General features: G+C 41.8%; 2 protein-coding genes across 4 annotated transcripts; both read right to left on the bottom strand.

Annotated features, from left to right (window-relative positions):
• Nucleotides 1-56,465: 56,465 nt before the first annotated feature.
• Nucleotides 56,466-225,973, bottom strand: CLCN5 (chloride voltage-gated channel 5). 3 transcript variants are annotated; one of them, XM_026513433.4, is made up of 15 exons: nucleotides 225,730-225,973; nucleotides 224,993-225,109; nucleotides 223,462-223,619; nucleotides 101,324-101,470; nucleotides 82,361-82,512; nucleotides 79,898-79,997; nucleotides 76,354-76,541; nucleotides 73,469-73,591; nucleotides 72,401-72,607; nucleotides 69,549-69,629; nucleotides 68,765-69,307; nucleotides 66,712-66,898; nucleotides 65,096-65,494; nucleotides 64,720-64,936; nucleotides 56,466-63,457 (listed from the first exon to the last, which is right to left on the bottom strand). In XM_026513433.4, the coding sequence occupies exons 3-15, from the start codon at nucleotides 223,475-223,477 to the stop codon at nucleotides 63,367-63,369; spliced, it is 2,451 nt and encodes an 816-aa protein (XP_026369218.1). In that variant the 5' UTR covers nucleotides 223,478-223,619; nucleotides 224,993-225,109; nucleotides 225,730-225,973; the 3' UTR covers nucleotides 56,466-63,366. The 3 variants fall into 3 exon arrangements, with proteins under 3 accessions (XP_026369218.1, XP_057167507.1, XP_057167506.1); XM_057311524.1 differs by lacking the exons at nucleotides 101,324-101,470; nucleotides 223,462-223,619; nucleotides 224,993-225,109; nucleotides 225,730-225,973 and adding an exon at nucleotides 91,560-91,875; XM_057311523.1 differs by lacking the exons at nucleotides 101,324-101,470; nucleotides 223,462-223,619; nucleotides 224,993-225,109; nucleotides 225,730-225,973 and adding an exon at nucleotides 84,659-89,436.
• Nucleotides 225,974-271,259: 45,286 nt separating this feature from the next.
• On the bottom strand, nucleotides 271,260-275,887 carry USP27X (ubiquitin specific peptidase 27 X-linked). Its single transcript, XM_026513265.4, has 2 exons — nucleotides 275,751-275,887; nucleotides 271,260-275,075 (listed from the first exon to the last, which is right to left on the bottom strand). The coding sequence occupies exons 1-2, from the start codon at nucleotides 275,885-275,887 to the stop codon at nucleotides 272,744-272,746; spliced, it is 2,469 nt and encodes an 822-aa protein (XP_026369050.1). The 3' UTR covers nucleotides 271,260-272,743.
• Nucleotides 275,888-283,155: the final 7,268 nt, after the last annotated feature.

Below are 283,155 nucleotides of genomic sequence, written 5' to 3'. Positions count from 1 at the left end.
ACCATTTCACTCAGTTCTAAGTCTTTGTTATGCTAATTAGAATCTGTTCAAGGCACACAAAGTTCAAGGCTAAATAAACCCTAGAGTCCATAAACAGCTTTACCGGAAGGCTTTCCTGTGCTTCTCACTCTCCCTTATTTTTCTGGTATGTTCTAGTTCTCTGGGCTCCGACTTTTGGTCCTCTGGGCTAGTAATAACCCATGTCCCGGACCGCACTGAGGCTGGGGCTGAGTGGGAGGGGACAAAAAGAGGAGGAGACAGACAAAAAGAAAGCAATGGGTTTGGGCCCCTCCATCTTGGAGCTGCAGGTCGCTTGAACAGAGAGGAAGGTTCATGTTCAAGTTTGGGCTCCTTCCATTTACCATTCCCTGCTGCTCTTTGCCACTGCCGCCACCCCCACTGCGGGCTTACCTGATGACTGGAGTGCAAGGGAACAGAAAAAAAAGAGGAGAGAGAAAGCAGCTGGGTATTTCCTCACAACAGCATCAAGCCCCAGAGGGAGGAAACTGTTTGCCAATAAGGAAAAAGACATCTTGGATGAAAGAGAAGGTGAATAAGATTTTCCCAGATTGTAAAGAGATTCCCTTAATGTAAGAGGAGAAGAGAAAGAGTGGCAGAGCCTGGCTTGGCTTCAAGGCAGTGTGCAAGGAAGGCCCCCAAAGAGAAGTAGTGAGGTGGGGGAATCTAGGAAGTTGAAACCTTAGGCAAAAGTTTCTCACAAAAGCATCAGAGCGCTGCCAGACCTGAAGGGCCCTGAATAGGGGCCAACACGTATCTCAGCATTAACCACAGTGAGCCAGACTCGATGACCACCAGTCCATACCCCATACCCTGGTGCATATAAAATGCTAGAAGTCGGGCGCCTGGGTGGCTCAGTCAGTTAAGAGTCTGCCTTTGACTCAGGTCCTGATCCCAGGGTCCTGGGATCGAGGCCGCATCAGGCAGCCTGCTCAGTGGGGAGCCTGCTTCTCCCTCTCCCTCTGTTGCTTGCTCTCTCTCTCTCTGTGTCTGGCAAATAAATAAATAAAATCTTTAAAAATAAAATAAAATACCATAAGTGATGCACAACTCTGAGCGAGGGGTCCCCAAATAACTAACATGGAGTTTCTCTCCAGCCTTATGGGGATTGGGAACTCGGAATGGAATTAACTCCGGTTTATAACGAAATGTGATACTCCTTATCCATGTGAGTCACGGACTGAGGCGCATGAGGCGCATACCTCCTACACGGGTCTGGTATTCTCCAGGGTTCCTGCTACACACATAGCATCTTTGTGAAAATTAGAAAAACAGGCACTGCCTCTGGGCTGACCAGTGAGGGAAAGGCTCACTTTCCTCTGAGCTGGCAGTGTGGGGCCAGAGTGCTTGGCTTGATAAGTGGAATGTGGGCTAGATTTCAGCCCCCATTCGTGCTCCCTGTACCATATTCAAACTTCACTGCTATGCTTGGCAATCCTATGTGGCCCCTGTCCCAATCCACCTTTGCCATCACCACCGGAGGTCTTGCTCTGAAATACGCACCAGACCCTGGCACTGCCCTGCTTAGAGCCCTTCAGTGGCTCCCTATTGCCTAGATCTGCTCTGACAAATACAGTAGCCACTAGTCCCTTGTGGCCCTTGAGCGTCTCAGATGTGACTAGTTGGAATTGAGCTGTGCTGTACAGGTAACATCCATACCATATTTCAGTGACTTTGTATTCAAAAAAGAATGCAAAATATGCCACTAATAATTGTTCATACTGAAACCTGTTGAAACAATATTTTTGATATGTTGCATTAAATAAAATATTAGAGTTTATTTTACCTGTTTCTTCTTTTCTTAAATGTGGCTACGAGAGCATTTAAAATTGCATATGTAGCTCACATTATATATATATTTTGAAGATGTTATTTAATTTATTTCAGAGAGAGAGAGAGCACGCAAGCGCATAAGCAGGGGGAGCAGCAGAGGGAGAGGGAGAAGCAGGCTCCCCAGTGAGCAGGGAGTCCAACTCGGGCCGGATCCTTGGGATCATGACCAGACCCGAAGGCAGACGTTTAACCGACTGAGCCACCCTGGCGCCCGACTGCATTCTATTCTTGCTTCTGCTTCTTTTTAGCCTTATCTACCCTCCACTCTTCCTCCTTTCTCCCCATCACCCCCAACACATTCATAAACACACTCATTCACCCAGCCCTGCAGCCTTTCGAAATCCCTTCGCATTCTCTTTTTACCACCTCTGCAGGTGCACAACCTGTTTCCTGTCTCCTGTCATCAAATGCACTTGCACCCCTTGAGTCTTAGGTTCCTCGGGTGTTAACATGAAGAAAGAGCCGTAGGTAATCTAGCATTCCTTCCAGGCCAGTCGTTCTATAATTTGGCCTCAAAGAAGCATACCGTGGCATTTACAGATAATCCAACAGTCATTTACATTTGGCTTCAATATGAGAAAATAAAATACACCACACCCTGGGTCCTGCATGCCAGGCTCTGTTCCAATTATTTTCTGGGCCTCTTAAATCTCCTCAGCAATCCTGTGAGATGCGTACTATACTATTGCTATTCCTGTTGTACAGATGGGAAAACCTAGGTTCAGAGAGGTTAAGTGATTTGCCAAGGTTACCAGAGACTTCAGAGCTTATGCTCTTAACATCTATACTGTGTTTGAGAAACTGGGAATTGATAGTACTTGTGACTGATGGAATCCACACAGTGAAATAATGACTCAGGGAAAGATGGCAAGCTGCCCAGACCTCTTATCCGGTTCTTGCTCTTTCAACATTCAACTGCCGTGTCTCTCCTGACACCAGCAGACAGCAGTCTCCCTCTGTCACTGTCTGACCTTCCTTCCAGGTTTGTATTCCTATAAAACCTCAATTATAAAGCATCAGCCTATAACTCAGGACCCACCCTGGGGACACCATTGGATGCTTCCTCTTCACCCTTGCTCAGCTGTCCCAAGAGTCCAAAGGCTCCGGTCAGCAGGGGATCCTCAGTATTCCTCAGGCCCCTATCTTCAGGTTTAGGGATTTCCTGATTCCTCTGGAATTAGGTTGCCTTACCAGCAAGAAATACTTTTGTCTAATAATCCCAGCAGGTCATAGATAAACATGGAGGAAATATGCAAATAAGAGGACAGAAGCGTAGCCATGTTAATTTGGTCTCTCCTCAACACACACTCACACTCCTCTCTCACACACACACACACTCATACTTTCTTTAAAAAAAATTGTTCTCTGGGGGCGCCTGGGTGGCACAGCGGTTATGCGTCTGCCTTCGGCTCAGGGCGTGATCCCGGCGATCCGGGGTCGAGCCCCACATCAGGCTCTTCTGCTATGAGCCTGCTTCTTCCTCTCCCACTCCCCCTGCTTGTGTTCCCTCTCTCGCTGGCTGTCTCTATCTCTGTCGAATAAATAAATAAAATCTTAAAAAAAAAAAAATTGTTCTCTGGACGCCTGGGTGGCTCAGTCTGTGAAGTGTCTGCCTTTGGCTCAGGTCATGATCCCGGGGTCCTGGGATCGACCCCCACATCTGGCTGCCTACTCAGTGGGGAGTCTGTTTCTCCCTCCCCCTCTGCCTCTTTCCCCAGCTCATGCTCTCTGTCACTCGCTCATGCTCTCTGTCACTCGCTCATGCTCTCTCTCTCAAATAAATAAAATCTTTAAAAATAAAAAAATAAGTAAAAAATTCTTCCCGAAGGAACATAACAGCAACATTAAAGAGGAGGTGTGGGAAAAATCATCTTAGGCGATTTACTAGAAAGGCTGTGGGATCTGTCAGCTGAGTTCCACTCAACTTTGCCATGTGACCTTGAGCAAGATAGCTTCTCTGTCTGAGCCTTCTGATAAACTGTTAAACCCCCTCCATCCCTTTAATTCCCCCCACCATGTCTGTAGCCCTTTAGCCCCCCTGCTTTGAATTCTTCTACAAACCCAGGCATTCAGCTTGCTTTTCTCTCTTTCAAGAGTTATTGGCCTTCACTCTTTGCCTTGGGGTTCAGCTTCCCCGAGATTGACTGAGGTGTGGGATCCAGGTCTGCAGGTCTCCCTTCTTTGCTGCCCCCCAAAGACAAGGGGCCATGACCTGGCACCTGGAAATTTTTATTAATCTGGTACTTTTCACAACTTTCAAAGGTTTTGCTGTCGGCCGCTTCAGGGAAACAGAGAGGGATTAACAAAAGTCTGGAATATTGACAAAATTTCCAGAATCTTAGAAAGTTCTCTGAGTCCCTGTCCCTGTTGTTTTGTCCCTGGGTCTCTTGCTGGATGCTCCTTTGAAGCTCCAGGAGCCTTCTGTTCCATTTTGTCTCTCAGGATGGAGCTCATTATTTTTCTCATTTGTCGCTGACTAGCTATATAATCCTGAGTGAGTCACTTACCTTGAGTCTCAGTGGACATAATATCTCCTACGACCTATCTCCCCCTCATGCTTTCTTCTTCTTCTTTTTAATCTTTCGCTCTTTCATTGCTCCCCTCAGCTGGAGCATTCTCCCCAGCTCCCAGCCCCATCTTCGCACTGCTGGCAACTTTGTCTTTAGGTGTCAACTTACATATCCCCTCCTCAGAGAGGCCTTCTCTGTGTACCAAGTCTAAAGCAAACCCCCTGCCCTGTTACTTTCTCTTGGTATTTCTTCTTTCTAGCAGTTATCACAATTTGAAATTATGTCTTTACTTGTTTGCTTATGTGTTATCTGTCTCAGCCCAAGACTGGGGCCTACACAGAGATGGAGGTCGTTGACACAGAGCTGCTATGGCTGAACCCCAATCGGTGATGGCACATTTATTTTGTATTATATGTGCTCTCTCTGGTTCCCACACACAATCCAATTACACCAAAGATTTTATTTTTAAAAAATTAGAGGCTTGGAGTAGAATCTATTGAAGATATGGAGAGACTTGGGGGGAGGGTCATTCTCTCCGTCTCTCCCTTACGGCTTCTCTCCCACGCCCTGTCCTGCGTCCTCCCCACCCTTCCAAATTCTTCTTTCTCTACTATCAAAATTGTCCCTCCCCTCACTTTTGCCTCAATTTTATGCCTTTTTTCCCCTTTCTCTCCAGATAATTATGTATTAAAGAACATAGCTGAGAAAGTCAAACAACGCCTCCTTTGTTGTCTCTCCCTGTCACATTTTCTCTGCCCCCACCAGAGGCAAATGCTATTGTGAATCTGCTGTGTAAAGTTTTGTTCCAAGATTGGCTTTCTGAGGACAATGACTCCACTCTTTCATCCTCCAGATCCTCTGCCCCAAGCACAGGGCTCCGTAAGTAAGTCTGTGATGAATGAAAGGAGTGGACTTTCTAGTTTGTCTTGAATACTAATTGCTGCTTCCCTTCCCAGGGGGAGGCTCTCCTGTGAGGGGTACAAGGGCCATGCCTGCCCTGGAGGTACTTCTGCTAAGAAAGAAGAGAGAAAGAAATGCATAAGGCAGCATGTTCTCTCAGCGCCATGAAGGCACCAGCTAGCACTGTCTGGGTTCAGAGGAAAGACTGCAGTAGGCCCACGAGGCCTCACAGCTGAGGCAGGATTTAACTTGGGTGTTAAAGAAAAAAGGTCTTAATTAATCAGAGACTGAGTGGAGAGAGCACTGAAAGAAGAAAGCAGCCCAAGCGAATATGAGGAGGAAGGAATACAAATGTGCCCAGGGCACACCAGCGTCTAGCACATTGTTCCCTGACATACCATCATCAATAATTAGCTGCCAGCCTCCCTCTGAGGTCCCCAAGGCAGCCTGGGATACCAAAGTAGCTTCTCTGGTCACCTTTTTGGGGATTATGATGGCTACCTCACAGGTTGATAGTTTCAGAAATAGCCCTAGATTGTATTCTGGATAAACTATAGGAACCAAATGGATGCACATGGAGGTATGCGACTGGCGGCTGCATAGGTAGGGCCTAGCCAGAAGTTCTTGTGGCAGTATTACTTCATATTTTATTTAACAAATGCTTAAATAACATTTACTAGTGCTAGGCGTTGTTCTAAAGACTTAAAAATGTTAACTCATTAACAAATATCAACCTCAGGAACGAATAACCTATGAGGGATGTGCTATTATCCTCATTTTAGAGCCGAGTAAACTGAGGCACGGAGGTGGCTAAGTCATTCACTCCTGGTCACGTGGCCAATAAGCCGTAGAACTGGGACTCAGTCAACTCTTAAGCATTATGCTGTAGTGCCTCTCTCTACAGAAGTCCTGGAGAGATGGTTGAATTAAGATCCTTTAGAGCCTGTTAAAAAATCTTCTCAAGATTCCTCTTTTTTTTTTAAGTTTTATTTATTTAAGAAATTTCTACATCTCACGTGGGTCTCGAACTCAAGACCCTGAGATGAAGAGTTGCATGCTCCACTGACTGAGCTAGCCAGGCGCCCCTCCTCTTTTTATTTTTAATGAACTCTTTATCTTGGAATAATTTTAGATTTACATAGAAGTTGCAAAGATAGTACCAACAACTCATGTACACTCTTCACCCAGTTTCCCCTAATTTTTTTTAAATCAAATTTGTTTAAACTAAAAACAAAAGCAAAAACAGTTCACTCATATCTCCTATTCCCCAGCCCCTGCCTCTGGCAACCATCAATCTGTTCTCTATCTATGAGCTTGGTTTTCTGTATGTATGTACACATTTCTTTATTTTATATATTCCACACGTAAGAGCAATCATATGGTATTTGTCTTTCTCTGTCTGACTTATTTCACTTTGCATAATGCCCTTCAGGTCCATCCATGTTGGTGCAAATGGCAAGATTTCACTCTTTTATATGGCTGAGTAATATTCTATTGTATATAATTCACCACTATGGAAAACAGCATGGAGGTTCCCCAAAAAATGAAAATTCAGCCATAAAAAAGAATGAAATCTTGCCATTTGCAATTACATGGATGGAGCTAGAGAGTATAATGGTAAGTGAAATACATCAGTCAGGGAAAGACAAATACCATATGATTTAACTCATACATGGAATTTAAGCAACAAAATAAATGAGCAAAGAAAAAGAGAGAGAGAGAGAAGCCAAGAAACAGACTCTTAACTGTAGGGAACAAACTGATGGTTACCAGAAGGGAGGTGGGTGGGAGGATCAGTGAAAGAGGTGATGGGGATTAAGGAGCACTGGGTGATGTGTGGAAGTGTTGAATCACTATATTGTACACCTGAAACTAATATAACACTGTATGTAAACTATCCTAGAATTAAATTTTTTTGAAGTTTTTAAAAATTAAAATTAGAACTACCATGTGATCCCTCAATTCCACTTCTGGGTATTTACCCAAAGAAAATAAAAACACTAAGATATATGCACCCCCATAATCATTGCAGCATTATTTACAATAACCAAGATATGGAAGCAACCTAAGTGTCCATCAATGGCTGAATGGATAAAAAAAATTGTGTTAACCATCACAATCAATTTCAGAACATTTTCACCACCTCAAGGAGAAACCATTTAACTATCATCCCCGTATTCCTTCATCCCCTTATCCAGCCCTAAGCAACCAGTAATCTATTTTCTGTCTCTATAGATTTCCATATTCTGAACTTTCATATGAATGGAATCATATAGTATGTGGTCTTCTGTGACTGGCTACCTTCACTTAGCATAATGTTTTCAAGGATCATCCACGTTGTAGCATATGTATCAATACTTCGTTCCTTTTTACAACTGGATAATATTCCATTGTATGAGTATACTCCCCTTGTTTATCCATTTGTCTGCTGATGGACATTTGGGTTGTTTCTACTTCATGCTATTGTGACTAATGCTGTTATAAATATTTCTGTACAAGTTTATGGGCACATGCTTTCATTTCTTTTGGGTATATCTTTGGGGTGGAATTGCCGGGTCATGTAGTAATTCTATGTCTAATCATTTGAGGAACCATCAGACTGTTTTCCAAAGTGGCTGCACCATTTTATGTTCCCACCAGCAGTGTATGAGGGTTCCTATTTCTCCACATCTTCTATGTCAACACTTGCTATCTGATTTTCTGGTTCTAGCCATCCTAGTAGATGTGAAGTAGTATCCCATCGTGAATTTAACTGGTAGCATTTCCTCGATAACCAATGATGTTTGAGTATCTTTTCATTTGCTTTCTGGCCAGTTGTACATCTCATTTAGAGAATTGTATATTCAAATTCTTTGCCCATGTTTTGATTAGATTATTTATATTATTGAGCTCTAAGAGTTATTTATATAGTCTAGACATAAGTTCCTTATTCTTTTTGTCATCACTTGACTGAGATCCATATCTGGTAGGAAAGTGCACAAAATGGATCTTGCAGTCAAAATGATGGTATAATAAAGCCAGACAGAGCTTCAGACAGAAAGGGCTGGACATGTGGAGAAAAGACCCAGCCCGGTTTCTGGATTTTCAAGAAGCCTAGCAGCCCATAGAGGGGCTCCAAGGGGAGCTAGTTATATGAAGCCAGCTGGCTAGCAAAGCTTCTCCACGTAGCTGTTAAAAATTATTTTACCATATACAAACTTTTATTAAATGGTGCTCTTTGTGAGGAAAGCCTCACTCTGAGCTTGGTAATTTCAGTTCCTCATCCTGGAACAATCATGCCACTGTTGAAGAAAAAATTATTCATGACATTTATTAAAGACAGTAAGGCAGACCTTATGCAGGGGGACTACTACAATGGGGTCTTATAGTAGAGGAGACAGATTGGGCTCAACTTGAAATACAACAAGGAAAAGTGGGAATTTGTAGCCCAGAGGCAGGGTTGGTGGGGTGATGGTGGTGATGGAAACATCAGGGGTAAAGAGGGGATTCTGGCTAAACTGACCTAACACGATTCTTTTAAAAACATTTCATTGAAGTACAGTTGATGTACAATATTATGTTAGTTTCAGATGTATAACATAGTGATCTGATGATTCTAAACATTACAAAATGCTTGTCATCATACAGTTTTATAATATTACTATAAATCATAATATGTAATATATATAAAAATAATATTATTGACTCTATTTCTTATTCTGTACTTCTCATCCCTATGACTTCTTTATTTTTAACTAAAAGTAGGGTTCTTGCTGAAGGCAGGCCAGGGTGATCAGATATCACCGAGGATGAGGAACCCCATCGGATATAAAGGGCAATCAGAAGCTTTTTATCTTGATGAAGTCCCACAAGTTCATTTTTTCTTTTGTTTCTCTTGTCTTTGGAGATGTCATAAAAAAAGTTGCTGAGGCCAATATCAAAGAGGTTGCAGCCTATTTCTCCTCTATGATTTTGATGGCTTCCTGTCTCACGTCGAGGTCTTTCATCGATTTGGAGTTTATCTTTGTGTATGGTGTGAGAGAGTGGTCAAGTTTCATTCTTTTGCATGTAGCTGTCCAATTTTCCCAGCACCATTTATTGAAGAGACTGTCTTTTTTCCACTGGATGTTTTTTCCTGCTTTGTCAAAGATTGGTTGCCCAAAGAGCCGAGGGTCCATTTCTGGGTTCTCTGTTCTGTTCCATTGGTCTGTGTGTCTGTTTTTGTGCCAGTACCATGCTGTCTTTGTGATCACAGCTTTGTAGTATAGCTTGAAATCTGGCATTGTGATGCCCCCAGCTTTGTTTTTCCTTTTCAACAATTCCTTGGCAATTCGGGGCCTGTTCTGGTTCCATACAAATTTAAGGGCTGTTTGTTCCAGTTCTTTGAAAAATGTCATTGGTATTTTGATCAGGATGGCATTGAAAGTGTAGATTGCTCTGGGTAGCATAGACATTTTAACTATGTTTATTCTTCCGAGGCATGAGCATGGAATATTTTCCATCTTTTTGTGTCTTCTTCAATGTCTTTCAAGAATGATTTGTAGTTTCTAGAATATAGATCCTTTACGTTTCTGGTTAATTAATTCCAAGATAACGTATGATTTTTGGTGCTATTGTAAATGGAATGGATTCCCTAATTTCTCTTTCTTCAGTCTCATTGTTCGTGTATAGAAATGCAACTGATGGGACTTCATCAAGATAAAAAGTTTCTGCACAGCCAAGGAAACAGTCAAAAAAACTAAGAGGCAGCCCACAGATTGGGAGAAGATATTTGCAAATGACACTACAGATAAAAGACTAGTATCCAAGATCTACAAAGAACTTCTCAAACTCAATACATGGAAAGCAAAGAATCAAATCAAAAAATGGGCAGAAGATATGAACAGACACTTTTCCAATGAAGACACAAATGGCTAACAGACACATGAAAAAATGTTCAAAATCATTAGCCATCAGGTAAATTCAAATCAAAACCACATTGAGATATCACCTTATGCCAGTTAGAATGGCAAAAATTGACAAGGCAGGAAACAACAAGTGTTGGAGAGGATGCGGAGAAAGGGGAACCCTCTTACACTGTTGGTGGGAATGCAAGTTGGTACAGCCACTTTGGAAAACAGTGTGGAGGACCCTTTAAAAGTTAAAAATTGAGCTACCCTATGATCCAGCCATTGCACTACTGGGTATTTACCCCAAAGATACAGATGTAGTGAAGAGAAGGGCCATATGCACCCCAATGTTCATAGCAGCATTGTCCACAATAGCTAAATCATGGAAGGAGCCGAGATGCCCTTCAACAGATGACTGGATTAAGAAGATGTGGTCCATATATACAATGGAATATTACTCAGCTATCAGAAAGAAAGAGTTCTCAACATTTGCTGCAACATGGATGGCACTGGAGGAGATAATGCTAAGTGAAATAAGTCAAGCAGAGAAAGACAATTATCATATGGTTTCACTCATTTATGGAACAGAAATAGGAAGATCGGTAGGAGAAGGAAGGAAAGAATGAAGGGGGGTTAAACAGAAGGGGGAATGAACCATGAGAGACTGTGGACTCTGGGAAACAAACTGAGGGTTTCAGAGGGGAGGGGAGTGGGAGATGGGGGATTGGGCTAGGCGGTGATGGTTATTAAGGAGGGCACATATTGCGTGGTGCACTGGCTGTTATATGCAGATAATGAGTCATGGAACATTACATCAAAAACTAAGGATATACTGTATGGTGATTAACATACCATAATAAAAAATTATTATAATTTTTTTAAAAAGGCAATCAGATAACAGGAATAGGGGATTCTTCAGGATACCCAGGTGGCTCAGTTGGTTAAGCGTCTATCTTCGGCTCAGGTCATAATCCCAGGGTCCTGGGATTGAGTCCTGCATGGGGCTCCCTGCTCAGCAGGGAGCCTGCCTCTCCCTCTACCTGCAGTTCCCCCTGCTTGTGCTCTCTCTCTTACAAATAAATAAAATCTTTTTTAAAAATGGGGGATTCTGGCTAAATGGACTTAGCAAATTTTTGCTAAAATTGAACAATGCAGAGACAAACACAGAAGCTCAAAAGTCAGAGCCTAGTTGAGAAGGTAGTTGAGAGGAGCCTGACTAAAGTTTGGTCAAAAAGAGACTCTGTCACCACTCCTCCTCCCCCACCCCCTACATCTTCCCTTTCTACCTTTGTATGGGGAGTAGACTGAGGGAAAGGACAAATACTCCTTGGGGCCATTGTGCTGCATGAGGGTTGCTAAGCTACCCACCCTCCTGGCCAGGGTACCTCTGCTTCCTCCTATGGTGGCTGGCTGCCAAAGTGTTATGGCGGGGAGGAGTGCACCTGGGTGGCTCAGTCTGTTAAGTGTCCAACTCTTGATTTCGGCTGAGGTCATGATCTTAGGGTTGTGGGATCGAGCCCCACCTTGGGCCACTCACTGGGCTTGGAGCCTGCTTAAGGATTCTCTCTTTCACTCTGCCCCTCTCCCCTCCTTGCTTCTCTCCCTTTCTCAAAAAAAAAAAAGGTATTATGGGTCCCACATCTGCCTGCATGCTGGACACTGCCAAGGGGAAGGAGGAGGCAGATTTGAGGCCTGGTGGAGGAGGCAGGGCAGAGTTGTGCCATCCATAGGGTTCATCACAATGACCAAAGTCATTTTGGTGCTTGAGGTTGCCTTTGCCACCTGCCTATTTTGCAATGTCCATTTTCTAGGCGAAGGGAGCTGGGAGCCCTGGAGTGTGGCCCGCTGGTGCCCCTGGGGAGGGTCTGGTACAGGTAGAGGTTGATCTTGGCATTCTTGGGGCTCCTCAGCCCCAGCCATAACCTCACTCCCTCCGTACTTTCCCCCAAAAAACCTGGATTTCGGAGGTTCCCTCCCCGTGACCCAAATGTGAATTTGGGCAGGGACAGGGCCCAGACCTTGACTTAGCTGTGGCCCTAGTGAGTGGGCAGCCGTAGGAATGGGGCTAAGCTTGTTTGTCTTGCCCAGAAAGGACCAGCAGGCAAAGTAGGGCCTCTGGGTAGCCTGTATGCTCCCAGTCCTGAGGCGGGAACGTTATGTGCTGCCACATCCCGGGAGTGAATTCTGCAGACCTGGGTGAGAGCGGAAGGTACATTTAGCACACAATCCTCCCAGAGAACAGCCAGGGCAGCCAGACTACCTGTGTGCAAGTAGCGACTCCATCCCTCACTAGTTGTGTGATCCCAGGAAAAGTAGCTTACCTCTCTGCCTCAAGTTCCATGTTATGGGTTCCTCATAAATGAGGGATAATAGTTCCTAATTCAGGTTGTTGTAAGGGTTACAAAGTGTTGCTGTAAGTTAAGTGATGTTTACTGTTGTTTTCGTTGCAGATGAAAAGGAGGCCAAACATCTTGATTTTCAAGAGCCTGGGCCTGGCAAGTGTTGATTCCCACAGAGCCAACAGACACTGAGCATCTGGTGTGTGGGTGCTTCACTTAAACTCACAGTTAATCTTCCCGACAACCCAGTGAAGTGTGTGTTATCAGCCCCATTTTGCAGCTATATCTCAGCAAGGCAGGGAAAAGGGATGGATTTAGGTGGGGAGTGAGTGCGTGAGTGAAAAGCTCAGTCTCCTGTTTTCCCAGCCAGTGCCCCTCTCCATCTCATAGTCTGCAACAGCGAGCTGAGGAAAGAACAATTCCCAAGCAGCAAAATATTAAAAGTATTCTATTTGCCCCTTTCTATGGAGTCGAAGTACAATAGCTTGGAGGAAAGAACTGGCAGCAAGAAAGGGCTTTCTGCTTGGGCCCAGAGCTATGTTTTAACTCTTGGTTCCAAGGAGTTGTGGGTTTCCTCTGAAGTTGGAATTTATTTCCCTCCTGTAGGAGGAACCCAAGAAACTAACCTACTCTCCTATTAGCTAACCTGAGTACTCTCTGAAGAAAACTAGGTCCTCATTAATCACCAACTCCAACCACCTCATTCTTCCCACTCCTTACAGGCAAACACACACAAACACTTGGCCCCTTCCCCAATGAGAACTTTGAATTTTAAGGAGTAAAAAAATCTCTCACCCCACTTCAGACTTGTTGAATAAATGTCTAGTGAGTCTCAAAGCAGGAAAAATATTATTCCAGGAGGAAGAGGTCAAGAGCAAGGGAGAATAGTGACCTTATTATGCCTTCCCCATGTTTTTCTACATTTCTGAGCCCCTGCTACTACTCTCAGAAGGAAGTAAGGATCTGCCTTTGACTAATATATAGGAATGGAATCCACAGAGGTTCAGAGGTTAGCTCAGATGAAGAGTAGCAGAACCCAAGGCTATGAGTATTGATACCTAGCTCCTGGTTTTTCCCCCTCATAACTAGGACTCTCCCTAGAGAGGGGTATAAAGTTGCCTCCTGAGATTACCAGCCAGACAAATTTCAACACACACTTCACCCTCCACTTGTCACACTCTAGGTCAAAATCAAATTAAGACTTCTAGAGGGACGCCTGGGTGGCTCAGTTGGTTAAGTGTCTGCCTTCGGCTCAGGTCATAATCTCAGGGTCCTGGGATCGACCCCCATGCTGGGCTCCCTGCTCAGGGGTCTTCACCCCCTTCCTTTACCCCCCCCCCCCACTGTGCATGCCCACTCTCTCTCAAATAAATAAATAAAATCTTTTTAAAAGATTTCTAGAGTGTAAGGACTGAAAAATTTGCTTTGGTAAACCAGCTATTTGTCAACTGGGTCTTTAACATCTTTAAATTCTTCTATAAGCTATCTACGTCTTAACATGCTTATCATTTTGAAATACTCCGAAGCAAAGTAGATGTCATATGTTAAACCTCTCTTTCTCAGGAAAAATGGTTCTAAAGCACAAGGTAATATGAACTTGTGAAATTGAAGTTGGATTCCAAATAAGTTACAGTTTTATTTAAGAAATGGAGAAGGTGAAGGGGATAAAGAGGTACAAACTTCCAGTTATAAAATAAATGTCATGGAGATAAAAAGTACAGCATAGGGAATAGAGTCAATAATATCGTAATAATGTTGTATGGTGACAGAGGTTGACTACACTTAGCGAGCACTGAGTCATGTACAGAATTGTCAAATCACCCAATTCGACACCTGTACAATCACCTGATTGTACACCTGAAACTAATATAACATTGTATGTTAATTATACTTCAGATAAAAAAAAAGAAATGGAGAAAGTCCTGTTTAATGTGGCCATGCTTTTCTGGGAACATTTTTTTTTTAAGTTCTGAAGTAGTCCTCTTTCAAAAACTGAGGCATTTTTTTGCCATATGAATTTTTGTTGCAATGTACACATAACAACCAACAGCCAAGGTGCAGTCAGTTCATCCCTTTCTAGACTTCACATGACCTCTTCAAAGGTCTTCAAACAGTTTCAGAGAAACAGAAGATAAATTTCTGTTTCACTATAATCCTTTGCTCCATTCATATTCTCAGTGTGTTTCCAAGTTAGGAAAGGATATTCTTCTTGCCCTGCATTTTGAAATTATGATTTTATAACAGGGTGACATTTTAACATGTTTTCCATGGCCAGCAACAATGATAGGCATCTTGTAGGCACATATCTAAGGAGGTGATCTACCTCCATTTCTGTGAAGTAAAAATCTCCTTAAGTACTTCTGCAAGTTTTGAAGAAATTGAAAATGACCCAAAACCTTCATTATGAAAACTTTAATTTTACAGGCAAGCAAAACACACTCCTCTTAATCAGTGTTGTGTACAAGGTATGCAGGACATTTAACAGGTAAGAGCTTTCCACTTTCTTTAGTACGAAGTTCATAGACTGAATGGATTTCAAAATTTACATTTGTACTATCTGCTGAATATGTACATAGATGAGCAACGTCTAGGTTGTATTGTTTCATGTTTTCTGTAATTTCATTACAATCTTCATAGAAATCAAGAAGATAATATGAGACTCCATTTTATAAAAATCAAAGTACCTAATAGCTAGGGGGAACATTTTTTTTCTTGCTGCAATAAGATACATCACTTGGTATACCGTAGAAAGTGTGATCATTGGTAACGTCTGACAGAATCCACTCTGTGCTGTAAGGGACCAACATCTGTTATCAAAATTTCACCCTTTCGTTCACCTATAGGACATTTTAGTTGCAACCACTGAAATCAGGAAATGTAACTTTCGTCAGTTTTGTGAAGTAATCAAGGGAATAACATAATAATGTATGTTCATTTGGGTGGTATGCCCAAGCTAATTCAGCAACCACTGTTGGCAATTGAGCATTGGCATCTTTGGGGGAAGACTTTTTATTGATTTAGAAGTACTTGCCAGTCTCATCCTGGGCTTATGAGATTCAGTCTCCGTCTGTGCCTTCACATATCCTTCTCTACCATGCCCGATCACAAATTATTTTTTTTTAATTTTTATTTATGAATTTATTTATTTATTTTAATTTTTTATTTTATTGTGCTATGTTAGTCACCGTACAGTACATCATTAGTTTTTGATGTAATGTTCTATGATTCATTACTTGCATATAGCACCCAGTGCTCCATGCAATACGTGCCCTCCTTAATACCCTTCACCGGGCTAGCCCATCCCCCCGCCCCCTCCCCTCTGAAAGCTTCAGTTTGTTTCCCGGAGTCCATAGTCTCTCATGGTTCATTTTCTCTATGTTGTGCAGTAGGTTCTGTTTGGGTTATTTATCTCCCTAATCTAGTTGTATGTGGTCTTCATCTGTCATTAAAATAACCCAGTAGTTTAGCCTTCTTCTTCAGTGACTCTGGCACTGGTATTGTAATGGTTCTCATTTTCCTTATCTTCATTCTTACAAAACAAGGAGTTATGGGCTGAATTGTGTCCCTCCAAAACTCACATGTTGAAGCCTTGACCCCCAGTACCTCAGAATGTGACTGTATTTGGAAGTAGGGCCTTTAAAGAGGTAGTTAAGTTAAAATGAGGCTGTTAGGATGGGCTCAAATCCAATAGGACTGTGTCTTTATAACAAGAGGAAATTTGGACACACAGAGAATCACCATGAGTGTGTGCACACAAAGAAAAGGCCATGTGAGGACACAGCAAGAAGGCTGCCATTTACAAGCCAAGGAGAAAGGCCTCAGAAGAAACCAAATCTGCTTATACCCTCCAGCCTCCAGAACTGTGAGAAAATAAATTTCTGTTATTTAAGCCACTCAGTCTGTATCTGTAGTATTTTGTCATGGTATCCTGAGCAGATTGAGACGCATCGTGACAATATTCATGATGTGAAAGGTAAAAGCAATACTATTTAGATACAAATCACGAAAGTAGATATACAGACACAGTCAGAGACTGTTAATGGTCACAATTACAACACACTTAAGTTACACACTGAAGTGGCATCATTCAGAGTGATACAGCAATGAATGACCCATTACCGTGAACCAAAAATCACGATTGCCCGTATCTGCAGTCAGAGGAAAAAACAGCCACAACAACTACAGAAGGCAGCCAACCTGCACCATATCCATTTCACACTAAAAACTGGACTGTTTTCATCTCCTGTTCTGAAGGTCACCTTATGGGTTTTATATTCTTCCCCTCCAATCTTCTGCACCCATCACTAAAAACTGAGACTTTTCACATCCAAGGGAGGGGTTTCCTGCGATTCAGGACTTGCACTGCTAAAACTGGAATGGTCCAAGGTAAACCAAGCAGTTGGCCATCCTAAGTGGTGCTCCTGGGATGCTACTGGCAATGCTCTATTCCCTGCCTGAGTGCTGGTCCCATGATGCTTACTTTATAATGACTTTTAGCTGTACACATACGTTTTATGCATTTTATATTTATCTATTAGTTTTTACAATGCATACATTTTAGGAAAAGTTATGCTCCTCCCTTCCCACCCTATATATAATTCAAAATAAAATGATACTAAACCCATTAAGTAAATGGAATAAAATATAACCAATTTCTGATTTTTCTATATTTTATATATAACATAAAATTGATTTCAGTTTCCGTGATGCCTTTGCTTTGCTGGTGCCCTAGGCACCTATTTATGTGGATAATCCATTATTGCCCTGGGTGAATGACATCACATTACCGGACACAATATTGCCAGGTCTTCTGGCTCAGACCCAGGTCTTTTGACTTTTAGTCCTCTTTCAGGTAGAGTTAACGGTTCCTTTCCACTGCACTTTGTGACTCTCAGTGCTGATCACAATGAATTGGAATTAGGGGTTTATCGTGTGTCTCCCAATATTGGACTGAACTTCTTGTGAGAAGAATGGTGTGTTGCTCATTTCGGCATCATCAGTATTTTGTGGTTGACATTTGGTAAACATTTGTTGAATGAAAGATGGGCTTTTATTGGGACTATCCAAGTCATCCCTCCCTCAGGGTTTTGTTCTTACAACTGCCTTATATGACTAGCTATATTGGCTAACTCCAAAGTCTGGCTCTGTCTGACTGACATCATCTGTTTTGAGCAGCCCCATCAACCTAGAACATTGAGCTGGTATAAAATTCAGTTATCTAAGATACATGTATTGACTGCCCACTGCGTGTCCTAACCTGGAGTACAAAGAAGCAAAATCTAAATTGAAAGTATAATCCAATGTTGAGTTTCTGGCAGAGAAAATTGGTCTGTGTGAGTCATTTACTAAACCTTCTACATTGATGGTTCCTGTAAATAATGGTTTAGCATCATCTTTTCTAGACAAGCAGAGCTGACATTTGTTGAATCTGATTGGTGCTTGAGAACATTCAGATTCCAGACACATCCTCCTGGGTCCTCCTTCCTCTATAATACTCTTTGCTGGTAACTATAATGGGTGCTCCTCAACCAAGGAGTCCATTATACCATTGAAGGTGGAGGTTGAGAGGAAAGTACAAGCAAAGGGAGGGGATACTGGAACTATACAGAAGTTATTCCTAAAATACCAGACCAGTTAGGACTTCCCCGGACAGGATATAAAAAATCCTAGTTTCAGGCAGTGGGAGTAGAGACAACTGCAAATGTCTAGAAACAGGCACACTTTTTTTCTTCTAGCTTTTTGGTTTATTTCTTCTTCCAGCTCACATCTTCTCTTTAGGCCCTCTAGTGAGCTTTCCATTTCCATTTCAAATATTGTAGTTTTCAACTCCAGAATTTCCATTGGTTCATAATACACATATATAATTTCTACCTCTTCATTGATATTCTCTCTCTTTAAATGTGGTTTCCACTAGTTCCTTGAACATATTTTAAACAGCTGCTTTGAAGAAGAACAAACAAAACCCAAAACAAGCAGAAGAAAGGAAATTACAAAGATTGGAGCAGAAACAAATGATATAGAAACTACAAAAACAATAGAACAGATCAATGAAATCAGAAGCTGGTTCTTTGAAAAAAATCAACAAAACTGATAAATCTTTAGCCAGACTCATAAAAAAAAGAGAGCAGACTCAAGTAAACAAAATCAGACATGAAAGAGGAGAAATAATGACCAACAACACAGAACAACAAACACTCGTAAGAGAATATTATTGAAAGTTATATGCCAACAAATTGGCCAACCTAGAAGAAATGGATAAATTCCTAAAAACATGCAACTTAACAAAACTGAAGCAGGAAGGAATAGAAAATTAGAACAGACAGATTACCAGGGTGAAATTGAATCAGTAATCAAAAAACTCCCAAGAAGCAAAAGTCCATGACTAGAAGTCTTCACAAGTGAACTCTACCAAACATTACAAGAAGATGTAATACCTATTCTTCTCAAACTTTTCCAAAAAACAGAAGAGGAAGGAAAACTTCCTAACTCATGCTATGAATCCAGCATTATCCTAATACCAAAACCAGATAAAAACGCTACAAAAGGGGCGCCTGGGTGGCTCAGTCATTAAGCGTCTGCCTTCAGATCGAGTCATGATCCCAGGGTCCTGGGATCGAGCCCCGTATCGGGCTCCCTGCTTGGCAGGGAGCCTGCTTCTCCATCTCCCACTCCTCCTGCTTGTGTTCCCTCTCTTGCTGTCTTTCTCTCTCTCTGTCAAATAAATAAATAAAATATTTTTTTAAAAGACACTACAAAAATAAAAGAGAACTAAAGGCAAATATCTTTGATGAACATAGATGCAAAAATCCTCAACAAAATGTTAGTAAATGGAATCCAACAATACATTTGAAAAAATCATTCATGGCAGCTCTTTCTGCCCATGGATCTAGTCCCCATGTTTTAATAAAACCACCTTTTTTACACTAAAAAAAAACAAAATAAAAATTTTAAAAAATTTAAAATAATTCACCACAATAAAGTGGGATTTATTCCCGGGATGCAAGCGTAGTTCAATATTTGTAAATCAATCAAAGTGATACATCACTTCAATAAGAGAAAAGATAAACACCATGTGATCATTTCAATATGCAGAAAAAGCATTTGAAAAAGTACAGCATCATTCATGATAAAAACACTCAACAAAGTAGGTTTACAGGGAACATACCTCAACATAAGGCCTTATATGAAAAACCCACAGCTAACATCATACTCAATGGGGAAATACTGAAATCCTTTCCCCTAAGGCCAGGAACAAGATAAGGATGTCCACTCTCACCACTGTTATTCCACATAGTACTGTAAGTACTATCCACAGCAATCAGACAAGAAAAAGAAATAAAAGGTATCCAAATTGGTAAGGAAGAAAGAAAACTGTCACTATTTGCAGATAACATGACACTATATAGAGAAAACCCTAACAACTCCAGAAAAAAAACTACCAGAACTGATAAATGAATTCAGTAAGGCTGCAAGATACAAATTCAATATACAGAAATCCATTTCATTTCTTTACACTAATAATAAAGCAGCAGAAAGGGAAAATAAGGAATCAATCCCATTTACAATTGCACCAAAAACACTAAGATCCTAGGGATAAACCTAACCAAAGAGGTAAAGGACTTCTACTCTAAAACTATAAAAAACACTGATGAAAGAAATTGAAGATGACACAAAGAAATGGAAAGACAGCCCATGCTCATGGATTAGAAGAACAAATGTTGTTAAAATGCTATACTACCCAAAGAAATTGACACATTTAATGCAATCCCTATCAAAATACTACCAGCATTTTTCACAGAACTAGAACAAACAATCCTAAAATTTGTATGGAACCACAAAAGACCCCGAATAGCCAAAGCAACCTTAAAAAAGAAAAGCAAAGCTGCAGGCATCCCAATTCCACACTTCAAGTTATATTGCCAACCTGTAGTGATCAAAACAGTGTGGTACTGGGACAAAAACAGACACCTAGATCAATAGAACAGAATAGAAAACTCAGAAATGAACCCACAACTATATGATCAATGAGTCTTTGACAAAGCAGGAAAGAATATCCCATGGGAAAAAGACAGTCTCTTCAACAAATGGTGTTGGGAAAACTGGAGAGCAACATGCAAAAGAATGAAACTGGACCACTTTCTTACACTATACACAAAAATAAATTCAAAATGGATTAAGGACCTAAATGTGAAATAGGATATCATAAAAATCCTAGAGGAGAACACAAATAACCTCTTTGACATAGGCCACAGCAGCTTCTTACTAGGCGTGTCTCCTGAGGCAAGGGAAACAAAAGCAAAAATAAACTATTGGGACTATGTCAAAATAAAAAGTTTCAGCATAGCAAAGAAAACAACCAACACAACTAATAGATAACCTGCTGAATGAGAGAAGACATTTGCAAATGACATATCTGATAAAAGGTTAGTATCCAAACTATATAAAGAACTGATCCAACTCAACACACACACACACACACACACACACACACACACACACACACACACACACACACAAATAGTCCAATTTAAAAATGGGCAGAGGACATGAACAGACATTTCTCCAAAGAAGACATTCAGATGGCCAACAGACACATAAAAAGATGCTCAACATCACTCATCAACAGGAAAATGCAAATCAAAACTACAATAAGATATCACTTCACACCTGTCAGAATGGCTAAATCAAAAACTCAAGAAAGAACAAGTGTTAGAGAGGATGTGGAGAAAAAGGAATCCTCTTGCACTGTTGGTAGGAATGGAAGGTGGTGCAGCCACTGTGGAAAACAGTACGGAGGTTCTTCAAAAAGTTAAAAATAGAACTACCCTACTATCCAGTAATCACACTACGGGGTATTTACCCAAAGAATACAAAAACACTAATTAGAAGGGATATATGTACCCCTATGTTTATAACAGCATTATTTACAATAGCCAAATTATGGAAGCAGCCCAAGTGTCTGCTGATAGATGAATGGATAAAGAAGATGTGGTATATACATACAATGGAATATTATTCAGCCAATAAAAAGAATGAAATCTTGCCATTTGCAACAATGTGGTTGGAGCTAGAGAGCATAAAGCTAAGCAAAATAAGACAGTCACAGAAAGACAGATACCATATGATTTTACTCGAAGGAGGAATTTAAGAAAGAAAACGAATGAACAAAGGGAAATAAATCAGATAAACCAAAAAACAGACCCTCAGCTATAGAGAACAAACAAATGGCTACCAGAGAGGAGGTAGTGGGGGGATGGGTGAAAGAGGTGAAGGGGATTAAGAGTACACTTATCTTGATGAGCACTGACTAATGTATGTTGTTGAATCACTATATTGTATATCTAAAACTAATATACCACTCTATGTTAACTGCACCGGAATTAAAATAAAATATAAGTAAATAGGTGCTAGGTAGATAGAGATAAAATAGCTGTTTTGAAGTTTTTGTCTGCTAAGTCAACATTTTGGCTCCCTCAAAGCAGTTTCTTTGGCCTGCTTTTTACCCTGTGTGGTTCTTTCCCATTTCTTTGCACATCTCATAATTTTTTTTGACAACTGAGTATTTTAGATAATATATTGTATCAAATCTGAATTCTGATTCCCACCCCAAGCAGCCATTATCATTGCTGTTTGCTCATTTATTTAGTGATTTGTTTGGATGCATTTTGTAGCGTCTATAGAGAGTGTGTAGCTGCTGATATCTGCTGAGATTTTTTTTTTTAATTCTTGTTTTTATTTTTAAGCCTAGCTTCAGAAAGCCTGCCACTGAGCAAGCATAGCTTAATGGTCAGCCTATAATTGATCAGAAGTGGTGCTTAAACACTTCTAGCTGCTAATACTTCCACCCTTTGCCAATCAATCTGGTGTGCTTTTAGGAACACATATGACATTCAGGCAGTTTACAAGTCTGCCCAAGATTTTCTTTTCTTTGTGTGCAAGACCTCATTTTCATCCTGGGACAAATAGTTAGGGCCTCGTCTGGTCACTTCAGAGCATGTGTGTAGTTTCGTGCGAGTTCACGGCCTTACACACCACCAGGAATCTGTGAAAGCTCACTATGCCTCTCTTGTCCCTCAGATCCCCCTGTTACATCTCTGGTTGGTTTGCTAGTCTCTTGCTTCCTCCAGCCTATACAGAGATTTCAGATTACCTGTGCTATTTGCCAAATTCCCTTTGTGTTCTAACCAAGGCTCCACATTTTTCTTAAATTAAGGTTTCTCAATTTGTTGTATGCCTTTGGTCACCTTTCTAGAGTCCCTAAGGGGTTGTCTTTGATAATCTAAGTTTTATTATTGTTTTTTGTAGGGAGAGTGTTTTCCAAGCTCCTCGTTCAGCCATTCTGAAAGTCTCTACAATTGTTTATTAATTGTTGTATAAGATTCTTTATCTATAAAAATAATGCAATTTTCAAATAGTCCCAAAATAAAGAGGCATCGCTGTCTTAAAACATAAGGCCAAGAATGTTTCTTCATTGCCCAAAAGCACAAAACAAAATCTGTCAAAATAGTTTTTAATATTCAAGTCATAAAATAACAAATATTAGGTAATCTGATAGACCTTGGCCATTATGAGGTACTTTTGTTTACATGTTTTTGTCTTAAAGTTGTCTTATGCTTTTGATGCAGTCAAATTTATTTACTTGTATCTTTCTGTTTTATGCCTATCCTACCTTAAGGCTTAAAACACTCGCCTATATTTCCTTTTATGATTTTATATTTTATATGCAGGCCATTAACCCATCTGAAATTTACATTTCAAAAAGTTGTGAGGTAAAGTTCTAATTTTATTTTTCCTGAATGGACAACCACTTTTCTTAATACCATTTATGGAGTACTTCATCCTTTCTCCCCTGTCAAAAACTGGATTCCCATATATCCTTGTATCTATTTTGGATTCTTTAATCTGATCTATTGATCTACTTGTCAATTTTTGTTTCATTATCACATCATTTTAATTACTACACCTCTGTGGTATATTTTGATTATCTGATAGGGCAAATCTCCTGCAATTGTTCTTTTTCAAAATTGTCTCAGTTATTCTTGTACATTTCGGTTCCAAGGGATTTTTATTTTTTCCAAATAAATATTCATCCCAAGGGATTTTTAGAATAAATTTGTTGAATTCTGTTAAAAATATCATTAGGATTTCGATTGGGATTAAATTTATAAACTTTTTAAGGTATTTGGCATCTTTACAATATTGATTTTACCACACTGAAATATAATATATCACTTCATTCAGATATTCTTTTATGTCCATCAGTAAAGTTTTGTATTTTTTTTCATCTAGATTTCATACATTTATTGCTAGTTTTCTCCCTTTAGGCAATTGATAGTTCTGAGAGTTATTATGACTGGCATCTTTTCTTTATTACATTTTCTAACAGATTATTGCTGGTATATAAAAACGTTATTGCTTTTTGTATGTTGCTCTTGAATTCTGCCACTTTGTTTAATTATTTTTCTTGGTTCTAAGGTTTCTCAGTTGATTATCTTGGATTTTTTATGTTAACAATCATATTGTTTACAAATAATGATAGTTTTATATTTCCCTTTTTTTGTATCTCTTTTGCCAAAGTTCATTCATTCATTCAATTAATATTTGTCAACTGTTATGTGGCAAGGCAGCTGCTATGTGCCAGGTATTGTTCTACATTCTGGGGCTACATTAATGGGCAATATAGACAACATTAATGCCCTTTAGAGCTTATATTCTATTCAAGAAAGACTGACAATCTAGGAAAGGCATAAAAGGCTGAAGCAAGTGCTGAAATATTACGGTTTATGTGTTATTGTGAAATGGTCAAAGAAAGGTTATCTGAAATCGGAGGGCAAATCGTAATGCCAGATGTAAATGGTATCTTTGTATAGGTTTTTGCTTTGTTTGTTTTTTTGTTTGTTTTTACTTGTGTGCTAGGAATCACAGTATATATGTGTAACTTATCATATCTTCCTAGTATTGACATTTTACCACTTCAAGTGAAATATAGGTCCATTTTCGTCCAATTATTCTCCTACTTTATAATTAACTTATCCTAAATATTTCCTTTACATACATTGTGAACCACATCACACAACCTAATTTTGTTTTCAATAATATAGCAACTTTTTAAAACATAAAAACATTTCTAAACATAATTTTTAAAACTCAGAAGGAGAGGTATAGTCTATTATACTTTCCTGTTCTGTTGGTATTTCTTCATTCTTGATATTCCAAGTTTTCTTTCATTGTCATTTCCTTCATGTATGAAGAACTTCCTTTGGTCATTCTTTTTTTTTAATGCATAATGCCATTGACCTCCTTTTTAATAACATTTCAAATCCAAACATTCTGTTTCAGTCATTCTTAAACCCATAAACATGGACCAGAAATGCTATTTTTTTCACCAGATAGTAGCAACTGACTGAGATAGCCAGGGCAATAGGCACTAATCTGGCACTGGGGTTAAGAAAGACACTTCTGCTAGTGACAAATTTTGTTAACTTTCCTTATCTGAAAATGTCTTTATTTTTACCTTCATTCCTGAAGGAATTTTTTCAAGGTTTTATTTAAATTCCAGTTAGTTAACATACAGTGTAATTTTAGTTTCAGGTATAGAATTCAGTGATTTATCACTTACATACAACACCCAGTGCTCATCACTATAAGTGCCTTCTTGAAGGATACTTTTGATAGATAATTCCGTATTCACCATTCTTTTTTTTTTTTCCCAGCACTTAGAAAATGTTGTGCCACTTCCTTTTGGCCTCCATGGCTTCTGATGAGAACTCCACTATCATTTGAATTTATGATCTTGTATAAGATTGCTTTTAAGATTTTTTTTTTCTTTAGTTTTCAGAAGTTTTATTAAGAAGTCTCTGGGCATGAAATTATTTGGGTTTATCCTGTTTGGTTTTCTCTCAGCTTCTTGAATCTGCATGTGATGTCTTTTGGCAAAACTGGGGAGGGGTGGAATTCAGCCATTATCTCTTCTAATATTTTCAGCTTCGTTTTTAGCTTTTCCTTCTGGGACTCTGATGATATGAATGTTGTATCTTCTATTATTGTTCCACATGTCCCTAGCCCCTATTCACTAAAAAAAAAAAAAATCTGTCTTGTTTCTGTTGATTTTGCTGGATGATTTCTATTGATCTAGATCACCAATTCTTCTCTTTATTGTCCCCATTCTGTCATTATGGTGAGATTAAAATTTTTTGGTTATTATATTTTTCAGTTCTAAAATTTCCATTTGGATTTTCTTTATGTTTTGATTTCTTTGCTTGGGACTTTCTATTTTGTCATTTCTTTTAAGACTATTTGATGTCTGCAAGAAACCCATTTCAAATATAATGATAGAAGTAGATTAAAAATAGGGGAGGAACTTGGAAAGATGTCAGAGTAGGAGGACCTTAAGTTTACCCTGTTCCACATTTACAACTAGATATAGCTCACATCTGTCTAAATAAACCAGAGAGTGAGTTGAAGACTGGCAGAACAAAGTCTGCAACTTAATGAAGAGAAGAAGCCACATCTTAGAGGTTAGAAAGGGCAGAAACATGGTCAGGAGCAGCCTTCAGGAGGGGGGGAGCTGCAGGCACAGAGAAGGGAGAGAAACAGGGCCCCCCACCAGGGAGCCCACAAGGGGAAGACAAACCTCCTTAATGTCATGCTTTGAAAACCAGAGGAGCTAAATTCTGTGAGTTTGTATAACCAGTGGAACTTGGAGCCTGGAGCTTTAAAAGTCAGCTGACTCAGCATTGCCCAAGTCTAGAGGGCAAGTGACAGCTGGGTCATTGCCCTTAAAAAGGCAGTAGCCTACACAGAGAGGCAACATAGAAGTAACAGTTTGCACAACACCAGGGGCAAAGAGTAGAAGATATGTTTATAATGATTTTGGAGCATGTTGGGAAACTTCTTCAGGAACACAGGTACTGGCAGGTGCCATTTTCCTCCCCTGCCTCCCAAGATAAAACTAGAGACACCTGCAGGAGGCAGTGTTGCACAGACACTTGCTACCTAACCTGCTACCGGTGGACACCATGCATGCATTCTCCTGAGGACCCACCAAATCCAAGCCTGATGGCCTTGGTCCTGGGACCAGCCCAAATTTTTGTAACACTGTGCACATGCCCTGCCCAGCCACCTCGCACATATACACGGCGCCTCTGGCCACTGCATTTCAGGGAATCTGGCTTAGGACTAGCGCGGCTCAGGGGAGACTTTGCTAATACTGCCACCTTGCCCCTGAGCCCTCCTGTGGTCATGCTCCCTCCAAGCTAGAAGGCCCGAGTCTCCCTAACACCACGGAGAGCAAGCACAGACCACAACAGGCAGAGAGTCAGCGCTGATGGCTGGACTGAAAGAAAAAGCAACTCAGACACATCAGGATGATAGCAACACACATAAGAGATAGACTTGAAGCACCAGGTCCTGAGGAATGGGGGACCCTGCACTGCACAGAACTAGAATAAACAATCCTAAAATTTGTATGGAACCACAGAAGACCTTGAATAGCCAAAATAATCTTGAAAAAGAAAAACAAAGCTGGAGGTATCACAATTCCAGACTTCAAGTTATATTACAAAGCTGTAGTAATCAAAACAGTATGGTACTGGGACAAAAATAGACACATAGATGAACAGAACAGAGTAGAAAGCCCAGAAATAAACCCACGTTTATGTGCCCAATTAATCTTTGACAAAGGAGGAAAGAATATGCAATGGGAAAAAGAGTCTCTTCAACAAATGGTGTTGGGAGAACTGGACCGCAAATGCAAAAGAATGAAACTGGATCACTGGCTTACAGCATACACAAAAATTAATTCAAAATGTATCAAGGACCTTGGGGCACCTGGGTGGCTCAGTTTGTTAAGCATCCAACTCTTGATTTCAGCTCAGGTCATGATCTCAGGGTTGTGGGATGGAGTCCCACATTGGGCTCCACGCTGAGCATGGGGCCTGCTTGGGATTCTCTCTCTCCCTCTCCCTCTGCCCCTTCTCCCCTCTAAAATAAATAAATAAAAATCTTTAATAATAAAAATTTTTTAAAGCAAAATGGATTCAGAATATACATGTGAAACCTGAAAATAGAAAAATCCTAGAAGAGAGCACAGGCAGTAATTTCTCTGACATTGGCAGTAGCAGCTTCTTTCTTTTTTTTTTTTAATGATTTATTAATTTATTTTAGAGGGAGGAGGGGCAGAGGGAGAGAGAGTCTTAAGCAGATTCCACTTTCAGTCCTCAGTGTGGAACATGATGCAGGGCTTGATCTCATGACCCTGAGATCACAACCTGAGCTGAAACCAAGAGTTGGACGCTTAACTGACTGCACCATCCAGGCGCCCTAGTAGCAACTTCTTTCTAGGTAAGTCTCTTGAGGCAAGGAAAGGAAAGCAAAAAATGAACTATTGGGACTGCATCAAAATAAAAATCTTCTCTTTGGTGAAGGAAACAATCAACCAAACTAAAAGGCAACCTACAGAATGGGAGCAGACATTTGCAAATGACATATCTGATAAAGGGTTAGTATCCAAAATATAAAGAACTGACACAACTCAAGACCCAAAAAACAAATAATCCAATTAAAAAATGGGCAGAAGACATGAACAGACATTTCTCCATGAAGACATCCAAATGGCCAATGGACACATGAAAAGATGCTCAACAGCAGTCATCATCAGAAAAATGCAAATCAAAACTACAATGAGATATCACCTCACACCTGTCAGAATGGCTAAAATCAACCACACAAGAAACAATAGGTGTTGGTGAGGATGCGGAAAAAAAGGAACCTTTGTGCACTGTGGGTGGGCAGTCAAACTGGTGCAGCTACTCTGGAAAACAGTGTGGAGTTTCCTCAAAGAGTTAAAAATAGAATGAACTGCCCTAAGATCTAGTAATCGCACTACTTGGTATTTACCCCAAAACTGCAAAAACACTAATTCAGGGGCAGCTGGGTGGCTCAGTCAGTTAAGTGTCTGCCTTCAGCTCAGGTTGTGATCTCGGGGTCCTGGGATCCTGCCCCATGTCGGGCTCTCTGCTTAACGGGGAGTCTGCTTCTCCTTCTCCTTCTGTGCTCTCTCTCTCTCAAATAAATAAATAAAACCTTTAAAAATTTAAAAAAACACTAATTCAAAAAAATACATGCACCCTGATGTTTATAACATTATTCACAATATCCAAGGTAAGGAAGCAGCCTGACTGTCCATCAACTGACGAATGGATAAAGAAGTGATATGTATACATACATGCATGTATAATGGAATATTACTCAACAATAAAAAATAATGAAATCTTGCCATTTGCAGCGATGTGGATAGAGCTAAAGAGTATAATGCTAAGCGAAATAAGTCAGTCAGAGAAAGACAAATACCATATGATCTCACTCATATCTGGAATTTAAGAAACAAAACAAATGAGCAAAGGGGAAAAAATAGAGAGAGAGTGGTAAACCAAGAAACAGACTCTGAACTACGGAGAACAAACCAAGAAACAGACTCTGAACTACGGAGAACAAACTGAACTACGGGGGCAGGAGGAGGGGGGGATGGGTGAAATAGATGATGGGGATTAAGGAGCACACTTGTTGTGTTGAGCACCGGGTGTTGTATGGAAGTGTTGAATTACTATACTGTACACCTAAAACACTGTATGCTAATTAATTGGAATTTAAATTAAAACTTTAAAATAAAGAACAGTTAGCAGTGATTTAAAAGTGAGAGGTAGAGCTGTAGTGCTGATATGGAATGATCTCAATGATGGATTTTTAACAATAAAAAGCAAGAGACTATGAATATAGTATGCTCCCATTTGTGGTTTTTTTTCTCCCTGAACAATACGCAAAGACTCTCAAAAGTAAATTTACATTTGATGGGCGCCTGGGTGGCTCAATGGGCTCAGCCTAATCTCTTGGTTCTAGCTCAGGTCATGATCTCAGGGTCATGCGATCAAGCCCCGAGTAGGGCTCCACACTCAGCACAGAGTCCACTTGAGATTCTCTCTCCCTCTCCCTCTGCCCCTTCCCCCGCTCACACTCTCTAAATAAACTAGTTAATTAAAAAATCTTTTCTAAAAAAGTAAAATTGTATTAGGATAGAAAGACTAGAGTTCTGGCAGTGGGAGGTTTTCATTTTAAATTCTACTTATCAGAACTTCCCAAATATATTTTATCATGTGTGCATATAGCTTCTAAATAAACCCCAAAACACCATTCTAAAATTTCAAAGAGGTCATTGCTAGACTTGAAAAGCCTGGTTCATGGACCAGGTTAAGAACCTTTATTTTATGCTAAGTGAAATAAGTCAAGCAGAGAAAGACAATTATCATATGGTTTCTCTCATCTATGGAACATAAGAACTAGAAAGATTGGTAGGGGAAGAAAGGGATAAAGAAAGGGGGGTAATCAGAAGGGGGAATGAAGCATGAGAGACTACGGACTCTGAGAAACAAACTGAGGGCTTCAGAGGGGAGGGGGTGGGGGAATGGGATAGGCTGGTGATGGGTAGTTAAGGAGGGCACGTATTGCATGGTGCACTGGGTGTCATACGCAACTAATGAATCATCGAACTTTACATCAGAAACCAGGGATGTACTGTATGGTGACTAACATAATATAATTAAAAAAAACATTTTAAAAAAAAGAACCTTTATTTTAGGGGAAAGAATTTGCCCAAGGATTCGATTTTGCATTTCTTCAGTCTGGTAGCTCTTCAAACTCAAGAGCTCTATAGAGACACTTAGAGCAAGGTTTACACCCTGGAAAGTCACCGTTGGGCAAATAATCTTTAGCAAACGAAGGCCATGTGAGTGCTAGAACGTTAGGGGATAGCTTTAAGTAGCCAACTCTAGGTTTTTTCCTTTTTTTAAACTTCTTATTTCTTAATTATTATGGGCTCACAAAAAGTGGCAAAATTAGCACAGAGAGATCCTGTGTCCCCTTTCCCAGTTTCCCCTAATAGTGCCATCTTATATAATTAAAGTGCATATCAAAACCAGGGAATTAATTGGCTCAATACAATTATCTAGACTACGGCACTTTCTCCGATTTTACCAGTTTTTGCACATACTCATTTTTTTTGCTGTATCTTTGTGTCTAATTCTATTACATTTTATCACATGGGCAGATGGATATAATCCTCACCACAATCAAGAGACGGAAGTGTTCTGTCACAATAAAGGAATTCCCTATGCTGCCACTTTATAATTACATGCTCCCTCTCCGTCCTTATCTGTTCTTAGCTGTTCTCCATCTCTATAATTTTGTCATTTTGAGAATGTTATATGAATGGAATCACAGAGTATGTAATCTTTTGGGATTAGCTTTCTTTTACTCAGCACGAGTCCCTAGAGATCCATCCCTGGTGTTGCCTGCATCAGCAGTTATTTCCCTTTATTGCTGAATAGTAGTTCATTGTATGGATGGATGTGTAATAATTCATTTAATCATTCACCCATTGAAGGAAGGTTGTTTCCAGTTTGGGGATATTACACATTCAGCTGCCATGAATAGGGACACCTGGGTAGCTCAGTTGGTTAAGCATCTGTCTTCGGCTCAAGTCATGATCCCAGGGTCCTGGGATGAAGTCCCGAGTCAGACTCCCTGCTCAGCATGGAGGCTGCTTCTCCCTCTGCCACTCCCCTTGCTTGTGCTCTCTCTCTCTGACAAATAAATAAATAAAATCTTTTTTTAAAAAGCTCCCATGAATATTCACGTACAGGTTTTTTGTGCGAACATACATTCACATTTCTCTAGGATTAATACCCAGGAGTGCAACTGCTGCGTTTTATACTAAAAAAATTGCCAGACTGGGGGCACCAACGTGACTCAGTCAGTTAAGCATCAGAATTTTTATTTCGGCTCAGGTTATGGTCTCAGGGTGGTGGGATCGAGCCCTGTGATGGACTCTTTATGGTGAGTGCAGAGTCTACTTGAGATTCTCTCACCCTCTCCCTCTTCCCCTCCCCTAACTCTCCAAATAAATAAATAAACAATTAATTAATTAATTAATTAATTAAAAGTATATCTGAGTGGCTCAGTCAGTTCCGGGTCTGCCTTTGGCTCAGGTCATGATCCCAAGGTCCTGGGATTGAGCCCCACATCGGGTTCCCTGTTCAGCAAGGAGCCTGCTTCTCCTTATCCCTCTGCCATTCCCTCTGCTATGCTCTCTCCTTCCCAAATAAATAAATAAATAAATAATAAAATCTTTTTTAAAAATTGCCAGACTGTTACAGTAGCTCTACCATTTTCATGCATAAAAGTTTCGATGGCTCCACTTCCTGGTCAGCACGTGGTATTGTCAGTATTTTTCATGTTAGCCATTCTAATACGTGTGTAGTGATATCTCATTATGATTTTAATTTGCATTTCACTAATAACTAGTGATGTTGAAAATCTCCTCATGAGTTTTTAGATCCATGTCATCTACTTTAGTAAAATGTCTGCTCAAGTCTTTTGCCAATTTTTGAATCAGATTGATTGTTTGCCTTCTGGTGAATTTAGAGCATTATTCATATATTCTGTACACAAGTTCTTTGTTGAATCTGGGATTTGCAAATATTTTTTTCCCAGTGTACAGCTTGTCTTGTCATCATCTTAACACAGTTTTTTCACTGACAAGAAGTTTTTAATCTTAAAAAAGGTCAATTTATTTTTTAATGGATTGTGCTTTTGACGTCATATTTAAGAACTCTTCCTCTAGCCCAAGGTCACAAAGATTTTCTCCCGTGCTCTCTTCAAAAGTTTTACCTTTTACATTTAAATATATGATTCATCTGAGTTCATCTTTGTTTAAGGTATGAGAGTCAGGTCGAGGCTCATATTTTGGGCGATTTTGATGTCCAATTGTTATAGCACCATTTGTTGAAAAGACTGTCCTTCTTCCATCGGATTGCTTTGGCTTCTTGTCAAAAATTCGTTAGCATATTGGTGTGTGTCTATTTCCGGTTCCATATTTTGTTCCTTTGTTCTGTGGGTCTGTGCATCACACCCAATACCACAGTGTCTTGATGATGGTAGTGATATAATAAGTCTTAAAATCTGCAGTGTGATTTTTTCAACTTTATTTCTCCATTTCAGTATTGTCTTCACTATTTTAGCATCTTTGCCATTCCAGATAAGCTTTAAGATTGTTTTGGGATGCCTGGGTGGCTCAGTCAGTGAAGTGTCTGCCATCAGCTCAGGTCATGATCCCAGGGTCGTGGGATCGAATCCCATATCAGGCTCCTTGCTCAGCAGGGAGCCTACTTCCCGTTCTGCCTCCTGCTCCCCTGGTTGTGCTCTCTCTCTGACAAATAAATAAATAAAATCTTTTAAAACAAGGATAAGTTTGTCTTTATCCACAAAAAATTCTGATCAATCTATAAATCAGTTTGGGGAGGTTTAATACCTTTACAATATAGAGCCTTCCAGTCTATACATGGCACATCTCCATTTATTTAAATCTTCTTTGACTTCTTTCATCAAGTTTTGCAGTTTTCAACATACGGATTCTGTTCGTGTTTTCTTAGATTTATATTTAAGTATGTTTGATGTTCGTTTTTCTTTTATTTTTGGTGAAATGTTTGTAAATGCATTGTGTTTTTAATTTTGGTTGGCAATAGTTCATTGATAGTATAAAGAAGGAGACTAATTTTTGTTTGTTGACCTTGTTCCTTGTGATGTTGTTAAACTCATTCATTTGTTCTTGGAGTTCTTGTAGCCTACTTGGTTTTGTTCATGTAGTAAATCATGTCATCTACAAATAGGGGCAATTTTATCTCATCTTTTCTGATCCATATGCCATATATTTCCTTTTTGTGCCTGTATCATAGGTTAAGACTTCTAGTACTATAAGACAGAGTGAGGAAAATTGACTTCCTTGACTTGTTCCTTATCTTAGGTGAAAAGCATTCAGTATTTCACTATTAAATATGACATTAGCTATAGGTTTTATATAGATGCTCTTTATCAAGTTGAGGAAGTTCTCTTTTATTCCAAGTGTGTTGAGAGTTTTTATCAGGAATGAATGTTAAATTTTGTCAGATGCTTTCTCTGCATCAGTTGGTATAATTATGTGATTTTTTTCTTCAGCCTGTAAATAAGGTGGATTACATTGATTGATTCTCAAGTATTGAATGAGCCTTGCATTTCTGGTATAAACTACACTTGATCATGGTGTTTAATTATTTTCATATATTGCTGAATTGTTTGCTGATATTTTGTTATGAAGTCTTATGTTTATGTTCTGAGGGATGCTGGTCTGTAGTTTCTTTTTAAAAAAAATCACTTTAGGTCTTGACATCAGAGTGATGCTAGCCTCATAAAATTGATTAGGATGCATTCCCCCCTATTTTCTGGAAAAGGTTTTGCAAAATTGATGTTAATTCTTCCACAAGTGTTCAGTTTCATACTCTAGAAAAGCCATCTGGGCTGGAAGATATCTTTTTCCAAGCTTTAAAGATTACTGATAAAAGTATTTTAATTGGGGCACCTTGGTGGCTCCGTCAGTTAAGCGGCAGCCTTCAGCTCAGGTCATGATCCTGGGGTCCTGGGATCAAGCCCCGCATTGGGCTCCCTGCTTAGTGGGAAGCATGCTTCTCCTTCTGCTTCTGCCCCCTGTTCGTGTTCTCTCACTCGCTCACTCTCTCTATCAAGTAAATTAATAAAATCTAAAAACAAAAAGGTCTTTTAATCACTTCAGGACTATTAAGATTATTTATTTCACCTTGGGTGAGTTTTGACGGTATATGTTTTTCCAGGAGCTGGCCCAGTCTACATTATCTGATATTAGTATAACCATGATAGAATTTTTTTGATCAGTGTACCTTTTTCTATACATTATTTTTAACCTACTTCTTTTCAATAATTTTTTAAATTCCAGTATAGTTAACATACTATAAGTGTTATATTAGTGTTATATTAGTGTTATTTATTTTATTATTATAGTGTTATATAATAATATAGCTAACATTTAATAAGTGTTATATTAATTTCAGATATATAATATAGTGATTCATCAATTCCATACATTACCTGGTGCTCATCACAACAAGTGCACTCCTGAATCTCTATCACCTATTTAACCCAGCCTCCCACCCACCTCCCCTCTGGTAACCATCAGGTTGTTTCCTACAGTTAAGAGTCTGTTTCCTGGTTTCTCTCTCTTTTTTTCCCCTTTGCTCATTTGTTTCTTAAGTTCCACATATGAGTGAGATCATATGGTATTTCTCTTTCTCTGACTGACTTATTTTCCTTAGCATCATACACTCTAGCTCTATCCATGTCATTGCAAATGGCAAGATTTCATTCTTTTTATGTCTGAGTAATATTCCACTGTATATATTACCACACCTTCTTTATGCATTCATCAGTGGATGGACACTTGAGCTGTTTCCACATTTTGGCTATTGTAGGTAATGCTGCTATAAACATTAGGGTGCATGTATCCCTTCAAATTAGTGTTTTTGTATTCTTTGGGTAAATACCTAGTAGTGCCATTGACAGATCTTAGAGCAGTTCTATTTTTTACTTTTTAAGGAACCACCATACTGTTTTCCACAGTGGCTGCACCAGTTTGCATTCCCACCAACAGTGCAAGAGGATTCCCCTTTCTCCACAACCTCGCCAACACCTATTATTTCTTGTGTTATTGGTTTTAGCCATTCTGATAGGTGTGAGATGAAATCTCATTGCAGTTTTGATTTGTATTTCCCTGATGATAAGTGATGATAAGCATCTTTTCATGTGTTTGTTAGCCATCTATAAGTCTTCTTTGAAAAAATGTCTGTTCATGTCCTCTGCCCATTTTTTAATTGGATTATTTATTTTTTGGGTGTTGAGTTTTGTAAGTTCTTTATATATTTTGGATACTAACCCTTTATCAGATATGTCATTTAGAAATATATTCTCCTGGGGCGCCTGGGTGGCACAGCGGTTAAGCGTCTGCCTTCGGCTCAGGGCGTGATCCCAGCGTTCTGGGTTCGAGCCCCACATCAGGCTCCTCTGCTATGAGCCTGCTTCTTCCTCTCCCACTCCCCCTGCTTGTGTTCCCTCTCTCGCTGGCTGTCTCTATCTCTGTTAAATAAATAAATAAAACCTTTAAAAAAAAAAGAAAAAAGAAATATATTCTCCTATTCCATAAGTTGCCTTTTACTTTTGTTGACTGTTTCTTTCACTATGCAGAAGCTATTTATTTTGATGTAGTCCCAATGGTTTACTTTTGCTTGTGTTTCTTTTGCCTCAAGAGACATATCTAGAAAAAAGTTGCTATGGCCAATGTCAAAGAGGTTACTATGTTCCCCTCTAGTATTTTTATGGTTTCCTATCTCACATTTAGGTCCTTAATCCATTTTGAATTTATTTTTGTGTATAGTGTAAGAAAGTGGTCCAGTTTCATTCTTTTGCATGTTGCTCTCCAGTTTTCCCAACACCATTTGTTGAAGAGACTGTCTTTTTCCCATGGGATATTCTTTCCTGCTTTGTCAAAGACTCATTGATCATATAGTTGTGGGTTCATTTCTGAGTTTTCTATTCTGTTCTATTGATCTAGGTGTCTGTTTTTGTCCCAGTACCACACTGTTTTGATCACTACAGGTTGGCAATATAACTTGAAGTGTGGAATTGGGATGCCTGCAGCTTTGCTTTTCTTTTTTAAGGTTGCTTTGGCTATTTGGGGTCTTTTGTGGTTCCATACAAATTTTAGGATTGTTTGTTCTAGTTCTGTGAAAAATGCTGGTAGTATTTTGATAGGGATTGCATTAAATGTGTCAATTTCTTTGGGTAGTATAGCATTTTAACAACATTTGTTCTTCTAATCCATGAGCATGGGATGTCTTCCCATTTCTTTGTGTCATCTTCAGTTTCTCTCATCAATGTTTTATATACTTTTTAGAGTACAAGCCCTTTACCTCTTTGGTTAGGTTTATTCCTAGGATCTTACTGTTTTTGGTGCAATTGTAAATGGGATTGATTCCTTAATTTCCCTTTCTGCTGCTTCATTATTGGTGTATAGAAATGCAACAAATGCCTGTACATTGATCTTGTATCCTGGGACTTTACTGAATTCATCTATCAGTTCTACCAGTTTTTTGGTGGGGTCTTTTGGGTTTTCTATACAGAGCATGGTGTCTTCTGCAAATAGTGAAAGTTTGACTTCTTCCTTGCTGATTTGGATTCCTTTTATTTCTTTTTGTTGTCCAATTGCTGAGGCTAAGATTTCCAGTACTATGATAAATAACAGCGGTGAGGGTGGACATCCCTGTCTTGTTCCTGACCATAGAGGGAAAGCTCTCAACTTTTCCCAAGGATGACATTAGCTGTGGGTTTTCATATATGCCTTTATTATGTTGCAGTACATTCCCTCTAAGCCTACTATGTTGAGGGTTTTTATCATGAATGTATGTTTTATTTTGTCAAGTGCTTTTTCTGCATCTATTGAAATAACCATATGGTTCTTAACTGTCTTTTATTAATGTGGTGCATCACATTGACTGATTTGTGAATATTGAACCACTCTTGCAACCCAGGAATAAATCTCACTTGGTCGTGGTGAATGACTTTTTAATGTATTGTTGGGTTCAGTTTGCTAGTATTTTATTGAGAATTTTTGCATCCATGTTCATTAGGAATATTGGCCTGAATGAATTTGGAAGATTCCTCTTCTACTTTTTGGAGTAGTTTGAAAAAAATAGGTATTAATTCTTCTTTAAATATTTGGTAAAAATCCCCTGTAAAGCCATCTGGTCCTGGGCTTTTGTTTGTTGGGAGTTTTTTGATTACTGCTTCAATTTCATTGCTGGTCAATGGTCTGCTCAAGTTTTCAATTTCTTCCTTTTTCAGTTTTGGCAGTTTATACGTTTCCAGGAATTTATCCTTTTCTTCTAAGTTGTCCAACCTGTTGGCATGTAGTTTTTCATAATATTCTCTTATAACTGGGGGTACCTGGGTGACTCAGTCAGTTAAGCATCTGCCTTTGGCTTGGGTTATGGTCCCAGGGTCCTGGGATCAAGCCCTGTGTTGGGTTCCTTGCTCAGCAGGGAGTCTGCTTTTCCCGCTCTCTCTCTCCCCCTGCTCATGCTCTTTCTCTCAAATAAATAAATAGAAATCTTTTAAAAAATATTCTCTTATAATTATATTTCTGTGGTGTTGGTTGTTATTTGCCCTCTCTCATTTGTGATTTTATTTATTGGGGTCCTTTCTCTTTTCTTTTTGATAAGTCTGGCTAGAGGTTTATCAATTTTATTAACTTCTTCAAGGAACCAGCTCTTGGTTTCATTGATCTGTTCTACTGGTGTTTTTTGTTTTAGCTTCTGTATCATTTATTTCTTCTCCAATCTTTATAATTTCCTTCCTTCTGCTGGCTTTAGGCTTCATTTGTTGTTCTTTTTTCTTCTATTCCTTTAGGTGTAAGGTTAGGTTGTTTATTTGAGGTTTTTCTTGCTTCTGGAGGTAGGCCTGTATTGCTATATACTTCCCTCTTAGAACCACTCTTGCTGCATCCCAAAGGTTTTGGACCATTATGTTTTCATTCTCTTTTGTTTCTATATTTTTTTTATTTCTTCTTTAATTTCCCAGTTGACCCATTTATTATTTAGTAGCATGTTGTTTAACCTCTATGTATTTGTGGTCTTCCCAAATTTTTTTCTTGTGATTGACTTCTAGTTTCATAGTGTTGTGGTCAGAAAAAGTGCATGGTATGATTTCAATCTTTTTGTTTTTGTTGAGGCCTGGTTTGTGGCCTAATATGTGATCTATTCTGGAGAATGTCTCATGTGCACTTGAAAAGAATGTGTACTCTGCTGTTTTACGATGGAATGTTGAGAATGTATCTGTTAAGTCCATCTGGTTCAATGTGTCATTAAAAGCCATTGTTTCTTTGTTTACTTCTGTTTAGATGGTCTGCCCATTGACGTAAGTCGGGTGTTAAAGGCCCCTACTATTATTGTGTTATTATCAATTAGTTCCTTTATGCTTGTTATTAACTGCTTTATATATTTGGGTGCTCCCATGTCAGATACATAAATATTTACAATTCTTATATCTCCTTGTTGGATTGTTCCCTTTATGATTATATAGTGCCCTTCTTTGTCTCTTGTTACGGTCTTTGTTTTAAACTCTAGGTTGTCTAAGTATTGCTCCTCCAGCTTTGTTTTGACAGCCATTTGCATGATAAATGTTCCTCCATCTCCAATCTGCAGGTGACTTTAGGTCTAAAATGAGACTCTTACAGGCAGCATATAGATGGGTCTTTTTTTTTTATCCATTCTGACATCCTATGTCTTTTGATTGGTAGGTTTAGTCCACTTACAAAGTAATTATTGATAGATACGCATTTATTGCCATTTTAGTCCTTGTTTTGTCATTGTTTCTGGAGATTTTCTCTGACCTTTTCTTGTCTTTATCACTTTTGTTCTCTCCTTTATACTCAAAGAGTCCCCTTTAAAATTTCTTGTAGGCCTGGTTTAGTGGTCATGAACTCCTTTAGTTTTTGTTTGGGAATCTATCTCTCCTTCTATTCTGAAGGCTAGCCTTGCTGGATAGAGTATTCTTGGCTGCAGATTTTTCCCATTCAGCACTTTGAATATATCATGCCACTCCCATCCAAGTTTCTGTTGAGAAATGTCCAGCTAGCCTTCTAGGTCTTCCCTTGTAAGTTAAGGACTTCTTTCATCTTGCTGCCTTTAAGTATGTTTCTTTATCATTATATTTTGCAAATTTAATTACAATAGGTTTTGGTGTTGGCCTGCTTTTATTGATTTTGATGGAAGTTCTTTGTGTCTCCTGGGTTTGGATATCTGTTTCTTTCCCAAGATTAGGGATGTTTTCAGCCATTGTTTCTTCAAATAAATTCTGCCCCCTTTTCTCTCTCTCTCCTTCTTCTGGGACTCCTATAATACAAATGTTATTATGTTTGATGGAGTCACTTAGTTCCCTGAGTCTATTCTCATGTTGCATTATTCTTCTGTCTCTCTTTTGTTCAGCTTCATTTTTTTCCATTATTTTGTCCTCTAGGTCACTAATTCATTCCTCTGCTTCTTCCAGCCTGCTGTTCATTGCATCAAGCCTGTTTCCAGGCTTGTTTATTGCATCCTTCATCCTTCCCTGGTTCTTTTTAACTCTTTTATCTCAATGGTAAGGGTCTCACTGACATCTTCTATTCTTTTCTCAAGCCCAGTGAATATCCTGATGATTGTTGCTTTTAATGTTCCATCAGGCATGTTACTTATATCTGTTTTGCTTAGATTTCTGGCCATGGCTTTATCTTGTTCTTTCTCTTGGGATAAATACCTCTGTCTTTGTGTTTTGTCTAAGTCTCTGCCTCCTCCTGTGTGTTATAAAAGCCAGTTATCACTCCTGCTCCTGAAAGTAATGGTCTTTTTTTTTAAGATTTTATTTATGTATTTATTTATTTGACAGAGAGAGACAGACAGTGAGAGAGGGAACACAAGCAGGGGGAGTGGGAGAGGAAGAAGCAGGCTCCCAAGAGGGAGCCTGATGTGGGGCTCGATCCCAGGACCCTGGGATCTTGCCCTGACCTGAAGGCAGATACTTAACAACTGAGCCACCCATGTGCCCCTGAAAGTAATGGCCTTATGAAAAAGAGGTCATGTAGTGCCTGGGGTCTGGCACTTCAGGGAGTATCTCTGGTGTGTGCTACATGAGCTCTGCTGTTGTCTTCTGGCTGCTCTATCCCTCAGGCCAGTCATCTGCAGAGCCTCTGCTTGCCTGCTGTGGGCGGTTTTTGGTCCCTGGCCTGAATGTGGTGTGTTTTAACTAGGTGTGCTCTGGTCTACTTGCATAATGAGACTACCACTTCCACCAAAACTGAGGCCCTGCAGCACTCTCTGGTCCAGAGATGGAGACATGCTGTGAGAAAGGATTTCTACTGGTCTCCTAGGGGAGGGGCCCACTGTGCTGGGATTAAGGCAAGCTTGACTGAGAAGGGCAATCCCCACCAGTACAGGGGGTAGGGCTTGGTGTAAACAGGTTAGGTAACCAGTATCAGTGCTGTGCTGCTTCCTGCAGGTAGTTTTGTATTTATGCTGAGGTATGGGAGAGGAAAATGGGATCAGCCAGCTTCTTTGTTCCCAGAGAGGCTTCTCTGTGAACACTGTCTCTCAGGGACTGCACTCTGACAAGAGCAAATAATCTCCCTACTGTGTGCCCCATTTGTTCTTCAGATCACTGTTTCCAAGCTGTCTGCTCCCAGGTTGTTCACCTGCTTTCTTTCCAGGAGCAGTGCAGAGCCCTTGGGGCTCTATCCCAGGCAAGCCCACTGACCTTTAAAACTCCGGGCCTTAAGCCCCACTGGTAGTGAGCTCTCAAAATTCAGTCCCTCTTGTTTTCTAAGCCACTGGCTTTGGGGAAATGTTCTCCTTGTGCATTACCCTGTGTGCTCCTCTGTTGCCCTTTCTCTGTGACCACATCTCCCTCCCCTGCAGCACCCACAACCCATTTCTCCCCTTAACCATGTCTCCACATGTCCTACCTTCTTCAGTGTGGCCTCTTTTCTCCCTTTAGTTGTAGAGCTTGTCCTGTCATTCTTCAGGTTTATTTCTGGGGTATTTCAGATGATTTGATAGTTATTTAGTTGTGTTTGTGGGATGAGACAAGCCTAGGGTCCTCCTCCACCATCATCTTCTTCTCTCTCTCTCAATCTCTCTCTCTCTGCTTACTGTTCTTGATATTAATAGATGAACCACAGTCTATCTAACCAATCTTTAATTATGGACATTTAGTTTTTGCCATTATGAACAAACTCTGAAGTAAACATCCTTGGATATTTACATCATGACATGCTCTGGAGTATATATGCATATGGTAAATTCCTAGCAGTAGTTGGGCCAAAGATACATGTATGTAAATACTGATGCACACCACCAAATTTCCTCCAAAGACCCTGTGCCAGCCTCGCACTAACAGTAGAGGATAGCACATATTTCTCTTTGTGCTCACTATCCATGAGCATTATCAAACTTTGAAAATTTTTTTGCCATTCTGATAGGTAACAAATGGCACCACCTGATTATTGCTGGAGATAACTAGCTTTGGATGGTCATGATTCTTCTGAAGGCTCTCTTGAAACTTTTGTCCTCGTCTGTTGTCATTTCTTTTTAAATAAATAATTGCATTGCTTTTTCTTACACAAGTAATAAATAACATTCATCGTAAAAAGAAGAATCAAACAATGTAGAAGTATAGAGAGTGAAAAAGGAAACCCAGTCAGTCCCAGTTTGCCATTCCCCAACCCCAATCCCATCAGTCCCACTTTCTTCCTCAGAGGGGCAGAGACACTGCTGTGTGCCCATGAGATCACTCTGCTATTTACAAGTGCATCAGGCACTCATTCTGATGTCTCGTATTTGGGATTGGAATGTTTGTGATAGGGGCTTAGCTGAAGTTCAGCTTAACATAACCAGAAAAAAGTACCTCAATAGTATTAAAGAAATACTACAGAGAAAATGTCCAAACAATCTATGTGAACAAAATGGCTTAAAAGTCTTTCAAAAGCTTCAGAGGCATCATTTCCCTACAATAAACATGCAAGCTATAAATAATGAGTTTATTAAATCAGAACGCAGAAGCACTTCAAAGCCTAGTTAATTTATTTCCTTTATCTTTGAAAGTAGTGGGATGGTATTTAAATAGAAATAGTGGGGGGGAATCAGTAAGAAAAGACAGAGGCAGAGTCTACATGTCTAGAGACAGACAGACTGGGATAAATTAGTTTCCACACATCAAATGGGAATAATTGTAAAATATGTAGCTCATAGAGATATTGTAATAAATAATAATCCATGTAATAAATAATAATCCATGTAATCCAATTTTTGCTTAGCACAAAGTTAGGTACCAAGTAAGTAGTCAATAAATGGTAGTTATTCTTAGCTATTCCTAAAACCTTTCCTGGAAGAGGGAAGGTACTGTGAGTGGGAAGTACAGAATGAATCAAAGCTTGGATTCTGGAATGGGGATGATGTGTTCAGAAGGACAATGATGAGACCTGAGTAGAAATGGAAGATTTGTGCAGTAGATGGGGAAAGAACGAGGAAAGATATTGAAGTGGTGAGGAAAATGGAAATATTTTAGGCAAAAATCATGTGAAGAGTGGGTAGAACAGTTTGGGATGGGGGAACTAGGGAGTTGGTGGGGGCAGTAGGAGGCTATGACAGCACAGGAGAGAGGTCATGGATTTTACAAACACGGGAAGAACCAGATGGCAGAAATGTTGTGAATTAATATGAATGGACAAAGAAAATGCAGTATATGCATACAATAGAACACTATTCAGTCTTAAAAAAAGAAGGAAACTCTAAAATATGCCAACTACATAGATGAACCTTGATGACTTTATGTTAAGAAACCAGTCACAGAAAGGCAAATGCATAATTCCACTTAAATGAGGTATTTAAATAGTCAAATTCATAGAATCAAAGAGGGAAATAGTGGTTTTCAGGGGCTGGGGAGAGGGAGGAAATGAGGACTTACTAATCAATGGGCATAAATCTTCAGTTAAGTAAGATGAACAAGCTCTAGAAATCTGCTATACAACATTTTACCTACAGTGAACAACACTTAAAAATTTCTTAAGAGGGTAGATACATTAAGTGATGTAAATAAATTAAAAGAATAAAAAAAATTTAAATCCCCCAGGCCTTGATGCCTGACTATTTAAGAAGGGAGAAGGATGGGGCACCTGGGTGGCTCAGTTGTTAAGCGTCTGCCTTGGGCTCAGATCCCAGCGTCCTGGGATCAAGGCCCACATCGGGCTCCCTGCTCAGCGAAGAGCCTGCTTCTCCCTCTCCAACTCCCCCCTGCTTGTGTTCCCTCTCTCACGGTCTCTCACTGTCAAATAAATAAATAATATCTTTTAAAAAAAAAAAGAACGGAGAAGGGAAATGGATAGTGTTAATTGGAGGGGCTGGTTTTACTCTAGGTGGAGACCTGAGACTGAGATCATACATATTGAGGTATGTGTGAAGTGACAGCAGAAGACTCCAATTAGTAAGGTTTGACTAGAGGGAAAACCAACAAGGCCAAGGTCTTTGGGTCTCTTTTCAGAATTTCTGACATCTAAACAGTTTGGATGCAGAATGGCTGACGCGACGTCACATGTTACCAAAGATGCTAATTTAGGAACACTCACTATCCTCCTCAGATTTTGTTTTTCACCTACAGATCTCAGGACTGTTCCAAAACCTCAGTCCCAGACCAGTGGGACCAGAAGTTTGTTACTTCAAGAAGGCTGCTTCAGAGGCCTTATTCCAATATGGCTCCCATTCCAACCTGTGGCATCTCTGGCCTCTGATGGATTATAGTTCAGAGATGTAGACCCTTGCTATTTAGAATGTGGTCTAAAGACCAGCAGAACTGGCATTACCTAGGAGCTCATCAGAACTGCAGAATCTCAGGCTTCACCCCAGGCCTACTGAGGCAGAATGTGCATTTTAACAAGGTCCCTATATTAAAGTCTGAGAAGCACTGAACTACAACATCGTTTGGGGAGTCAGATACTTTCAGGATTATTCCGAAGAGGGGAGAAAAATGACCTTAAATGTAAATGTAAAATAATGATATGATGAGTCCTAATTTCAGAAATTTGAAAGAATAGCAAATCATAGAATTGAGAAAACATGGTAGTTACATATTCAATAAATACATCTATTACTTTTGTAACCCAAGTAGATGATGATGACGATAGTTAACATTAACTTTCATTGAGCACTTACTTTCCAGATGGGATCTCATTTAACCTTCAAAATAATCTATAGTCTCGCAACAAACCTATGAGACAGGTACTGTTATCATCCCCATTTAAAAGATGTGGAAGCTGAGGCATAGGGTGTTTGTTTAATTGACTTGCCCAAGTTCACATAGCTAGTCAGTATTGGCATGAATTTTCAATCCAGTATGTCTGACTCCAGAAGCCACAGGCTTAAATTCCATACATCAATTGACACATTTCCCTTATCCCAGACCTGGGAAGTTCAATGTTCTCTCCAAGATGTCAATATTTTCAGAGTCACTTTTGCTTGCTGAACTACTATGTATGCCACTTACATTTTACCTATTGTGGCTGAATTTTTTTCCTTTCTCTGAAGCAACCACTACACGTGATCAGTGTCTCTTTACTTTCCACCAAAATTACTCACAAAAGACATTTGTGTGTGTAGCAGGCTTTACTGAAAGCCTGAAGCAATGGAGAGAATTGATAGTACAGCAATACAGGAAAAAAAAAAACCTTAACTCTGAATATTTGATACCCTTGTCCTTAAAATCCTTTGTCCATCTTCCTAGTAGAAAATTTTCAGTCTTCCTATGATCTTGCCCAACTCCCCAGGACCTCAATTTCCACATTGCAGGAGGCTTACCAAGTTATTTTCCTTAAAAATTGCATTCCCTTCCCTAAGAGAATTCTAGTGCCAGCTATTAAAATATCAAATGCTCACATCACTACATACAGATACAGGTTTTTGTTTGTTGGTTTTGTTTTCCACAAAGTGGGATTATATTGTACTTAATCTTCTGCAACTTGCTTCTTTCGCTCAGGTGTGTGTAACAACTATTCTTCCATACCAGCCCATACTAAGCTACCCTATTCTTTTCAGGATATAGAGTCATCGTATGGCTGTACCGTAATTCATTAATCACTCCTCTATTGAGAGAGATTTAGGCTATATCCATTTCTCCATGATAGAGACAACGCTGAGATACATATAATTTTACATAAAGCTTTGCACAATTGTTTATTTCTGTAGCAACGTTTCCCAGAAGAGGAATACCAGGGGCAAAGGGTAAGTACACTCACAACTTGGCGAGCTCATGCCCAGTGAGCCTCTAGAAAGGTTTCATCAATCTATATTCCAACCTAGGCTGTCTGGGGGTATCCCTTTCCTTGTACTCTTTCCAACCTAAACATCAATCTTTTTTCAATCTCAATTTATATTTTTTTCACTGTGAGTGAGATCGAATGGCTCTTTAAAGTATTTATTGGCCATTTATGCTGTTTCTATAGCTTGCTAATTTTTACTTTTTGCCCTTGCATCACTCTCCTGCCAGTCATGTTTTGAACTACTCCCACTCTCAAGTCCTTCCAGGGTCTCTCAGGCACAAAAACCAGGCTCAAAATATATCTCCACCACTTGAGGCTTTAATCTCATCATTTGCTTAAAAAAATGTTCTCTTTTATTAACGTACTGTCATTCTTAATGTGAAAAGCAAGCTATTTTTAAAAGCCATTCCTTTTTAAAAGCCATTCTTTCAAAGAATATTGAATGAAAAGAAAAACACAATGGAATGCTAACAAAACCACTCTTCAAGCGTGGAGAACTACAGTCCCACCTTTGTGTAACCCATGCATGTTTGGTCAAAGTTGAAATCACAGCTGGGGTATAATTTGGTGTCTCACTTTTGGCATTTATCACTGGATCATTATTAACCTTGGGTTTTTCTCGGTCAACCCCGTGCCCGTTTGCATTCCCTTACTCCCCCGGCCATGAATCTTCGCCTGTGGCTTTGGTTCTAATTGCTGTGCTTTAGTAAAGCAAGACTGGAATCTGTGACTTAAGGGAGTCCCTGGTTTGCTCCTTTTCCCTGTTCCCCGGAGCTGCCATTTCCTGTCATCTTCCCCCAGCTAGGCTGCAGGTGAAAACAGAGTCGCAGAGCAGTCACGGGGCCCCCAGGGGGGCAAGTCCGAAGGGACAAAGCTCCTTTAGGCTCGGAGCCAGGGCCTGAAACAGGCCAAAACTGGCTTGGAATAGACTGGAGAACAGGAAGTCAAAAGCCCAGGAGAGAGATCATTCTGGAGGAAAAGACATCTGTGGAAAGTAATCTGCTCCAATAAATATTAAATGGGAGGGGAAGAAAAAAGAATAGAATGCATTATGGATTAACATCACTCTAATTCTATGTGTGTGTGTGTGTGTGTGTGTGTGTACACACTGTCACATAGAGAAAAATAATAAAAATCGTTCACCAAAACCTTAACAGTGGTATCTGTAAGTGAAGGAATTGTAGAGAATTTTACTTTCTCCGCTGTGATTTTCTGCATTTTCTTATTTTTTACAGTGATCTTATATTTTATAATCAGAAAAAATTAAACATTATAATTTTAAAAGCAGATTGTTGCTTTTCCCATGTCCCAACGTCATCCTTCGCACAGTTGGGAACTGAGGGACATGGGTTCTGAGCTCTGAATTCTAATGGCTTCACCCAAGGAAAGGGTCTCAGTCTGCTTGGGCCACGATAAACAAAATACCATAGAAGGGGTGGCTTAAACTACAGAAATTTATTTTCTCACAGTTCTGGAAGCTGTAAGTATGAGATCAGGGTGCCAACATGCTTTATTTTTTATGGGAGCTCCTTTCCTGGCTTATGGACAGTTGCCTTCTCATTATGTCCTCACATAGATAGCCTTTCCTTGGTGAATGCACACAAAGGGGGAGAGAGAGTGAGCTCTCTGGTGTCTCTTCTTCCCCTTCTTCTCCTCCCCTTCCTCCTTCCCCTTCCTCCTCCTCCTCCTCCTCCTCCTCCTTCTCCTTCTTTCTTTTTAGCTTAAAACAACAGAAATTCATTTTTTCACAACTCTGGGGGCTAGAAGTCTCTAGGGGAGAATCTTTCCTTGCCTCTTTCAGTTTCTGGGGGCTCCAGGTATTCCTTGGCTTGTGACAGCATGACTCCATTATCTGCTTCTGTCTTCACATGGCAATCTTTTCTATCTCTTCTCTTTTTTTTTACTTATTTGACAGAGAGAGAGAGAGACAGTCAGCGAGAGGGAACACAAGCAGGGGGGAGTGGGAGAGGAAGAAGCAGGCTCCCAGCGGAAGAGCCCGATGTGGGGCTCAATTCCAGGACCCTGGGATCACGCCCCGAGCAGAAGGCAGATGCTTAAGGATGAGCCACCCAGGTGCCGCTGTATCTCTTCTCTTGTAGACACCCAGTGGCTCTTCTTAAATGGACACTAATCCTATTGGATCAGAGCCCCACCCTTACAACATCATTTAACCTGAGTTACCTCCTTACTCCAGTTACAGCTGCATTAAAGGTTAGAGCTTCAACATCTAAATTTTAGGAGGACACAAACATTCAGTCTGTAACAGAAGTCAAGGGAAGGGATCTGCATACCTACTATATGCCAAGCAATTTCACACATAATCTCACAAAATTCTTAGAACAACTCTGGAAGCTAGGTGTTATTTTTCCTACTGTGTTCATAGTAATAGCAATAGTCAAATTTATTAAGCACTTACCATGTGGCAGGCACAGGGCTGTGGCAGAATCCCTTTTAAGAAGCAGGAGAAAAGCTTTATTGAAATTGTTGCCTGAAGTCATGTGGAAAATAGAACATTTAGGTGATGAACTTGCTTATTTACTCAACGAGACTTCCAAGCCAAGTGTTGAAGGTGTGGCCTGGTTTCTCCTTGCTGTTTATAGAATGTGAAAGGAGAAAGATAAATTGAAGATAAGTTCAATCAAAAAGGAACCGGTACTTGGTGACTCTCAGCCTCTCCAGATGGCAGAAGATGCTAAAATTCAGAAATGGCTTCTGAACGGTGTTAGGAAAGATTGACATGGAGAAAAAGCTGAAAGAGTGACTGTTCAACCTTTTGTTACCTCCCCAGAAAGATCAAAGGATCAGAGTGGTATTCGGTCACACAAAAGGGCCTTTCAAGAGATTTAAGGATGTGCCTCATGGAACCTCCTAAACAATAGGGCCTTTAGGAAGCTTAAGGCTGTGTACCCAGCCATCTCAAGAGCTGGAGATGGAGAAGGGTTTATCTCCAACAGATCTGCCACTGTGTCTTTTTTTCTAATGGGCTGAGCCCCAGTTAAATCCACTGAAGACTCACCCAATCCGTTGATGGCCTGAATAAAACCAAAGACTGACCTCCCCCAAGCAAGAGGGAATTCTGCCAGCAGATAGCCCTCAGACTCAAACAGCAACATTGGCTCTTCCCCGGGTCTGCAGGCTGCTGGCCCACCCTGCAGATTTTGGACTTTCCACCTCCATAATTTCATGAGCCAATTCCTTAAAACTTCTCTCTCCCTCTACCCACACACACACATACACACACACACACACACACACACACACACTCTACTGGTTCCGTTTCTCTGGAAAACCCTAACACAGCAAAGAAACAAGAGTGTCCTCTGGTTGTCAGCAAGCTAGGAACTGAGGCCTTCAGTCTGGCAACCCACAAGGAATTGAACACTACCAACCATCATGTGAGCTTGGATGTGGATTCTTCCCCAGTTGAGTCTCGGATGAGATCCCAGCCTGGTCAACATCTTGATTGCAGCCTTCACAGAGAACCCAGATAAGCTGTGTCAAGACCCCTGACCCACAGAAACTGTGATATAATAAATGTGTGTTTGTTTTAAGCTGCTAAGTTTGTGGTAATCATGTTACACAGGAATAGATAACAAACACAAAAGATATGGAAACTTGGAGATTTTGTCTATATAGTTGACCCTTACTATTTCTTTCAAGAGATCTCCTAGCTTTCAGAAGTCAACCCTGTGCAGTGCTTTGTTAGCAGAAATGTCCTTTGGAAAAATTTAAGGATTGTGGTATTGTAGAAAGAGGCTCAGAGGTCGTACAGACCTGGACTTGGATTCCACCTCTACCACTTCCTATCCGTGTAACCTAGGACAAGTCACTTCCCCTTCTCAGCAGCTTAAGCTGCCCTTCCCTCATCTGACATAAAAGATTTTAGGAGCACCTGGGTGGCTCAGTGGGTGAAGCATCTGCCTTCAGCTTAGGTCATGATCTGGAGTCCTGGGATCAAGCCCTGCATGGGGCTCCTTGCACAGTGGGGAGTCTGATTCTCCCTCTCCCTCTGCCGCTTCCCCCACCAGCTCCTGCTCACTCTCTCTCAAATAAATAAAATATTTTTTAAAAGATTTTAATAACAGTGTCTGTTTCTCAAGGTTGTCTTGGGGATTAAATGAAATAATAGATGTGACACAAGGAGTCTAGTGAAAGAAAGCAAGCACTCTCAACATGTGTAAGTTTTTTTAAAGATAATTTTCAGAGGGTTGCCAAGCCCACACAATCCCAAGGACAAGTGCCGTTGCCTGTCCCTGCCCCAGATCCAGGACCACTTGTTCATCCGGAGGAACAGCTGGTAGTGGCATGGTGACCATGGTCACCATTCCCCACTAGATAGAGAAAAACTGCCAGGCCCAATACATATTTGATGAAAGAGTACACGGAAAACAAAACAGAAACACCTTCACCAGACTCTAAGCCCTGTGAAGACAAAAACCGTTATCTATGTTGTTTGCTACTCTATCCACAGCACTCAGCACAGTGCCTGAAACAGACTCGATGTTCAGTAAGTAGTTGCTAAATAAATGAATGAATGAACTAACAAATGAACGACTACCTCGTATAAGGGACATGAAGGGAAATAGGTTGGGTGTTTCCTTCCGACATGTGACTCCTCCATCTGAATGGCTCCTCAGAGATCCCTGATAGGAGCACTGGGGCCGCCCAGGGCCTCCATTTATGCTGAATTATTTCTACTGCTGTCCTAGGGGACTGCTCACTTCCCCCAAAGGGAGGCAAATAGCTGTAAGCAGACCCACCTTGGTTTTCTACTTAGAGTAAGGTAGAGGTAGAATGCCATTTTTAAAGTATCTACTGAGTATCAGACGCTGCTCAGCTTTTTACACACGTTATTTATCTCATTTGATTCCCTACCACAACTTTCGGGGTCAGCTATTCATATTACCTGCATTTGGCTGAAGAGATTACTGAGGTACAGAGAGGTTAGGTGACTTGCCCAGGATCACACAGCTAGTAAGTGACAGAGCTAGGACATGAACCTAGACCTGTCGGACTCCAAAGCCCGTGCTCTTTCTTCTACACCAGTATTGGGGCCTGGCAGTAGCCACAGATTTTCAGAAAGTCCAAGAGCAGGGACCGCATCTTATTTGCCTTTGTGCCTTGAGTTCTATCACAGCAGCTGTCAAGTAGTAGAGCTTTAACAAACGCTTAATGAATGAGTCTGTCAGTAAAGAACTCTTCCTACTCATTCATTCATTCATTGAACAGATATTTGAGTGCCTATGTGTGCCAGGTATGTCTAGGTAGAGGCCGGGGATACAATGGTGAACAAACTCCCTACGGCACTTACATTCTAATTGGGGGGATATACTATAAACAGATAAACAAGAAAATAGCAGAGAGTGATGAGTCCAGAGGAGAAAAAAGAGCATGAAGCAATTAAGGATGACGGGGAGGTCAGGGAAGGCCTCTGTAACAGAGCACAACTAAACTGAATAATGAGAAGGAGCTAGTTGTGTGACAGTTGGAGGGACGCACATTTGAGAGAAATGAAACAGCCAGTACAAAGATCCTGAGGCAGGAATGAACTGGGTGTGTGACGAATTGGAAAAAGAATAAAAGAGGATAGAAGAAGATGGTGTGCTAGGAGTAAATAAGAATAGGGGATAAGTGCTAAGAGACGAGGTGTATTCATTTGCTAGGACTGCCATAACATAGTACCACAAACCAGGGGGCTTAGCAGAAATGCACTGTCTCAGACCTGGAAGCCAAAAGTCTGAGGTCAAGGTGTTGGCAGAGTAGACTCCTCCCGAGGCTGTGAGAATCTGTTCATGCCTCTCTCCTAGCTTCTGGTGATTTTCTGGCAATCTTTGGGGTGACTTCTGGAAGCATCACCCTGATCTCTGCCTTCATCTTCACATGGTACTCTCCCCCTACGTGTGCCCGTCTCCAGATTTTTCCTCCTCTAAGGGCACCAGTCATATGGGATTAGGGCTCACCCTACCCCAGTACCACCTCAAACTAATTCAGCTAATTACATCTGCAACAACCCTATTTCCAAATAAGGCCACATTCTGAGGTTCTGGGGGTTAGGACTTTAACATATCAATTTTAGATGGAAACAATTCAACGCAGAACATGAGGTTAGGAAGACAGGCCAGATGAAGGGTATGGAAGGCCTCAGAGGCCAGGGTAAGGGGATTGGATTTGCTCTGGTTGTAATGGGAAGTCACCAAAGGGTTTCACATCAGGCAAGTAGCATGACCTGATTTATGGTTTAAAAGGATCATTCTGGCTGCTATGTTAGATTATGAGAGAAAACAGCCTCCTGTGCCCGCATGAGTCATATGGCCCCCCTGCTAGGGATGGGAATTCTCATAACAACCACTTACTGGACCTGAGGCTTTAGTTTTCATTATCTATCATTAGTTCACAGGAAAAACAAATTTAGCTTCCAATTGATGAGATGAACACATCCTTATAACTACATATACAAATGCTGTTTTCTTTCCTGGATGTTTACATTTTAAAAATTATAAAAGTGATACAAGCTCTTGGTAAAAGCTTCAAATAATACCAAGAGGTAAAACAGTAAATACAGGCTCCCGGACACTGTTCCCCCCACCTCTATCCATTCCCACGTCTCACTCTTTACACATCCACATTTTAAAAGAAACTTTGGAGATCCCCTTCCTAGAATTGTTTCTGATAATCTCTACACATCTCTATACAGATTCTCACCAACGGTAAATTTTTAACACTAGGCCAACTGCCCAACCAGACAGGCTCCCATTACCTCCTTCCCATAAATTGGCCTGGAAATGGTCAAGGGTGAACAGCACTTAGCCACAAGATTAGTAGTAGGAAAGATCACTGGACTTGAGATCAAAAACATTGAGCTCCAGTTTCTGTTACAACACTTCCTGCCTCTGAGATACTGAACAAATCGCAACCGAGTCTAGTCTTAGTTTCCTCGTATGTTGCCTGTCTCAAGGGATTGTTGTGTAGTTCAAGGGTATTTGTGTAATGAAGCATTTCTAGTATATTGCTGCTAGTGTAGACAACACTCTTCTCCACTCTGCACATACAGCCATATCTGTTGGTATTTACCCATATACAATGAAGTTTTTGTTTCGTAACTGGAACTAGAAAGAGGGGTTATGCTGGAGGACAGGCAAGGAGGAAAGAGGTACAAGGTGGTATCTGGGGTGAGGAATAGTTCTCCCAGGAGGCTTTGCCACCTTCAAATGTGGCTAAGGGGGAGTTGAAGCCAGAGGGAATGAAGTGGGTGCATCCTTCTTGAGAACCAGAGCTGACAGATTGGTTCGAGTGTACCTGGGATGTCCTGATTCAATGCTATATTGCAGAGTCTCAGAGGCAGAAGTAATCAAGAAATATTTTGGTGGGCGACGAGGTGCCAAGATTCTGCTGATATTCGGGAGAGGCTGCCAATCCCATAGATACTGGACTTGGAAAAAAATATTCCGTCACTAGCATAGACCGCTGGTTTATGGCATTCTAAATGGACTGTGCTTTGGGTTGCCATCTAGGAATGGGCCTGTTTTTTCCTTTCATCGAATCCCTAGTTCCTAATGGCGCCCAATAAACACTGGTTATGAATTGACTGTTCTCATACGTTATCTTTTAGCCCTCATGACAATTGAATAGCAATGATGTTTGTATAGCCAACTTGTAAAGCCCAGTTTTTAATACCCAGTTTCAATTCATTGCAACAATCCAATGAGGCAGTTTTCCTCATCGTTCCTATTTTACAGATGAGGTTCCTGAGGTTAAGAGAAGTCAACTCATGAGCCAAATGAGTAGCAGAGCCTGAAATAAACATGCCCTCCATCACTTCCCAAGGGTTGTATGAGATGCTGATTATTGGGTCATGACTTATAAAACTAAGATAGATGAACTGCTTGTGGGTCAAGTGGGTGGATAAGTGTGGTGTCCCTGGAAGGCGGTGTATGTACATCGAGGGAAGAGACACATCTTCAAGCGGGACACAGGAACTAAAAAAGGCAAACTTTACACAAACAGCCATCCCCCCAGTACTGTATTGCCAGAGGTCCCATGCCGTGCCAGGCCCTGTATCTGGTACTGGGGACACAGGAGTGAACAAGAGGGACAGTGGGTTCTCCCAGGCAGTGCTAAGATGGCGCCCACCATGTAGGAGGCTAATAAGGCTTCAGGGGGCGGGGGCGGGGGTGAAGCCTGTAATACTCCTGTATGGTTTTCCAAATACCGGTCCAAGATTTAGCACCAAACCTCCAGGAATCTGTATTTTAAGACCTATTTCAGATGATTCTAGACGCGTAGTCAGGATAAGCCCGATGAGCTTGTGGAACGTCACATTGGCTCCCTTTTATTTTCCCCGAGCTTTTAGATGAAAAATTCTACCTCCATCTCAGCTGTGCTACAGAGGTACACTCAGGCCAGAATCCTTGAAGAGTAGTGATCTCCCATGCCCCCCTAGGCCAGTGAGATAACCAGAAAAAGGGCCTCAATGGTAAGGAGAATCTTAAGGACCTTGAAGCCATGCTGTGAGATCCAGAAGCCCCTTTTCAAGAGGAGACTCTTCCTTCGGGGCCAAGCTTAGAGACCCCAAGTTTTGTTTGAATGAGAAAGGCAGCAAGTCCCTTGCAATAAGCCTCGAGTGTAGGTCCTCTGGCTCCAAACGCTATGCTTTTTCCCTTGTCTTCTAGTCTATCTGCAGCCTCCTGAATCAAGATCCTAAAATGTCTACTGAGAGACACTAGCAGTGGTAATGTACAGACAGGGAACTCTTCAACTCCACTGCTTAAGGACGCCTAAGGGGAGCCAAAGGTCAAAAATGTCTTTTTCCTACTCTCAGTGTTGCTCTCTGCCCAGAGTCTTATTATTTCTGAGAGCAAGACTGTTTGTTTCACTTGTGGTTGTTCAAACACCTGTCTTACCTCACATCCTGTAGCAGTTAAGATGAGATTGCCTCTTGTGAAGGAGGGAAGAGAGGCCAGGAGAGGGGCCTTGGGAGCTCAAGGGAAGGGCAGCGTCTGAGCTCCCAGGGAAGCAGCCTCGGAGACCAGGAGCTAGATGGAGTCCGAAGGCCAAGAGCTGGAGATCCCTGAGGAAGAGAATAACTACACTTCTTGCTTTGCCTGGTGTTGGGAACTGAATGGGTGTGTGCCTCCGCAATTCACGTATTGAAATCCTAATTCCCACCACGACGGTATTTGGCGGTGGGGCCTTTAGGAGGTGATGAGGTCAGGAGAGTGAAGCCTTCATGGACGGGATGAGTGCCCTTAGAAAAGGGACCCCAGAGAACTGTCTAGCTCCCTTTCCACCATGGGAGGCTACAATGAGACGTTGCTAGTCTGTGGCGCAGCAGAGGCTCTCAGCAGGACCAACCCTGCCGCCATCCTGATCTTGGACGTCCAGCCTCCACAACTGTGGGAAATAAACTGCTATTTCTAAGCCACCCGGTCTACGATAATCTGTTACAGCGCAGCCCAAACTAAGACACTGCAGTAATTCCAGTCTATACCTGCTGTCCCTGGGTAATTATTACCACCACCGTCCCACGTCCGAAGTGTCCTAACCATCCACTATCTGGCCATCCTAGTGAGGGAGGAACTGGAGTCCTTCTCCCCTCCTTTTTATCTAGGACACTGCTTTGAAAAAGAAGCTACAACTTTCAGACACCAGGACGATGAGCTCCTTAAAGGTAGGGACTGCCATGTGATTAATTTAATAATACAAAACGCATAAAGTTTCTTAGATACATTAAAAAGGGAATGTCTGCTAAATACCTTGTGGCTGCATTTTGTACTCCCACCATCTAGCTGTCGTATGAATTCATGCTTCTTGTCTCACCTGCCCTCAGAGACAGTTCTCTTTCGACCAAACCGTAGTTACATCAGTATTTTAATGATTGCACTGACATCTGCTGGTCACTTCCAGGTGTTTCTCTGGGCCTATTCTGTACTAGATGACGGATCGATCTGTACCTCATACTCCATCAAAGCCACTTTTATCTGAGCCCTACAGCGACCAGACACGACACTCTAATTCACAGTAAGTTGCTGATAGCCAGTAACACCTAGATGTATTTTTTTTTTCTCAAGAGGTATTTAGATTAGGGGCACCTGGGTGGCTCAGTCGTTAAGCGTCTGCTTTCAGCTCAGGGCATGATCCCAGCATTCTGGGATCGAGCCCCGCATCGGGCTCTTCCGCTGGGAGCCTGCTTCTTCCTCTCCCACTCCCCCTGCTTGTGTTCCCTCTCTCGCTGGCTGTCTCTCTCTGTCAAATAAATAAATAAAATCTTAAAAAAAAAGGTATTTAGATTAGAGGCAGGGATGGTGATCGTGTGGAAGGGGTCCAGTAAAATGGTAAACAACATCAGAAACTCAAATTTCTTTTTGGAATTTGAGGCTTATGAAGGGAGTTCTCTTTATGTAGAGGTGTCCTTCCTAAAATGATACCAAGTAGGCCAAAAGCCTTTGAGTTCTTGGTAGCAGCAAGTCAACACCACTGCAGATGTGATCGGATACCCACTGGAGAAATTCTGAAACAAAAAGTTGGACACGTGGTAAACTGTCTTCTTCAGGGTCTGGCTAACAGAAAGGGGACAGAGAAGTCAAACACAGGAAAATAGAGAAAGTCTGGCTTTCCTTTGTTTTCTGTGTTCCACAAAAGTGTGAAAAGGAAATATTTGCATATTCAACCACGTCCCCAAAGAGCCCCCCTCCTTGGCCACCTCAGAGGGTTTCTCACAGAAGACACTTTAATCCCAAGACACCGTAAGGAGGGCACTACTAACCTTCCTTTTCATTGGAGACACATTTCAATCACCCACCCTCCTCCTTGTAAGTAGTGACTGTAGGCAAGAGGCCTGTCGAAGCCCATCATCTGACATCATTAAAAGCTCAAAAAGAGAGAAAAATACAGCTCCCAGTTAATCCTCATGTCATCAGGAAACTATCACCAACGTATGAGACGGGAAGGTTTAAGGAGCCAGAATGAATGAGGTGTCTGGAACCTCTCAGAAGACGCAAGCTGCCCCTCATTTGTCTCCTTATGATAAAAAGGTATTGCTGAGTCTGTACTTGTAAAACTAATTAAGCATCTAATGAATCAGTTTACGAAGTGAGCCTGCTAGTAGGAGTTCGCAGGCACCTTTCATACCGCCCTCCCTCAATCCCCTGCTTCTGTGGTCAGAAATCAACAGCTACAAAACTTGGGGGCTTCAAAAACACACCAGACACCAGGCTGGATAAGGCTGTGCTTTATTACATGCATGATTACAAATCGGTGCTAGGTGAAAATGTATAAAGCAATGGCGACCCGGGTTTATGCCACACAGAGAAAGGGCTGGACGATCCCATTAACCCTTCTGCCAATGTCCGTTCCATTGCCTTTGACATGATTATTTCCATTTCTTACAATTTGCATAGCATTTACTTGTCAAAGTACTTTGCATTCATTGTCTCAGTTTATCCTCACAACAACCCTGTGAGGTAGGTAGGGCAATTAACGCTATCCCCATTTTGCAGATGGGAACACTGAGGCACAGAGCGGTTAAGATCTCGAGGCTAGTTAGTAGAAGCATAGGGAATAGAAACCAGGTCTCCTAACTCCCCAGCCCATGTCTTCCTTTTTAGACTATGTTGCTATGTACGACCAGGGAGCAAAGTGAAGCGAGCAGTAAGCCACAGCTTTGGCACAGGCTGCGCCTACGAACGGGGACCAACACCTCTACAAGCGAGAACAAAGCGAAGAAAGCAGGACTTAAGGGGTGGCAGCACTCGAATAAATAACTGCTCTGAACAGCTCAGCACCAAGCTCCCTGGGGAGACTTCGGCTATCTTAGCTTTGGTTGAGGCTAGTTTCTGTACGTGCCCATAGCTACTTGCTGCTATCTAGACATTAGCTTCAGCTGAACTTTCACCAACGCTTAGGAACTAAAATGTCGGGTCAGACAGGTTTTCTTTGGCTACTGTGGTTGGAGCCTGCCCTACAAAGGAGCATATTACGGAGAATTCATATAGTGGCCCACGGGCTGGAACCCAGCTTTTCTGATCCTCCTGGCCTCACTGGCTCACCCAGTGGGTAGTAGTTCTCCCCGAGCCAGAAGTGAATTGGACAGAGGTAAGAGCAGGAGGCTGGCCTTGGTCAAACAGAGAAGAGTCGCCATCATGACATCAATGTCATCCTTAGGTGACATGACCAGGGTGCGTCCGGCAGGCCCGACTCCTTTCTGGCCTGCACCTGGTTAGCAGCATAGTTTCAAAAGACAGTTTAAAAGAACAAAATATTAAACATCATTTTTTTAAATCTAGAATGAAATTAATTCTTAATCATTACATAGTCCTAAAGGACCAAATATATAATAAAAATGTAAATATTAAAAAGCTGAGTACTGAAAAGGCAGGGCAAAGAGAGAGAAAGGAGGGAGAAAGGGGCTGAAGTAAAATGGAGAAGGGAAAACGAGCACTCGTGAAGGACCACGTAGTTTGAGGTACACTCAATAAGACCAGACTGGACATCCCCACCCTGATAAAACCATCTCAGGCCACTCCCTTGTCCCCATGTCGCCAGACGGCATTTCACTCACCAAATCCTAGGCTGCCTCTGACTTGCAACAGATTTGGACTAGCAGATAATAAGGTTTAGCAACGAATACTGCATATGCCTGCCTTGAGATGCTAAAGCCCTCGGTGCCCTCAACAAATAGCCCTGGCTTTGCCCCGACGGCGGAGCACATCCCCGTTTGGCCCATCAGCTCAGAAGTACCTTCCACTCTCTGTTCTCAGAATGCTGCCGTCCCTTCCCCAAGGTCCACATTCAAAACAACACACCTGTTAACAACTGAGAAAAACTGGAATTGGAGGATGGGGGGAAGCCTGACAGGAACAAAAGAGGGGGGAGGAAGAGGAGAGAGGAGAGGCAGAGATCGTTTTTTTTTAAACCCTCGGATTTTTATACCATCAGATGCCATTTCTCCTTTTAAAAGGCCAAACTTTAGGCAAAGCATTCATTCAATGAGTGCACACAGAGGCTGAAGACCCTTTGGCAGGAACTGAAAGTAGGAATTTCTGACCGTGGGATTGGGCAGGGGGACCTGATAGGTCCCATCCAAGAAACGCAAAGTCTGCCCATCACAGACTTTCTCTCTTGGGTGAGTTGGCAAAATTGGACCGCACAGTGGAAAAATCAATTATGTTCCCTACATCACTTCAAAACTTTGCCCAGCTCCAGATGTTCAGAAGTGAGACCACAGCCAGCAAACATTTGTGAAGTAATGTGAAGTCGCTAACACCTACTATTCCAAGACCTTCTCTCCTTGGAGCGGACAACCGGAACCGAGGCAGAGCAAAACCGGAGTGGTCGCCACGGGACCATGACATAAATTTCCCTGCAAGTTTACACAGCTCCCTGAGCTCTGATCTAAGAAGCCCTCGCCTTTTTTCTTTTTGATACACAATAAGTACATTCTAGGGAGGCTAAAATATAGATTTAAAAAAATATCTTGCTATCAACATTCAAGACAATCTACCTAAAGCTTATCATTTAGGCAACGGCAAGTAGCTGCCGGCCTCCTTCCTGAGCGGTCTGGTCGCGGGTCAGTCCTTTCCGGACTAGCAGACTGCCTCCAGCCGAATGTTGCTTTGAGCCTCTCCTCTGCTCACAAAACCTGGTCTCTGAAGGACCACCTGACTTGCTCTCTACCTGAGGCACATGGTCAAACAGTTTAGAAATGCCAGGTTGTATGGCTTGGGGGCATAGGCTGGCCTTCCTCCCACCATCTTGCAAGAACTCATACACTTTCTTACTAGGGCTTTTCCACTGCCGCATCTTCCAATTCTCTCTCCAGGGGGAGTCTAGGCAAACCCAGAGGTGGTTAAAAAAAAAAAAATCAAGGTTTTAGGACACTTAAGTTCAGACCACATATTTAGACATCTTTTTTTTTTTTTTTAAGAACTGAATACCCTACTTCCCATTTACTTTCTAAATTTCTAGTTTTTCTCAGGGTTTTCAAGAGCTCAATACTCTGTGCACCACCCTGAAAAATGTTCCCCTGCTTTCTCTGAACTGATCGGTGGCAATGTGGCCAGTCCTCAGTCAGCGCTTTGGCAATATAAAACACACTGGCTGTTTCCGATTCTCAATATTGTCTTCACTGTCATCACTAAAAACTCGACTTCAAAAATGGCACTCTTTGTGATGTATTCAAAAAAACAAAAACAAAAGATACTGTCAGGGTAACAGGTTCACCTTCCTACTCATCACCTCACAAAACAAACCAAGATTGAGACCCAACCAGGACAGGTGATTCAAATACTTAAAACGTAAAGCACGCTTGATTACTTTGCATGATGGACTCCATTGCATGACAAGTTTTTAAAAACATATTCGCTGCCCCCACACCTGAACGAGTTCATATCATCATGGTTAAGGGGCGCCTGGGTGGCTCCGTCAGTTAAGCGTCCGACTCCTGATTTCGGCTCAGGTCAGGATCTCGGGGTTGTGAGGGTTGGTGAAATCAAGCCCCGAGCTAGGCATGGACCCTGCTTAAGATTCTCTCTCTCCCCCTCTGCCTCTGCCCCTCCCCACCTTTAAAAAAAAAGATCATGGTTAAGAATTACTTCACAGCCCTAGACCACACTAAATCCCCATTACTTTATGTTTCTCATGTTCCAGCGGAAATGGAAACTTGCTAGAGAAATTTATACTGTGCTCTGCTCTTCCCGTAAGGGGTTCAGACACAGCCTCTGATGCCGAAACGACTGAATCAGCAAATTAAGCGTTTGCTCTGCCAGCTGGCAAACCCAAAGTGTCGTCCGCGTCGATTAGCCACCAGAGGATATCAATTCTGTGGACTGCACCGCCTCTGTTCCACAGCTGGCCTGAGCCAGAAGGAAGCCGGGGCCAGAAAAGAGGAGCGCGTCTGAATAGAAATGACCTTGAAAGTGGACATTAGTTTGCATTGCCAGTCCCTTGCTTCCTCCCTCCAGTGGTCTAACCGCACATTAACTGTTGCAGCCTCTTTAATGCTTTACGTTGAGGATCTGACTACACAAAGTACAGCAGCTAGACTTCTACAAACCCACGGACTCCCACTCTTTTCATGACTGGATGTCTCCCAGATCTTTTTCCTCGGAAAAGCCTAACTCTCTTGAAGCACTTATTGCCATTCTTTTGTAGATCCTTCCCTTGTGTCGGGCAATTTTCTTTTCTTAACGCCCAGACTTGTCTCAACTCAAAACTAATTTTTAAATCGCAGATCATCTAAGTCTTTTGCCACTGAGGTGTGTGGCCACTTGAGGCTACCGACAGGCTTTGTTGGTTAAGTCTGTCCAACTGCTGAATCTGCAATGGCAGAAAGAACATTTTCCTTTGCCTGAAGACAAGAACCCCTTGAGTATTAGCAGTCCAGCAGAGAGCTCTAGCCACAGTTAGCCAATCTTTGAGCCAGACCATAGGACTGGACATATAATGAATACCATACACTACAGCTACTTCTAGCCTATGTGTTACGAGGATTCCTGAGAAGCTGAGGTTAATGAATGAGATTTATCAGGAGTGAGGTATCAAAAGGATATTATTCTCTGGAGGGCCAATCGGTGCTTAGCATCTAGAAAGTATACCTTGGCACAGTGTTATCTGATTTCTCGAATTAATTCTCTGAAGTAGCACCTTAACACTGGCTCATCTGTCTGAAATCAAAAACAGAGCACAGAAGAAACACAAAGGCAAACTTAGATGCCCCCCATATCGCTGCCGCGCTATGAAATGCGAACAAACCTTCGTCATCAAATACCAGAAATACTAACGCTTCCTGTTTTGCAAAGTTTAGCTGGACGGCTAATAAGGAAAGATAGGTAGTGAACCAGAAATAGACAGATAAGAATGACTTCTGCACAACACACAGGGGCGGTCCGGCCCACGGCCTCATCTCATGTGAGGAAATCAGTGGCATGGAAGGGACAAAACACATAAAGTGACTGAGTCATGACTATCATAGAAAATAACCTAGAGAGGTTTTTTTCTCTTTCACTAAAATGTTAGCATGATGTACTTTAAAAAAAAAAAAAAAGAAAGAAAGAAAGAAAAGAAACTCTGGCGAGTGCCTTGATATTTGAAAGATAAACATCAATACAAGCATTGGCTACCCAGGTCTGGGCAATAAAAGAATTTCAGATTTTGGAAAGATAAGAATTAGGGGTAAAAAAAAAAAAGTCCTAGATTCAGGGCTCAGCAACTTCTAAAATGAGGAACCCTGAGGTGTTCCGGGAGGGGAGGCGGAGGGCGGGGGAGGATACGCCGAGTGACTGCTGGTTCCAGGCTGGAAGGATGGCGCAAAGTGCGGGGGACAGACCTGTAGAACAGGAAAGGCCGCACTCACAGCCCTGGCAGTTAAGTCTCCCGGCTGCCGGCACCGCGCAGAGAGGGACGCAGAGAGGGACGGAGGCGTGGAAGCAGCAGCTGGCCTAGGGAGCAGAGCAAATGGCTGTGCATTACCTCGGGTCCACATGCCAGGCTGCTGAGCCCCGGTTTACAATTTAACTAGCCCTGGGAGTTATTTCTTGAGAGAGGAATGATTAACCAGGCATCACGCTCAATCCCAAAGAGAGGACTCGCTCAATCCCAAACAGAGGACTCGGGACTGAGGAGTGGGAGGAGAAAAGAATGGAGGGGAACACAGGGCGCGGGGTGGGGGGGAGCAGCTGCACTTGGGGAAAACAACAGAAAATGCAACCGGGCGTCGGTCGGAATGATGGTGGTGGCTCTGTGATTCCACCAGGTGTCCCTGCAGTGTGATGGTTTCTATTGCAGGAAAGGTGGTAGAAAATTGAGACAGGCACCTTTGCAATTGGATAAACAAGCACCTTTGGTGTCACCAGGCCTTGTCCACACCCCTGGGTATTAGGATGGTTCTGCATTTTATTTAGAATTCTAACGAGCCTCAAGGGAGTCGCAGCTGCCTATCCTAATTCCAGTGCCTCGAATAGATCTGAAAGTACCCCAAGCCTAAATTCATGTTCACAGGGACAACACTGGCCTGTTATATGTACTTAACACTGGGAGGAGGCATGAGTGCCCAGTTATTTTAGTACTGGTGGTCTTTACGAAGGAGTGCATGAGAATGCAGATTCAGCTCGGGATCTTGCCTGGTTTATCAGTACGCAGTCTAGACTTGGTTCCCTTTACTATTCTTACATTTTCCAGAAGCCTAAAGCACCATCACTCATGGAGGCAGCATCTGGGTAAGAGAACTAGTTGGGACCTCACAAAAAAAATGTGAAATTCCTAGTCATTGACTTTGCTTAGAACTTTACTAATCATTCATTCCAAGGAAGCTGGAGAAATCATTCCTTGCTACTAACAAATTCGTGGCGAAGTCCTTGTCTACTCGCTAACAAACACCATCTGGAAAATTACCCTTTTTGCAGACAAGGAGAAAGTTCCATAACTTATCTTTGTGCACTTCGAAAGAGTACCAGGAACAAGCAAGCTATAAAAGTCAACCTCCCTAAGTTCGTTTAGAGAAGGTTAACCAAAGCAGCATTGTCTTATCATCAGATATTAAAATTAACATACACGTACACACACACAAACTAATAATGCTAAATATTGTAACAGGAACAAGATAACATTTGAACTGAATTTTCACAGTCTGGAAAACACCATTACTATTTTCCTTCTGGCTTTCCTTTCTGTGGTTGGAAAAGCAAAGCCCCTTAGTTTACACTTCATCTTCCACCAATGACAGTTAGAGTCCAAAAAAAGTGACTTTTTCATGAGTTTCCTGCAGGCTGTAGGTCAGGACGGTTGGAATTTTTCTTGCATAGTTTTCAGTGATTGCATATTGGCTAACAATTATGTTTTAAATATTTTAAAAAATTAAAAAGAATCAAACCAGAGCAATCTCAACTCTTTCACGAAATCCTCCTAATGCAATATCACAGAAGCCTAACTGTATTTTCTCCTAAAGAGATTAAATTCCAGAGATTATGTAGTGCAACTGGTTAACTTATAGGAAAGAGACAACACACTAATATAACTTCACCATCCAAATATGGGAAATGTGTTTTGGGTACCCAGTTAACAAAATACATCCATGGTCTGCAATGTCCTTCCTGTTTTATATCCAGCACAAGCCTGTGATTCTAGTTGAAGAGAATGGAGTCAGGATCTTGGTTCGCCATCTGTGCTATATGCTTTAACACGTCCTTTTTGGTAATGATTCCGAGCAACCGCCTGAAAGACCAAACGAGACAACAAAACAAAAATGAACCTGTGGTTAACATTCTCAGAGGTGACGCTTTTTCGCCCCAGTCCTTTGCAACTCTGTCTTCGCCACTGTCTGCGCTCACAGCACGAGGCGCTAACGCGACTAGGTTACGTGCGCCAGGCAAACGGGACCGCGCGTGGGTCCCTAGACAGGCTGCCAGCGTTTCTACTTCAGGTCTTGCATCCTGCTACTTCTTGTGGCTTAAATATTCCTTACGTATCTGAATCTTCTTGTTTGCTGCCCAGTTCAAATGCTCCTCTTCCAGAACGCCTCCCCTGGTCCTGCAGGCCGGCAATGACTGCGTCTTCCTGGCAGCAACTGCCTGACCTGTGCCCTTGTCCTGTCTGTTATGTGATACGGGCTCATGTGTTCTCAGACTCCCTATGACACTGCGCACTCCTTGGGGGGGGAAGGGCATTATTCCTTTTGTGTCTCCTTGGCATCTAGTAGAGTACTTTCTTGCACGAAATAGGGGGTTCGGCAAGTTAGGGAGAGTCCCCTTGCTGATTTAAATCCTGCAAGGCATCTGTTACAACATTTAGAAATCATAGAGAGTGAAATTCTTATATAATTGCTGGATTAACATAGCATGCTTAGAAAAAAAAGTCCACCCTCCTCCTCCGCCTCCCTTCTTTTTCAATAAAAACAGCAGGGCTTCCTTTACTGCATAAGAAATGGCCCAGGGAAAGAAAAAAAAACAGAAAAAAAATTTTTTTAATTAAAAAAAATAAAGAAAGAAAGAAATGTCCCAGAAAGAGCCTTGGCCTTGAGAGTCAGAAGACTTGTGTTTAAAGCCTACCTCTACTATATAGTAACTGGGGGCCCCTGTGTAGATCTTCAAACCTCACCGAAACTTGCTTTTCTCATCCTCAAATAATAATAACAAAGGTACTATAAGGACCAAATACTATATATATATCTACTACCTAGTACCATCATAACTTCAGTGCTGTCTGTTCAAAAGGACACAGCCGTTTCCTCTGCGGGGGAGGAACTGCATTATTTATAACGCACAGCCAGCAGTTCCCATCTCTCGAACACACTTTTTCCCCCAAGCCCCTTTTCCGTTAATTATGACGATAAAAGAAACACATCCATCTTCGTCTCGGGGCTTCAGGAGGGCCTGTAAGTGCTACTAACATTCAAATGAATTGGGTTCTTCTCTCTTTATCTCTCTCTGTTCTCTTTCCTCCCACAATCCAACGTGCCTCCACCAAAGAGCTCTCACCCATTGTGCGTAACCAGGCACTGGCGCAGGCCCAGCTTGCGGAAGATGTCCACTACAATCTCCATGGGTGTGAGGTCAGTCACAGTGAAGGGGCTGAGATCCAGGATGTTCCGGAGCTTGAGGGTGGGCGGGGTGTACGGTGGCATGGGAGGAGAATGCTCAGTGAAATAAATGATGGAAGTGCTCACAACCCCATCCTGTTTTTTTCGAGCATTTTCTATTTGAGAAGTAGAAAAAAAGGAAGTTGAAAATGGGAGTGCTCCTTCTATCCTGATGGCCCCTAATTCGTCCCATCCTCCCTCTGTCTCCCCCCCCTTTCACACATATTTATTTATTTCCACAGTGGATGCTGTTACCCTCTTTCTGAAATCCTTACCAATTGAAATAATGAGATCTCTTCGGAGGACAAAACCCACAAGTCTTTGAGACTCCCGGGACACCACCACTGGGAAGCCACTGTAAGTGGTTTCACTGATGATAGTCTCTACATCTTCCACGGTCATACTGTCCTGAGTAAGGACAGTCAATAAAGGATCATTTCTCCTGGGTTTCATCACATCCATTGCCAGGGTCTTATGAGCAAACTCTTCTTTGGCTTCAAGAAAGGGGTAACCGTTGAGCCGAATGTGAGCATCATAGATGCCCTCTCGCCCAAGAGCATCTGCCACCCACTTGCTTGTCATGGCTGCAGCCATCAGAGGCACAATGTATTCCAAGCCACCAGTTAGTTCAAACATTATGACAACAAGAGAAACAGTCATCCGAGTCACCCCACCTGCAAAGAAATGGATATAGGCTACTGAAAACAGGAAAAGCTCAGATTCATTTCAGTGAAGGGCCTAGGACAGACCCTTCCCAACCAGGAAAAGCTTACTTACCAGAAACACTGCTAAAAGGAGATCCCCTGTAACTGCAACTGATTAAAGCAAGTGTATAATGGACACGAGTCACATTTCTCAAAATAACATCTACCAAAGCGTAAGAGGCCTTCTGCATTTTTCTCCTTTTGTTTCTTATTTGTGTGTTGCTTTCTCCCCCCTAATTATAAAAGTCATTGCAGAAGATACCCACAATTTGTGTAACACTACCGAGGCGAGAGGTTCTCCGGAACATACAGGCCACTGTGGAAAAGTCAGAAAACATTTCTTTAAAGTCTATAAAAGATGGGGCGCCTAGGTGACTCAGTCAGTGAAGCGTCTGCCTTCGGTTCAGGTCATGATCCCAGGGTCCTGGGATTGAGCCCCACGTCGGGCTCCCTGCTCGGTGGGGAGCCTGCTTCTCTCTCTTCCTCTGCCTCCTCCCCCTGGCTGTGTGCTTTCTCTCTCTCTCTCAATAAATAATAAATAAAATTTAAAAAATAAAGTCTATAAAAGAAAGTCATTATCCATAAGCTCACTGCCTAGAAATAAGCAGAGTAAAAATTTTGAATGACTTTTTCAAGTTTTTCACTATGTAAAAATATATGCTTTCACGTAGATGAGCTCATATTACACGTTTAATTACCCACTGCGGTCCCCTCCCCCCACTTTATGTCAGGAACATCTTGTGTATTATCACAAATTTATTTAACATTATATTTAAAGATGTTAAACATTAGCATCAAATTTAATAGCTACACAGTATAATATTACATGGTTATTTGGACCATAATCCACTTAACCAGTCCTTTCCTATACATATTTAAGTTGATTCCAATTTCTTACTATCATAAATAATCCTGTGATGAACATTCTTGGGCAGATATCCTTCTCCAAGTTTCTGATCATTTCCTTAGTATGATGAAATGTGAGAGTAAAATTGCTCCCCAAAGGGAGGAATGTAGCTATATGATAAAGAATGCTTTCTTAAAGCACTTGAAAAATGGCAAACCCAACAGGAAATAGATGGTCATTAAAAAAAAATAAATCTGCAGTCAACTATGTTTCATATCACACTTCTTTATTATGTCACCTGGGTGGCAACTTCTTCAAAATCAACGCAGACACTACTCACCTAGGCAGGCTGCAGCCCCAACCATCGCATAAAGGCCAGGGGTGATGCAATCCGCTCCCTGACTACACCAGCTATTGAAGATGGCCCAGTCATGGTGGTAGTAAGCCAGCTGCTCCATCCCCACTCCTAAAAGTCGACCTGCTATAGCACCAACAGCCATGCTGGGGATAAACAGGCCAGAAGGGATCTGCAGAGAGAAAGCAACAGGCGGTCAGGGAGGAATGGTGCGCTCACCTGGCATGTGGTAAGGGCTGGAGGACTGACCCTCTGCGAAGCGAAGAGGCCAATGAAAATTTAACTATGCACTACACTAGCAAGTGGCTGTAAAGACTTGTGTGACGCTACAGGGGCTAGAGGTTCTCTGGAATGTGCAGGCAAGTACGACTGCAAAGACGCTTACCCTGATCCGGGGTCCATCAGGCAAGAGCCTGAACTCTCCAGACCAACACAGAACTGGAGGCAGAAATTAAGCCTTTCCCAAAGAAAAAGGAAAATAGATAGAGTTTCTCACATATGCAGACATTGTCCCCCATTCTGAATTCTCAGCAACAACGATTACCCTCTATGGACTATCTACCACGTTCTACGCTGGATACTCAACCGATGGGATTCCCCCCCCAACCCCGTTCTTGACAACCACCCCCGGGAGACAGGAGTTACGATTACCCAATCACAAAGAACTCAAGGTTCAGGGAGGTGAAGTAACTCACCCAAGGTCAAGATAGAGTAAATACCGGTGCTGGGGATGAAGCGCAACACTCCTAACCACTCTCGTGTATTGAATCTTAACCCATTGCTCACATTAAGACGATTGTATACGAGGTTATATTTTATTTTGTAATAGAATGAAGAAAGACAAAATGATTACATTTTTTAAAATGAGGTAAGTGTGGCTGCGTAACTATCCAAAACAAACAAACAAACAAACAAACAAAAACAAAAAAACCCCACCAACACCACCACCAAGAGACACTCTCATCCGTCTCCTGCTCTATTTCCTGACTCCTAGGACATTTACAGTGAATTCTCCATGTTCTGTGTTAAGGGAGGGAAATGATGACATGAACAAAATAAAACAGCAGATTATTTTTAAATAGCCTGTGTTTGATTGTGGAATACATTTGAATCTGGGTGGGTCTGATGGTCTGAACATTCACTTTACGTGAAAGAATGAAGCCACGATGGGAAAAAAAATCACTCAAGAAGCACCGTAAAACCTTCCGGGGTGTCCAGGAGGATGCATATGAATTCAGACTACAGTACCGCCTAAACTGAGCTGTGGCATCTTCTCTTCTAGTTCGAATCTCCGCTTCCCTAGAGAACAGAGGGAACTAACCTGGTAGCTGGCTGCTAAAGGAAAGACAGACAAAGAACCCAGGGAGGAGGAAGAAAATACCTTAACAAATGTTCCTTTCTGATTTCTTCTGAAACATGGAAATGTAATAGGTACCGAAAATAAAAGATGCTGGCCTGACATCTGCTTTTGACAGTTGCAATAGTAACTGGAAACACCTGTGAAGTTCCTGATACTTGGGCATTGATAACAACGGTAAAGAATACATTTAGCGCTACACAGGACCGAACCGTATGACATTGCTATTTGAGTGGTCAAAATGGTTGAATAACGGCTACTTCATCTGGTTCAACTTGATATTTTGCTCTATTGGCAAACTCTAAAGCCACCCTATAAGGACCAAAAATGTGGTGGTCAGATACTGTTTTAATACAAAATGCACATGCAGAAATACCTCACCACCCCTTTTGAGGGGCAAAATCTGTTTTCCACTGGAAAGGAGAAAACATTTTTCCTTAAATCTCATCACTGAGGTTTGCATGTGGCCTAAAACTCGGCTTGGATAATGTTAGATAGAAGTACAATCGTCTAGGAAGTTATGAGGACATGTGGTGGGGGGACGGCTTCTGAGGGTGGGGGACAATGCTACATGAAGCCAGAAGTGCCAAATGAGCTTTGAAGATTGTATGTCGTCTTGGCTTTGCCTCCCAAACCCACAGCCACACATCTACCCACCGAGTATCAGAAGAATCTCCTCACCTTCATGCCAAAGGTGAATATAGTGATGACAATTTTCAGTATGAGCGTCAAGGCCAGCTGCCACATGGCACTGTAGACTCCCACACCAGCTGGTCTGTCGGGCAGCTCACCTCCCTTGCTTGTGTTGAAACGGTTCTCATAGTCACACAGCTTGGAGGAGTCCAGAAGGCCACAGTCATTGAACAGCTCAGAAATGAGCTCACTTGTGCTCATGCGGGTGTATTCATTGGGGAAAGCCAGGATGGCAGTGATGGCTGTCACAACAAGTACCTCTACGACAGGATACTTGCCCAGCTGAGTGGTCTTACGCTTCCGACACCAGGCAATGTTGGTGCGGATAAACAAAGCTCCCCACAGACCACCAAATATGCCCAGCAGAATGAAGGGCACGAGCTCCCAGAGATGCCAGGGGGTGTGAAACTCCACATAAAACAGAACCAGGCGGCTGTTGCCAAAGGGATTGATGGAACGTAGAGTAAATGCTGCCACCAAGGCAGCAAAGAACGAGCGCCACAACGTTTTGAGGGGGAAATAGTAGCTGACCTGGAAGAAAGAAGGTGAGAAAGCAAACGTAAATCAGGATGCAAAGTTTCAGGTGAACAGTCAGTGCTTCAGGCATGAGAGCTGAGGACAAAAGAGCTGCCCCGAGATCTCTGGTCACATGGTAAATGGTAAAACACGGAGTTGGGCAGACCACTTCAGGTCCACAACGTCCAAGAGACACCGCCAGCGTTCCTGATGCGAAAGCAACACGCACATTCTATAGACAGATAAAAGTAGTTACCTCTTCTAGGCTGAATAACACTCCTCCGATAGGTGCCCCAAAGGCTACAGATACACCCGCTGCTGCTGCAGCCGACAAGACCTACGATCCAAAACTCAAAATTAGTGCTGGAACAACACCTTTCTCCCGTCTATCACATTTTTCAAAAGGAATGTTAGTGTTTACTAAACATTTAAAAAAAAAACTTTATGTCCTCCATATCCAGTTAATCAAAAATGAGGTTCAATTCGTATTTACTTATTTTGAGAGCAAACACTGCGGGCTACATCTCGAACACATGGTTCAAATGCTTGAACAGGCTGAGGGTCTTTCCTCTGTAATTAATCCAGACATGTACTTTATTCCGTATCCTTCCCTTCATCCCCAGTACTCTCAATCCATTAACTGAATTTGAGTCTGGACACCTATTAACCACCTAAAGGAGGTATTTTCAGTGATATATTTACATAGCGCTTCCTTTATTAAGGAATGCTTTTTAAATGAGATTTTAGAGAAGGCTGTAATGATACAAAACCGAAGTAACAATTGGCTCACAGCTATTCAGGAGCTGCAAACATTCATACGATAGGTACTTAGGATTTCCTGTACTCTGTGCCCCACTCCGTGCCTAGTGATCCATGGAAACAGAAATAGGGAGCAAATGAGAAGCAACGAGAAGGGGATAGATTTTGAAGGGAAGAGAAGACCTAAGTGTGTTTTGGTGAGGCAAGGAAAAGGGCTAGATGGGAAAGGAAGAGGAAGGGGAAGAAGCTGTCAGAGGGAAATAAAAAAGGACAAGGAGGTAGAGAAAGAGAGCGAGTGATACTTAGCTCTACCTAGACACACTCACACGCATGGAAAATATGCACGACCCACACACCAGAATTCACAGAATGATAGAGTCCTATCAGTGGATTCTGGTTGCTGTGGAGTGGTAAGTGATTTGCGGTAGTAAGGAAATTTTTAAAAGAAAGTTTAATGAAAATTAAGAGTTTCTGAAGATAAAATGGTTCGTGGTAAAATAAATAGGCAGGTTTCCCTGGGAGCACAGGAAGGCCCAGGAAAATGAAGGGGAGGAAGGGGTGAGGTCTCTGGGGCTAGCCTGGGAGGGCTCCAAAATTCATGCCTATATACTGGCTTTCATCTGAGAAAGATGAGGACAGTCAAACAAGAGGATTTCAGTGACTCTTTAGGATGAATTATGAGGAAAAAGAAAGAATTGTGACGGCTAGTTTGTTTGTTTGTTTGTTTGTTGACAGAGTGGACTCTGTCTATGCCCTTCCTTCTCAAATCTGTAATCTCAACCATCTGCCCACTCTGACAAGGCCCTGGGACACAAAAGTGTTGCTGCCGATGGTGAGAAGAACAGGAAAAAATAACTGGAAAGTCTAAATAAACAATGGGAAGTGAACTCAAGATGCAAATATTCACGAGTCTAGTTAGAGAAATACATGACATCTATACAGAGAAACAGCCCGAACTCCCCTCTCATTTTATAAGGAACTGTTTGAACAAAAATGCCCATTTTATGGAATGAAAGTAACCAGTGATCTATCGTTTCAAAGTCACCCCTACCCACAAAAAACCAGCAAGAATCAACACTCTACTCTTGTCAGCTCAAATGGCTTTTTCGTCTCTTAAGCTTCTGTTGTACATTATTCCCATCTAACAACCTCACCGGTTTCACACTGCCTTGAGGCCCCACTACCATTTGACGGGTAGCTAAACAATCGACTCAGATTTCCCTCTCCCTTTCCTGCTAGCCTTCCTCTCCTGCCAGAACTTTCCCCCCTGAACTATCAGAATGTATTCCATTTTTGAAATTTCAACATCTTTAAGTTTCCTTCTGGGCCTTATGGTTTGTTTTGTTTTGTTTTCCAAATAAATCACGAGGTTCCAATTTTGTGAAAAATCCGTTCTAATGAAATGAGCTTGGCCTTGACCCATTTCATATGTGATTTCTGTGTAATTCAAGGAAAACAGAGCAAGAACCGTTATTTTCTTAAATCCTTAATTATAGCAGGATGAAAGTAACCAATGACTTAGAACACTTCTAAAAACTGTTCTTCCTCCACAAAATGACACACATTAAGAACTGCATGAACATGAGAACAGCTACAGGGATGCTGTGACAGGACTCATTTAGCGGGGTTGAGGCAGAAGGCAGGGAGAGGTCCTGCACACAGAGAAACTCATGCAGCGTGGCGTCAGGTGGAAATAAAAGATGGAAAAGCTGCTATATGAAACACATGAGGAGCTTATATTCGTTCACAGAAATAAACGACTTCTTTTAAAAATCTTCCCTCATTTTTGTAACTTGTTTTGTAATAAAACAGCACATAACTTGTATAGCATTATATGTAATAAAAGTTATTACAGTTAAAGTCCTTCCTTCTCCCTCACTACCACCTCCCTTTCCCACTCACCACAGGTGGACACTTTCAACAGTTTGGAGTGAAACCACTTTCCAGACACTTTCTTTCTAGGTGTGCATATACATACTTTTTAAAACACATTAATTAATTATTCTATACACGCGAGATCCCAAAATTGGCTTTTGAAACGTAATGATATTTTGTAGCCATCATTCCACGTCAAAACACGTAAGGCTATCCTTTTTAACGACTGCCTAGTATTCTACACTACAGCCGAAATATTGTTTATTCGATCGGCCCCCTGCTGATGGATGTTGCGAGATCGTTTCGTTTTACCACGATATTGACAAATGCTGCACCAACCAGCCCCACACAAATACCTTGGTTCCCACACGCACTGGGGATGTCTGTAGGATAAATTCCTAGAAGTGGAACCGCTGGGTCAAAGGGTATTTGTACTGACATTAGTTATTACTAATTAGTTATTACTGTTATTACCTCTCTGCGCTTGGCTTCATTCTTCCTATATTTGTTGAAACAATGGCACAGGATGTTCCCACAGCAGCAAGCCACGTGCACTAGGGGGCCCTCTTTGCCCAGGCTCAAGCCAGATGACACGGCCAGCACCAACGTGATGGTTTTGATAATCAGGGTCCACTTACCCAAATAGCCCCTAATAATAAAACCGCTCAAGATAGTTTTTATCTGCAGGTCAAACACAGAGAGATTGAATATAGACTAAGCAAGTAAACAAGGCTGGGAAGCAATAATCTGGACCTCATTATGGAAACTGCACCTTTCGAACAAGTGACATATAAATGTTTGACCTACATGACCCCAATTTGGTAGGGAGCCCAGGAGCCCAAGAAAGCAAGAACTGTTCTTTAAGCTTTCAAGTACCTTTTTTTTTGGGGGGGGGCCATGCACTGGCTGGGCAAGGGAGTACTGCAAGCATGAGAGTGTGTGTGGAGAAGGAGGGGAGGCAGAGTGGGAGTGTGTTTTCCCTACTTACATCCTTACAGGCCAGTAGAGCCTTGATTCTCTGCCAAAGAAATTTGTAACTACGACTTGGTCAGGAAATAGAGAGGGTCAAGGTCGTCTGGGTAACCTCAAATCTCAGTGGTTTCAGTCACTGTCAAGCAATCTAAGCCAAAAGTAGTTAGAAACAGGATTTCAGCCACCCTCCTTCTAGCCCGAATCATACTGTAGGAAACAAAGCAAAAAGAGTTTTAGTCTCCTGCTCGAACAAAGTTGAGAGTGCCACTACTTTTTCAGGCCAGAATCTTGGGATCAACCCTTGATCTCCTTGGGTAGGGAGCAGGGGTTGGTCATCAAGGGGCCTGATTCTCCAGGAACCCACAAGGGTGCTAGGAATCAACCCCCTTTCATGTCCATGTGGCCCAGGCTGGGAGACTTGAGGGATGACCCAGAGGGGCTCCAGATTTCCTCAGGGTCTGATCCTGTTTCATATTCAAATCGCCGGAGAAGCTGGAATACCTATTAAAGGCTTTTAACCGGGAAGGAGTCACTATTGTTAACCATTTATAAACTGTTCGAGAAACTCACCTCAGGAATTCCGGAGCCACAGGCATAAGGCGCAAACACTTTGACAAGAGACACAGCGAGGAAGGCAAACAGGAGCGCCCAGAGGACATACATGAAATAATTGACTATGTAGGCAAAGGCTCCCTGGAACAGGGGAAAAAGAAAGAAGCTTGTTTTAGCCCAGGCAGCCTTCTGAGTAACAGGATTCCGGGACAGGGGCTCAGAAAGAAAAAGACCAGTATCACAGTGCTCAAAACATCCCTTCCAGGATTGTCAGCAAGGTAACCCCTGAAACAATGTTGGCCCACCGGGTACTGAACATGAGAGGCTTCGCTACACCCAAAGGAAACTGATGCGAGCTTCTAAGGATGGACAAGAACGAAGAACAAACAAAACCCTAAGCAAACTCACGTTCAATATGAGACCTCCAGCAGGTTTTGTGGTCAAACAGATCTGATTTTAGGTCGATTTTATTAAGAGTCTTGAAAGCTCTTTTCTTAGAACAGCTGAATCGTGGCTACACATTTGAAGTGAAGACCAGCTCTACCTAGCTTGGTGTCAAATTCTCACCAGAGGTTATACTGTCAAAAATTCCTGAGCGTTTTTCTTAAAATACACAGTTAAGAGAGCCACCACATCTTTTGAGAGAATTTTGCTATCACAGACTCAGCAACAAGTATATGCGAGTAGAAAGTTTCAGGCTCTGACCATAAAACAGAACCAGTGAGATGCCGGCCCTCCCAAAGAATAAAACAGCAACAGCTCTTTTTAAAATGGAGAGAACATACTTTTGAGACTGTCCTATGATAATGAAGTCTGCCAGAAAATAAATCTAATTTTGACCACTAGTAAGGAGTTACCAACATAAAGGGCTGGCAAATAGTTACATCTTACGAAAAAAAAAAAAAAAAGCTATTTTGAACATTAGGAGATTATGCTTACTGATAAAAATAGAAGTTGAAACGCACTTGAATTACATGAAACACAAAACTCACTGCACTTATGACTTCTTAAAACATAAAACATTATTAAAATAATTTACTGACCTAGACAAAAGAGAGCCAAACTGCTCAGGATTTTTTTTTCCTGAGTTATAGCTTTGACACAAGTTTTCCATTATCTTAGTCACTCAGAGAAATAGATAATTGCTCTCTCTTGGCCTTTCAAATGTAGCTAGGGAGGAAGAAGACTCCAGAGGGGGGAAACAAAGAGAGAGAGGGAGTGGAAAGGGGCAAGGAGCTAAAAGCGGCTAGAGGCAGAAACCTGGAGGCTAAGTTCTTGGCAGGAGAACTCTCAGAATCTAGAAGACTCTGTCCTGGCAGCGATTTCATTCATTAAAAAAAAAGACAGCCAGAGAAATCTGTCACTTGAGCAAATGTCAAGCTCCAGTTTGAAAGTTCTAGTTGGAATACTTAAACACACACAAAGCTATGACGGGGCAGCATGGGGGAGCCTTGCGGGGATAGAACCATAGTTCTAGATCTTCACTGTGGTGGTGATTACGCAAATCTACACGTGTGACAAAATTGCGGAGAACTACATACACGCACACACACACACACACGGACGCATGCGCACGCACGTGCGCACGCACACAAACACACACACACACACACACACACACACACACACTCACCCTAAATTCCAGGGCTTCTCAAACGTTTCTACCCAAGTACTCCTACTCTAGGAGAGAGGGAAGGGGGTAGGATACTCAGGAGCAGAGCTGAAACAGAGACTGTTTTATCTTAATAAACATGGGAATTTTGCATCCCTTTGTAATTCAATGTAATTTTAGAAAAAAATATTCAGAAAAAAGCCCTGATTTTCTGAGAAGGCACATAGCATTTATCTTGTGGTTTCACGCACTCACTGGCACGCCGACCTTAGCCCAGTTTGAGAAGAAGAGATCTAAACCCTCTCACACATATGGTATGTATCTAACCCTTTTACTGAGCTCTCTCCCGGAGCCTATGTGTACAGCCACTCATGTACATAAACACTCTCATCTCTGACTTTATTATTTTCCTAGCCTTCTTTTCCCTTGACTGTGTGTGTGTATGTGTGTGTATGTATGCGCACATGCACACATCCCATTTCAAATTGTCTGTGGACCAAAGCAGGAATAAACGTGCATTTTAAATGTATAAATACATATCCTAGCCTTGTCTCAGTCAAACAGAATAAATGAGCAGTGAGCTGAGATGGTACCTGTCTGGGTTGGTGGAAGCCACAGTGGAATTGGGAAGTGAGAGTTGTTTTATTCTGTCTTGTGTGTTTTTGTTTTTAGTGGGAGAGATCTAACAAACAGCCCGAGCAGTAATAGAAAGGGAAGGAACTGAAAAACAAAGTTACTTTTACATTGAAAAATATCGGCTAGGAGACAAGGACAAATGGAAATACTGATTTAATCTCCAAAGAAGGCTATGGGCAATTTTATTCCTGCGTTTCTGTTATTTTCATATGGAATGTATCCTAATTTATTTTAATGTCCTAATGCAATGCTCAGGGGAAAATTACTTTTGAAGTGTATACAACAGACACATTTTTAACCCACTCCGACTTTGTTAGAAATTATAGCGTTCCTGTTGGCTGGTTCTGACATTTTTACTGAAACTATTAGAGAAAGACAGATTCAATCACACTGCGTACTAACAGCTAAGGAGAAACACCAGGACTGTTTACAACAAGCAAAAACGTTAAGTCACTGTGTAAGCATCAAAGGATTCCACGTGGCAGGATCAAGGGAAATAGGGCCACACTTAAACCACAAAGGCAGCTGGCACTGGTTCCCCTTTCCATGAAGAGGAAAATAGGGATGCATTCCACAGTGCCATGAGTACAGTATAAGAAATTCAGTCAGTGTAAGAATAACAGTCAGAGGTTTGGAAATCTTCACAACACGTTACCTCATCCGTGCTGATGATAAGCTGGGACCAGCTGTTCCACTCTGGGCATTTGTCTCTGTCTTCGAAAGTGACGTGGTCAGAGTTCCAGCAACAGTGCTCATGGTTAAACCAGAATCCCTCAGTGCATATGCCTTCTTTTAAGTCTGTCATCCAATGAGCAGAGATATCTATCAAGCCAGCTAAGGAACCTGATTTGAGGTGAGGGAAGGGAAGGCCAAAGTTGTCAGAGAAAACGAGGGAAAAGAGAGCAAAATACAGGACAAGCCATAAACTTTCCGGCTCCCCCTGCAACCTCTTTCTGATGGTCTGTCTGCTTGATTTCCACCTATCACCTCCAATAGATTTTGCCTGTCATCAGATGCCTTTTCAAGAGGGGGTTAAAAAAAACCCCACAAAACATTGTCTGCATTGAACACCATGTCTGTAGAATTTCTACACAGGGGGAGCTTGGGGGAGGGCGAAGTGATTGGGTGGGAGCAAGAGGTGCGTGGATTTGCCTTTTAGCTGACGTATGTGGCCAAGACTCGCTTTGCCTCACAGGTGATGGATACCAATCCCCGAAGACAGTGAAGTTTTTTAAAGATCATCTTATTCTCACTATTTACATTAGACTGAGAAGATGTGAACTGCCTGCCTTGAAGACTCTTATATGACCTTTGTTTGAGATGGCTGTGGAAGGGAGCTGACGAAGCCTACAGAGAGGAGAGCTCAGCCTTGTTAGCGATCGATCTTGCTCCATGGGCGAGGGAACCTGTGCCATGGCAGGAAGGCATTCGAGGCTGAGGGAAATGAATTTGAAAAAGCACGAAGTGTGACGCACATGGAAAGTTACATGAAGCTACAGACATGTAGAAGCCTCCTGAGCCTCGGACGTGAACGTCTTCAAGTTTTCTTAGTGAAAAAGGAGCAAACAATATTATCGGTAGAACATCCACCAAAGGCAAGTATGAGAAAATGAATAGTGAATGGGGAATTATGTGCTATGGCTAATAGACTGGTTAAGATCGTTAGAGTCCTTTCGATTCTGGCCTTCTCATCATTTCTGTCGTCCAGATGAAGAAACTCTGGCATAAAGAAATGAAATGGTCTAGAATCATGCTTTAGGGAAATAGCAAAGACATCATAAAATTCACAGCCCCTGAATTCCCAGACTGTTCCTGCATTCAGACACACTGCTTCTATTGTTGCTCTGCGATGCTTAAAAACAAAATGCCCTGTGTGTAGGAGGGAAAGAAAAATATTCACTGGCCACCTAGTGACAAGAAATACATTAAAAAGTTGAGGATACTACGCCTACATTCCAACAGGCTGGAGGCCATGTCATGTGTATGTTTGGGTAGGTGCTAAAAGTGTTAACAGAGGTTATTTACATACTTGAATAACCTAGTCAAATCTAACACCTTGTTTGACACCTCCTCTCAGCCACGCCCGCCTTCTCCACCTTTTCCGCCTTCTCCGCCTTCTAACTCTTACTGCACCTATTGCCCAGATGCAGAAAATTAACATGTGTTAACAGAGTTTGGCTTGTTCTCTGGTTGTTTCATGTGAGCCTGTCTTATTATACCTAATGCCGGCATCCTCAAATCCTATCCTACCTTTCCCTGCTATTTCTCCTTCTTTCTCCCATTGGGCTCCTTCTTCCCTAGTTACAAATTTTATCAGGTTTCCCTTACCGCCTTTAGAAAAAAAATGCTTTCCCCTGTCCTTGCGGCCATCCCAAGCTTCTGTCCCTTCTCTCCTTCTGATGGCCACCAAATAGCTCCCAAACTTCTACACTGGTTGCTTCCCCTTGAAATCCGACTCCTCTAATATTTATGAGATAGTTTTCCAGGGTCACTGGTATCCTACTAACTGCTAAACTATGTAATCTTTTCTCAGCCCTCTTCCTTCCCTTCGGCCTCTCTGCAATACTTAGCATTACAGACCACTGGCTCTATCATTAGCCAACTCGAAACTGGCCAGACCATGTTCTCTCTCCCGTGCAAGCCAAAAGGAGTAGCATTAACACCCTAGACCACGGGTTGGCAAACTACGGCCCAGGGGTCAAATCTGCCTCTATGCTTGTAAATAAAGCTTTGCTTGGTCTCAGCCACGCTCCTGTCTTTACCTGTTGTCTACAGCTGCTTTCACCCTACAGAGAGCATCTGGGCCACAAATCCTAAAATATTCACCATCTGGCCCTTTACCAAAAAACATTGCTGAACCCTTCCCTAGATAACCTTTGAAAACCCAAATAAAGGCTGAGCCTTTACTTGTCGCAATCATCTTATGCCCCGTGGCTCGTACATCTTCTTAGGTGACAGCAGCAACGGTGTTGTTAATATCTGTGGGCGCCGCACTGAGCACTGCCCGCACTAAATCTCATCTACCTACTATCCTGTCCTCACAGCAAACATGGACTACACATACTCTTACGAGCCCCATTTTACAGACCAGCAAACTAGAGCTCCCAAGGCTTAAGAAACTTGCCAAAAGTCACAAAACTAGCAAGTGGTGGGGCTGGGATTCAAGTCCCAGGAGCCGCAAAGGAGAGCCCATGCTAACGGACATTTTATCCCGCCTACCTCCAGGTCCCCCTAACTTCTGTTTCAGCTCAATATTCCAGATCTTCCTAGGCCCATCTTTTAATGCCATAAGGATACAACCCTTAGCATCTCTGCCAGGTATTCTCGGCTTTCTGCTTCCCCGGTAGGAGGGGAAGCCTGCTTGGGAGCTTGCTTTAAAGCTGTATGGCCATAGCAAGTGCACTACTCCTAGTTAGACTGCATTATTTGGAGTGGCTCACGAGGTTGACGGAGATGACAGGAAAAGGTAGTACCATCCCACTCGTCGGCCAGCATGAAAGAATGAGATTGTAAGTTTCTTGAAGGTATATGCGCCATATCTTCTATCATGCTCTTCACCACCAAATGAGACAGCAGATGTTTAAGAAATAGCTACAAAAAGCTCCCAGGAAGTTCTCTATCTCCTCTTGTAGACCCCATGTAGCTGTGTTTAAAAAAAAAAAAACTGATTGTCTCAGGGCGCCTGGGTGCCTCAGTCAGTTAAGCATCTGCCTTCAGCTTGGGTCATGATCCCTGGGTCCTGGGATTAAGCACCACGTTGGGCTCCCTACTCAGCGGGGAGTCTGCTTCTCCTTCTGCCCCTCCCCTGCTCGTGCTTCCTCTCTCTTTCTCTCAAATAAATAAAATCTTTAACAACAACAACAACAACAAAACCTTGATTGTCTCTATTAGAAGGACTCTCCCTCAAGGCAATCACTAGAAGGCAGTGCTAATAGCGCCTTAAAATGGATACAGTATTTTATAGCATACAAATGCATTTAGATAATTTTCCCATTTAACCGCATTTATTTAAGGAAGGGGATGCAAGTATTAGTATCCCTGTACAGATGGGAACACTGAGCTTCCTCAATGTCCACCAGCAATTTATTTCATGCAGGAAAACAGTAAAGCACAGCACTCAACTCAGTTCATGACTTGGGGGGAAGGGCACACCACAATTTTAGGAGATTTGTTTAGAAAACAAACATAGTTTCCCATACCTGATAAGAGCCCAATAAGTAGCATCAACAACCAGCCAGAAAAAGCATCACTCACGCTGTGAATTAAGGCCCATGTTGACTCTTTGCTTTTATTGGTAATCTAGGGAGACATGAGAAAAAATTGGTACACTCTACACACACACTTGCTTTTTCACCTTAAAATGCACAGTAAAGAAACACAAAGACAAATCTGTTCATTAGGCATAGGGACCAATCTGGGGTTACTTCTCAAATAATCTTGGGCTGACCCAACCTTATCGGGACTTGGGAGGTTTACTGAAGCCTGTCTTACTGAATCCCCGCTTTATCTGCAGTATCGCAATGGCTCCAAGTACCTTAGTCAGGGGTTCCCCCATTCAGCTGCTAATTCTGTATCACCTCAATCTGTCTCTGTCTGCCCTAATCATCTGATATTCTAAGGATGGTCTCTTGACTCACAGCAAACCGGTTGAAGGTTTTTCCAATCAACAAACACGGGCTTATTAGAGTGGTGAAAGTACAACGTGAGGTTTCCTATCCAGGGCTGTGCTCCAGGTCAGGCAAGTTCCAAGACTTGCTTCCTGCACTGGTCGCAGATACTAAATGGTATCAGGGATGTGTCTCTTTATTTTCAAAAACCTGCTGGGAATATGTGAGGCTGATCGAGAGGTGCAGAGAAGTCTACCTTTTAGGCCCTAGCCCCGTCCATTTAACCCTTTGGTGCCCACATTTCAAAACCAAGCATTCTGACAGCTTTGCCACGGGCACTTCCCCCTTCTCTGCACCTCTATTTCTTATCCTTGAAACTGCGACTTCATTACCCCATCTTCATCTATAGCGCTATCACAAATAATGATAAATTATTATAAACATTTTAAAAGCATTTTAAAAATTCATTTCGACCTGTGACTTTAAGTTTCCAGTTTTAGTGTTGAAAGTAGATGAGGTGACGCTTTCCTGCGACAGTGTTTCCAGTCTGATGATGAACAGTTAACGCAAAAGAGGTCCCTTTTGAACACTTGATAAACACATTCTAATTGATTTTGAATTATTATTAATTGGCATAATGTGTCTCGGATGCAACCATTCTCAGCTAGTGGGAAATACGCCCCTGTCATATCCCAGGTGACTTTCACAATGTAAATAACATGCTGAATACGCAACTGATGACAAACTGAACTCCGAATTACAGATGGCAGAAATTCTAAAGCTTGCCTGATGACTGATATGATAGAATATGTGTGCGTGTTCCCAAATAGCAGCAACCTTATGAAAAAACAGGCTGTTTTTGTAGAGATCCCCTATTTCAGTTAGGATAGAAAACTCATGTGACATGATCACAAATCCAAGGATTACACGGGAATTTCTCCAACCCCCTACCAGGGACAACCTGACCGCTAGGCTCAGGTGATCATAAGAAAACCAGTCAGGAGATGGGAATGGCTTAAGAATACAAAGCGATCTGCCCCTGACTGCCCAGGAGACTTGCCTGGCTCTGAGAGAAGGAAATCATGAACTCGGGAGAGAGTGGGACCAACTTAAAATCCACATTTTAAATTTGGACTCAGAGCAGAAATAGTAAGAAAGAAAAAATAACCACACCTAAGGTTGGCTGAAGAAATGTCTCACCAGAGCATCTCCCGCTGAATTTGGATCACTGGGGCTAGGGCCCTCCCTTTCTAAGGACCTCTCCGTGGGGCCCTGAGAGGAGCTAGAAACCGTGCTTCCCTGATTTAAATGATACACAGCAACAAGTTAAAGGCAAAAGACCTTGGCAGACAAGCTTTAAGAGGTTTTCATGGGGCTCTGGAAAGAGAAAAGTGAGGAAATTCTCTCACCAAATTCAAAGGAATCTGTGCCAGAGCCATGAGCGCCATCTTATCACCTGTCACGTTAAATTAATGTCCTTAATTTGAATTTGATTGGTCTTGCGGGTTTGAGTCCAATGCGTGCATTTTCTTTTATGGTTGTACAAGAGCCATAATCACAAGGACTTTATCCCGTAGGCTTCAGTAAACACCAGGGCTCTCAGACTTTTTTTCTTTTATTCCTTTGAAAGAAGCCCCCTTTCTTTTCTTAGTTCTAAAAATCCTGTGTCAGGGAAAACCATAAAAGGGAAATGAGATGGAGGAAGAAGATCTCTGAAATGTACTTCAGTCCCCTCCACCAAGTTTGTTTTCACCTCTTTGCACAGGCACTTACACCCACGTCAGGGCAGCGGGGATCCTTTCCAACTACTCACTATAGGAAGATAAGTCACCCTCAAATAGAAATTCTTCTTAAAATCATACACAAGGTGCCCTAAAAATAAAAGTTAAGTTAAATAAATAAATAAGTTAAAAAATAAAACCCTACGTTGCCAGTAGGCAGCAGATTCAGCCACGTCCTGGGCTGAAGGAAAGCATACATATCAAGAATACGGATCTACAACCTCTTTCCCTCATGCTTCCTGACGCTTAACTCGTGTACCATCTTCATTCTTACCTCTCGGTGCCTATCCCGGTCTCGAGACTTCTCCCTCACCCAGTCAATTGTGTTGAAATCATCATAGGTCCCCACACCAGGGATTGGCTCCTCCAAGAAGTCCATCATCCTATTTGAAGACCCTATTCCTCCACCATTGTATGACTTGTCCTCTGCATTGAACAGGAAACAGACATTAGGACCTCAGACACTCCGGACATCTTAATGCCTCCCTGCCGAGTACCAAAAGGTGAGTCCTTAAAGCACGGGATGATTACAGGTAGGGTGTGCTGTTAAAGCAATATAATCATTGATGGGAACGTCCATCACATTTAGAGGTTTCTGTGGTCTAGGCACAAAACGACGAGGGCCTTAAGGCAGTATAAATGGAAAGGGACAGAGGAGCAGGACAGAACAAAGGGAGAAATGACAGGAGTTGAAGTGTACTGGGAAAGGATTTATGAAACAAAATGCGGGAGCACGGAGCAGCTGAGGTATTCCAGTTTCTTTTACGGAAGGGAGACAAAGGGCCAAAGGTCTTTGCAGACATACCACATCAGAAACCATTTTGCATGTGTAAGGCAGTGATTCAATTCTGGGAGGTGGCTTTTGCCTGAGTGGGAACTCCAAAGAAAGCATGTCAGCCTCTTCACGAGTTAAGCTGGCTGGAATGTACATATTTCCCTTCAATAGGTGGAAGACTTTGATCCCTGATGTAATGGGCTTGTAGAAACTTTTACTGAGTATGTCAGAACGGTCTAAGACTGACAAGTAGAGATTCAAAGACCAGTGCGCGGCTTGGCGATGGAATGTCCCTCCCTGATCCTTCAATGGAAGCAACATACCCACTTGCCCAACCGCAGTCCTTTATCTGCTTTGCTTTCAGCGCTTCTATTACAACCACTTAGGCAAATGTTTTGTCTTCCTTTCTAGACCGGAAGCTCTTTGAGGGCAGCCCTCTATGTGAGTCATCCTTGCCTTCTCGTGTCTAACACATATCCAAGATGTTCAATAAATATCAGCGGAATCAAAGTTTATTTGCCGAAACAATGGGGATGAGAAAGAAGTATTCAAACTCAGGAGCTGTACACACACAAAGTTACTTAGTACTGCTTGACAAACTTGTTCCAAATATTTCCACCACCCTCTGGTGAAACAGTATTTCTCTATTAAACACAAAATGTAGAACAGTATTCAGGAATTTATGCAAATGCGCACTGAGGAAAAATGCAGAGTAATGCTATCAATGAACCCAACCAGCCAAAGCTTCCATTTGCAGCGTCAACCTTGGCAGGGACAAAGCTTTATCCAGACTGTTTGGTGATGAATCCCTCTGCAGAGAAGGCCAAAGTGGGCCTGAGCTGACACTCAGGTCCCCCCATCCGCGTCCCCATCTTCACTCTCAACTCCTACAGACAACTTCAGCACTTTCGTAGGGGAAGTGGGAATTAACCCCCAAGCTGCGCCTGATTTACAAACTGTCAGTCTTCCAAATACCTCATTGGCCTTACCTTTCACCAGCAACACACACATTTAAAAAGAAACGCCCTGCAGAATCCAAATCCTATTGAGAGTGGGGGGTGGGGCTGGAGTGGAGGAGGGGAACAAGTTAATCTTAAAACCCCTAACCAAAGTCCTTTCCATATCTTCAAGCCTACCTGGCTGTAAAATGGTTGGCTGCTGAATCACCAGCCCAGCATTTCCTATCGTGTCAGTGGCATACTGATAAAGATTAATGCTGTGTGTTTGAGAGCTTGGAGGGAAACAGCCAGCTAGGAAAGGAGGGCAGAGAGAAAATAAAGTATGGTGAGAGGGGCAAAAAAAGAAAAGAAAAGAAAAACAAGCTGTTTAAATTCTCGAGACAAATGCTGACAAGAACAGAGGACCCCAAACTACCAGAAATTTACTTTTTAAAGCAGGTTAATGCTCCAAATGAATTTGCTCTGATTTAAGGTCTCTCCTTTCAGGAGAAATTCAGAGAGGATTTTGTGAAACTGATTTTTAAAAGCACCCAATAGCTGCTATCTAAGGTTACACTATATATCAAAGGAGGTCCCCAGCTCTAAGGACATTAAGACCCAATGAAGATCTGCAACAGCTTCCTAACAGGAAAGAAAGAATCCTGTTACATCACTAGGTAACATGAGCACTGCATCATCCTTCTTTGTAGATAGTCTCCTGTTAGAAACGCAAATTGTCAGGCAGCTCTGAAAAGAGCAGGCAGTGATTAGAAGCCGACAACAGACTGCTTGTGATTCTCCAGATCCCCTTCTCCCTGGGGTCACACTTCGGTCCTGGGCTGGGCTCAAGTCTGCTTACCTTCAATCACAGCTTTCTTTTTTTCTGCCTCAAGGAAGAAATAACCTTGGCAGCCTGCATTTGGTCATTTAGGTTGCGGAGCCTTTACAGAAGGGGCCCCGGGAAGCACTGCTTTAGAAGGGCACTTGCTGCGTTCTCTGCCTTTCGCAGGAACAAATGCCACCTAAAGCACCACCAGTGTTCCCCGGCGGTCAGAATGTGATGTCACTGGTGGAGTCACGTGACCAGACCCTTGGACCAGCCTTGGAGAAAGGAAGATTTTTAACCGAGCACAGACGCCTTAAAGATGTAGTCTCAGCTAAACGAATGCCATTAAACTGGCGCGGCCAGGTCAGCTCACAAAACTGGGGTCCAGACAAGTTTCAGCCTTTAGACCTTAGTTAGCAGAAAATCCAAGGAGGCAAAGTAGGAGTATCTGAGAGCATTTAGAAGAGTTACAGGGATCCTAAGTAAAAAAGGGAGAGGGGCAAGTACAGAAAAGGCTTTTTAAAGAAAATGCCCTGGAGAGCAAAATCATGGAGAAAATCTCAGACAGGTGACGCTGAGTGAAAGATGCCAGACACGGGGGCACATGACGCACCTCTATCCGCGAAAGTTCGAAACCAGGCAAACCTAAATTACGTCATTTTAGGGTGCAAATGTAAGCTGCCACATTACAAAGAGAAGCCAGAAAGTGAGAAAAGTAAAGGCGGTAGCTCCCCAGAGGAGAGAGGGGGGTCGCCTTCCGGATGGAGCATGTGGTGAGGGTGGGGCTCCCGGAATGCTGGTAATTTGTCTTGATCTGAGCCCTAGTTACCTGAGTGTCCATGTGATAATCATTCTTTAAACTGGACGCATATGTTCTATGTCTTAGTGTGTATACATCATAGTTAGAGAAAACTATGAAAACAGAACTGCACGTGAACTTACCAAACAAGCTCAGCTCTTTAACAGCACCTAGTAACTTAAAAGCTCAGATTACAGTCAAGAAAATGAGTTGTTTCTTAGCATTAGTTCTCTACCCAGAAAGCAACATCAAATCTGATCTCACTAATCCACACTGGGTAAAACTAGCTATTTCAGCTGTGAAAATAAATTCGCTATTACATTTGCATTATTTAAAAGGCTCTCCCCTCCCAGGCCCTATTCCTAAGGCTATTCTTCAGCAGGTCTTAATTAACGGGGCAATAAGGCCAGTAGAGTAAAGGAGAATGAAATAGCCATCTCTCAACTTCCTCAGTGAATCCGCAGGACAGCTGCTGTTAAACATTAATCCAGTCAGTGTGCTCCAATAATCAGACCTAAATGTAGGGCTCTGAAATGTTGTGATCCCTCTCATCACATCTTAGGGCCCGATGCATCCTGAAATGTTAATACAACAAAGCCTTATGAAATGCGAGGGACTTTGTGAAGCCTGTGCGCTTTGGGTCTGGTCCATCATTATCATAACATCTCAGTCTCTTGATGAACTCAACTAGCGTTAATGAGAAGAATCAAAATGAACTGCGAAAGTAATTTGTGGGTGACGGTGCTATGCAACTGTGCTTTTAGAAAAGGGTGTCTATCTTACTCAAAGAGAATAACATGCCCAGACTCATAAGCCTCCTTCGAAGTCATTCTGTATTAAATAGGGTCCTACCTGTAGTTTCTGAAGGTAACCGTGGAATTCACTTACAGTATCTAATAAGATTTACGTTATCTCCCTAGATGACCTTACACTTCAAGATACTGTATGTTTGGGTATTTATAAAATGTATAGTTCTTCAATGTACGGTGACTGAATTGTAGGACTGGTACCGTGTTATAATAACTGCTCATGTAAGTTCATGTATGTTTCAAATGTTACAGCAGTGCTTCTAGAGGAGGGACTTTATTATTCCACGTAAATTTATTTCTTTTGAAAACTAGGTCTAGTAGCTATGATGCAGTCCTTATACCAAAATGAGATTTAATTTAATTAACAATTCCCTTTTCTGCCAAATTTATAATCTCTAGCATATGTTCTGATACAGACTGCCAGGCATAGGTCAATTGATATTATTGTGAAAGTAAGACCAAGAAATGCTTATCAATTTGTAATGCAGCCTATGATTAAAACCCAATAGTATAGTTAACATTTGGGGACAAGCAGAGTAATGCTTCTGGAACACAGATGTGATCAGATCACCTTCTGATTTCTAAAATGTCAGTGGCTCCTATAACAATGTTGTTTTTTTAAATTTTAATTTCAGTGTAGTTAACATACAGTGTTATATTGTTTTTAAATCTTTCAGCAGAGGAAGGCCACTTAATGGACATTTGGCACAAGTGTAGACCCGGAATTTTTAAATATCCATCATAATTTTTAGACTAGGACAAATAAAATACTTAAAAGTGCATAATGATAATGACAACAATAATATTACAACCATTTTCAGTTTCATCAGCAAGAGGGATTGAATTGTTTCCACTCTTTCACGGACGTACCTGTATCTAACTGGATGACAAATAGCTTAAACTGCGGGTCATACCCCATATCCGGCTGGTTTCTTTTCTTAGCATTTTTTTTTAACTTACTAGAAAGAAATGGTAAATTTATAAAACTTAGTTGTCAAGAATGGCAGCAGAGATTAGCCCATTCGGGACCAACTACTGAGGTACAAAGAAAGTCACAAAATGCAAAAGGGCTTTTCAAAAAACAGTGTATTAAGAGTTAAGCTTCTGGTGTGTAAATTCTCTGCTGAGGAAGAAAGAATAAAATTAAACAAGGACCCTAAATGTCATATTGAGGCACTTAAGTCTAGATTTTTTGCTTCCATACCAAAAAAAGGTAAAACTTAACCCAAGTAAGTTTTGAAGGCACAGTGTGCTCTAAGTTACATATAAAACAATTTAATACTCTAGTAGGAAAATGATTCAAGTTAAAGTACAATTCGATCTCAATTTAAATAATTTTTTAAAAGCCCCTAAAGGGTAATTTGCACCACTTGAGCCTGGGAAAAAACGTCCAGAAAAGTGGTCAGAAAAAAAGTCAACATTTAAACAACTTTTCTGGTAGGTTACACTTAGGTCTAAAAACTTAACAATGGGTCTTTAGAAACATACTGCTTGAATGAGGAGGCATATAAATGAATGCATTTAGCTCCTTTCCTTTTATGGAAACTACGTTCTAATTTTTTTTTCCTAAAAATCACATGACGCTTGAAACTAGACAACCCCATAAAATACAAGAAAAGAAATTCCAATTTGAGAGTCATGTTTATTTCAATCCCTAACCAATATGCCACTAGAAATTTACCTGGGGGGCTGAACAGTAACTGATTAAGTGAACTAGTTAAACACTAACAAAACCACAAGGGGAAAAAGGATAGAAAGAACCCTCGTGCACAGACCCTGAAATACTGCTTTAGTAATACGGCAGCTGCCGGAGGGCTCACTCATTGGCAGCAGCCACAAGAAAGAAACGGTCAGAGAAATGGGGCAGGGCTCTTGGTATGTATCACAGGACCCGAAAAATGTCCCATTTTTTAAAATGTATTTCAGTTTTTACAGTGATATATTGTATGTTTGCAAGGCTGAAATGACACCTACAAAAAATTCAACACTCTACCTAGCATACGTCAGCAGATATTCATGTGGTTATTTAAATTTTACCCTCATTCAACGGCATGTACTAAGAGTCTATAGTATGCCATTTCTCACTTCCATACCTGCAGCCCCTTCCCTTCTTTCATTGGCTCATCCATCCTAGATCTCCCAGAAAGTTATGAACCCTTCCGCATTCCATTCATCCCTAGGTCTGAGACTGCATTACAGTTAAAGCCCCAATAATTAATCAATACTTTTAGCACCTTTCTATCAACTTGTGCCTCCATTTCACTTCTAGTTTGCTTTCCTGCTTACCCAGACCCAGGGGCTGGAGTAGCTCTCCCATCTAAGCCCTGGAGAGTATCACAGGACCATGTCATGCTTTAATACACTTAGTTTGGCCCCTGGGACAGTACTCAAGGAGACTTTCCACTGATACCCATCTGTACAGCCACACTGGTTGATAAATACTGAAATACCTCTAGAGCTATAGATAAATAACTACTTTTTCCTGAGGACTCTTCCCCGCCAACCATCCCCTAGAAAGCTCCTGAACGTTCCCATGCTTCAGCAGCTGGAACATGAGGAGGCCCCAGGACACTGCCTAGTGCTACGTGTGACATCCAGTCTGACTGGTCAGTGCCTGTGTTGGTTTGCATACGTTTCATTTCAGGATTGACTGCTTTGGTTTCCGTTCACAGGAGGTTAAAACTTGAAGTTGTCTAAGAGGCAGGAAGGACAACAAAGAGGAAGCTCTCTATCCCAACTCTGCTGAAAGCTAGACAAAATAAGAGGTCATGATGAGGGGGGCCTGGGTGGCTCTGTCAGTGAAGTGTCTGCCTTCCGCTCAGGTCATGATCCCAGAGTCCTGGGATCGAGTCTCGCATTGGGCTCCTTGCTCAGGGGAAGCGTCTTTCTCTCTCTGCCTGCTGCTCCCCCAGCTTGTGCGCTCTCTCTCTCTCTGACAAATAAATAAAATCTTTAAAAATATATATTAGAAAATAAGAGGTGGTGAGAGATGAGGGTAATGGGACTGTAAAAACAGCAACAAATCTACTAAGTGAAGTTTGAAGATTCTGAGAAGTATACAGGAAGATGAGGCATGTTAGGGCTAGGGAAAAGACTCTGGAGACAAGGAGAAATCTAGATTCTAAGACCACCTTTGGACTCCCCATTTCCCAATGGATACAGCTCTCTCCCCACTGGGTTGTAGACATTTGCGTGGGGGTGTGACTTTTATGCCTCCTACTCCCAGCATCTGCTCTAATCTAGAAGTTCCCAACCCAACCCAACCCAACCCACTTTCATTACCACTGGAGCCAGGGTGCTAACTACCAGAGTTACCAAATGTGGGAGAAATGGCATGTGGGTTTATGGCTTGGTGTCAGCAGGCTCCCACTGGACTAGAATGCCACAAAAATCAATGGAGAACTGGAAGTAGGGGGTCTAGATTTGACAAAGTGGCTGAGGGGGCTGTCCACGAAAGCAAAACATCCCTCAGCTCCATTACTTGCTCTTCATTCCTTTCTTCTCAAATTTACACATTTATGGGATTGACAAAGGGACTGGGGAATGTCATGGGTGGGGAGACGCTGCCCTAAAATGCACATAACATACCCCAGGGTTGGGAAACCTCCTGCCTAGCACAGTCCTGTGTAGTAACTTGTAATTACTGTTTCAGAAACAGCGGTTCTCTGCTTCTTCTGTCCTAAGTCTGCATTGGTTTCTCTCTATTAATCTCCAGAAGGAAGCTGGGGACAAGAGATTAGCAATTATTCTTTGGCAGGGGCAAAAACTTGCAGAGGAAATACCAGTTAGGAGATTCTTCTTGGACTCATGAAAACAGCATGATGTCACGGACAGAAATAATGAGGCTATAGATATAAAATCTAAGAAGTGCTCTTACACACATATCTGGGCACACCAATGTGTGTACGTTATTCACTGCAGAACTGTTAGTAGTAGCAAAAACCTGGAAACAATGGAAGAGTCCAGTAATGGGGGAACAGCATAAGGGAAGAAGTAGACTGATGTGAATTAAAATAGAAAAATCCCTCAAACGCATGTGAAAAAAGCAAGTCACAAAATAGTTAAGTAGAATGTTTTAAAAAGTGTGTGTGTATGTGCTAACTGGAGAGGAAAAGAACTGAAAGAGTCACATTGAATTATTTTTAGCAGTTATCTCTGGAGTGGGAAGTACGGCGGGGGGTCTTTCACATTTTATATACATGTGCATTGTTTGAATCTTTAATAGCGAGGTCTATCTATGTGTTACGTGGTGTTTCTGAAAAGAAAAATAATGACCAAAAAAAAATGATAGCACAGCTAGAAGAGCAGAGACAGGACATTTCAAAGGGCAGACTTTCATTCTGAGAGGCAGACCACCGGAGTCTTTAGAAATGAAGCAGGTGACAGTGTTTGGAGAACACCAGGAGGAAAGCCCCCAGAGGAAGATGGCTTACGAAGTTTTTAAATGAAAGGCAATGGGAAGAAAGGCTTTGCCTCAGGCCCTGTTGTCCAGCAGTGAGAAGGCACAGATTCTAACCCTCGCTCCACAAATCACTAGTTTTACCACCTTGGGCAATTGCCTTAATCTCTGTGGCTTTCAGGTTCTCCGTCTGTAAAATGAGGGAGGATCAGCAAGTATGATTTTTAAGGTCCCTTCCAACTCTGATATTCTATCATTTTGGCGATGATTTTTTTTTTTTTTGGTCACTCATATATTGTGCTGAATGACTTGAGAAGACCTTAAGCTTTGAAAAATTCCAAATGGTATTTTGACTGCCTAGTTATCTGAGAACACTCTTCTGGCAGGATCATAAAATGGCACTACTGATCCTTAGAAAAGAAAAGTAAGACTCAGCTCATGAGCAAAGTATAACAACAACCTGGGACCCAATGCTTCTGGCATACGGCTAACCAGAGCTCTACCAATAGGGCTACCGGATCTGTGGAGTAGCTGCTAGCCACAGACTCCAGAAACATCTCACATGCACTCCTCAAATGTTACAGCAGCCCTTTACCCCATGCTGTAAATTGGAAGAAGGTAAGGTTAAAAATAATCCGCTCTGGATTTATAGTACTGACAAAGGGCCTCTACATATTGTTTTTTCCTTCAAGAGGGGACCAAAGTGGTTCCACTGACTGAAAAACACATGCGGAGCTTCCAGATTCAGCTGTGCCAAGTGAAGAGCTTAGAAGTTGTCACTCCCACCCCTACAAGAAAAAGCTGGACAGACTGAAAAGTCACGAGCTTTTCACGGACCTGCCTGAGAATGAGGGTTGCAGGGGGAAAGCGCAATGGCCAAATCTGCAGAGAAGGGTTTATCCAAAAAGACACAAAGAGACTGCTCACCTGAAGTAGAGACCAGCTGAACCACAAACTGCTGCAGGGACACCTGAAAGGCAACGCTGACGAACTGCTGGAGGCTGAGTGCAGACTTGCGTGACAGAGAGAAACTTCTGAGGCTTGCACGCCTGTGGGCTCTACCTCCAGGAACCCGACCAAGTTCTCACAGTGAAGATAAGAGAAAGATCCCTCCTGGCTCTGACCAGGGGAGGGGAAGAGTAATCATTGTGAAATTCCCTGGAGCTTTCTCTATACCAAAGGCCTATGTTCCAGGGGGAAATACTTTGCCTTAGCCTTACCCCCACTGGGGGAAGGGCATTCCTCTCACTCCAGCAGACACGGGTGCACACAACCCCCTACCCCCCACCTCTCTACACCCCCACCCCCCCCACCCCCACCCGCCTTTTTGTCTCACCCAAAGGAGAAAAAAAGTGTAGTCAACAGGGGCCAGGGCTTCCAGGAAATGGATTGGGAATGCTGTGGTCAGAACAGAAGTATGGGGCAGGGAAAACAAAAACTGTACCACTGGACAAAACCATGTGATGGTCACAGCCATAAGACACAGGCCCAGCAGACACGGAGATTTCACAGAAAATTATAAAATGACCTGCTCCTACATACCTTACCACGAGGCCAAGAGGGCTCCAGTGTAATGACAGTGGATTGCAGCTGAAAGAACTGAGCCACAGAATGTCTCTCAACAAGCTGCACTTAAAGGAAACTCAAAATCAAGAGGTGACACAAAAACAAGGATGCTACAGGAGACACCTGGGTGGCTCAGTCAGTGAAGCGTCTGCCTTCGCTCAGGTTATGATTTCAGAGTCCTGGGACTAAATCCCGCATCATCGCATCATTGGGCTCCCTGCTCAGTGGGGAGTCTGCGTCTCCCTCTCCCTCTGCCCCTCCCCCCTCTGCTCATGCTGTCTCTCACTTTCTCTCTCTCAAATAAATAAATAAAATCTTAAAAAAAAAAAAACAAGGACACTACAAAATTTTCGCTCTCTGGCACAGACGGTTACACCATCCATTAAACAGCCCAATGTGTGGCCACTTTACCATAAATTCACAATGGAATTAAACTAGAAACCAATTTTTAAAAATAGCTGGGAAATGCCTCATTACCTGGAAATTAAAGAACACATTTCTAAGTAACCCATGGGCCAAACAAGTCTCAAGACAAATTACAAACTATTTTGAAGCAAATGAAAATGAAAATACAATATCAAAATCTGTCAGATGCAGCAAAAGCAGTGCTTAGAGAGAAATCCATAGCATTAGGTTCATATATTAGAAAAGAAGAAAGATCTAAAATCAAAAGACCTAAACCTGGGGCGCCTGGGTGGCTCAGTCATTAAGCATCTGCCTTCGGCTCAGGGCGTGATCCCAGGGTCGTGGGATCAAGCCCTGCGTCAGGCTCCCTACTCTGCTGAAAGCCTGCTTCTTCCTCTCCCACTCCCCCTGCTTGTGTTCCCTCTCTCGCTGGCTGTCTCTGTCAAATAAATAAATAAAATCTTAAAAAAAAAAAAGGCCTAAACCTCACCAAAGAAGATACACAGACGGCAAAGAGCAAACATAAAGATGTTCATCATCATTGTCATTAGAGAAATGCAAATTAAAACAACAGTGAGGGGCGCCTGGGTGGCTCAGTCGGCTAAGCATCTGCCTTAGGCTCAGGTCTTGATCCCGGGGTCCTAGGATTGAACTCCGTGTCAGGCTCCCTGCCCAGTGGGGAGTCTGCTTCTCCCTCTTCCTCAGCTCCTCCCCACACTCGTGCTCACACACTCTCTCTAATACATAAATAAAATCTTTTTAAAAAATGAGATACCACTACCTACCTATTAGAATGGCTAAAATCTAAAACACTGACAACACCAATCATTCAGATGTGGAGTAACAGGAACTCTCATTCATTCCTGGTAGGAATACAAAATGGTACAGCCACTTTGGAAGACAGTTTGACAATTTCTTACAAAACTAAACATAGTCTTACCACATAATATGGCAATTACACACCGATATATCTACCCAACTGACTTGAAAACTTACACCTGCACGAAAACCTGCACACAGATGTTTATAGTAGCTTTGGTCATAATTGCCAAAAGCTGGAAGAAATCAAGATCTCCATCAGTAGATAGGTGAATGGACAGACAAACTGCCATCTATCCAGACAATGGAATACTATTCAGTAATGAAAAGGAGTGAGAGCTCAATGCACACAAAGACTCGGAAGAACCTTAACTGAATATCGCCAGGTGAAAGGAGCCAATCTGAAAAGCCTACTGACTGTACGATTCCATTTACTGACATCCTGGAAAAAGCAAATTGATGGAGATGAAAAAAAGACTGGTAGTTGCCAGGGGCTCAGAAGAGAGGTGGCTGAAGAGGTAAAGCACAGGGGATTTGTTTTAGGGCAGTGAAATTATTCTGCATGACACTATAATAGTGGATACCTGTTGCTATGCATTTGTCAAAATCCATGGAACTTTATAGCACAATGGACCTTAATGTATGCAAGGTTTTTTTTAAACCCCAGGATGAAATGCAGAATGTGACAGAATAATCTATATTACAAATTTGCAAAACAGCTTCACGGAAGGGGGTATAGAGGAAAAAGGTGCTGGTCCAAGAAACTAGAACTGAGTGGAGTGTGTAAGACTAAAGGCAAAAAAAATTGTGTGTAAGTACTATATTCTAGCTGAAAATGTAGTTTCTCATGGAAGGTAAGGGTTAACGATTTGAAAGCACCATACATGGGGGCACCTGGGTGGCTTAGCCGGTTAAGCATCTGCCTTCAGCTCAGGTCATGATCCCAGGGTCCTGGGATGGAGCCCCACATTGGGCTTCCTGCTCAGGGTCCCTCCCCCCAGCTTCTGCGCTCTCGCTCGCTCTCACTCTGTTCTCTCTCTCACAAATAAAAAAAATCTTTTATAAAAAGATTTAAAAAGAAAGAAAGCAAGCACCATACATACACTGGAAGAGAACAGTTAAATAATGGATGGTGGATGGTGGGAGCCAAGTTTCTCACTACCTGGAATGGGAGGTTACAAACAAGCCAGGGGAGGAGGCTAGAATGATCCATGTGTCAATGGAGCAGAATCAGAGACATGGGTATGATCTCGTGTTTAGCTTAATGTAGATACAGATGGTCACGCATAGATAATATATCTACCTATAGATATATATGTAGACACAGGTCAGTACACATACACATATATTTTTTTACTGAGTGGTTGAGAGTGCCTAAAGCAACAACGTCCCAGTAGAAATGAGCACACCTACTGCCCATACCTTCATTTCTAATACCATTCCCTACTAAAGGGTACCAGGACTCCTTGGAGAAATGGCACATTGTAGTGCCAGAAAGTAAGGGCCCAAGAAAACCCCCCAGTGACAGGGCTGTGTCAAAGGGAAACAGAAAACTGAAAGAGCTCCAAATGGCCAAAGCTGGAAAAATTTGAACAAAATAAAGTAGAAATGGATTATAACCCAAAGTTTAAACAAATGAGTCCGTACTGACGTAAATAGTAGTTGAATAAATAAATGGGAGAGAACAGACCACTGTCCCATGCAGACCAATTCGAAATAATTTCTGTAGATACTTTACCCTCAAGGAGGTGGGGCATAGCTCCCTAGTTCTTAAGTGTGGGCTATGCAGTGAATTCCTTCCATAGAGTACATCATGGAAAGGATGAAAAGCAAGTAACTTTACAGTGGAGAAAGCGGACACACACTACCTCAGCCAGAAGATCAAGGTTAAAATCAGCAGCCATAAGTCACATCGACAATATATAGCCTTGATACGATGTGATGAGAATGGCACTTTACTTCTACTCTTCCTCCCTAAAACCCATAACCCCAGTCTAATCATGAGATAAGCATCGGGCAAATCTCCATTGGGGGACATTCTACAAAATGCCTGACCAGTAATCCTCAAAACTGTCAACTGGTACAGCCACTGTGGAAAACAGTATGGCAGTTCCTCAAAAAATTACGAATAGCACTACCCTACTATCTACTAATTCCACTCAGTCTGGGAATGTAACCAAAGGAAATGAAAACACTAACTCGAAAACACCACTCTCATGTTCACCACAGCATTATTTATAATAGCCAAGACATGGCAACAGCCTAAGTGTCCATCAATGATGAATGAATAAAGAAACTGTGGCATATACATATACAATGGAATATTATTCAGCTATCTAAAAAAATGAGGAAATCCTACCATTTGTGACAGCACAGATAGACACTGGGGCATTATGCTAAGTGAAGTAAGTCAGAGAAAGACAAATACTGTGTGATCTCACGTATACGTGGAATCTAAAGAAAAAAAAATGAACTCATAGAAAAGAAATCAGATTTATGGTTGCCAGAGGCAGGGGGTGGGAGGATGGAGAATTGGAGAAAGGTGGTCAAAAAGGTACAGACTTTCAGGTACAAGATAAATAAGCGCTAGGGATGGAATGTCCAACATGAGGGACTATAGCTAACAGTTAACACTGCTGTATGATATATAGGACTTTAAGAAAGTAAATCCTCAGAGTTCTCATCATAAGGAGAAAGGTTTTTTTTTCTTTTGATTCTACCTATAGGAGATGACGGATGTTAACTAAACCCACTGTGGTAATCACTTCACAGTATACATAAATCAAACCATCATGCCGTGAGCCTTAAACTTACACAGCAATGTGTATCAGTTATTTCTCAATAAAACTGGGGGGGGAGAAGACAGGTATGTAATAAAGTTTAAAAACTACGGAAAAAAACACCTGTCAAGGTCATCAAAAACAATGAAAGTCTAAGAAACCATGGCAGCCAAGAGGAGCCCCAGGTGACATGAAGACTAAATGTCATGTGGTATCCTGGCTGGGACATCAGGTAAAAACTAAGTAACTATGAATAAAGCATGTTCTTTAAATAAGACAAAAATGTAAATAAATAAGTGGGAAGAGATAAAGCGGCACAGATTCTAAAATGTGACCAGGTATTTTCCTATCAAGGAACCTGAAGGAAGCCCTCAAAGACTGTGGCCATCATAATAAGCCTCATTTTGAGGGTTCAGCAAGAAAACTGGTATGGTTTATGGCCCCCCCAGAGCTTCTGCTACAGGCCACTTCCCCTCCCCCCCAACAAGCTCAAAAAGCAGCAGTAACAATCACCGTCTGCCCAGGCTAAGTATTTAGGGGAAGTTTGCGTATTATGAGGGTGATGGATTCTAAAGTCCCTTTCCTTATCATAATAAGGACAAAAAAAAGAAAAAAAGAAAGAAAAGTCTGTGCCATCCACACAATCGCTTGAGTCAACTGCAGTGCTGACAGGAGCCCGCGAGCCGGGGCCCAAGATGTTTTGCACCTCTCTCTGGAGGAATACTACGATCTTTCCTTGCAGCACGGCCGAACAAACACAACTATTTCACAGCTTCCTTGACGGATTTCACACACTGTCGTCTGTTTCATTTTCAAAGACATTTTTCCCTTCCCTGGGACACTGGGAGGTGATGTTGAGGCCTGCAGGGGTGGTCTGGGCACGTTCTCCCACATGAGGGGGACTCTGCTGGCTCTCACACCCTGCCTGGGCTTTGAAGTCATCTGGGATTCTGCCGGTTTATTCCCCATATCAAATTAGTCCTATCAATCCCCCTTTAGAAATTTCTCCAGAAGTTATTCTTCCTTTCTCTCTGTTCCTGCTGTCTTAATTCAGGCCATTTGATCTTTTATCTAGATTTTTTTTAAAATAACAGTTTAACTGGTCTCCCAGTCTTCAACCCACTCTTCCCCCAAATCCACCCTCCACACTGCCATAAATTCCTGAAAACCCCAATCTGATCATATCATTCCTCTGCTTTTAAATCACTGGACGACTCCTTGGTTACAAGATAAGGTCCAGAAGCACAGACAGTCTAGACCTCACCCAGATTTCTAACTGGATCTCCCGCCCTATCCCCTGCTATCCTCCCTCCTGCTCCAACCGCCACCACCTCGGCCCCAGGAGCCTCGGATCGCAGATGCACAGACTCTGTGTTGCCTGATAAGAAAAGGCTCTCTCACACTGCCCTGCCTTTACCCGCGTGGCTCTCTCTTGCCAGGAAGGTCTCCTCACGCAACAACTCGAGAGGAGTAGCAAGGAACACGAGGTGGGAAGACGAGGAGGTGAGGGAAAGAAGGGAATTGATGAGCATTACAAAAACAGCACAGGGCTGGGTTCCTAAGATCTGGGTGCTCCCTAAACACTGACTAACAGAATGGGTGAATGAATGAATGACCAACCATGATGTCCAGGCTGCAGAGGCAGGCAAGTGAGAACGGAGGGACGACGAGCGCAGCTCTGAATTTTTTTTTCCTATTACTCAAACCCTTTTTTCTATTTCCCTCCCCCTCCCCTTCTTCAAGACCTCCATGTTTATGTTTCTTCTCATTTACAGACTACTATAACACTACCACAGATGCATTTAACCATGCCATGCATTATTTATGTATTCATTCCTCATAAATCAATCCCTCTAGCCATCTGGAAAACAAGAACCACTTCTGCCTTTCAAGCTCCTTTTAACTAATCTTTTTAGTACGTGTCATTGTGCCCGGTACAAAATGTAGTATTTTATGCACAGCCGCACCACCGCCGTCAAGGACTTTATGACCTTTTTTCTGTTGTTGTTGTTGTGTACATGAGGAAATCCCAGGTGACAACACTAAATAAAGTAAGAACAATTAAGAAGCAAGCAAGAAAATTATATCACTACAGGGTACAGTAAATGGACCGATTTCTGTGTGTGGCTCATAGAAAACAGCTTTGCTGTTTTACGGTCAGACCTTGTAAACCGCAAGCAGTAATTCTCCTGTAAAGGCAAGTGAAAAGTGGCAAAGGACTCCTCGTGTAAAAACACATTCTACAATCACAAGCAATGCCAAAATCTCATCCGCCTCAGCTTTCGGGTCTATTAAACAGGAGTAATAGATGGATACTCGCTTGCCTCCATCACCTACTGAGAGCAACGTGAACACAACAAGTACTTTGGTGAGACAGATGCTATATGATATCATTTTTGATTAGAGCAGTAATGATAACTAAGCTAAACCACTCTGGATTAGCCAGAAGGCTTATTAGAGGTGGCCGGTTTAAGTTGATGGAAACCCTAAGTGACCACTTCACCACAGCCAGTGATTGCTATAACCGACTTGCGAGGGTTTTAACTACAAGTAAGTGAAAGGGATACACAAACACAAGTGCCTTTCACAGAAGGAAGCAAATATGAAAAACCATGAACTACCAAACCATGAGTACCTTTCTTTTATGAACTTTAAATTCAGGGGTTCTCTTCTACTGTTACTGTCTTGAGGCACCTTTACAGGACAACTTCTTATTATCCTTCTGAACCTGTGGTTTTCATACTGGTATGTTCTTCCCAAGTTGGTCACCTCCTCAGAGAGGCCTTCCCGGACCTTTCAAACTTTCTAACCTTTCTAAAGTATTATTCCTCAGTTATCCTCTATTGTCATTCACTTTATTTCTATCTTGGCACTTATTATAATGGGTAAATAACCAAGTAGTCTTGTTTCTTTACTCATTTATCCAACTAGATCTAAATTCCAGATCAACGTGGATCTTACCTATGTTAATCCCACCACTGTATCCCCAGCGCCTACAATAGTGCCGGCTTCGTAGTAGGTATTCAAAAAGTATTTGTCAAATGAATGGGTGAAGGAGTTTGTCCTCACAGTGAATACAAAGTTGATTCAAACTTCTTAGCGTGATATTCAAAGCCCTAATTTATTTATTTGGGCTTATAGTCTGCCTTTTCATACCTCTGTATATTATGCCTGTTGATATCTCTGTAAAAGCTTGGTTTCTACCTGGAAAGCCCTTCTTCCTTCCTACCAAATAACTTATCTTTCAAGGAAGGCCCTTCCCAAACACACCTTCTCTGTGAAATCTTTTCCAATCCTAGACACACACAAACACATAGAATACTTCCACTGCTAAGTTCTTATAAAAGTTACAACACTTACAATATACAGTTATAACAGAAATAAACTAACAATAATAATGAGAGCTAACATTTTATTGAGCATTAGCTCGAGGCTGGGTACAATTATAACCACTTTGTGTTATTATTTCATTTAATCCTGAAAATGACTCTAAGAGTTAGGTATTCTCATAACTACGTATGTTTGTTTAGCCAGCTAGAATCAACTTCATGAAGGTAGGAAGGGTGCCTTAAAGCCCTGCTAATTCCCAGAACCTAGCAAAGTTTCTGCAACGTCATATGCCTCCAATACAAATTTGCTAAATGATGAATTCTGACATAGTTTCTTATCCTCTGACTTTATGTTGAGAATGGCAATCCCAATGGGTTAAAGAAACAGACAGTAGTTTTAAAAAAGAAATCTAAATGGTTAGTAAACATATGAAAATATGCTCAACCTCATTAATCTAAAAAAGTGAAAATTAAAGTAATGAAAATTTATTGATTTATTTATTTTGCCTATCAAAGGTGTAAAGATGAAAAAATTCTAATATTCAGCACCAGCAAGGCTGTGGGGAAATAAGCACTCATACACTCGTGCCACAGAAATGTTCTAATATACTTAAAAGATAAACACAGACACACACACACACACACACACACACACACACACACACACGGTGTTCACTGCAGCATTGTTTATAACAGCAAAAGACTGGAAACTGAAATGTACATCAATAGAAACTTGGTTAAATAAACTATGGAACCACTATACCATGAACTGATATGCAATTATTGAAAAGAATGATGTTACTGGATAACCAAATAATAGATGGAGGGAATTCTCCTTCTATAAATGTATTCCAGGGGCTCCTGCATGCCTCAGTCAGTTAAGTGGCTTTGGCTCAGGCCCTGATCCCAGGAGCTCTGATCCCAGGATCCTGGGGATTGAGCCCTGCATCGGGCTCCTTGCTCAGTGGGGAGTCTGTTTCTCCTTCTCCCTCTGCCCCTATCCTCTGCTCATGCTCTCTCTCTCTCTCTCTCAAATGAATAAAATCTTTAAAAAAAATGTATTCCAGATAATAAAAACCCAATTATAAAAAAGGGAGACGATTTGAACAGACACTTCATCAAAGACGATACAAGGTTGGCAAATAAGTACATGAAATGATGTTCAACATCATATGGCATTAGGGAAATTAAATTAAAACCATGATGAGATAACACTACACACCTATCAGAATGGCTAAAATAAAAATTACAGAAAATACCCAGAGCTGTTGTGGATGGGGAACAAGTAGAACTCTCATTCATAGCTAGTTCAGATATAAAACGGTACAGCCACTCTAGGAAATGGTTTGGCAGTTTCTTAGGAAGTTCCACATAGATTTACCACATGACCCAGTGATCCCAATTCAGGCTATACTAAGCAAGAAAAAAAAGAATGAACGACTTGATTTAATCTCCAAGGCATTGGGCTCAGCAAATGAAGTCAGTCTCAAAGGCGACATACTATGTGATTCCATGCATATGACATTACAGAAAAGAAAAAAAATACAGGGACAGAGAACAGATCAGCGGCCACCAGGGGTTGGGGGTAGAGGAGGTCTGGCTGCAAAGGGCTAGCAAGAGGGAACTCTCTAGGATGTGGAACGGTTCTGTATCCTGTCAGTGGTGGCGGTAACAAAAGTCTCTGCATGTGTTAAAACTCATAAGATTGCACCAGAAAAAAAACGAATTTTACTGTGTGTACATTAAAAAGATAATTTTTAAAAAGATAAACTGTCATCAACAGTAATGATACCTTCTATTTCTCCATCTAAGGGAGGAACATCATCTCTCATGGAAAAATCCATAGCTGTCCCTGGAATGTCCATCAAGTCTTCATCACTGGAGCTGCTCCGGAAGCTATTGAAACTCCCCTGCTGAAAGCCTCTGTTATCCATGGCTCCTGTGCAGAGAGGAAAACATGAGGCTTATGACAATGACCTTCAAGCTCCTTACACTTATCCTTTTTCATTGTGGTAAATACACATAAAATGTACCATTTCAACCATTCGAAACTAGACAATTCAGTAGCATTGTTCATTCACAATGTTTTGCAATTATCATCGTTCTCCATTTCCAGAAATTTTTCATCATCTCAAACAGAAATTCTGTATCCAGTAAATGTAACTCCCCCCCCCCCCCAGCCCCAGACCCTTATAACTGCTATTCTCTGCTTCCATGATTTGCCAATTCCGGATATTTCATATAAATATAATCATACAATATGTGACCTTTTGTGTCTGGCTTCTTTCACTTTCCATAATGTTTTCAAGGCTCATCCATGTTCTGGCACGTATCAGTACTTCATTCCATTTTCAGACTGAATAATACCCATTGTATGGATAGACCACATTTTGTTTACCCATTCATCAGTTGACGGACATTTGGGTAGTTTTCACCTTTTGGGTTACTACCAATTCTATTTTTTATTATTGAAGTATAGTTGACATACAAAGTTATATTTGTTTCAGGTGTACAACACATGATTCAACAATTCTATACATTACTCAGTGCTCACCACAATAAGTGTAGTCACCATCTGTCACCATATAATGTTATTACAATATTATTGACTATTTTACCTATGCTGTATCTCTGACTTATTTATTTTATAAATGGAAGTGTGTACCTCTTAATCCCCCTCACCTATTCTGCCCATCCCCCACCCACCTCCCCCTCCAGCAACCACCTGTTCTATGGATTTGAGTCTGTTTCTTTGTTCATTTTTGTTTTTTAGATTCCACATATAAGACAAATAATATGGTGTTTGTCTCTCTCTGACTTATTTCACTTGGCAGAATACCCTCTAGGTCTGAGTAACATTCCATTGTCTATATATACCACATCTTCTTTATCCATTCATTTATCGATGGGCACTTGGGCTGCTTCCACATCTTACCTACTGTAAATAATACTGCAAAAAACACAGGGGTATGTATGTCTTTTTCAAGTTGGTATTTTCAAATTTTAAGTAAATATCCAGTAGTAGAATTACTGGATCATATTTTTTCCTATGTTTAATTAAGGAAACCCCATACTGTCTCCCACAGTGGTTGCACCAATTTACATTCCTACCAACAGGGCACAAGGGTTCTTTTCTCTCCACATCCTCACCCACACTTGTTATTTCTTGTCTTTTTGATACTAGCCATTCTGAGTGAGGTGAGGTGCGGTCTCACTGTGGTTTTTGCTTTGCAGTTCCCTGATGATGAGTGATGCTGAGCCTCTTTTCATGTGTCTGTTGGCCATCTGGATGTCTTCTTTGGAAAAACGTCTATTCAGCGTTACCACTCATTCTTATGTCTTCTTTCATGCTCTTACTTGGACAATATAGACAATGCAAACTACTTAGTATATTCAGTTACCCTTCAGATGTAAGGTACCTCTACCCTTACCATGCAGTTGATAGCCGTTTTTTGAGAACCATGCAAATGAGCAAACCAAATGAGGGCATGTGTACAAAACTCATGGGAGTTCCTAAGTAATCAACTGAAATAAAACCTAGACATCAGTACTAAGAAATGTGCTCGCCATTTAGGAGTAGAGAAACATTATCTCATGGCTCTGACTCTCCCAGAGCTCATAACACAATGCAGATGCTCAGAAGTACTGGGAAAAAGAGGCATGCTGTGCTGTTTAACGTTTTTCTCTGCTCAAGAATTTACTATTAAAGATGAAACATTTCCTATATCCCAAGTGTGAATCTTCAGATTATATATTTTACTCAAAAAATCTTAGTATATTGATTTTAAAAAATAGCGTTTATAGTCAACTTTACTTCACCTAGTCCTGCCCCCCACACCATTTTTTTAATGAAATCTTGATCCAAAATGATAGTCAACATAGTTCTTTTGGGTTTGGCAAATAATATTCCTTTTGAAGTATTCCAGTGCTTTTAAGAAACTTACTTTTTTTAGGTTATCAGAATTATATATGATGAATGTGGAAATATCAGATAGGATAAATGAAGCAATAGGGCTGAAAAACTGGAATAACAGATAAATTAAATATTTTAAACACTGAGCATAAAGGATAAATAACCAACATTTACCAGGTACTTATTAATTTTTAGGCACCGGGCTATGTGCTTAAACTGAACTCTTTCACTTAACTTTTCCAGTGTTCCCACGCTGTAGCATTATCGCTCCTAGTGCAGATGAAGAAACTCACGAAGCTCAGAGAGGCTAAGTATTTGCCCAGTTAATATTTTGCAAAAGGTCAAGCTCTAAATCATGTGTTCGATTTCATAAGAACTCACCTGTAATAGAGACCAGCCTGACTGAAGTGTGAGTGACGTTTATGAACCACCTATTATGTACAAATCATTGTGGGACAGCGGGACAGATACAAAAATGAGGCTGGGTGGGCCAGATGAGAGGAAGATTGAGAGACAAAGATTTTGAGAGTCATCAACATCAAGGTGATGGTTGAAATCAAGAGAACGGATATCCCAAGGGAATTCTGCCATTCACTATGGATAAGGACAAATATAAAGAAAAGAAATGCATTCCCAGCACCCTCCCTTAATATGCACAAATAGCTTGAACTCCGTGCAGACATGAACAAGAAGTTCTCCAGGAACATTACCATGCTTATGTGGTGACATATGGTCAGGTAAGGAAGGTAGGGTCATTTATCCAAAGGTACTAATAATGTACAAAATTATGGTTCAGAAAACCACTTCCTCAGCTACAAGAACTCTAACCTTGCTTTGTGGATCAAGTGAGTCCCAGGATACTAAGAATCCATGCTCTGTGGCCTTAGCTGAGCTCCTCCGTGGCTGCTCGCCAGTCCTTCATCCTCGCTGGACTCTTTCACCTGCTCTACTGCTTCCTTCACTCCCCTTCTCCGAGCACCTCCCGCAACAAACGTGCTTACACAGAATGTCCTGTCTCAGTTGCTGCTTCTAGGGAAACTGACCTCCCACAGGTCCTTAGCAGTTCTTTCCTATTACTAATAACACGGAGGAAATCCTGAATTTCTCTGTCTTCCCTCGTGCCATACAGGAAGAAGTGTTTTTATTTTTTATTTAAGAAAAAAGGGGGGGGTAGGGATGCCTGGGGGGCTCAGTCGGTAAAGTGTCTGCCTTTGGCTCAGGTCATGATCCCAGGGTCCTGGGATGGAGTCCCACATTGGGCTCCTTGCTCGGCAGGGAGCCTGCTTCTCCCTCTGCCTGCTGCCCCACTGGGTTGTGTGTTCTCTCTCTCCCCCCTCTCTCTCTGACAAATAAATAAATAAAATCTTTTTTTAAAAAAAGAAAAAAGAAAAAAAAAAGGGCCCCTCTACTTTGCTCTGGATCTGACTGAGACCACAGATCCTTCTTCACCTTAATCTGATTTATTTCATTTGATCCTCTAAAGAAACCTACTATCCCTAGCTCTCATCTCTACCTCAAACTCTAGGCCTGAATTCCCAAGAACTCCACCGGACGCTTTTCTTACTACCTCAAACTCAACAGGATGAAAATGAAAAATACAGCAGAAATAACATCAACTTAAACACAAGCCATAAAAGCCAAACAAGACATGCTCCCTGCCCTCACCCTCCACATCATCTTTCTTTTTTAAATGCAGTTGGTATCAAAGTCAATATTTGTAGTTAATATTTGTCTAACCCTGGATTTACTACATTCAACAAACCTACAAAAAGCACTTTATCTCAAGGGTAGGTATATTCCAGGTTTCTAGAAATCTTTGCTAAAAGCAAACATCGTTTTAGCTGATGAGAAGAACTCAGGCTAAAAGGGCAGCACAGCTCAAGAGGTTTTCTTTCCATTTATATTTACTAAATGTCCATGAATCTCATACAGTGACTAGAACTGAAGGGGGAAAAAGGCCAGAAAATGTGCAAAATAATGCAGACTCCTTTTCCTCTCTCTCCACTGGCTGCCTGTTTCATTCAGGAAATGATGTAAAATACACAGTGCCAGCAACTTTACATTAGCCCCACAAATCATAGGAAGAAAAAGTATGGGGAGTCCAAAAATAATTTACGCCTGGCTTCGGAATATGTCCTATGGTCGTATTTTCAGATGGGTGTACCTATTGTTCTGGGAATTCATTAAAACAAAATAATGACACTACAGGATGAGGACTCACAAAGGAGAAGCTGGAAAACTTTTCAGTTTCCCCATAGGGACCTTACGAACTCCTTCCTGTAACCCACTGACACAGAACAATCCAGCTAAATTGAGCTGCCTCATTCTAAACATTTCCTGGAGCAGCTATCTGGTTCACTGTTTAGGTTATAAAGTGCTTCCTTAATAAGTACATAGAAATAAGGGGTCAACAAAAGAAATTAGAAGTAGCAAGTAAATAGAGCAAAACAGATGCTATAAATAGGAGTTCGACAAAGGAAATAAACACAATTGGTAAAACTCAAGAGTGATAACTGCCTATGGATAACCCATTCCGGTAGAGCCATTGGTTTTACTTTGCAGATATAAAAAAGCTCAAGAGAAAAAGTTAAAGCAGCAAAATCATGAGGAAATAAAGTTCCTCACAGTTGAGATTTGAACCCACATGCAGTTAAAACTCCGAGCCCAGGGCTCCTTCCACAAGTTTGCGGCTTCATTGTGACATGTCAGTCCGGAGAATGGCATATCTGGAATAAATCAAACTTCTACATGGCCACAAACCTGAAATCAGCCAGCATGTAGGGTAGGAGAGGAACAAAGTAAGGGGATTCGATATATTATCCCAACTAGTGGATGACATACATATAGGGCTTGTCATATAATGGAGGGCCAGGGAGGAGGGCAATCAGGGGGAAATGGTTGATATTTGTGTTACACAGCTGACTTTTTCAGCTTAAAGGCACTTTTAGTGCCTTCTGTCACTTTCTTGCTTAAAAACATAAGCTGGTTCCCCAATGCCTATAGGGTCAAGTTTAAATTTCTTTGCATGGCATTCAGGACCCTATCAAATCTAGATCCCTTCTACCAAGCTTGACTTATCTTCTGCCACAAATGTATTATACTCCTTATAAGCCTCCTACTTTTACACCTCCATGACTTCGCTCAAGCCAGATACTGGACCCGCAATCCCATCCAGGCCCCCAACCTCTTTTCAGCCTGATGAAATCCCATTCAGTCCATCTAGAGCAAGCTCACACAAACTCTTCCCCTCAACCACCTCCTTTGTTCAGACATCTATATTGATTGCGTAATCTCTTCCACTTCAGTCTTGTGACTACGGCATATCCTTCTCATTTCTGTTGTCCCAGCAACTCTAGTGCTGTTCAGGGTAGGTGTTCAATAAATGCTTACGGAGGAGGAATCTAGCTGGGGAAGAGGAGTTAACAGCCAATCAACGTATTTACATGGCTGACACTCAATATTATCTATTCCTTGCACTTCGATGGTAGGAAACTGAGGATACAAAAAAATATTTGTTACCTTGTCACTACTCTCAAGGAATTTATGATCTCGTTGGGGAGAGAACTTCCATGTAATGTGATTACACAACAGCTAAGTGCTAAACCATTAGAATAAAAGTGCAACTGGCATTCAGAAAATGGAGAGGAGACTGTAAGCCAGAGAAGACTCCCTGGAGGAGAGAGGGTATTCCAGGCCCAGGGGGGGGGGAAATGGCCAAAGGCTTGAGATAAGAATGAGGCCGGCATTTGTGCTTGACCATAGGACAGGGTGGGTGTTTGTAAGCAAATGGATGGAGATAGATTGTGAAGGGCCTGGGAAGCCAATGGAGTCACTGTAGTTTTTGAGGACTAACATGATAAAAAAACAAACACACACATGATTTTAAGAGGTAAGTGCGGCATCAGTGGGCTGGAAGAGAGAGGAGTAAAGGGCTACAGGAAGGCAGTTTGCTACTTCCTGTTTAAATGTGGGTGATTTGGGGAGGAAGAGAGGGGCAGATTCCCAAAGGCTGAGGTGTGTGTGGCGGGGAGGGTGCTATACCTTCCTGACATCTTGTTTTACTAGTGACAGTGACATCTGTTGGTTCACATAAATTAACACTTCCATCTCAACTAGCCCATTTGGTAAAAACAAATGTATAAACCAACGGGTGGGCTGATACACATGGCCCTTCAATGAAAATAGAAAAATGTATCCCACATTCCCACGCTAAGAAGCTCAAAGAAGTGATAAGCTTTTCTATTTCTTATTTATGCTCCACAAAAATTATCTGTTGACCTGCACGAGGCATTCCATGTAAGTAATCTATACCAGATGCTGCTGCAAAAGTGGAAAAGAGAGAACGCAAGAGGAAGAAGAGCTTGAGAGAGGTATTATAGACTCCACCAAGATACAAGTATTATCATATCATTAAAACTAAAACATTAAGACAATTCTAAGTATAACACTAAAGGTGATACAAACTGACACACACATGAGAAAATCAATTTTTGTCTACCCATTATACTTTGCGTTACCGGAGGACAGGGTAACTTACATCTTTGTTCCCAAGTGCCAGCCACAACGAGAGAGAGCTCAATAAACCATCTAGTTCATAGTCCAACTGCAGTTTTAGTCACTCTATTCTGAGAGGCAGAAATGAAATGCAAACCTTGCCCCACAGTCTCTAAGATGCCATAGAAGGTACTTATTTCGGAGGTTTGGGCCAATCCTTAACCCAAGGCACCTTCTCTGTCAAAATTGTGGGTAAAAAACCCCAGGAGGAAATAACAGTGCTGCTTCTCACACCGTGGCCTTCATCTGGGAGTCAGCCTCACAGGTAAGTATGGGTTCTGAGAAAAGACAAGACTCAAAGCAGGCAGTACCCGAGCAGCAGTTCTCAAATTTTTTAGTCTCAGGATCGCTTTAGCCTTCAAAATTATTGAGAAGCTTAAAGAGCTTTTATGTATAGCTATTTACTTTATTAGAAAGTAAAACACAGGAATGTTAAAAATAAATATTTATTAATGTACTTAAATATAATAATACTCCAATCACTATACATTAACTTTGGGGGGGGTCTATATTTTCCAAAACACAATCAGTGAGAGGCATTTTGAGGATGTTTTTAATGTCTGCCTTAACAGAGGACGGCTGGATCCTGCTTCACATATTCCATTAACCATCAGAGTGATGACATCATCACCTGTCACACAGCCTCTAAAAAACTCCACTATATATTCATGACAAAATGGAAGTGAAAGGGGCGCCTGGGTGGCTCAGTTGGTGAAGCCTCTGCCTTTGGCTCAGGTCATATCCCAGGGTCCTGGGATTGAATCCTGCATGGGGCTCCCTCGTCAGCAGGGAGTCTGCTTTTCCCTCTCCTGCTGCCCTCCCTCCTACTCAGGCATGCTCGCCCTCTCTCTCCCTCTCCCAAATAAATAAATAAAATCTTTAAACAATGAAAGTGAAAAAGGCAAATAATATCTTAATATTAATATGAAAATAGTGTTTGAACTTGCAGACTCCTCAAGTCTCAGGAAGCCAGATCACTCTTTGAGAATTGCTGAATTAGAGATAGGACACTGAATGGAGAAATTGTATCTGGGCAACACCCATGCCCGATGAGACAGAAGAAGAGGACAAGCCAGTCAGAAGAGACCACACTGACTGCTGTCAAAGTGAAACAAGTGACAAACTAATATCTTCTATTATTTTTTTCCAAAGGAGCAATAGCTATGATATATAAAGAGATATCTTGAACCACTAAAATTGGATCCCAACAGATGAACAGCAAAAAGACATTAGTAGATAATTTATTAAAGAAAAGGAAAAAGGGGTCTTTAAAAATTCAGAGAAACTAAAATTAAAACAATCATGTGCTATCTTCCCTTAGCAGAACAGCTTTTCTTTGGTTTTATCTCAGAGACTCTTCACATGGGAGAACATCCTGTTATAAAAGCTTTCAAGAGAGAAATGAACAAGATGGCTAGAGAAGCGCCATGTGGTTCAAGGACAAGGGTCTGTCATGCCTGACAAAGACAACGCTCAAAATTTATAGAACACTTTCACTTTGGAATATACGAATAAAACTCTTAAATAAACTTTAACAAACTAAATACAGCATCACATTTGCAAGAGTTGCATGCTATAAATAGAGTTTATTCCAAGACCATAAGACTGGTATCGCAAGAGAAACTATCAACATACTTTATCAGATTAACCGATAAAATTTTAAAAGCCATAATTATTTTAACAGATATCAAGAATGGATTTTTTTAAATTTACATTTATTCCAGATTAAAATTTTTAAAATATTCCGAGTGCAGGATTTCTTTCCTGACATGATATAGAATATTTAAATTAAAACCAAGCTGCCAAATAGCATTCTCTTTAATATGGAAAGGCAATGATGCCTTCCTCCTGTTGCCAATTATATTTAATATGGTACAAGAAAAACTTTAAGATGAAAAAAAGGAAGAATGTACATAGGCAAGGAAGAAATATGATACTCTGATGTTTAGATTACATGACATAAATCTATACAACTCTAAGAATATTAACTAAAATAACTAAAGATAATACATGAATTCAGAAATTCTAAAGTAAATAAGCAAGAAACAACTGCATTCCTATTTACCACCATAGAACTAGAAAATACAATTATTTATGATAGAGAGATAAACTCAAAATACATTACATTAAAATTTATAAAAGTCAAATAGGGGAAAAAAGGAAGACATAAGTCAAAAGATTTGTCATGCTCTTGGATGTGAAGTCTGAATATAGCAAGAATGAACAGATACTAATTTGAATTGTACTACATCTACATAGTAATCTGAAGTCCCCATGGCATCTTTTATACAACTTAAAAGACTGATAGCGAAATTCATCTAGAAGAGTAAGCAAGGATACTAGTGTATGCACTATCTTTTTAAAAATTCAATTTATTTAAACTAAAAACAAAAACACAAACAGTTTACCCATGTCCACCACCACCACCCCCACCCCATTTCTGGTGACTAGCAATCTATTATTGGTGGCTACCAATCTATTATTCTATGTATCTATAAACTTAGTGTCTTCTTTTTAGATTGCACCTATAAGAGAGATCACATGACATTTGTCTTTCCCTGACTTATTTTACTAAGCATAATGCCCTCAAGGTCCATCCATGTCATTGCAAATAGCAAGATCTCATTCTTTTTTATGGCTAATAGTCCATCACGTGTGTGAGCATGTGTGTGTGTATGTGTTTCATTCTTTGTTCATCCTCTGGTGAGCACTTGGATTGTTTTCATATCTTGGCTATTGCAAATAATGCTGCAATAAACACGGGGGGTGCATACATATTTTGAAATTAACGTGTTTGTTTTCTTTGGGTAAATACCCAGTAGTGGAATTACTGGATCATATGGTAATTCTATTTTTAATTTTTTTGAGGCGCCTCCATACTGTTTTCCATAGTGGCTGCACCAATTTACATTCCCACCAACAAATGTGCATGGATTTCCTTTTCTCTACAACCTGGCCAACCCTTCTTATCTTTAGTCTTTTTGATAATAGCCATTTTAAAAAGTGTGAAGTGATTGCATTTCCCTGATGATTAATGATGTTGAGCATCTTTTCACGCATTGTTGACCATCTGTATGTTTTCTTTAGAAAAATGTCTATTCAGACCTTCTGCCTATTTTTTAATTGGATTTTTTATTATTGAGTTTTATAAGTTCTATTGGATGGATATTAGCCCTTTAATGGATATGATTTGCAAATATTTTCTCCCACTCAGTAAGTTGTCTTTTCATTTTGCTGATGGATTCCTTTGCTGTGCAGAGGCCTTTTAGTTTAATGTAGTCCCACTTGTTTATTTCTGCTTATGTTGCTTTTCCTTTTGGTGTCAGTTTAACTAAACATCACCAATACCTATGGGAAGAAGCTTACTGCCTATGTTTTCCTCTAAGATTTCATGGTTTCAGGTCTTACATTCAAATCCTTAACCATTTTGAGTTCATTTCTGTGGCTGGTGTAAGGCAGTGGTTCAGTTTCATTCTTTTGCATGTAGCTATCCAATTTTCCCAACACCATTTATTAAAGAGTCTGTCCTTTCCCCACTGTATATTCTTGCCTCCTTTGTTGTAAATTAATTGACCGTGTATGTTTAGGTTTAATTCTGGGTTTTCTATTTTATTCCACTGATCCATATGTCTGTTTTTATGCCAATATCATATTTTTTAATTAGTATATCTTTGTAATATAGTTTTAAATAAGGGAGCACGATACCTTCAGTTTTGTTCTTCTTTCTCAAGATAGTTTTGGCTATTGGGGGTCTTTTATGGTTCCACACAAATTTTAGGATTTTTTTTTTCTATTTCTGTGAAAATGCCATTGGAATTTTGATAGGGCTTGCATTGAATCTATATGTTGCTTTGTGTAATATGGACATGTTAACAACATTAATTCTTCCAATCCATGAGCATGGAATATCTTTCCATTTATTTGGGTCTTCTTCAAGCTCTTTCATTAATGTCTTGTTGGTTTCAATATACAGGTATTTCACCTACTTGGTTAAATTTATTCCTAGGTATTTTATTCTTTTTGATGCAATTGTAAATGGAATTATTTTCTTAATTTCACTTTCTGATACTTTATTATTAGTATATAAAATGCAACAGATTTTTGCATGATGATTTTGTATTCCAGAATACTGCAACTTTAACGAATTCATTTATTAGTTCTAATAGTTGTTTGGAGGAGTCTCTAAGGATATGTATCTCGACAGTTTTTATATAGTGAAAATATTGACCATTTAGGTCTTTCCTTTTCACTTTAGATACGTTTTATTTCTTTTCATGCCTAATTGGTCTGACTAGGACTTCCAAACTACATTGAATAAAAGTGGTGAGAGTGGGCATCTTTGTCTTGTTCCTGATATTAGATGAAAAACTTTTAGCTTTTCAACACCAAGTATGATGTTAGCTGTAGGCTTCTCATATACGGCCTTTACTATGTTTAGGTATGTTCCCTCCCTCTACACTCACTTTGTTGATAGTATTAGTCACAAATGAATGTTGAATTTTGTCAAATTATTTTTCTGCATCCACTGATATGATCATATGATTTTTATCCTTCATTTTGTTAATGAGGTGTATCACCATGACTGATTTGCAGATGTTGAACAATCCTTGCATCCCTGGAATAAGTCCCACTTGATTGTGGTGTATGAACCTTTTAATGTATTGCTGAATTTGGTTTACTAATATTTTGTTGAGTATTTTTACATCTGTGTTCATCAGAGATATGGCCCTGTAATCTTCTTTTCTTGTGTAATTTTCTCATCCTTGTCTGGTTTTGGTATCAGGGTAATGCAGGCCTCATAAAATAAATGTGGAAGAGTTTCCTCCCCTTCTAGTTTTTTGGGAAGAGTTTCAGGATTACTATTAATTCTTAATAAATTCTATTATTTCTATTAATTCTATTGATTCTTAATAAATTAATTATTAGAATTAATAAAAATTAATTCTTATTAATTATAATAAATTATTATATTATATATAATTATATATATATTATATATTATTTATAATATATATATATTATATATAATATATATATAATATATATAATATATAATATAATTCTTATTAATTATAATAAATAAAAAATTAATTATTAAGAATTAATTCTTAATAAATTAATTCTTAATAAATACTATTAATTCTGAATGTTTGCTAGAATTCACCAGTGGAGCCATCTAATCCAAAACTTTTGTTTGTTGGGAGGTTTTTGATTACTAATTCAAACTCCTTACTAGTAATTGGTCTGCTCAGATTTTCTACTTCATCTTGATTTAGTCTTGATAGGTTGTATGTTTATAGGAGTTATCCATTTCTTCTAGGTTGTCCAACTTGTTAATATATATTTGGTTATAGTAGTCTCTTATGATCCTTTGTCTTTCTGTGGTATCAGTTGTAACAACTCCCCTTTCATTTCTGATTTTATTTATTTGAGTTTTCTTTCTTTCTTTCTTCTTTCTTTCTTTCTTCTTTCTTTCTTTCTTTTTTGGTGAGTCTTGCTAAATGTCTGTCAATTTTGTTAATCTTTTCCGAGAATCAAATCGTAATTTCATCGTCTTTTCTACTATATTTTTGTCTCTATTTTTTAAATTCCTGCTCTCTGTCATTTTCTTCCTCTAACTTTCAGCTTGCTTTCTTCTTCAGGTATAAAGTTCTGTTGTTTACTTGAGACTTTTCTTGTTTCTTTAGATAATGCATTTATCACTATGAACTTCCCTTTTAGAGATGCTTTTGCTGCATCCCATAAATTATGGTATGTTACATTTCTATTTTTATTTGTTTCAAGGTAATTTTTAAATTCTCTTTCAATTTCTCGACCCACTGATTAGTCAGTAGCACGTTATTTAAACTCCACATATTTATGAATTTTCCATTTTCTTAAATGTAAGTATGGCAAACATCCTGTCAGATTTTAATCTTCTACAAAGAAATAATCATTAAAATTTTGTGGAAATGGAATAACAATAGAGATTCTAGCAATGGATACAAATTATTATAAGAATTTAACTGTTAATAAACCAGAATCAACACAAATATAAGAATTGCTTTTTGGTAAACAGTTGAGAGATCGCCAGATATCAAAATGGAAAACAATATAGAATTACAGTGTATACAACACTGCAATAAATTCCAGATAAGGATTTAAAGTTGATTTTTACTTTTTTTTAAATTTTTATTTTAATTCCAGTTAACATACAGTGTTAGATTAGATTCAGGTGTACGATATAGTGATTCAACAATTCCATACATCACCCAATGCTCATCACAAGTGCGCTCCTTAATCCCCATGATCTATTTAACCCATCCCCCCACCACCCTCCCCTCTGGTAACCACCAGTTTAGTCTCTATAGTTAAAAGTCTGTTTCTTGGTTTGCCTCTCTCTTTTTCACTTTGCTCATTTGTTTTTTCAAATTCCATGTATGAGTGAAATCATATGGTATTTGTCTTTCTCTGACTTATTTCACTTGGTGTTATACTCTCTGGCTCCATCCATATCACTGCAAATGCCAAGATTTCATTCCTTTTTTGGATAATATTCCATTGTGTATATGTACCACTTTGTTATCCATTCATCAGCTGATGGACACTGGGGCTGCTTCCATATCTGGGCTATTGTGAATAATGCTGCTATAAGCATCAGGGTGCATGTATCCCTTTGAATTAGTGTTTCTGTAGTTTTTGGGTAAATACCAAGTAGTGCAATTACTGGATATAGTAGGGTAGTTCTATTTTTAAATTTTGAGGAAGCTCCACACTGTTTTCCACAGTGGCTGCACAAGATTCCATTCCTACCAACAGTGTACAAGAGTTCCTTTTTCTCCACATCCTCCCCAATACCTGTTGTTTCCTGTGTTGTTGATTTTAGCCATTCTGACAGATGTGAGGTGATATCTCATTGTAGTTTTGATTTGCATTTCCCTGCTGATAAGTGATGTTGAGCATCTTTTCATGTGTCTGTTGGCCATCTAGATGTCTTCTTTGGAGAACTATCTGTTCGGGTTTCTGCCCTTTTTTAAAAAAGATTTTATTTATTTGAGAGAGACAGAGAGTGCACGGAGTCGGTGAAGGGGCAGAGGGAGGGACAAGCAGACCTCCCGCTGCAGGGAGCCCAACGCAGGGCTCAATCCCAGGACCCCAAGATCATGACCTGAGCCGAAGTCAGATGCTTAACCGACTGAGCCACCCAGGTGCCCCATCTTCTGCCCATTTTTTAGTTGGGTTATTTGTTTTTTGGGTGTTGTGTCAATTTTTTATGTATTTTGAATAGGAACACTTTATCAGAAATATCATTTGCAAATATCTTCTCCCATTCTGTAGGTTGCCTTTTAGTTTTGTTGGTAATTTCCTTTGCTCTGCAAAAGCTCTTTATTTTGATGTAGTCCCAATAGTTTACTTTTGGTTTTGTTTCCCTTGACTCAGGAGACATATCTAGGAAAAAGTTGCTATGGCCAATGTCAAAGAGATTACTGCCTGTGCTCTCTTCTAAGATTTTTATGGTTTCAGGTCTCACATTTAGGTCTTTAATCTATTTTTATTTTTGTGTATGCTGTAAGAAAGTGACCCAATTTCTTTCTTTTCCATAGGATATTCTTTCCTGCTTTGTCAAAGATTCATTGACCATATAGTTGTGGTTTTATTTCTGGGTTTTCAATTCTGTTCCATTGATCTATGTGTCTATTTCTGTGCCAATACTATAGTATTTTGATCACTACAGTTTTCCAATATAACGTGAAGTCTGGAATTGTGATGCCTCTAGCTTTGCTCTTCTTTTTCAAGATTGCTTTGGCTATTAGGGGTCTTTTGTGGTTCCATACAAATTTTAGGAATGTCTGTTCTAGTTCAGTGAAAAATGCTGTTGGTATTTAGACAGGGATTACATTAAATGTGTGGATTGCTTTGGGTAGTATACACATTTTAAAAATATTTCTTCTCCTAATCCACGACCATGGAATATCTTTCCATCTCTTTGTGTCATCTTCAATTTCATTCATCAGTGTTTTATAGTTTTCAGAGTACAGGTCTTTCACCTCTTTGGTTAGGTTTATTCCTAGGTATCATTTGGGGTGCAATTATAAATGGGATTGTTTCCTTAATTTCTCTTTCTGCTGCTTTGCTTTTGGTGTATGGAAATGCAACAAATTTCTGTATGCTGATTTGTATCCTGCAACATTTCTTAATTCAATTATCAGTTCTAGCAGTTATTGGTGGAGTCTTCCAAGTTTTCTATATGGAGTACCATGTCATCTGCAAAAAGTGATTGTTTACTTCTTTTTTGCCAATTTGTATTTTATTTCTGTCGTCTGATTGCTGTGGCTAGGGCTTCCAGTACTATGATGAATAAAAGTGGCTAGAGAAGACATCCTTGTCTTGTTCCTGACCATAGAGGAAAAGCCCTTAGCTTTTCCTCATTAAGGATGATGTTAGCTGTGGGTTTTTTTTAATATATGGCCTTTATTATGTTGAGGTATGTTCCCTCTAAACCTACTTGGTTGACAGTTTTTTATCATGTATGGATGTTGTACTTTGTCAAATGCTTTTTCTGCGTCTACTAAAATGATCATATGATTCTTATCCTTTCTCTTATTGATGTGTTGTATCATGTTGATTGATTTGTGAATATTGAACCACTTGTGAAACCCAGGAATAAATCCCACTTGATCATAGTGCACAATTTTCTTAATGTATTATTACACCCGGTTTGCTAATATTTTGTTGAGGATTTTTGTATCTATATTCATCAGGGAAATTGGCCTGTAGTTCTCTTTTTTAATGGAATCTTTATCTGGTTTTGGTATCAGAGTAATGCTGGCATCATAGAATGAATTTGGAAGTTTTCCTTCCTTTTCTAGTTTTTGGAATAGTTTGAGAAGAATAGGTATTAACTCTTCTTTAAATATTTGGTAGAATTTGCCTGTGAAGCCATTTGGTCCTGGACATTTCTTTCTTGGGAGTTTTTGGATTACCGATTCAATTTCTTTGCTGGTTATCGATCTGTTCAAATTTTCTATTTTCTCCTGTTCAGTTTTGGTTGTTTATATATTTCTAGGAATTTATCCATTTCTTCTAGGTTGTCCAATTTGTTGGCATATAGTTTTTCATAATATTCTATTATTATTTGTATTTCTGTAGTATTGGTTGTTATTTCTTTTCTCTCATCTGTGATTTTGCTTATTTGAGTCCTTTCTCCTTTTTTTCTTGATAAGCCTAGCTAAAGGTTTATCAATTTTATTGATTTTTTTCAAAGAACCAGCTCTTGGTTTCATTGATCTGTTCTATTGTTTGTTTTAGTTTCTACATTATTTATTTCTGCTCTATTAGCATTTCCGTCCTTCTGCTGGTTTTAGGTTTTGTTTGTTGTTCTTTTTCTAGGTCTGTTAGGTGTCAGGTTAGGTTGTTTGAGATTTTTCTTCCTTCTTGAGGTAGGCCGGTATTACTATAAACTTTCCTCTTAGAACCACTTTTGCTGTATTTCAAAGGTTTTGGATCATTGTGTTTCATTTTCACTTGTTTCCACGTACTTTTTTATTTCTTCTTTTATTTCCTGGTTGACCCATTCATTGCTTAGTAGCATATTATTTAACCTCCACGTATTTGTGGTCTTTGCAGATTTTTTCTTGTGGTTGACTTCTAGTTTCATAGCGTTGTGGTCAGAAAAGGTGCATGGTATGACTTCTTGAATTTGTTGAAGCTGGTTTTGTGGCCTAATATGTGATCTAATCTGGAAAGTGGTCCATGCACACTTGAAAAAATGTGTATTCTACTGTTTTAAGATGGAATGTTCTGAATATATCTGTTAAATCCATCTGGTCCAATGTGTCATTGAAAGCCATTGTTTCCTGTTTGATTTTCTGTTTAGATGACCAGTCCATTGATGTAAATGGAATGGTTAAAGTCCCTTACTATTATTGTATTACTATTGATTAGTTCTTTTATGTTTCTTATTAACTATTTTATGTATCTGGGTGCTCCCATATTGGGTGTATAAATATTTGCAATTGTTATACCTTCTTGTTGGATTGTCCCCTTTATTATCAGTGTCCTTCTTTGCCTCTTATCACAGATTTTGTTTTAAAGTCTATTTGTCTGATATGAGAATTGCTACTCCAGCTTTCTTTTAACATCTATTTGCATGACAGACATTTCTCCATCCTCTCACTTTCAATCTGCAGGTGTCTTTAGGTCTAAAAATGAGTCTCTTGTAAGCAGCATATAGGTGGGTCTTGTTTTTTTTTTTTTTAATCCATTCTGTCACCCTGCGTCTTTTGATTGGAGTGTTTGGTCCATTTACATTCAAAGTAAATTGATATATATACATATTTATTGCTATTTTATTACTTATTTTGTGGTTGTTTCTGACGATTTCCTCTGATCCTTTTTTATCTTTCATGGTTTAATCATTTTCTTTAGTGATATATTTGGATTTCTTTCTCTTTATTCTTGCATATTTATTGGTGGGTTTTGATATATGATTACCATTAGACTTGTATATAACCTCTTCTGCATATAGCAGTCTATATTAAGTTGATGGTTGTTTAGGCCTACACCCATTCTTTTCTCCTTTCCTCCCCACATTTTAGGTACATGTTTTTATATTTTATATCCTTCTATTTATTTTTTAGCTCCCTAACTGATTTTTTTACAGAAATATTCATTTTTAGTGCTTTTGTGTTTCCTACCTTTATACTGTCACTTTTGGTTCTTCCTTTCCACTCAAAGAGCCTCTTTAATATATCTTGCAGGGCTGGTTTGGTGGTCACAAACTCCTTTAGTTGTTGTTCGTCTGAGAAACTCTTTATCTCTCCTTCTGTTCTGAATCATAGCTTTGCTGGATAGAGTGTTCCTGGATGCATATTTTTCTTATTCAGTACTTTGAATATATCATGTCACTCCCTTCTGTCTTGCAAAGTTTCTGTTGAAAAATCTCCCCCTAACCTTATGGGTTTTCCTCTGTAAGTTACTGTCTCCTTTTTGTCTTGCTGCTTTTAAATCTTTTTCTTTATCACTATATTTTGCCCATTTAACTATAATATATCTTGGTGTGTGTCTGCTTTTACTGATTTTGATGGGAATTCTCTCTACCTCCTGGATCTGGATATCTGTTTCCTTCCCCAAATTAAGGAAGTCCTCAGCTATTATTTCTTCAAATAAATTTTCTGCCCTCCCTTCTCTCTTTTCTTCTTCTGGGACTCTTATAATACAAATGTTTTATGTTTGATGGAGTCACTGAGTTCCCTGAGTCTATTCTTGTTTTGAATAATACGTTTTTCTCTATTTTGTTCAGCTTGATTACATTACATTACTCTGTCTTCTAGGTCACTAATTCATTCCTCTGCTTCTTCCATCCAGCTCTTCATTCCATCAAGTATGTTTCTCATTTCATTTATTGAGCCCTTTATCTCTGCTGTGTTATTCCTTATCTCTGTGTTAAGTGTCTCACTCATGCCTTCCACTCTTTTCTCAAGTCCAGTGAGTATCCTTATGATCATTGCTCCAAATTCTCTATCAGGCATGTTACTTATGTCTGTTTTGCTTAGATCTCTGGCTGTAGCCTTGTCCGTTCTTTCATTTGGCATAAATTTCTGTCTCCTCATTTTGTCTGCCTGTATCTGTTTATGTGTGTTAAGAAAGATGGGTATTAAGGAGGGCACATACTGCATGGAGCACTGGGTGTTATACGCAAATAATGAATCATGGAACACTACATCAAAAGCTAAGGATGTACTGTACAGTGACTAACATAACATATTAAAAATTACTATAAAAAAAGAAAGAAAGTCAGCTATGTCTTCTGCTCTTCAAAGTAGTGACTTTATGAAAAAGAGGTCATGGAGTACCGTGGAGTGCAGCGTCCCCTGTCCACCAGAACCTGGCACTTCAGGAGAGTATCCTACCTGTATTGTTTAGGCCCTGCTGTTTGTCCGAGTCACTTTTCCTTTCAGTGCAGTCATCTGCCTGCCTCTCTGCCTGTTGTGGGCTGTGCTTGCTTTCTGTGGTGTTAGAGGGTCCCAGGCAGGCCAGCCCTGATGGGGCATGCCCACTGGGGAACTTCAGAGTGGGGTGGCTGTGTTAGCAAAATTTGTGCTGGGCCACTAGTCCTACTCTGGTTCCCCTGAAGCACTGTGGCAGCTGAGGACTGTACCATCAGGGCAGTCAGGGGCACAAGGCTGGACATAGTGCACATCAATGGCTGGGTATGGCCGGGTTCAGAAAGCAAAGGTGGCTAGGGGCAGCACAGTGGCTGGGTACCCTGCGGCTTTAACAAAATTTGCCCTTAGCCCAGGACCAAGACCAGCAGGCTTGGAGTAGGTGAGACCCCAGCAGAACTGGTGGGCATGGCATATTGCTAGCAGGTTAGGTATCAAGTGTCTGTGCAGCCCCGCCTCCCACTAATGGCCCTGTATTTATGCTGGGGGGTGGGCTTTAAGGTGATTTTTTAAAAACACAAAATAATATATTTATCCCAGATGTAGACACTACACAAAATTATTTCTGACTATGGAAAGATATAAAATGGATTCATTCATATGTACTGAAATAAGCAACCATTTGCATCAGGGAATCTATGCAATAAAATGAAGTGAAAGGAACAGAACTGGAATATATCCATGTCATCACTAATAAAGGTAATAGAAAAGGCAGATCCATTATCTAAGTAAAAAACCAGAGGACGCCTTTGGTTTCTGGATAATCGTTTAAAGAGCTTGAAAGTTATCTCATTCTCACAATGATTTAAAAAAAACGAAGAAACTGAAAACTAACAATTCTTCTTAGATCCATCAGAGAACTGAGGTCACAGGGCAAACTGCTGCTCCCTAAACTGGGGAGACAGACATGTGGATACAAAGAAGCACAGCTTACAAAGCAGAAACCTCCATGAGAACCAGTACTGGAATAGAACTTGAGATATAACTGAAAAATCGTTAAGAGGCTCAGTGTGGACAAGTTTGAGAGTTAAGAACCTGAGGGGGCCCAGTCTTAAAGGAACCAAAAACTTCCGTAAATTTTACACCCAGGTGCCTATTAGTTCTCACAGTGAAGACCATAGAATAATCCCCTGTGCTTCTCGATGAGGGCACAGAAATGAACCAGAACATTCTGTGTTTCTTATCAAGGCTGGCCCTCAAGAAAGACTATTTTACCAGAGCTTAATCGACCTAGGGAAAAGAAAAACTCAGTTCTGGCTCTCTCTGGCCTTCCTGTCTCGCTTAAGTGCGGAAAGACACAAAACAAAACTGAGAAGCACTTATGAAATTCACAACTAAAGGAAGGGTACAGGCTCACTAAAAGACTGAAACCTAATCACAGGACTATGGAACACTATTCCCCTCACCTTACTACCACATCAATAGGGCTCCTAAATAACAAGAGGAGAATACAACTGCAAAAACTGCCTGTTTTAAACCTTATTTAAGAAGTCATCTCTAGAGAAACCCAAGTACACTAGAGAGACAAAAACAGACACTAGAGAACATTTTAGCCTCTGACACACAGCTAAAGAAAACAGTAAACACATACTAACCCCCAACCAGATAAACACTAAAGGCCTATATATCTATTCAGTTATTTGTATCCAATACATAATGTCCAGCTTTCAACAAAAAATTATAAGGCATACTTAAAGACACACACACAAAAAAAAACCCAAGAAAGCATGAAGAGACAACGCAAACATCAGAACCATATTCAGATATGGAAGGAACGTTGGAATTTTCACATCAGCAATTTAAAATGACTACAATTAATATGCTAAGGGCCCTAAGGAAAAAAGTGGACAACATGCAAGAACAGAAGGATAATGTAAGCAGAGAGATGGAAATTGAAAAAAAGTCAAAAAAATGCAAAAGATCTCTAAAAGAAATGAAGAATGTCTTTGATGGTTCATCAATAGACTGGACAAAGCAGAGGAAAAGAATCAGCAAGCTTGAAGACATGTCATTGGAAACTTCCAAAACTGAAATGCAAAGAGAAAAAAAAGAATAAAAAAATGAACAAAATATCAAGAACTGTAGGATAGTTACAAAAAGTGTAACATACGCATAATGAGAATACCAGGAGAAGAAAGGAACAAAAGAAATATCTGAAGCAATAATGAAAGAGAATGTCCTAAAATTAAAGACACCAAATCACAGGTCCAGAAAGCTCAGAGAACAATCAGGAGGATAAAAAAAACTACAACCATGCATATCCTATCTAAACTGAAAAATCAAAGACAGAGAAAAATTCTTGAAAATAGCCAGAGGAAAAAAATGCCTTATCTATAGAGTAAGGATAAGAATGCAATCAGACTTCTTTTCAGAATCCACACAGTCAAGGGAGAAGAGTGAAATACATAAAATGTTAAAAAAAAAAAAACCATGAATCAAGAATTCTGAATCAAGAGAGATTACCCTTCAATACTGAATGGGAACGGTTTTTCTCAGGGAAACAAATATTGAGGGAATCTGTTGACAGTAGACCTGCCTTGCAGGAAATGTTAAAAGAAATTCTTCAGAAAGAAGAAAAATGATAGAAGTCAGAAACTCAGATCTACATAAATAAAGAGCACTAGAGAAGGAATAAATGAAAGTAAAATAAAAATTTTCTCATTCTTTTTTTTCCCCACCTGCCTTTTTTTCTTTAATTCAAGTTTACACTGTAATGACTTGATATTTGTATGTATTAAAAATGATCACCACAATAAGTCTAGTTAACATCTAGTTAGATTTTTACTCTAATTGTTCTAACAGATAACAATTTGTTCAAAATAATAATGGCATTAGTTCATTCGGTGATGATAGCTTATGGATAAGGGCAATGAAAGGCAGCAATGTTATAATGGACAGAAGGAAGTGGGAATACTCTACTAATGGTATTTGCATTACCCACGAAGTAGTATTATGTTATCTGAAAGAAGAATTGGATTAGTTGTAAATGGATGTTGCAAACACAGGGTAACAACTACGAAAAGTTTTTTAAAAAGTATAATTAATATGCTAAAGAGAGGGGGAAATATAATCACACCAAATGCTCAGTTAAAACCAGAGAAGGCAGAAAGAGTGGAAGACAAAATGAGAAAATAAGGACAACAAATAGGAAAAAGTAATCAATATGGTAGATAATATGGAGACTCAACCATATCATTTTTTTTTATTTATTCGACAGGATAGAGACAGCCAGCGAGAGAGGGAACACAAGCAGGGGGAGTGTGAGAGGAAGAAGCAGGCTCATAGCGGAGGAGCCTGATGTGGGGCTCGATCCCACAACGCCGGGATCACACCCTGAGCCGAAGGCAGACGTTTAACCGCTGTGCCACCCAGGCGCCCCTCAACCATATCATCTTAATACCCAAATAAGACAAAGACATTTTAAGAAAGGAAAACTACAGACTGATAAGTCTCATGAACATAGCTGCAAAAATCCTCAGCAAAATATTAGCAGATTGAATTCAACAATGTATAAAAAGAACTCTATACCACGACCAAGTTGATTTATTTCAGGCATGCGAGGCATGTCCAGCATTAAAAAATCAATTAATGTAATGCATCACATCAACAGACTAAAGAAGAAAAAACTTACAAGAATATCCATTGATGCCCAAAAAAAGCATCTGACAAAACCCAGCATCCATTCAGGATGAAATTCCCTCAGCAAACTAGGAATGAAGGAACTTCTTCAACATGATAAAGAACATCTACAAAAAACCTGGAGCTAAAATACTTACTTTCTTAACGAAGAGTGTTATATTAGTTTCAGGTGTGCAATATAATGATTCAACAATTGTAAACATTACTGAGTACTCATCAACATAAGTGTACTCTTGATCCCTTTTATCTATTTCGCTCCTCCTTCACCTACCTCTCTTCTGGCAACCAATCACCACACTTAATGGTGAGAAACTAGATGTTTTGTACTAAGATCAGAAATAAGGCAAGGATGTCTATACTCACCACTCCCATTCAGCATATTACTGTAAGTCCCAACTAATGCAAAAGACGATAAAAAGGAAAAAATATATACAGATTGGGAAGGAAAAAATACAACTGTCTTTGTTCACAGATGACATAATTGTCTACGTAGAAAATTCCAAAGGATCAACAACAACAGAAAAAAATTCCTGGAAGAAATAAGCGACTATAATAAGGTTGCAGGACACAAGGTTAACATACAAAATTCAACTGCTTTCTTATATATCAATAATGGAAAATGGGAATTTGAAATTAAAAATAGAATGCCATTTACATTAGCACCAAAATGAAATAATTAGGTATAAACCTAACAAAATATGTACAAGAGCTATTTGAGGAATACTACAAAACTCTGATGAAAGAAATCAAATATAATATATGCACCTGGATAGGAAGACTCAATATTGTTAAGATGTCAGTTCTTCCCAAATTGATCTATAGATTCAATACAATCCCACTCAAAATACCAGCAAGTTATTCTGTGGCTATCAACAAATTGATTCCAAAGTTTATATTGATAGGCAAAAGACCTGGAAGAGCCAACACAATACTGAAGAACAAAGTTGGAGCACTGACACTAAATGACTTTAAGACTTACTATAAAACTGTAATAGTTAAGATAGTATAATGTCAGTGAAAAAATAGACAAATTGATCACTGAAACAGAATAGAGAGCCCAGGAATCAACACATACAAAAATAGATCTTTGACAAAGGCGCAAAGGCAATTCAATGGAGAGAGGATGGTCTTTTCAACCAATGGTTTTTTGAACAACTGGACATCTACATGCAAAAAAAAAAAAAGAGAATCAAGACACGGTTCTTCAAATTTCACAAAATTTATCTCAAAATGGATCACAAACCTCAATGTAAAATGCAAAACTATAAAACTCCTAGATGATAATATAGGAGGAAAATCTAGGTGACCTTGGGTTTCGCAATGACTTTTTAAATATAACACCTAAAGTATGATCTATGATAAAAAGGACTGATAAATTAGACTTCAATAAAATTAAAACTTCTGCAAAAGCCACTGCTAATAGAATGAAAAAAACAAGTAATATACTGGGAGAAAATATTTGCAAAAGACATACCTGATAAGGGACTAGTATCCAAAATACACAAAGAATTCTTAAAATTCAACAAGAACAACCTGATTAAAAAATGGGCAAAAGATCTGAACTTAACCAAATAAGATATAAAGATAGCAAATAAGGCTAAGAAAAGCTGTTCAACATCATATGTGACCGGATAATTCTAAATTAAAACAATAATGAGACACCACTACCTACCTGTTAAATTGGTCAAAATCCAAAACACTAACACCAGATGCTGAGAGGGTTCCAAAGCAACAGGAACTCTCATTCATTGCTGGTGGGAATGGAAAATGGTACAGCCACTTTGGAAGGCAGTCTGGCAGCTTCTTACAAAACTAAACATACTCTTACTATATGATCCAGCAACTGTGCTCCTTGGTATTTACCCAAATGACTTAAAAATTTACATCCACAAAAAAGCCTGCACACAGATGCTTATAGCAGCTTTACTCATAACTGCCAAAAGTTAAAAGAAACCCACATGCCCTTCAGTAGGTGAATGGATAGACAAACTGCAGTACATCCAGATAATGGAATGTTATTCCATGAGAAAAATAAATGAGCTATCAAGCCAAGAAAAGATATGGAGGAGTCTTAACTGAAGTAAAAGGAGTCATTCTAAAAAGGCTACATACTGGATGTTTCCAACTATATGACATTCCGGAAAAGGTAAAACTACGGAGACAGTAAAAAGATCGGTGGTTACTAGGCGTTAGGGGAGGAAGGGCTGAATAGGCAGAGCACAGAGGATTTGAGGGCAGTGAAACTACTCCGTATGACATTATAATGGTAGATACACATCAGTATATAATTGTCCAAACCCATAGAATGTACAACACAAACAGGAAACCCTCATAGAAACTATGGACTTTAGTTAATAATAATGTATCAATATTGGCCTAAATGTAAAAGTGTACTCCACTAACTGCAAGACGTTAATAATAGTGGAAACTGAGGTGGGAAACTATATGGTTCCTCTGGGTACTTTCTGTTCAATTTTTCTATAAACCTAAAACTTCTAAAAAAAAAAAAGAAAGAAAGAAAAAGAGGGGCGCCTGGGTGGCGCAGTCATTAAGCGTCTGCCTTTGGATCAGGGTGTGATCCCAGCGCTCTGGGATCGAGCCCCGCGTCAGGCTCCTCCGCTGAGAGCCTGCTTCTTCCTCTCCCACTCCTCCTGCTTGTGTTCCCTCTCTCCCTGGCTGTCTATCTCTCTGTCAAATAAATAAATAAAATCTCAGAAAGAAAGAAAGAAAGAAAGAAAGAAAGAAAGAAAGAAAGAAAGAAAGAAGAAAGAAAGAAAAAGAGAAAGAAAGAAAGAAAGAAAGAAAGAAAGAAAGAAAGAAGAAAGAAAGAAAGAAAGAAAGAAAGAAAGAAAGAAAGAAAGAAAGAAAAAGAAAGAAAAAAGTCTTTTAAGTTAAAAAAAATCAGGGGCGCCTGGGTGGCACAGCGGTTAAGCGTCTGCCTTCGGCTCAGGGCGTGATCCCGGCGTTCTGGGATCGAGCCCCACATCAGGCTCCTCCGCTATGAGCCTGCTTCTTCCTCTCCCGCTCTTCCTGCTTGTGTTCCCTCTTTCGCTGGCTGTCTCTATCTCTGTCAAATAAATAAATAAAATCTTAAAAAAAAAATCAAAGGAAAGAAAAAGGGAAGTTTACACATAAGGAAATTTTGATTCTAAAAATCAGCCTATGGAATGCAGAAATCTCTATTAAAGTTATTTAAACCAGTGGTTCTCCAATAGCTAAATCGTGGAAGGAGCCGAGATGCCCTGCAACAGATGACTGGATTAAGAAGTTGTGGTCCATATATACAATGGAATATTACTCAGCTATCAGAAAGAATGAGTTCTCAACATTTGCTACAACATGGACGGCACTGGAGGAGATAATGCTTAGTGAAATAAGTCAAGCAGAGAAAGACAACTATCATATGATTTCTCTCATCTATGGAACATAAGAACTAGAATGATCAGTAGGGGAAGAAAGGGATAAAGAAAGGGGGGGTAATCAGAAGGGGGAATGAAACATGAGAGACTATGGACTATGAGAAACAAACTGAGGGCTACAGAGGGGAGGGGGGTGGGGGAATGGGATAGACCGGTGATGGGTAGTAAGGAGGGCACATATTGCATGGTGCACTGGGTGTTATACACAACTAATGAATCATCGAGCCTTACATCGAAAACCAGGGATGTACTGTATGGTGACTAACATAATATAATAAAAAATCATTATTAATAAAAAAAAATAAAATAAAATAAACCAGTGGTTCTCAAAGTTCAACATGCATCAGAACCCCTGGACCAGCACTTATTAAAACCCAGAGCTCTGCCTACCCTCCAACTTTCCGATCCCCCAGATCTGGGGTGGAGCCTGCAGTTTGTATGTCTAACAAGGGGCCAGGGAACGCTGATGCTGCTGGCCCTGTGCATCAAGAGAGGTGTGAATGTATAGAACTGTCGAATCATCATATTGTGTACCTGAAACTGATAAAACACTGTATGTTAATTATACCTGAATTTAAAAAAAATTAAAGAGAGATAATAAAGTCTGATAAAAATATGTAACAAAGCTGAACAGTACCCAAAAAGGGATTTTAGGGTAGACAGAAGTTAAGGGGCACATGCTAAATAACCTGAGTCTTTTCTGCAGAATATACTGGGAGAAGTTGGGAGAGAAGGACCAAGAATCAGAATTTTTAAGTCCCACCTGTTTAAGAACTTGAGAAAGAAGACTGAAATGCAGTGTCTGTCTCTCTTTCTCACCATTTGTAATCCCGTATTGCTATGCTGACCTGAAAATCATACATCTGTAATGGGCAATGGGCAAAGACACTGAAAAAAGTAGGAATAAACAAGATGAAGGAAAGAGGAAGTGCTGGAGAGTAATGCTAAAGCCACAGTGGGGACAGGCTAAAAATGCTACGCTAAATCCAAATTCTCCAACCCCTCCCCATCCTTTTCTCTTAAAGATTTACCCTAGATCACTTAACTCACTGGATCGTCCCCTCATTTCCAGCAGACCAAATGTGCTGCTGATATGCAACTTTGAACTCTGGGACAATACTCTTCTGCCTCTTTTTACCTCCCTTTACACACAAACATGAAGTTAGAAAATGAATAGAGAATGTGTCAGGAGATTCTAAGAAACTCCTATATGTGCCCACAAGGCCAAACGCCCAGTGCCATCTCCTGCGTTCGCTGCAGTATTTCTAGCAAGCAGCATGGTGGCTGGCATGTGGCAAACGCTCCCTAAATAAATGCTGAGAGAACGACCAAATCTGAGGGAAGTGATGTAAAGGAGAACAGTCCTCCTCTATGATGACAATGCGTGCTTTTCTCAGATACGGGAATATAGATGATGGATTTAGAAAGCAGGGCACCTATTGCAAAGACTATGACAGAGAGAGAGCAAGCAGAAGGCTCTAGTACTGGGTGAGTGAGTGTGCATACAGGAGTATGTACCTCCACCTGTCTACAAGGACAAGGCCCAACCTGACACACCCTAGGTGTGCATAACAGGTAATAAGGAAATCTACTCTTCTATATGCTTCCAAGAGTCTGCTACAAAGAGGATGTGCCTTTCTGTGCACGGGGAGGAAGAAACGGAAGGCTCATTTGCTTGCACAGTGGGCATGCAGACATAATGATAATGATGGTTTCTTCATACAAACTCACTAGCCAGTAAGGCCACTGGATCCCCAACACCCAGAGATCACTCAGTAAATATTTATCAAAGAAATGCATGAATGAATGGGAGAGAAGGGTAATGTAAGGGCACTCTGGGCCTGCCCATGTCAGATGAGGCTCACCTTCTTAAAGTCCTTGTACCAGAGCACTGCACTGCAAACACTTGGACCCAGGGACCAAGGATGGGATAGCTGGAGATGAATATAGGGCACCTACATGCCCCAGGTGAGACAGACAGACAGTGAGCAAGACGGAAACAGAGAGACAGTATGGTAATATAAAGATATAGGCTGTTCTCCTTTCCATAATGTGTGGTGTGCATACAAGATCAGCAATAACAAGGGGCCCCCGCTCTTCACTCCTTCTCCAACTCAAGAACAGTCTATGGTGGGCATCTTAAGGAAGCTCACAGTCCTTCCTGCAGATCCTGGGAGAGAAGAGACAGCTTATGAGCCCAAACTCCTATACATTCTGTTGGTGTGATGGTTCTTCACCAGTGGGCACATCTTCCTGTCCTCAGAGGGTACGGCGTGAGGGTGCCATCAGTGGTTGGGGAGGATACCAAGACTTACTTTTTAGCGCCTCCAACATCTGTGCCCAACTGCACTGTGGATCTGGATGAAGCTCAATCTCAAGGTACCACCAAAGGGCACAGCCAGTGACGTTGCCTGTTTGTTCATTACTGTATGCTCGACACTCAACGCAGTGCCTGACATACTCCAGAAACTCCATACATATTCAGGAAGGCAAGAAGGGAGACATCACTCAGTCCTGCCATACATACCTTTGAAACCCTGACCAGAATCTGGGTTGAAAGGGAGTGCAGGAAGGAACAGGTGGGAAAGCTCTGGTCCCAGCCCAGCACCTGGTGTGTGGAAGGCAGGAGGGGAATCAAGAGAAAGCTCATTCTCCAGCACTCTGAGCACACAGACATTATTTGATAAGGACATTTCTTCTAGAACACAGATAAGCCCACCAGACAGGGACCAAAATCCATACCTATCCTGTTCTTCTGTGCTTCCCCAACACCCACCAGTTACTGAAAAACTCTTACGGAGAAGGAAGGAGGGGAGAGGGAAGAAAAGGAGGGAGGGAGGGAAGGAGGGAGGAAAGAGGACAGAACAAAAGGAGGGAGGAAAGAAAGGAAGGGAAGGAGGGAGAGAGGGAGGGAGGAAGATGTCCAGTCTCTATCCTTCTTAGCGCAGTCGAGCCCACCCTCTCTGAACCCTTGCCCAGGTGCATTGCATTGAGACAGCACTAGCACCCAGACAGCAAGGATTAGAGAAGGGGAGCAGGGCAGAAGGCTGAAGCACCTGCAGTGCCCGAGGCAGAGCAAGTTGTCTGTCACACAGGTCCATGTGGGAGCAGGAACGTGAAGTCTCGAGATGTGTACACACTGGGAAGGGGTATTAATATGAGGTGCTATTTGGTGGCCCCCCCAAACTCAGCACATGCAGGGATATTCAGGGACATGGAAGTCCACTCTCCTGCACGTATGCTTCGAGACAAGGGCCAAGCCCATCCTGTGTACCATCACTGCTCAGCACAGGGTCAGCACATTTGCTCAATAAATACTTGTGGAAGGGAGGGAGAGAGGAAAGGAAGGAGAGAGGGGGCAAGTCACGGGTGCTTTGTCCTTCTACATGCAGAAAAGAGCTCCTCCTAGAGCCCTGGAGGTGTACTGCATCAGGATGGTACGCACATCTAGGGCTAGAGGATGTGAAGGGAGGAGCAGAGCAGAAGGCTCAGGATGTGCATACCACGTGCACATCCAGCTGCGGGACTAAGGAGAAGCCCGATTCCTACACCCTGAGCCCAAGCATCCACAGGCATTGTCATGAGGAAGCTGACACTCCAAGAACCTGCTAGACTGTAAGGCCACTGTCCCGGACCAGTTAAGTTTACTGTGATACCCCCACACAGCAGGAACTTGTACCCTTGTGAAATGATGGACAGAGAACTGCACACACACACATAACTGAATGAACAAGCGAAGCCCAGTGAGGCTCTGTCTGACGCATAGACCAGGCTCACAATCTCATATCCTTGCACAAGCCCCCCGCACTGATCACCCAGCACTTGAGCTTTGGTTGCAAGGACAGGGGAGGGGGGACAAAAATCACGGTCCAGACACCTGTACAACAACCATGCATTCAAACGCATGTGCAATGAGGAAGTTCACGCTTCAGACAAATATAACGAATAAGGAAGTCTACTTCCTGCCTTTCAGTCTGTGGCAGAAATGTGTGTACACGTGTGTGTAGGTGTGCACGTGCACAGGAAGAACATGGATATGTACAGGAGAATGAGAAGGCTCAATTCCTGGCACAGCCCGCATGCCTGTGTTCTGGGCCTGGGGAAGTTCATTCACCACATTCCTCCACTGGGCAGGAAGTCCTGTAAAGAAAGAAGCTGTCTCTTATTCAGCAGGATACTCCCAGCATAGTGCAGAGCCCAGAAAATGTGATCAGTGAATATGTGCTGACTGAAGTGCTTGGCAGAAGGTTCGTGACGACAAGGCTCACCCTCCTGTAATCCATGCACACAGGAGGTGCTTTGAGAATTCACAACTCCGATATGCAATGGGTACAGGAGAAGGAGCAGTTCATTCTCCTGCACGCCACAAGCGTGCACGTGTGTCTGTGTGTGTCTACAGTGTTAAGTTCATGCCCTGAAAAGGAATGATAAGGCTCTTTCCTGATATGGTCTTGGCTGGAGGCTCACTTAACTTCCTATGCTGGCCAAGTGTGTGGTTCTGGAGGAGGTGGGGAGAGTCAGGAGCGGAGGTACTCCTTGCCATGGCTTGCAAGGACACAGCACAGAGAACGTGCCTGAGAAAGGGGGAAGCTCATTCCCTCCCACCCACGACAGGCCGAGCTCTTTGAGGGCTGAGCCTGCACCTGACTTGCTTCTCACTGCATCCCCGAGCACTCCCACTAACTCAATGATTCTCAAACTTGAGCGGACATCAGCATCAGTGGGAAGGCTGGTTAGAATACAGACTTCTGTGGTTCACCATTTACTAGTGGGCTGCAAGAATTTGCATTTCTAACAGGTTCCAAGGTGATACTGATGCTGCTGGGCCAGTGAGCACACTTTGAGAACCATCCTAAACAGAGACATTAAAGAAATTAAAGAATGAGAGAGGTGACGTAAAATTCTACTTTTAAATATGGGTGAGATTCCCTCTGAATTTCTGTATAAGGGCAATGGGCTGGGACTGCACTTGGGCCTCAGTACCAAGAATGAGAGACAGGGACGTGAGCAGAAGTCTCAGGCCTCTTCAGATCGTGTATGTGTGTACAAGAACCCTCACTCTTGCACTCACAGGTGACTGCCTACGATTGTGCAAAGGGAAGTGCCTTTCCTGCACATGCATGTGTGAGAGAAGCCTTCAGGGCTACTTTCCTTCAAGCTCTGGCTGTGGAAGGAGCGCTAGAAAGCTCACTGCCCCACCTGTCGGACACGGAGAGGCTGCTGCTGCTCAGTGCCCTACGCCCACTGTGGATGCAGCTCTGTGTGCAGCGGACACACCTTCTGTGTTTCTACACCTGAGTGCTATGTGTGTGTGGGGGGGTGTTTACAGGGAAGGCTCACTTTTCTGCACATAATGGGGCTCACACGGGACTGCACACAGCAAGGTAAAGAAAAGGATCTCTTTGCACGCAGCAGCAGGAAGGAAGACAGCAGTAAGTCCTCCCTCACGGAGTCCCTATCGATGGGAGGATGGGGAAAGCACGCTGCTCTGCGTGCTGGGGTGGGAGGGGGGGCAGCACAACAGGCTCCCTCCCCTGCCCTCTCTGTAAGTCGAAGTCTGCAGACAGGTCCACATCACTGGGTGTGTCCGGGAAGTGGGGTGGCAAGAAATCTCTCTCTAGCATAACCTGCATGTGTCTGTGTGTGCACAGTGGCCAGCAAGCAACAGAAAGACCCACTTCAGTCTTCCGAATAGTGGCCTATTAGTCCACAGCATCTGTGAGTCCTAGTGGACTTATTAGTTGCCTACCAGAATGTCAGGACAGCACCCTTGTCCGTTTTGATCCCAGTTTCATCCTTTGTGACTGACCTACGTGCCCGGCATCTAGTAGACATCTGGCTATCTGTGGAAGGAAGGGAAAGGAGAAGAGAAAGTTGCTGCACAAGAGTTCTGTCCTTCTAAATGTAGACAAGGCTCGTTCCCCTGAAGTCCTCGAACAAGGACGGTGATCCAAGACAGCACTGGCAGCTAGGCTGAATGAAGGAGAGTGAAGCACCTGGTCAGGGGGCCACTCAGGGGTACGTGTGTGCACGCGCGTGCATACGCGCGCCCACTCGGGCCCTTCCCCTGCACACAGTGTACTTATGTGGCATTGTACTGAGGTTTAGAAGGTTCTCCTACACACATCTGTGAGATGAGAATGGCGGACAGGACATTTCAAGTCCCAGCGTGCAGCCCACTCGCCCCCGGGGACATGCAGGCATAACAAATGAGAACGAATCCGTTCTCCAGCTTGCAGGGAGGGACCAGATATGGCTCATTCTCCCGTGGGCCAGTGGCCCAGCATAGCACTTGAAATGGAGTAGGTCCTTGGTAGGCAGTTGTAGAAAGGAGGGAAGGGAAGATGTAGAGGGACTCTGTCCCAAGCGAAGATGGCGCTCTCCCTCTCGGAATCCTTGCCCAGGTGCATTGCATTCAGAAAGCACTCTCACCCAGGTAGCAAGGATTAGAGAGGGGGAGCCAGACCAGAAGATTCCAGCACCTGTATGCTGTGTGTGTGTGTGTGTGTGTGTGTGTGTGCGCGTTTAACAAGAAGGCTTATTGTTCTTGCCCAGTGCATTAATGAAGGATTGAACTGAAGTAAAGAGAAGGTTCTCCTACACATATCAGCCACGTGTGTTTGTAAGTTGCAGGGGGAGGTGGTAGACAAGAAGTCCCCTATGTGACACACTCACTCTTAGCACATGCAGGAGTAGAGGGTGATGACAAAGTCTGCTCTCCCTCCTGGACTATAATATCCAGGAGGGCAGGGATGCAGTCTGTCTCGTCCACTCTCCTGTGACCAATGCCCAGCATGTGCCTAAAAAATACCATTTGTGGAAGGAAAGAATGAATGAAGGCTAGATGGCAGGCTGGAGGCAGCAAGCAGCTGAGAGGTGGTATACAGAGCCTCTGTCCTTCTCCACGCAGAGGACGCTTGCCCTCCAGACCCCTTGCCCTGGTGCATTGCATTTAGAAAGCACTCTCACCCAGGGACAGAGGCTGAGAAAGAGGGAGCAGAGCAAAGAGCCTGGGCACCCGCACCCTGTGTGTGGTGTGCACACACGTGTGCGTGTGTATACTTAACTCTCATGCTTACACTCCCTCAAAGCATCCCTCTGTGCATTCGACAAGACTGATGCCTCTCCCCCGGGCTGTGCACGTGTACTCATCCCCATTCACAAAGTCACACAGCCATTCTCTCTCAGGCAGTCTCTCCGAACACGTGCTGGGAGTGGCACCTTTTTCAGATGTACCTGAGCATCTGCATGTGTTGGCGGTGTGGCTGGGGGTTAACAAGGCTGGGACAATCTGTGTCCACAGGCACTCGTGCATATACATGCTGGAGGATGGTACGGTAAAGGGCATACTTTTTCCATTCCATTCCTCTACTAAACTATGAGCTCACCGAGGGCAACCCCTGGTTGTGTGAGTCTTATCACCCAATGTATGTCTCCCCATTACAGCATCTGACACACAGTAAGCCCAAAGAAAGAGAAATCTCATGCCCTGACACAGGGGTAAGTCTGTCCACAAGGAACGATGTCCATTCGCCCACAGGTGTCCTCAGGAGAGCCCAGGCATGAGGACTCCAGGCCAGGGACCCTGTCTGTCTTATTGAACGTCGTAGCTCTAACAGCCAGTGCGGGCGCAGGCACCTCAGAGCCAACTCAAATATTTGAAAGCAAGGGGACGAGCTGATGCACAGGTACGAGTCCTTCTACATGCAGACAAGGCTCAGCCTCTTTGAATCCTTGAATAGGTGTGTTGCACTGCAACGGCACTCACACCTAGGTTCCAAGGATTCGAGAGGGGGAGCAGGTAAGAAGGCTCAGACCCTGCCGTTTGCGCACGTGTGCATGTGTAGCTACGACGAAGAGTCCTGCCCTCAGGTACAGAGACTATTCTCACCTGCGCTGTTCTGCATGAGACCAGAAAAGACTCACACTTTTGTGGACTTGTAGGTGACAGTGGCAATGGAAGTCCACTCTGTGGCCCACCTGCTCTCAGGGCAAGTAGGTGCAGTAACGGATGAGGAATTCTATGCCCCTCCCTTAACTGTAAGCAACGCAAGGACAGGGACCGAGTGTGCCTGCTACTGCACGCTCACCACCCAACTGACTATCGGGTATAGAAGAAGGGATCATAATTATTCGTGGGACAGAAGGAGGATGGGAAAACGCTCTGTCCTTACATGAAGATGAAGCTCTCACTCTCAGAATCCTTGCCCAGGTGCATTGCATTCAGAAAGCACTCTCACCCAGGTAGCAAGGATTAGAGAGGGGGAGCAGAGCAGAAGGCCCCGCAGGGGTTTAACAAGACAGCTCACTCTTCTAAACAGAAGGTGCTTACTTGCGATGACACAGAAGTAAAGGCAAGGTTCTTGAACGTCACGTTAAACATGTCCAGTTGAACACGCATTTTGCTGATTCCCTCAGATAACAACGAAAACAATGACAGAACGGCATAAACTTACAAGGACAAAGAGAGGAGAGGGAAGGGTGAGCAAGAGGGAAGAGAGAATGATCGCAAGCCATCGCCAAGCTTGTGATCCCTGATATCCTTCATGTGAATATGTGGCCAGAAGGCAGGACAGTTAAGTGCACTTGTTCCTATCCCTCAACATGTGTCACAATCACATAGAGAGCCTGGTAACACACAGGTTGCCTCCTAACAGTGCCGAGAAAATGAAATAAGATGACCAGTCAATATAAGGTGAGGCAACGTGTGGCACACAGCTATCATTATTTGTACTTCTTGCCCTCCATTGACAGGGGTGTGTGGATTTGAATGAGTGTGCATTTTAAGGAGGGTGGTCATGTTCCTGCATGCAAGGGACATGTGAGAGGGAAGAGGTCTGAATGTCTATGAGACCAAGTACGTGCATGGGGAGAATGGATAGAGTCATTCTCTTGAGTTGCTTGTGTGGACCCGAGTTGATGAGTCTATCTCTCAATCTTGCTTATCAACAAAGTCCACATCCTTCCTATATAAACAATATGAAGGAAAACATCAGAAGTTTCCCTCCCCTCTATAAGCGTGTGTGTGTGGGGGGGGGGGGGAGGGAAAGAGAAAGGGAGAGAGCGCATAGCAGGGAGCCACTCCAACAAGACGACGCACCCTCCTGCAAAAGCACCATATGGCAATGGCATTTGGGGAACTCATTGTTCAACAGGCAGTTTAACTGCAAGAGCAACCTCAAGTTCAACTTCCAGTTCAACTGCAAGAACAGCTGAGTCAGAGGGCCTATGCCTTCATACTGGGCAAGCATTCGTACATATAGTTCTGCGTGGGTGGGGGGAGTGAGGACGTGCCGCCCATACAAGAGAGTGAGGTAAGCTGAGACTTGCCCTCCTGCAAATGCTGCATGACGGAGGGAGTTTTAGAGATCCCATCCTCCCCCCGCGCCGGAGAAGGCATGTGTGAGGGAACAGGTGGGATGGCTCACTCTCCTGAATGTTTCACATGTGTGCACGCATGTATTAGAGTCCCCAGAGAGAGGAGAATGAGTCAGAAAGTGACTTCTTTGAGTGAGTGTGTGTGTGTGTATGTGTGTGTGTGTGTGTGTGTGTGTGTATGAGAGAGAGAAACAGAGAAAAAATACAAATGAATGAGTAAAAATGAGGGCATCTGCCCCTGTGAAAACAAAACCGAAAAGCTCTGATGTCGCCCGTCTCTGAACACTCGTCTGCCTGTATATGTTGCGCATGTAGCTACGTGCGGACCTCTCATGCATGCTCATCTCCTGTTTACCCTGCTTGTGCATACGTGTGTTGTCCAGGTATCTGTATATCTGTGAACGCAAGAGAAATCACTAACAGGCAAGTGCACCTTCATTCAACAACTTCTCGAGGGAAGAACACTGAGACAGCTCAAGGGTGCAGCATCAGGGCAGAAAGGCTCTATCCCTGCTCACCTCTGGGACTCCATGCACACAGGTCCACAGCCTGAGATATGCCTACCTGTCCTGGGGATGGGACAGGGCGCTCAGCAGGTGGGGACTAAAGTGTAAACTCACTCGCCAGCATCCTCAGCACATGGGCACACCTGCACAGTGGGGACAAATGAGGTTCATCTTCCCATACGTGCCCACTGGCCCGTGTACCCAGGGGACTATGACTGTCCTGTTCACTGCTGGCTCCCTACAGCCAGCACACTGTCTGGCACAAAGTAGTAAGTAAAGAAATAATGGCAGGCAGGAAGGAGAAGGGGGTGATGGACAGGTACTCTGCTCTTCCATCTGCAGATAAGGCTCAGCCTGCTCTGAAGTCCTGCCCAGGTGCATTGCGTGTAGAAAGCACTAGCAACCAGGTAGCAAGGATTAGAGAGAAGGAGCAAATGAGAGGGCTCCCAGGGGTGGCATGGAAGGAACAACAGAAAAAGCTCACTTTCCCCAGCCCCTTGAACACATGAAGGCAGGCTTGATGGGAGCGAGGAATTTAGTCTCTGGCACAAACTCATGAGACAGTAAGCCCAGGGCCCCTAATGCTTTGCCCACTACTGGATTCCCAAATCCAAGAGACAGTCAAGAAGATATGTGAAAAATCTGAGGACAGGTGACAGGCACTCTGTAGTTCTGACCTCCTGTGAATCCTTGCCCAAGTGCACTGCCCTGCAACAGCACCTGCGTCTGGGTACTAAGATTAGAAAGAGGGAACAGAGTAGAAGGCTCAGGCACCCACATACCCAGTGTTTGCACAAGTGCCCAACTCGTACATAAAAAAGAGGAAAGAGAAAGTTCAATCTTTGACTCCTCTTTCTCTCATACCTCACATCCAATACATCAGTAAATTCAATTGGCTTCAACTATAAAATATATCCATATCTAGCCAGTTTTAACCACCTTCACAGTTTCACACTACCACCATGTCTCCATCAATTTCTCACCTGAATTATTTCAGTGGCCTCCCAACTTGTCTCTCTGTATCTGCACTTGTTCTCTCTTATTGTCTACTTGCCATGCAACAGTTAGAATGATACTTTTGAAACAGAAACAAATAGAACCCCTGTTCTATTTGTTCTCCAATTACAAATCACTTCCTGATTTGTAACTGGAAGTGTAAGAATGAACTCGTATGTTTTATCTAGAAACAAGACAAAAGCAACAACAACAAAACATTTTTTGTGTGTGATATGGTCATTGAAGAAGCCTGAAATCAATCACCAATCCAGAAGCAATGAGCACCCCTAGTGCCTAGAATGTGGTCTCTAAATACCATGTCCAATAAAAGGAACCAAGGCTTAATGAAGACACAGCAGATTCCAACCAAGTCTGGGGAAAGAGATGTCTGAGATGAGCTTGGAACATTTTTTTTTCAATCCAGAAGGCAGAGAAGCTATTGAATAGTTACCGGGGCCATGTCAAAAGAACTCAGGAGCCAATCTGAAGAAGCTCCCCCTGGCTAAAGATGGGACATTTGAGCTTCACTGAGGATAAGAACTACAACAGATTGAAAGATCAAATATATTTAAATCCATGAGTTTATCATAATGATTTTTTTAAATCCTCTTTGGAGTAAGCTAGTGAGCCAACTTATTATTTTGAGTACTGACAGAAAAAATCAAGCATTTATCCTGCCTTTCCTAAAATACTGCAGCACTGCATAATCAAACAGTAGATGAGGGGAAATTTTTCTTTATAGAAGTATCCCAGCTAATACATGAAGATAGAATAATGGAATTAGAATATCATCATTTGGCAAACCTAATAAAATAATGGCTCTAGGAATTGAGCATCAGTGGCAACTAACATCACAGAAAGAGAGACAATAAGTCATTATGTGCCTCTTGATGGAAGTACTTCTGACCCCATCCCCAAAATTAAGCCTAAATCCAATCAGGCTTCTAGACACAAGTATCAGCTTACAGGAAATACAAACAAGGAAAAGGAACATGTAAACTATACCACAGGGATGCAATCAGAAAAATCCAGCCTGTGGGAAACTACAAGATAAATGGCCTACTTTCTTCCAACAACAGTAAATTACAAGCAGAGAAAAAAATACAGATAAAGAGGGAAGTTATGATTCAAAGACTTCAGATACCTATCAAGCAAATGCAATGTATGGACTTTATTTCAATCCTAATTTATGATACTTTAAGACAACTAGAAATTTAAACAACGGATATTTGTGTTAATTATTGTTAATTATTCGGTGTGATAATGATATTATGGTTATGATTTTTTAAGACTTTTTATTTATCTGAGAAAGCGAGAGAGCATGAGCAAGGGGGAGGGGCAGAGGGAGAGGGAGAAGCAGGGAGCTGAGCAGGGAGCCCTACAAAGGACTCGATCCCAGGACCCTAGGATCATGACCCGAGACGAAGGCAGACACTTAACCGACTGAGCTACCCAGGTGCCCTGGTTATGATTTTTTTAAACGAAGAGTTCTCAAGTTTTGGAGATACATACTAAGCATCAGCTTTCCATTTCCTCCATCATATCTTACTACTTCCCAACTCTCTGCTCCTGCCACAATGGCCTCTTTGTTGTTCCTAGAAGACAGGAGGCCTTTCCTGATTCCTCTGTTTGATCCTGAAACTTCTTTACCACCATCTCCACTGCCACTGCCCCCACCCATTCCTTATCCCCTTTCTTGCTTTATGGTTCTCCACAGTAGTGATCACCAACTGACACACTATGTATTTTATTTACTCCCTTTGTTCACTGCCTGTCTCCCCCAGCTAGGGCAGGGATTCTTGTCTTTTGACCACTGATGTATCCCTGGTGCATAGGACAGCGCCTAACACATAGTGGATGTTCAGTGATCTCCTGCAAATCCAGGCGTGACAGATGGGAGAAAGAACACGGGGCACAGGGCTGCTTTTTGTGTCTATCTTTTTGTGAAGGTGTATGTGTATGCGCACATGCACAAGAGAGCAAGGAAAGCTGAAGCTCACCATCCTGCAAACCCTGCATGTGGGAGGGGTTTTCAGAAAGCTCACCCTCCACCATGCAAGGGATGTGAGAGAGGGAGCAGCGAAAGGCTCACTCTCTTGGCACATCATGTGGGTGTGCTCTAGAAAGCAAGGTGCATCAGCCTGGGGGTTGCCCACGGGCAGTAAGGAAGCCGAAGGACAGCACCGGTGGGTAAGCCAGGAGGGGCACACATAGAGTGCAACAGTCATCCAGAGGAGGATTTGGTGGCAGTGGTTTGTGTCCCACACACAGGGCTTATGAGGGAGGGGCTCCATCAAGACCTCAATTGCCGTGTGTGTGTGTGTGTGTGTGTGTGTGTGTGTGTGTTTGTGCTCATGCCTGTGCACAGGAGAGGAAGGAGGCGGCTTGCCCTCCTGCAAGCCTTGGGTGTGGGAGGGTAATTAAGATGCCAACGGTCCTACACTCAAGGCATGTAAGAGAGAAAGCAAGTCAAGAGGTTCACTCTCCTGTACACTGTGTGTATGTGAGTGAGCGCATGTGTCCCAGTTGCACAGGTATGTATGTGATCGTGCCCCAGACATGCTATAATGAGAAGGCATGTCTGTGTATACATTCCCATGTGTACCTTCAGGAATGTTTACTATCTACTACCCTTTTTTCCCCCATTTTCCTTCTTTCTTTTTTCTTTATTTTTATCCCAAATGCCATTATGGTGTTTATTCTTTACAGGGCACTGTTCTAAGTGCTTTTCGTATGCTAACTCATTCAATGCTCATAAAATATCTACAAGGCAATCATCACTATGCCTTTTTTACAGATGACACAACACTGGACCATGCAGAGAGGACACACGGTAAGAAAGCTCAGAATCTTACATGCTTGTGTTTACAGAAAGAAGACCCAACAAAGAAGGCTCAATCTCCTGACCACTGTATGCATACGAGACAGAGAGAGCGTGTGCTCGTGCGCACTTGCGCGAGCATGAGCCCATGAGCGTCCACCATGCAGCATGTGAGAGGGCCTCATCCCGCCTCCCGCTGCATGGAGGGAAGGAGGTTTGGGTGTGACAGTGAGATGGAGGGGATCTGGGTTCCATGTGCGTGCTAGGTGTAACAAGGAGGCTCATTCTCCTGTGTGCCTGCTTGTGTCGGATGTTAAAGGCCACAACCCCACACACAAGGCATGAAAAATGACAGGGTCCCCATGTGCAAAGACAGCGTGCAAGAGTGTCAGAGGGAGAAATCAGGTGATCCACTTGCTAAGAAGTTTCACTTTCGTGCCAAATCGTAGGAAGGAGATTCAAGAAGTATAGCTTTCTGCAAGCAAAGGATGTGAAAAAGAGAAGAGAAGAAAAGCCTTCTTCGCCTGTGTGTGTGTAAAGGGCCTAAGAGCCAGGTAAGCCGAGGCTCCCTCTCCTGCATAATGGCAGTAGCTTCAGAAAGCATACCTTCCCCCTGGCAAAAGATGTGAGCACAGGAGGTGAGGTGGTTCACTCTCGTGTGTGCGCACGTGTGTGTGTGTGTGTGTGTGCATGTGCGTGTGTGCGTGTGTCCCAACTGTGATAGAGAAAGAATGTGGAGTAAGGCGCAGACAGGCAGGTGGACAAGCAAGGCTGGGGCCTGGGGCAGAACGATGGCTCGTTGTCTGGAACATACGCACCCCTACCCTATGTATGTGCGGTACTGGCTGGGAGGCGGGGGAGGGACTGTAATAAGCCTCCCTTTTGCTCAAGCTGCATGTGAGGGACGGGTTAGAGGAAAGCGGAGTGTGGGAAAAGGGAACAGCAGGAGTAAAGAGACAGAGCCAGACAAAGGGAGAGAAGTGGGAGTGGAAAACTCACTCTCCCGTCAGCACAGAGAAGACTTGGATTAGGGTGGAAATAATGGAGGAGGTGACAAGGGGCTGGATGCAAAATAGTCAGATTAAGCATGTAGTTTGAAAGGAGAGCCAAAAAGATTTGATAATGGGTTAGATTTGGAATGTAGACGGGAAAAAAAAAAGTGTCAAGGATGAATCCAAAGACTTCAGCATATTAAAATCCCACACATCGTTGGCCTGAGCAATTTTTTGGCGGGGGCAGGTCGTGATGCCATCTACTGCGAGAACACTGAGGGAGAAGGAGGCCTTCTTGAGGGAGGGCAGGAGGAAGGCTTTTTGAGGGAGGGGAAAGGAAACTCAGGACTTCAGTTCTGTTTGTGTTAAAGTTTGAGGTGCTTATTAGACCTCTGGGGGCAGATGTGGAGAACTCACTTGGATACCTGCATCTGGAATTCAGGAGAGAGGTCCAGTCTGGAAATAGAAATATGAAAGTCATCCACATAGGATGGTATGTAGAGCCACAGGACAAAATGAGGCCAGCGAAGGACAACCGAGGAGTAGAAAGAAGTCATCCATAAACTAAGCCCCAAATCCCTCTGTTTAGAATTCAGAAAGAGGAGAAGCCATCAAAAGAGGCTGAGAAAGAGAGGCTGGTGAGCTAAAGAGGACAACCAAGTGTGTGGAGTCCTGGAAACCAGGCAGTGTCTCAAGACACAGGGAATGAGCAACCGTGTGTGAATCTGTCAAGTCAAACGATGAAAATGCCCAATGAACTGGGTCATATGAAGAGCATCAGGGATCCTGACAAGGGCCATTTAGTGATGTGATGAAGAGTAAAGCCTTAATTGGAGGGTGTTCAAGAGAGAATGGAAGAAGCATAAAGAGTACGGTGCAACAGAGAAACGGGTAGAAACTGGAGGAACTCTTTGGGCCAAAGAAGGAGGTAGTACCTTTTGATTTTTTTTAATTTAACTTTCAAATTATATACATTGTGGAAAGTGAGACACAAAAAGGACAAGTCGCTGGTCTGGGATCATGGAGCTGGCAAGGGATCACACCAGGATTCCACCACAGGCAACCTGATTGCTGAGACAGCAAGCCCAACCACCAAACCCCGAGCAGTGTGTATCCATGCGGGTGTGAGAACCAAAGGCAGTAAGAACTCATTCTCTGGTACATCCTGGCACATGCATGGGAGAGGGAGGGGGAAGATGAGAGAGAAAGAGCAGGAATGTATAATGAGGAGGCTGACCCTGAGCACCATCAGTGTGTGCTTTGGGAGGTTATAATAACAAGGTTAATTTTACTTTAGTTTAAGCCATGCGTGGGGTGGGAGGGGGGCAGCCCTAGAAGGTTCACAGTCCTGCAATGCTGGATGCAATGGGAGAACTCGGGCGTCTCTCTGACACACACCACATGTGTGTGCATGTGAAAGAGGTGTGCAAGATAAAAGAGGCAAGTGGGGGAGGCGTGGGAAAACACACATCCCAAAAGACAGAACACATAAGAGAGAGAAGTCATCAGCAGGCTCACTCTCCTTCAGTGAGTGTGTGTGTTTGGGAAAGCGTGTTAAAAGAAAACAATCCCCGGGCGCCTGGGTGGCTCAGTCAGTTGAGCATCGACTCTTGATTTCAGCCCAGGTTATGATCTCAGGGTCGTGGGCTCCAGCCCCACGTTGGGCTCCAGCGCTCAGCGTGAAGTCTGCTTGCCCCTCTCCCTCTGCTCCTCCCCCTCACACATTCTCCTCTCTCCCTCTCTTTCTCTCTCAAAAACAACAACAGCAACAAATAAAATCTTTATAAAAAGAAAAAGAGAACAAGCTTATAATCCTGCATGCTCAAGGTGGAAAAGATGGGACAGCTCAAGAGGCTTGCACTCTTGCATAGACAATGGGGGAATGGGGAGGGGGTAAGTGGGGAACAGAAGCAGAAATGGAGCAGGTCCATACTTACTGATGAATCCTATAAAAATGTTAAAATGTCATAAATATTCATACTATCATCATTTGAACAATGTTCCAAAACCTTTGAAAACAACTAAAAGACAAAGGGCTTTGAACGTACAGCCTAAGCAAGCAAACTTATTAACTGTAGGATAATTCTCATATTCTTTTCCTTAGATGTCAGTTGGCTTGACAACACTAATTATAGCATAAAGAGCCAAATGGGTATTCACCTTGACACTTTCCCTTTAGGCTTCAATCTTGTTGGCCAACAAATTATAGCTTAGAAGTTGCCCGCCATCCTTGAAGGATAAACTTTTCCAGTTTCTGATCTTTTTTTTTTTTTGCCCTAAGAGGGGCAGATTTTTTTTTATTCTTTCAAACACCCCACAATACAAGGCAAACACTAACAATCAGAAGGATTCTTCTCCTTCACTGTGTATGTGTGTGTGTGTGTGTGTGTGTGTTTGTGCACACATCTGAATAACTATGCACCTGTGGGTCTGAACCAACTTTTGTAGAGTCCACTATTCTACAAAGCACACTTTAGGAAGGGAACTGAGAAGGCATGCTGGGTTGAAGACCCAGGGCACGGCTCAGAAAGATCACACGTCAGTAAAGCGTGTGTGTGGGAGGGGACCTGAGACAGCTCACACCCCAGCATGTGAGCCTCGGGAGACCAAACAGGTCAGGAGTCTCCTGCTTCTCACAGACAGAGAACGTGCGCAGACACAGGTATGAGAAGGCCGGGGGTAATAAGGAGGCTCCTCCTCTTACACACCTATGTGCATCATCTATGTGTGTGTGTTGGGGCGGGGAGGGTGTCGCTGTGCTAAAGCTCGCTCTTGCTCACCATGCCAGTAAGAAAGGCATTAAGCAATCTCCATTCTGCATGCTGGGGGCAGGCTCACTCTCCCACAAACTCTACAAGTGGGAGTAGGATTTGGAACTCACCTCCAGTCAAAGCATATGAGAGGGTGATGGCGTGAGAGGGTTCTTCTCTCTGGCATTCTGTGCGTGAGACAGAGACAGACAGACAGAGACGAGTGCGTGAGAGACAGACAGACAGACAGACGGGTGGGGGAGACACACCGTTTGGGGCTTCCTCCGTATAACGTGACCGCTGTCCTCAGGGAGCCTGAAGCGTCTACGCCAAGGAAGAATCCTGTGAGACGTTCTCTAAGCTCCATCCCACTTTGAGACTCAGGGATGCCATGAAGACAGATTTAAGCCAGATAAAATGAAAAGCTGAATCGGTGATACAAGGCCGTAGATGCAAAATGCAGGAATTTCAAGAGGAGAAACACCGCTGCAGACCAGATGTGTTATAGAGGAGAATGAACAAAGAGGATGGGAAAGATGCCAACAAGCGAAGAGGCAGTGGAGGAGGGAGTATTCCAGAAGATAAGGAGGAGAATACGTAAAGGCGCTACCTAAGAGGCCACAAATAAACCAGTTGGGCTGGAGTGGAGAGTTCTGCCAGGAAGATGAGGGTGAATAAAGTCAGTGCCTATCCTGTGGTCCTTAAATGGCACACGCATAATAATGAGCTGGACTCTCGGTGTGCTGAGCAACCACTGCAGGGAGGGAATTTTAGGTGGCTCACTGACGTTTCTCGGAAGGTGTCTACTTGAGCGTGAGGAGGACTGAACCAAAACTAACCCCAACTCACATTTGTATGGAATGTATTGCTAGAGATGAGACTCAATTCCATATTTACTTTTTAAAATTAGCTGATTCAAAAGAAGACAGCAGGTCCCGATGGACTTGAAAATTGTGAGGACAAGCAACTGGCAGGGCCACGAAACACAGAGACAGGCACTGGGCAGTCTCCGAAGCTGGAGAAGATGGAGGACAAAAACACTTCTTGGGGAAGTTCAGTCTAGCAGCAAATGGAAATCTGGGTCGGCACGAGAGAGATCAATCTAAAGCTCGGCCCTTGCAAGCGACACGTTAGAGCGTTCAGGAGGGCTGGAGCAAGGCTGAGGAGGTGTGGCAGCACGGAAGGGAGGGGGTGGGGTGGTGAGGAGGGATTCAGTGGATTTCAAGAGTGGGACTTGGCAACGCATTCTATGACGCGTTTGTGAAGATGAATCTTGTGACAGCATTCAGAACAAGGCTTGAATGCGGGTGCGGGCTGGGCGAACAGAACTTGGACAATTAAGCAGGGGCATGATTCCATCAGAAAATGCCAAGGATTCCAGCATTAACACACAAATAATGGCTTGGGGCTAAGAATTAGGTATTTGGGGTCTCAGCATCCTTCCTGGAAGTAGTCACATCCTTCACTGAAATGGAAGCAGAATGCTGTCGCACTGCAGCCACGAAGGCATTTAAGATACATCTGCTGCTCTTAATTCTGAACAAGCCACCTATCCTATGCTAGTGTTCCCGACATGAAGCACTAATTTTCCCCTCATCTCCCAACCCCTGGAGCTTTAAAGCCAAGATATAACACATGATAAAACTGGCAGTTGAGTGGATTTTATTTTATTGCTCCAGGGAAATTTAAACAGCAACAACAGCAACAAAAAAAAACAAACGACAACTTGGAAGGACTTTACTCATGAACTCAAGTCCCCTCTAAAAATAGACACAGTTACACCATTCATTTGGTACATAAACTTATTACGTCTTACAACTAGGAGAACGGGCAGAATGAATAGATTCATTATCTCTTTATTTATGCTTTTCTTAAGAGCTGTCAAGCCTTTGCACTCTACATTTCCTCCAAGAACCCCCTCTAAGAATGTCTCTCTGAGTGGCTCACCCGGCACTTACACGTATTCCGCCCCACGTTCAGTGACTTGCGTTGTGTCTTATCTCTCCCAAAGGGAAGAGACTAACTGTGACATCATTGGGAGGCCTCAGACCCAGGGCAGAAGCTCCGTAACTATCTGTGAAATAAATGTTTGCTTTTAGGCTAAGTACGGCCACTCCCATTTTGTTTGAAGTCCTGCCATTTCGAGGGCCCAAAATTGTCTTATCAGCAGCTATTCAGATTACTTCCCCTCCACCATTATTGCACAAGAAGATATGGATAAAACGATTTACTAATTCAGGAAGATTTCAGGGTGGGTTGGGTTTTAGCAAACACACTCCATCCTTCAGTCACTGTTCTGCCTCCCCACCCACCCAAGGCGTGGCGACTACTACCAAGACAAACACCACCCACACCTCACTCTAATTCTAAATTGTAAGCTTATGAATAAGCCTGATCTGAATTTAGGTCCAAGAGACAAGATATATTGAGTTGAAGGCACACCTTCATTCTCTCGATGGGCTACTAGAGAAGAAAAAAACATATTGAACAATCTGGTGAGTTGGATCCAGTTCCGACCCTGTCACTGATGTGACTGGAGTCTTCCAGAAAGTAGCTGACACCACTGCATCTTACCTGCTTCATACTCATGGTGATAGGAACAAACATTTGTTTGGGGGAGAAAAAAGCCTGCTGGAACTTTGTGGAAGAATTCACCCAATCATGTTTAACTTCTTGTGACCTACTGTATATATCTGAAGAGGATACACAGAAGCCTCTGTCTTGCAGTGTCCCTAAGGTTTACGGCCGCAGGCAGGAGTCATGGGTAAGATTTTTCCAGGTATAGCTACCTTCTTGGAATGGAACACAGGATGGAATGGGGGTGTGTATCAAGTCCTGCACTATTATAAGTTGTGTTATAGTGACATTCTAACTTTACATGGTGAAAGGGGTGTAATATACACAAGATCTAACACAGCTGAAGGGATTTTCTTTTAACTTCCTACTGTCCTCAATTTCTTCTTTTAGCATCTGACATAAGGTGACTCCCTAATTCCTGAAATGCCTTTGTCTTGATTTATATTATACTATAGTCTCATTCTCCTGCTACCTCTGTGAGCTTTCCTTCTTTTCAATCTCTGCTGCCACCTCTTCCATGTTCCAGGCTCCTACTGTGTGTGTCTCCCACCTCCCCAGCATCCCCAGCAAGAGTACATCTTCAGCTTGCTAATCGCCTCTCTCTGAATTCTACTATGGGTCTCAGACATCTTTATTCGCTAAGTATCCATTCCTGCTCTCCCATGCAAGCCATAGCATATTTCAAACCATTTGTCACAACATAAAAAGGTTGATACTAAAAAACATACCTAATATTAATTACCTTTTGCTCCCTCCTACTGTAATCCCTATATTTAATTTGTTACCGAGTCCGAACTTTCTGGTTTGCAACAGACCATATTTGTTGTTCCCTTACTTTCTATCCCCACCTTTTCCTTTGGACTCTGACCTGACTGTTTTATACCTTTCGTTATCTGTTATTCCTCCCCAAAACCGGTCCCTCCTATTGGCCACACTCAGTCTGCTTCCCAGACTCTCCACAGTCCTCTTGCCCAGTCAAGCCAATTTCCTCCTGGTCAGCCCCCGACTCCCCCCAGCCAGACTTGTGTTACTGGGCTAGACTGGACTGTCACCTTCCCTTTCTACATGGCCAAATGTTGACTGTCTTTCTTTTTTTAAGATTTTATTTATTTATTTATTTGACAGAGAGACAGAGAGCACAAACAGGGATAGCGACAGAGGGATACAGAGAAGCAGGCTCCCCGCTCAGCAGGAAGCCCGATGTGGGGGCTCGATGCCAGGACCATGGGATCATGACCTGAGCTAAAGGCAGACGCTTAACTGACTGAGCCACCCAGGCACGCCATATTGACTGTCTGTAAATGCCCTGGGATACCTGGGTGGCGCAGTCAGTTAAGCATCCAACTCTTGGTTTCAGCTTAGGTCACGATCTCAGGGTTGTGGGATCCAGCCTCACATCGGGCTCCATGCTCAGTGTGGAATCTGCTTGAGCTTCTATCTCTCCCTCTCCCTCTGCCCTTCTCGCTCATTGGGTGCACTCGCTCTCTCTCAAATAAATAAGTAAATCTTTCTTTAAAAAAGGCCCAACTCAAGTTTCACTTCTTTCATGATACTCTGCTTTTCCTAAACTCCCACTGGACAATGCTACTCGCTTCTTGAGTATATTCTCATTCTCTACACCCCTCATTGTTTCTTGAATAATAAGCATGAAAGAAGCTGGGTTTGGGACATTGTTCTCTGATATCCTCATCCAGGGTGCCAGATGCATAATGGGTGTTCAAGAGATGCTTTTTGATTTTTACAATGATTAAGGTTCAAACTATATTATTTAATTTGAAAGCCTCTGCTCTTATTCCTCTTCTCAGTGATCGCATATTGAATTCAGAAGAGCCCATGAGAGTCGTGACACTCTGGTTCCCTTCCCTACTCTTCTCTCCCCTTTTGAAATTTAACACATGAAAAACACACAGCATATGATACTTAAGGTTCTGCAATTTGAGAACTTTAGTAACAAAGGACCACAAAATCCAGCTAGATACTTCCCTTAAATGTGAAAAACTGTTTTTCCCCCACAGCATTCAGGTTAAACAAAGCCCTTAAATTAAAAGGCAAGGATAACCGGAAACCCTTCCTCTTCAGGTCCCTGGGGAAATGCTGCTCTGAGACTGACCTTGGTGGTGGAGAAGGTGGGTGTGGGGAGGAAACCTTAAATGCTTAGAATCTAGGGCTCAAGCCAAGGGAGGATGAGACCCAAATCCACTGAGGCCCAGCACATCTTTCTCTGATGCCAGAAGTTGAAGGGGGTGGGGACTCTCACTTCTTAACTTGTCTTGCTCTATTCTTAAATCTGTTTAAGCTATTGTTCTGCTTATCCTATCGCCCACCAGCCACCAAGTAACAAGGTCTTCCTAGTTAGTTCAAGGAAACAACAGCACACCAAGTCACGTACCCTATTGTGCTCTGCCAAAGAGTAACTGCAACACTTAGGTTTTGGGGGGCCAGGAGAACTTAATTAACTACATTATTAAGCAAGGAAAAATTATAGCTCCACATATATGCAAACCTTTATAATTTCACTACATCCCTGAATTAATCATAAGGGCAAGGAAATTACTTGCATTAAAAACCATCTAAAAAAGTTGCAGGCCTGCCACAAGGTTAATATATCACTAAGTTAAGAAATTATTGCTAGGGGAAAAAAGGAAGAAAACAACGTATGGAATACTCAGCATATTGTCCTAGCAAAGTGCTAGTTCGTTTGCCAAAGACTTTCGCAGTGCAGCCATTTTTCTCCTTGACACAAACCACAAGACTTAAGTACTTCTTCTCTTTGTTTCTTTTTTATTCCTAAACTGAGGTCTTGGAGATTCTCTCAGTGAGGTAACTGGATAGCCACTGGGTATTTTAGTCTGGGTACTGATTAAAATGCCCACCCTACAAACCACATAGGACCTTGAGGAAGAAAACAGGCCTTCGAGCACAGGTACTCTGAGGGTTGTGACTAACCCTATGGTAAGACACATAAAATAGTATGTCAGAATTCTGAGACGTTGAAAGCCCAAAGAAAGTAGTAATAGTGGAAAAATGGGGATATGGAAACCGTTTTGTAATTTTTCCAAGCTGAAATTCAGAAGGCAAAAAAAAAAAAGAAAAAAAATAGGGGTGGGAAAGACCAACCCCAAGACCCTTTTGCAGATTCTATGGCACAAGTCAAGAAGATGTAGCCAGCCAGCTCATAAATTTGCCACTAACCACAACTAAATATAATTCAAAACACCTGGAAAGCTTTTTGAATAAAATGAACTGAAAGACCCTATAGAGTCAGGCAGTTGTCAGAATTTGTGCTGCCAGACAGATGGCGTCAATGCTCTCAGGACAATGAGACAAGTCCAAGGCTTAATTCATTCAACGGAGCAGCACCCCTGCACAGGGATTACAGTTTACACTTCATAACGTACACTCCTGCTAACACCATATGTTTAAGAAACCGTCACTGGGGTTGTGAAGGAAAGGAAAGACAGTTCCCAAATTCTCACCACCCTTGGTTACACGAGTGTGTTCACTTAATGATAAATCACTGAGCTGTAACTTTGGATTTGCACGCGATTTTGTGCGTGTGTTAGATCTTAACAGAAAAGTTTAACAACTTCCCGGCACCCTTCGGCTGAACTAGTGGCACCATTAAACACTGCAGCAGAAACCCTGGTAGTATAGCATTCCAGTCAGTCACTTGGAGTAAACGGGCTATTTGAGATGGAAATGTAACTGCCTGTGGACTACTGGCTCATGGGTGCTAAGAACCGACATTGCATCTAAATGTCTAAGGGAGAAATTCCTCGTTGATCTAGGCGTGTGCAGACTGGGCCACTTAACCTGAAACAGGCTAATTCAGCAATTTCCAAATGTGGGACAACTGTAATACTCTCTGAGTTTAAAGTTTACTCTAACCTTTAAAGGGAAAAAGCACTGTATGGTGTGTGTATGTGTAACAGAAATTAATAGAAATTGGGTCAATAGGAATCCATTTTTGAAGTTTCAAAACATTCTTAACACGTGACACGCCATGGAATCACAAAATCAGAGCCGAGAATAACTGATCTGAATCAGCAGAAAATGCCTATGAGAAGCAGGACACCCAACCAAAATCTGTTGCCATGGTTACAACCCTACACAGCAGCTAAAAGATTGTATAACAGGGCAAAAGTGGAAAGTGAGTACTCTGTATGTGCCCAGACTATAATCAATTTAACATACTTTTTAAATACATGTTTTAATCAAGTGCCTCCTATGTATTATGGAAGATTCATTTTGAGAGTAGAAAAATGTTATTTTTATTTGGATAGAAAAAGATTCGCTTATTCCTTTAACAAATATGTATTGAGGGACTTACATGGCTAGGTGCCAGGATACAATATTTTTCTTGGAAGACACACTTTATGCTCTGTAGGACCTCAGGCTACTTGGGAAGGCAGGGGGTGGGCAGTACTAACAGAGATGCAACAACTACAGAAAAACAAAATGTGATGTGTGTCAGGTGCTAAGCAGTGTGGTATTAACTGCAGCAATTAAAGGAAGGCGTATATTCCCTCTAGATTAGTATAGCTGCGGGGGTGGGGGTGGGAGAGGGCACAGTCTGGGCCTTCTAGCATGGGCAGGTAAGACTGCTGAAAGAGAGAGGGCATTCCAAGCTAGGGCAGCTACAGTCTAGGCAAAGGGCAAGGTGATGTGAATCAGCAGGAGGCAGACCAGTGACACTCGAAGTGTGATTCAAGGCCTAGTGCCAGCCCCCAATTTTTTATTACCAGTGTTCACCAAGACAGGTCCAGAAATTAATAGGCATCTAGAAACTTTTACTGCAATTTGACAGAGTAATTTAATGTTTTGTGAAGCTGACACTTTATACGTCTTTATCATTTCATTCTCCTAATGATGGGTTAGAAGTTAAAAAAAAAACACAAATCCGAGCAGCGGGTCTCTCAGCACAGCAACTTTGAGAAGCACTGGTAGGGAAGCGTGAATGATGTATCTGACTCAAACAGCTGGGGTGTGGAGGAGAGGTGAGGGAGGCGAGGTAACAAGGCCTTGAAACCCAAGCAGCTGGAGGAATTTATACTGGAGACAATAAGCACTGGAAAGTCATCCCAGGTTCACAAATAAGAAGTGACATGAAGAAAGAAGTTATTTTGTGAAGCAGAGTCCGGCAGCAGTTGGTTGGGTTTGATTGGAAGGGAGACCAATCTCTCAGGGGCAGTTGGGGGGGAGAAGTACAGGGATTAGAGTTAATTCGGAAACCTGGTGAAGAGGCTGAATTTGAATCCCCCCAGCCCAGAGGGATAGATGGTAGCACTGCAGAACAAGGGGTAAAACTCAGAGACACTGGCTATCTGGGGGTAAAAAGGGAGAAACAAAGGCTCCAAGGCTTCTTGCTGGAAGCCAAACACAAAGAGAATTCACTTCTCTAAAAGGAAAAGCTAAGCTTTGACCAAGGATGACAAGTAAAGACAGGCTAGTAAGGAATGCAGGGGACCCAAAAACACTGAATTCCTTGGAGGATGGAGAGGATTTTATGGGGGAGGGTTGGGTGGGGAAAAAGGGATAATCATGGAAAACAAGAAACATCTAGAAAAGTCACCCTTTAAACACTGAGACTATGTATCAGTACCTCATCAAACCTGTATAATCCATAAACTAACCTACATGCTTCCTACTCTGAGATTCCTCTGCACTGGAATTAGTGTATGTTAAAATGGCCATCTGCGGAGGACAAAGTAGGGGAGCAGCCTTTCTGTAAAGGTTTAAATAGCAATGCTTCCCTGAGCACCTTCTCCTAGGCACAGGCAACAGACTGCTACCTGAGATTTAACAGAATCTAATTAAGATGACCTCTGCTTGGGACTTCAGGAAGAATGCTTTATTGTGCCTTGAAAATAACCCTCATATAAAGTTTACAGTCATAACACCACTGATCTGTTAACATTCAGTCTGTGATACCTAAGTACTTCCAAGGGTATCTTCTATGAAGTGCAGTGATTTCCCCCCGTTGTCATACTTGTACCTGTAAGGGGTTGATTCTTAAGAATTTGATAAGCAGTATCTAATAGACTGCTTTTATATAAGTATATTATTGTTAGTAATTGTCCAAAAGGACATACAAATTGCTCTCAGAACCTGGTTGGGAAAAAAGCTTTACCAGATAAGATACCATCTATCTTGTATACCCTCCCCTCACCCAAGGCTATGGAAGATAAGAGGACTACCCACAACCTTGGATAGGTTTAGAAGCTAAGGAAGGACTGACTGACTATTGGAGTTACAGTCTCCTAAGAGGTCAAACTTCGAGAAATTTCAATGAACAGACACACAGAGTGAGGTCCCTATGAGGATAAGAATATGTCATTTTTAAAAAAATGTGTTGGCCATATATCTTGTCAGCAATGAAGTTTCTGGCCTACACCATGCCTGCATTAATGGTTCCCGAATGTGCCTTGCATTTTTCCTTATTACATAATCTTTAATTTCTGAAGATTATCATGTCCGGCCAGGAGCCTCTCCTGAATGAATGCAAGTATATATTCCCTAGACTGGCATTTTCTAAACTGTGAATTATGGACCACTTGGTTCTATGAAACGTTAGTGTATTCCTCACAAAAAGAGTATGATTGTCCCATGCTCAAAAAAACGTTTGGGAAATATACAAACATATTAAAAGTTTCAAGAGGTCCTGCAGTGAAGAATTCATTAGACTTTTTACTTACCTTATAATTTTGGAAATGACCAGAAAAACTTTTTCCCCTTCTCAGAATATTTATGAACCTCAGAGCAAACACTGTGTTTTATGTAGGAAGTACTGCCTTGCCTAAGCAGAGTTAAAATCAGTATTTAAAATAAAAACTAGGGGCGCCTGGGTGGCTCAGTCGTTAAGCGTCTGCCTTCGGCTCAGGGCGTGATCCTGGAGTTCTGGGATCGAGCCCCACATCAGGCTCCTCCGCTAGGAGCCTGCTTCTTCCTCTCCCACTCCTCCTGCTTGTGTTCCCTCTCTCACTGGCTGTCTCTCTCTCTGTCAAATGAATAAATAAAAAATCTTAAAAAAAATAAAATAAAATAAAATAAAAACTAAATGAAGTAGGTCATTAGAAGGGAAAAAAAAAGGATTTGTGTGTATTTTTTGGAGAAAATACATAAATATTACTATTACTGTATCTTTGTTAAGTTTCTATTATGCTGACCAAAAATGAAATATTTTAGAATGAGGTGGAAAGTGTAACAGATGTAATTTTATTTTAAAAGAACAGATATTTATATAGTCATTTATCTTAAGCATTAGAGTTAATTTCATATTTTGAAAGTATATTTACTTTCCCAACAGCACTTTCCATACTTTTTGTTTTTATTCCTGTGGGGGACAGCATTTTTCAAAACATCAATAGGTGGCAGAAGACAGGCAGGTGGGATGGGATGTAAACTTGGCCACAAACCGCCCATTCACACGTGGACTTGACTGAGGATATATTTTTAAGGCTTATAAATATATAGATAGAGATAATTTTATATAATTTTATTTTTAAATGTTAGGTTACAGAGAAAGCAAGCTGGAAGACAACACAGTCACTTTGCTTTGAGGAAAAACCACTGTCTTTTGCTGAACGTTTAGATGGTTTATTAGATCTGCTAGTGGAGGGAAAAAAGCAGATTTCTAAATACTGTGTTTCCTTCAATAACTGATGGCTATTTTCTAAACAAAAAATGAGAAAGGATGGAAAATAAATGCAAAGGGAAACTCTTAATCATCCTTAAAGGTTTACCATATATGAATGAGCTAAATATCACATCTGTGAACAGAAAGATTAAAACACCCAATGGATTTTTTAAACAAACAAATCGTTATATACATTTGACTAAGGGAAAAGCAATTTATTTTCATAGCCTAGAAAAGAAATTCCATGTAGGTGTTTTAAAAACATAATGTTAATTGTTAATAATAGAAAAAAATGACTGCATAAAGCTGGACACACATCTGGCCACACAACAGCTCCTTTGAAATTAAACATACCAATTTTTTTCTAGTCTCAAAGAATAACGAGTATTATTAATAAAAAATAATCAAGATAGGACTCAATTATTATGATTTTTTAAAAATCAAACGAGGTCCAATTAAAAAGTTTTGCAATATGAAAACCAAATAAGCAAAGGTACAATGATAAGGTGAAAACCGCAGCGATTAAGATAGCATAAGAAAAACAAGAAGAATAGGATAGATGGTCTAACAAGTACATAAGAAAGACTACAGTTCTGTGGCAAATAACCATTAACTTATTAGAAATAAAAGAACCGCTAGACACAGCAATAAGAAAATAAAGTTGTATTATAAATTAAGGACTTAAGGCCATCATTTCATGTCATTTCGAACCATCCCTCAAATCTACTAGAGTATGAATTTAAAACGAAAAAAGAGTCCACTGCTAAGTGACATAAAATAATTACAATGCTAAAAAAAAAAATAATAATTACAATGCTAAATACCATACGGTGAGTAAAACACAAATACTTATAGATTAAACAAAGTCTGACCCTAACTGGTTATAAAAATACATGTTAAAAATGGCTACTCTGGTCCACAATAGCTAAATCATGGAAGGAGCCGAGATGCCCTTCAACAGATGACTGGATTAAGAAGTTGTGGTCCATATATACAATGGAATATTACTCAGCTATCAGAAAGAACGAGTTCTCAACATTTGCTGCAACATGGACGGCACTGGAGGAGATAATGCTAAGTGAAATAAGTCAAGCAGAGAAAGACAATTATCATATGGCTTCTCTCATCTATGGAACATAAGAACTAGGAAGATCGGTAGGAGAAGAAAGGGATAAAGAAGGGGGGTAATCAGAAGGAGAATGAAGCATGAGAGACTATGGACTATGAGGAACAAACTGAGGGCTTCAGAGGGGAGGGGGGTGGGGGAATGGGATAAACTGGTGATGGGTAGTAAGGAGGGCACGTATTGCATGGTGCACTGGGTGTTATACGCAACTAATGAATCATCGAACTTTACATCAAAAACCAGGGATGTACTGTAGAGTGACTAACATAATATAATAAAAAAACATTAAAAAATAAAAAAAATAAAATAGGCACTCCAGCCTTTAAAAAAAAAATGGCTACTCTGGGGCGCCTGGGTGGCTCAGTCTGTTAAGCATCTGCCTTAGGCTCAGGGCATGATCCCGTTGTTCTGGGATCGAGCCCCACATCGGGCTCCTCCGCTGGGAGCCTGTTTTTCCTCTCCCACTCCCCCTGCTTGTGTTCCCTCTCTTGCAGGCTGTCTCTCTCTCTCTCTCTCTCTCTGTCAAATAAATAAATAAAATCTTTTTTAAAAAATTTTTAATTAAAAAAATAAATAAGTAAAAATGGCTACTCCTTTTAGATTTGCTAATGCAAATTACGAGGCCAGACGTTAGTCACAGAATCTGAAAAAAAAGCAAATTTTAAACCAAAAAAAGACATAAAATGATAAAGCGCCAGATGATTCTTTAAATAGCCAGTAAATTAAAGAAAACCTAATGATTTTTTACAAAACACTGATAAATTTAACATGACAAACACAATCCTACATAAAAACTATTCTGTTCTACCAAACATTCAAAGAAGAAATAATACCTATTCTCCTAAAGCTATTTCAAAAAACAGAAACAGAAGGAAAACTACCAAACTCATTCTATGAGGCCAATATTACCTTGATCCCCAAACCAGGCAAAGACCCCCTCAAAAAGGAGAATTACAGACCGATTTCCCTAATGAATATGGAGGCCAAAATCCTCAACAAGATACTTGCTAATAGAATCCAACAGTTCATTAAAAGGATTATCCATCACAATCAAGTGGGATTCATACCTGGGATGCAAGCGTGGTTCAATATTCGCAAATCAATCAGCGTGATACATCATATCAACAAGAAAAGACTCAGGAACCATATGATCCTCTCAATCGATGCCGAAAAAGCATTTGACAAAATACAGCATCCTTTCCTGATTAAAACCCTTCAGAGTGTAGGAACAGAAGGTACATTTCTCAATCTCATAAAAGCCATCTATGAAAAGCCTACTGCAAATATTATTCTCAATGGGGAAAAGCTGGAAGCCTTTCCCTTAAGATCAGGAACACGACAAGGATGCCCACTCTCGCCACTATTATTCAACATAGTACTAGAAGTCCTTGCAACAGCAATCAGACGACAAAAAGGGATCAAAGGTATTCAAATCGGCAAAGAAGAAGTCAAACTGTCTCTCTTCGCAGATGACATGATACTCTATATGGAAAACCCAAAAGAAGCCACTCCCAAACTATTAGAAGTTATAGAGAAATTCAGTAACGTGGCGGGATACAAAATCAATGCTCAGAAATCAGTTGCATTTCTATACACAAATAACGAGAACAAAGAAAGAGAAATTAGGGAATCCATCCCATTTACAATAGCACCAAAAACCATATGTTACCTTGGAATTAACTTAACCAGAGACGTAAAGGACCTTTATTCTAGAAACTATAAATCACTCTTAAAAGACATTGAGGAAGACATAAAAAGATGGAAAGATATTCCATGCTCATGGATCGGAAGAATTAACATAGTTAAAATGTCCATGCTACCCAGAGCAATCTACACTTTCAATGCTATCCCGATCAAAATACCGAGGACATTTTTCAAAGAACTGGAACAAATAGTCCTGAAATTTGTATGGAACCAGAAAAGACCCCGAATCTCCAAGGAACTGTTGAAAAGGAAAAACAAAGCTGGGGGCATCACAATGCCGGATTTCGAGCTGTACTACAAAGCTGTGATCACAAAGACAGCATGGTACTGGCACAAAAACAGACACATAGACCAATGGAACAGAATAGAGAGCCCAGAAATGGACCCTCGGCTCTTTGGGCAACTAATATTTGATAAAGCAGGAAAAAACATCCGGTGGGAAAAAGACAGTCTCTTCAATAAATGGTGCTGGGAAAATTGGACAGCTACATGCAAGAGAATGAAACTTGACCACTATCTCACACCATACACAAAAATAAACTCCAAATGGATGAAAGACCTCGATGTGAGACAGGAATCCATCAAAATTCTAGAGGAGAACATAGGCAACAACCTCTACGACATCGGCCAAAGCAACCTTTTTCATGACACATCCCCAAAGGCAAGAGAAACAAAAGATAAAATGAATTTATGGGACTTCATCAAGATTAAAAGTTTCTGCACAGCCAAGGAAACAGTCAAAAAAAACTAAGAGGCAGCCCACGGAATGGGAGAATATATTTGCAAATGATGCTACAGATAAAAGACTGGTATCCAAGATCTACAAAGAACTTCTCAAACTCAATACACGAGAAACAAATAAATCAAAAAATGGGCAGAAGATATGAACAGACACTTTTCCAATGAAGACATACAAATGGCTAACAGACACATGAAAAAATGTTCAAAATCATTAGCCATCAAGGAAATTCAAATCAAAGCCACACTGAGATACCACCTTACGCCAGTTAGAATGGCAAAAATAGACAAGGCAAGAGACAACAATTGTTGGAGAGGATGTGGAGAAAGGGGATCCCTCCTACATTGTTGGTGGGAATGCAAGTTGGTACAGCCACTCTGGAAAACAGTGTGGAGGTCCCTTAAAAAGTTAAAAATTGAGCTACCCTATGACCCAGCCATTGCACTACTGGGTGTTTACCCCAAAGATACAGACGTAGTGAAGAGAAGGGCCATATGCACCCCAATGTTCATAGCAGCAATGTCCACAATAGCTAAATCGTGGAAGGAGCCGAGATGCCCTTCAACAGATGACTGGATTAAGAAGTTGTGGTCCATATATACAATGGAATATTACTCAGCTATCAGAAAGAACGAGTTGTCAACATTTGCTACAACATGGACGGCACTGGAGGAGATAATGCTAAGTGAAATAAGTCAAGCAGAGAAAGACAACTATCATATGATTTCTCTCATCTATGGAACATAAGAACTAGAATGATCAGTAGGGGAAGAAAGGGATAAAGAAAGGGGGGGTAATCAGAAGGGGGAATGAAACATGAGAGACTATGGACTATGAGAAACAAACTGAGGGCTACAGAGGGGAGGGGGGTGGGGGAATGGGATAGGCCGGTGATGGGTAGTAAGGAGGGCACATATTGCATGGTGCACTGGGTGTTATACACAGCTAATGAATCATCGAGCCTTACATCGGAAACCGAGGATGTACTGTATGGTGACTAACATAATATAATAAAAAATGATTATAAAAAAAAAACTATTCTGCCATTTGAATGAGGAATCAAATTAGCAACACAAACAACAATGAAAGAATTCAGTATATCTAAACAAAACAACAAATACTATAATATAATCATCAAGTTAATCATAATATTCAAGTGCAGAATTTTGGGAAAACGTTTCTTCACGATAATTTACCATATACTCAGATACAGACATTCTCAATAAGTTTAATACTGCAGGATTTTTACACACCACAAGGCAGTAAGATAAATGGAATATAAGAACATAATCAAGCCACATGGAAATTGTAAAAAGACATCTTTCTTAAATGACAACTGAATCAAAATAGGAAGGGACTATTTAAAATACAGCCAATCAAAATATATTCATAGCTCTACATGCCTCTCTTAAGAGCGTGAAAAAAACAGTAAAATTGATAAACTGCTAAAACAATTAAACAAAAGAGAAAAGCACACAAATTACTGACCTCAAAGATATACAGTTAACGCAAAAATTATTTAAATTGTTAGGGAGTTCCATAGGCAAGGATGCTTTTTTAAAAAAGGAAAGGAATAACCTCGAAGAAAAAAACACTTAAGTACCTAAAATGAAATAAAGAATCTAAAGACACCAAAGAAATAAGCAATATTATCAACAAACTTCAAAAGAAACAAAAATCTCACTTAAATGTTTAAATATTAAATGAATGATAATCCTCTTACAGAAGTGGTCCCTAAAAGTGCTCTAACAAATTCATCTTCATGAGGTGAATGTCAGCAGCCTGGTTATTAAACCAGACTTACGGCTAAAATCTCAAAGGGAAAATTACAGATTGGTCTTATTTGCAAACTTAGATGCAAAATCTGAAATGAAATTTTAACAAACCACTTTAAAAGAATTGTTCTTCATGTTCTGTTAGGTTTTAGCCTGAGCCTGCAAGGCTGATTTTAAATAAGACCAGTGATTCACAAAAGAAATAATAAAAATAAAGTGATATGGTAAAAAAACAATCTGAAAATCCAACACTCATTTCTGTCTTTAAAGCAGATGGATTTTTACCTTACGCCAGTTAGAATGGCAAAAATAGACAAGGCAAGAAACAACAATTGTTGGAGAGGATGTGGAGAAAGGGGATCCCTCCTACATTGTTGGTGGGAATGCAAGTTGGTACAGCCACTCTGGAAAACAGTGTGGAGGTCTCTTAAAAAGTTAAAAATTGAGCTACCCTATGATCCAGCCATTGCACTACTGGGTGTTTACCCCAAAGATACAGACGTAGTGAAGAGAAGGGCCATATGCACCCCAATGTTCATAGCAGCAATGTCCACAATAGCTAAATCGTGGAAGGAGCCGAGATGCCCTTCAACAGATGAATGGATTAAAAAGCTGTGGTCCATATATACAATGGAATATTACTCAGCTATCAGAAAGAACGAATTCTCAACATTTGCTACAACATGGACGGCACTGGAGGAGATAATGCTAAGTGAAATAAGTCAAGCAGAGAAAGACAAATATCATATGATTTCTCTCATCTATGGAACATAAGAAATAGGATGATCAGTAGGGGAAGAAAGGGATAAAGAAAGGGGGGGTAAGCAGAAGGGGAAATGAAACATGAGAGACTATGGACTATGAGAAACAAACTGAGGGCCTCGGGGGGGGGGGAATGGGATAGACCGGTGATGGGTAGTAAGGAGGGCACGTATTGCATGGTGCACTGGGTGTTATACGCAACTAATGAATCATCGAGCCTTACATCGGAAACCGGGGATGTACTGTATGGTGACTAACATAATATAATAAAAAATCATTTAAAAAGAAAAACAAAACAAAACAAAAAAAAGCAGATGGATTTTTAGAAAGTATTATATATATATGATATGTCCAAAAGAAGTCACCACTATTCTTAAAGGAGACAATTAGAGGTATTCATCTTTAAAAAGCAGAAAAACCACAGAAAGATATCTAGTCACCATTCCTAATTAACCATGTTAGAAAATTTGACCTTTGTAATCAAGTATGAAAAATGAATGAGTTATATAAGGAAACAATTAAAACAGCACTATTTGCACACTATGCAATTATATAACCTAAAAGACCAAGAGACTGCAGAAACAACCCTAAAAATGAGTTCAACAAAGGGGTAAGTTATAAAATCACAAAAATCTACTGCACTCCCATTCCAATAATATACATGCACCAAACACAACTGGGACAGAAATCCATTTTACCACAGTAACAACGACCAAAAAAAAAAAAAAAAAAAAGAAAAGAAAAAAAAAAGAAATTAACCTGAAAATTACCCTAACTGGACACACATACACTACAGGGATTAAGTATGGCAAAGATGACAACAGCTTAATACAATGCAGAAGCATTTAGGCCTTCATTTCTACCTAGACAGTCTCCAAATCCTGTCAGTTTGACCTCTGTAACGTAAGGATATGATGTACAAAAAGCCTGTCCTCTAAACATCAACTTAATGCCCAAATTCCTCAGAATATGAGGTTAGAGACAGATGGTTTCTATCAAAGGAATGAGTGAAACAAACCACAAGTAAATGATTATTTAGTACATTTGTGGTAGTAAAAAAAAAAAAAAAACTAAGGATAAAGCCAAATAATTGTGGAGCTACTGGGATGATGAAGACACTCAAGACTGTTGACTAGACTACCACATACGCCAACGGTCTGAGCCAGGACTCTCAGTTCGGGAGCAGGTGCCCCTGGAATCAGACCTCTCCTCTTCCCTCTCACGTAAAAAAAAGATGTTTGCCGCAGCTGTATTCATAATATTTTTTGTTTAAGTCTCAGAGATGTGATTAAACCAACTCTGATATAGCATTTATTCCCCTCACTCCCTCATTGTTCATTTCTAGGGATAGGCACATGAACAAAACATGCAGTCCCCATCTCGAGGAACTTCCATTATATTATTTAACACAGCAATTAAAATAAGCGTTTGTAAAACAATAAGTAAATAAGCGTTTGTATCATGCTACCTGATACATGAAAATGAATGTACAAGTCAGCTGACAGCATCTCTCAACAACAAAAAACAAAAAACTGAATAGCCAATGATAAAAGCAGTGTGAAAGGATTGTCTCTCTATAATGCAAACAGAAACAAAGGGGAGAGACAAGAATTTGTAAAAAAAAAAAAAAAAAAAAAAAAAAAAAAAGACAATATAAGTAGTTCGTGCTTTAAATCTGTGCAATGTTTTCTACACATGCACACAAACTTACACTGCAACTTTCACAAAGCCTTCAACAGCAAAGTTTGGCATTATCTAGCTGCTTCTATTCCTGTATTTTTTAGAGGGGACCAACCTTTATGTAGAGGTAACTCAGTATACCCTTTTTTCCCTCTCTGTTTCTCTTTTAACTGCCAATAACATAAAACACAAGTACTTCTTGTAAATTACTGCCTGCACTTACTGAATAGGGGAATTTATGTTCCTTTTCCTCATTTTAAAACAAGATGAATGGAACATGTTATATTTCCTTATTTTTTAAAAGTCGCTTTTTTTTTTTAACTTGTGAGCCTTAAAAATGAATTCTTTCAATGGGGTCTGATAGGAAAAAAGTTCCCCCACCCTGTTTAATATGACGCTATTTGTTAGAATTTTTAACTTGTGAGCCTTAAAAATGAATTCTTTCAATGGGGTCTGATAGGAAAAAAGTTCCCCCACCCTGTTTAATATGACGCTATTTGTTAGAATATACAAAGAAATCCCAAAAGTAGACGTTACATGTTTTCCAACGTGCGACAGGGGACACCCCTACATTTAGGCCCCTGAAGATATTTAAAGGGATTTTATGTTTATTTTCTAAACCTCCAACTTATTTTGTTCCCAAATGTCACCTGCATTAAAAACAATGTTTTGTCTCTGTTGCCACTCTGAAAAACAGCTCAAAATTAGGAGAACCAAAACAGAGAAAGAAATGAGCACTGGTGACAATGGCAGGCAAAGGAAAGAAGAACTGTCTCTTCTGATACATGAAAAGCCAGAATAATTCTCCCAGAAGCCCTCACATGCCTGGCCCACTAGCTCCAGTTACAAGAGAAGCATCACAAAGCCCTCAGACTTGAGAGAGGCCAAGAGCACTGGACCCAAGGACTTAGGCTACTTTCTTTAATGATGCCTCAGAGAATTTGGTGAATTCAAGCTTGAGAAGGTTTATTATATTGGTTTCAGCTGCATATTTAGCTTGAACACAATTAACTGTAGTCCAGATTCTGGCTTGTCTGTGTGCTCTTGCTGGTCTCTCAACAGTTCAACAGCTGCTTCTCTTTGGCTGCTAGTAATAGAAAGGAATGAATTCAGTAATATTTAGATTTAAACCCTGAACTTTGAAACACTTGACTTTGGCACTTGAAAATTTCACTAAAGAAACAAGTAAATAAAAGAAAAACACGCCAAGATTGAGACTCTAAGGCTAAGGCATGGAAAAAGTGAAATAAAATATCCCACGGTGGCTTTCAATCCAACTTCAAGATGCAATTTTTGGTTTATCATTCTTTTTCGGTTAGGGTGCAGTGTAAGGGTTGAGTCTCCAGATTAAAAAGTAGAGAAAGATGTGTATAAGGCTCAGAGACAGAGGAATGAGTTAACCATGAAATCAGAAATTAGAATAGGATTCAAGCAACTTCAACCACATGAGCAAATGGATAGCAGAAAAAGAATTCACACAATGTCTTTGGATTCTAGTGTGAGAAATGATGGCTCATTGGGGAGAGGAACTTTTAATAAATGCTTTTGTGGAAACGATTAAAATTCATTCCAGATGAGTCAAGGATTCAAACTTGTTAAAAAATTATTTAAAAAGTATAAGAAAATAGAATGGTGCATTTATACTCAATGTGTGAGAGAATTTTATTACTACCAAAGCAAGAAAGCAAGAAAGCAAGAAAGCAGAAAGCAAGAAAGCAAGAAAGCAAGAAAGCAAGAAAGAAAGAAAGAAAGAAAGAAAGAAAGAAATTATCACCCATGGGTGATAAATTTGACTATATAAAAATATAGCTTTTTGTACATCAAAAAAAAAGAAAAACAATACAGATTAAAAAGCAGCCACAACTATGATGTTAAAAGAACTTAAATATAGAAAATAAGAAAAAACTGATACAGCCTGATAGTTACTACTACTATAAAAATATTATGCCAACAAGAAAGGAAAACTGAAAAATGTTCAATTTTTTGAACTGCATTTAAAGCACTGCATCCCTATTCACTTCATGACAAAACTCAACGCTCTATGCACAGTTTATTCTCTTGACAAACGATACCAGTTTTTAAGGACACAATACTCTGTTAGCTCCAGGTGAATTAGTTAAAGCAACAAATAAGAGAAAAATCCATATTTTCAGTCATTGGCATTTTATATACTGGCCATTTCCGTATACCACTAGGATAGTTCTGGGACTTTTAGCACATGTTTTGAACATTTATTTCTTTCAGATTTTTTTTTAATTTCAGGTTTATTTTTAGTCACGTATGCCTAAATGTATTTGCTTGGCAATCTTTCCTAAATACTTCTCCATCAGGTCTCTGCCATTAAGTGAAAATGCTTTTAGAAATTTGGTAATAAATATTTCCAATCATAAGCTTATTTATAATAAATAATTTTGTACACTCTCTGGTGATTTTACACCATTTAAAACATACTTTAAAAAAAAGCATTTTGGACTATTTAAATTATTTTGTTTCATAAAGTCCTGTATCATAGAAAAACAAAACTTTCAACAGGGTTTAAGGACTGGCTGAATTTATTGTTGGGTATTCCTAAAAGTGGCATTAGATTTTAAATGTTATTTTATGATAGAGGAGTTGGCTAACACTAAAATGGTAATCATACTGCAATATATAAATGTATCAACATGTTGTACACCATAAGCTTACACAATGTCTATGCCAATTATAGCAATAAATATGTTATTTTAATTCTATAAAACTAAGAGAGACATATATAGGCATATAATTAATTCAGTATCTCAATGATCACAAGAATATTTATATCTTTAATCCTACATATATTAGGCAGTACTAAACCTTTAATGTGACTAATTTGTGTTTATAAAAGCAATGTTGCTTCAGTATAAAAGAATTCTAGAACAAAAAAAGGTGGAGAAAGCACAGCTAAAGAGGTAAAGCAAGCAGAGAGGCTAAAATTTTTAAATCACTTGAAAGTTTACCTAATGATGGAGAGAATTTTTTTAAGTTTAGAAAAATACTGCCAAACAAGTAAAGTAGATAAGCTGAAAGTAAATTATATTTTGTTGAGTCTGAAGAATGGACAGAAATAATTCAAGGCAGGTAAAAAGCTTCAGAACTGGAGAGGAGTTAAGATGGCGGAGGAGTAGGAGACACCGTTTTCAGCCGGTCCTCCGAGTGGAGCTGGATAGGTACCAGACCAGCCTAAACAACCACGGAACCAGCCTGAGACGCAGGAAGACGCATCTGGATCTCTACAAATGAACATCTCCAGCGCTGAGTATTGAGGTACGAAGCGGGGAGCCATGAAACCGTGCACAGATATCGGAAGATAAACGGAAGGGGGAGGGAGCCGCCGCGTTCGGGCGCCGGGAAGCGGTAGCCACTTGCACGGGGGAGCGGGCGGGGCTCGCGGACGGCACCCGCAAAACAGCAGACTGAGACCGTGAGCCGGGTGCGCGCGCCACCAGGCATCTCGCAGAACACCGGAATCCCGGTGCGCTCACCGGATCCAGACTGAGACCGGGAGATCCGGGAGCGCGCGCGGGGCGGCTGGCGGCTGGCGGCATTAGAAACACAAAGGACAGAGACGCGCCGGCCCTGGAAGTGAGGGCTGGGACGCCGGGTGTGGGGCGCACATCCCGGACGCTGCAGGGTTGAGCAGCACCAACAGAAACAGAGTTAAAGTGGCCAGAACATTAGTAGAGAACAGGCCGCAATCCCTCTGTTCTGTGACAGAGGCTGAAATTTGGCCGCTGCTGCTCTGACTCTCAGAAGAGGCACAGCAAACCGCCAGGGAAAGCCGCCAGAGAACAAAAGCCTGGAAATACCGGCTCAGAGAGTGCCCATCCCCATCCCCCCTCGCAGGGGACGCCGAGACTCTACCCAAACAGGGCTGCCTGAGTATCGGCGCGGCAGGCCCCTCCCCCAGAACACAGAAGGCAGGCTGAAAAATCAAGAAGCCCACAACCCGGGTGCCTGGGTGGCACAGTCATTGAGCGCCTGCCTTCGGCTTAGGGCGTGATCCCGGCGTTCCGGAAAGGAGTCCCTCATCGGGCTCCTCCGCTGGGAGCCTGCTTCTTCCTCTCCCACTCCCCTGCTTCTATTCCCTCTCTCGCTGGTTGGCTGCCACATAAATAAATAAATAAAATCTTTAAAGAAGAAGCCCACATCCCTAAGATCCCTATAAAACAAGGGGCACGGCCTGGGACCCAGTCAATAATTTGGGCTCTGGAAACCCCGCAACCTCTCTTCATCAGAATGACAAGAAGGAGAACCCCCCCCCAGCAAAGAAAAGACAGTGATTCTGGGGCCTCTGCCACAGAAATAATGGATATGGATGTAACCAAATTATCAGAAATGGAATTCAGAGTAACGATGGTCAAAATGATGAGTAGAATTGAAAAAACTATTAACGAAAAGGTTACTGAGAATATAGAATCCCTAAGGACAGAAATGAGAGCGAATCTGACAGAAATTAAAAATTCTATGAGCCAAATGCAGGCAAAACTAGAGGCTCTGACGGCCAGGGTCGCAGAAGCAGAGGAACGGGTTAGTGAATTGGAGGATGGGTTAATAGAGGAAAAAATGAAAATAGAAGATGGTCTTAAAAAAATCCACGCCCACGAATATAGGTTACGGGAGATTACTGACTCCATGAAACGATCCAATGTTAGAATCATCGGCATCCCCGAGGGGGTGGAGAAAAACAGAGGTCTAGAAGAGATATTTGAACAAATTGTAGCTGAAAACTTCCCTAATCTAGCAAGGGAAACAAACATTCGTGTCCAAGAGGCAGAGAGGACCCCTCCCAAGCTCAACCATGACAAACCTACGCCACGTCATGTCATAGTGCAAATTGCAAATATTAGATGCAAGGATACAGTATTGAAAGCGGCCAGGGCAAAGAAATTTCTCACGTACCAAGGCAAAAGCATCAGAATTACGTCAGACCTGTCTACACAGACCTGGAATGAGAGAAAGGGTTGGGGGAGCATATTTAAAGCTCTTTCAGAGAAAAACATGCAGCCAAGGATCCTTTATCCAGCAAGGCTCTCATTCAGAATTGATGGAGAAATAAAGACATTTCAGAATCGCCAGTCACTAACCAATTTTGTAACCACGAAACCAGCCCTACAGGAGATATTACGGGGGGTTCTATAAAAGTAAAAAGGCCCCAAGAGTGATACAGAACAGAAAGTCACAGCCAACACAAACAAAGACTTTACTGACAACATGGCAACATTAAAATCATATCTCTCAGTAATCAGTCTTAATGTAAATGGTTTGAACCATCCCATAAAGCGCCACAGGGTTGCAGATTGGATAAAAAGAAATGACCCATCCATTTGCTGTCTACAAGAGACTCATTTCAAACCCAAAGATGCATTCAGACTGAGAGTAAGGGGATGGAGTACCATCTTTCACACAAATGGACCTCAAAAGAAAGCTGGGGTAGCAATTCTCATATCAGATAAATTGGATTTTAAACTACAGACTATAGTTAGAGATGCAGAAGGGCACTATATTATTCTTAAGGGAAGTATTCAACAAGTGGATATGACAATTATAAATATATATGCCCCCAACAGGGGAGCAGCAAGATACACAAGCCAACTCTTAACCAGAATAAAGAGACATATAAATAAAAATACATTAATAGTAGGGGACCTCAACACTCCACTATCAGAAATAGACAGAACACCCTGGCAAAAACTAAGCAAAGAATCAAAGGCTTTGAATGCCATACTCGACGAGTTGGACCTCATAGATATATAGAGAACACTACACCCCAGAACCAAAGAATACTCATTCTATTCTAATGCCCATGGAACATTCTCAAGAATAGACCATGTTCTGGGACACAAAACAGGTCTCAGCCGATACCAAAAGATTGAAATTATCCCCTGCATATTCTCAGACCACAACGCTCTGAAATTGGAACTCAACCACAAGGAAAAATGTGGAAGAAACTCAAACACTTGGAGACTAAGAACCATCCTGCTCAGGAATGACTCGATAAACCAGGAAATCAAAAATCAAATTAAACAATTTATGGAGACCAATGAGAATGAAAATACAACAGTCCAAAACCTATGGGATACTGCAAAGGCAGTCCTAAGGGGGAAATACATAGCCATCCAAGCCTCACTCAAAAGAATAGAAAAATCTAAAATGCAGTTTTTATATTCTCACCTCAAGAAGCTGGAACAGCAACAGAGGGACAGGCCTAATCCACGCACGAGGAAGCAGTTGACCAAAATTAGAGCTGAAATCAATCAAGCAGAAACCAGAAGTACAGTAGAGCAGATCAACAGGACTAGAAGCTGGTTCTTTGAGAGAATCAATAAAATTGACAGACCACTGGCAAGACTTATCCAAAAGAAAAGAGAAAGGACCCAGATTATTAAAATTATGAATGAAAAAGGAGAGGTCACGACGAGCACCACTGAAATTGGAAGGATTATTAGAAATTTTTATCAACAGCTATATGCCAATAAACTAAGCAATCTGGAAGAGATGGAATCCTTCCTGGAAACCTATAAACTACCAAGATTGAAACCGGAAGAAATTGATTCCTTAAACAGGCCAATTAATTATGAAGAAATTGAGTCAGTGATAAACAACCTTCCAAATAACAAAACTCCAGGCCCGGACGGTTTTCCTGGGGAATTCTACCAAACATTCAAAGAAGAAATAATACCTATTCTCCTAAAGCTATTTCAAAAAATAGAAACAGAAGGAAAGCTACCAAACTCATTCTATGAGGCCAATATTACCTTGATCCCCAAACCAGGCAAAGACCCCATCAAAAAGGAGAATTACAGACCGATTTCCCTAATGAATATGGACGCCAAAATCCTCAACAAGATCCTTGCTAATAGAATCCAACAGTACATTAAAAGGATTATCAATCACGATCAAGTGGGATTCATACCTGGGATGCAAGCGTGGTTCAATATTCGCAAATCAATCAGCGTGATACATCATATCAACAAGAAAAGACTCAGGAACCATATGATCCTCTCAATCGATGCCGAAAAAGCATTTGACAAAATACAGCATCCTTTCCTGATTAAAACCCTTCAGAGTGTAGGAATAGAAGGTACATTTCTCAATCTCATAAAAGCCATCTATGAAAAGCCTACTGCAAATATTATTCTCAATGGGGAAAAGCTGGAAGCCTTTCCCTTAAGATCAGGAACTCGACAAGGATGCCCACTCTCGCCACTATTATTCAACATAGTACTAGAAGTCCTTGCAACAGCAATCAGACGACAAAAAGGGATCAAAGGTATTCAAATTGGCAAAGAAGAAGTCAAAATGTCTCTCTTTGCAGATGACATGATACTCTATATGGAAAACCCAAAAGAAGCCACTCCCAAACTATTAGAAGTTATAGAGCAATTCAGTAACGTGGCAGGATACAAAATAAATGCTCAGAAATCAGTTGCATTTCTATACACGAATAACGAGACCGAAGAAAGAGAAATTAGGGAATCCATCCCATTTACAATAGCACCAAAAACCATACGTTACCTTGGATTTAACTTAACCAGAGACGTAAAGGACCTATATTCTAGAAACTATAAATCACTCTTAAAAGACATTGAGGAAGACATAAAAAGATGGAAAGATATTCCATGCTCATGGATCAGAAGAATTAACATAGTTAAAATGTCCATGCTACCCAGAGCAATCTACACTTTCAATGCTATCCCGATCAAAATACCGAGGACATTTTTCAAAGAACTGGAACAAACAGTCCTTAAATTTGTATGGAAACAGAAAAGGCCCCGAATCTCCAAGGAACTGTTGAAAAGGAAAAACAAAGCTGGGGGCATCACAATGCCGGATTTCGAGCTGTACTACAAAGCTGTGATCACAAAGACAGCATGGTACTGGCACAAAAACAGACACATAGACCAATGGAACAGAATAGAGAGCCCAGAAATGGACCCTCGGCTCTTTGGGCAACTAATATTTGATAAAGCAGGAAAAAACATCCGGTGGGAAAAAGACAGTCTCTTCAATAAATGGTGCTGGGAAAATTGGACAGCTACATGCAAGAGAATGAAACTTGACCACTATCTCACACCATACACAAAAATAAACTCCAAATGGATGAAAGACCTCGATGTGAGACAGGAATCCATCAAAATTCTAGAGGAGAACATAGGCAACAACCTCTACGACATCGGCCAAAGCAACCTTTTTCATGACACATCCCCAAAGGCAAGAGAAACAAAAGATAAAATGAATTTATGGGACTTCATCAAGATTAAAAGTTTCTGCACATCCAAGGAAACAGTCAGAAAAACTAAGAGGCAGCCCACGGAATGGGAGAATATATTTGCAAATGACACTACAGATAAAGGACTGGTATCCAAGATCTACAAAGAACTTCTCAAACTCAATACACGAGAAACAAATAAACAAATCAAAAAATGGGCAGAAGATATGAACAGACACTTTTCCAATGAAGACATACAAATGGCTAACAGACACATGAAAAAATGTTCAAAATCATTAGCCATCAAGGAAATTCAAATCAAAACCACACTGAGATACCACCTTACGCCAGTTAGAATGGCAAAAATAGACAAGGCAAGAGACAACAATTGTTGGAGAGGATGTGGAGAAAGGGGATCCCTCCTACACTGTTGGTGGGAATGCAAGTTGGTACAGCCACTCTGGAAAACAGTGTGGAGGTCCCTTAAAAAGTTAAAAATTGAGCTACCCTATGATCCAGCCATTGCACTACTGGGTATTTACCCCAAAGATACAGACGTAGTGAAGAGAAGGGCCATATGCACCCCAATGTTCATAGCAGCAATGTCCACAATAGCTAAATCATGGAAGGAGCCGAGATGCCCTTCAACAGATGACTGGATTAAGAAGTTGTGGTCCATATATACAATGGAATATTACTCAGCTATCAGAAAGAACGAGTTCTCAACATTTGCTACAACATGGACAGCACTGGAGGAGATAATGCTAAGTGAAATGAGTCAAGCAGAGAAAGACAACTATCATATGATTTCTCTCATCTATGGAACATAAGAACTAGGATGATCGGTAGGGGAAGAAAGGGATAAAGAAAGGGGGGGTAATCAGAAGGGGGAATGAAACATGAGAGACTATGGACTATGAGAAACAAACTGAGGACTTCAGAGGGGAGGGGGGTGGGGGAATGGGATAGACCGGTGATGGGTAGTAAGGAGGGCACGTATTGCATGGTGCACTGGGTGTTATACACAACTAATGAATCATTGAGCCTTACATCGGAAACCGGGGATGTACTGTATGGTGACTAACATAATATAATAAAAAATCATTTAAAAAAATAAAAAAATAAAAAAATAAAAGGCAAAAAAAAAAAAAAAAGCTTCAGAACTACCCTGTGATACACAGAAATAAGCAATATGTGAAAATTGTGTTTAAGTTCATTCTCTCAAATAAACCATCTGCTTCCTAAATGTTTCAAAAATCAGTCAATGGCTAAATAAACCTGGTATATTAGTGAAGGACTAAAATCTAGCCATCAAAAATGATAAATATGTGGGGCGCCTGGGTGGCGCAGTCATTAAGCGTCTGCCTTAAGCTCAGGGCATGATCCCAGGGTCCTGGGATCGAGCCCCATATCAGGCTCCCTGCTGGAAGCCTCCTTCTTCCTCACCCACTCCCCCTGCTTGTGTTCCCTCTCTTGCTGGGTGTCTCTCTATCAAATAAATAAATAAAATCTTTTAAAAAAATGATAAATGTGTGGCCCACGGTGGGGGGGTGTTGGGAGAGATGGGTGGTAGGCAAGACCTTAATAATACATAGAACACAAATGTGTCTTTTTGGGCCAAAATGACAAGGACACAAGAGATTACAGAGTTGTATAAATAGCTGGTACTCTGTGGGGAAGGCATTGCCCTCTTTTCTCTTAAGGTATTGCAGTATACAATAAAGAAAAAAAATCATAGTCTCTTCAACCTGTTTTTGCTCATTTCAGAGGATGAAGTCCCCCCATCCTCTGCAAAGCTGGCCCTCTACCTCGTGTTTCCACAATCCTCTTCCTAGCCTTTGTGGGGTCCTATGCTTTAGCTGTCTCCATGGGACCCCTGTATGTCCAGTGACGCATGTGGTCCACCTCTCCCATATAGAACCACAAACACTCCTTTAATCTTGCTGTACCCTCCAAGACCACCCCCCCATGCTTCCACAGACACCTTGCTCCTACCTTTATCTCACACACTGGTTGACAAAATGTCTACCCTTTCAGAAGAGTCTACAGGTCAAACCTCCCCACTTAACATATCATATTCACTAAATAAAGGACACTTTTTTTCAGCTTTATTGAGGTGTAACTGACAAATGACATCGTAAGTTCTTTAAAGTGTCCATCATGGTGATTTAAGTATACATTGTGAAAGGATTCTGCCCATCTAGTTCATTAATACATCCATCACCTCACATATTTATCTTTTTTTAAGTGAGAATATTTAAGTTCTACTCTCTCAGCAAATTCCAATTATATAATACACTTATCAACTATAGTCACCATGTTATACATTAGATCCTCAGACCTTATTCATCTTATAGCTGACAAGGCAGATTTAAAATAAAATCATTATGTAAGAATTTTCAAAAGAGATTTCAAGACTGACAGGTAGAGGATACAAACAGAGAAAATGAATGTGAACATGTCTGTTTGTTTTTAAAGATTTTATTTATTTATTTATTTATTTGTTTATTTATTAGAGAGAGAGAGAGAGAGAGAGGAAAGGGCAGAGGAAGACAGAGTCAAGTAGACTCCGGGCTGAGCATGGAGCCCCAGGTGGCGCTCAATCTCACGACCCTGAGATCACAACCCAGAGATTTAGAAACCAAGAGTCAGATGCTTAACTGACTGCACCACCCAGGTGCCCCCATGTTTAAGCCCAGACCATAAAGAAAGGAAATGAACACTTATATTTCAATAGCAGCCACTATGTTTTTCTGTGTGCTTTCCTTTGGGTTGGGGAATGTTACAGGTATACCGTATATTGTAGAGGAAATCTCAGACATGCTCTAATCTAGCACTTCCACTTTACAGATGAAGAAACTGAGGCCCAGTGCCTTGTTAAGGATGGCTAACATCAACCGGTCACGTACTCTGCACCTACAAGTAAATGCTACACACGTGTCTTCTGAATAAACCTCAGTACAAGCCCCATTTAACAGTTGGGGACACTAAGGATAGTTAAGTAATTTCCCAAAGGTGACACAGGCAAGCTGCATAATTTGCCAGGCCCCGTGCAAAAATGCAAATGCAGGGTCCCTCGTTCAAAACTTAAGAATTTCGGGGCACCTGGGTGGCTCAGTCGGTTAAGCGTCTGCCTTCGGCTCAGGTCATGATCCCAGGGTCCTGGGATTGAGCCCTTGTCGGTCTCCCTGCTTGGCAGGGAATCTGCTTCTCCCTCTGCCTCTCCCCCTGCTTGTGTTCTCTCTTTCTCTCTCTGTGTCAAATAAATATTTTTTTAAAAACTTAAGAATTTCAAGATCACAACAGTAGAGAATTAAACCAAGTACAAGGCCCTTGCGACTGGCTGGCTCTGGGGAACTATACAGGTCACAGTGCCCACAAAGTCGAGCCTGGGTGTACTGTTAGTACAGGTAGTGGAGCTGACACTTAAACCCACTTCCTCGGATCTCAAGCCCCTATGCTTAACCCCTACTTTCTTCTGTCTCCTGGGGAATTTAAGGGATCAGCTTACCCAAGGTCTCACCAGAGGTTTGCAACAGAGATAAAATATGAACCCCAAAAGCTTGACACCAGTTGCCCATGGCCACAAAAGACCCCTTTGCTCCCTGTTCCTCTTCCAGGCGACTGAGATCAGCTAGTTATGGGCAACTGGAGAGGAGCAGCTGTCAGCATCACAGCTGAATCGGCTTGCTGCTGGCTGGCCCAGCCCTGCTCACCACCTGCTCCACACTCTAAAATCAGCCTTTGTACAGCCTGGCTTCTGGGAAAGAAGAGGCACTGGGAGGAAATGGGGGGAGGTGGTTCTTCTGGGTGTTTTTGGTTTTTTTTTTTTTTTTTAAGTCTCCCTCCATAGATCCTCTCCAGGTCCGGTCTAGACACATATTTTGAAAAAGTCCCCCTGTGGTCCTCATATCTAACCTTGGGTACTGATTTTGGACTAATAAGGAGAGTTATGAAGACATCAAGACATCTCAGGTGCCTCTCAGAAACACCACTAGGGCAACTATTACTGTGGAAACGACAGTACACTTGGAGAAACACATACCAGGGTTTAGAACTCGAACTCTGACACTTATTTGCTGTCTGACTCTGGCCACATCATTTCACTTCTTTGAGTCTCAATCTCCTCACCTGTAAACTGCGGATGCCACGATGAATTTCTCTGACTTGTAAAATGTGCTTAAATACTCACTGCCCTGTGCCTGACACACATATAATCATGATGCTTTTTTTAAAAAGAAGGAAAACTTCACTGTGCAAAATAACCGGTTTAAATTTTAAATTCAACTTAATTAACGATAATGTATCATTCATATGAGAGGTAGAATTTAGTGATTCATCAGTCACGTATAACACCCAGTGCTCATTACATCAAGTGCCCTCCTTAATGTCCCTCAGCCAGTTACCCCATCCCCCCACCCCGCTCCGCTCTGCTCCAGCAACCCTCAGTCTGCTTCCTAGAGTTAGGAGTTTCCTATGGTTTGTCTCCCTCTCTGATTTCGTCTTATTCTAGTTTTCCTTCCCTTCCCCTATGTCCATCTGGGCAAAATAACTGCTTTTTATTTTATTTTATTTCATTTTTTAAAAGAGTTTATTTACTTATTTGATAGAGACAGCAAGAGAGGGAACACAAGCAAGGGAAGTGTGAGAAGGAGAAGCAGGCTTCCCGCCGAGCAGGGAGCCCGATGCGGGGCTTGATCCCAGGACCCTGGGATCATGACCTGAACCGAAGGCCGACGCTTAATGGCTGAGCCACCCAGGTGCCCCAAAATAACTGCTTTTTAAAGCAAAAATTATATTCAACATTAGGGAGCATTTCTCTAAGATACTCAATTTGTTAGGGAAGCAAGTCTCTAACCCCAGCACCTGTTCTAACTCTCCCTCCCCCCAAATAGAGAAGGATGTAAAATCCTTTTCTCCTTTGCCCCCACTCAATAAAAAGCTTCTTTTAAAAACTATTCAATCCAAGTATCAACCCAAATAAAATTTAAGAAATCCACAGCATGTCTGTGAGATAGCACTCTGAGTATCTACTATTTATCATGTGAGCTAGACACCTAACGGAGACCTTTCTCCCCGTTGTCAGGTCTATATTCTCAGCCTCCTTAATGAGGCTTAAGAAAAACTTCTGTTCTGAAGTCGGTTTTTTTCTGTTGTTTACTTCCTAAATAACCAAAGTTAGCCTGAGTGCGCCTAGCTGGCTTCTCCAAGGACTTCAAATCCCATCAAACCACCCTGCCCCCAAGCAGAACAAACTGACCATGAGATCAGGTTTACCTTTGCCGCCAGAGCAGAACACTGCCTACTGCTCTGGCATGACCTTTGAAAACGCCTTTTTATTTATTGTGACAGCAGAATGCTCCCCTGTAAAAATAGTTATGTACATAGACAAAGCCTGGAAGAAAACACACAAAGAATAAGAGCCCTGTGTTAGAGGCATGAGGGTACTGGCAAGTTATTCCCACAAGCCTAACCTGAAAGATAAATTTTAAAAAGCTATTACGATGCAAAGATGACTGCAAACTAAAAGCCTTCTGCCCCCCCCCCCAACTCCAGCTTAATGCCATTATCCCCACCTCCCTCCACTTCAGCAGTCTTAACGAGTAGCAGCATTCTCACCTCCCTTTCGCTGTTCTCATATCCAGCAACTCTACAGGAATAGTGGACACCAGTGACCACACTCCACAATGGAAATCATCACTTCCTGTGACTGTTCTACCATGACTCCTTGGCCACTCCTACGCTGACTTCTCTTGGGGTTCTGGTACCGGCTCTGTTACCAACCAGCTTTTGGACTTCAGGAGTGCTTCTCCCATTTCAGCCGGCATCAGAATCCCCTGGAGGCCTTGTTCAAACAAAGCTGGGATCCAACCTGAGTTTCTCCTTCAGTGGTTTGGGGTGGGACCCTAGAATTTGCCTAAGAGTTCCCGGGTGATGCTGCTACCGCCGGTGTGCCGCACTTTGAGAACCACTGTTCTAGGTAAAACAGTACTGAACTAGATTTACAATAGACCAGGGTTTCTCAACCTCAGTACTACTGACATTTTAGGTAGGGTAACTCTTTGTTGGGGGGGGCTGTTTTGTGCACTGTAGGAATTTTAGCAGCACCCTTGGCCTCTATTAGATGCAGTAACCACCACCCCCAGCCAATTGTGACAACGAAAAAAGTCTCCAGATGTCAAGTGTTCCCTGGGGATAGGGCACAAATTTGCCCCTGGTTAAGAAGCACTGAGTTACACTGACAACCAAGCTCCTTTCCAGTGAAGTGATGAAGCCTCTTCCTCTCATTTGTAAGACGCAGGTTTTTCGCAAGAGGTGGTCCTTTTTGTTTAATTCACCTGTGCACCCATGCTACTCTGTGTCAGGCAGTGGGTGGGGGCAGCTACTCAGGTTGATGAACATGTCCCTGCTCTTAGGGCGCTTGCAATTCATAGAAGAGACAGTGTGACTGATCACTAGGCCCCACTAAGCTGTGGGGACATGGAACAGGGGGTCACGGCAGGCTTTCTGAAAGATGATGATAAAGATGGGCAACAGCTGCCTAGACTGAAGGGATGGGGAGGCGTGCTCCAGGAAAAGAGCACGGCATATTCAAAGGCATGGGGGTAACAAGGCATAAGAGTCAGAAAACTACCAGTTTTTCCATGGGGCTGCACGCCATCATCTTTTCCCCCTGGTAGGAAGGGGGAAAGTAAAGGGGAACAATATTATCAACTGTCAACTTTCTCGTGAAGGACTACTACATCTTTTTATCTCCTGCCCATCGCTGGTAATTCTATGTCCTTCCCCCAATTTATATCCTAGCCTATAGCCATTTTGAAATCCTACTCACCTCAGAGCCTTACAGAATCACTTTCTGCAGATGCCTGATTATTAAACCCTTCTCTCTTCTAATGTGACACCCATCACACCCGATTAGAACTGTTTTTGACTGTCTGCCCTACTAAGCCCACAAGCTCCATTACAGCAGGAACCATGGCTATGCTCTTCAGTGCATCTCTGGTGTCCTATGCTGTGCCTGGCACAGACAAGCCACTCAAGTATCAGTTAATGAATGATGCCCTCTTCTCTATGTCCCAGACTGAGCAGTCACCAACGTCTTCCTTCCCCAAAACAGCTTCTACTTTCGTATCCACCCACCATCCCCTCCACCTCCCACACACGCCCCACTCATGAAGCCTCATCAAAATCCTGGCATTATCTTCATTTCTTTTTTCTCACTCCATATATCCACCCTGGTGTTCCAGTGAGAAGCAAGGTCTGTCCTCTGAACCTCAATAAATACTTCATCTGGGAGACGGTATATGGAAAGAGAGCATGGGCTCTGGAATCAAGTAGAGGTGGGCTCATCTCACTTCTGCCTCTTAATGGCTAGGTGATTTTGAACACATTACTGCCTCCGAGGCTTAATTTCCTCATCTTTAAATGGGTTCCACAGCACCAACCTTATAAAAGGTTGTTATGAAGTTCAATGTGAAGGACTTATTACTTCAATATCACTATGTAAATGTTGCCTTTCACCTCACAGCATCCCTGGCCTGAGTACATAGCAGGCAGGAAGACAGGGAAAGAGCTAGCTAAATAGGAAGGTCAAGAGAATGGGGCCAGGGGCGCCTGGGTAGCACAGTCGTTAAGCGTCTGCCTTCGGCTCAGGGCGTGATCCCAGCGTTCTGGGATCGAGCCCCACATCAGGCTCCTCCGCTAGGCACCTGCTTCTTCCTCTCCCACTCCCCCAGCTTGTGTTCCCTCTCTCGCTGGTTGTCTCTCTGTCAAATAAATAAATAAAATCTTTAAAAAAAAAAGAGAGAGAGAATGGGGCCAAGTGAGAGGGAGAACATGGAAAGCCAAAAGAGAAATAAAAATTTTATTCCCTGCAAGAGCCACATTCTTTCCTCTTTTTTTCCTCTCAGAGTTGAAAACATAACACTTATGCTAATCAAGGAACACAGTAATAACCAAGAGAAATGAAAACATATGTCTACCAAAACACTTGTACACAAATGTTCCTAGCAGCATTATCCATAACAGCAAAAGAGTGGAACAACCCTAATGTCCATCAACTGGTGAATGGGTAAACAAAATGTGGTCTAGCCGCACAATGGAATATTATTAGGCAACCAAAATGAGTGAGGTTCTGTTACATACCATGACATGGATGAACCCTGAAAACATTATGCTGAGTGAAAGAAAGCAGATACACAAGATCGCATATTGTGTGATTCCATTTATATGAGATGTTGAGAACAGGCAAATTCTATAGAGACAGAAAGCAGATTAGTGGTTGCCTGGGGCTGGGGGGCTGGGGAGAATGAGCAGTGACTGCTAATGGGCACAGGGTTTCTTTCTGGTAGGACACAAATGTTTTGAAGTGAGTGTGGATATACTTAAAACCTCTCATCATATACTTTAAATGGATGAGTTGACAGAATGTGATTTACATTTTAATAAAGCTGTTAAACAAGAACATAGGGAGAATGAAAGAACAGCTAGAGAAATGGCCAAATAAAAAAATTTTCGAATTATTTCCTTCCCATATCCTAGTAGACCATCTTCTATATCCCACTCCAAAGACTTCCATCTTCGACTAAAGAGAAATTGTCTGGCTATCGAGAAAGTCTCTCTGGAGCTGGCTGTGACAAGAATTTGTGGGCATGGCCAGAGAATTCGGTGAGGGGACAACGAGCGCCAGGTCTGAGTAGACGCAAAGGGTCAGTGCCCCCAGAGACGCGCTGCTCAGATGAAGGTATACACGCATCACCCTGGGGTCCCACTTTCACAGGCTGCTGTGGCTCTAAAATGAAAGAATGTATTAAAATGCTTTGGGATCAGTAAAGTGCCATATAAACGTTGTTATGCAGTCAAGCCTAACATTTCTGAGGCTATCTGGGGGTCATCTGGACAGGAGGAAAGAATATGCCAGTATGATTTCCTTTCTCCTACTTTGCTTAGGGTGAAGGGGGCAGTGGGTAGGAAATGATGGCCACTTGACCTCAGTGAGCCACAGTGTCTTTCCATCTATATGCTGGAAGCATCTGGCACAGGTGTTAGAGTCATATGACCTTAAATTGCTTCTGAATTCTTGAGTAGGAAAGTCACAAGGAGACAGCTGAGAGCTTATCCAGCAAGGTCATTTGGTGTGGAAAGAATATGGCCTCTGGGGTCAGAAATCTTGACTTTGAGGCCCAGGTGTAAAACCTGCAAAGCTTTATTATCTTTAGTTAATTCCTCAGTGTTTCTTCGTATTTGATACGGGTAGGGAACTATATCTTGCTTATGTCACAAGGTGGGGGTAGGATCAACTGAGCCAACATGATGAGAGCACTTTGTCAAACTGGGTTGGTTGCTTCACAAATCTTTTTATTGTACAGGTCTATCAGGAGCAGAGCATTCAAGCACGGACTCCCATGTATGTACCGCTGTTATTAATATTATGTACAATATAAAACACATACAAAAACAGAGGAAAAAAGCATGAGATAAAAATAGATTAGAATTCCTATGGTAGGTTAAAGAATCAATGTTAAGTTTACTGAAATTGGTAATTATGCTATGATTATGTAAGAGACTATCTCTACTCCTAAGAAACACACTCAGTTAGTTAGGGTAAAGGGCCACGATGTATGTACTTTACCCTCAAGCGGCTCAGAAAATATATATACATAGGCATATACACACCAGAGCATGCAAATGGAGTACCCAGGTGAATCTGGGTAAAGGGTACAAGGGCGTTCCTTGTACTATTAATTTTTTTGTAAATTTTCCATAAGTTTGAAATTACTTCCAAATACATATATTTTTTTAACTGGAGGTTCTAATCATTGAGACCTACAGAATGGCAGAGTAAAGAGCCTGGCCCTCTCTCTCCCCAGCAAAGCAACAATTTAACTGGTAAAAATTATTTTTAAAGCAATCATTTAGGGGCGCCTGGGTGGCACAGCGGTTAAGCGTCTGCCTTCGGCTCAGGGCGTGATCCCGGCGTTCTGGGATCGAGCCCCACATCAGGCTCCTCCGCTATGAGCCTGCTTCTTCCTCTCCCACTCCCCCTGCTTGTGTTCCCTCTCTCGCTGGCTGTCTCTCTGTCAAATAAATAAAATCTTTAAAAAAAAAAAAAGCAATCATTTAAAGTCTCTGGAAATTGTCCTAAGGGCAATCAGCAAACGGAGGCGCATACACTGAGGAAAATCTACTAAACCTCAGCAAGAACAGTGAGTATAGACGACATCTGAGCAAAGGCTTGCTTTGCTTACCACCCTCCCCTAAGCTCTGTATTACAGGGGCTCTATCCTGGGTAGCCAAGAAGATAGGGGGCCCCTTCCCTTCACCACCCCCAGTCTGGGGCCACAGTTTCACCCCAGGAGGGGCAGGTTGCTGGTGTTTCTCGTCACCCCCACCCCTTGGCATTGCAGAGGTTGTATCCTGATCAGGCACAGCCGACAAGACCAAATCTCCCCTCCCTTACCCAGTTCCCACTTGTAGGGCAGAAACTCTCCTCCAGGTGCAGCAGGCCAAGAACGCTGGGCCCTGATCACCCTCACCCCAGCTCACTCCTAGGGCAGAGGCTGCCACACCCTTTTCTCTTTTTTTAAGTTTTTATTTTAATTCCAGTTAGTTAAGATACAGTGTAATATCAGTTTCAGGTGTACAATATAGTGATTCAACACTTCCATACACACCCAGTGCTCATCACAATGAGTGTACTCCTAATCCCCATCGCCTGTTTCACACACCACCACCACCACCACCTCCCCCCACCCCGGCCCCTCCACTCTGGTAACCAGCAGTTTGTTCTCGATAGTTATGAGTCTGTTTCTTGGTTTGCCATTCTCTCTCTCTCTTTCACTTTGGTCATTTGTTTTGTTTCTTAAATTCCACATATGAGTGAAATCATATGGTATTTGCCTTTCTCTGACTGACTTATTTCGCTTAGCGTCATACTCTCTAGCTCCATCCATGCCATTGCAAATGGCAAAAATTCATTCCTTTTTATGGCTGAGTAAGATTCCATTTGAGATATGTATATATAGAGATACATACAGATACAGATACAGATATAGATACAATCACATCTTCTTTATCCATTCATTTATCGATGAACAATTGGGCTGCCTGCACATCTTGACTATTGTAAATAATGCTGCTATAAACATAGGGGTGCACATATCTTTTTAAATTAGTATTTTCATTTTCTTCAGGTAAACACCCAGTAATGGAATTGCTGGACCATATGCTATTTCTAACTTTTTGAGGAACCTTCATACTGTTTTCCACAGTGGCTGCACCAATTTGCATTCCCACCAACAGTGTAAGACGGTTCCCCTTTCTCCACATTCCCACCAACACCTGTTGTTTCTTGTGTTGATTTCAGGCATTCTGACAGCTATGAGGTGATATCGCATTGTAGTTTTGATCTGCATTTCCCTGATGATAAGCGAGCATCTTTTCATATGTCTGTTGGCCATCTGGAAGTCTTTTTGAAGAAATGTTCATGTCTTCTGCCCATTTTTTAATTAGATTATTCAATTTTGGGGTGTTGAGTTTTGTAAGTTCTTTATATATTTTAGACACTAACCTATTATCAGATATGTCATTTGCAAATATCTTTTCCCATTCTATAGGCTGCCTTTTAGTTCCTTCACTGTGCAAAAGTTTTTATTTTGATGTAGTCCCAATAGTTTATTTTTGCTTTTGTTTCCCTTGCCTCAAGAGACATATCTAGTAAGAAGTTGCTACAGCTAATGTCAAAGAGGCTACTGCCTGTATTCTCTTCTGGGATTTTTATGGTTTCCTGTCTCACATTTAGGTCTTTAATCTATTTTTAATTTATTTTTGTGTGCGGTGTAAGAAAGTGGTCCAGTTTCTTTCTTTTGCATATAGCTGTCCAGCTTTCCCAACACCATTCGTTGAAGAGACTTTTTCCTGTTGGATATTCTTTCCTGCTTTGTCAAAGATTATTTGACCATTTAGTGGTGGATTCATTTCCGAGTCTTCTATTCTGTTCTATGATCTATGTGTCTATTTTTGTGCCAGTACCATACTGTTTTGATTACTACAGGTTTGTAATAGAGCCTGAAGTCCAGAATTGTGATGCCTCCAGCTTGGTTTTCTTTTTCAAGATTGCTTTGGCTATTTGGGGTCTTTTCTGATAAAATCATCAATAAACTAGGAATCAAAGAGAACTTCCTCAACATGATTAAAGACCAACTACAAAAAACCCAGAGCTAACATCACAATTAATGGTGAAAGATCAAACGCTTTCTCCCTAAAATCAGGAAAAAGACAAGATGTACATTTTTACCACTTCTATTCAACACTCTATGAGAAGTTCTAGCCAGGGCAATTAGCCTAGAAAAATAAATAAAAGGCATCCAGACTGGAAAGCAAGAAATAAAACTATCTGTAAATACAGGGGACATGATCACGTATACAGAAAACCCTAAGGAATTTACCAAAACATTATTAGAATAAATGAGTTCAACAAGGCTGCAGAACACAAGGTCAACATACAAAAATCAACAGCATTTTCACACACTAGCAATGAACAACCTGAAATGAAATAAAGAAAAAAATACATTTATAATACCATCAAAAAATAATAAAATACTTGGGAATAACTTTAACAAAAGAAGTATAAAATCTGTACTCTGAAAGCTCCAAAACATTTTTAGAAGAATTAAACAAGACCTAAATAAATGGAAAGGACATCCCATGACAAACAGTAACAAGTGCTGGCAAGGACATGTTAAAATTGGAACCCTCATGCATTGCTGCTGGAAGTGGAGAACGATGCAGCTGTTTTAGGGAAAAAAAACACCACTTTTTGGCAGTTTCACAAAAGAGTAAACAGAGTTACAATACGACCCAGCATTCCATTCCTCAGTATATAGCCAAGAGAAATGAAAACATATAGCCACCCAAAAACTTACATGCGAATGTTCATAGTGGCATTATTCGTAATAGCCAAAAAGTAGGAACAACACCAAAGTCCATCGACTGATTGTCAAAATGTGGCATATCTACACAATGGAATATTCTTCAGCCAAAAAACAAATGAAGGACTGACACAGGCTACAACAAGGATGAACCTTAAACATCATGCAAAGTGAAAGAAGCCAGTCACAAAAGACCACGCACTGTATGAATCCATTTAAAGGAAATTTCCAGAATAGGCAAATACATGGGGACAAGAAGTAGATTAGGGCTGGTGTGGGGGAAAGGAGAGTGAGAGTGACTGCTAATGGATACAGGGTTTCTTTCAGGGTGATGAAAACATTTAAAAATAAGATTGTGGTGATGGCTGCATGACTCTGAACATAATAAAAAACCATTAAATCATACTTTGAATAGGTGAGTTGTATGAAGAATTGTATTTAAAATGTAAATAGCCTAAAAAAACCAAAGAAAGGCAGAAATATACAGACTGATTTTTTAAAAAGCAAGAACTTCTGTACCATATGCTATTAAAAAAATACTTTAAATATGACACAAGTTAAAAGTAAGAGACAAACTAAAGCTACAGTGAGATACCAGTACATACCTACTAGAATGGCTAAAATTAAATACACTGGCCACATCAAGTATTGGCATGGATATGGAGCAACTGGAAGTCATTGACTCTACCATTTTACATTCCCATCAGCAACCACTTTGGATAATGGGGTGGCAGTTTCCTAAAAAAGGTAATCATACACTTACTGTATGATGTAGTCATTCCAATCTTAGCTATTTACCCAAGAGAAATACAAGTATATGTCCATGAAAAGGATTTGCTCACAAATGTTCACAGTAGCATTATTCACAGTAGCTAAACACCAAAAACAACTCCAACTCCAGTGCCCATCAACCGGGAAATAGGTAAACAAATTGCGGTCTGTCCATACTACAGAGCAACAAAAACCAAGGCACGGATACATACAACATGGACTACTCTCAAAATAAATATGCTGGAAGAAAAGAGCCAAACAACAGAGACTACATACTGTATGATTCCATTTACATAAAACTCTAAGGAATGCAAATAAACATTTCTATCTCATAGTGATACAAAGCAGACTGGCTGGGGGCTGGCTGAGAAGGGTAGAAGGGAGGAACTAAGAAAAGACTGGGAAGGGGCGCCTGGGTGGCTCGGTAAGTTAAGCATCTGCCTTCGGCTCAGGTCATGATCCTGGGGTCCCGGGATAGAGCCCCACATGCAGCCCGCACTGGGCCCTCTACTCTGCGGGGAGTCTGCTTCTCCCTCTCCCTCTGCCTGCCACTCCCCCTGCTTGTGCTCTCTCTCTCTCTCTCTCAAATGAATAAAATCTTCAAAAAAAGAAAAAGACTGGGAAGAAACTTTTGGAAGTAATGGATAGTTTATCTTGATTACGGTGATGGTTTCACAGGTGTATACATATTTCAAAACTTATCACAAAACTTATCACATTGTAGATTATAAACATGTGCTGTTTATTGTATGTCACCATGTCTCAATAAAGCTGATAAAAAACAGATAAAAATCACATGTTCTCAAGGCCAAACAGAATTGCACAAATCATTAGACCAAGCCCAAGCAGATCCTTCAGCCCCTTTGCTACTTCGGTGCTCCTGGTTCTAAGCTGAGGAGGAGCAGAAGGAGGATTTCATGTATTCACCTTCCAAGTAGAAAGAGCAACATGTGACTGTTGACTGATTTATTTCAATCCTGCTGCTGGGTGCCCCGAGAGCACATGTATTTTGTTGTACATGACACAATCTTTAGTCATTGTGCATACTGATACACTTCGAGAAAGGTTCTTCCCTGAACCTTGGAGACTGGGTCACCAACAGACTGAGGCAGGATAGTCACCCCGCGTGGGGCTGTGGGAATCTGCTGTTGAGGAAGCAATGGAAGGGAGGGCTTGAGAAACTGAACAGTGTGATGGCTGAAAGAATGAGACCTGGAGACAAGTGTCTGGCACAGAGTAAGTACTCAAAAACTCAGCAAAAAAATAACAAAATTTAAAAATAAATACCATTAATTCAGACTTTATCATGATCTGGATTAGAGTTGGGTAGAAAAATCTTTATACAGGGATAAAGGAGTTTGATAAATACATCAACTGCATAAGCAGGATTTCAGGGGGCACGACAAATCCACTAGAACAAATTACCCTTACAGGCCCCTCAGAAAGAACCTATTTGCAGCTCAGTACAGGTAGCGCGGACTGTGTAAACGCACTGCCCGTATTCAAATCCCAACATCACGACTTAACAGCCTTGTTAACTTTGGGCAAGCTACTAAGCCTCTATGTGACTCAGTTTCTTCATCTATTATACAGGAGTGAAAACAGTATCCGCCTTATAGGGCTGTTGTGAGGATTAATGAGTTAATATTTATAAGATGCTTAGAAGAGAGCCTGGCACTAAATTGTTCATTAGAGCTATAACTGGGAAGTCCATTTCAAGCCACACCTTTCACTAAAATACACTGATTTTATTTGACATTTGGATGGGATTAATGAAGTATCTTTTCACGGTGTAGTCTCAACTACTTCTCCTTTGACAGCTCTTTCTCAAGTACGTACCTTGTAAGTAGTTTGTCACTCTGATTTGAACAAAAGCAGCTCAATTATTCAAAACACCATTTGACATTTTCGGGCATATGGTTGGTGCTCGATAAATGCTTACTGAACAAATATTCCTCCAGACCATGGCAAATTTACCATCCTTAATACTATCATTTTTAAAGTCAGAGTTAAAAGTGCAACATACATCACCTACAAATAGGGAATAAAAGACTCAAAAGAGGTACAGTTACCATCGAACCAGTTAGCCAACTTCAGTGAAATTGCCCAAGATAAGAAAGGTGCTAGTTTACCGCTTTGGTTTCAGCCACAATGACGATGCCATGCAGGCATTCCTTAGCACTTTCTGGTGATAATCAGAAAAAAGACAAGACTTGGGGCACCCGGCTGGCTCAGTTGGTGGAGCATGCAACTCTTGATCTCAGGGTGTGAGTTTGAGCCCCACGTTGGGTATAGAGATTACTTAAAAATAAATAAATAAAAATCTTGGGACGCCTAGGTGGCTCAGTCTGTGAAGCGTCTGCCCTCAGCTCAGGTCATGATTCCAGAGTCCTGGGATCAAGTCCCACATCGGGCTCCTTGCTCAGCAGGGAGTCTGCTTCTCCCTCTGCCTCTGCCTGCCGCTCCCCCTGCTTGTGCGCGCGCGCGCTCTCTCTCTCTCTGACAAATAAACAAAAATCTTTAAAAAAATAAAAATCTCTAGAAAAAAGGCAAGACTTAATGGTCCACAAACAGGAAGAATGTGGGCTCTATTCTAAATGGCCTCACTGGGAAACAGCACAGGTCTTCAGGGTAACTTTGATGGAACTCACCTGTCATCTCTCTTTTGAGGGCAGTACTGACCTGGTTTGTAAAATTTGTCCTGAGAGCCCTTCTACTAAAAAGGAAATTGTATGCCTTTTTTCTTAATGTAAGACCAGAATCAAGCAGGAAGTAATATCTCCTTGCTCTGAGTGGTCCGGGTGAGCAGGTGAAAGCATCTTCCCCACGGACAACAAGTCAAGTGGCTTCAAAAGAAGCAGTCAAGTGGTTCGCACTCTGTCCTGGGTACTGTTAGACATCTCTGGTCCTCCTCCATTCTAAACTAGTTTTATGTTACTCTGATGGCCATCGGCTGCAATCAGCCTCTCCCCAGCCCTCAAACCACATACTTCACGGAGAAGAAAGATCAACAAATGCAAGCTTTCTCGTTCCTTGTTTCTTCAATCTCGAGAGAAGGGCTCTTGTTCCAACATGACTCATTCATTCTGCCTTCCATCCTTTTACACAAGTCATTCTGTTCTGCCCAGAATCACTTGCCCTTGTCCCTCTAACCCACCCCAACTCAAACACTTCCTTAAAAATAACTTTTAGCCAATGACTGTCCCTCACTTCTTTCACTGCTCACCTCCTTCATCTGGCTGCTCATTAAGTCTGCATCCCTTTTACCACCATGTATAGTACTGAACCGGGTACGTCAAGCCCCTAATATTGTTAATATTGGGTTTTTAGCTCATGCCATTGCCTCTAGGCTGAGATGGCACCCTATCAGTCTGTTACCAACACCTTCCCTGGGCTGAGCCAGGAAGGGGGTGGGGGCTCATTCTCAAGGGAGGAAATATGGAAGTGAGCTAATTAAAAAGGCCAAATTTTCATTTTGGGGAAGCCCTCTCAAGGTGAGAGTGACATTTAGAGCTTAATCTGCCAGAGACCACCAAGGACAAGTCTGTAGTCTGATAAAGTCACATTTATTTACTCATCATAAGGGAGGGGAGTCCAGAGGAACCATGAGAGAGAAGGAACCAATAGGGAAGAAGGAAGTACCTTTGGGGTTCCTACTGAATGATTCTGAGGAAGATATAAGGAAAGCAGGGGTCAGTTCTGGATTGGTTATTATCTCTGAGGCAAGATTCAAAGCTGGGATAAACTAGGGATCGACTGGGTGCTGTTCTGAGGCAAGGTCAGCTCAGCAATTGGGAGTCTCCCGTAATAGAGGGACATAGCCCAGTGGGTCTGGGGCATCGTTGACAAGAAAGCAGTATTCACTGAAAGAGGGTGTCTTTGTGGCTTTTTACAGTTGCTGCATGACTTTGGGGAAAAAAGTGTTTCCTGTTAAGTCTGCAGTTGTCTTTATCTGTGTCTGACCTCCCAGCCCAAGTGACATCAGGGTTGCCCTTTTTTTTCTTTTCAGTCCCAGCTGATTCTTCCATCCTGGACATTTTCGACTCTTTCACTGAGAGGGACATGGGTGCTACCCACCTTCCAGTTTATTTTCAGTCCTGCAAATTTTTAGATCTGGGAACAAATTATACAACCAAGAAGAACCTGGACTAGATCTACAGACTCTGAAAGCTTGGGTAGAAAACTGAACACTTCAGGGGCACTGTGGAAGCTTTTCACCCCTTCCTCCTGTTGAAGGTCAAAACTTTTGACTAGAAGGGAAGATACGGGCAATGAATATCTTGCTACTTAGATGACATCAAAGAATAGGATGTGGTTTTCTGGACAATTATTTAAGATCTAAGAATGATGGACTTCTAGCAAGGAATAGAGAAAATTTCACAGAGACCAGGAAGAAATGGTTTTTCTAGAGATTCATTAACATGATGAATAGAGACTCAAAGGAAAAGGTTAAGGGGAGGGCAAAAATACCACCAAAAAAATGTGACACAGAGGGGACGCCTGGGTGGCTCAGTCAGTTAAGCAACTGCCTTAGGCTCAGGTCATGATCCCGTGAGCCCCACTTGGGGCTCCCTGCTCAATGGGGAGTCTGCTTCTCCCTCTCCCTCCACCTCTCCCCTGGCTTGTGCTCTCTCTCTCTCCCTCTCTCTCTCGCTCACTTTCTCTCTCTCTAATAAATACTAAAATCTTTTTTAAAAATGTGACACAGGGACACCCGGGTGGCTCAGTCATTTATGCGTCTGCCTTCGGCTCAGGTCATGATCCCAGGGTCCTGGGATTGAGCCCCACATCGGGCTCCCTGCTCAGTGGGGAGCCTGCTTCTCCCTCTCCCCCTCCTCTGTGCTTGTGCTCCCTCTCTCTCTCTGTCAAATAAATAAATAAAATCTTTTTAAAAAGTATATTAAAAATGTGACACAGAAAGAAAACTCAGAGTGGAAGGGATACCCACTATTCCTCAGGAGAAAACTGGACAAAAGAGCTCGAAGTCATTCTTAGGGCTGAAGAAGTCCATGGACTGATTTAACAGAGGAGCAGTAACAAAGTCACAGGGTACTTGCAACATGGGAAAGCAGATACGATCTCACGGTTACCACCATCAAGAGCTAGTGAGATGGCATCTGGCACTAGATCAGAGGAGGCAGGAGAGTACAGTAAAAAGAGAAATTTGAAGCCAGGCTGACCAGGGCTCAACTCCCTGTGCTGCCTCTCACTTGGCATGTGATCCTGGTTAAGACACCCTTTCTGAACTTTCATTGGCCCATCCATAAAATGGGTATTAGAATACTTATTTCACAAAGCTATTATGAAGATTAAAGGTTATAATGCATTTAAAGATCTATCACAGTGTGTGGTACACAGCACCCAAAAGGTGGACACTGTCGTCGTCATCGTCATCATCATCATCATAATCATCATCACTACTTATAGTAAAATGGTGGTACTTTTATGGACTTCAACAAGCCAGATGGTGAAAACATGGTGCATAACAGTTGGTTGAGAATAAAAGCAAAGAGAAAGAAGTGATGCTATTAGATCATGCTACGAGCTTCCCTGGAACCGAAGAAAGGTACAGCATTGAATTCTACCCCTCTCGCTCATACTTCTTTTCCCCTCTCAAACAGGCATGGGCAACTCTGTGTGTGTGTACATATGTATGTACATACACACACACACACCCATTTCCTCCTCTGTTTTCTGTACCTCAGGGCATCCAATCCACATCTGAATTTTGAAGTCCCTGTTGACTATGAAACATCAGTCTTTAGTAGAGGGAAGGGTGCACAAGGCAGATTCTATGAGTCGATGACAGAAAGATGAAGTATAAAAAACATCCCATTAGTCTACGGGGATGGTAGGATTAAAAGACGCTTGGGAAGTAGGTGGAAGAGGGATTCTTAGATATGTCTATAGACAGAAGAAAAAGAGCTCTTTGAGAAAAAATACTAAAGATATGAGAGAGAAAGATTAAAGGAACAGAGTATCTGTAAGGAGGCATCCGGGGATATGCAAAAAGACAGGTTAGCCTTGGAGAAGACGATACAAGAAGAATGAAGATAAAGGTAGCCATGGAAATAAACGTTTCTGAGGGAAAGAGAAGAGTTTGTAACCAATGGGCTCTATCTTTTCAGGGAAGTATGTAACTAGATTATCTGCTGAGGGGAGTTGGGGATAGGGAGAGCTAAATTAGGGCACCAAAAGGGTATAGCAAGAAAATATAACAAATGCTGTGGGAAACTGGAAAAGGAACCAACTAGGAATGTGTAAAAAAGGATTAGTGAGCAGCCGCTGAGGATCCAGCTGTGGTCAGAAATCACAGTTCGGTCATGGATATAATCAGCATGGTGAGACGATTTTCCCAAGTACTACTCAGCAGCCTGGGAACAGGACAGAAGAAAACAGATGCTAAAGTCCATCTAGGTCTGGGGATTGGCAGGGCAGGTGCAGGGAAACAAGAGGGACATAAAGGAACAGAGGATACTGGTGGGGATTAATATCAAATGGTCAACAGACTTGAATGTGGGTGGGAAATGGCCGACTGAGTGGGGAAGACCAAAGAGGTAGGAAAGGGCTGAGAGTCAAGGAAGAAAAGAAAAGGCACTGGGAAGTGTCAATGAGGTCAAAGAGGTTCTGTGAGAGCAAGAGAATAGGAGATGTGGAGGGCTAGAGGCTTTACTTGAAAGAAGTAGAACAGTTCCAGTTCCAGGAAGTGCTATGATGGAGCATTGGATGATGTTCCGTGTGGCCGCTGACATGGTCTAAGATGATGCCAGCAATCAGGATAGCACAGAATACTAACCTAGGTGCCAGAGGCCTCCAAGAATGTGAGCAAGTAACCCGGAGATTGGTCTATGCCAGTGAGGATGGTCAGTATAATACCTGATGGCATGTATATTAAAGAATAAGCAGAAAGGAAAGTTGTTGAACAATGTCCTGGCACCAGAAGCTAGCTTTGAGACTGAGAACTTACAACCATGAGCAGCTTCTGTGAAGAAAATAGCATCACTGAGACAAAGCGATCCAGAGAAATGGTTGAGAATATACAGACATTTCTTGATTGACCAAAAAATAACCAAAGAACAGGAGTTCTGGGGGGCACAGGAGATATCAGAAGGGTGTGTCAGCTAGGAGACGATATGCCTGTGAAAGGGACAGGGCTGTGCTGAACTTATAAAGGGACATTTCATCCTTTAGGATGCCCAGGAAGCAGCAAGGGGAACTACAACTCTGTATGAGTTTGACCAAGAAAGAAGAACTGATTGGTAAAAGTAGAAGTGAAAGAAAATTTAGGAAATAGGGCCATGTCATCTTAATTACTATTCAGTAATGACCAAGGACAAAAAAAGTGATAGGTACCAAGATATTCCCCAGATACTGGGAGTGAAAGTTTCTACAAGAGACCACAGTGGCTCTTCAATGGACTACTGTTTAAGAATAAAAGACTGATATACACAACTAATGAATCATCGAGCCTTACATCGGAAACCGGGGATGTACTGTATGGTGACTAACATAATATAATAAAAAAATCATTAAAAAAAAGAATAAAAGACTGGGGGGGGAGTTCTCATAATTATCATCAATTCTCCATGTTCTTGAAAGGAAAAAAAAAGGAGAAATAACTAAAGAACACAGTGGAGCTACACAGGAAACAGGCTGGCAGGCTACAGGAACTAATGTAGCTATAGCAAGCTTGGATTTTTCAAGGTAAGATCGCTGACCCCAAATAAAAGATATATGCGAACAGGTGACAGAGAGAGCAACTGAGCAAGTAAGAACACCAGTCAGATGATCTGGTTCCTATTTCTATTCCACTTAAATGATAAGGATAATTTTCAAATTGGAAACAGTAACATAAACATGAATAATAGTTCATCAGGGCCCAACAGATGCTGAGATATTCAGAACAGCAAGCAGCTGAAAATGAATTTGGGTCCATGGGCCCACATCGAGGATATCCCGTGGTACTGAGATAACCAACATTCCTGATCGAGAAGCACTGCTGGTAATCTCTGAAAACTCACAGCCCACTACAAAACTGAAGGAAGACTGTAATTTGACAGCAGTCCAATTTTCAAAAGCCAGACACTTCTAAAACAGCTCAGAACTCAAAGACTGCTGATCTTGATGGAAAAAACAGTCTTCAGTGGAGTATTAAACCAGTGGTTACGAGCAATGATCAGGTAGCAAGACTGGTAGATTGAGGTAGTGCCACCAACTAAGTGTTTTTGAGTTTCAGTAAGTCACTGAAGAATTTCTCCCTATAGAATACATTCATCTGAGACAGTGAGATGTGCCCTGCACTGTTATACAGGTAGGTTGACTCATGATTGACTGAATAACCTTAACTCAAAAAGAATGCTAACAGAGGGCTACTCAGCAATAAAAAGGAACAAACTACTGATAAATGCAACAACTTGGATGAAGCTCAGAAAATTATGCTGAGTGAGAAAAGCCGATCTAAAAGGATATATATTGCATGACTCCATTTATGTAACATTTGTGAAATAACATAATTATAGAGATAGAGAACAGTTGTCAGGGAGTAGGCGTGGCAGGGGGGAAGGGATGTGGCTACAAAGGGGTGGAACAAGGGAGTCTTGTAGTGATGGTAAAATTGAGTATCTCTGATGGTGGTGGTGGTTCCACAAACCCATATATGTGATAAAACTTCACAGAGCTACACACACACACACATACACACACACATACCTACACACAATCTGAACTAAGTTCTATGGATTATACCAATGTCAATTTGGTACAACTGAGATGTAGCTGCTTATCTCGGGGCTCTGTACTTGGTACTACTGACATATCATTTTTAACCCAACAAGCTAAAGAAGACCGAGAAAGCATGTTCACCAAGTTTATGAATGATATAAAACACAGAGACCCAGTGAATCTGTTTTCAAATAGAACTAGAATCCAAAAATATCAACAGGCTGGACTGGGGACTGAAATATAACAGAGACAAAGGTAGAACCCACTGTTGTATTCCCCATTACACAGCACAATGCCTGGCACAAAGAAGAGGGTCCAGAAAATTATCTGGTGAAAAAATAAGTGAATGTCATTTTTAAAATAGTCAACAGGTTTAATGGGACTTCATCTGAAAACGGTCTTTGGCGAAAAGAATGATAATATTCCCTCAAACTGACACAATATTCCTGTTCATTAACAAAGTATAGATTTTTAAGGGAGGGGAAGGAGGAGGTAAATATTACATTATCACTATGCTCTGCACGATTCTCAATGCATATATAGGACCAAGTCAAGTCCTAGGGGCCATGGTTTAAAGGCGACATGAGTAAAGGAGAAGCTATCCCAAGTAAGGCACCGAAGATGGTTATCTGGAAATCTTGTCATGTGAAAAACACTAGGAGGAACACAAGATATTTCACCTGGAAAAGATGAGATGTGGCAGGTGGGACAGGTTAGATGACAATTACAATGTAGACCATGATATAATAGCACTAAATACTCCATCGTAGATAGCACGACACTTTACAATGTACAGTGTGCTTTGACACTTGTTTCCTTCCCTGTCCAAATACCTGAAAGCTGGCAAGTCAGGGAAGGGTTCGATTTTTTCTGTGCAGCACAATGGTTAGCGATTACAAAGAGATTGTAGCTCAAAATAAGGAAGGATTTTCAAACATTTCAATCTTCATGTCATTGGAAATATCAATAATGGTAATAGCAACAAGAATGTGCTAGTAGACATAATAAGGACTATGCATTTATTATCTGACTTAATCTTCACAACAGTCTGTAAGGTGGGTACCATCATCCCCATTTTGCAGACGAGAGACCTAATGCACAGAGGGGTTAAATAATCTGCCCAGGACTATAACCACAGCCAGTCAAGTGTCAGAGCTAGAATCCAAATTCAGGCAGCCCCACTCCAGAACCACGACTTGTGGGGTAACGGGAACGATAACCCCGTAAGGCCACTGCAGGCTGAGTAGACCGCTAGCCTGAGTCAGAGGCTGTGCTAGATCGAATGTAAGGTAAGAGGATTCTAGGAATCTCGGATGACGTGCTGGTTTGGACTGGAAACACAAAGTGATGCCCTCCCGGAAGTGGTGTGGCTCTGGTCCAAAAACAAAAAGAAAAAGAACCATTTTTTTAAGTTGTTTTTTTTTAAAGATAAAGAACATTTTTAAAAATTTATAGTTTACTAGGAAGGTAAGGGACCTTGTTGTCAAAATCTTTCTTAAACATCTATTTTTAGTCTTGTAATGGCTATTTATGTGATTCCCTAAACTTCTGCTCTCCTTTGCTTTCCTGCAGAGTATTTTCACCATATTTCCACAGTGTCTGTTTTATCCTAGATTTAAGAGTGAGGGGGAAAAAGCATAACGCAACGTGCGTAGTTACAGAATGAGCTATGCGATTGCCTGTTCTGTCAGTGTAGCCCCGACACTGAAAACAACGAAGACAAAGCAAAACAAACAGAAAATATTAGCTGTAAGGCCCGAAAATAGACTGTTTGAGAGTGAAAGCAACAGCATTAACGCCCAAAGAGCTAAGACAGACCTTGGAGACAGCACAATTCTCGACACGTTTGGATCAGTTTTGGCTTTACCAAAATCTGCAATTTGAAAATCCACCAGAAGATTAGTGTCATCATAACCGAATCACAAAAGTACCTCTGAAATATTTCCTACCCCAACCCCTGCCCCCATCAACTGATGCAACATACATTCAAATCTCAAAGCTCGCTACACTTTGACAGTTTTAATTAACAAGTTTTCTCTGCTCAAACCACATAAATTGAGATTTCTACCTCTGGGGAAATAGAGTAGGGTTTTCCTTCATTAAAGATTAAAAAAAGAAAGAAACCTGCCATGCTGAAAGTCAGTTTAATAGTTACTAACTTGAACTGTCTTTGGAGTATGCAGTACATGGTTAAACGTAGAGACAGAAGATAAAATATGGAATCAAATCTAAATAAATTGCTGATAAATAAATTAGAGGAAAATAAACCAAGGTCATTACAATAAGGCAACCTGTTTTCAGAAGCAGCCAAATAAATTATCTCAGACTTATACCAATGGCCATGCTTATGGTATCTCAAGGGAGTTGGGGGCGGGTACTGTCTGAACAGCTTGTCAGAAGCCTTCAAACAAACACGCCAAACCTGTAAAATGAAAGTGCTTTGAAGAGAAGGCTCCACAGATCAGGGGTTAGAGCACCAGTCTTGTAAAAGTGCTTTGTTGGGTTTCTACAGATATTTGTGTTCCTATCTGCTGGGTTCTGGCTGGAGTTTAAGAAGCAGAGCTTGTGGGGCACCTGGTGGCTCGGTCTGTTAAGCGTCTGACTCTTGATTTTGGCTCAGATCATAGCTCATGGGTTGTGAGATCGAGCCCCATGTCAGGCTGTGTGCTCAGGGGGGAGTCTGCTTGAGATTCTTGCTCTCCTTCTCCTTCTCTTTCCCTCCCCCTCTACCCCCTCCCCCCTCTCTAATAAATAAATAAACCTTAAAAAAAAAGCAGCAGAGTTTGCTACAAAAGGCGGTAGAGTTTTGACTGCTTTATAAACATGGGCAACAGCCAGCCTGTAGCACGAGGATGAGGTCTGAACTGACCACAAGGGGCAGAACCTAGAAAATGCAGCCAGCTGGGTGAAACAGTGGGTGGTGTGCAGGGGAAGACTGGCGGGTAGGATTCTCGTATCTAATTATCAGAGACCCGCTTTACATACCGTGTGAAAGGTCAGTTAGTACCAGACCCCAAAGTCAAGCCCAAATCTGTCTCAAAAGAAGAAGCACTAGTCTGTCAGTTGTAAGAAACTGCTCTGCCACTAGCCAGCCCAGTGACTCTAGATATAAATTACAACCTAAGGCTCACTTTCCCCATTTATAAAACAAGAGGGGTGACATTTCGGGGGAAAAGTTAGTTTTTGACCCCATAGCTCATCCCAAAGGAAATGCCAGATGGAGTCAAGATTTAAATGTAATTACAATCATAAATATTACTGTGAGAAACAGGTCCATTCCTGACACTTGCAAGGCCAGAGGCAAGAATATAAATGTAGGCTCAAAGTTCCCCCCTCCCCTGACCCCACTTCTTCCTGGTTATAATAAGATTATATTAATTTTTTTAAAGAGGAGAGATGGATTATTATTTCTAGGGACTTTAGTAACATTCTACAAGAGTATCCCTCAGTAGCTTTAACATTTTCGGGTTCTATGAAAGGAAAAGCCAATGAACTGTATGATATTCTCCAGAAAGCAGGGGTCACTGGAGCATCTTCTACATTAATGGGACAAAACTCTATTAACATAAAACAAACAAAAATCCACCGAGAAGACAAAGGCCCTGCAAGTATAAAGTCAGCAGTCCCCATACTTAAGCCTCTAGAGTTCTCTTCTTTCCGGATTTTATCTTGAAAGTAATATCCCAAAGTCTTTTTATGCCAAACCTAAATCAATCAATCTGATGAACAACTGATAGGTGGAAAGGAAAGGACAGAACTGAACACAGTAGTATTGCTAGGGGGCGAGGAGGGTATTTTTTCCACTTCTTCCATTTCAGGGTGGGGGGTCTTCTGTTAGAGCAACATTTCTGGCCTCTTTCTGCCCCTGTACTTCTTCCTCCCACGCTACAATTATTTGCTTGAGAGATTAGACAACAATTTAGAAGAATAAATTCATGTTAAATCTAAATTTCAAGACTGGCCCATTGTAACCATAGTTGAAAAACTAGAGGGAGAGTGAAGAGCAGGGAGCCTGCTGCTGGGCTCCATCCCAGAGCCCTGGGATCATGACCTGAGCCGAAGGCAGACGCTTAACCGACTGAGCCACCCAGGCACCCCTCTTTTCACTTTTCTTAATATGGCTTCTGGGAAATTTAAAATTACACATGTGGCTGGCATTTTTGTATTTCTTTTAGATGGCCCTTGTTTTATCAAGCTAGCTCCTGGGGGTGGGTGATCTCTCACCCTATTGTCATGTACATGAGACTAACATGAGACTAAAAGCTGAGGGAGGCTTAAAACCTAAATATTCAGGCTAAAATTTGCCGCCTTCCTCAGTAAGTCTCTAACATTCTCTAATGCTTGCATTGTTAAGGGGTGGGGAGGGAGGATGCTTTTAAATATATATAAGTTCTAAACTTTTAGTCTTGTACACATCTATTGAATAACTGTGTAAGACACTTGATAATGTGGCTCAGATAAAAATCAGTGAGTTGGACTTTGCCATCGTGGAGCTTATCATCTAGGAAGAGAACACGAATACACACGACTCTACATTAAATCATATGTAATGAGTGGTAGCAACAAAGCACTTGGAATCCTAAGTGAACAAGAGGTCATTTACCGCTATGGTGAGGAGGAGGGAAGGTTTGGGAAGGAGGTGACTTTTGAGCTGGTTGGAGAAAGATGGATAGGATTTTAATAGAGGCCCCCCTCTATATTCAAAGGGACATGCAGAAATAGGTGACAGGTCATTGAGCCGGCATGGTTTTCTGCTTGCCAAAGGGAAGCTCTGCATCGTACAGGATGGAGAGAGGTCTGATACATTGAAATGGGGATTTTTAAGGACCCATTTATGTTGTTATGCCTTGCTCAGCAGACCCCTTTCTTGTATATACATACAAATTTCCAGTCATGAAATAGACTACTTATCTAAGTCTTTCTGATTTCTGATCTCCTGGATCAGCCAGGCAGCAAAGTGCTGCTTAAGCACGTGGCTCGTGCCTATGCATCTGTTTTTAGGTACGTATAAGGCAGGCAGATAAATTGTTTCCCCCCACTGAAAATTCCAAAGTGCAAGCAAAATGGAGTTTGGGAGTTAGCCCAAAAAGCAACATTCTTCAAAATGGCAGCTAAAGAGAAATACCATCCAGCTGTGTTATACTAACACCCTTTCACCCCTACCACTTCCTTTAGGCTCTGTCCCCCATTTGTTCTAATACTGCATCCATGCTAATAGGTGAAAAAGTGAACTCCTTAAGTTTCACTTTGCCTTATCTGGGGTTATTTTTGCTGTTGCTGCTGTTGTTTTAGATGACTGGTCAGGCTGAATATTCTTGCATACATCTGCAAAATGCCCAGCACCTGAGACCATCCAACCTTTGACATACTTGATCCTGCTCTTCAGCAGACTCAAAGCAGAGAAGCAGCAATACAGAAACAGTGGCAGAATTGGAGGAACAATGGACTAGAAATCAAGAAATCTGATTTCTAGACCAGGTTCTAAGATCAAATCAATACATGACCTTGGGCAACCCACTTAAACTCCTGAACTGTAATCTCAGTTTAAGATAAGGTCACCTGCAATATTCAGGACTAACCCCAAATGCCCTGGAGCAGGGTTTCTCAACTTCAGCACTGCTGAGATCTTGGGTCAGGTAACCTTGTTAGTGGCCTGGGCATTATAAGATATTTCGCATCTTCCCCACCTTCTACCCACTAGATGCCAGTAACATCCCCCACAGTTGTGACAACCAAAAATGCCTCCAGACATTGCCAAATGTCCAAGGAGCAAAACTGCTCCCAGTTGAGAACCACTACCATGGATCCGCTACCACAGCTAACCCTAAATGCCTTTGGGATTAAGATTATACGGAGGGCTGCAATTCTCAGTGCATCATTACTTGGGACATAGCCTCATTAACGGGATATGGAGTCATCAGCTTCCATTGGCAATCTGGGTTCTCAACAGGCGTAACCTTTCCAGTTAATTTACATTTAATTTTTTTTAAGATTTTATTTGACAGAGAGGCAGCGAGAGAGGGAACACAAGCAGGGGACGTGGGAGAGGGAGAAGCAGGCTTCCCACTAAGCAGGGAGCCCCACGTGGGGCTCCATCCCAGAACGCTGGGATCATGACCTGAGCCAAAGGCAGACACTTAACAACTGAGCCACCCAGGCGCCCCTAATTTACATTTAATACACATATAGTGGAAAATAATTTTGTAAAATGACCCATTACACTGCAGAGGTTATCCATATTATCTTTTTCAGAGTCAAAATGTTTCCACACAAATAGTGATATGGGCAGCTAATATTTTAGATTAATATATTTAAGTTTTAAAGTCCATGATTTACTCCTTTAATGGTAGCACCCTTTGATTTACTGATCAAAGTCTGGTTCCCGATGAATGGGCCCTATGCCTATTCAACCACCTTTCCATCTCAAGTTTTGACAACATTATTCTGCTTTCTTGGGTCTGTGCATACAACCAAACTGAGAACTTATCAGCCAAAAATAAGAGAATCACCCAAACATATAGGGAAGATCTACTCTTTAATGCTATGGGGACACAGAAAGAAATACATATTAGACACAAAAGAACCACAGAATAGAAACAACCACAGAGAGAATCACATCAACCACATGCCCAGTCATTCAGCTAACTAATTTGACATGCTGATGGTGAAGCATTCGAGTAAGGGTATCTTGATTTCAGCCATAGATGAAAAAACTAGAGTTTAGGGCTCAATTTATGGGTCTGGGACTCAACCCCTAGAAGAAAGGACACCAGCATGATCATGGTGGTTACCTCTGAGGAGGAGGTTGAAGGGACACTTTCACTTTTTACTCAAGATGCTTTAATTATCTTTTTAAGATAAATATGTAATTGTGTATTACTTCTATAATTAAAAACCAAAAAAACCTAAAGCCAGGAGAGAAAACGAAATCTCAGAGGGAGAGAGTATAAAGAGCGAAAAGGCAAAGAATTCGACACCCCCAAATATGGGCAGAATTAGGGGGCAGAAAAAGCAAAAGAGAAGAAGCAGCAGGAAAGGCAAGCAGAAAGAGAACTAGGAGAGTACAATAACTTTGTGGCCAAGGGAGGGAAGTTTCAAAAAGGAACTGAATTGTCAACAGAACCAAAAAGGGAAAAGGGGAGAAAAATAATATGGCAGAACAGAATTCAGGTCTGAAAGAGGCTACTTAAAAATCATAACCTTCTCCCTATATCGTGTCCCTCAATCTTTGAGAAAATTGAGGCCCAGAAAGGTTAAGTGGCTAGCTAGACAGGTATTGGTAGCTAGGGGGCACGGCAAAGGGAGACCACAACATGTTTATGGACAGGCTAGCAAACGGGTCCAGGGGAAAGGAAAAGAAGATAGCAGGAGAGAAGGGGGATAATTGGATAAGTAGTACCTGGAATAGACAGGAAGAGAGGAAAAGGAAGGCAGAAGCAAACAAAAATAATCTAACTTCTCTTCTGAAGCTAGATGATTTGCTTCCTTTTTTGTTTGGGTTGTTGAGTAGAAGGTCAGGGGAATCACTTAGAGTACCTGGGTTTCCCCAGAACTCCACTCTTGGCACATTTCCCCTCTCACACTGTATACATACTGTAGGCTCCATTTACCATCTGTACATGAAAGAGTCCCAAATCTCTATCTAAGCCCAAACCTCTCCTAAGCCCCAGCCCCAGACAAGATGAATCTCTACTTGGATATCTATAGGCATCCAAACTGAAATCCCCCTCTCCACAATTCTATTCCTGCTCGTGCTGTCTCAGTAAAAGGCCCCACATGATGATTTTAAGCAAATTATTGAACATCATCTCTCATTATATCTTTGTAAGCAAGATGAAAAAAACATCCGCTGGACGACAGTAAAGTCCGAAAGTCGCAGCTGCTAGAGCAGCCTTACCCAATGAATGTCCATTAATGGATTAATGGTAAGCCGCTAAGTCTTCAATTAGCCTCATTCGGCTCTGTACCAAGTGTACCAGACACTTGTAGGTGACCCCCAATAACACCCACCTCCTTGTGTTCATGCTCTTATATAATCCCCTTGCCCTGAGTGTGAGAGGGACCTATAACTAGCTTCTAGCCAATAGAATGCAGCAAAGGTAATGCGAGATCACCCCCATGATTAGGTATTGTGTGTGTGTGTGTGTGTGTGTGTGTGTGTACAACAGTAGTCCCCCCTCTTATCTATGGGGGATATGTTCCAAACCCCCAATGGATGCCTAAAATTATGGATAGTACCAAACTCTGTATCTACTATATTCTTTCCTATACATACATACCTGTGATAAAGCTTAATGTTTAAATAGAAACAATAAGAGACAAATAATAATAAAAGAATTATAACAATATAAGAAAAGTTATGTGAATGTGCTCTCTCTCTCTCTCTCTCTCAAAATATCTTGTACTATACTTACCCTTTTTTCCCTGTGATGCTAAGAGATGACAAAATCCCTACATGATGAGATGAAGGGAGGTGAATGGACTTTCTGACAATATGTCAGAAAGATCATCTGCTTCCAAACTGAGTTGATCCTGGAAAACTGAAACCACGAAAAGCATAACCACAGAGAAGGGGGGACTACTGTATATGGGATTCTTTTTTGCTAGCATGACAAAGACTTCATCCCTTGCTGCCCTCGAAGCAAGCTGCTGGGCTGTGAAGTGTCGACAGAGAGGGCCATGTGACAGGGGGCTACAGGTGGCCTCGAGGAGCTGAGGGCCTCCGTCCTCCACTGGAAAAAACTAAATTCTGCCAACAGCTACGTAAACTTGGAAAAAGACGCCAAGCCTCAGATGAGACTGTGGTCTCAGCCAACACCTTGACTGCAGCCTGAGAGACTGAGCAAAAGACCCAGCTAAGCCATGACAGACTCATAACCCGTGGAAACTGTGAGATAAGTGGGTATTGTTTTGAGCCACTAAATTTATAGTCATTTATTATACAGCAATAGAAAACTTATACACCAAGCAATATTTTATCAATTACTTAAAGATATTTAAGAAATATGTATGATAATGCTAAACCTAATAAGAGGAACAAGAAATAAAAATTTAAAATTTAACTACATTAATATTTAAAAAGAGTAAAAGCCAAGACATAAAGTTGTTGTTTTTTTTTTTTAAAGAAGAAAAAGAGAGAGACAGACACATACTTGGAGAACAAAGTAGGCCTTGGGCTCATTATGAGCTCATAGTAAAATGTAGCTACCAAAAACCCAATGCTATTTGAGACCATATTAATCAAATATAACGTAGAAAGCAGAAGTAGAAGCAGTCTTATTGTGCCATATAAACTGGTCAAATCAAATTAATAAGTATTTCCTGTGGGCCTCCAAGGCATTAGGAAGAATAGAGGGACATATATGTTCCTGTCACTTGAGTATTTTTTAAATATCTGCAGAGCTAAGATAAACATATTAAAAAGTCAAGTCGAGAGGAGTTAAGATGGCGGAGGAGTAGGAGACACCGTTTTCAGCCGGTCCTCCGAGTCGAGCTGGATAGGTACCAGACCAGCCTAAACAACCACGGAACCAGCCTGAGACGCAGGAAGATGCATCTGGATCTCTACAAATGAACATCTCCAGCGCTGAGTATTGAGGTACGAAGCGGGGAGCCATGAAACCGTGCACAGATATCGGAAGATAAACAGAAGGGGAAGGAGCCGCTGCGTTCGGGCACCGGGAAGCGGTAGCCACTTGAACAGGAGAGCGGGCGGGGTTTGCGGATGGCACCCAAAAAACAGCAGATTGAGACCGTGAGCCGGAAGTGCGCCACCAGGCATCTCGCAGAACACCGGAATCCCGGTGCGCTCACTGGATCCAGACTGAGACCGGGAGCTCCCGGAGCGCGTGCGGGGTGGCTGGCGGCTGGCGGCATTAGAAACACAAAGGACAGAGACGCGCCGGCCCTGGAAGTGAGGGCTGGGACGCCGGGTGTGGGGCGCACATCCCGGGACGCTGCACGGTTGAGCAGCACCAACAGTAACAGAGTTAAAGTGGCCAGAACATCAGTGGAAAACGGGCCGCAATCCCTCTGTTCTGTGACAGAGGCTGAAATTCGGCCACTGCTGCTCAGAATAGGCACAGCAAACCGCCAGGGAAAGCCGCCAGAGAACAAAAGCCTGGAAATACCAGCTCAGAGAGTGCCCATCCCCATCCCCCCTCGCAGGGGACACGGAGACTCTACCCAAACAGGGCTGCCTGAGTATCGGCGCGGCAGGCCCCTCCCCCAGAAGGCAGGCTGAAAAATCAAGAAGCCCACAACCCGGGCGCCTGGGTGGCGCAGTCATTGAGCGCCTGCCTTCGGCTTAGGGCGTGATCCCGGCGTTCCGGAAAGGAGTCCCTCATCGGGCTCCTCCTCTGGGAGCCTGCTTCTTCCTCTCCCACTCCCCTGCTTCTGTTCCCTCTCTCGCTGGTTGGCTGCCACATAAATAAATAAATAAAATCTTTAAAGAAGAAGCCCACATCCCTAAGATCCCTATAAAACAAGGGGCACAGCCTGGGACCCAGTCAATAATTTGGGCTCTGGACAACCCCGCAACCTCTCTTCATCAGAATGACAAGAAGGAGAAGCCCCCCCCCCAGCAAAGAAAAGACAGTGAGTCTGTGGCCTCTGCCACAGAAATAATGGATATGGATGTAACCAAAGTATCAGAAATGGAATTCAGAGTAACGATGGTCAAAATGATGAGTAGAATTGAAAAAACTATTAACGAAAAGGTTACTGAGAATATAGAATCCCTAAGGACAGAAATGAGAGCGAATCTGACAGAAATTAAAAATTCTATGAGCCAAATGCAGGCAAAACTAGAGGCTCTGACGGCCAGGGTCACAGAAGCAGAGGAACGGGTTAGTGAATTGGAGGATGGGTTAATAGAGGAAAAAACCAAAATAGAAGCTGCTCTTAAAAAAATCCAAGCCCACGAATGTAGGTTACGGGAGATTACTGACTCAATGAAACGATCCAATGTTAGAATCATCGGCATCCCCGAGGGGGTGGAGAAAAACAGAGGTGTAGAAGAGATATTTGAACAAATTGTAGCTGAAAACTTCCCTAATCTAGCGAGGGAAACAAACATTCGTGTCCAAGAGGCAGAGAGGACCCCTCCCAAGCTCAACCACGACAAACCTACGCCACGTCACGTCATAGTGCAATTCGCAAATATTAGATCCAAGGATACAGTATTGAAAGCGGCCAGGACAAAGAAATTTCTCACGTACCAAGGCAAAGGCATCAGAATTACGTCAGACCTGTCTACACAGACCTGGAATGAGAGAAAGGGTTGGGGGAGCATATTTAAAGCTCTTTCAGAGAAAAACATGCAGCCAAGGATCCTTTATCCAGCAAGGCTGTCATTCAGAATTGATGGAGAAATAAAGACATTTCAGAATCGCCAGTCACTAACCAATTTCGTAACCACGAAACCAGCCCTACAGGAGATATTACGGGGGGTTCTATAAAAGTAAGAAGGCCCCAAGAGTGATACAGAACAGAAAGTCACAGCCAATACAAACAAAGACTTTACTGGCAACATGGCATCATTAAAATCATATCTCTCAGTACTCAGTCTTAATGTGAATGGTTTGAACCTTCCCATAAATGCCACAGGGTTGCAGATGGGATAAAAAGAAATGACCCATCCATTTGCTGTCTACAAGAGACTCATTTCGAACCCAAAGATGCATTCAGACTGAGAGTAAGGGGATGGAGTACCATCTTTCACACAAATGGACCTCAAAAGAAAGCTGGGGTAGCAATTCTCATATCAGATAAATTGGATTTTAAACTACAGACTATAGTTAGAGACGCAGAAGGGCACTATATTATTCTTAAAGGAAGTATTCAACAAGTGGATAGGACAATTATAAATATATATGCCCCCAACAGGGGAGCAGCAAGATACACAAGCCAACTCTTAACCAGAATAAAGAGACATATAAATAAAAATACATTAATAGTAGGGGACCTCAACACTCCACTATCAGAAATAGAACACCCTGGCAAAAACTAAGCAAAGAATCGAAGGCTTTGAATGCCATACTTGACAAGTTGGACCTCATAGATATATAGAGAACACTACACCCCAGAACCAAAGAATACTCATTCTATTCTAATGCCCATGGAACATTCTCAAGAATAGACCATGTTCTGGGACACAAAGCAGGTCTCAACCGATACCAAAAGATTGAAATTATCCCCTGCATATTCTCAGACCACAACGCTCTGAAATTGGAACTCAACCACAAGGAAAAATTTGGAAGAAACTCAAACACTTGGAGACTAAGAACCATCCTGCTCAGGAATGACTCGATAAACCAGGAAATCAAAAATCAAATTAAACAATTTATGGAGACCAATGAGAATGAAAATACAACAGTCCAAAACCTATGGGATACTGCAAAGGCAACCCTAAGGGGGAAATACATAGCCATCCAAGCCTCACTCAAAAGAACAGAAAAATCTAAAATGCAGTTTTTATATTCTCACCTCAAGAAGCTGGAACAGCAACAGAGGGACAGGCCTAATCCACGCACGAGGAAGCAGTTGACCAAAATTAGAGCTGAAATCAATCAATCAGAAACCAGAAGTACAGTAGAGCAGATCAACAGGACTAGAAGCTGGTTCTTTGAGAGAATCAATAAAATTGACCGACCACTGGCAAACCTTATCCAAAAGGAAAGAGAAAAGAACCCAGATTATTAAAATTATGAATGAAAAAGGAGAGGTCACGACCAACACCATTGAAATTGGAAGGATTATTAGAAATTTTTATCAACAGCTATATGCCAATAAACTAAGCAATCTGGAAGAGATGGAATCCTTCCTGGAAACCTATAAACTACCAAGATTGAAACAGGAAGAAATTGATTTCTTAAACAGGCCAATTAATTATGAAGAGATTGAGTCAGTGATAAACAACCTTCCAAATAACAAAACTCCAGGCCCGGACGGTTTTCCTGGGGAATTCTACCAAACATTCAAAGAAGAAATAATACCTATTCTCCTAAAGCTATTTCAAAAAATAGAAACAGAAGGAAACCTACCAAACTCATTCTATGAGGCCAATATTACCTTGATCCCCAAACCAGGCAAAGACCCCCTCAAAATGGAGAATTACAGACCGATATCCCTAATGAATATGGACGCCAAAATCCTCAACAAGATCCTTGCTAATAGAATCAAACAGTACATTAAAAGGATTATCCATCACGATCAATTGGGATTCATACCTGGGATGCAAGCGTGGTTCAATATTCGCAAATCAATCAGCGTGATACATCATATCAACAAGAAAAGACTCAGGAACCATATGATCCTCTCAACTGATGACGAAAAAGCATTTGACAAAATACAGCATCCTTTCCTGATTAAAACCCTTCAGAGTGTAGGAATAGAAGGTACATTTCTCAATCTCATAAAAGCCATCTATGAAAAGCCTACTGCAAATATTATTCTCAATGGGGAAAAGCTGGAAGCCTTTCCCTTAAGATCAGGAACACGACAAGGATGCCTACTCTCGCCACTATTATTCAACATAGTACTAGAAGTCCTCGCAACAGCAATCAGACGACAAAAAGGGATCAAAGGTATTCAAATCGGCAAAGAAGAAGTCAAAATGTCTCTCTTCGCAGATGACATGATACTCTATATGGAAAACCCAAAAGAAGCCACTCCCAAACTATTAGAAGTTATAGAGCAATTCAGTAACGTGGCGGGATACAAAATCAATGCTCAGAAATCAGTTGCATTTCTATACACGAATAACGAGACCGAAGAAAGAGAAATTAGGGAATCCATCCCATTTACAATAGCACCAAAAACCATACGTTACCTTGGAATTAACTTAACCAGAGACGTAAAGGACCTATATTCTAGAAACTATAAATCACTCTTGAAAGACATTGAGGAAGACATAAAAAGATGGAAAGATATTCCATGCTCATGGATCGGAAGAATTAACATAGTTAAAATGTCCATGCTACCCAGAGCAATCTACACTTTCAATGCTATCCCGATCAAAATACCAAGGACATTTTTCAAAGAACTGGAACAAATAGTCCTGAAATTTGTATGGAAACAGAAAAGGCCCCGAATCTCCAAGGAACTGTTGAAAAGGAAAAACAAAGCTGGGGGCATCACAATGCCGGATTTCGAGCTGTACTACAAAGCTGTGATCACAAAGACAGCATGGTACTGGCACAAAAACAGACACATAGACCAATGGAACAGAATAGAGAGCCCAGAAATGGACCCTCGGCTCTTTGGGCAACTAATATTTGATAAAGCAGGAAAAAACATCCAGTGGGAAAAAGACAGTCTCTTCAATAAATGGTGCTGGGAAAATTGGACAGCTACATGCAAAAGAATGAAACTTGACCACTATCTCACACCATACACAAAGATAAACTCCAAATGGATGAAAGACCTCGATGTGAGACAGGAATCCATCAAAATCCTAGAGGAGAACATAGGCAGCAACCTCTATGACATCGGCCAAAGCAACCTTTTTCATGACACATCCCCAAAGGCAAGTGAAACAGAGGATAAAATGAATTTATGGGACTTCATCAAGATAAAAAGCTTCTGCACAGCCAAGGAAACAGTCAGAAAAACTAAGAGGCAGCCCACAGATTGGGAGAAGATATTTGCAAATGACACTACAGATAAAAGACTGGTATCCAAGATCTACAAAGAACTTCTCAAACTCAATACACGAGAAACAAATAAACAAATCAAAAAATGGGCAGAAGATATGAACAGACACTTTTCCAATGAAGACATACAAATGGCTAACAGACACATGAAAAAATGTTCAAAATCATTAGCCATCAAGGAAATTCAAATCAAAACCACACTGAGATACCACCTTACGCCAGTTAGAATGGCAAAAATAGACAAGGCAAGAAACAACAATTGTTGGAGAGGATGTGGAGAAAGGGGATCCCTCCTACATTGTTGGTGGGAATGCAAGTTGGTACAGCCACTCTGGAAAACAGTGTGGAGGTCCCTTAAAAAGTTAAAAATTGAGCTACCCTATGATCCAGCCATTGCACTACTGGGTGTTTACCCCAAAGATACAGACGTAGTGAAGAGAAGGGCCATATGCACCCCAATGTTCATAGCAGCAATGTCCACAATAGCTAAATCGTGGAAGGAGCCGAGATGCCCTTCAACAGATGACTGGATTAAGAAGTTGTGGTCCATATATACAATGGAATATTACTCAGCTATCAGAAAGAACGAGTTCTCAACATTTGCTACAACATGGACGGCACTGGAGGAGATAATGCTAAGTGAAATAAGTCAAGCAGAGAAAGACAACTATCATATGATTTCTCTCATCTATGGAACATAAGAACTAGCATGATCGGTAGGGGAAGAAAGGGATAAAGAAAGGGGGGTTAATCAGAAGGGGGAATGAAACATGAGAGACTATGGACTATGAGAAACAAACTGAGGGCCTCAGAGGGGAGGGGGATGGGGGAATGGGATAGGCTGGTGATGGGTAGTAAGGAGGGCACGTATTGCATGGTGCACTGGGTGTTATACACAACTAATGAATCATCGAGCCTTACATCAGAAACCGGGGATGTACTGTATGGTGACTAACATAATATAATAAAAAATCATTAAAAAAAAAGTCAAGTCGTAATGATTTAAATAGCAGTTTAAGACAGCTATAGAAAAAATTTAATAAAGCAGGCATTAGAATCCATCTGGCATTTAGTTAAAGGTGTTAACAGAAGCAGGAGACAGCACATCATTACTTCTTTGCCAATAGAATATAAAAGTGAGTGTACTCAACACTGGGATTCAATTTCACATTACTGGATGCAAGCGCTTGAAATTTTGAAAATACGGAGGTAAAAAAAAACATTCAGACAAGCTCTGGTATTTTGGAGGCTTTTTAGACAACATTACATTTTACAGATAAGTAAATATGGGCAAAGGAGGATCAAATAATTTATGATTACAAGTCAGTCAATTGTACTGAGAAACAGATTTTCCCTTAAGTCTAAAACGCTAATGAAAACTCACATAACCTTTCTAGGTTACGATGGCTACTTTTGGCTAACATGATGTTTTCACTAAAAGAAATTGAAATCCTGAGTCATCCTTTACTCTTCTCCCTCCAAAGCTGACCAACAGTCAAGGTTTGTCACTTCTTCCTTTGTGATGTGTCTCACATTTATCCCCTCCTTTAAATCCCCAAAGTCAACATCTTCTATCCGGACCCTTGTAATGTTCTGCCTGACTCTCTTCCGGCAATCTCTTAACTAATCTCCCCATTTGCCGTATCTGCCTCCCACCTGTCTTGCACGGTAATAGCCATGGCATTCTCCGCTCCAAGCCCTTCAATGGCCCCCACTGCTTACAGTTCATTACAGAATGAACTACGGCTCTCTTAGCTTGGGGGCCACCGCTGGTTTCAAATCCTGGCTCTATTGCTTCCTAGCCATGTGACTTAGAACCTCCTTTCTCTCATTTGTTAAATAAGGATAATATCAACTGCCTCATATGTCCTGGTTTTTTCTGGGTCTGTCCCTGTCTATATGCCTACCCCATGTGATTAGCACACCACTTCACTCTCAGAAGTGTCCTAGTTTTGACAATAAATTGTTTGGTCGATAAAGGGTTGTTAGAAGGATTTCATGAGACAATGCACATAAATGTAACCAGCCTGGCATGATACTTTTTTCCCATTCCCTCAAATGTACCGTATGCTCTGCTGCTTGAAATCCTATCTCCAACATCAGCAACTATAAAAGAACTTTCCCCATACTACATGGTCTACCTCAGATGCCCCCACCTCACCCTTGTCTAACTTCTGCGGTATTCTAAACCTTTCTTACAATGTGTATCCGACGCTAGCTTCAATCACGGCAATTTGTGCACATATTTTAAGTGCCTCAGAGACTAGCTGTGGGGAAGACAGTGTCTGCTTCTGTTTCCTCTTAGTCGCACACGTGACACCTAGTAGTGTCTTCCCCACAGAAGATACTCACTAAATGACTTACTTAAATTGAGAAATAACCCAGAATTTGGGCCACAGACTTGCATTCCATTCCTCCATCCACTCTTTATTTAAGCCTCTGCCGTCTCATTCTCCTGAGATCGTTGCACTTGCTCATTAGTACCAACATTAGAGCACCCAGGGGACTCTAACAAAAAGCTTTCCTCTTTCATACCTGGCCACCACCTTGCTTGTCTTTGGGGTGACGGTGGAGGAGGAATTCTTGGAGCAATGGACCTAGGGATACAGAAGAGTCAGGACCCCAGCTTCTTCAGCCAGACTGCCTTGGTTGGACCCAGGCGCTATCAGTTACAAGCTCAGAATCCATGTAAGGCACTTGGGGAAAGCACACAGTAAATAATTGATAAATGATAGCTATTATTTTTCTCTTCCCTTCCTCAACCTCAATCAAATCAGAACACTTTACTATGAAGCGAGGCCTCTCAGCAACATCCTCTACATGGGGCAGCCAAGGCTCTCAGCACATCCCAAGTCCGGCCCACCCACAGCTCAGGGTCTTCTCTTTCTAGGATGTCTGCTTTCTTCTCTCAGTTCCTCCATCATTTATGCCAAGTTCAAGCTGGGGCCTTTCTAACAGCTTCTCTGATCACCAGCAAGGATACAAATCCTCCTGTCTGGCTCTCTAAGCATAACATCCAGGTCCAAGTTCAGGTTCAACCTCAAACCACACTCCGGGCAGCGACTCATGCTCTACATTTCCACAAGCAGAAAATCTCTCAAAAGTTACACTCTTTATGGGTCACCTCTTTCCCTACCAATCTACAGCCTGAAATTACTTAGCCTTTCTCTTTTCTCACAATTGTTCCCATCAATTATTATTGTCTCCGCCCAATTATGTATCTTATAGGTACAATTATACATCCAAGAGTAAAACCTGTCTTGCTTCTTAATCCACTGGCTAAAATTCCAAATATTAGCAAACCACGGTCAGTTAAGACAAGCTAGAGACTCTGGTCTCTAAACATGCAGCTGAGGAAAGGAATTATTCATTATAGCAAATCAAAAGGATATTCATTTTTTTAAAAAGATTTTTATTTATTTATTTATTTGACAGAGAGAGAGAGAGACAGCCAGCGAGAGAGGGAACACAGCAGGGGGAGTGGGAGAGGAAGAAGCAGACTTCCAGTGGAGGAGCCTGATGTGGGGCTCGATACCAGAACACCAGGATCACGCCCTGAGCCGAAGGCAGACACTTAAAGACTGAGCCACCCAGGCGCCCCCAAAAGGACATTCATTTGAACATCCCTCTTACTACTCGTATCTCAGGCCAAAGTGGTTTTCTTGCAGGGGAAGTGAGCTAAAACGAGCTTAAAGCCTTTGAGGATGTAATCAAAACTTTATTATGTAAATAGAAGGCAACTTATATCTTCTTCATTTCAAACATAAGACTATACCTGCATTCCTCGTCAGGACCTTAGGCAAAAAGCTCAAGAAATTATAGCCTAGCATTCACTTATAATATTTAAACAAGTCAAACAAGAACAACAACTATTTATCCAGACACGAAGACACTTAATTGTTTAATTGTGGCCTAAAATACAATTACCATGCAACTTAGATATTAAAATACCCACATATCAAAACTAATGACATAATTAAAATTGCTTCATCAAAAAAAAAGAAAAACCTAATAAAATCATGATTTTTTTTACCTAATTTTCTCTCACTTACTTTCCTAACATTAACTTTTAACAAAACCACAGCTACCCTAAGCCCCCCAGCCATGATGATTCCCTGGCAGCTTACAGAGGCCCTTGATTTGCGCAGACTCGGCCTCCTGTGCTTTAGACCTGACCTCTCACTCAACAATTATTATACCTTTTTGTTTCTTAGTATAATAGCATCAAGAAAAGAATCAAGTGAGGTACGGGTGTTATTTAAATTTTATTATTTAAAGGCACTATGGCTTGTTGTAAACGAGGCAAGCAGTATTGAAAGGTATCATCAAGTGAAAATGAAAACCCCCTCGCCCTCCCAACCCCTAATCCCCAAGGTAGCAACTGATAACTGTTTCTCACGTATCATTCCAGAAAATGTCTGTGTATATGTAAGTATACATATACACAAACTCGTATCTATTCTTTAGCTCCTCCCTTCTTTACGTTGTAAAGATGGGATCATACAATAACATTCTGCACCTGTTTTTCCACTTAAAATGTATCTTGGACACCGTTCCCTATCATTACATACAGGTATACCTCATTCTTCTTAATGAAATGCACAGCATTCCATTGAGTGTGTACCTACGCCATGATTAACATAACCAGTCTCTCATGATGGACATCAAGATTGTCAACAGTGAAAGAGTAGCAACAATGAGACAACTAACATCCTCATGAAAAGTGACTTTTGTGCAGTTCCTTTTTAGACTAGATTCACTGAGACAAAAGATACACACATCCTACATTTTGATAAGGACTTCCAAACTGCCCTCCAAATGGGCCCTAACAGTTTATACTCCCACTGACTGCACAAAATGGGGCTTTGAAATCAATCACCTGGTCTGAAGTTTCTGTAGCACAAATAGAGAACGAGATATTTAACACAAAAATAGCAAAGCACTGATGATTTTGTTACATCTTTTATTTTAACACACTCGAGGAAACCAAATGCCACAGTGGGTGGCAGCTGCACCTCACTGTGATTACCTCTGCCCTCATCCAAATGCCAAGTTCAGAGGGTGCTATTCCTCAGAATTAATCCAGGTCCTAAATAATGAATTCCTTAGGTTTGGAGATTTATTGAGTGAATTCAGCATAGAAGAGAAACCCATACTGCTCCTGGCAACGTCACTCACAACAATCACTAACATCAGAAGTGCTACATAATGGTGTGATATAAGGTGGTTTCCACTCGGGGCGACTGGGTGGCACAGCGGTTAAGCGTCTGCCTTCGGCTCAGGGCGTGATCCCGGCGTTACGGGATTAAGCCCCACATCAGGCTCCTCCGCTATGAGCCTGCTTCTTCCTCTCCCACTCCCCCTGCTTGTGTTCCCTCTCTCGCTGGCTGTCGCTATCTCTGTCAAATAAATAAATAAAATCTTTAAAAAAAAAAAAGTGGTTTCCACTCGCTCATAATTAAAGTCACTGGCAACGAAGGCACACTTGGAATATATAAAATTCAGTATATCAGCATATTTGTGGTATGGGATAATCTGATTGAGAGATTGCTAGGTTAACAGAGAATTGGGTTTTTTCCCATGATGGTGAACATCGATAAGCATCACCGCACAGAATCTAGTGAATCACATCTAGAAGAACACCTGTTTAACATTTTCTATTTTGCAAAACACCTTAGCATATCTTACCTCATTTAACCTTCATGGCAACCCTGGTAGGAAGGGAAGGTAATTATTACTCATTATTACTCACAAAGATTCTATGAACACATAGTATCTGCTGGGTACTCTCTGCTAGGTAGTCGGTATATGAAGATGAAGGAGACCCTCCCCACATTCACTGTTGCCCTGCCCCATCCAATCTTTCCCCAAAGCCTTCCTATTGTATTTAGGACACTTAGTAACATGGCCTACAAACCCTGTGCGACCAGAGCCTTGCCCACGCCTCCAGTTTCATCCCGTGCCCCTGATATCTCGTTCACCATCATCCAGCCACAGTGGACCACACTGGGTAAGAATCCAGGTTCTTGCCGCCTCGGGGACTTCTGCTTCATCTCCTCTGCCTGGGACACCCTTCCCCCAACTCTTTGCCTAGACCACTCCCACTCATCTTTTGGTCTCAGCTGAACCTGTCGCTTCATCCCAGACCCATCCTTCCAAAAAGTTATGTCTCCTTTATTATTCTTTTTAGAGGACTTTATTTCTCAGTACTCATAATACTTCATAATGAAATACCCGTGTACCTGTTTGCATTGCAACTCCCCCACATGACGGCAAGGCTCAGGGAGGGCAAGAATCAGGACTTTTGCATTCACCGCTATAACCCCAGCACCTGCCCAATGCAGGGCCCAGCACACAGCAGACCTGAAAACAAAAGTACCGAACAAATACAGCCAATGCCCTCAAGGGGTAGATGATATAGCGGGGAAACACACAAAGAAGGGAAAGGCTCATTTTACCAGAGGATGGGCAAGGCTTAGGGAAAGACTACGGAGAAGAGACGACCCTGAACTGATGGCTGAAAGTAGACATTTGCCCAGAATGCAACCCTACTGGAGATGAAGGCCATCAGGAGGCGACTGCAGGCAGAGAAGAGCAGGGGCCATGCCTCTCAGACTTCGGGCTTTGATAGCTGAGTGGACGGTGGTACAATCATTCAATGGAGAGAATGAGGCTCTATTGTTATTACTTATTACCAGGGTACAGAACCCGAGGAAGAGAAGGCCTTGGCGGAGTTGAAAATCTGGATGGTGGTGATTCCTCTGCCCACCTGCCTCTCACCACTCTCAAGCTAAATAGGAAAAGCTATGATTTCAACCTGGGAAAATTCAGTGCTGAGTCAAAGGTAGCCACAGGCCAGGCCAGGGCAAGGGAGGGTGGTGGAAGGACCAGAAGGCTTAACACAGGGCCAGGAGGGTTCTCAACATCTGAGTACTTTTTGGGGGCCAGAAGATGTCAATGATGTAATTTAAGGTATGGAAGTATCGAATCACTGTATTGTACACCTAAAACTACTAATATAACACTATATATTAACTAACTAGGATTAAAATAAAAACTTAAAATAATAACAATAATAATAATGTAATTTAGTGTGCTTCTCTTTTTGTGTGAGAGCCAAAGGCAGGGAAGAAAAAGAAAAAGATTCAGTGTCCTGAGTATCTCACATGCTTGGTAATATCTATTTCATTTCCACTGGAGAGTCCCTTTCCTTGATTTATTTCTAACGGCTCTATGTTGTAATTTCTGGGTTGCTCTTCATGGAAGTCGTCAGGGCAGAAATCCTAAATAAATATAACAAAATGCTCCCTAATACCTGAATGGTACTGGGTTGAAAAGCATCAAAATATGCCATTACTAAGGGGGTTACCTCATCCTAGTAACTCCCCAACAGCTTCTCTGGTCTGGTCATGGGTCGATAAATACAGAAGGCAGGAAAAAAGGAGAATCTGGTATTTGCTGCCACCCAGGGTGAAACTTTCTAGTCCCCCCTCCCCCCATCCTGCCACACACAGAACAGCATTACATGAAACAGGAAGCTTTGAATCATAATTCTGGTTAAAACATAACCTATAGTTTATTTCAAAAATGTCAACAGAGTGACTGGAAGAAAAAAACATACCCTGGAAGCCTCAGTGAAAAAAAAAAAAAAAACAACTCTTTGGGGAGGAAAAAAAAAACACGCTAAACTTTTCAAAGTCGCCATAATGCATAGGAGGCGAAGACTAACATCTAGCAGAAAATTATAAAAGAGCCAGGCCTAGGGGAGGCAGTGTAATTGCAGCAGGGCTAGACAGACAGACAGACTAGCAGAGTAAGCATGCAAGACAGCACTGACGATCAGGAGCCCGGGGCCTCGTCCTGGCTCGACATGTGACAGCTCTGTGACCCAGAATGAGTTGCCCTAGGCCTCAGTTTCCTCCCGTGTAAGATGAGATGTTGGAAACCGATCACCTTGAAAGATCCTTTCCAGTTTAAAAACATTCCTTTCAGAGTATATGGATCTTTTTTTCTGCCACAATTAGAGTACAATCAGAACGGCTACACCAGGTGAGTGTTTTGGTGATTCTCATTCTCATCCATGACCACGTGAGGCAAATATTGTCATATCCTTTTGCATATTTTAATAGTAAAAGTCAACATTCGTGAGTGCTTCACAAGTGGCAGGCAGTGTGCCAAGGCTCTAGATGTATTAACTCACTTCATCCTCCCAATCCTCCAATGAGGAGGTATGATTATTATTAACCCATTTTACAGATGAGGAAGGTGAGGCATGAAGAGATAAAATAACTTGCCCACAGCTAGCAGCGACAGCCAATATACAAACCCAGGGAGTCTGTCCCCAGAGGCTGCACTTGACCCCTAATGAAACAATCAAGTTTAGCTAACTTCGGCTACCACCTGGCGGCACTGAGTTCAGATTCAGATGTATCCGATTCCAAGGCCCATGCTCCTTCCACAGCCGTATGCTTGAGAAGGAATGGCTGGCTCTTAGAGAAACATTTTCTGAAAGATTATTTTTGTTTACCCCCTCCCATCCCCCCACCTCTTCGGCCCCACTGAGGAGTTGTAGGGGGCGAGAGTGAAGAGAGACTGAAGTACGCTTTTCTTGGACCTGCCGTAGGTGAGACCCTCTGCCAGATAAAGAGAAAAAGGGGAGGGGCGGGATGTTCTGCGTCCTTACTCCTCCTGCTCTAACAACGTGACTTCTGTTTGAGAGTCATGCAGATACTAATGTTTTGGTGAACAGGCAGGAGCGCACGGCTCCTCCTAGATGATGGTGGTCCAACTCTCAAGCCACACGGCGATCCAGATGTCACACTGAAGCTCTGTCAGCAATCCACTAGCTGCTTTGTGATGCTCCCCCGGCCCGCATGTGTTAGCTAAATCACCAGAGTGTTTACAAATACACAGTGATGTGCTAAGAAAAAAAAAAATCGGTGAGTTCGAAACGTACTTCCTTCAGCTCGGAGTTTCTCATTGCAACTATCTGTTTTATTACAGCTTTCCTCTGCCTCATGTGCACGCTTATCCTGACATATTTTGCCACCTCACCTTATTATGTAACCCCCACATTAGATGAAGTGTAATTTCCCAATTTTTTCACAATCTCCCTGCCTGTCCCCACTCTCACTCCCAAAAGAGTTTCTGGAGTTAACAGGAGAGACGGCCAAAAATCACAAGAGTACTTGAGGAAGTGTTAGTAGCAAAAAAACTGCTCTTGGGGTCTTGGGCTCTTTTTTTTTATGGGAGGGTGCACAGAGTGACTGAAGCAATTGTCCAGAAGCCCACACAATTCACTCCTTGGTGGTAGTGCTATTATTATACATTGCATTTTCAAATAACTTAATTTTTTATTATAAAAGTAATACATACTCATTGTATAAAATCTGGAAAACAGAAGAATGAAAAAGGGAAAAAAATAAGTGCTTCCTACTACCTGGATATAGCCACTTTAACAATTTTGGTTCCTTTCCTTCTATTCCACATTTATCATCACATTCACAGGCGTATATGTAACATGTAAACACACAGAGACACACATATCCCCACACATACGTACTGCAATGAGACCTGGGTGTTACACGCAAATAATGAATCATGGAACACCACATCAAAAACTAATGAAGTACTGTATGGTGACTAACATAACATAATAAAAACATATATAAACAAATTAAAAAGACAGAAATAACATAGTCCCATATTTTTCCACTGTATTATGAAGATTTTTCTCAGCATGAGTCTTGATATTTAATGGCCAAATATTTTACTATGTGGACCTGCCATAATTTACTCACATTCCCCTACTATGGAAATTATGTCTTCAGTTGTTCACTGTTATAAATACAATAGTATGTAAAGCTGTGCATGTATATCGGTGATTTCCTTCAGAAGTTAGGCTTTTTAAAAAATTAGCAAGGAGGGGTGCCTGGGTGGCACAGCGGTTAAGCGTCTGCCTTCGGCTCAGGGTGTGACCCCGGAGTCCTGGGATCGAGCCCCACATCAGGCTCCTCCACTAGGAGCCTGCTTCTTCCTCTCCCACTCCCCCTGCTTGTGTTCCCTCTCTCGCTGGCTGTCTCTATCTCTGTCAAATAAATAAATAAATAAATAAATAAATAAATAAATAAATAAATATTTTTAAAAAAATTAGCAAGGAATCCATATTATTTACAGAAAAGTTGGAAGATACAAATAAACAAAAACAAAGTCAACTGTAATTTCTTTTTTTTAATACTTTTGTGGACATGCCCTCAAATTTTCCTTTACATTAAACACATATGGACATAAACACGTAAATTAAAATGGGGTCATATTATTAATTTAAAAATAAGTTACTAATAATAGTTACCATGTATTGACTACTTACCACATGCCAGACACTGTGATTTCCTCGTATTCCTACCCACCCTATGTGTTAGCTCCACCATTCCCAAACTTGTCTACACACTGAAGTCACCCAGGGAGCTTCAAAACTCCTGAAGGCTGCATCCAGTCCCCAAAGATTGCGGCTTTTAATCATCTGGGTGAGGCCTGGGCTTGGGAGGGCTTAAGAGATTCTAGGTGATCCTAATAGGTGTACCAGTTGGGAACTTACTGGTTTGCTGCTATTTGGTCCCTCCCTTACAAACGTGGAAGCTGAGGAACACTCAGGTAAGAAACTTCCCAACATCACCCAGCTGATAAAGCTGGGATTTCAATCCAACCCTAAGCCCAGAGCCCAGACTTTTTTTTTTTTAAGATTGATTGATTGATTGATTTGTCAGAGAGAAAGAGAGAGAGAAAGAACGCACAAGCAGGGGGAGGGGCAGAGGCAGAAGCAGGCTCCCCACTGAGCAAGGAGCCCAATGCCAGACTCGATCCCAGGATCCTGGGATCATGACCTGAGCCAAAGGTAGATGCCCAACTAACTGAGCCACCCAGGTGTCCTTTTTTTTTTTTTTTTAGTATGGTTGACACACAATGTTACATTAGTTTCAGGTGTACAGTACAGTGAGCCCACAAGTTTATCCCTTATGCTGTACTCACCACAAGTGTAGCTCTCATCTGTCACCATGCAACTGTCACCATGCAATGGTATATTAAAATACCATTGACTATATTCCCTATGCTGTGCCTTTCAATGCCAGAGCCCAGACTTTTAACTATTATTATCAATAGTTTTGGGATCTGCTTCCCCCATCACCACTCACATAGCACCATATTATGGACCTATGTTCTTTGTTAATAAGTAGAACTCAACATTATCCTTTTTAGTAATTATAGTAGTCCACTGTATGGCTACTTGAGAATGCAAGTGTTACCAATTTTTCCCACTCTAGAAAATGCTGCAATGAATATCCTTATTGACATACATTTGTGCACATCCTTAATTACTTCCTTGGGATAAATTCCAAAAAAAGAATGCTGGGTCAAAAGGGAAATATGGTTTTTAAAGCTTTTGATAAACACCACCAAAGTGACATTCTCACCACAAGTGTGTAAGAATGCCTGCTTCCTCTTGCCCCTGCCAACACTGAGTTTTGTCATTCCTTTTTAATCTTTGCAAATTATATTGGAGAAAAATGGTATGCCATCTTAAATCTCCTTTCTCTGACTACCATTGAGAACATTTTTTCACATTTATGGGCCATTTAGACTTCTTCTTCTATGTATTTTCCTATTCCCATCCTTCGCTAGTCAAACACATTTTTCTTATTGCTCTGTATGTCTTTATGTATTAAGAATAATGAGTCTTTTGCAATTGCTTCCAGTTTTCTCATTAACTGTATGGTTTTTGGAAGAATTTTTAAATTTTCATATAGTTGATTATATTAATATTTTATTCATTATTTTACCTTTGATATTATGCATACAAATACCTTCCCTACCCCATGATTATATATTCTCCTATATTTTTGAGTTCTGTTATCATCTCTCTTTTTAAAAAAGTTTTAATTCTTTAATGTAACCGTTCCCAAACAGAATTACACATCAGAATTGTTTACAGAGTTTTTTTTTTTTTAAATGCTCAGGTCCTAAGACTGAATCACAATTTGGGGGCCTGAGACCTGAGCAGGCACCTTTTTAAAAGTACTGTGGGGGCGCCTGGGTGGCGCAGTCATTAAGCGTCTGCCTTCGGCTCAGGGCGTGATCCCAGCATTCTGGGATCGAGCCCCACGTCAGGCTCTTCTGCTGGGAGCCTGCTTCTTCCTCTCCCACTCCCCCTGCTGTGTTCCCTCTCTCGCTGGCTGTCTCTCTCTGTCAAATAAATAAATAAAATCTTTTAAAAAAAAAGTACTGTGGACAATCTGAGGCACCCCCTCCTAAAAGACACACTATTTTCATCTTCTAAATTTATACTGGCGTCATTTTTTCCAAATTACTTCGGCTCATTTGTTAAATCAATCATTTCGTGAATCTGAAACACTACCTTTATCCGAGTTGGCAAGCTCCATGAGAGCAGGGACCATACCCATTTACTAACCATTGCACCTCTAGGGCTCAGCACAGTGCCTGATGCACAACTGGTGCCTAATCAACGATAAGTGAATAAATAAATAACACCTGACCACATGCCTCCGACCTCATCCCACCCCAAACTGGCTAGTCCTCTCGGCAGTAATTTCTTGACTGTTAGACCAAAAAAACTGATGGTATTGGTGATGACCCTGAGTTACCAAAAATATTAAATTATGCGCAGTAGACTCTGTTGAGGAAGGAGCCAGGAAATGTGTTAGAGGGCTTCACCGAATGAAGTCAATCATGTCAGCCATGTTTAAGAGGTACGGGAATTCTGATAAAATTCTCCCTGGAGGAGCTAGACAACACTGACCTGAGAGGCTAAGGAGACTCAGCTTCCTCTGGCTCTTAGAGCTCCTCAACTAGCTCCACAAACTGACTCAGAGCTTCCTTGAGCTGATGATAGACCCACACATTCCCTCTTCCATGAGCCCATGGAAAGAAAATTGAAATACGGAACCAGGACACCTGGGTTTTAGTCCTGTCACTGCTATCAACCTGTGTAAGAATGGGTATATCACTTAACCTCTGGGGTTGGGCTAGATGTTTTCTAAGCATCTCTCCAGACTGCACCCTCTACCTAAAGACCCAAACAGATGACCACAGGGCAGGGCTTCCAAGGACAACCTGAAATTCCCTCCACAGAACAGGGCCCCAGGCCCAACTCAGGCTAGAGCAAAATAATAGTGGCAACAATAGTAGTAGTCATTTAAGTAGTAGCAGTGGTAATGATAGTAACAACAGCAGCTACTGCTAAATTTTAATGAGCACTTACTATATGCTGGGCAGTACTCTAAATGTCTTACTACTAAGAATAAAGGCACACGCTTACACAGCACTTACGAGGTCCTAAGTGCTTTGCATAGATTAATCTTCAAAATGACCCTGTAAGGTGAGTTCTATTATTATTCTCATTTTACAAAGGAGGAAAGTGAGACACAGAGAAGTTAAGGGACTTGCCCAAGGTCTCACAGCTACCAAGGGATAGAACTAGCAGAGGTGAACCCAAAACCGTATTTTTAACTACTATACCATATTGCCAGCCAAACTATCATTATACTATACTTGTCACTTCAGAGGTTGCACAAAACAAAGAATAAGTTGCAACTACTCATATGGAATACTCCCCTCTTCACTAATGCTAGGAATTTGGTTTTACTCCAATGTCATTTTAAGCAGATCCAGTTTCAGGGCCTGAGATAGCAAAATACATTATTTATTAAGAAAATACGACATTTTATTAAGAACTGGCATCCATTAAAATGTTTTTATTAGAAAATAAATAAATCATTAACTACTAATGATGTTTCCCATTAAACAGAAAAAACACAAGCTCTTTCTGCATCATTAGGACCAAAACTTTAGATCCCCACCTGCACCAACTTCAGTTCCCTACTCCCAGCACTATCTTTCAATCATGGACCTGACAGCCCACAGGTGTCCCAAGCAAAAGAGGCCAAACCAAAGTCAGGACACTAACTTCCCACCATCCCCATGCCCTTCTGACCTCCTCCCATGGTCCCCATCTCAGTGACTGGCACCACCGGCCCCAAACACCCAAACTGGGTGTCAGCCTCGGCTGTTCCTCCCACATCCAGGCACAGGACATTTCCAGAATTCATCCCGTGGCTCTCTGCCCCTGCTGCCCCCACTTCTGCTCAGACCCCCATCTCTCTCCCTCAACTACTCTACCAGAAACCTTCTAACTGGTTCTTGGCTTGCTTTCTCCCCAGCTCCAACTCCACCTCAACACTGCTGCCAAAGTAATCTTTCTAAAACAAAATCTGATTATGTTACTTCCCTGTTTAGAATCTTTGTCTCCCGGATAAAGTGTAAAATCCTTCCTAGAACATACAAGGTTCTTTATTATCTGGCCTCCGACTACCTTCCCCTGCTTCGTCCGAGGTCGTGGCCCACACAACTCACACAAGGCAAACGGAGTAACTTGGAAGTACCCAAACAGTGCTTCTCTGTCTGCCCAGAATGCAATTCTCTCATTTGCCCATCTGGCAAACTCCCACTCATTTTTTCAGACCAGCTCAAAATTCAAAATTCAGCATGCTTTTCTCTGGGCTTCCGTCACGTTTTGCACCTCTCTCTATTCTGACACTTAATTCAACCTAACACAAATATTTGTTTATACATGTCTGTCTTTCCCATAAGACAAGGAACCCTCTAGGGCTCTGTGTCTTACGCATCTCAGTATCATGTTTGTTGAAAAGAATGTCTCGGGATTTAAGTAAGAATTTCCAAACTGCTCCTGATCAGCGTCCACTGTGTGCGTCAAAGCAAGCAATACAGTCCAAGTCCCATTTCAATAAATGTCTTCAAGTTGACGATCCTCGTACATCAAAAATACTTATTATGTTTGTGTGCCTTCACACTTGCAGCCAGAACCAGCAGGAGACAGTTTTAACAGAGACCTCAAACAACAAACCTACCTGTTGAATACTTATAGCTATTCAAGTTCTTGCAAATTCTACTCCATCTAAGTGGTCCTTAACCTTTTGTGGGTCATAGACCACTTTGGGCAGAGTTTGTCTATCATTTCTTAAACCTACACTCCCTTTGGAGAAACATGAAAAGCCCACATACCCCCAGAAATTCTGATACTCTCCCAAAGGCACAATCCTCAATCCCACCAAAAATAAAAAATAACTTCGTATGCGGTAGGAATTCCCAGGTTCACAGGAGATGTAAATCCATCAGGCAAGATATCGTTGAGTTTTGCTCTTGGGTAATTCACAGTATTAAAATCGGCATTTTCCTTCTATCACCAAATATAAGCATTATAACAGTAAATATGCTTTAAAGTCTTTATTGGGAAGAGGAAGCCAGGGAGGTGCTGACATCTGTCTCCCTGACCATTGAGAAACTCATGAAAGGAATTTGCCAGAAACAAATGAAAAACACAAATATGAAAAAAAAATTCTGTTTCCTCACATATAAACCCCACAAGCACATGTTCAAACGAAGGGAGTTCTTTGAAAATGCTTCTGGCATTACATTTTCTGGCTACTTCCCTCTCCCTACCCCTCCACCCCTACTTTAAAATACGTTAAACTTCTAGCTAGCAGCAACTTCTTTTAAATTAATATCCTTTGTCCTAGTGAAGACAAAGGGTTAAATTAAAGAAACCGCTGGCTGCCTGCCACTGGCTTGGGGGGTTGGGTTGGGATGGAGGATAGAGAAGGAGGAAAAACCAGTTAGAGAAAGAAGTACTGATTTCTTACCCTGCCACATGGCCATCTTGATCCCGTCCTCTCCCACGTTGGGGGGTCACACACTCAGTTTCCCAAATTCCTCCAGTTTTGTAAGGAGGCTCAAATGGGATGTAGATGGAACAGCAGCTGTGTGGCCCTGTTATCTGCAAGTAGCTCAAGACCTGAACCTGAAAATGTGAACAGAAAAAATGAATACCTAAATGAAAAAAAAAACATTTCAAAACCTTAAAAGTTACCTCCTGTCCCTCTTAGAACCTCTCTTTCAAAGATATGCAGACATGCACAGTGTCAAGTTTTTCCCAGCTTGGTATTGCTTTAAAAAGACAAAATGAAAAGATCTAGAGTCAGTTACTACTGCCACTGAGTGCTGTCCAATTCTGCATGAATCACTGGATTTTCAGTAAATGGGTTTCAGCATCTCAAAGGATAGGTGGTTGAATGAGATAATCATTAGATGTTTTTCCTATCAAGTTCCACAGTTTGGGGAATGAAGAGCAACATAATATCCGATGCCCTCGCCTACCCCCCAACACCAACTTTACATTTAAAAATTAGCAGAAAGGAGAGCAAATTTTGTAATACTTAAAGTTTTAAAATAGCCCGTGTTGGAATGGAAAAGAAACGAAGCATAATAATAATAAAAAAAAAGTTAAGAACAATGCCCTTTGGGTCATGGTTCTTCCTCTCTGCTTCATTATACTTTCCCACACTTTGCCAATGTCCTATAGGGAGCATATATTGCTTTCATATTCAAGGGAAAGAATAACCAAAGACAAAGAAAAATGTAAAAATAGAATCGTAATTTAAATACAACCAAATTAATTCAGCTAATTCCTAAATTTAAAGTGTCGAATTCAGTCTTAGGACAATACAATTTGCAAGGATAGGAAAGAAGCCAGGAATGAGGGGGGAAAAAAGGAAATGTCACTACGTTTGACTCAGAGGCATAATATATTAAACACTGTGCTGTCCACTTAAACAAGTTCTTAATTAATAAACTGGTCTTCCTTATTTAGCATACAAGGCATCTGCTTTGTCTAAGAAAACGCCCTCACCTTTTTGAGTTGGTCAACATGAAAGTACATTGCTATTTCCATAGGTTTTAGACCAGCAACACCTCCACCGCCGAAGTGAAAGCGCTAACGCACACATACTTAACACTAATACGAACTTGAGAGTCATCATTTTGGTCTTCCTTAATGACTTTTTTTTTTTTTCAGGAGAAGACTGTCAATGTGTACACTAGTCCCAAAAGCACCGATAGGGAAAAAACAATGCTTTGGATAAGAAAAGTTCGCGAAGTCCAAGAAAACTTAGGAACTCACAGGTCCAAGGATGAATTCACCAAGAAAAAGTGCTCCGATGACTTATCTGGAACCTGGGACAGTTTGCTTTGGTTTGCCTTCCCCCCCCCGCCCTTATTTCGCGTACAGTTAAGTAGTGGTCCGCGCCTCGTGGGACCAGGCGAAATTTAACATCTGAAGTTAAACCCGGGTAGTTGCTAATAAATGCATGAAGTTGACGTAAAGCAGATTCTTACTGGCTTTTTATGCTCCACGCTTCTGGATTTCCCTCACTTATTCAGGGTAGCTTACACTGACGTTATTACACGGGCACACGGACAACTTCGCTTGGCACTCCAGGAAACTGATTTGCTCTGAAATGTTAAGAAAGGTAAACGTGCATCAATGTGAAGGTAAAGCTTTCCCCTTCAGGGTGAAGGCGTTCAAGCGCAAGCCTAGAAAGTCTGGAGAGAACCAGCCACCCGCGTTAAGTGGGGGGAAAAAAAGGAAAACTCGCAGCAACGACTTTTCGGAGAGTCTGGAGTCCACTTCGCTAAGACCCACACAAACCTGCGAGTCCAGAGCAGGAGAAAGAAGAACGGGGCCTCAACAGAGCTTCACCAGCCAAAACCACTCTGCCCCAGTCCTGGAAAGGGGACGCCTTGCAGCCAGCCTCCCCCCATTCAAAAGCGGGACGGGCTTGGCGCCGCTCCGCGAGAAAACTTCGCTGGGACAGCGCAGGGACCCTGGCGCGGAGAATAGGGCAGGGCTCCCGAGAAGATGCCGCCCTGCACTGGCTAGAACTAGCCGGTCTAACTCCTCCGAGTGCCAGGCGGCGGCGGCCGGGCTAGGGGAACCCCCATCTCCGGGGGGCCGAGCCAGCGGGGGAGTGCTTCCCCTGTGTCGCTGCGCCCCAGGGGTGCTCCGCGGGTGGGCCGGGGGCCAGCGGCCCGCGAAAGACCTGTTAGGGAAGCGACAGCCCCTCTGTCTTTACCTGTCGCCGAGGTCAGGGGCAGCGGAGCCCTTGTCGGCCGCCGGCGGGCCGAGCGCTCAGTCGGCTCTGGCGTCCAGGACACCAAGCTGAGCTAGCGCCCCACGTAGCCGGCAGAGCTTCATTCACAGCCCAGCCGGGAGGAGGGGGAGAGGAGCGGGCGCGCGGCTCATGTGACAGGCGCCTCGCAAGTGTCGGCCAAGCACAGCCAACGTCTGCGCATGCGCGCCCTGGCCGGCCTTCTCCCGGCACCTCCACCCAGCCGGGGCGGGGATGAGGCGAGCAGGGGGGGCGACCGGGCGGAGAAAGCGGCGAAGGAGGGGTTTCCGCGTGCGCAACCGCAGTCGTTCGGCCCTGCTCGCTGCCATATTTAATGAGGACTGGGCGGGTCCTAACCCAGTGCTGGGCGTGCCAATTGCTTTTGAAAAAGAAATGCTCCATTAGGTTTCACTGTTTCCAGCCTGGGGTACGGTTCTTTGGGGTTTTGTCCTTAGAATGAAACTGTTTATCCTGAGCTTCTGGCCCACAGCAGTAATCTAATACTAATTACATTAGCTCACATATTTTGAGCCTCTAATTATGTGCCAGGCACTGCCCTAAGCCCTTAGCTCATTTTCATCTCATTTCGTGCCCGCAATAACCGCACTGGGGTACTTACTATTATTCTCCACTTTTATTCATGAGAAAATAGAGGCACAGAAAGATTAAGTAACTCGTCCTAGCTCATATAACTGGAGTAGGAATGGTGATCAAATATAGTGATGCTTTTAACAGTCAACTTGATCCTCATTGCAGGACTGGATAATCTACACAGCAGTTTTCAGTATTATCTCCATTTTGATAATTACTAAACGGCTCAGAAAAAGCAAAAATCACAGGTCTCAGTTAAGTGGCAGAACTGAGGTCTACCTGGAACTGGAAGAAACTGTCCCCTCATTTTACAGAAGAGAAATTGGACCAGTGGTGTGAGTTGACTTACTAAGGTGATCCTGCTAATTAGTTATCAGCAGAACTGAGACCGGAATCCATATAATCAATCCAGGTAATCTAAAAGTCAAGCTTTTTGACGATTGCAATGAAGAAGATCACACACAAGAGAAACCATGGGGCACCTCACCAAAGAAAAAGAGTCACTACAGAATTTGAGGGAACGGTAGAGTTTAGATAAATTTTAAACGAAGGATTGTTTTTGGGAAGCACAAAGCAGGACTGTGTGAAGGGGTCAACATCAGGTCTGGACTGTGAAATGAACCCAGAGACCTGTTTCCTTGGGAACCACAAAGTAAAAATAGATGTGGAATGTTGTGTCCAGATACCCCTTATCCAAAGCTCTGCACCTGGATAGGAAATCAAGGCTGCCTCTTCGTGTCCAAGAACCTTATGTCCTCCAGACAAATGTGGGATGTTTTATTCTCATTGGTGTGATTTCAAACAGCAAAATCTCTGATAGTCTGCGTTTGTAGAGAACAAAGTTTCTCAGTGAATAAAAAAAAAGCGGTGGTCACTCAAAGGGGGTTGTAATCACTTTACAGCTGCAGTGTGTCTTTGGGAGAAATATTGTTCCCTATGAAATTTGTAGCTGGCTTTATCTGTGTCTGTTACTCCAGCATGATGAATGGCCAGATTTTTGCTTTCTCGGTCCAAGCTGATTTTTTTTTTATATATATTTTATTTTATTCGACAGAGATAGAGACAGCCAGCGAGAGAGGGAACACAAGCAGGGGGAGTGGGAGAGGAAGAAGCAGGCTCCTAGTGGAGGAGCCTGATGTGGGGCTCGATCCCATAACGCCGGGATCACGCCCTGAGCCGAAGGCAGACGCTTAACCGCTGTGCCACCCAGGCGCCCCCAAGCTGATTTTTACTTTATCTCCCGGTAGCATTTAGTCTCTGCCTTCAGGCCCTCACAGTCTAATGGCTGGGTGGGTGGGAGTTAGCCACAAGAAACTAGAAAGAATCCAAGAAAAGTTAGGCTAAGTCCTCTGATAAAGGTAAATCCAAGTGGAGATAGTAACTCGTGCAAAGGAAATCACCTATGAGGACGTGTGAGTAGTCCTGGATGATTGAAGCTTAGAGTAGGGAAGTGTCAGGGAGATACAACCAGAAATTCAGACCAAATTTTGGAGGATCCTGAATGTCAGACTGAGGTTTGTACTTAATTCAGAAAGTGACTGGAAAAGAATTAAGGTTTTTGAGCAAGGGAATCCCATTATTGGAACTCTTCTTTAAGAAAGTGAATGGGAGGGTGGGGTGCCTGGGCAGCTCAGTCAGTTGAGCATTTGCCTTGGGCTCAGTCATGATCCGAGCCCCAGTCTGTCTTGGGCTCCCTGCTCAGTGGGGAGTCTTGCTCTCCCTCTGACCCTCCCCACCCCCATGCTCTCTCTCTCTCACTCCCTCCCTCACTCTCTCTCTCAAGTAAATAAAATCTTTTTTAAAAAGTGAATCGGGGGTGATTGTTCAAAGAGAGGTTCATTTGTTTAGTTTTGTCATTGCAGGATAGGAAAAACCAGAGCTTATTTGTAGGTTGAGCAGGAAGAGCTGCTGGTGAGACAGAAATTGAAGAGGCAAGAAAAGGGGGGGGGGTAAATAATGGAGTAAAATATGTGGAGGTAGAAATGTGATGCAAAATAGAAGCTAACCTTGGAAAAAATGCCTTTTCTTCTGAGACAAGAAAAAGAGAGGTTGAAGGATAGCAGTCTGATCGGAAGCAGACTTGTCATGAAGCTACCTCTATAGAGCGAGCAAATATAAATTTATTTGGAAGAGTTTGAGCCAGAGTGATTAATGTCAAGTTGGAGGGCTGCGGTACACACATATTACCACTTGGTGTCGCCACTGACCACTGACAGGCTGGAGGGCTCCCACAGGGGGACTTCAGGAGCATATTTCAAAAAAGATTATTTCACCTTTTATGAATTGCAAAACAAAACAGTTATGAGAGTGGGCTCTGGACCCAGACTGCCTGGGCTCAGAACTACCCAGACTCAGACATTTAATAGCTGTGTCACCTCGTTCAAGTTACCTAATTTCACTCTGTTGCAGGGGTTTTATTTGTAAAATGGGATTATAGCATAAAATATACTAATGGATGTAAAATAGAAAAGATTAACACTCAATAAATGTCAGGTAGTATTACTATTGAAGATGGTAATGCTAATGATGAATTCTCTTTCAGCCTTTGGTTCTACAAGATTTGCAGGAGCTATTTACGTGGTGAGTAAATAAATGCTTATACAACAATACCTTGCCAAGTGAAGTGGTTAGAATGTGGTGCTAATGAAGCAAAGTTAATAATTTAGTCAAGAGTTATAGATTCTGTTAACTCTGTGTTCTCTTCCCCCCTGAGATCCTTGGCCAGGTGTCCCGCAAGTGGGCGTACATGGTCACAAGCGAATCTGGCCAAAAGAGTGTAGCTAAATCAACATAAATGAGTCCTCTGCTTTCCTCCCCCTTCCGTGGAAGGAATTTTTAAGTGTTCCCACCCCACCCCCCACAGTGGTCAAAAGCCATGTCAGGTCTTATAAAGCAAAAAGTAAACACTATGTACTCTTAAAATTTAACTATAAAGAAAGAATAGAACAGTAAACTTCTCTGTATAATAAAATGTAACACTTGAAAGTGAATTTCGCAAAAGAAAAAGCCCCAGAGCAATAGCTCACTGTGGCACATGGAATATCATGTCTAAAGCCGCCCTATCTTTAGTTTTGAAACTGTCATTGCAAACACACACTGAAAATTACATAAGTACATAGCCATACGAAGTAGTGAGTGAATGTTTCTGGTGTTGTTCTTATTTATTTGTTCCAAGTTTGTTTGAACCCTTCCTATTGTGCCAGGCACCGTGTTAGCCCATAGGGATACTGGTTTTAAAATAAAATATCTGGGGTGCCCAAGAAATGCCTGGGAGAGTTCTGGAAAAATGGGGCAGAATGAAAGGAAATGAACAAAGTTCTCTAGCTTTGGGGCTCTATTGAAGCAGTAGGTTAGGAAATTCTGAAAATAGAGTGATCTAGGATCATTTGTAATTGCCCTGTATCTGGACAGCTGAGTATCAAAATTGATAAATGGTTTCTATGCCAATAATGGTAACTAAACTCATGACTGGAGAAACACTAATGAAAACTACAGTGAGATATCATTGGTAAAGTATCAAAACATTGACAATACACTGCGTTGACAAAGCCAGGATGGGGGAGAGTCCACTATAAATTGCTGGTGGGAGTGCAACTAGTCAATTGAGGGCAATTTTGCAATAACTGTAAGAAGTACAAATACATGAGACCGTCATACCAAAATTCCAATTCTAGGAATTTCTCCTCCAGTTATGTTTGCATAGGTATAAACTGTTATGTGTACAAGGTTATTTACTGTAACATTGTGTGTAATAACAAAAAATGAGAAGCAACCAGATGTCCATCAATAGAGGACTGACCAAGTAAATACTGGTATGTCTACTTAATGAGAAAACTCGTTATGTGCTCATATGTAAAGGTCTATGAAAAAGCAAGATGCTAAGCCAAGTACTTTCTCAATTTTGTGCCACGGAAGTGTATTACCTATTCAATTATATATCCGAAAAGTAATGTAGAAAAACATTTGAATAGCCTGTCAACAATAGTGTTTAGATTGAAGGACCAATTGGTTAGCTTACTGCCTTAGTATCGACAAAAGAAAGATGCCATTAGCCTGTAAGCATATACTTGAAAGTCTATGATATGCAAAAACCCAATCTTTATTTTTTTTTAAAGATTTTATTTATTTATGTGACAGAGTGACAGAGAGACAGCCAGTGAGAGAGGGAACACAGCAGGGGGAGTGGGAGAGGAAGAAGCAGGCTCATAGCGGAGGAGCCTGATGTGGGACTCGATCCCGGTACGCCGAGATCACGCCCTGAGCCGAAGGCAGACGCTTTAACGACTGCGCTACTCAGGCGCCCAAAACCCAATCTTTATAGTTCTCTAATTGGGCCCAGCATAATTTTTCACAGATGGTTTCCATGAGAAATTTTACTCTTAAAAAATCACGTATCAGGGACGCCTGGGTGGCTCGGTCGGTGAAGTGTCTGCCTTCCTGTCCGCTCAGGTCATGATCCTAGGGCCGTGGGATCCAGTTCCCGCACTGGGATCCTTGCTCTGCGGGGAGTCTGCTTCTCCCTTTGCCTGCCGCTCCCCCTGCTTGTGCTCGCTCTCTCTCACACACAAATAAACAAAATCTTTTTTTAAAAACTCATGTATCAGATTGCCCTCTATTTGAGAGAAGTCCGATTCTATCTAGATTAGAGCTGCTGGTATTCCGAGGGGGCGAATATGAGAGTTTGTTTGCTTTGAGGACTTGCAGGTCTCGACTCTGTAAGCACATCCAGCTCCCTATAGCCTACTGTCCCGTGAAAGAGTTGAAGCATGTGAAATCCTAGCAGTGGTGTCTCAGAACCACTGTGACACCCGTTCACCCACAAGCGTGAGAACTCCCTGAGGGCACAGCCCACATCCTCTATTTTCCTTATATTCATCGAAGCAGTGCTTTTCGAACCATTTGTGAGGAGGGACCATTCCCCCCCACCCCACCCCAAACCCAACCTGTACCGAAACTTTGACGAACTACAATAAAAATGAATTACTAGAAATATCAAATCAAAACAAACACATACAAAATTCAAGCCCAATATTTTTACGATTATATTCGACATAGAATTACTCTGTCAAATTGTTACGGTTTGAAACATTTACTCCCAATTTCTTGTCACGGACCACTAATAAACAGTTTGTGGACTGGCACTGGGCCACGGACCACACTTTGAGTAGTTTTGCCTTCCAGCACCACCACAGCGCCCAGCTCATAGTCGGTACTCGATAAATGCTAGGTTGACTGCATCATTCTTACAGCGTTTTCTATTTTGCAGAGCAAAACCTTCCCCCTTCTTTCCCCCTTCTATCCTCACACCCCTTTCAGAATTCCGTGGAGCAGTTGTTAGCACTCCCATTTGACAGAGGAGGAAGCCGAGGCATGCGGATTACATGACTTGCTTGGTCTGAAACAGCTCTTAGCCTCAAAGCCCGAATTTAGTCTCCGAGTCCTACCACGGTTTGTGGCAGCAGCACTAAGAAAGCCCTCCGGTCAAAGACAGCTTCCCAAGAGCTCCACCAGTCAGAAAACAAAGGAAACCTGCCTTAGCTTTCCAAATGACAGCAGGTTGACAGAGTGGCGTTAATAGAAAAAGCAGAGACTCTGGAATAAGTGCTAGTTTGGATTCCAGGCTTGAACAAGAGATATTATCTCTGAGCCTGTCTCCATATCTCTAAAGTGGGGATAATAACAGTTTCTCCCCAGGACTGCATAAGAAGTAAATGCTGTAAATAGCGAGGCCCTTAATTCAGAGAGAATTGTTGTTGTCGTTGATACCAGGCTCCCTTTAGAAGGCCCGCATTAAAGGGCTGGCTCTGTAACCTAATCACGTGAAATGTGCGCCATCTACTGGTAGGCTAAAGAACATGGCTTCCCAGGGGAGAGCGTTGCTCTCACTTGTCTTTCTCTTTTTGCATTGGCTACTAGACAGCTCAGAGCCGAATGTTTGGTCCACCCCTAGCAAGTGAACAGAAGCTTACAGATTGTGTTTTGTGTTAACCTCACCTCGAGCTACGTTCTATTTTTCTTATCTGTATTTTCCCTTGGCTTGATTATCTCATTTTTAATATATTTTTGTAAGACATTTCATTTTTTATGTTAATTCCAGTATAGTTAACATACAGTGTTATGTTAGTTTCAGGTGTACAGTATAGTGATTCAACAGTTCCATCTATTACCCAGTGCTCATCAAGATAAGTCCACTCTTGATCCCCTTCACTATTTCACCCATTCCCCCCCCCCACCTCCCCTCTGGTAACCACCTGTTCACTCTCTATAGTTTAGAGTCTGTTTTGGGGTTTGTTTCTCTTTTTTTCTGCTTTGTTCATTTGTGTTTTTTTTTCTTAACTTCCACTTTTGAGTGAAATCATATGGTACTTGTCTTTCTCTGACTGTACTTTAGAATATGTAGAATGGTGATTTATTAAAGTAGATACAAATATGACAAGAATAAATTCTATTTTTTGTTACTACTGGTCTATTATTCTGGCAACCTCCAGAATCTAACAATAGTTGCAAAGTAGATAAGTTGACTCTAAAATGTCATGGAGGTAAAATAATAATAATAATAACAACAACAACAACTTGAAAACTGTAAGATTCCAAGTTCGTGAAAAAGGAAACAGCCATTACTAGTTAGAACTGGGACACTACAGGGACACCTGGGTGGCTCAGTCAGTTAAGCATCTGCCTTCGGCTCAGGTCATGAACCCAGGATCCTGACATTGAGTCCCACATCAGGCTTTCCACCTGCTTCTCCCTTTGCCTGCTGCTCCCCCATGCTTGGGCTCTATCTCTCTCTATCTCTCTCCCTCTCTCTGACAAAGAAATAAATAAAATCTTTAAAAAAATTTTAAAAAAAAGAACTGGGACACTACAACCAAAGTTAGGCAATATATCCATTTGTTTATACACTGGGTACTTACCATGTGCCTTACTGCTCCAGGTACAGAAAATACAACAGTGAACAACAACAAAAAAAAGCTTATCCTTTTGGGAGGGGAGTAAAGACAGATGATGAAAAAGATAAATAAGAATATTACATGGTATATGTTGGAGTTAAGGTAAAAAAGAATCTGCAAAGGGGTATGGAGACATCTAGAGGGTGGGTTACAATTTAAAATAGAGTAGTCAGAGAAGGCTTTGAGAGAAGGTGACACTTGAAAAAGAACTTGAAGCAAATGAGAGAATAGCTCATGCAAGAACCTAGAGAAAGGGTATTTCAGGCAGAGGGAAAGCAAGCGTGAAGGCTTAGATGGGAGCATGCCTGGTGTGACTGGGAACAGTGAGGAGGTTAGCGTGGTGGAAGAGAGACTGGTTGGCGATGAGCTCAGAGAACTTACAGTGGGTCAGATCATATAGGCTGGCATAACTCTGGAAAACAGTGTGGAGGTCCCTTAGAAAGTTAAAAACAGCTACCCTATGATCCAGCAATTGCCCTACTGGGTATTTACCCCAAAGATACAGATGTAGTGAAGAGAAGGGCCATATGCACCCAAATGTTCATAGCAGCAATGTCCACAATAGCCAAATCGTGGAAGGAGCTGAGATGCCCTTCAACAGATGACTGGATTAAGAAGATGGGGTCCATATATACAATGGAATATTACCCAGCCATCAAAAAGAACGAGTTCTCAACATTTGCTGCAACATGGACGGCACTGGAGGAGATAATGTTAAGCGAAATAAGTCAAGCAGAGAAAGACAATTATCATATGGTTTCACTCATTTATGGAACATAAGAAATAGCAGGAAGATCGGTAGAAGAAGGAAGGGAAGAATGAAGGGGGGTAAACAGAAGGGGGAATGAACCATGAGAGACTATGGACTCTGGGAAACAAACTGAGGGCTTCAGAGGGGAGGGGGTGGGGGATCGGGATAGGCTGGTGATGGGTATTAAGGAGGGCACGTATTGTATGATGCACTGGGTGTTATATGCAAGTAATGAATCATGGAACTTTACATCAAAAACTTGGGATGTACTGTATGGTGACTAACATAACATACTAAAAAAATTTTATAAAAATAAAAAAAACATATAGGCTGGCAGGGGTCTTTGATTTTACTCTTGCTTGAGCCACGACTTGGGAGTCATGGGAAGGTTTCAGAAAAGGGGTGCCATGATTGACTTCTCTCTTAAAAGGATTGCTGCAGTTACTGTGTTCAGGAAGAGGGAAGAGTACAAGTTAGGAGGCTCTTTCAACAATCCGGACAAGAGATAATGGTAGCTTGGACCAAAGTGATAGCAGTGAGGATGATCAGAATTGGTCAGACTGTGCATTTATTTTTAAGGTGGCACCATCAGGATTTGCTGATGGATTGGACGTGAGGTGTTAGAGAAAGAGGGAACTCAAGAATGAGCCCAAGGTTTGTGGCCTGGGCAATTGGGAATAATGAGGGACAAGCAGGTTTGGGGAGGGTGGAGATCAGAAATTTAGTTTTTTACATTTTACATTTTGAAATATGTGTTATATGCCCGAGTGGAGTTATTAAATAGGCGGCTGGACATACAAGTTGTAGCTTCGGGCAGAGGTTTGGACCAAAGATACAAATTTGAAGGCTGACAGTAGATGGCGTTTAAAGCCATGAAATCAGATAAGATGACCGGGGAAGAAAATAGAGCTAGAGGAGATACTAGGACAAGACGGAACCCTGGAGTACTTCTACACAAAGAAATCAGAAAGCCAAGAAGGAACTGAAAAGAAACTAAGAAAGAGAAGCCAGCCATTCGATAGAAGAAAATCCTGAGTGGTGTGGTGCCCTGGAAACAAGTGAAGAAAGTGTCGTGGTTTTTTTAAGATTTCTTTAGGGACAGAGGGAGAGGGAGCAGACTCCCCACTGAGCAGGGAGGAGGGGTACCAGATGTAGGACTCGATCCCAGGACTCTGAGATCTTGACCTGAGCTGAAATCAAGAGTCGGCTGCTTAATCGACTGAGCCACCCAAGCACCAGTGAAGAAAGTGTTTTAGGGAGAAAGATCAATGGAGTTTAATGTAGTTGATGGGTCAAGTAAAATGAGGACAACATTGGATTTGGCGATGTGAAAATTACTGGTGACTTTGACAAGATCAATTTTGGTAGAGCTATGACAGATGGAAGTTGGGTAAGAATGGATTTAGGAGAAAACGGGAAGGAGGCATTTCAGTTCATAAGATGAAGCAAACACACTTATCCCTCCTCCTCCCACTAAGTAAAACCCCTGTACGTTATATATAAAAGAAAGTGAAAAAGATTTTGAAAGAGAAAGAGGAAGTAAACTGACTAGGGATCTTAGAGCCTGAGGAATGACACAGGGCTTGAGTGGTGTCAATGCAGACCTGGTAGGGAGCTTGAATTTTCACCTCTTCCCAATAGTAACCCGGTGCCTCTCCTGACCATGGTGAAAACAAGGTAGGAAACATTGTTTTCTAGGTCCAACTGGCTGTAACAATATGGCACCCCCTTCCTGACCTGGTATCAGAGGAGATCAGCTGAACAGAAGATTTAAATAAGATTGGGGCGCCTGGGTGGCACAGTGGTTAAGCGTCTGCCTTCGGCTCAGGGCGTGATCCCGGTATTATGGGATCGAGCCCCACATCAGGCTCCTCCGCTATGAGCCTGCTTCTTCCTCTCCCACTCCCCCTGCTTGTGTTCCCTCTCTCGCTGGCTGTCTCTATCTCTGTCGAATAAATAAATAAAATCTTTAAAAAAAAAGATTTAAATAAGATCAAAAGTCTCAGGGCACCTGAGTGATTCAGTGGGTTAAGTATCTGCCTTCAGCTCAGGTCATGATCTCTGGGTCCTGGGATCAAGCCCCACGTTGAGCTTCCTGCTCAGCGGGGAGTCTCTTTCTCCCTCTCCCTCTGCCCCTCCCCCTGCTCTTGCTCCCGTGTGTGCGTGTGTGTGTGTGTGTGTGTGTGTGTGCGCACGCGCGTGCGTGCGCGCTCTCTCTCTCAAATAAAAACTTTTTTTAAAAAGAAGGTCAAAAGTCTCATCCCATAACAACTAAAATGTCCAGGACACAAATAAAAAAACAGGAAAATCTTACTAATAAAAATCGGTCAACAAACACTAAGACCTATGTGACACTGATGTTGGAATTATATTACAAGGATTTCTAAAGCATTCAACATAAAAATGCTTCAAAGAGTGGTTCCACGACAATGTTTGAAATAAATGAAAAAACAGGAAGGCTCAACAATGAAGCAGATGATATAAAGGAGATCCAAATGGAAATTTTAGGACTGAAAGCTATGATAACTAAAAATTTCCCAAATTTGGGCAAAGACATCAACCTACAGATTCAATAGCTGAGCAAACCACAAACAAAATAAACCCAAACAAATCCATGCATCGTAATCACACTTTTGAAAAGTAAAGACAAAGTAAAAATCTTGAAAGCGCCAAGTGAGAAATGACACCTTACTTACGGGGACAAAACTATTTGGATGAAGGCATATTTCTCACTAGAAACCATGGAGGCCAGAAGAATGTGGCACAGCACTTCTCAAGGGCTAGAAGAATGAATATATAAAGAACACTCAAGGGGCGCCTGGGTGGCTCAGTCGTTAAGCGTCTGCCTTCGGCTCAGGGCGTGATCCTGGCGTTCTGGGATCGAGCCCCACATCAGGCTTCTCTGCTGGGAGCCTGCTTCTTCCTCTCCCACTCCCCCTGCTTGTGTTCCCTCTCTCGCTGGCTGTCTCTCTGTCGAATGAATAAATAAAATCTTTAAAAAAAATAAAGAACACTCAAAATTGAACAGTAAAAGAAAAACAAGCCAATTAGGAAAGAAGCAAAAGACAGGAATAAGCATTTCACTGAAGAGGATATACAGACGGTAAATAAACATGTGAAAAGATGCTCAACAACACTAGCCTTCAGGGAAATGCAAATTAAGAGTCTGATGAAGTATCTCTGCGTACCTACTAGGACTGCCAAACTAAGTAAACAGCGATAAAACTAAATGCTGGCAAGGATGTGGAGAAACCATGTTTCAGACGTTTCTGGTGGGATGCAAAATGGTCCAGCCACTGTGGAAAATAGTTTAGCGGTTTCTTAATAAACTAAACATATGCTTACCATATGACCTAGAACAAGTTCAAGGTCCTGTATGAGAAGGAACAGATGGGGCCGGATTGCTCAGGGTCACTGCAACTGCCCCCTGGTGTGCGCCATCAGCCAGAAGAGCTTCCCGTGGAGCCTGCCAGCCGGGGAGCTGAGGGACATGGGCTTCGTTGAAACCCGACTCTACCTTCCACCAGAGGATCAGAATGAAGCCCTTCAGCCTGGTGGGGGCTGTCATGAAGAGCATCTCCCTGCTAACTGTGGAGAAGACAGCAAGATGCTGAACCTCCAGTCCCGGGGCCCCAAGCCCCTCGAGGTGGTCAGCATGGACTCCCCAGTGGACAACACCCAGCTGGGCTTCGGGGTGTCTGCTTGAGACAGTAACTTCATGGTGCACATGTACCTGTTGGAAGCTAAGGACGGTTTGGAGTCATGTGCCTGCTGCGCCGCACAGAATTCCAAGGGGGCACCCACGTGAACACGCTCTGGAGGATCCTGTGCAGGGAGCCACTGGGGGGCCCGGCAAAAAGTGAGCAGTGTGGAGGAGAAAGCATACCGCGTGGTTTGTCACACTGGATGGTGGCATTGGGCTCTCGATTCTGGCTGCTGATGCCGTAGGACACGCAGACCACAGTGCCACGGGGCACGGTGTGGACAGTCACATCCCACAGAACTCCTCGTGGACCAACCTCACCCAGGCTGCAGGCTTTACCTCTCCACCATGGGGCACTTCGAGCTGGACAAAAAGATCAGCGCCAAGCCCGATTTTATCCTGGACCCCCTGATGGAGACCCACTACGTCACAGCCCACTTCATCCAGCGGCTGTGGATGCTGCCACCGCTGCCTCCGTGCACTACTTCCCACCCCACCCCCCTTTAAAAAAAAAGATTTTATTTCTTTATTTGGGGGGGGGGAGAGAGAGAGGCAGGCAGGGGGAGAACCAGGCTCCCTGCTGAGCAAGGACCCTGATGTGCGGCTCAGTCCCAGAACCCTGGGATCATGACCTGAGCCGAAGGCAGACACTTAACCAACTGAGTCACCCATGTGTCCCACCTCCCCCTTTTTGTGTAACACACATGGAAAGGGGAGGAGGGGGGAAAGATTGATGCCGCAATAACTTAAATGGATCTCAGGGACATTATGGTGAGTGTAAAAAGGCAATCTCAGAAGGTCACATATTATAGGATTCCATTTACTTAACTTTTTTGAAATGAAAAAAATTAATATAGAGATGGAGAACAGATTACTGGTTGCCAGGACTTAAGGATGGTGGAGGGAAGGGAGTGGGTGTGACTACAAAGAAGTGGCAGCAGGGAGATCCTCATGGTGATGGAACAGTTCTGTATCCTGGTTGCAGTGGTGCTTACATGCATCTACACATGTGATAAAATGACAAAGAACTGTTCACATACTTTGTCCCAATGTCAGTTTCCTGGATTAGATATTATACCGTAGTTTGTAAGATGTAACTCTTGGGGGAATCTGGGTGAAGTTTACAAAGGACCTCTCTGTAGTATTTTTACAACTTCCTGTGAATCTATAATTATTTCAAAATAAAAATATTTTAAAAGAAGGGGAAGAGCACCTGAGTGGCTCAGTGGGTTAAGCATCTGCCTTCAGTTCAAGTCATGATCTCGGGGTCCTGGGATTGAGCCCCACCTCGGGCTCCCTGCTCAGTGGAGAGTCTGCTTCTCCCTCTCCCTCTGCCACTCCCCCCCCACTCATGTTCTTTCTCTCTCTCTCTCTCTCAAATGAATAAATAAAATCTTTAAAACAAAGAGGGGGGCGGGTGCCTGGGTGGCTGGGTGGCTCAGTCAGTGAAGCATCTGCCTTTGACTCGGGTCATGATCCTGGGACCCTGGGATTGAGCCCCGCATCAGGCTCCCTGCTCTGAGGGGACCCTGCTTTTCCTTCTGCCTCTGCCTCTCTCTCTGTCACCAGTGAATAAACAAAATATCTAAAAAAAAAACAATAAAGAAGGGGGAGAGGGATTGTAGACATCAAGATAGATAATTCTAGTGAGGAGTTTGCTGTAAAGGGGAACAGAGAAACAGGGTCAATTGTGAGCAAGGGAAAGTGGCTCAAAAGAAGATGTTTTAAAATTTGTAGTGGGAGTACTAATAGCATGGTGAAGGTGATGGAAAAGAACCTGGAGAGGGGGAGTGGGAGGAAGAGAGGAGAAAACTGCGGGAGGAGGATGGGGTCTAGCAGAAAGGTGGAGGCATTGGCTCAGCTGGGAGCAGGACAGTTCATGCACAGTCACAGGAGAAAAGGGTAGAATATACACGTAGATTTAGGTAGGTGGGTAAATGCAGCGGTAGACATTTGTGGGCTTTGTTTTCCCATTGTCTCTGCTTGCTCATTGAAATCTGAAGTAAGGTCAGGAGCTGAGAGTGAGGACGGCTGTGGAGGTGTGAGAGGTTTGAAGGGAGACGAGAAGATATGAAATAGTTGTCTAGGAAACCGGGAGAGCAAATGGACCAGGATAATATTATGTGATTTCCTAGCAACATTAAGTGCCCACTTCAGGTTTGTGGTCTTGAATTTAAAGCGAAAATGTCATTTTGTGTTTTTCTCCAACCATGTTCAGCTCCGGGGATAGAGGAGAGGAGTAGGAATTATTGGTAATGACATGATGGAGGCAAATGACTGCCATTAGATGGAGGACAAAACGGGAAAAGTGGATTTCAAGAAACTGGAGCCTAGGGTGTTGGGAGAATCAGGTAGTGAGACAGTGAAATCACAAAGAATTAAAACAGGATTAATTGGAGAGAGTGACAGTGAGACAGAAGCAAAAATCTTTGAGAAACTGGAGGGGCACCTGAGGGTCTATAGGTAACTACCACAAGGTAGGATATGAAGATATATACATACTTGTATATATCATATACATATACTTGTATATATCATATACATATACTTGTATATATCATATATATATATGATATATATAATATATTTTGTGACAGGGAATTCAAAGATGGGGACTTTTAATGAGAGGAAGGGGGGAATAATTTGGAAGTGGCCGTGAGGGACTGCAAGCCATGGGATTGGGCAGTAAGGTCTTTGGGTAGATCCAGATTTCAGTCAGATCCAGAAGGTGAGGGAAGCATTCAGCAAACAAGGAAAGACTATAGGGAACTTTGCTAACTATTCTGACATTAGGGTAAGGTGACTGTATCATTTATTGTCTGATCTGGGACACTTGAGAATGACACATGTTAAAACGGGGCAGGCCAGTGTATACCATGGATAAACTGGAATGGTCCAGAGCAAAGGAGGACTATGGTTCTGGAAGGCACAGTAGGGGGATTCCAGGATCTGGAGGGGGCTAAGAAGTGGGGATAGGTTAGGTAAAGACACACAATTGTATGGGATTAGAACCTGAGATGTGCAGATGGTGACCCAGGAGTCCCAGGGTCCTTGTGATGACCGACATAAACAAAGTTGAAGGGCATAAAGAACTTGGTTCTGGTACTGTTAAGGCAGCTAGTGGTGGCTGGTCTGTGAGTGTTGAGAGGGAGAAATGGGTGAGTGTTCAGGTCTTGCCCTTCACTCCTGCTAATGGAGATGCAGAGTCCCAGAGAAGGGAACTTTATTCCCAGCCAGCAGGGAAGTGCCTCAGTCCTCAGCCCCACTGAGGACGACCTTGATATTTCTGAAACTCTTCGTGCTTCCAGTATGAATTGTTTCAGGAACTGGGGCTGGACTGATTGCAGGTAAGGAAATTAATTGACCTAGAGACACCAAGGACACAGTGGCATTTCCAACACAAACTATAGGGAAACGCATTGACACTGACAAACGGAAAATACCAAGGTGAATGGGAAGAAAATGTAGAGTCCACCACTTAGATCCCAAAACCTAACTGTGCTAGAACAGAATGGTTAAGAGGGTGCTCAACTACTTAAGGTCTCTTATTCCTCTGTGTTCATTCCCCAGGTGAGTTGATCCAGTCTCACGGTTTTATTCACCATTAATAGGCTGTGACTTCCAAACTTTTCACCCTAAACCTAGTATCTCACCTAAATTCCAAATCATATACTAACTGCCTTCTTGACATCTCGACTCAGATGTCAAATCGATGTCTCAAACTTAGTATGTTCAACACTGCACCCCTAATTTCTCAAGGAATTTTCCTGAAACATTTGTTCTATCCCCAGCATGCCCCATCTCAGTTGATGGAAAACTACCCTTCCAGTTACTCAAGCCAAAATACTTTGGCCATAACTTTAACCCTAATTCTACCCCTGATTCTCTTTGGTTTGTCTGTTTTTCTCACACCCCACATCCAATCTATGAGCAAATCCTTTTGGCTTTCTTTCCAAAATATACCCAGAATCGTACCCTTTCTCACCTTCTCCACCACTACCTTGCTGTTCCTAAACACCATGGTCTCCCACTCAGATTACTGTAATATTCTCTGAACTAGTCTGCCTGATTCTTCCCTTGCCATCTTATATTCTATTCACAACACAGAAGTCAAAGCGATCCTTTTATAACACAAACCAAATTGTGCTACTCCTGTGTTCCAAACCCTTTAATAGCTACCCCCTCTCGCTCGAACGAAAATGAATACTCCCTATCATTGCTTACAAAAAAATCTCTATGGAAAGACAAATACTATATGATTTCACTCCTATGTGCAAGCTAAGAAACAAAACAAAGGAACAAAGGAAAAAGAGACAAAAAAACAAAGCCAGGCTCTTAACTACAGAGAACAAATGTGGTTGCCAGAGGGGAGGTGGGGAGGATGGATGAAATAGGTGATGGGGATGAACAGTACACTTATCTTGATGAGCACTGAGTCATGTATAGAATTGTTTGAATCATACTGTACACCTGAAACTAATATAACACTGTATGTTAATTATACTTGAATTTTAAAAATAAATTTTTAAAAAGAAAGGCTCTATGATCTATTCCTTGCATGATTCTCCTCTAAACACACTAAATTTGCGTTGGTCTTTTAGACATGCCATGCTGTTCCCAGCTTGGGGCCTTTGCACTCGCTGCTCTCTGTGTAAAAAGTTCTCCCTCTCCTACTCGCCCCCCCCACCTCCCCCAACGCCTAGGCAAGCTTCCCACTTCATTTGGGTCCCCGTTCATATGTCTTCTCCTTCCCTTCTACCAATCCTTCTAAAATACCACCTCCTTTGTCACTTATTCCTTTAACTTCATTTATTTTTCTTCAAGCACTTTTTCCAAGGTTATATAGTTTATTCATCTTATTTATTATCTCTTCCTCCCATTAGGATGTAAGTTTCATGGAGGCTGGAACTTTGTCTCATTCACCTCTACATCTCTGGCCCTAACAACAGTGCCTGGCACATGGTAGGTACTAAAAATTTTGATTAAGTGGTGACAAAAGTGTAAATAATTAGATAGAAATAAACTTTAAATGATATATATTACTTTAAGTAAAATAACGGTTTAAGATTAATTCCTATAGATTTTTTCTATTGCAAATGAGATCTTCCTTTACAATTACATTTTTAAAAATATTTTATTTTATTTTTTTTAAAGATTTTATTTATTTATTTGACAGAGAGAGACAGCCAGCGAAAGAGGGAACACAAGCAGGGGGAGTGGGAGAGGAAGAAGCAGGCTCCCAGCAGAGAAGCCTGATGTGGGGCTCGATCCCAGAACGCCAGGATCACGCCCTGAGCCGAAGGCAGACGCTTAACGACTGAGCCACCCAGGCGCCCCTAAAATATTTTATTTATTTATTTATTTGACAGAGAGAGAGATTGAGAGAGATAGATAGCACAAGCAGAGGGAGTGGCAGGTAGAGGGAGAGAGAGAAGCAGACCCTCCCGCTGGGCAGGGAGCCTGATGTGGGGCTCAGGACTCCAAGATCATGACCTGAGCCAAAGGCAGCCACTCAACCAACTGAGCCACCCAGGTGCCCCTACAATTACATTTTAACTGCTAATTGCTACTGTAGAAAGTCTAATGACATTTATATGAAATTCTTGTATCTAGCAGCCTTGTTGAATTCTTATTCTAATAGTTCATTTATAGATTCTCATAGATTTTTTGCATAGACAGCCATATCATCTGTGAATTGTATATTTTTTAAGATTTTTTATTTATTTATTTGACAGAGAATACAAGCAGGTGGAGCAACAGGCAGAGGGAAACAGAGAAGTGGACCCCCTGCTGAGCAGGGAGCCCGATGTGGGGCTTGATCCCAGGACCCTGGGATCATGACCTGAGCTGAAGGCAGATGCTTAACGGCTGAGCCAGCCAGGCGCCCCTGTGAATTATATTTTTATCTTCTTTTCCAATCTTTCTTCCTGTTTTCTTTCTTTTTATTACCTTAGTGCATTTGTTAGAACCTCCAGTATAATGTTGGGTTACAACGGCACTAGGTTTGATGTAAGTTTTAGGTAGATACCCTTTTCCACCTCTGTATCTGTTGCATTTTGTTGTTTGTTTTTAAATTATGAATGGATATTTAATTTTATCGATTGTTTTTCTTACAACTAAGATGATCATATGGCTTTTCACCTTTTTATCTATTAATGTGCTGAATTACATTAAGAGATTCTTTAATTAAGCTACTCTTGAAATAATGGGATAAACCCTACTTGCTCATAATTTTTTAATGTTTGTAAGGAAATAAATCTGTTTGTATTTTACCTAGCAGTTTTCATTTATCAAATCAAGATTAGCATATAAACATTTTTTTATGCACTGTCATGGTCAGGTTTGGGCATCAAGATTATTCTAGGCTCATGGGGCGCCTGGGTAGCTAAGGCTGTTAAACATTCAACTCTTGATTTCAGCTCAGGGTCATTAGATGGAGCCCTGCGTGGAGCCCCAGGTGGGCTCTGAGCTGGGCATGGAGCCTGCTTAAGATTTTCTCTCGCCTGCTGACACTCTCAATCTCTTAAAAAAAAAAAGATTATTCTATGCTCAAACAATGAATAAGGTTTTCTTATTCACCAGTAAAGTAGAAGTTATATTTTCGAAGGTTGGTTTAAAAAAAAAAAAAAACCCTCTGGAAAGTCATTTTGGTCTCGTGACTTTCTTTAAGGGGACTTGTGTTTTTTTTGGAGTTTTCTTGTTGTTGTTTTGTTGTATTTTTTTCTATCAATTTGACTTATTTAATGGTTACTGGTCTATTCAGCTTTTGAAAGTTCTTTATATATTTTAGATACAAGTCCTTTGTTAAGTATGGATTTGCAAATATTTTATTCCAGTCTGAGGTTTGTCTTTTCACTTTCCTAACAGCATTTTCCTTAAGAACAGCTTTAAATTTAATGGAGTCCAACTTACCAATTTATTCCTCTATGGACCATGCTTTCAGTGTTATATATGAGAAATATGTGCCAAACTCAAGGTAAAAACATCTTTTCAATGATGTTTTCTTAGAGAAGTTTTATAACTTATGGGGTTTTCTTAGGTTTTTCTACAGCTTTAGATTTTTCATTTAGGTATATGACCATCTGGAGATTTTGAGTTAATTTTTATAAATGGAAAGAGGCATGCATCAAAGTTTGGTTTGTTTGTTTGTTTGTTTTGCACTTGGAGATCTAATTATTTGAACACCATTTATTGAAAATACTGTCCTTTCTCTAATGAATTGCCTTTCCATCTTTGTTAAAAATAACTTCTGTGGGCCTATTTTTGGACTCTCTATTCTGTTCCATTGATCTATTTACCTATATTCATGCCAATACTACACTGTCTTGATTACTGTACCTTTATAATAAGTCTTGAAGTCGCTTGGCATAAATTTTTAAGATTTTATTTATTTACTTGAGAGAGAGAGAATGAGCAGTGAGGAGGGGCAGAGGGAGAGAAAGAGAAACAGACTCCCCGCTGAGCAGGAAGGCGGATGCCCGCCCATCCCAGGACCTGGAGATCGTGACCTGAGCCCAAGGCAGACACTTAACCAACTGAGCCACTCAGGGGCCCCTGTCATAAATATTCTAACTTTATTTTCCTTCTCCAAAATTGTGTGCATCAAATCATTACATTGTACACCTTAAACTTTCACAGTGTTATGTATCAGTTATATTTCAATAAAGCTGGAAAAAGATTTAAAAGATTCAAACAGGAACCAAAACCTTACCTAGCAGTTATAATAATAGTTTAATATAGTATTTTTAAAAATCAAAATTAATGTAAAAAAATCCCTGTGGAACAAAATATAAAATTTTAAATAAAGACAGGATCTGACCCTGCAATCAATCAATTGCATTTTCTTTAAAAAAAAAGTATTTGACTATTCAGAGTTCTGGGAATTAATGTGAATTTTAGAATCAGCTTGTCAGTTTCTAAAAAGATTCTGATGGGATTTTCGTTGAGATTACATTGAATCTTTAGGTCAGTTTGGGGACAATTGACAATTAACAATATTGAGTCTTCATATCCATGATCATGATAGACTTTTCAATTTATTTAGGTATTTTGTCATTTCTTTCACTGATATTTTCTCGTTCTCAATGCACAGAACTAACCCATATTTTGTAAGATTTCTATCTCTAAATATTTTGTGCCATAGTTAATAGTATAGATTTTTAAATTCGATTCCTGGTTGATATTGATATTGCAGATAATAATTAGAAATGCAAGTGATTTTTGTATATTGATCTTGTAGGCTGCAACATTGCTAAACTCATTAGTCCTAAGAGCCTCTTGTGAATTCCTTTGCGTTCTCTACGTGGACTAACTATGTCATCCGACTAAAAAGAGAATTTTGCCTCTTTCCTTCTATTCTATATACCTTTTGTTTCTTTGTCTTGCTTTCTTGTATCAGCGAGGACCCCAAATAGAATAATGAATCTAAGTGCAGAGCAGATATTCTTTTCTTGTTCCTAATCTTGGGGTCAAAGTATTCCATTTTTCATCATAATATGATGTTACAGGTAGGTTTTTGTGGATATTCTCTAACAGATTGAGGCGGTACCCTGCTTTTCCTAATCTGCTGAGAATTTTTATAATGAAGGGATGTTGGATTTTGTAAAATACTTTTTCTGAATCTATGATCATATGGTTTGTTATTTTTTCATCTTTTAATATTGTGAATTACATTGGTTTTCAAAAAGTAATTGTATTCTTGAAATGAATTGCTTGTTCACGATATATTTGATTATTTGCAAAAATTCTGTTCAGAATTTTTGTATCTATGTTCAGAAGGGATATTGGTCTATAGTTTGTTTTTGCTTTTGTTTTTGTTTTGCCTTATTTGGGCATTAGAGTAATGCTGGCCACATACCATTAGTTAGTGAGTATCCCTCTTCTGTATTCTGGAAGAGTTTGTGTAGAATTTGTATTATTTTTCTCATAAATGTTTGGTAGAATTTATCAATGAAGCCATCTGTGCAATGAGTTTACTTTGTAGAGAAGTTTGTAAACAAAAATTCAGTTTCTTTATTAGTTATGGGTCAGTTTAGATTATCTATTTCTTCTGGCATGGACTTTGGTAGTTTGTATCTTTCATATTATTTGTCCATTTTATCCATGTGGCTGGATTTATTGGCATCAAGCTGTTCATAATATTCCCTCATTATCCTTTTAATATGTTTAGAATCTCTAGTTATTTTTGCTTGTTTCATTCCTGAAACCAGTAATCTGTATCTTCTTTTTTTTTTCCTGGTCAGTCTGAATAGAAGCTTATTAATTGTATTGATATTTTTTTAAAGAGCCTGCTTTTGGTTTCATTGATATCTTTCCTTTTTTAAAATTTTATATTAAGTGATTTCTTCTCTAATATTTATTATTTCTTTTTTTTAAGATTTTATTTTTATTTATTTGTCAGAGAGGCAGAGAGAGAGCACAAGCAGGGGGAGCAGCAGGCAGAGGGAGACCCAATTCAGGACTCGATCCCAGGACCCTGGGATCATCATGACCTGAGCTGAAGGCAGACGCTTAACAGACTGAGCCACCCAGGTGCCCCAAGACCTCTCTTGTTTTCTAATATAAGTGTTTAGTGCTATAAGGCCCCCTCAGAGCACTGCTCTGTGTATATTATAAACCCTGTAATACATTGTTATTTTCTTTTGCTTTAAGCTATCAATCATCAAATCAAAACACTTTAAAAATAAAGAAAAGAAACTGTATTTACCCTGTTTCCTTTTCAACCTCTTAATTTCTTTCTTTTTTTTTGAAAGATTTTATTTATTTATTTGAAAGAGACAGACGACAGACAGACAGAGCATGAACAAGGGGGAGGAGACAGAAGGAGAGGGAGAAGGAGACTCCCCGCTGAGCAGACAGCCGTGGTCACAGGATTGGATCCCAGGACCCCAGGATCATGACCTGAGCTGAAGGCAGAGGCTTAACCGACTGAGCCACTCAGGTGCCCCTCAACCTCAATTTCTTTTTGCAGATCCATGTTTCCACCTGGTATTTTCTTTCTGTCTGAAGGACTTCCTTTAGCATTTTTTTGCAGTACTGTTGCAGTGATGGATTATTTCAGCTTCTGTGTGTCTGCAAAGGTCTTTATTTGTCCTTCTTTTTTAAATTATTACTGCTTGGTAGGCATACAACTCTAGGTTGACAGTTTTTTTTTTCTTTCAGCTCTTCAAAATGTTGCATCACTGTTTTCTGTCTTTACCTGGTTTCTGGTGCAAATATGAATCATTTTTATTTTTGTTCCTCTGCACATAATGTGTCTTTTTTCTGTTCCCTTTTAGAGCTTTTTTTTTTCTTTATCTCTGGTTTTTTGTTGTGTTTTTTTTTTTTTTTGAGCAATTTGACTTTGCTGTGCCTTACTGTAATTTTCTTTACGTTTCTTGCGCTTGGAGTCTGTTGTTTCTTAGATTTGTGAGCTTACAGATTTATCATATTTGGGATAACTTTAGCCATTATTTCTTCTAATAATTTTTCTTTACCCTTCTCTCTCTCATCTCCTGAAAATCGTATATGTATTAGGTTACTTGCAGTTGTCCCATGGCTTACTAATATTCTGTTCATCTATTTTCAGACCTTCTTTCTGTGTGTTTCTTTTTGAGTCATACTTATTGCTACATCCTCAAGTTCACTAATCTTTTCTATTGGAGTGTCTAGTCTGCTCTTAATACCATCCAGTGTATTTCATATTATAAACATGTATTTTCAGCTCTACAAATTCAATGTGGACTTTTATTTATATCTTCCATTTCTCTGCTTAATGTACTCAGGGTTTCCTATATGCTTTCCGTATATGAAATATGTTCTAACGGTTGTTTTAGTGGCTTTGTCTACTAACTTTATCATCCGTGCAATTTTGGGGTCTATTACTATTGATTATCATTTTCTTATTAGAAGTCCTATTTTTCTGCTTCTTTGTACAGCTGGTAGCTTTTTATTGGGTGCCAAAATTGTGAGTTTTATGTTGTTTGGTACTAACTTTTATGTATTTCTTTGAACAATTTTTAGCTTTTCCTGGGATGCAGGTAAGTTATTTGGCAAGAGTCTGACCCTTTCGAGTCTTGCTTTTAACCTTTGTAAGGTAAAATCTGGGAGGGCAAATAAAAATAAAATTGAACTTCTCCTGTTGCCAAAAAGGTAAGGGGACTTTTCTCCCTACTCTTAGAGTATTTCCTGAGAAATCTAATATTTGTGAACCCTTCCTCTGTCCCTTTGATATGTATGTAAATATTTTTGAGGACTGAATAAGCCTCTTGCCAGCCTTGGAACCCAGAAATGTTTTTCTTAAGGGACTTGGAACCATCTCTTTGAAATGTAAACATCAAGGAAGATAGCGCCCCCATATTTCTCTGTCATCCTGGGATTTTAGCCTAAGTGCCTTGCTCTAAGCTGTAAGCACCTGTGTGTTGTAGAAATAGAAGTTTTATTTTTCTTTTAGATAAAGGCAATTAACCAGCACAGATGGCTACTCCAATTACCAGGTGAACTTAGGATGAACTATGGAAGAGTGTATAGCAAACAGTGCTTTCAGGTCCTCTTACATAATGCCAATTTACCATTTATTTTAAGAACATGTATGTAATGAATAAATTACATCCATAAGAATGGGATTTATTTCTGTCTTTGCAATCTCATTAGCAGATTGTCTGTAATGCATCACAGTCTGGTTTAATGCTTATTCAATAATAAAACTGTTTTCTATCTTTTCTATATTCAAGGAGAGAATTTCCTGGACAGGCAGGAAATTGTATTTTTAATTTTTTCCCAATAGATCATAGCAGTCGCTTATGGCTAATATTGTTCTCTACGGAGGCACTACTCTTCTGAGCACTGTACCCAAAGTCTTGTGTATTACAAGGTTTCTCCACTCTGGATATTGGAGAGATGAACTCCTTCCGGCCCTATCTGAGCTCCAGGATTTGTTCTCAATGCTCATTTCTTGCAATTCATTCCCTGGCCTTGGGTAGTTTCCTCATACACCTGTGCTGATCAGTACTAGCTGAAGACTCTAGGAGAACCCTCTGCATATTTCCAGAGTGCTTGAGCTTGTGGCATTCTCCCTCTCTCTTTCTCTCTCTTTCTCTCTCTCTCTCTTTCTCTCTCTCTCACACACACACTACTCTGTGCTGTGAATCTAATCACCTTGTGCTCCTTGAATTTTTAACTCTGTGCTCTTGACTCAGGGAGACTGTCAGGCTCTCTTTAGATTCTCCCTGTCTGTGCTATGACCTGAAAACTCTCCAAACAGTAAGTGGAGATAATCATAGGGCTCATTTGTTTGTTTCCTTTCTCTCAGGGGCCAGTGTCCTTTGCTGCTTGATGTCCGATGCCTGAAAACCATTGTCTTCTGTAATTTATCCATTATTTTTAGTTGTTTAAGAAAAAAGGTAAACCCAGTTCCTTTTACTCCATCATGATCAGAAAAAATGAGTCCCTGTGTTTTCTTTGAAACATATTTTCTTCTTTTCCCCCCTCCATTCCTGCCTCCCTTTGGATTAATCACTTTTTTTAAAAAATCCCTATTTCTGTAATGATTTTGAAGTTGTTCATTATATGTCCCCCCTCATTTTAGAGGTGACTATTTTCCACCTATCTTTCTGAATAAATGGTGAACTTCCTTGCCATATTTCTGGTCCTATGGGTGAAATTTTACTAGCTCCCTTCATGTGAAAGCATGGCTCAAGGCTTAATGGATGGAAATCAGTTCCTGCTTCATGGTCTTATCTTCCATTTCTGTGGAAGTATTAAAATGCTGGTCCCCGGGTGCCTGGGTGGCTCAGTTGGTTAAGTGTCAAACTCTTGTTTTCAGCTCAGGTCATGATCTCAGAGTTGTGAGATTGAGCCCGGTGTTGGGCTCCATGCTCAGCTTAAGATTCTCTCTCCCGGGGCACCTGGGTGGCACAGTGGTTAAAGCGTCTGCCTTTGGCTCAGGGTGTGATCCCGGCGTTATGGGATCGAGCCCCGCATCAGGCTCCTCCGCTATGAGCCTGTTTCTTCCTCTCCCACTCCCCCTGCTTGTGTTCCCTCTCTCGCTGGCTGTCTCTATCTCTGTCAAATAAATAAATAAAATCTTTAAAAAAAAAAAAAGATTCTCTCTCCCCCTCTCCTTCTGCCCTTTCCGCTTGTGTGCTTGCACGCTCTCACTCCCTCTCTCTAAAAAAAAAAAAAAAAAAAAAAAAGCCAGTCCCTAAAATGCAGCAGTTCTCAAACTTTCATCTCAGGACACATTTACACTTAAAAATTATTGTTTTGTTCTGGTAAGATGGAACAAACAAACTCCAAAGTGTCTCTCCCACTAAATACAACTGTACAACTTGGTCAGAATTCGTAGAACAGCTTTGAGGACTCAGAAAGTAAATAATAGGGAGTGGATTGGGGAAGAAGACTGGCTTTTGTAGTATCATTGTATTATCAGTAAGTTTACCACTTCATTTCTTCTGGTATAACCTGCCATGGACTCACAGAAGTCTAAAACCCGAAGTGTATACTGAAAATTACAAAATGCTGCTGGAAGAAACCAGTCAAGACCTAAATAATGGAGGGACATATGTTCACAGATTGGAAATATCAACATAGTAAAGCTATCAGTTCTCCCCAAATTAATTTATCCATTTAGTGCAATTCCAATCAAACTCTAAGCAATATTTTTTGTTAATATTGACTAGCTGATACCAAAAATTATAAGAAAAAACATAGGAATGAGAATAACTGAAACTGTTATGAAAAGAATAAAGTCAAAGTAATGATACTACCTGATTTTAAGACTTGCTATGAAGTTACAGAAATCAAGACAGTGTGGTACCGGTGAAGGGACACACAGAGAATAGAGCAAACCAGAAATAGAACCACACCAATATGACCAGTTGATTGTTGACAAAGGTGTTATGGCAATTCAATTGAAAAAGGATAGTCTTTCCATTCTTTCCAAGTTTTTACTTAAATTCCAGTTAGTTAACATACAGTGTAATATTAGTTTCAGGTGTCAAATTTAGTGATTCATCACGTCCATACAACACCCAGTGCCCATCCCAACAAGTGCCCTGAGAAAGGGTAGTCTTTTCAACAAATGACATAGGAAAAACTGAATTTCCATGTACCAAAAAAGTGAACCTCAACCTTAACCTCACACCGTATACAAAAATTAACTAAAAATCAAAAATTGATGTCAATATAAAATATAAAACTATGAAACTTCTAACTGAAAACATAGGAGAAATAGCTTCATGACCTAGGGTTAGAGAGAATTTTTTTCACATGACACCAAAAAAAAAAAGACAGATTGGACTTCATCGAAATCATAGTTTTGGGACACCTGGGTGGCTCAGTTGGTTAAGCATCTGCCTTCGGCTCCGGTCATGAACCCAGGGTCCTGGGATTGAGCCCCACATCAGACTTCTTGCTCAGGGGGGAGCCTGCCTCTCCCTCTGCCTGCTGCTCCCCCTGCTTGTGCTCTCTCTCTCTCTCTGACAAATAAATAAATAAAATCTTTTTAAAAAATCACAGTGCTTTGTTCTGTAAAAGACACTGTTAAAAGAATGATAAGAGGAGCTCCAGACCAGGAGGAAATATTTGCAATTCCCATATCTGACAAAGGACTTGTATCCAGCATATATAAAGAATTCTCGAAACTCAGTAAGAAAAATTAAAACTCCATTAGAAAATGCCCAAAAGACTTAAACAAGTACACCAGCAAAGAGGATATATGAATAAGAATAAGCACATAAAAAATTTTCAACATCATTAGCCATTAGGAAAATACATATTAAAACCATGAAGAGATACAACTACACATTTATTAGAATGGCTAAAATAAAAAATAACTTGGGGCACCCGCGTGGCTCAGTCAGTTCAGCGACAGACTCTTGATTTCAGCTTGGGTCATGACCTCAGGGTGGTGCGATTGAGCCCCTTGTTGGGCTCCATGCTGGGCATGGAGCCTGCTTAAGATTCTCTCTCTCTGGGGCGCCTGGGTGGCGCAGTCGTTAAGCGTCTGTCTTTGGCTCAGGGAGTGATCCCGGCGTTCTGGGATCGAGCCCCACATCAGGCTCATCCTCTGAGAGTCTGCTTCTTCCTCTCCCACTCCCCCTGCCTGTGTTCCTTCTCTCACTGGCTCTGTCAAATAAATAAATAAAATCTTAAAAAAAAAAATTCTCTCTCTTCCTCTCCTTTTGCCCCACCCCCACTCAAAGCTCTCTCTTTCTCTCTCTCTGTTAAAAAAAAAAAGAATTTTTTTAAAAAAGTAAAATAAAAAATACTGGCAAAACCAACTGCCAGCAAGAATGCAGAACAACTAGAACTTTTTTATATTGCTCTTCAGCATGTAAAATGTTATAGCCACTTGGGAAAACAGTTTAAAAGGGTTTTTTTTTCCAGAAAGTTAAACATACACTCATCATATGATCCTGCACTCTCATTCCTGGGTATTTACCTTAGAGAAATATTCACATGAAACCTGTACATGAATGTTCATAGCAGCTCGATTTGTAATAGCCCCAAGGTGGAAATAACCCAAATGTTCTTCAGCGGGTGAACGGATAAACAAACTGTGGTACTACTTGGCAATAAAAAAGAATGAACTATTGATGGATCTCAACTTGAATGGATCTCAAAGGCATTATGCTGAAAGAATCAGGCCTCACAAGGTTACATATTACATGATTCCATTCCCAAAAAGGTGTAACACCAGTGACAGAGAACAGACCAGTAGTCATCAGGGCTTCAGAGTCCGTAGGGGGCAGGAGGGAGTATGACAAAGGGATAGCACAAGGGAGGTTTTTTTTATAGGCTTATTTTATTTTATTTTATTTTATTTTTTAGAGGGGGGGAGGGGCAAGGGCACTCCCCATCACCTATTTCACCCATCCCCCACCCACCTCCCCTCTGCTAACGGTCAGTTTGCTCTCTATAGTTTAAGGTCTGTTTTTTAGCACAAGGGAGTTTTGGGGGTAAAAGAACAGTTTTTCTATTCTGGTTGTGGCGATGTTTACATGAACGTACACAAGTGTTAAAATTCACCAAACTGCCTGCCAACAAAGCCAATTTTATTACGTGTTAATTTTAAAATAAAATTAAAAAATTCTTACACGTCCTAAATAGCTTTTGTTTATGTGCGGTCATACCTATCAGTTTTTGCCACAGTGGAAGTTAAAAGTGATTAAAAAAATTCTTTAATATTAATTTGTTAATTCGTTTAAAAACTGCTGAAAACATGTTACATAAATAGCATACTTGTAATAAAAATAAGCTATGTATATCAAAATGCACAAAACACATAATCTCATTGTTTTACATTTTTGCAAATCTCTATCGTGTCTGGCTTAATAGAAGACAGCTGGAGTCAATCTCCATTCAATCTGTTGTAATATCATAGGTCAAGGAGCTTCAGGAAACCTCTGCTGTATACTTGAGAGTGATAAATTCAAATCAAATCTCAGTATTATTGTGAAAATAATTTTGACTCTGTGGACCCTGGAAAGGATCTTGGAGATCCCCAGGGGTCGCCAGACCCCCTTTCCTCATTGCCGCTAGTGTATGCCAGTGTCAATACCTTCTTAAGTCATTTTCCGATTCAGCTCAGGGTCGCTGATTTAACTTCGCCTTCCCTTTTTGTCTCTAGTACTTGGAGATTTCCCTTTCTTGATTCTGAACATGGGTACATACATTTTCTTTCCATGTATCCAGCAATTGCGTATCCGAGATGGGATGAAGAATTTCGCACATCAGCATCGCCTAACTGACCATCAGCTGCAGTTCTAGCGTCGCGGCCCTATTGATATTTTCCCTTTTGTTCAGTGTCATTTCCTTGAGCCTCTTCACAACGTTTCTGTCTTTTCAGTTGTGGGGTTTGATCACTTGCTTGCTTCTAATGTGGCTTTGTAATTTATTTTTCTTTTCTATTTTGTTTTGAGATTTATAACCTTGTTTTCTTAATCCCCTCCTGTCTGACATATCTCTTTGAACCCTTGTATTTCTTGACTGTGCCTCCCTTTTTTAAAAGATTTTATTTATTTATTTATTTATTTGACAGAGAGAGAGCACGCATAAGCTGAGGGAGCAGCAGGCAGAGGGAGAGGGAGAAGCAGGCTCCCTCTCCTGATATAGGACCCTGGGATCATGACCTGAGCCAAAGGCAGACGCTTAACGGACTGAGCCACCCAGGCGCCCCTTGACTGTGCTCTTTTTAAGAGTGATCGTGATACCTATAATAACTACATACCATTATTATAATATCTATATACCATCACGGTATCTGTAATACTTCCAGTGCTTCCTTGGTAAATCTTCTAATTGTGTATGCTCTTCGTTTGCCTGTTTTGTTTTGTTTTGTTTTGTTTTAGGATTTTATTTATTTGACACAGAAAAAGAGAGCACACGAGCGGGGGGGGGGGGCAGGGGGCAGAGGGAGAAGCAGACTCCCCGCTGAGCAGGGACCCCATGCAGGGCTCAGTCCCAGGACCCTGATATCATGACCTGAGCTGAAGGCAGACGCTTAATCGACTGAGCCACCCAGACACCAAGGCACCCCCATTTGCCTGTTTCTTACATTCCTTTCTCTTTTCCTCATTTCCCCGTGAGTTTCTATGCATAGGTCTTCAAAGGGTTCCTTTTGGATTACCATTTTGATGGGCTGTCTACCTATTGGAGACACTATAAAGCAGTCCACATCCTTGACACAGGTTTATTGTATCAAATATTCTATCTCAAATTACATCAGCTTCTTTGTTCTAGAACATCTCTCCCCTATCTTTGTCATTCCTTACCAAGGAACAGCTTTCTGCACTGGGTGACGAGACAATAAGGGGTGTATTGCTCTTAGATAATTTAAAAATGATAATAATAGGGGCGCCTGGGTGGCTCAATCGTTAAGCGTCTGCCTTCAGCTCAGGGCGTGATCCCAGCGTTCTGGGATCGAGCCCCACATCAGGCTCCTCTGCTGAGAGCCTGCTTCTTCCTCTCCCGCTCTCCCTGCTGTGTTCCCTCTCTCGCTGGCTGTCTCTCTCTGTCAAATAAATAAAATCTTTAAAAAAAATAAATAAAAATAAAAATGATAATAATAAACAACTAAAAGTCAGTCTGCTTTTTATCCCCAAGCTTCAGCAATTCTAAATAATATTGGTGATAAAATACTCCTCCCCGCAGGGAATGCTTCCATTGCCCCCCGCCCCACCTCTTCCCTGCCCATGCCGCTGATTCATCAGACTCATGTGATTCAAGCCCTTGACGACACAGTATCTTTATAAAAGAACCTTACAGTTTTTGCTGGGTTGCTTATGTGTTATTTGCAACGAGGGGCAGCGGGCGTAGTGGGGGCGGGGACAACAGACTCAGCTGTTCCATACACAGATCCATAATTCATTCTCCTATTTTCAATCTCATGTTTCATTTCTACCAACCTCCCAATCGTGTCTGGGACCCCACTGGCAAGATGGGCTTCAGCCTCCACTCCAGCCTCCTCGTAAAAGTACTGTGGAGTCAGGCTTCTCCTTTTCCTCTAGAATACCGTCTCTTTAAATCAGGGATTTTCACATGTTTTGTTCACTGCTATACACCCGGTGTTCAGTAGTACAGTGCCTGGAACGTAGTAGTTATCTGTCTATCGTGTATCTATCTATCTATCTATCTATCTATCTATCTATGTATCTATCTATCTATCTACCTATCTAATCAGCCATGATCATACTTTTTTCTGTATTGCTGGGTGGTATATCTCAGCAGATGGTACCATAAGCAGCATTATGAAAGTTACATGTCCCAGACATGGCACAGATTCATCAGATAGCCAGCAGACTTCATGGAAACTGTGAGGCCCAAGATTTACTCACTGGCAAACCATGGGGACAGTCGATTGAGGACCAGCTGCCAATCTCCAATATCCTGGCACTATCTAAAATAACTGTATTTGGGTGGTAGATGGGGATAGGTCTGAAATGGTATTACTGGTGAAGTGACGGCTCAGGGACAGAAATCAGACTGAATTATTGCACACCTAGTTCTCTTTATTTCACACAAGTTTGTGGACAGAGATTACTGTGAGGTACACATACATAGCTTACATAATTAAAACCCTATCTCTGGGATAGATAATATATTCCTATGTGATGGTGACATTTCATGCTTACTATTCTGCACTCTGCTTGTTTTCATTTAATATGCCTTGCCGGGGCGCCTGGGTGGCACAGCGGTTTGGCATCTGCCTTCGGCTCAGGGTGTGATCCTGGTGATCTGGGATCGAGCCCCACATCAGGCTCCTCCGCTATGAGCCTGCTTCTTCCTCTCCCACTCCCCCTGCTTGTGTTCCGTCTCTCGCTGGCTGTCTCTCTCTGTCGAATAAATAAATAAAATCTTTAAAAAAATATATGCCTTGCCAATTATTCCATGTGAATCCATAAAGAGTTTGGGATCACGCCCTGAGCACGCTTAACCGCTGTGCCACCCAGGCGCCCCTTAACAGCTGCATTTTAGTCTATTGTATAGAGGCATTGTAACTTATTTAACCGGACCCTATTGATAGACACTTAGGTTGTCCCCAATGCTGCAATAAATAACTCTATACATCATTTTGCATGTGTGCGAGTATATCTATAGGACAAATTCCTGCAAAATGGAACTGCTTGGTATAAGCATGTGAATGTGTAATTTTGATAGATGACTAATTGCTCTACACAGAGGCTGTACCAGTTTAATAGCTACGAATGATATCCCTCTATCTCGTCTCTCTACATCCTCACCGCTTTGGTAGGTTAGCAGACTTTTCTTTATCCTTGCCCATCTAATATATAAAGTATGGCATCTCGACTCAGTCTTAATTTGCATTTCTCTTGTTCTGACTGAGGTTGAAAATCATTTGTGTGTAAGAGCAATGTTTTTCTCTTTCTCTGTGAATTGTCAGTATTTTTTGCCTGCATTTTTATTGTGGTCTTTTTTGTAAAGATTGTAGGAGTTCTTTATTTCAGAAAAATAAGCCCTGTGTGATATGAGTTGTAACTATTTTTCACAGTTTGTTATCAGTCTTTTGGCATTGCTTATGTGGATTCGAGCAATAAATCATACTTTTATGATGAAATATTTCAAACATATGGAAAAGGGCACAGAATATGATAATACATATGTACCCAAATTTTGTTATTTGGGGCATGTTTACATAAACTGTTCTTCTCTTTAAAGAAATAAAATGTTCCAGATACAGATGAGGCCCCCTTTGTACTCCTTTCAGATACCGTCCCCTCCCCCAAGATAATCAGGATTCTGAAACTAGTTTTTATTCTTCCTATCAATGTTTCTATACTTCCACTCTGTGTCCATAAAAACTGTACTGTTTGGTATAATCTTTACATCTACATAAACAATATCAAACTCTATGTATCACTCCCAAACTTGTTTTTTTTACTCGATATTATGTTTGTAAGGTTTATCCAGGTGGGACATATAGATCAAGTTAATTGCTTTCATTTCTATAAAGCATTCCATTGTGTTAACATACCAGCATCTGTTCATCCCTTTCCTCACTGGCAGAAATTCTACTATAAAAAGCAATACTTAGGCTCCTGGGTGGCTCAGTTGGTTAAGCATCTGCCTTCAGCTCAGGTCATGATCCTAGGGTTCTGAATTCGAGTTCCACATCAGGCTCCTTGCTCAGCAGGGAGTCTGCTTCTCCCTCTCCCTCTGCCCCTCCCCCCCCCGGTTCATGCACGCTCACTCCGTCTCTCTCAAATAATAATTAAAAAAAAACAATACTCTGTGTGCAAGACTTCTCTAGGGTTTATGCCTAGAAGCTCAGTAGCTGGCTGGTACCAGGTCCCTCTCAAAACCTGTGAGAGAAAACAAAAAACAAAAAAAACCCTCCAAACTGTTCCCTAGAGTGGTACCAATATATATTCCAATCAGTAGTATATGAAAATCCCAGTTACTCTAACATCCTTGCCAATTCCAACTTGGTATTTTTGGACTTTAAAAATTTTCCAGTCTGATGAGTATGAGAATGGTAAATCAATATTGTTTAATTTGCATTTCCTAATTGCTAGTACAATTGAATATTGTCCAGCTGGGTTTCCTCTTCTGCAAATTGCCTATTCATCTGTTGCTCATTTTTCCATTGGCTTGTGCATCCTTCTTACTGCTTTATAAAAGAGATTTTTATATTCTGGGTAATAGAGGTACACAGAACATATATGAATGACATTCAGTCAAAGTTAAGGCCAAAGCTGAATATCATTATCATAGAATAAACTCCTGGAATACAAGAATACTTTAGAAATCTTTTTTAAGATTTATTTATTTTAGAGAGAGAGAGAGAGGAAGCAAGAGCATGAGCAGGGGGAGGGGCAGAGGGAGAGAGAGAATTCTGGAGCAGACTTCCCACTGAGTGCAGAGCCTGATGTGAGGCTCAATCCCAGGACCCTGAGATCAAGACCTGAGCCAAAGGCAGTCGCTTAACCGACTGAGCCACCCAGGCACCCGTACTTCTGAAATTTTATCAGTAAGTGTTTTCACAATTACAATTTTATTGATGGACTTTTAACAATTTGACATAATGCAAGAATACGAATTTCTCAGCACTGTCAGCAGCTGGACTCCTCCTATATTCACTGGAGTGCATATGTTCAGTACTTAAATACTCACTTTCAATTGAAATCAATGAAATAATGAGATATTTGGGGGAGCATCTCATTTTTCCCTAACCTTTTCCCCTTTGTTTGAACTCTTTATAATCTTTACTAAGTCTGAAGCAAAGATTTATGGTGAATATTGTTGTACAAGATTTTGGAATTTTTCCATCACATGAAATTTTGACAATGGAAAGGATGACAGTTTGCTTTTATTCCATCTTCACAAGATATGAGAAATTCTCAAATAAGGCTTTTCTTAAAAGATTTATGGTCTAAATGGAATTCAGCAGCTAAAAATTAAATATAATTTAAAAAATTATTTTGTTTAACATGAATGCTCTATAGGCAAACAACTCATCTTTGTATAATAAAATTATTATATAATCAAATATCTGTTATTGTGCCTTGGACTATTATGTAAAATAACATACACATCTGTTAGTTCGAAAAGCATATACCACCCAGGCACCCCAGTTGTGTTTTTTGTTTGTTGTGTTCTGTTTAGGAGATCCTGAGGTTATAGTATTCTCCTGTATTTTCTCTTGAAAGTTTTAAAGTCTTGTTTTTTCACATATAGGTCTTTATCTGAAAGTTTTTTGGGGGATTATGATGTCAAATACTAGCTGAATTAAATTTTTTCATGTGGGTAGCCAATTGCCCCAGCAGATTTATTAAATGATCTGTCTTTACCCACTGATTTGTAGTGCTACCCTTGTTGAATACCAAGTTTCAATATATGTGTGGATTTTTTTTCCTGGAGTAGTTATTCTGCTCCATTGATCTGTTTGTCTATGTCCTGTTTCTTCTTCTCCTTCAGAATTATTCTGACTGTCTTTGGCCCTTTGTTTTTCCACGTGAATCCTAAAATTTGTTTTTCTAGTTAGGTGAAAAAACCTTTGGGGATTTTTATTGATTTACTTTGAATTTTACATTAGTGAGATTTTTTAAATCTCTGAACATGCCATATTTCTCTATTTTTAAGGTAATATTTATGTGTTACAATGAAAATTTTATTTTATTTCTTTTTAAGATTTTATTTATTTATTCGAGAGAGAGAGAGAGTGAGTGGGCTGGAGAGGGAGAGAGAATCTGAAGCAGATTCCACACTGATTGCAGAGCCTGATGCAGGGCTCAATCTCACAACCACAAGCTCATGACCTGAGCTGAAGCCAAGAGTTGGACGCATAACTGGCTGAGCCACACAGGCACCCCTACAATGAAAATTTTAACATCTTCCATATACGTTTTGCATCTTTGGTTAGATACTCCTTAGAAACCTTACACATTTTGTTGCTATTGTGAAAGTTTTAAAAAAATTTTCTAGTAGGTTGTTGCTGGTATGTAGGTGTGCTTAATTTTTGTGTACTGATCTTGTCTCCAGCAACACAGTTGAACTCTCTTTTATTAGTTCTAATAGTCTGTTGCAAACTCTCTTGAATAGGGTGATGTTAATGCCCTGTCCCATACCTCTTGGTGCATCTTTGAGTTCATCGACAACTGTGGTAGAAAGTTTTTGTCAAGTTGACTGCTTCCCACCTGAAGAGCATGACCCTAAACTGATGAACGGAAACACAAAATGTGGCATATCTATGCACTGGAATATTATTCAGCTACAGAAGGAATGAAGTATTGATACACACTACGACATAGGTGCATCTTGAAAACACTATGTGAAGTGAAAGAAGCAAGACACAAAATGCCACACATTTTATATTCCATGTATATGGGATGTCCATAATAGGCAAATCCATAGAGCCAGAATTTAGATTAGTGGTTGCATGGGGTTGTGGGGAAAGGGTAATGAGAGTGACTGCTAATGGACAGGGTTTCCTTTGGAGATGATAAGAATGTTCTGGGATTTGGGGCGCCTGGGTGGCACAGTCGTTAAGCGTCTGCCTTCGGCTCAGGGCGTGATCCCGGCGTTCTGGGATCAAGCCCCACATCAGGCTCCTCTGCTGGAAGCCTGCTTCTTCCTCTCCCACTCCCCCTGCTTGTGTTCCCTCTCTCGCTGGCTGTCTCCATCTCTGTCAAATAAAAAAAAATCTTAAAAATGTTCTGGGATTAGATGATGGTGATTGTTGTGTAATCCTGTGAATATACTAAAATCCACCAAATTGTACACTTAAAAGGGTGAGTTGTATAGAATGTGAATTTTATCTCAATTTAAAAATGCGGATTATAATAATAGAATCTTAAAGAGTTGTTGTGAAGATTCAAAGAGATAATGCATGTATAGTGTTTAGCACAATTCTTGACATAAGCCCTCAATAAATTAAAGGGTTGGTTCTTCCCCCAAAAGAAGAAGAAGAAGCAATTAGACTGAGAACCTGCCTCCTCTCCCCATCTTCGGCCATACAGCTTCCTGTCTCCCACCTCAGCAGAAGACTTGTATTTGTATATATCTTTTAGGCTTTCGATTTCTTCTTAAATAAGTTTTGCAAAGTTATAGTTTCTAGAAAATTGTTTGTAGTATTTTAAAATTATTTTAAAATCTCTGTAGTATCTGCAGTTTTGTCCCTCTATTCATTCTCAATATTATTCACTTATGCCTTCTCTTTTGTTTTCTTGTTCAATCTTGCCAGAGGTTTGTCTTTTTAAAGAACAAAGTTTTGGTTTTCTATTTCATCACTTCATGGTCTTACATAGGTTATGTCTTTTCTTTTGATTTCATTAGGTTTAATTTGTCGCTACTTTTCTAACTTCTTGAATCAGATGGTTAAATCATTAAATTTGAGCCTCGTTTTCTAATAAAAAGCTTTCAAGGCCATACAGTTCCCTTTAAGTTTTTCTTCAACTATATCCCAGAAGTTTTGATACCTGTATAATCATTCACTTCTAAATACTTTTTGATTCACATTATGATTTGCCTTTAATCCATGAGTTATACAAAAGTGTTTTTTAAACATTCCAGAAAACTTTTTACAAGTCTTTGCTGTTATGGTTGCTTTTTATTTCTAACTTAATTTCATTGTAATCAGGGAATGTAGTGTGAATGAAACTAATGTTGTGGTATGTATGAGACTTGCCTAGAATGTGGTTAGTATTCCAACTATGCTTGAAAAAAAGTCTATGTATTAATACTTAGGTGCAAGGAAATATATATGTGTGTGTGTACAATACCATTGACTATATTCCCTATGCTGTACCTTTTATTCCATGAATTATTCATCTGATAACTGGAAGCCTGTATCTCCCACTCCCTTTCATCTATTTTGCCTATCCTCCACCCTCCCGTCCTCTGACAACCATCAGTTTGTTCTGTGTGTTTAGAGGTCTGATTCTGTTTGTTTATTCATTTGTTTTGTTTTTTAGATTCCACATATAAGTGAGAGCATATGGCATTTGTCTTTCTCTGCCTGACTTATTTCACTTGGCATAATACCCTCTAGCTCCACCCATATTGTTGCAAGTTGCAAGAGCTCGTCCTTTTTATGGCTGTATCATATTCCATTGCGCGCATGCATGTGTGTATATATGGCAATAGATGTGATATATATATATCTATATATAGATATATAGATGCCACATCTTCTTTTTCCATTCATCTATCAATGGACACTTGGGCTGCATCCATATCTTGGCTATTGTAAATAGTGCTGCAATGAGTATAGTAAAAAGTTTCCGCACAGAGAAGGAAACTATCAACAAAACACAAAAACAACATCCTGAATGGGAAAAGATATTTGCAAATGATAGAGCTGATAAGGGGGTTTATATCTAAAATATATAAAGAACTTATACAACTCAACACCAAAAAAACAACTAATCTGATTTAACAATGGGCAGAGGCCTGCCTGCTCCAGAACCCAGGCTGGGATGCACACCTGCTACTTCTGTTCTCTGCCTGCAGATGTGGCAGCTCCACTGGAGAGCGCTGGGGGGGCTGGAGAGGGGTAGACGTTGCTGGCGAGGATGGTGCTGGAGAACACGGCCACATCACGAAGGTGCTGCCCTCTGTGTATCTAAAGCAGCTCCCCAGGGCGGCTCAGCTGGTTAAGTGTCCGACTCTTGATTTTGGCTCAGGTCATGATCCCGGGTCCTGGGATGAAGCCCCACATTAGGCTCCACACTCAGCAGGGAGTCTGCTTCCCTCCTTCTGCCTCTCTGTACACTCTCTCTCTTTCTCATAAATAAATAAATCTTTTTAAAAAATCTTTAAAGCAGCACCTATCCCAAGAGCATTACCAGGTTCACCGGGCTCACAGTTTCAGAATTGCTTTGATGATTGCCTTTTCTTGGAATACTTGTACTACTTGGCTACCTTCAATTTGTCTATTCCTCCAGAGCCAAAAACAACAGAAGGATAGCTTGACTAATGTTAAAATACAAAAGGAAAATCCCAAAGTGGTGAATAAAAAAAACATTGAAGATTTGTGTCTTACTAAAGCAGCTTATTGTAGGTGTTGGTGTTCAAAGACTTTCCTGCCTGTGATCGTTCACATAATCAACACAATGAATTGGCAGGAGATAATGTGGGTCTACTAACACTGAAGAAGAAAGAAGTACAACAGTAATGAATTAGGATTGAATCCAGTTTTGTGCTGTAAAATCTTATAACAATATGTTTTCATTCTTTGTGTATAGATCTTTCAAATGGTGGTCTTAATTATTGCTACTGGTTAATTGTTTCTGCTAATTTATTTTCTTGCTACACTACTGTTTATATTTGATACCTTGTATATTCAGTCACTTATATAGAAATTAAGTTGTACAACCCTATCATTCTTACTTCAAAGACTTAATGTATCTTCCTAAATAAAACCAACACTCTTGGTCTTAATTAACTGAGAAAATCTAAGTTTTGGCAATGGGTCCAAAGCTATTCCTTTGAATATCAATCTTTTCAATAGAATCTATACTTAAAATGTTTCTCCCTACACTAGTAAGTATATTATTTTTCAGTCCTCTTCTGTTTTGACCATTTGAAGTGATTTTTCCTCTTTGGCCTTCCACACATCATTCTTTTTAGATCAATAAGAAAAATAATCCTCTCAAGAATTATTTGAGGGGCGCCTGGGTGGCTCAGTAGGTTAAGCATCTGCCTGCAGCTCAGATCATAATCTCAGGGTCCTGGGATCGAGCCCCACCTTCGGCTCCCTGCTCAGTGCTGACTCTTCTTCTCCCTCTCTCTCTGCCCCTCCCCTCCATGCTGGCTGGCTCTCTCGCTCTCTCTCTCTCTCTCAAATAAATAAATACAATCTTAAAAAATAAAAAAAAGAATTACTTGAGTTCACAAAGAGATAAACGCTTGGGGCACCTGGGTGGCTCAGTTGATTAAGTGTCTGTGTTGGGCTCAGGTCACGATCCCAGATTCCTGGGATTGAGCCCCAAGTCGGCTCCCTGCTCAGTGCAGAGTCGGCTTCTCCCTCTCCCTCCACCCCTCCACCTGCTTGGGCTCGTGCTTGTCTGCGCGCTCTCTCTCTCTCACAAACAAAACGATAAAAAAAGATCTTTAAAAAAAGGAGATAGGGGCGCCTGGGTGGCGCAGTCGTTAAGCGTCTGCCTTCGGCTCAGGGCGTGATCCCGGCGTTCTGGGATCGAGCCCCACATCGGGCTCCTCTGCTGAGAGCCTGCTTCTTCCTCTCCCACTCCCCCTGCCTGTGTTCCCTCTCTCGCTGGCTGTCTGTCAAATAAATAAATAAAATATTTTTTAAAAAAATAAAAAAAAATTAAAAAAGGAGATAAACACTTTGCTTTATAAAGATTGTGTCTAATAAGTGTGAATATCCCAATTTCAGAAGAGATTTGAACTGGATTTAGAAAGTTCCAAAAAGGAACAGTTATCTACATTGTAAAAGATTTATTTACTTTACAAAAGGCTTGTTTGTGTCTGTTTATATGTGTGTTTTGTGTATGTATCTTGAACTCTTTGACTCAGTGACAGGGTGGAATGGGGTGGCAAGAATACTTATACTGAACTTAGGAGGTGAAGGTCAATTAGAAATAAACAAAGTATATCTGAATTCATATTAAAATGATAAATAGTTCAGTGTTCAAAATTGTATACTTTTTTTCTCTTTATAACAATGTAAGCCAATAAAACTTAAAATACAAAAAGTTTGCAAAATAAACTTACTGGAGAATCTTAAAAAATAATAATAATAAAATAAATAATTAAAAATGGGCAGAGGACCTGAACAAACATTTTTTCCAAAGAAGACATACAAATGACCAACAGACACATGAAAAGATGCCCAACATCATTAATCATCATGGAAATGCAAATCAAAATCACAACAAGATAGCACCTTATGCCTGTCAGAATGGCTAGAATCAAAAACACAAGAAACAACAAGTGCTGGCGAGGATGTAGAGAAAAAGGAACCCTCGTGCACTGTTGATGGCAAGCAAGCCGGTGCAGCCACTGTGGAAAATAGTGTGAAGGTTCCTCAAAAAATCAAAAATAAAAATACCACATGAACCAATAATCCCACGACTGGGGGATTTCTTCTACCCGAAGAAAACGAAAACACCAATTCAAAAAGATGTATGCACCCCCTCCTCTGCTTGGTGCCAAATCAGGCTTCTGCACAATTTGTCTGGGATTGTTGGAACAGGGGGCCTGTTGCATTCTGGCTGGCCCTTATGCAGCTGATGTAGGCCCTTGGGCTCTGGGCTCAGTGTGGAGAGGTTCTCCTATTAACTCCTACCGTGGCCTGGACCTAAGCCTTAGCTTCTCTCTCTCTAGCCCTGTGTGGCCATGGGATCAAAGCTCAGGTGGGCAACGGAGGCAAAGGCCCTCAGAGCAAATTGGCTTTGGGGGGGGGGTTGTACTCATATTCCGCTTACCTGTCTGGTTACAAGCTTTCATTCCAATTTGGCCTGGAAGTTTTCCTCTGTCCTCTCGGCTCTTCAGGGCTTTTAAAGTCGTTTTTGAAAGATTTTATGCAGCATACTTCATTACTTCAATAGGCAAGTTGAATCAAAGAACCAAGCCTGCCATTGCCAGAAACTAGAAGCCCATATCCTTAAATGTTTAAACATTTATACTTGCCTTAACAAGGTCCAAATTCAGGCAATATCCATACCCTTCTCCCAAACAATAGAAGAGCTTTAGCATGCTTTAAATATTAATAGCCTCCTGCTGTCTTAGAGGGTTTTGGGCTCCGATGTTTTTGGCGGCAGCTTCTTTTTATACCTCCATCTAATTCAACGTTATTATTGTCTTATACACCTAATGCTTAGATTTCCCCACATTTCCCTATTTTTGTTCACTGTTCCTTGCCTCCTATTCACCCCTTCTTCCTGATTTCAATTTCCTTCTTCCTGAAGTATATCTTTCAATAGTTCTTTAATGACGGTCTATTATTGCTAAACTTTCTCAGGTTTATTGGTTGTTGTTTTTTTTTCTGAAAATCTCCTTATTTCCCTCTCAAAAAAAGACTAATAGTTCTCATCAGGATTTCTTGTGGATGCTAATTCTGCTCCTTGTGGCAACTGGTGACTCTCCTTCCTGATGTGCCATTGCTTTTGCAAGTACAAGATTTCTATTGTTTGTTTCTGAACCCCTGTTTCGCAGCTATTGTCTTTTTCCAAGATGTTCCATGGGCCCTGGGCTGTAAAAAGGTACAATAAGTGGCTCTTGCTGGGGTTCTAGAGATTTGAATGGTTCTGCTCCCATTTTTATTTTAATTTTCCAGCATGTGGTTTCTCTAGCACACAACAGGGTACATTTAGACCCCCACATCCACATATAACATAAGCCTGTTTTTTTAATTTCTCATGGTGGCTCTGGAGAGAGCATTCAGCTTTTCACCGCTCACTTTCCAAACCCGTTGTAACAGAGGAGCTAAAGGCTTTATCCAGAGGTTCCGGTCACCGCTTCTCTGCCTCTGGTCGACTTGAGGCTGAGTTGCCAGTACCCAGGAGGGCATTAGATTTGCAGCTCTAAGGCCCTGGCCCCTAGGGACCAGCACCACACTGGGCGATGACACTGTCCGCTTACAATTACTAGCCTGGCTTTAATTTTTCCTTTTGTTTCTCTGCAGATTTTACTTTTCTCAAGGTCAGCTATAAATTAAAACTTTAGTTATGGTTTATCTCATGTTACTGTGTGTTCATAGTTGGCCAGTGCTATGCACGTGATCTTAGTGTGCCATCTTGCCAGAAAAAAAAATTCTTTATACATGTGACTTTGCACCTTATTTATAATTAAGCATTTTCCCTTATCACTTCCATCCTCATAAATCTGCACGTCTTTAAGTTCCAAGGAAATTAAGCTCCCCTCAGGACCATCTAGTTTAAGGGTACGTAGGAGGCCAGGTCTTGGTAGATGTTGGATTATTTTCCAGATACACCACCCATGTAAAGATACTGTTCCCTTAGGGTCTACAGCTCCTTAGCACCGTGATTTTCAGCTTTTACAAATTTTAGTGGTAGAACTTTTTCTTCAAGTATTACTTGGAACCCCAAATCTGAAGTAAATAAGAGGGGAGCTGCTCTGGTTAAAGTGGGGCTAAGAGTTTCTGATCTTCACCAATGTACCCTCCCCCTTGCTCCCCTGGGTGCTCCCCAAGGTGCTCCCTGGAGCATCTTCACAGACTCCTTGGGCTCCAAGTACCACAGTGTGAAAAAGAACTGAATAGATCACTGGTTCTCCAAGTGTGATCCCAGGACCAGAAGCATCACCAAAGAATGTATTAGAAATACAAATTCTCAAGTCCCCCCCGCCCCCAGATCTGCTGAAAGCAGAAATTCTGGGGGCAGGACCCAGCAATCTGGGTATTAACAAGCCCTCCAGGTGACTCTGCTGCCCGGGTAAGTTTGAGGATTTACCAGAATAGAGTATCCCATTCAGGGGTTATTGAAATAAGGCTGGGGTCCAAGATTATTAGACAGAACAGGGCCCAAGATCAACATTTCTGGGGTACTTAAATTATCCCAAGAGTCTCTGGAAGGCTGTTTTCTATCCACCATCTTCTTATATCTGAGATTGGACACACTCTCGAGGCCCAACTTTGCAATGGCCTGAGTCCCTTTGGAAGGACTCAACATGTCAGAAATCACCAGGAGGAGTATGGATTCTTACTTTTGGCTCATTAGACAGAAATAGTGACACTCCTCAGAATTTTTCTTAAAAAAAGGGCTTCAGATCTGAAGTTCCTAAAATGTTGAGTGAAAGATGCCAGACACAAAAGTATACACACTGAACAATCCCGTTTATAGAAGGCATGAAAAAGGCAACACTAATCTACAGTGAAAGAAGTCGGGATAGGGATTCCTCTTTGGGGTTATTGAGTGGAAGGAAGCAGAAGTGGGGCCTGACTTACAGGCAATGTCCTGTTTCTTGACCTGGACGTTATCTGCAGGGATCTGTTCATTTCCTAGAAATGCATCGAGTTGTACCCTTATGATACATACGTTTTCCTATGTAGTTGATACACTTTATTTTTTTTATTTTATTTTTTGATGTAAAGTTCGATGATTCATTAGTTGCGTAATACAAGAGTTTAAAAATGGTATTGGATCATCTGCTGGGAAAGATCAGTGTGTAATGACATACGGCTGTGGGCACTGACCTTCATAGTCTCAGAGGACCTGGGCCTTCACTTCTGGGTGTGAATATACATTTGGTGCAAACACGGGTTCCTGGCATCAACTCTACTGCATTATGACAACATGAGTTGTATGAGGGCCACTCTGTTTTCTTGATTGGAAAAGACCTCTTGATGGATGGCATCCCTGATCAGGATTCCCTGTGGATGGGGAAGAAGTGAGGCAGTTACGTATGTGAACTGTGGGCCAGAGTAAGTTTCAGCATTTGGCTGCTCCAGGAAATCAGAAGTTGGTAGGGTCCTGAATTTTCGACCAGGTTAGGCCAAAGAACCGTGGGAAGCATGTATAATGGGTGAAAGGGAAGTACCCCATTGTTTGGTGTCTCATTCTGAGCTCTCAGGGTGGATGAGACCCCTGTTGTGAGCACTCATCTGTTGCCTGTGCCCTTTGGGGCCCAGATCATAAATCTACATGTGAACTGAGTTCCCCTGGCCTTCCCAGCTTGTGGAAGTAGATGGGAGCCTGAGTTAAAAATTAGCTTAATTTTCACCAGTTCTTGCCCACATTTGCTCACACAGGAATTCCAGCCGTCATGTAAAATAGCCCAGTTGTGTCTGAAAGTCACCTGTAGGTCACAAACCCACCTGTTGTTGACCTCTCCCATGGTTTTCCTTACTTATTCTGGGCTTCATCTCCATGTCCTCTGCCCCCGAAGCTGTTGAAGAAGAACTCACCCCTTCCCAGCTCCCCTCCCTCCACTGCTGCTGTGCCGACCACGGGAATGTTGATAAAGGTGTCAAGGGTGTTCCGTCCTGGTCCCCCCTAAAGAGGCCCCACCATGGAGGTGCCTGCCCACGGTGCCAGACATGCCTGACCCTCTCCATTGGAGCTCAAGGTAACACATACCTGCTGAATACATTGGTGCCTGGGTCCCACGGTGGTGTGATCTGCAAGTAGGCCCAGGCTGCTGCTGTTACATTCCGTGGCTCAATCTGGGGGTTGGTGACAGGTAGGGGCATAGGGCTGGGCTTGAACGGCTCCCCTGTCGCTGAGGGACAATGGTGTTTTCCAGAGGAGGTGCGTGCTTCATTCAGAAAGGGCCAGGCACAGCTGCTCCCTCTGGTGGTCTGTGCTTTCCACCAGTGGAGACAGGGAGGTCAGCTTCCGCAGTCCCTCGCCATTCACAGCTCTTAGAACTATTCCTGAGTGCCGGGTATTTAAAAGACAGTTCCTGTATCAGACAAACCCAAAATGAGGAACAGTCCATTAAAAATGCTAATGCCATACAAGGCAAAGTAAGTTTGTGGAAATGTCCCAGATGAAAGGGGGCTAAAGAGACAGGCCAACCGAAAGCAATACCTCACCCTAGACCAGATCCTACAATGGACAGGGACACACTGTCAAGGATGTCGTTGGGCCACCAGACAAAATTGAAGTACAGATCGTAGATTAGATAATAGTATTGGATCAATGTGAAATTTACTGAAGCTCTTAACTGTACTGTGATGTAGAAAACATGCCCATTCCTAGGCGATGCGTGCTGAGGTACGTAAGCCATGAAGCGTCATGATGCATGTAATTTACCATCGTGTGGTCCAGATACACACACACACACTTAATTATGAGAGTGTGCATACACATAAGCAAGAAAGCAAATGGGGTTGAAGTGTTAGCAACAGGTGAATCTGGTAAAGAGTATACAGATGTTCTCTATTTTTATTTTTGCAACTTTCCCCTAGGTTTACATATTTCCAACTAGAAAAGCTTAAAAATGCAAAAGAGAGTTTCTGCAAGCAGTCAGAGTCTGGTGGCACATGCCTTACTGAACTCTTCCTGTGGCAGAGATGAGGAACGAGGACATGGCTGTCTTCCCAGGCAGGGCTACCAGACACATCCCAAGAGGTAGTCGGATACCCTGCCTTAAGTTGCCAAGCGACACCCGAGGCCTCTCATCCTTTGATCTCCCCCATCCTACAAGATACCAAAAATAACACTTTTGACATATTCTCCTGAGGATCATGGGCCCCAGGTGTTGGCAAAAATTCGGTTATGAAAGGAAGGGTCCATTGATTCATCCAGTTAGTGTTTTGACTATCTACTTACTCTGTGCCGGGAACTGTGCTAGGGGCCGAGTACACAGCCCGGGACACAAGAGGAGACACAACCCCTGTCCTAAAGAAAAATCTATGAACCAGCTGGGGATGCCCCCACAACCACATAAATAAATGTGTATTTCCAAATGACTGCACCAGAAAGTAGACTTGGGAAGCCCTGGGGGTAGGGGTGGGGGTGGGGAGCCAGCCTTTTACCAGAGCCAGTGGATCCAAGCCCCGTGGGTCTGATACACAGTATCCCTCCCCCCAGGATTTTCTAGATTATAGGTCCCTTTGTACCTGATGCTGAGGGGAAAAGAAGGAACCAGCAGTGCTCACCCCCTCCTGGGCACATCCCATCTGGCCCATCTGTTCTGGCTTAGCTCTCTGCAGGCTGCTCTGCCCTCAGTGAGAATCAGGGAAGAGGCCAATGTGCCACTCCATCGATATCCCTGGCCTGGGGACCAGCGAGCTTTGGAAAATAGTCCTACTGATCTATGCCTGCAGGTGAGTGTTACAGCCACACTCATGTGGAAGCCTGGCATCCTACTGGCCCTGAGAGTCCCATCACTAGGGTGCTGAGTCACGAAAATGACACGATGGTCTTCCAAATGGACAGAATGACTTTGGGAGACAGTTGGGTGCTCCCCCCAACCCCCGGTGACACGGGTTGTGATGCCCTTACATGGGGACACAAGTGGAGTCCACTGCCTTGAGGCTCCAGGTAGACAGCGTTGGGGAGGGAGCTGAAAGTGTGTATGTGTGTGCGCACGTGTGCATATGTGTATGTGACTGCATGTGACACGACGCGTGTCCATTCTGTCCTTGGGTCTCAGGGAGGACTGATCCTCACCTCTGATGCATTCTGGTCCTGATCCAAAGAAGTTTCAGATCCAACAAACGTTTACTGAGCCCCTACAAAGTTCCAAGCCTTTTACTTTATACTTTGACACATTTTATATCATTTAATCTTTAACAATAACCCTTTAAGGTAGGAATTATCTGCATTGTACAGATGAGAAAACAATCGCAAAGAGGTTCATTGATTTGCTCAAGTATATCATACAGCTTTTTTTTTTAAACACTCACACACTATACTCGTAGCTGAGGCCCGTCTGTGTTGGTCGCTTATCTTACAGTATTTTTTTGTCTTCTCTACTTTTGGAGCAAGTGCTCCCCTTATACAAGCCCCCTTCTTTCTTCTTTCACTAGCCCCGCGGGCTTTTTTTTTTTAATACTGCATTTAATAGCACAAAAATCACGAATACAAAGAAACTGGCAAAGGTGTTTGTCAATGAGATATCCTTGCCTCCTCCACTTTTCCACTTTCATACCCATGTAAGTAATGGGCTACATTTGTATAGACTTTTCTTTCCCCCCCCAAACATATAACTGTTATGTGATTGGTCAGTTGAAGCTGAAACACCCATGGAGAAAGATGTTTTACGGTTACAAGGGCACACACCCCCCCCACACCACCCCCCTCCCACCCCACACTTTCCCACACAATCTTTTGGAGGAATATAGGATATGTACCAGTGTCAGGATTTCCCTGCTCCTGCCTTCCCCGCCTAGAGCATTCCTGCCATTGAATTTTCCTTCAAGTGACTGCTTAGACTAGAGCCTCTTCTCCCCGCCCCGTCTATTTCTCTTCCAACCAGGACCTTTTAGACACTGGGTACTGTTCAATTCTTACTGTCAGGCCCGTAGGCCACGCAAGTAGGTCCTTTAAATTTCGATGCCAGTTGTTGTATGGGTGTCGCCATCTTCCATTACAGGTAGGTCTGTGTGTCGCTTCAGTAGGCTTGTGTATTCATTTCTTTCACTTTTTCTGACTCATGTTCCAGGACCTGTTTGTGATAGAACAGTAAATACCCTTCACTGTCCAGAACGTCCTTAATACTGGCCTTGGTGATGACGGCATCATCACACTTGAACCACTGGTCCTTGTGGTGCCGGATGAAGCTGGTGTAGTGGCCACTCTCCAAGGTTCCTTGGTGATTAACCACAGCAAACAAGGAATACTTATTCTCATCGTTTCCACTATTGGTTGGCAGCTGCAACTGTCCATTCATCCTGCTCTCTTTACTCGAGGCCATAAATGGTGTCATATCCAGCTCCAGAGGAAAGGATATGTATGTAGTGATCTTGCGCCTCTGTTTGGCCGAGTGTTCGAACCGTTTGAAATGAAAACAGGCAACAACAGGTAATTTATTCATTGTGAGCTGTTTGGTAGATTCCTGGTAGCTTTGGCAACTACCGCATTTGATTTTGGCACTGCTTCCCAAGTGCTCTGGCCTCGTAAACCTTCGCAAGCAGTCCGTGAGGGTGGTGATTCCTGGTATGTGGCTCTCCCCATTCACACTGCTCTCCCTCCCCGGGCTCATGGGCCAGAAGGAGGTGCAAGAGCCAGGCAAGTCCAAACTGATGTCCCAGCATGGGTCTATGGTGGTGGAGACGCCATGGCAGGCTTGACAGGTGACATCGGACTGCAGGCCACCTGTGAAGATTTGGTCTATGATGCAGTTACAGTGGTTGGGATTGTTGGCGGCCTTCCCAGCATCATCACCTTTGCAGTGCCTGTGCAGGACATCTAGCGCTGCGATGAGGAACTCGTGGGCATCCTGTTGCCTGTATCCTGCTAAGTGCCGGGCGTGTATCCATACCAGGTGTAGTAACTTATAAGGAACGTGAGGAGATGGGTTTCCAGAATACAACTCCCGAAAAAGTGAAGACATCTCACAGACCAGACACAACTCGGGGCTTGGCATTTCACATCTGTGCCTGTCGGAGAGGAAGAAATCTCTCAGGATCGGAGTATGGGTAAGGGCCTGGACGATGCAGTTCATAAAGCACGTGTTGCCAAGATTGATCAGTCCTCTTAAGCCGATGGTGAAGCTCGACGTGATTCTTCTTCTCCGTGGGTTGTGCCCCAGCAGTTCTAACTCGGGTTTGGTCGTCTCCCAGGTTGGGTATTTCTCACCGAGTCCCGGCACTGAGCACTGCTGGTGAGAAACCTCGGTTGAGGTGGAGGCTTGTAATTTCAAAGCTTCTCCTTGCTCTTCTTTGGCAATTTGCTCAATGTCTTTGTCATATACATAGTCCTTACACATAAAGCAGTATATACCTCCATAATAAAGGTCTACGGCTAAGTTGTGTTGTTTTGTCTCGGCGTGCTCATGAATGTGTTTCTCTGTGAAGCAGCCAAAGAAGACACAGGAAAGGCAAGAGTGAAGTCTGTTCAAATGGGTGCCACACACATGGCAGATGCACGACTTTGCCTTGCTTTTCCTGGTCTCTGGGGTTCCACACCACACGAAGCACTGGTAGATCACCCGCAGTTCCTGCCTCCAGTTCTCTCCCACCTTAAAGCTGTTCACGTGGGAACAGCCTGGTGGACCCACAGCGAAATCCACATCCAGGCATCCGCCCCCAGGGCCGCGCCGGGGCCGGGGCCGGGGCGGGGGCCGTGGCCTAGGCTGCGGCGGGGTACGGAGCCGGGTCTGTGGCCGCGGCCGGGGTCGGCGGCGGGGGGCACGACTGCGCCGCGGAGAGGGATCGGGGGGCCGCGGGGGGTCGGAGGGAAGGGTGGGGGGAGGAACCTCGTCGCTGCTGCCGCCACCGCCGCTCCGCGCTGGGTTCTCATCCTCCAGCTCCTGCTTCGGCTCCCCCCTCGGCTCCTGCTCCGCCTCCGGTATCGGCTCGGGTTCGGGCTCCAGCTTGAGCTCAGCCCGGCGGCCCGGACCCTCCGCGGTCTCCACTTTCCCGGCGGCGTCCACCTTCCCCGCCGCCTCCACCTTCCCCTCCACCTTCGCCTCCGCCTCCACCTTCCTCTCCGCCTTCTCCGCCGTCTCCGCCGTCTCCGCCTCCTCTACCTCCTCCGCCTCCACTGGCGGCGGCTCCTCCCCCTGCTCGCAGGGCTCCGGCGGCCACTGGGCGTGGCGGCGCGGGGGCCACGCAGACCTGGGGTGTCCCCCGCCCGGCCTGAGGGAGCGCGGCGGCTGTGACAGCTGGACCCAAAAGGGACTTTCACTGAAGGAGGCGGCGGCGGAAGCAGGCGACGCCCCCCGGGAATCCTCCCGCCGTAGCCCCCTAGCGGAGGCCGCTTCGGCAGCCAGGCCCCGTTTCCTTTAATTCAGTATTTCCCAAACTTGCTTGTTCACGAGAATCACGTGGGGAGCGTGTTAAAATTACAGATTCCTCGGCTCCACCCGCAGACCTACTGAATCAGAATCTCGAAGGGAGGTGCTCCGGAACCTGTATCTTTAACTAGGGCCCGAGAGGATTCTTATGATCAGGCAAGTTTGGGAAACACAGCTCTAATTCATTGAGGCTGGCGGGAAGGGGGGCGGGGACCGCGCAGTCTCTTTAAGGCGCTTCCAGTTCTCGGCTCCAATCGCAGCTCTGACCCCCTTCATCGTCTCCTCCCCTCTCCTCGTCCTTCCCTTCGTCCATGCAGCTTCCCCCAGCACTGCGGGGCCAGGGACGGAGGAATAGCCATGTCCAGAAACGTCTCTGGGGCTGGGAAATGTGCGCTGAGAGGCCAGGTCCCGAGGAGCAGTCAGAGACCGTGATAGGCCATCACCTCCGCAGCTGAGCCTGCCCCCAGCCCTGTACCCGGCTCCCCTCCCACCCCAGGTTCTGCCCTTCCCAGAGAAAGATGAAGCCCCAGGGCCACCCTGGGGACAGGCCCTGACCCCAGATCCCGAGGGGGGCAGAGCTCCCCCAGGCTGCTGGCTGTGAGGAGGCCCGTCCGTCCCTTTGCCCATCTCAGCGGTGCTCTGCGCAATCTGTCTTGCTCACCTCCGCCTCGGGCTCCCAAGGCCGCGGGGGGGATGAGGAGTTGGCGGGGGGATGAGGAGTTGGCGGTCGGCCTTCTGGCCGGGCAAACGCTGAGCCACCCAGGGGGCAGCGGGAGGGACAAGGCAAGACAAGGCCATGCCTACGGCTGAGAAAGGGGAAGACACCGCCCCAGGACCCTCCAGTCTGGCAGAGCCCGGGGTCGGGTGGGCAGCAGGGGGGAGGGGGGCCCCCCGGGGAGCAGTCGTGTAGTGGAGCTGCCGGCAGGGGGAGGGGGCGGGCCTGGGTCTGAGGGCCTCGGAGAGCTGCTGCACTGAGGGCCGCTGGCACTTGTGGAAAGTGGCCACAGGTGCTGGTCCCAGGGAGGCAGGACAGGAGCTCACAAGCACATAGCCCGTGCTCAAAGATCAAGGAGCGTGTGTTCCCGGCAGAGTCTGTTCCCTGAGTCCTGGGATGGCTGGCCTCGGCCCAGTAGACACTGGCTGGCTCGTGGGGCTGTGCCGCCTGAGTATACCCTAGCGGAGCTGTGCGTGGTTAGCGCCGGACATCGCCCCTCAGCCTGGCCCCTTCCTGCAGGGAGAAGGTGGTGCTTCGGCCTCCTGGGGTTAGCCCCGGGACTGGGTGGTCAGGATCAGGAAAATTTAAGGAGAATGAGATGCTTGGTTCCCATGCCGCTGAGGTCCCCAAGAGCTGCCCCGGTGCCCTGACTTCCCAAGCCAACACTTGCTTCAGTTCCTTGAAGCACCCCAGCATCTTTCCAATAAATGCGTGCCCTTGTGGCCTGCAACCAGAGGGACTGCAACTAGCACACCCACTGAAGGAGTCCTGCTCCTGCTGCTGCTGGTGGTGGTAAAAACGACTGAGGTCATGGAGTGGAGGGAGGCTGGGGAGGGTACTCTCATCCCACCTGGGCAGAGTGACAGACATCAAAACGACCTAAAGATCTCTGTGTGCCTACGACTGTCTACTGTGGCGACCTGACTACCTTCCTGATCAACCTCCTGCAGAAGCCCACATGTCCAGCGGGTTCTGGAAGTCGGGAGGCTCTGCCATCATTCACCCAGCAAAGGTGTATTCAGCTCCCACCCAGAGCTGGGTGTTGTACTGGGAGCTGTGGACAGCGTGGAACCAAACCACCTTGCCCCAGGGCCACAATCGGGGCTGGGTTCCCCCCAAAAGGCAGACTAAGGAAGTGTCTGGGTCACCAGCAGAGAAGAGACACCAAAAACAAAAGAATCAAGACAAAAAATATCGGAAACAGTTTGACATTTGATTTTTTTTTAAGTACTCCTCATGAGAAAAGTCAGAATGTTGTACTTCCTTACGTTTCTTTCCTGATTGCATGTTGCTTTTGCTGTGAATCACGTGCGGGAGGGGGGAGGGCGTCAGCCTGCTTGCATGTGTCTCCATTCAGTCCTGGGCAAATGTCACCGTGTCTGCCTCACAAAGACCTGACTGAAGGCTAGTGGAAGGGGCCGACTTAAGGAGAGACCCCTCCTCATTACAGTCCGGCCGCCTGGGGTTGAACACAGTTCTGACCACAAGGTGGCAAAAGAGTGTGTGACACTTCCCCGGACATTTGTACGTTTCTCTAAAACTATGGTTTATATCCAAATACACTCTAAAAATATTTTTTAACCTTGTGCCCCTTCATTTTTTAGGTTGACATCTAAAATTTTGCATCAGAAATTTCAGCTGCAAATAATGTGAATCCTGACAAATATTAACATTCACAAACAAAACTGTTATGTCACAATTTTACGTGAAACTAGTGGAACCTAAATACCTTCATGATTTGAGAGCCACCATCATCTGTTTTAAAAATTCACAAAGAGTTCTTTGTGGTTGGGAGTGTACATTTTTCCTTTTCTCCCTAAGTTCTTCATTCTATTCTATTCTAACAGAATTTTACCTAGATAATATATATTTTTGCACTCGAAATTATTTTATTGTGAATCCTATCATCTTTTCCTGCAGCAAAAATATTTTGCTATTTAAACGCTTTTTAAATGTTCCTGTGAGCCTAAAGCTCACAGGAGTAAAAATTTACTCTTGCTTGAGTTATTATGACAATTAGTATTAGAATGTGATGGATCAAAGAATTGTAAGTATATTACAAATTCTGATAGGTATTTATAAATGTAAAAATTAAAATGTATTAGAAATAGAGGTCTTTTTTTTTTAAGTTAGTAGGTGTCTCCATGGATAAATATTGCTTATTGCTAGAATGAGACAGGATTCAGCATCAGTTCTCTACTTTGTGTTTGGTTAAACGTTAGCACACAGGAACCTCGGTTATATAAATAACTAAATGGGAATGGACATTTGTTTTAGCAATGTTACTCAAGACTGAATTCCTTTGGAGACCTATGGGGGGGATTACACAATGATTTGTCTTCAGAATTATTTTTCCTGATTTAGTAGCTGACAGCTCCATGGGGTTTTCCTTCAGTTTTATTGGAAGCCATCTGAATTGCAAAAGGATTTGATCCCCATTCATTTGTTAGAGCAATAATTTTTCTCTTCACCTTTGACAACGGTGTTCGGCACTGTCTGTCTGGTGCCCTGCAGATTTTATACCATGGGGCAGTGCACCCAGGTAAGAATCAGGATGGGTGAAAGGTATGCTTTGATTTATAAAACGCAAAAAGGACCGTTGCAAAAGAGGAGATGGAAAGAGAGAATCAGCTTGATTCTGTCACCACATGTGTGTTCTCTGGCAGATCAATTTTAGGAAATATGAAATATGAAATTTGAGGATAACAGAAGTTGATCCTCTTAAAACTCTGCTTATTTACCCGGTGGAGAGTCTACCTGTATCCCCAGGGTAATGCACACTCCACTTTTAAGGTTGCTGGTTTATATTTATTATCATAAAACTAATATATACAGTATTTGTGGGGGGGGGGGGTTAAAGATTTTATTTACTTATTTGACACAGAGACAGCCAGCGAGAGAGAGAGACAAGCTGGGGGAGTGGGAGAGGAAGAAGCAGGCTCCTAGCAGAGGAGCCCGGTGTGGGGCTCGATCCCAGAACGCCAGGATCACGCCCTGAGCCGAAGGCAGACGCTCAATGACTGAGCCACCCAGGCGCCCTGTATTTGTGGGTTTTTTAAAAAGACTTTGAGAGAGAGCGCGAGCAAGCCCATGGGGGGAGGGGCAGGGCCAAAGAATCTGAAGCAGACTCCACGCAGGGAGCCCGATCTCACAACCCTGAGATCAGGACCTGAGCTGGAGACTTAACTGACTGCGCCACCCAGGCGTCCCAAGTATTTGTGGTTTTTGAAAAGGGTTTAGAAGAAGGCATAACATGAAAAGTTAAAGCCCCTCTCTTCCCTGCCAGTCACGCCCAATCTATTGCCCTGAAATGACTACTTGTTAACGGTTTCTTATGTATCCTTTGTGAACTTTTCTATGCAAATACAAGCATGTCTTATACATTTACCCTTTTTATGAACTATAAATGCGACTGTAACATACACATCGAGCTACAATGTAGCACTATATATCGAGCACCGGGCAGTTTTCTCCCAGTGCATCTACACAGCCAATGCAATGCCAATAAAAACTCCAATGAGTTTTAGGGGGGCGACTTTCACCAAATTAATATAGAAGAATAAAAGGCATCTTCCCCCTTCCTAGTTTCTCCTTCTTCCTCCTGAAAATGAGGATTTAATGGTTAGGGCTGAGTAGCCATCTTGCAACCAAAAAACGGATTACCCCCGAACCTATTCTTACATGAGGAAAAAAAAAATGCCATGTTTTACTGACTCTAAGAAGTACACCTCTTCATGTTTCAGCATCTCCGAAATCTTTGACAGTTTACGATTATATTTGGCAGCATTTTTTTCTTTCTTGGTGGTACATAGAGTAATGGTGTGTCTTACAGTCAATAGTGTCTTAGAATCAATAACACACTTGAAACATCATCCTGTTTGAGCCTTTGTTATTTGGATCTCAGTCATGTATAGGTGATTACAATTCTAAATGATAGCAAGCTTTCTAGTTCACTCCTGGTGACGTCCCAAGTCCTTATCCTAGCCTTTAAAGCCTGTAGAGTCTGACCGTGGTCTCTTAGACCTCGCTTCCTATCAACTCAGCCTTGCCCCAAACAAACTGGATTTCCTGCTGTTCCTTGAATAAGCCCAGCTGGCTCCTGCTTCCAAGCCTGTGTCTTTGCTTTTACTGCCGCTTGGAAAGCTCTTCCCCTAAAAATCCTCATGGCTTTCTCCCTCACTTCACATTGCTGCTTAAATGCCAGAGTCCTTCCTTGATCCCTACGTAAAATAACACCCCATCTCTGCTTTCTTTTTCTTCAAAACACTATCACCACATGATGTGTTAAATATTACACACACATATAAAAAATTACTATAATGTAAACTCCATGAGAGTAAGATGTTCATTATTCCCAAATGCCTCTTTGGCATTTAATGCATATTTAAATATTTGTGAAATAAATGAATGCATGCTTTCCATTATGGGGGAAGTTGACCATATTTTCAAATGTTTATTGGCCATTTCGTATTACTTTCGTGTGAACTATCTGTTTACATTGTTTGCCAATTTTTTTGGCTTCTGATTAACAATAATAAGTAATACGTATATGGCACCTGAAGTATGCCAAGAGTTGTTCTCTTAAATAGGTTTAACCCTTACTACAATTTTAGGAAGTCGGTGTTGTTATCACCCCCGTTTTAGAGGTGGGGAAACTGAGGCGCAGAGAGATTGAGTGATGCTCAAGGTCACACAGCCAACAAATGATGGACCTGGGATTCAAACCCAGCAGTCGGAATCTAGAGTTTGGATTCTTCACCGCTAAGCTATTAACCCTTCGTCTGCCATACTCTAGTATATTTTCCCATTTATCATTTGATTGTTGTATTTTACTTCATTTTTTAACCTTATGATATTTAAGATTATTGTGTAGTCAAGATTCTCAAACTTCTCTTTATGCTGGATTTTAGTGTCTCTTTTTTTTAAGTTTCTTTTTTTTTCTGATTACAAAAGCACAGAGCAAGTGCAAAGGTCCTGAGACCAAAAGGAGCTTTATAATTTTAAGAAATGAAAATAAGGCCAGAATGGCTTGAGTTTGGTGACCAAGAAGGAGGAGAGTGATATAAGATGAGGATAGAGATACAAGCAGGGACCAGATCACCTGAAGTCTTGCAGACCATTGTGTAAGATTTGAATATTATCCCACTAGCAGTGGGAATCATTTGGTGGGGGAATAGCAAGGGATTGGCATATGATTTCTAATTTACACACAATAATTATAATCAAATAATTAACATTTATTGATAGTTTATTATACGCCAGGCACTTTTATAAGTACTTTACTAAGTCACGTAAACCTCCTAAAACCCTGATGAGGTAGGTACTAATATTATTCTCGCTATTCAAATGCCACACAAGATCTTTAAGTAGCTTGAATTTCCTTGTGCTTACACTCTGCTTCTATACCTGTTCCCATCAGGAGATACCTTCTATCAACCATGAGACGTCTGACACCTACTTTGTCCAGGCCCCTGACATCCCATTCGTGGTCTGCAAGTTTTCACTGGGCTAAAGAAAGGGGAAAATGGCAAGTACACTCAGCACCAAGGCCCTTGGGTCTAGGAGCTGGTCAGGTGGGCTTTTCTGATTTCACTTAGAACACGCCAAACTTCGCTAAGCTCAGGAATAGCCCCCCTGCTGGCCCGTTCATGATGACCAAGGATCCAGCTCAGCGGCCCCTACTTGCCTTTGCAGCAGGACAAGGCTTCAGGCCCTGCACCCCCAGAGCCATACCAACAACCAGGAGAATGAGGAATGGTCTCATCGGGATGTGGGAGGTGCCAGCCCGACAGAGGGAAGCAGCAGGCCTAATGGTGTGCAAGGGGCACAAAATGGAAGAGTTCAAGGTCTCCTTCAAGCACACATCGAGCCCCGGGGTAGCCTGTACGTCTGTGATTCCAGTGGCTGGGGTCCTTCTCTGGCCGAAACAAAGGCTCACCAAGAGAGCAAGGTCCTGTTTGTGAGGGATGTACATCTACCACATTGTAGGTTACACTGTGTCGTATTCTAAGCCGTTCCTGCAGCTCTCGCTGCCGAGATACTGTGCGTCTCAGCTTCCCTCAGCCCTAAGCAACTCTGACTGTCATCCTTCAGACTTCTGTCCCGTTTGACTTACACTTTTGATTCCTTACCTATCTGCTTCATAACGTAGCCTCTGAACAGGCTCCTGCGTCTGGCACAGCATCTGGCCAACCGACTCACGTATCCCTGTCCTCTAGCAAAACTCAGGAATCCCAAAATCCATGTCCAGTGCTGGAGGTCAGCCTTGTGGGACGCAGCAGGGCCCTGGGCCTGAGCTTCGACAGAGGCACAATAAAGAACACATTCTCTGATTTTACTCACGGAAGTGTGGAATCTGACTCTTGTGCTTGTCCTAAATGTCTCTTTCAAGTTTGAAGGGTGGGAAGGGTACATCTTGTTACCAAAACTGGTAGTTAAAAATCCTAATCACACTTTTTATTCTTTTTCAAAATGTTGTTCCTTTTTACATTTTTCTATTTTTAAAATGTTTTATTTATTTGGTTTATTTTTATTGAAATGTATTTGACACATGACATCATATAAATTTCAAGTGCACGACATGTTGGTTTGATGCATTTACCTGCTGTAATATGATTGCCAGTGTAGTGATAGTTAGCACTTCTATCACATCATATAACTATCATTTCTTTTTGCGGTTGGGATAATTGAGACTCAGTCTCTTAGCAAGTTTGACAATTATAATATTGTTGCTTGTATTCACTATACCGTGCATTAGATCTCTACGGCTTATTTACTACTGGTTGCAAGTAAACCTGGTTCCTTTTAAAACCACTAAAGGGAATGCAAACAAAATTATATTAAATTTTGGAATTAATAGAGAGAAATTTAGCAATGTCTAGCAAAATCACATGTGTATTCATGGTTTGACTCTGTAATCCCACTCCTAGGACTCTAACCCAAAGATACACCAATAAAAGTACAGGATGACATATGCACAAACCCATTCATTGCAACACTATGTATAATAACAAAAGACTGGGGGAAAACCAACAAATGTCCATCATAAGGGACCAGTTGAAAAAATTACAGTGGATTCATAAAATGGAAAACTGGAAAAAAAATTTTAATAAATTAAAGTACAGAATACTATGAAATGAGATAGATATCTATATGCAAATAATAGCTGGGATATATTGTTAACTGGAAAAAGCAAAGTATAGAATATTGCATACAGATGCCACCTCTTGCGTAAGAAAGTTGGGGGAAAAAAATACTTACAGAAATGTTATGAACTTATCTATTTATTTTTCTCTTTCTAGAAAAAATAAATATTTCCTAGCTCTGTCCACTGAAAAGACATAGCGCCAGT

This window comes from Ursus arctos, chromosome X, assembly GCF_023065955.2.
Source record: "Ursus arctos isolate Adak ecotype North America chromosome X, UrsArc2.0, whole genome shotgun sequence".
Classification (NCBI taxonomy): Eukaryota; Metazoa; Chordata; class Mammalia; order Carnivora; family Ursidae; genus Ursus; species Ursus arctos.
The sequence above is the reverse complement of the archived record's forward strand: the minus strand, read 5'-3'. Positions and strand labels throughout refer to the sequence as shown.

Coding starts and splice junctions, on each gene's coding strand:
- CLCN5 (XM_026513433.4), bottom strand. Junction 69,308..69,548: donor TGTTATTCAGCCTAGAAGAG/GTAACTACTTTT, acceptor TCTTTCTTCCAG/GTCAGCTACTATTTCCCCCT. Junction 65,495..66,711: donor TGGGGCTGCAGCCTGCCTAG/GTGAGTAGTGTC, acceptor ATTTCTTTGCAG/GTGGGGTGACTCGGATGACT.
- USP27X (XM_026513265.4), bottom strand. CDS start 275,887: ATGGCCTTGTCTTGCCTTGTCCCTCCCGCTGCCCCCTGGGTGGCTCAG. Junction 275,076..275,750: donor CTTGGGAGCCCGAGGCGGAG/GTGAGCAAGACA, acceptor ACTGAATTAAAG/GAAACGGGGCCTGGCTGCCG.